At 44.2% G+C, this 286,006-nt stretch overlaps 8 protein-coding genes and 1 long non-coding RNA gene across 21 annotated transcripts in view; 5 read left to right on the plus strand and 4 right to left on the minus strand.

The window, feature by feature from the left end:
- The first annotated feature begins 1,010 nt into the window (after positions 1-1,010).
- PLEKHH1 (pleckstrin homology, MyTH4 and FERM domain containing H1) lies at positions 1,011-54,572 on the plus strand. Of its 3 annotated transcripts, XM_032623276.1 has the most exons (29): positions 1,011-1,176; positions 9,515-9,673; positions 21,752-21,814; positions 22,728-22,877; positions 26,802-26,885; positions 30,471-30,552; positions 30,895-31,616; positions 33,701-33,779; positions 34,435-34,526; positions 36,902-37,052; positions 37,211-37,353; positions 38,307-38,417; positions 39,332-39,418; positions 39,772-39,933; positions 40,896-40,976; positions 41,309-41,491; positions 41,886-41,994; positions 42,804-42,916; positions 43,545-43,721; positions 44,081-44,178; positions 44,675-44,852; positions 45,396-45,551; positions 46,579-46,679; positions 47,674-47,815; positions 48,960-49,102; positions 49,220-49,349; positions 50,891-50,977; positions 51,274-51,420; positions 52,357-54,572. In XM_032623276.1, exons 2-29 carry the CDS (start codon positions 9,548-9,550, stop codon positions 52,516-52,518), a joined length of 4,059 nt encoding a protein of 1,352 aa, XP_032479167.1. In that variant the 5' UTR covers positions 1,011-1,176; positions 9,515-9,547; the 3' UTR covers positions 52,519-54,572. The 3 variants fall into 3 exon arrangements, with proteins under 3 accessions (XP_032479167.1, XP_032479169.1, XP_032479168.1); XM_032623278.1 differs by lacking the exons at positions 49,220-49,349; positions 52,357-54,572 and having other exon boundaries at positions 51,274-51,404; XM_032623277.1 differs by lacking the exons at positions 49,220-49,349; positions 52,357-54,572 and having other exon boundaries at positions 50,891-51,414.
- PIGH (phosphatidylinositol glycan anchor biosynthesis class H) lies at positions 40,299-62,662 on the minus strand. Of its 3 annotated transcripts, none has more exons than XM_032623280.1 (6): positions 62,432-62,662; positions 57,963-58,172; positions 57,427-57,510; positions 55,148-55,236; positions 53,538-53,631; positions 40,299-40,761 (listed from the first exon to the last, which is right to left on the minus strand). In XM_032623280.1, exons 1-5 carry the CDS (start codon positions 62,609-62,611, stop codon positions 53,541-53,543), a joined length of 654 nt encoding a protein of 217 aa, XP_032479171.1. In that variant the 5' UTR covers positions 62,612-62,662; the 3' UTR covers positions 40,299-40,761; positions 53,538-53,540. The 3 variants fall into 3 exon arrangements, with proteins under 3 accessions (XP_032479171.1, XP_032479170.1, XP_032479172.1); XM_032623279.1 differs by lacking the exon at positions 40,299-40,761 and adding an exon at positions 49,665-49,925; XM_032623281.1 differs by lacking the exon at positions 40,299-40,761 and having other exon boundaries at positions 52,549-53,631; positions 57,427-57,474.
- A 100-nt stretch (positions 62,663-62,762) lies between these two features.
- LOC116746739 lies at positions 62,763-64,684 on the plus strand. Its single transcript, XR_004347858.1, has 2 exons — positions 62,763-62,912; positions 64,559-64,684. It is a non-coding gene; the product is annotated as an uncharacterized LOC116746739 (long non-coding RNA).
- A 13,964-nt stretch (positions 64,685-78,648) lies between these two features.
- On the plus strand, positions 78,649-106,049 carry ARG2 (arginase 2). The gene is made up of 8 exons (XM_032621847.1): positions 78,649-78,878; positions 79,798-79,870; positions 98,099-98,276; positions 100,703-100,862; positions 101,716-101,810; positions 101,987-102,091; positions 103,074-103,210; positions 105,567-106,049. Exons 1-8 carry the CDS (start codon positions 78,768-78,770, stop codon positions 105,770-105,772), a joined length of 1,065 nt encoding a protein of 354 aa, XP_032477738.1. The 5' UTR covers positions 78,649-78,767; the 3' UTR covers positions 105,773-106,049.
- Positions 102,159-129,242, minus strand: VTI1B (vesicle transport through interaction with t-SNAREs 1B). 2 transcript variants are annotated; one of them, XM_032621849.1, is made up of 6 exons: positions 128,783-129,242; positions 114,504-114,562; positions 111,917-112,108; positions 109,555-109,728; positions 107,911-107,972; positions 106,009-106,334 (listed from the first exon to the last, which is right to left on the minus strand). In XM_032621849.1, exons 1-6 carry the CDS (start codon positions 128,895-128,897, stop codon positions 106,238-106,240), a joined length of 699 nt encoding a protein of 232 aa, XP_032477740.1. In that variant the 5' UTR covers positions 128,898-129,242; the 3' UTR covers positions 106,009-106,237. The 2 variants fall into 2 exon arrangements, with proteins under 2 accessions (XP_032477741.1, XP_032477740.1); XM_032621850.1 differs by lacking the exons at positions 106,009-106,334; positions 107,911-107,972 and adding an exon at positions 102,159-102,169 and having other exon boundaries at positions 109,510-109,728; positions 128,783-129,135.
- Positions 129,243-131,687: 2,445 nt separating this feature from the next.
- Positions 131,688-156,074, minus strand: RDH11 (retinol dehydrogenase 11). 2 transcript variants are annotated; one of them, XM_032624490.1, is made up of 7 exons: positions 155,792-156,074; positions 153,065-153,183; positions 151,626-151,781; positions 150,349-150,453; positions 149,652-149,771; positions 146,044-146,233; positions 131,688-132,489 (listed from the first exon to the last, which is right to left on the minus strand). In XM_032624490.1, the coding sequence occupies exons 1-7, from the start codon at positions 155,857-155,859 to the stop codon at positions 132,387-132,389; spliced, it is 861 nt and encodes a 286-aa protein (XP_032480381.1). In that variant the 5' UTR covers positions 155,860-156,074; the 3' UTR covers positions 131,688-132,386. The 2 variants fall into 2 exon arrangements, with proteins under 2 accessions (XP_032480381.1, XP_032480380.1); XM_032624489.1 differs by having other exon boundaries at positions 149,562-149,771; positions 155,792-156,070.
- Positions 156,075-158,090: 2,016 nt separating this feature from the next.
- Positions 158,091-180,056, plus strand: RDH12 (retinol dehydrogenase 12). Its single transcript, XM_032623075.1, has 8 exons — positions 158,091-158,349; positions 169,740-170,035; positions 171,465-171,583; positions 172,061-172,216; positions 173,252-173,356; positions 174,192-174,401; positions 176,298-176,487; positions 179,233-180,056. Exons 2-8 carry the CDS (start codon positions 169,968-169,970, stop codon positions 179,333-179,335), a joined length of 951 nt encoding a protein of 316 aa, XP_032478966.1. The 5' UTR covers positions 158,091-158,349; positions 169,740-169,967; the 3' UTR covers positions 179,336-180,056.
- Positions 180,057-194,669: 14,613 nt separating this feature from the next.
- On the minus strand, positions 194,670-257,602 carry ZFYVE26 (zinc finger FYVE-type containing 26). 3 transcript variants are annotated; one of them, XM_032622241.1, is made up of 42 exons: positions 257,543-257,602; positions 256,774-257,056; positions 255,189-255,267; positions 251,483-251,572; positions 249,559-250,075; positions 249,054-249,184; positions 247,914-248,078; positions 247,678-247,766; positions 246,549-246,712; positions 243,669-243,872; positions 241,823-242,440; positions 241,276-241,362; positions 238,882-238,950; positions 238,106-238,257; positions 235,799-236,000; positions 234,608-234,871; positions 232,655-232,774; positions 232,396-232,560; positions 231,621-231,839; positions 230,908-231,010; positions 229,370-230,115; positions 228,290-228,486; positions 226,023-226,127; positions 224,464-224,586; positions 223,895-224,071; positions 222,346-222,592; positions 221,184-221,282; positions 218,935-219,098; positions 217,747-217,883; positions 215,505-215,536; positions 214,587-214,723; positions 213,426-213,646; positions 210,474-210,621; positions 210,040-210,249; positions 209,349-209,567; positions 204,456-204,653; positions 203,586-203,785; positions 202,682-202,823; positions 202,332-202,391; positions 201,080-201,262; positions 199,926-199,970; positions 194,672-197,051 (listed from the first exon to the last, which is right to left on the minus strand). In XM_032622241.1, exons 2-42 carry the CDS (start codon positions 256,965-256,967, stop codon positions 196,848-196,850), a joined length of 7,626 nt encoding a protein of 2,541 aa, XP_032478132.1. In that variant the 5' UTR covers positions 256,968-257,056; positions 257,543-257,602; the 3' UTR covers positions 194,672-196,847. The 3 variants fall into 3 exon arrangements, with proteins under 3 accessions (XP_032478134.1, XP_032478132.1, XP_032478133.1); XM_032622242.1 differs by lacking the exon at positions 257,543-257,602 and adding an exon at positions 257,142-257,395; XM_032622243.1 differs by lacking the exon at positions 257,543-257,602 and having other exon boundaries at positions 194,670-197,051; positions 256,774-256,967.
- Positions 257,603-258,771: 1,169 nt separating this feature from the next.
- RAD51B (RAD51 paralog B) overlaps positions 258,772-286,006 on the plus strand; it is a 626,370-nt gene continuing 599,135 nt past the window's right edge. For all 5 annotated transcript variants that reach the window (XM_032623573.1, XM_032623574.1, XM_032623572.1 and 2 more), the window contains exons 1-4: positions 258,772-258,844; positions 262,017-262,142; positions 268,306-268,419; positions 272,686-272,802. In XM_032623573.1, coding sequence (XP_032479464.1) covers positions 262,059-262,142; positions 268,306-268,419; positions 272,686-272,802 — 315 coding nt within the window. In that variant the 5' untranslated portion in view covers positions 258,772-258,844; positions 262,017-262,058. The remainder of the gene's footprint in view (positions 258,845-262,016; positions 262,143-268,305; positions 268,420-272,685; positions 272,803-286,006) is intronic.

The raw sequence follows: 286,006 nt of genomic DNA on the forward strand, positions 1-286,006 counted from the left end.
TCATGAGAATTACCTGGAGAGTTTATTAGCTGGGCAAATCCCCAGCCTCATCTCCAGAGACTCAGATTCAAACCTGGGGTGCAGCCAGGGACTGCCTGTACCCCTGCCAGGAGTGAGACTTCTAAAGCCCCTTTGGAGAAACGGACCCTGGTGATGTCTGCCTCTGTTCAGGCTTATAATGAGAGCCCGCAGGACTGGGGAAGAAAGCTCTGTTTTGAAATGCGGATTCTTCCCTGCAATATTCTCCATATTCATCTTCTTTACCCCATATCCACCTAACCAAAAATTGAGTGTTCCACTCTCCTTTGGGTGTAGGATTATACTGGTGAGCTGAGGGACTGCAAGGGTGCACAGCGAGCTGCCCGCAGGCGGTGGCCTGTTGGCCTTTCTGGCTCCTAGGCCGGCTCCTTTAAAATAAATGAGTGCATGCATATATACAGTCGGACAGACGCAAGCAAATTACCCTTTAGGCTGTGGCGAGTTTTGTTTTGTTTCAAATTACAAATCAGAACTTTGGTCTGCCAGTGGGACAGACTTCTGCTCCAAATATCCGGGCGTGACGGTTCCTGCAAGTCGCCCGACAAATGCTGGAACCTCCTTTTTCGGGGAGGGTCTAGTCTTGTGCCGCGTCCCGCGAGGGTCCCAGTTTGGCTGGGAGCTGAGCAGATGCCGGGGCTACTCGGCCGCCCCGGGCGGCAGCCGATTCGACCTCCACAGAGAGCTCGGGGCCGCAGTCCGGGAGACACGCCCCTCCTCCCCGCGGCCCACGGGACCCCCGCCGCCGTCCCCGCCGCCCCAGGGACGAGCCCAGCGGTGCGGAGAGGTGGGAGGCTGGAGCCTGCTGAGGTCATTTCCTGTGCCTCTCCGCGAGCCGCCCCGGGAGCCGAGCCCGGCGCTCTGCCTTTAAGGAGCGGGCGGGGAGCGGACGAGGAGGAGGCGCGGCGGAGCGTTGAATGGGGCGCTGCGAGGTCGCCTCGGCTTTGTGCGGCCAGCTGGCGGGCACCCCTCCCGGGCCAGCCCGGCCCGCTCCGCCCACCCCGACCCCTGCTGCCGAGGAGCGGAGACCCGGCGGCCGCTGCGGACTCGGACGAGATTGACGCAAGGTCAGCGGCGGACGCGCGCGGGGGAGGACCGGGTGCCTGGTGCGCTGCAGGGACGCCAGCGAGCGGGCTGGAGGTGAGCGGCCCCGCGGGTAGAGGTGGGGTTGGTGCAGGGGGGTGGGTGGAGGGTTGGTTCGCGGGCCCGGGAGGGTGTTTGGTTGGGCGGAGAGGATCGGCTCCTTCTGGCCGGAGGGCGATTCCGGAGCAGGTGCCTCCCTACCTGGAAACGAGCTCCCAGCAGCCAGGAGCGCTGGGAGCGGCGGGTTAGGTTCTGGGAGCCCGCACTGAGAGGCGAGGAGTAGCCTTCCTGGAGAGGATCCGGAATTTGGGACCGGCTCTATCCAGTTGCTCCGGGAAGGGCCCCCGGAGCGAACTTGCAGGCTTTCCACCGCGTTGCCTGAGCTCTCGCTAGCTCTCACTCCTCCCGCTTTCCTTGAAGTCTCATCTCGGGTTGTCTCTTCTGTGATTTCTGCGTGGTTCTCTTAGGGGTCCTAGGCTAGACTCCTAGAGGCAGGTCAGCCAAACAGAAAAGAAAACCAGTTGGGTGCCGAATGACACCAGGAGCTCTGCGTCCTAGGAGCTTTAGAGAGGAATCGATTACCGGGGCGCAGGGGGACCTTAATCGAGGTAGCAGACGCCATGAAGACCCTCATCTGGGAGTAGATCCGCTCTCTGTTGGATCTGGCCCTGCCAGGGGACGTCTTCTCCATAAGCTTTTACTATGAGTACACCTCATAAAACGCTTCCGGACAGAGCCTTAGTTCCAGCTGAAACTTCTGCTTGAAAGATCATTTTAATAGCAATTTCAATGGAAAAGACATTCGTTCCTTCATTAAACTTTTTGGACTGTCTTCTATGCCTCAGGCACTGTGTACGGTAACATCACTTAACACTTTATAGAACTTGGGGCTTCCCTGGTGGCGCAGTGGTTGAGAGTCCGCCTGCCGATGCAGGGGACACGGGTTCGTGCCTCAGTCCGGGAAGATCCCACATGCCGCGGAGCGGCTGGGCCCGTGAGCCATGGCCGCTGAGTCCGCGCGTCTGGAGCCTGTCCTCTGCAACGGGAGAGGCCGCAACAGTGAGAGGCCCGCGTACTGAAAAAAAAAAAAACACTTTATAGAACATAACTTCTAGTCTTTCTGCTTGTTATCCCCATTTGATAAAGGAGGAAACTAGGACTCAGAAAAATTATGGTTTGCCCAAGGTCATATAGCAGAAAAGTGGAAGAGGCAAGACTCAAACGGACGCCTCTTAAAGTCCAAATGTGGGGTTTGCTTCACTGTCCACCCCCCTCCCTCTCCCATAGGCCTCTGAGGGGGTCTGCTCAGAGCTGGGTTATGGTGGGGTACACCCGGTGGTCCCAAATTCATTGAAACTAACAAGTGAGCTGAGAAAATGTGACTCCCCTTCACCAGTTACAGGGAAGGGGTGTTGTTCTTCCCACTGTGCTCCTGGAGGAGTGCTCTTTACTGTTCCCTCCTTCTCTCTGGGAGGCTGTGTAACTGTGTGGATCTCTGTGCTCCCTATGGGTTGAAGAGTGCTTTCTACATGCTGACGCTGAGGTGTCAGGATTCCCTCACTCTCGGTCCAAGTGACGTCATGGCAGGCTGGCCGCTGAGCCACCATCCTGCATTCTCTGGCCAGCCCACCTGAACCGTCTCTCCCTTCTGTCAAAAACGAATTCAAAACTGATCAGCTTTGTGGGGAAACTGGCCCTTGTTGCTGGCTGGAGTATGAATTAGAATAACCTCAGGGGAGGGCAATTTGGACTATTTGGCCATTTAAAAATGTATATTACTTCATCCTACAATTCCATTTCTGGAACTTTATCCTTCAGATAAACTCTGATGTGTATGAAATGATGTCTATTCATTGAACATTCATTGCAGCATTGTTTATTTTAGCAAAAGGTTTAAAACAACCCAAATACCTGTCAATTAGGGACTCAAATGAGATCATGTAATAGCCATACAGTAGAATACAATAAAGCTGTTAAAAAGCATGAAGGGAGGCTTCCCTGGTGGCGCAGTGGTTAAGAATTCGCCTGCCAGTGCAGGGGACACGGGTTCGAGCCCTGGTCGGGGAAGATCCCACATGCAGCGGAGCAACTAAGCCTGTGCGCCACAACTACTGAGCCTGCGCTCCAGAGCCCGTGAGCCACAACTGCTGAGCCCGCGTGCCACAACTACTGAAGCCCGCGTACCTAGAGCCCGTGCTCCGCAACAAGAGAAGCCACAGCAATAAGCCCATGCACCGCAACGAAGTGTAGCCCCCGCTCGCTGCAACTAGAGAAAGTCCGTGCACAGCAATGAGGACCCAACGCAGCCAAAAGTAAAATAAATAATTAAAAAAAAAAAGCATGAAGGGAGAATGGGATAGATAGATAGATAGATAGATAGATAGATAGATAGATAGATGTAGGAAACTCGGAGTTATATCCACCATTTGTGTGTGTATATGTGTGTGCATCGTATATAAGAACACTCGTATATGCACTGAACAGCTTGTATTTGCACTGAAAGACACAAATCCCCATAACAGTAGTTGCCTCTGGGGAGAACTATGGCTGGAGTACAGGGATGAGAAGAAGGCTTACTTTGCACCATATACTCTTTTGCTTAATGTTCAAAAATAAAGAGATAAAATAATTTTTAAAATCCCCTGACCTCCTCTCTGATTTGGTGGTGAGCACATCTGTGGGCTGCATCTCCTACTATGCCCAGGGCACTGTGGGTTGGCCTTTTGTTTGTTGATAGTAACTGTCATTTATTGAATGCTTCCTGCGGGCCAGGCTTTTGTAATACCTCCTTTAATTCTCAAAAAAATCCGACACAGTGTGGTCTATGAAATTGCCATTTTCGAAGGTCAAAAAATGGTTAAATGTTGACAGTTTCATATGGTTCCACCTAATATTATGGCTCTCCTTTTCAAATATTATTGCCCTCAATTTCAAAGAGGCTCAGAGAAGTTAAGCAAATGGTCGAAGGTCACGAAGGTCACAGGATTAATTCGTGCTTGAGTCAGTATTCAAACCCAGGTCTCTTTGCTCCCAGAACTCAGAATCTTACGTACTACACCCTGCCGTTTCTCTTTACTGGTTTTGTCTTCGTGGTTCTCTTAGCCCCTTTTCGTATTCAGATCCAGAAGGCTTGAACATGCTCACCTTTTCCTGTCTCTCCCAACATTGTGAAATGCGATGCTTACCCAATACCCAAAAGAGGTTAAATGCATGTTGTTGGCTTGATCACATGACAGTGAGAGAGGAGGGAGTTGTGCCCCTGTATCCACTCACCCTCCCCCGCCCGGCTCCAACCCCAGTAAGGGGGGCGCAGAGCTCTTACTTGCCCACCGTTGGGCACGTGGTTAGCCTCATCTGCGGAGCCCTTTCCAAGTGGGAATGACAAAAGGTGCTCGCGCTCAGAGAGTGAGCCACAGTGAGGTGACAGAGGAGAGCCTAGTGGAAACTGTACCCAGAACAGAGTCCCTGTTACCTTCTGATGCCTCCTGCAGCGACCTCTGACCTCTTTCTTTTAGGCACTTGTGCTGATTGGCCCTCTTTGCAGGAAAGTCCCAGGATATTCAGACGGGAGACCTGAGCCTCACAAGCCACAGGATCTTTGTTCATCTTTATGTGCCCAACCTCACACATAGGAATCACTTAACAAAAGTCGGTTAAATTAAATTAAATTTTAGCATTTTGTGGATTTCTGGTCAAATCCCTAAACTTGCCAGAGCTATCCCAGTTCAAGTTTGCGTTTTCTCTGAGACAGGCTAGAGTCTGAAGTTACCTAACAACGTCCTGTGCCCTTTCTTCACCACAGTCCTACACGCAGCCCCTGCCTCTTGAGGCATATCTCTGCTGACTTCTGTGGTGTGTCAGTCCAGGGTGCTGGAGGGCTTAGGGAGTTCCAAAGTAGGTAGCAAGGCCATGGCAACCGTTTGACTCTTGCCTGCCGAGCAGTTTAGTACGCTGGGCACTAGTGAGGATCAAGAGAACTGGCTTTCACAAGAGTGGCTGTGAGCTGGTGATCATTAGCTGGCTGGAGGGCACAGGGGGATTTATTGTACTGTTCTCCCTACGTATGTATGTTTGAAGTTTTCCAGAATAAAACGTGAAACAAACCATTGAGCTGGGGTTTGTCCCCAGTTCACATCCCGTATATCATTTCCTCATCTAACACAACACATTAATGTTATATGTGCATTAGGCTAGCCTGGTAGCATAAGACTGTACCACCACTACGGAAGCATCTTCGTGGAAAGAGGACACTTTTAGATGTTGGGAGTTCAGGATTCTTGGCCCAGCTCTGATACTACTTGGCTGTGTGTCTCTAAGCAAGCCACAGATGTGATGAGTTTTCTCATCTGTTTAGTGTGAATTATATCACTTGTCCTCCATCTCAGGGATATCCAGAGGGTAAGAAGAGAAATAACACCTGATAAAGCAATGCTTTGAAGAGTCAAGAACCATTCTGCAAGTTCTTTCTGCTTATCCTTGCGCATCTTTATGGGAGGTACAAGTACAAGGTGACTTGGCAGTTGAGGTTCATCTTACTGGTACCTTCCCTTAACATCCTGTGTTATATAGCCGCAGCTCTGGCCACCTGCTTCTGTCGGAAGAGCCTCTGGGCCTTGGCTTGGCAGCAGGCACCTTGCTCCAGATCCATTTAGAAACCTTTTAGCTCTCTTCACATGCCGAGACAAGCCTAACAAGAGTGCCGGCTCCCTTGCCAGCATCCCCAAGGCAGGGAGGGGATTAAGCAGAGCACTTGATGGGTTCAAAACCTTGATGTCATGAGGATGCTGGATTGGGGAAAGTGCTCCCTGCAGACTAGGTAGATTCTCAGGTGTCACAGCGAGGCAGAGACCAATGACATATCTTATTTCCAAAGTCCCTGGAGATTTTGATAATTTGGGTTTCCGCTCTCCCAGTGGAATCTGAGCTGCAGTTTTAACAATCAATAAGAGGGAATTAACATTCACCAAACTTTTTTTTAACAACACAAAAGGATTGAGTTTCCCCTGCCCTTCGGTTTTACTTGGGTGCTTTTACTGCTAATTCTTAGCCCAGGGCTAGGTTGCAAGACTCCAAGGTCCTACCTTCGGATCTGCCACTTTTTTTTTTTTTTTAATTATGCAGGGAAAGTAAAATCCCCTTAAAGGACAAAGAAAACCAAACATGAAGCCTCCGGGCCTTCTGTGGAGGCCCCACAAGGTTCTGTTGTGTCTTTTCAGCTGTGATCTTAGCTCAGAGAAGGTCATGTTTTGTTTTCATCTTTTGTCTTCCTGCCCGTTCCAGTTGGTCCCAGTCTTTTGAGGTGGGGATTGCTGGGAGGTCACAATGTCGGATTGTTTGGGATGACAGTTCCGGGAGAGCAGGGCTGACTGAGGTCATGTGCCCAGTGTTCTGAGCAGCCCAGAACCGAAAGACTCCATCACCTGACCCGTCAGTGGTTTAATTGTTGGGCCTTTCTCTACGGGTCTACTGACCCTGTTTTTTAAACAAAAAGTCAGGACACATGATAAATGTCTGTGCTTATGGAGGTTAAAGCGTCAGAATATTTGAGACCAGGGTACCCTGGGAAATCTGGGGTGTAGGTTCGCCTTAGTGCCAAGGATCCTGAGAGACCCTATAAAATATTTCATTCTTAACAGTCCACCCGACTCATTGTGAAATCAACATTGTTTGCAGTTTCTGGATGGGAAAGGAGCACAGTAGCTAAAAACAGGCATTTTGCAATGAGAATACCAGCCCTACTACTTACCAGCTACAGAACTCTCTGTCCCTCTGTGTCCTCACCTGAGAGTATGGACTAGTGCCCACTCCTTGTCTCGTGGGTTCTCTTGAAAATTAAAGAGGCCACACATGCCTGGCATATAGTAAGGACTCAATAAACAATAGCTGTTTGTTGCGTATAAGGGGAGAATGATATTGTAAAAGTCAGATGTGGGATGAGAAGCAATATTGGTGGTTAACCTATCAAGGACAGGCTCACTGATGCTCCAGGGTAATTTCAGTGACATACAGGAGGTGGCTGGGTTTTCTGAAGCCATGTGGCTCCTGAAGAAGGGAAAGGAGATTTTTTTTAAATGACGATTTTTTTAACCTTTCTTTTTCTTTATTGAAGTATAGTTGATTTACAGTGTTGTGTTGATTTCTTCTGTACAGCAAAGTGACTCAGTTATACATACATATACATTCTTTTTTTTACATTCTTTTCCATTATGGCTTATCCCAGGATATTGGATATAGTTCCCTGTGCTATACAGTAGGACCTTGTTGTTTATCCATTCTAAATGTAATAGTTTGCCTCTACTAACCCCAAACTCCCAGTCCATCCCTCCCTCCCTCCCTCCCCCCTGGCAACCACAAGTCTGTTCTCTAATGACAAATTTTTATTATGGGAAATTCTAGGCATATACTCAAGTAGAGAGACCAGTACACACATAACCCAGCTTCAAAAATTATCAACATTTTCACAAATCTTACTGCATGTATCTCCTTCCACTCCAGCTCCTCGCCTCCTACGGTGAAGTGTTTTAAAGCAAACCGGAGGCATTATATCATTTCACCTGTAAGCCATATGTATCTCTAACAGATGACATTAAAAAATACTATCAAGACTCCCTGCTTCCACTGCAGGGGGCACGGGTTTGATCCCTGGTCGGGAAACTAAGATCCCACATGCTGCACGGAGCAGTCAAAAACATAAAAATTTAAAAAATTAAAAATAATAGGGCTTCCCTGGTGGCGCAGTTGTTGAGAATCTGTCTGCCAATGCCGGGGACATGGGTTCGAGCCCCGGTCTGGGAAGATCCACATGCTGCGGAGCAACTAGGCCCGTGAGCCACAACTACTGAGCCTGCGCATCTGGAGCCTGTGTTCCACAACAAGAGAGGCCGCGACAGTGAGAGGCCCACGCACCGCGATGAAGAGTGGACCCCGCTCGCCGCAACTAGAGAAAGCCCTCGCACAGAAACGAAGACCCAACACAGCCAAAAATAAATACCTAAATTAACTTAAAAAAAAAAAAAATACATACATAAATAAATAATAGGGACTTCCCTGGCAGTCCAGTGGTTAAGATTCCATGCTCCCAATGCAGGGGGCATGGGATTGATCCCTGGTTGGGCAACTAAGATTCTGTATGGCCCATGGCGTGGGCAAAAAAAATTTTTTTAATAAATAAATTTTTAAAAAATTATAAATAAATAAATAAAAATAAAAAATATATTATCAATCTAGAAAATTAACAATTATTCTTTAAAATCACCTGATAGTAGGGAGACCATATGTCATGGTTTGGGACAGACCAAATTTATGCTTGTTGCCAAACATAATTATTAATAGCACCCTGGAAGGGGGATTTAGAAAGTCCTGGTGGTGGATGTGTCTTCCGGCCCTTCTCTGCTTTGTGCCCCCTCTGCGCCTGTGTCTCCCTTCTCATACACACTCATACATCCTTCTTCATTTTCTCATCCCCGACCCAGGTTTTTTTTCTCTAAAATATGTTCAGGAGACATCTGGGTAAATTCCCCTGCCTGGAAATATTATAGGTGTCTCCTTGGCTTGTTCTGAATTTGTCTAAAGTGTTTTCTAAAGACTTGTGGTTTTCTCCAGAGGCTACAGCAAAATATCTACCAATTTTCTGATTTGCATTTTATAACTTAAAGGAAAGAGTGAGAATCCGTTCCAAAACAGGATGATTTGATGACAATATATGAAATCCCAACTAAATAGAAAGTTGTCAAGGAAATTTGAAGCATTACATTTTCGTCCCATTTTTTCTCATCTAAAATTTGTATAGTTGTAAAGAATCAGTACTCACCTGGGAACCAGGGTTCTGCCTCCAGTTAGCCACGTGATCATGGATGAATCTGTTACCCACTTTAAGCCTTCCCTAAACACCCTCCCCCCAGCATAGTCCACTCCATTTCTCTCCTTCCATTTATCTGCATATTGATTAGCAATTGCGACTACACTGTAATTTTGCAATTAGACTTTACTAAGAGTTCTTCAAAAAGACAAGGGGACCTCTCTCATTTCCCTTTGCATCTCCAGTGCCTAGAACAGTGTCTGGCACATAGATGTTTGTTGAATGAATACATTTTTGTTAAATGGATAGTTGAATGAAAAACAAATGAGCCTTACTTTTCACTTCTGTAACAATGAGACTAGGTTCTCCTTGTGGTTTCTTGGGTTTTGTGATTTCCTGAGGTTGCGCAGCTACCTTCTGATGGAACGGGACATGCTGAGCTCAGAGAGCTGGCCATGGGACAGAGGGAGAGCCAGGCTCACTTACCTTCCCCCGCCCTGTTTCCTCTGTCCTCCTTTGGTCTCCTCCTCCTTTCCGCAGAGAACTCTTCTTCACACACTTACTTATCTTTTCCCCTCTCTGTGTGCTGGCCCTCAGGGCTCCCTGGAATCTCCAGAAGTTGCTTGCATCATGGCAGAACTCAAGGTGGAGACCCGGACCAGTGTGGACTGGCAGAAGCGCTGCCTGGCCCTGGAAAGCCAGCTATTCCGGTTCCGCCTGCAGGCCAGCAAGATAAGGGAGCTGTTGGCCGACAAGGTGAGTCCTGGAGAGCAGGCAGCCTCTAATGTCCCTGCAGAGGTCACTGTCAGAGAGGGAGAGTTGGGGAAAGCCAACTTTCTTTTTCTTTTTTTTTCTGAGCGGTTTGATTGATTGGTTGATAGATTGAAATATATTTGACATATAACATTGTGTAATTCAAGGTGTACATGTTAATTCGATCCATTTATATATTTTAATATGATTGCCATTGTAGCAGTAATTAGCACGTCTATCGTATTCCATAATTATCATTTCTTTTTAGTGGTTGGAGTAATTAAGTTCCAGTCTCTTAGCAAGTTTGATGATTATGCTACAATATTGTTGTCTGTATTCACTATACTGTACATTAGATCTCCAGGGCTTATTTATTCTCTGTTGCAGGAAGGTGAACTTTTAATAAGGTGCTTTCCATTCTTGTAAAATGAAACCCAAGGTGGTTTGTTTTTTCAAAGACCAAATTCTAAGCAGTTGACCAATGTGTCATCTTGCATCCTTTCCTGCTCTGCTTCTCCATATGACACACCAGAGAAATGATACAGGTCTTCATGGTCGTGCATCATCTCTTGAGTCACGTGTGTCTACAGCGGAGGTTCTATTATTCCCCTAACACTTCTTCCTCAGTGTGGGGAAGGAAGATATTTTAGGAGAGAAGAATGGATATCCCCACCCTGCTGCTCACCCTCTATTAAGATTATGAGCTGTGGAAGGCAGGCTGGTTTCTGGTGACAATGATACAGACTTTGGAGCCAGACCTGCCTGGCTCTGCCACTTCCTAGCTACGTGACAGTGGGCAAGTCCCTTCACTTCTCAGGCAGGGACACACATGTCTACCTTTCGGAATCATTTTGAGAATTGTATCAGATGACATATATAAAAGTTTTGGCATAGAATCGGTTTTAAATGGGAACAGTTATTATCTTTACAGGTTTGGGTGGGCTGGGCTGGGAAACTGACCATTATTCATAATGTTTCCATGGGAAGATACATTCTAAACGGCTCTTTTCAGAGGCATTTTGGAGCATAACCCATCTAGAAAGTGGCAACCTACACTAAAATATATATATCTTAATTGAATCAACCATTCTGTCTATAGTTTTGTTTGCAGTAGCCATCTGCTAGTAAACCCTTCTTTCCTAGTACAAAAGTAAAATTCAGTCCGCCTCTAAGTAATGCCAAAGTCTTGATGAATAAAGCCTGCATAAATGACCTGTTTTCTTGACAACCCCACAACCTGGAGTCCAAGAAGACCAGTCATTGACATCACCTCTGCCCTTCCACTGCTGAGGGGAGTGGCCCTAGACTAGCTTGGACTAGAATTCATGAACCTTGGGTGTGCTGGCATTGCTGTCTCCTAGTTCAGGCTTTGCAGACTGGAGACCGGCAGGGTTCCTTTGGGTGTGGTTCAGGTACTGCTAGTAGAATTCAGCCACCTCGGGGAAAGGGAAATAAACCTTAGACACTGGTGTGGTCCTGGGTCCCCCTATGCCAGAAAGCTAGAGTGCTGGTTAACCATGTATGTTCCTGGGCCCCACCCCAGTCCTCCTGATGCAAGTCTCGTGCTGCTAATTATCTGTATGTTTCAGAAGCGCCCAGAAGTTGGTCTTGTACACTATCAAATTTGAGAACTTTGTCTTGTGTATGGAATTGGAGGTGTACGAGGGAAGGAAGGGATAAGAAGGGATTGATTCAGCCAGCTAGTCTAAAGCACATCTCAGAGCCAGGAGACTTCTGTTTCTAGTAATAACCTAAAAATGACCACCATGAGACACCTACTCATACTAGATTAAATATTTAAAATATCCCTCTAAGTGCAGAGCTGTGTACTAAAAAAAATGAGAGGAATCCTCAGGGGGCAAAATGAAGAGGAAAAACCAGAGTGGAACTCAACACTGGCAGCTGAGTTGGGACGGGTGAGTGTGACCTCCCTTTAGTAACGCAACTGTCAAGGTTGAGTTTTAACATCTGTGGAGACAGAGATGAGGTCTGGCCAGTTGGAGGCTGGAGCTGAAACTGAAACTTCCCAGGTAAAGTCAGGACTATCAAAGGAGTTTACACGAAATAAAAAGGTGCACAAGGAGAAGAAAATCACCCACTAGCACAGGGAGATGACAGAACAGCTTCTCATACTTAGCCAAGGCTCTGGGCAGAAAAAAGAAAAATAAAGAAAATGAACATTGTTCCCCGAGAGCCTGATGACGTTAGGGGTTTAACATGAGAATTTATACTATCTGTGTGGATTAGGAACATGAAGTTCTGGGCCAGTGATAACCCCAGAGACCTTGTAGAAGCAGACACAGAACCTCTTCTGGAGGAACAAGACCTCAGCCCTGATTACACAGGATCCCCACAGGGAAAAATAACGTCCTTGGTGAAGATGAATATATGATCCACGATGACTAAATACTTGGGAGAATAACCCACAGTGAGTGAGAGTCCACGTATGCAACAAACAACCGGACTCGATCACCACAAGAATTTCTAATAATAGAACCGTTGGCAACACACTAAATCAATGCGTTCAGAACTATTGAAAGGAATTCCCTGGCGATCCAGCGGTTAGGACTCTGTGCTTTCACTGCCGAGGGCCTGGGTTCAATCCCTGTCGGAGAACTAAGATCCTGCAAGCTGCGTGGTATGCCCCACCCCACCAAAAAAAAACTATTGAAGACATAATAAAGTAATTGAAAATATAAGACAAGAACAAGACACCATCCAAAAAGATGAGAAAAAGAACCAAATAGAACTGCCAGAAATGAAAAATGTTTGCAATGAAATTAAGTGTTCAGTGGATAGATTAATGTCAGATTAGGCACCACGTGAGACAGACTTCACGAACAGAAAGATAGACCTGAGGGCAGCATAGAGAGATGAAGACACAGGCTGAGATGTGGTTGCCAGAATGACAGGATCCTTATGGAGATTCCAGAAGTGGAGAAGAAAGTGAAAGAGAGGCATGATTCAAAGAGATAATGGCTTTAAAGTTCCCAAACTTGGTGAAAGACTTAAAGCCTCAGATTTAGGAAGCAGGATAAGACCAAGCAGTATATATGTTTAAAAAATCCATTCCTTTTCATGTAACATTCCAGACATAAGCAATCTAGCTCTGGGGGGAGGTCTGCTACATGTTTGAAGGTGGTTCACCCTCATGTCCACATTCCAGCTCCTTCCCTTTGATAGCACGGGCCAAAGGTTGCCTTCATTCCTTCTACTCACATCCCACTGGCCACTTATTCATGTGGTTATACCAGGCTGCAGGAAAGATTGCAAAGTGTCGTCTTTATTCTGGATAACGATATGCTCTGTTAAAAGTCAGAGTTCGTGTGAAAGAGCAGTGGAGAACAGAACGTGGGGAACAAATAGCAGTCTTTAAGTCTAGATTTTAAGTCTAGAATAATAGAGATAACAAATAGAAATAGAGCATATAACTTTCAAATCAGGAGAGCTGCTACTGGAAATGGAATAAAGTCTATTAAATCCAGGTGAGGAAGAGAGAAAGGAGTATAGGAAAAAAGTAGTAAATACGAAGCACAAAATGCAATGGTAGCAATAAATCCAAACACAACATTTTAAACCAACTATACTTCAATTAAAAAAAAAAGAAAGAATCCAAATATATTGGTCATAAATAGACCTATACAAGAATGTCCTTTGCAGCAATGATGCATGAAAAATTGGAAATACTCTAAATGTCTATCAACGGGGGATGGGTAACCATGTTGAGTGTATTTGTACGATGGAATAGTACATTGCAGTTAAAAATGAGTCAAGTAAAGCTACATGTATAAGGTCAATAAATCTCAAAAACCAACATTGAACAAAAAAGATCAGAAGGATATAGAGAGAGAACAATACAGTTTATATAAAGTTTTAAAACCTGCACAAAACAGTACTCTCTGTTGTTTAGGGGTGTATACAAATGAGACAAAAATGTAAACACAGCCAAGCATAGGGTAAGTTCACTTGGAAGGAGAGGGGTAACATTGGAGAGAGGTACACTGGAGGCTTCACATGTCTGTTGTGGTCCATTTCTTAGGAACAGCAGAAGCAGAGAAGACAAAAATTAAGATTTGACCAAGATGAATGGTGGATACATGTTTTAAAAAAAATATTCTCTGCATGTTTCTGTTGGCCTGAAATATTTCATGATAGAAAAATGTTTTTAAATGCCTTCCTCCTCTATTCCCCAGGGGCCTCAAACACATTATAAACAAACACCTCTTCTTCCACAGCCCCTTGGGTCTGGGTAGGTTGAACTTCTATAATATCGGCCCCTTCTTCTCTTCCAGACTGTATTTGCTCACCACCAAAGTAACCAGAATGCCCTCCCGTAACAATGTTGGGGGCTCAGAGCGTGACTTGGGTAAAGAAAGGAGAAGTGTATAGACACAGGGCAGAAGAGCCTGGCGGTGTGGGAGGGGAGAGAAAGAAATCTTGACTAGGAATCATGGGCTGGGAGACTTAAGTAGGGAAGAGGGCTGGGACATTAGCCTGACACTGGACCTCTTGGCAGGAAACCTTAAGGCCGTAAACACCATGTTTCTCAATGTGAGGGCTGTGCCTGTCACCTGCTGTCATCCCCAAACCAGTAGGCCAGGTTCAGCAATTCATTAGAGGTTTTCCCCAATACGTCAAGGTAACTTTCAGGTCACAGGAAGAGATGACCCAGGTTTCTCAGGAGAGCTCCTGCCGGGGCCGGGCCCTGGTCCCCGTCTCTGTTGCTGCTCCCAGAACTTCCTAGTTAGTCATCATCAGTACCCACCTGCACCCAGGTGAGCCAGGTCAGCTGGGTCCCTCTGGCCAGCCCCCGCCCTCGCCTGTCCCCTCCACCTCTGCCGTTCCGCACAGCCCGCCCGGCCGCCCGTGGAGATTGCATTACCTGGATGACAGATGGCCTCTCACTCGCTGCAGGCGGTCGTATAGGGCAGGCCAAGCCTGTGTGTTTCCCAGGGGCCCGGCCCTGCCTGGGATCAGGTACTGCACACTGGCCACTAAGGCTTGGAAGCAAGCCCTCTTCCTTCCCCACCACACAGTCTGCCCGTACCTGACTCCCTCTTGCGGAATTGCCATTCGAGACAGGATAATCCCTCACCTAAGGGTGAGAGAGGGCAGGAAGGATGAGGAGAAGAGGCAGCCCTAGACCTTGCTTCCGCTGGGACACCTGTCACGGTCTGACGTGCCCTTGCCCGGGCCGCCCATTCCGAAGCCAGGTGAGCTGTGGGTCACTTTCCATCCAGCACAGAAGTTGAGGGAATGGCTCATGTCTTAGAGCTCACATCTTGTCTGCTCTTGGGAACCGTTTCCCCAGCGCTCTTCTTGGTTGAAGAAGTCACAGAGGTAGTCAGATCAATCTAAAAACTGATGCTCTTCTACGAGCTGGATATTAAAAGTCCCTTGGACTTTGTTCATTCTTGCTAAACTTGTGCCTCAGTTTTCCCATCAGAAAAGTGGGAGTATACTGTCTATCCTCAAAAGAGCTTTGTATCATGATGAATACATGGCATCAATATTAGGACTAAAACAAGTTAAAATTTTTTGATTTATTTACTCCCTCTCTGCTTCCAAAAGGGATTTGAGTGGATCTATTAAAGAGAAGACATTACGTAATAAAACATCCGTCATTTTTGAGCTTGAATAGTTTTCACTGAGGCACCTCTTCCCGAAGCCTGTTCCAGTGGGACTGTGTGCACTTCCTCTTTTTCTAGAATCCCTTACTAGTTTCTCCAACCAATGTTTTGAAATACAGTAACTCGGTTTTATATTTATATACCAAAAATTTGTACTTCAGGACTTTTTTTTGAGTGTATAAATGGTTCAGTTCAGTCCTTAAACAAAGGAACAATGACTATTGCTTCTCCCCGCTCTGACCACGGATTATACAGAGGCGGTGATTCAGTTTAGACACCAGCTTCACAACGTGCTGATAGAACACAAGGCCCAGAAAAACATATCCTTAAATACCTCAGAATTTGTGAAAAGGCCAGGTACTATAAAAGGAGAATACTAGGGCTGTCATGACTAGTTGGAAATAAAATCTGCATAAAGTCATCACAGAATCAGCCTTAGAAGATCTCCTTGCTGATGGATCCCATTTGCTTTGGGAGTAGATGCCTTCTAGAACTTTTATTCACTGTGTATGAGTGCATACGTATGTGTGTGTAGAGAAATTTTTTTATTCTCCTAACCCCCATTTTTAATAAGACCCACTATAGTATTTCTCAGGAACCATAGTCTTGCTAGAGCTTTGTACTCCTATAAAGCCATTCGAGAAGGATCCTGTGCCGATAGGGGCTCTGCCCTGGGATGCTTGCTTTGTGTTCAGCGGCCAATCTAGTGTTTTTCAGAGTGTGGTCTGTAGACCACCTGCATCAGGATCACCTGGGATATTCTTTTCAAGCACATTCCTGGGTCCATGCCTCAGACCTGCTAAATAAAAACCTCTATAGTCAAGGCCCAGGAATCTGTAACAAGCTCCATGTGAATCCTTATGCCCCTGAGGGTGTGAAATCTACTGCCACGAACTCTTGCCCTGGCCATGTCCCTGGGCTCATTCACCTGTCCTTCTAGTGGACGCCTTGAGCCCTTTGAGCCTCAGAGGGGGTTCTGGGTGGGGGGGGGGGGTGGGGAGCAGTGGACCCACAGACAAGACTTGGAGTCCTTTCTTTCCTGCCTCTTCTGCACTCAGACAGCAGGGCGACCCCCCAGTTTTATCTTGGGAATGAGCATATGATTTCAATTGAACAAAAGATTTGATACTAAAAAAACAAAAAGTTGAGAATCATTGTCTTCTATTACAACAGAGTTAGAACCATTTAACGGCTAAAACTGTGGGTTGCAGTCTCAAAGGCCTGCAGGTAACTAAACTTACATGAGTGAGGATTCGGGGCAGTGTGCTACAGCTTGAGGAGGAAGCCAGGTATTGCCATGAGAAAAGGTAATCCTAGTGTGTCCAGATCTCCTGAGTTTTCAGGAGAAGCTGGAAATCGGGGATTGCATGTGGAATCTGGGTTTTCACGGGACGTGAGATTTGGATGTGAGGGGCACGGTGGCTAAGAGTATAATAGACTCCGGAGCCAGTCCTCCTGAGTTTGAATCCCGGCTCCGCCTCCTAGCTGTGTGACGTTAGGCAAGTTACCTAACCCCTCTGCGTCAGTTTCCTTATCTGTACAACAGGGATAATAATAGGACCTGCCTTCTAGGATTGCGTTGAAGATTAAATGAGTTGATACACCTAAAGTGCTTTAACCAGTGCTGGACACATAGCAAGTGGCCTTGTTTAGTTATATCTGTGTCGCCTCAATGCCCGCAGCACTGTAGGTCTTGCGTGATGCTCTGTAGGCTAATAGTTGGCAACCTCTGACTTAAAGCCATTCTTTCTGTAGATGGATCATAAGTAGGATGGCCGGGTAATTTATCATCTAAACCGGGACACTTTGGAGAGAGAAAAGAAGGCTCTATTACTAATTATTCTGGATGACAGGTGACCACTGGACTGTCCCAGGCAAGCTGACCCTGATCCTAAGTGCCATCTTTGTATATGAAAATCCAACAAGTGGCTTATAGCTGCGAACTGCTCAGTTAGTGCCAAGTTGTACACGTGAGCTTGACATGAGGCATCTCCTGTGATCTTCACAGCCGTCCTAGGAGGTGGATACTAGGAGGTGGTGAGGAAACTGAGGCAAAGAGAGGTTAAGAATTTATCTAAAGCCACACTGTGGTGGAGCCAGTCGGGCTCCAGAGCCTTAGACTTACCTGTTCCATTCTCTCCAGCCGGTGCAAAGCAGTGGTAAGGATGTTGAACCCTTTTCAGAGGGATAGCTGAGACCCAGCCTGGCGTGGCTCTGGGCTCAGACCACCACTCAGCACGCAGGTCTGTGCTGGGAGCGCAAGAGGGTGCCTGCTGCCTTTGGGGCCAGTATTTCACAGCGTCACCGAGTGTAACAAGGAGCTGTGGACATGGGGATTAAATACCAGGTTGGTGCCCAGTGCATTTCATCAGGTCGCTGCAGCCTGTTCTAGGGTGGCTTACGAGTCTCAGGTTAAGTCGCAGCTGGTGAAAGTAGATCCTGCCTAAAAGTCAGCTGCCCAAACCTGACACCGCCTTGGCTGATGTCTCAGCCAGACCCACAAACTAAAAGGATAGCTGAGGACACGGTCCTAGGGAACCCTCTGAAAGGAGAAACAGAACCCAAATAAGGGGGACCTGCGAGTAGCTCAGCTTTTCAGAGGTCCAGGTGTGGCCCTCTAAGTGAGCATAAGGAATGATCTACCATCACGAGAAGTGTTGATGCTGGGGTTAAAAGAAGAGTTTGAAAACCCCAACCATGATATTCCGGCATAGACACCCCGGGAGTGTTCCAGTGGCAATGGAGAAAATGTGTTTTCATAAAAACAGAGGGAAACGTGATGTTAAAGATATTCTCTTCAAACAAGGATGGCAGGATGTTGGTAATTGTTGGAGCACAGTGATGGATACATAGATGGTCATTGTACTCTTCTCTTTTAAAAAACTTCCAGATGTTCCAAATAGTTTTAATGTTCAGAAATTTGCTTTAGAGAAAAGAGAATACTCTAGCATAAAGGTGAATACAGAACGCTTTGAGTCTCCAGTGTCCTTGCCCAGAAGATAAGAATGGCTGGAGGGTCGGCAGCAAGGAGGACCAGGTGTCTGTTGGGCCAAGACTGGGAGGAGACCCTAGGCTCCGAGGGGCGCCTTTCCATCTGCTTCGCTGATAGTATACCTTAAAATATGTCTAATATTAAGACCTTGGGGGTGTAAAATACTGACCATGTTGTCAGTGACAGAGTGATTTCTGCCTCTGACCAGTGTTATTAATCACTCTTGACACAAATGGAAATGCCCAAGTGGGAGGTAGGACTCAAATACATTCTATTCATCCCTCTACCTTGGTTTCTCCATCTGTAAAGTCACGAATATGAATGATCGTTTCCTATGGAAATCATATGTGTTCTGAGCTACAGAGCAGATGTCAGATCTAAATGAAGGTTAATCTCTAGCAAGGACCTACTGTAGAGCACAGGGAACTCTGCACAATGTTCTGTGGCAGCCTGGATGGGAGGGGAGTTTGGGGAGAATGGATACCTCTGTAGGTACGGCTGAGTCGCTTTGCTGTGTACCTGAAACTATCACAGCATTGTTAATCGGCTGTACCCCAATATAAAATAAAAAGCTAAAAATAATAAATTAATGAAGGTTAGTCTAGGAAACTGGTCAAGAATCCAAAGCCTTCCCATTCAGTATTTCATTGTATTCTTAAAAATTAAATGCTCCCAGTAATTGTATTAGTTAGGGGTGTTTCTGATGAGGGCAGAGACACCAGCTCTGGCCAGCTTAAGCAAACAGGGAACTTATTAGGAGGAGCCTGGGACATCTCAGAGGACTGAAGAACCTATCTAATAATCAGGACTTGGTAAAGTTTGTGCACATTCTCTGGTGCAGCCCCCTGGCTCTCATCTCTGGACTCTTTTTTTTTTTTTTTTGGTGCGGTACACGGGCCTCTCACTGTTGTGGCCTCTCCCATTGTGGAGCACAGGCTCCGGACGCGCAGGCTCAGCGGCCATGGCTCACGGGCCCAGCCGCTCCATGGCATGTGGTATCTTCCCGGACTGGGGCACAGAACCCGTGTCCCCTGCATCGGCAGGCGGACTCTCAACCACTGCGCCACCAGGGAAGCCCTATCTCTGGCCTCTTAATCGCACATTTCAGATTCCTGGGGAGAGAGAACCTGATTTGCTCCTGGGGGGAGAGAGTCGAGTCTGGTGCCCAAGGGGGAAGGGTTATATAGTACTAACCTGGTCATGGGTTATGTGTCAACCACTCCCCCCAACCCCGCCACCAAGTAGAATTTTTTTTTGTGCTAGGAAGCCACCCCTATAACCATAATATTGGTTTATTCTATGCTGTTACCTCCCCCATAGCTACAAAGGGCCAAGGACTGTGTGATCTTGGAGAGGCCGTCTGGCTGTAATTGACGTCTGAGTCTGGCCAGAACCAACCCACTCTCTCAGGCTTGAGTCAAGAGGTTCCATCATGGGGCTTCCCTGGTGGCTCAGTAGTTGAGAGTCCGCCTGCCAATGCAGGAGACACTGGTTCGTGCCCCGGTCCAGGAAGATCCCACATGCTGCGGAGTGGCTGGGCCCGTGAGCCATGGCCGCTGAGCCTGCACGTCCGGAGCCTGTGCTCCGCAGTGGGAGAGGCCACAACAGTGAGAGGCCTGCTTACCGCAAAAAAGCCTGAGTACAGGAATGCCTGTCAAAGATGGTCCTGTCTATTGGGAGCCCAGGGGGCATTTTTGTCGCATGGGTTGTAAATCTTGAGTTTTATTTGGGATCCTCAGTCCTTTCAGAGGGACTGTGTACTGAAAACATCTGTCTCTCCCCACCCCCAAGGAGGAAAAAAACGGATGAGGGAAGGCAGCCCTGGGAACAGTTTCCCCAGGTTCTCAAACATGAACTGCTCCCGGGTAACCCTCCTTTCACTGTCCAGCACCAGGCTGGAGGGCTCCTTCTCTTTCATCTTTTTTTTTTTTTTTTAAAAATTAATTCATTTATTTATTTATATTTTTGGCTGTGTAGGGTCTTCGTTTCTGTGCGAGGGCTTTCTCTAGTTGCGGCGAGCGGGGGCCACTCTTCATCGCGGTGCACGGGCCTCTCACTGTCGTGGCCTCTCTTGTTGCGGAGCACAGGCTCCAGACACACAGGCTCAGTAGTTGTGGCTCACGGGCCCAGTCGCTCCGTGGCATGTGGGATCTTCCCAGACCAGGGCTCGAACCCGTGTCCCCTGCATTGGCAGGCAGATTCTCAACCACTGCGCCACCAGGGAAGCCCCTCTTTCATCTTTTAATCAAGGAGGGAAAGCAGCATTTCAGCTGAGCAGATGAGAGGTTGGGAAAGAGAAAAAATTAATTGCTCAGTTCACTGGTAAATATCAAGCCAGGGTCCAGGCCAAGGGGAGAGGTTGAGTAGCCAGAGAAAAGGCCAAATCTGCAGAGATAAGGTGGGCGAGGGCTGGACTGGATCTTGGCAAGCAAGGCCTGTACAGCCTCATGGAGGACAAGGCTGGGAGTTTATGCCTCTAGTGTATTTTTCCTGCATACCTGTTGCCATGGGGCAAGGCAGGGCGGGGAAGGAAGCAGTTGCCTGACTAGGCTGTGGCCCATGGCGTTTGGTAGGAGAGTGGAATGTATGACTCTGCCCTGCTCCCGCAGGACTTTTGTGTGATGGTGTAAGGTTTTGGCAGTGCACTCTGAGCCCTGACCAGGGGGAGGGTGGGAGCTGAAATCCAGCTCACACTTCACTCAACGGGCTGTGAGCTCACGAAGCTGCAGAGATGCCGTGTGGGCCGTGGGCTGGTGAGCTGCTCCTTCGGCTTCACCTTAGATCTGGTCCCTGATGAGGCTCTGTGTATGAGAACATTGGTTCCTTTCCTTGGGCCAGTTGGCATACGATTCCAGACTGGTAGCTAGATAGAATTTTTTTTTTTAATGTGCTTAAGATTAAACAAGTCAAATAAGGTGATACCTGTGAATGCCATTTGCAGTCAGAGGCATCCTTGAAAGAAGGGGAGGAAGTATTTGTCCCCAGCCAGGGAGCCATTCTGGAGGAGGAAGGAATATCCGACATGATGGGGGCTCACATGGGAGCACGTTCCATGCCAGGCACGTGGCAGGGCACTGCCTGCAGCCCAGTGCTGAGAGGAGAGAGAGGTCTGGGAGAGGAGCCTGAAAACAAGAGTGAGGGTGAGGATGCCTCAGGAAGAATGATGGTGGTACTGCCCCCCCCTCCCCGGGTGCCCCACACAGGGAGAAAGACCTAGGCTTTTCCTCACTCAGCAGAGAGGACAGCAGCTCTAGGCTCTTCACCTGCCCAAGAAATTCAGGATAAGGGAGCCGAGGGCTGCCATGGCAATCTTTACCCTGACACCCTTGAGCCCCTCGAGATGGGCCACTTGAGCCCGGCCTGCGTGTAGCATCTGCACGATTCACGTGCATTACCTTGATGCCATGTTCGCAGTAGGGACACCACACCTAGACCTCCCCTTCCTCTCTGGTTGAGCAGATGCAGGAGCTGGAGCAGAGGCTGCTGGAGGCAGAGCAGAGAGCAGAGGACGCGGAGACCCAGGTAACCGGGGAGGGGATGGCAGGAGTGTGCAGCGGAAATGACCATTGGCCTTTCCTGACCCTTTCCATGGGCACACATGGACACGTCACACCGATAAGCCTCTTACAGGGACGAGGAAAACCAGCAGTCATGTGTTAGACCTTCTGAACAAATGAAGGTGCCTGGGGCTTTCTGTGGGCATGAAGGAATCTTCGGGTAAGGGTCAGTGCAGTGAGCAGGTGAGTGGCTTAGTCCAAATAGGCTAGGTTATGCTGAGTAACCAATGTGACGTGTCTGCGGTTTATCACATTTAGTTCTCACTCATGGTACCTCTCCATTGAGGGTTAGCCAGGGATTCTGCTTCGCACGGTGATTCAGGGGTCCAAGGTAATGGAGCTGCCCATCTTCCAGCGGAACCAGCTAGAACATGCAGCCTCCTTGGTTGCCATGGCAGGGAAAGAGAGCTGGATCCTTGTGCGCCAGCTCTTAAATACTTCAGCCCAGAAATGACTGAGTCATTCCACTCAGGCCCATTGGCTGCAGTGAATTCCATGGCCATCTAGCTCCAAGAGGGCTGGAAAGTATCGGGAAGTTCACGGACATTCAGTGGGCAGCATATGTCTCTGCCACAGTGAAGCTGGAGCATCTCCTCTCCAGGGTTGTTTGACCTGCCGAGCTTGTCCCTACTGGGGCCCCCAGAGTTAGATGGCCCTACACCCTGCTATTCCTTCCTTGTCAATTCCTTCTTTTGCCCAGATGAGGCTTAATAAGTGGTCATTGAATTAATTGGCCCCAACTGCCCTGGGTACGGGCTCTGCCTGAGAGTCACAGATTGGGGTATCAGGAAGCATCCCATCCCATCCCATCCCATCCCATGCTGGAGGCCACTTCACACACCGTACCCCAACCCTATGAGACGATTGGTACTTTTCAGGTGGGTGTGATGGAAGAGAAGGTGAAATTGTCCAATCTGAAGAATGTAGACTCAGCAGGCAGCCTGCACCGGAAGTACCAAGAATTGCTGAATGCCATGCAGGGCAAAGACGAACTCATCGGCCGGCTGGAGGCACAGTTGGAGAAGCAGGTAAGTGCCAGTGCCCCCCTGCAGCGCCTGCACCAGCTGCCCACGGCTCCTTGAGCAGAGCCCCTCTGCTTGGGCCGCCGGTGGTGGGGACTCTCTCCCTCACGAGACTGTTCTTTCTCGTGGAGATGTATTGGAAGGTGCGTGAAGAGCCAGGCAGGGGATATGGTGGGAAAGGGACCTTGGAGGCTGACTCATCTGGGTTGAATCCCCCCTTTAGCACCAGTGAGCAAATTACTTAAGTCGCTGATTCTCATTTTACACATCTGTAAAATGGGGGTTGTTAGTACGTCATAGGGCTGTCGGCAGAATGAACTCAGGGAACCTGGGTACAGTATCAGACCTGAGGTCGGTGTTTGGTAAGGAGAGCTTTTCCTTTTCCACCCTGGTCTTGTGCCCTGCCAAACTGTGGGACACGTAGTAGCAGAGCAGCACAGAGCTGGCCCATCAGCCTTGGTCAACTGCTCAGCCAAAGTTTCTCAATGAACCTGAGTAGACAGAGACCAAAGTTGCCACCTCCTCTGAAAAGCACATAGGAGCCCAGGAGAGGCCACTGCCCAGTATTCCAGCCACAGTCAGCATCTTTGTTCTGGAGAGGACATCTGGAACACCCCCCTGCCAGTCCCCTAGGCCCAGCTTCCCCTTCACGATCCCATTAACTTCATCCTAATTCTGTCCCTTCCCTCTGCCATTGGGCTTACCTACCCAGCTTTTCCCTGGTGCCAGAGCTCCATTGTTTCCAACAGAAAACCTCACAGCATGGCCAACTTGCAATTTTCCACATGTGTACTCTCCATGGAGGTCCCAGCTAATCCTGCTGGTACCTTCCCACTATCATAGGCACATTCATAATCATTCATCAACAGTCACTGAACATTTCCTTTGTGGGACGTACCTCCCACAATGTGTGGGGCACCATGTGTTCCTGAAAAATCATGGGAAAATATCAATAGAATGTTGACACATGGAATCTCTCATCAATTTCCTATTGATTTTATTTTATTTTTAATTTATTTATTTTTATTTTTGGCTGCATTGAGTCTTCATTGCTGCACGTGGGCTTCCTCTAGTTGCAGTGAGCGGGGGCTACCCTTCATTGTGGTGCGCGGGCTTCTCATTGCGGTGGCTTCAGTTGTTGCAGAGCACGGACTCTAGACGTTCGGGCTCAGTAGTTGTGGCTCGCGGGCTCTAGAGCACAGGCTCAGCCATTGTGGTGCACGGGCTTAGTTGCTCCGTGGCATGTGGGATCTTCCTGGACCAGGGCTCGAACCCGTCTCGCCTGCATTGGCAGGCGGATTGTTAACCACTGCGCCACGAGGGAAGCCCTCCCATTGATTTTAGATCACTATCTTCTCTGTTGAGTGGTCCATAGTTAGAAGTGGCAGCACCTGGGAATTGGTGGGCAAAATGATTCCTGCTAAAGCTTACTTAGGTCAGGAAAAAAAATCATTTTACAATAATAATAGGTCCAGATCAGAAGAGAGAGAATGCTGTTTTGCAAGTCAGTAGACCTGGTTTTAGCCCCAGCCGTGGCACAAACTGACAGAGGCAAGTCATTTCACCCTCTGGGCCTCAGTTTCCACAGCCACATAAATATCAGGGTATCAAACTAGGTCAGGGGTCAGCAGACTGTTTTTGCCAAGGTCCAGGTAGTAAATATTTTTGGCTTTGCAGGCCACGTGGTCTCTGTTGCAGCTAGCCAACTCTGTTGCTGTAGCCTGGAAGTGGCCTTAGACAATACAGAAATGAATGGGCAGGGCTATTCAGGGAGGGACCAGGTGGAAGGCTGGATTTGGCCTGTGGCCAGTCCGCAAACCCCTAGATAACCTTACCGGTTCGCCAGCTCTCAAATACTGAGTCAGACATTTCCATATGCCCATCTCATTTCCACAGACTCCCTTGTTTGGAGCTTATGTCCATCATCTTACAACTTCAAGGCAGTTTTTCCCTAGAAGTGTAACCAAAGTCGTTACTGCTGGTCTCTAAACAACCGAAAGTACACCAGTTGTCTCCATGCTTTTTATTTATTTATTTTTAAACAAATTTATTTATTTATTTATGGCTGCCTTGGGTCTTTGTTGCTGCGGGCAGGCTTTCTCTAGTTGCAGCGAGCGGGGGCTACTCTTTGTTGCGGTGCACAGGCTTCTCATTGTGGTGGCCTCTCCTGTTGCGGAGCACGGGCTCTAGGCGCACAGGCTTCAGTAGTTGTGGCATGCAGGCTCAATAGTTGTGGCTTGCAGGCTCTAGAGCACAGGCTCAGTAGTTGCGGTGCACGGGCGTAGTTGCTCCACGGCATGTGGGATCTTCCTGGACCAGGGCTGGAACCCATGTCCCCTGCATTGGCAGGCGGATTCTTAACCACTGCGCCACCAGCAAAGTCCCTCCATGCTTTTTAGAGCAGGGAACTAGTACTCATTCTAGAACTTGTTGATTACCTGTGCCTCAGGCACTGTGCGGTGCACTTTCTGTCCCTTGCATCCTCAAGATGGTCCAGAGGGGAGATGTATCTTCACCCATTTTAGAGATGCCATCACCAGAGGCTGATGTGGCCTTCCCAGTGCCCCACAGCAAATAAGCCTCAGAGGCAGAGCCAAATCCCCAAAGCCTGTATTTTCTTCTCTCCTAGGCTGCTATTCTTTAGATACAAACCTCGCTTTTGAGTCATTTTACAGCGGTCACTCGGTATCCACAGGGGATTGGTTCCAGGACACCCCGCAGATACCAAGATCCGTGGATGCTCAGGTCCATTATATAAAAGGGCATAGGACAGTCAGCCCTCCATATCCGCAGAATTAGGTCCGTGGTTGGTGGAATCTGCAGATGCCGAACCCACCAATAGGGAGGGTCGACTGTGCTTCACCCTGTTATATCAATATAATGAACTTGAGCATCTGCAGATCTTGGTATCTGCTGGGCGTCCTGAAACCAATACCCCTGTAGATACCGAGGGATCACTGTATACTGTTGATTGTTTTGAGGGAATTGTACTCATGTGCTAATTTACCTTTATTTTTTAACTGTAAAGGTAATACATGCTTATAGTAAAAAATACAGAAAGACCAAAAGGGTATAAAATGACATTTTTCCTGCATCCCCATCCTTCATTTTCATCCCTCACCACTAACCACTGTTCATTGTGACCATTTCCTGTGTATCAGAGCAGTGTTCCATTTTCATTTTGTTTATTTAGCCAAGCCCTTATTTGTGGACTCTTAGGTTATTTCCAGTTTTGAGTTTTTTGTTTTTGTTGCTTTATCAAATAATAATGCAATTAACGATTCCTAAGCAGTGGGTTTGTTAGATCAGTGGTATGGACATTTAAAATGTTGACAAATATTATCAAGTTTTTCCCCAAAAAGGCTTTGCCAATTTGTATGAGGTGGGCTGTTTTCCAACACCCTTGACAATTTAGGGTTATATCAAACTTTTAAATTGTGTTAGTCTGGTAGAGGAAAATGATGTGTCACTTTTATTTGCATTTTAAAAATAATAATAAAGATTGCACAGCTTTTCGTGGGTTTCTTTCCCTTTATTTGCTGTTGATTTCCTATTTATATCTTTTGCATATATTTATTGGTTTGTTCATTTCAAATTATCCCTTTTGTATGTAAGTCATTTGTGTTGCAAAACATCTCCCAGTTGGTCTTTTCGTTTTGTTTAAGGGCATTTTTTTTTTTTGGTCATATAGTAATTTATAGAGATGATATAGATTTATTAGTCTTTCTGGGCTATTTGGGATTTGTATTATGCTTAGGAAGGCCTTTCCCACTTTAAGAATATTTTCTAAGAATTCATAAATGAATTATTTTTCCCTATCGGTCGACCTCCATCCAGTCCCTTAATATTTCTTCTCAGGGCCTCCCACCTCCAATTATTCACTAAAACGGTGACCACCGTGACGAACTAAAGGCCCTCTCTCTCTTGCAGAAGAAGATGAGAGCTGAGGAAGCAAAAATCGTTCAAGAAAAAGCTGCAAAGATCAAGGAATGGGTGACACTGAAGTTAGCAGAGGTGAGTGAGAGCTTATCTTGGGAAGCCTGCGAGGGACCTGCGTGGGGTTGCTCCTGTCCCTCCGTGTTTTTCTGCCTCTACCTGTTTATGGGGCCTTGCCTGCTTTTCATTTTGTTAACCGCTCGTCTCTCATTCAGCTTAAATGCTGAGACACTTCACTTCACTTTTCCCTTCCTGTTGTCAGAGTTGGGTTTCCCTAGAGCTCCTGGTTTGCTTTGTGTCTGGGGAGAAGGAATGAGTCTCACTTCTGAGGAGTCCCATCAGTTTCCTTCTGAGAAGCACACATGGTCCTTACCGTCCACCCTCTGTCCTCTCCATTCTTTTTAACTTTTTTTTTTTTTTTGGTGCTCAAATATACATAAAATATACCATTTGAGCTGTTTTTGAAGTGTACAATGCAGTGGCATTAAGTACATTCACAGTGTTGTGTACCCATCACCACTACGTCCAAAACTTTTCCCACCCCAAACAAACTCCATCCCCATTAAACACTAACTCCCCATTGTCTCTCCCCCCAGTCCCTGGTAACCTCTATTCTACTTTCCACCTCTGTCCATCCGTTTTCATAGCTCATCACTTGCTGCAGCTTTATTTAGGAAACTCAGGACTAGTAGCTACAGCGCTGCTAGCAAAAAACCAAAAAACAACCTCTTTCTAAACAGAAGGAAGGGGAATTGAAGTTTGGAGAAGGGTGAACACTCACTCCTGACACAAGTGGCTCACACCTGCAGGGGGTAGTGGCTCATTTTGCCTCCTGTCCTTTCTGTGGACACACATCTCAGGTCACCTGCTAGACTACAAGCCCTTGGGGACAGAGCTGATGCCTATAACCTGCATCTTCCACAGCCCTGATCTCTTGCTAAAAGCTCAATGAAAGTGTGTTGGCTTTCCAATGAGAATGGGTACTAGACAGCCTATTAACAGGACCTGGCATATCGGCTGGAGACAATGGAAGAACAGTTTTTTTTGTTTTTGTTTGTTTTGCGGTACACGGGCCTCTCACTGTTGTGGCCTCTCCCATTGCGGAGCACAAGCTCCGGACACGCAGGCTCAGCGGCCATGGCTCACAGACCCAGCCGCTCCGCGGCATGTGGGATCTTCCTGGACCGGGGCACAAACCCATGTCCTCTGCACTGGCAGGCGGACTCTCAACCACTGCACCACCAGGGAAGCCCTTTTTAATTTTATTTATTTATTTATTTTTATATTTTTTTAAGAACAGTTATTTTTTGCTCCTAGGTGAATAAGAGGTCAAAGTTACTTTTATCAAAGGTTGAAACAAGGAAAAAAAGTATGTTTTGTCAGGGAAGATAACAAGGAATTAAGGGCCTGTGGATTATGACATAGTGAAATGATATGGTGAGAATAAAACATCAAACAATGAAAAATCTGGGTCCTAGAGCCCAGGCTAAAATTCATTAGAATAATTGGAAAAGAAGAATGTAATTAACCAATATTTGTTAAACGCTTGCAATGCATCAAGTTCTAAGGCAGGCATTTTTTTTTTTTTTTTTTTTTTTTTGCGGTATGTGGGCCTTTCACTGTTGTGGCCTCTCCCGTTGCGGAGCACAGGCTCCGGACGCGCAGGCTCAGCGGCCATGGCTCACGGGCCCAGCCATTCCGCGGCATGTGGGATCTTCCCGGACCGGGGCACGAACCCGTGTCCCCTGCATCGGCAGGCGGACTCTCAACCACTGCGCCACCAGGGAAGCCCAAGGCAGGCATTTTAAACATAGATACTGATTTACTCTCAATGACAACTTTGTGGAATGATTACTGCCATCTTCAATTTATCAGTTAGTAAACTGAGACAAAAAAAAATACAAGCAAGTTGCTACTGTGATAAAAGTAATTTTTATAGGTTGTATATTGTTCCCGACTCCTTTCCAGTAGAAGGATAATATATCCCTGCCCCTTGCCATAAGATTTGCTATGCCTCCCTGAGGAAGGAATATGCTTCTGCAGATCATGGATATTATGCTTGTTTATATGACTCGATCTAGACATATATGTAAGCTATATTCAATTAGAAACTTCAAGAACAATCACATGGAGACTTCCCTGGTGGCACCATAGTTAAGAATCCACCTGCCAACATGGAGACTTCCCTGGTGGCACCATAGTTAAGAATCCACCTGCCAATGCAGGGGACACAGGTTTGAGCCCTAGTCCAGGAAGATCCGATCCCACATGCCACGGACCAACTAAGCCCGTGTGCCACAACGACTGAGCCTGTGCGCCTAGAGCCTGTGCTCCACAACGAGAGAAGCCACCACAATGAGAAGCCTACGCACCGTAAGGAAGAGTAGCTCTCGCTTACTGCAACTAGAGAAAGCCTGTGCACAGCAACGAAGACCAAATGCAGCCAAAGAAGGAAAAAGAAGTTTTAAAAAAAAGAAAAGAACAATCACATGAATTTATTATTGTCCTTTTCCTTTTTCCAGGAGATAGGGTTTTCTCCTTCATCCTGGATCCAGTATAAATAAAGCGTGTGAAACTGAGTAGAATACATATGATATAAAATATAAGCAAGGAAATAAAATTTTTGTGTTATAAACAACAACAAAAAGAAATGTGTTGGCTTTCATTTCAAAGAAAATGCAGCCACCCTGAGGCTGGATCTCATGGATAGGATGTTGAGCAGAAGAAGCCAGATACAGAAGTACATCTTGAATAATTCCATTTATATAAAGTCCTAATGGGCGTAACTACACTAATGTGTGTCGGGTGCATACTTAGATGGTACAACACAGAAAGCAAGGAAATGAATCTCATAGACTCAGAAGAGTTGTCGCCTTAGTGGGGAGGGCGGATCACGTGATTGGGAAAGGACAAGTGCGGGATGTCTGGAGTGTTGGCAAATTCCTCTTTCTTAACCTGGGTGGCGGTCACATGAGTAATCATTTCAGAATCATTTGTTAAGCTGTTCGTTGGTGTAGAATGCAGTTTTTTGTGTGTTATATTTCACCATTTTTTTAAAAGGTTAAAGATACATAGAAAAGCAGGACTTCCCTGGTGGCACAGTGGTTAAGAACCCACCTTCCAATGCAGGGGACACAGGTTCAAGCCCTGATCCGGGAAGATCACATGTGCCGCGGAGCAACTAAGCCCGTGCACCACAACTACTGAGGCTGCACTCTAGAGCCCGCGAGCCACAATTACTGAGCCCACATGCCACAACTACTGAAGCCTGCGTGTCTAGAGCCCATGCTCCACAACAAGAGAAGCCACTGCAATGAGAAGCCCGTGCACCACAACAAAGAGTAGCCCCTGCTCACCACAACTAGAGAAAGCCCGTGGGCAGCAACGAAGACCCAATGTAGCCAAAAATAAATAAATAAAATTTATTAAAATAAACCCCCAAAAACCTAGAAAAGAAAGCACAGGGGCCGCCAAATGGAATTCTTTCCCATCTACAACCAGGTAGCGCAGAGAGAAGGAGAAGGTCAGGGCTCCCAGGAGAGTCGGCCGTGGATTGGGGGGCACCACGGGTTCTTTTGAAGGGTTTTAATCTTATTTTGAATTATATGTCTGAATGTGTAGGCTGAGTATTTATTCTCAATCTTCATTTTTCTTTTTGTCTAGCTTGAGGTGGAGAATCAGCACCTGAAAAGCTGTAATCAGCACCTGGTGGAGCAGGTGGGAGCCCTTCAACATGCACTAGAAGGTGAGCGGGCCGGCGTGTGCGGGAGTCGGGGGAGTGGGGGGTGTGTGTGTGTGCGTGCGTGTGCGTGGGGCTGAATTGAGGGAGCTCTTTTTTTTTTTTTTTTTTGGCGGTACGCGGGCCTCTCACTATTGTGGCCTCTCCCGCTGCGGAGCACAGGCTCCGGACTGATGTGCAGGCTCAGTGGCCATGGCTCAGGGGCCCAGCCGCTCTGCGGCATGTGGGATCTTCCCGGACCGGGGCACGAACCCATGTCCCCTGCATTGGCAGGCGGACTCTCAACCGCTGCGCCACCAGGGAAGCCCGAGGGAGCTCTTAACATGCCTATTTTTGTCCCAACCACAGCTCTTCAGATGGCACCTTCGGGGAAGCTGCTGGTGGCCCCCCAGGGAACCACAGAGCAGGATTCTGTCCCTGCAGGACCAGGAGCCCAGCCAGTGGGGCAGGACGGTGGTGCTCAGGCCCAGGGTGCCCTGAAGGCAGCTATGCCTGTACCTTCTCCAGGTGCTCTGCAGAGCAAGGACTCTGTTCCTAAAGCAGGAAGCCCCTGGGAGGATTCTAATTCCAGTATGGTCCACCCTGGAGAAACATCAGAGGCCAAGACCCTTCCACTTCATCTGGGAGGACAGGGCTCTCCTGGCCAGCTGTGCCTGAAGCCTTGCACCCCCAGGCATGGTTTGGCTTCCTGGGGTGAAGGCCTGGTCACTGCTCAGGGAGGGACGCTCCCCAGGACGAAGACCTCTGCCAGGGAAGGTGGCCCCGGCTGCAGCCTGACTCTGCCGAAGGTGCGGGCTCCCAGCACCCACCGGGACAGCATCCAGCTGGCCAAGCGGCACCACAGCCAGCCCCAGGCGGGCCCTGCGCACTTCGACCACGTGGTGAGCATTGAGATTGGGACACTCTCAGCCCTCCACTCCTCCAGCCTTCCCAAGGTGGAGGCTGGACCTGAGCTCCGGGAGGAACCGGAGAAGATGGAGATGGACGAGCAACCCCCAGCGGGGAAGATGGAGGAAGTGGATTTGGGGAACAAACCACCTACACCCCCCCTGCACCGGTTTCCATCCTGGGTAAGAGGCCCCCTGGGGACAGGACAGAGGGGCCGGACTGATGGTGCGAACGCTGTGGGGCACAGCCATGTGCTGAGCGTGGGACGAGGCTGTCACCCTCACCCGCTCTGGGCGGTGGGTACCCCAGGGCCTGTCCAGACTACTCCGCCCATAAGGGGTGGAGCCAGGATTTCCGATTGGACGGCGGCCGGCTGTTTCCTGAGCAGGCGCTCACCGCGGGCCACAGCCAAGCTGGGTGCTCGGTGCCTATTTTCTCGTGGAGTCTTCCTGACTCTCCGTGGAGGTACAGTGTGGTGGCTAAGAGCACGGGTCCCAGGGGCAAACCAGGAGGTCCCAAGATCAAACTCTGTGAGCCGGGGCAAGCTACTAAACCTCTGTGCCTCAATTTCCCTCTCTGTAAAATGGGGATAATAGTACCTGCTTTAGAGGGTTGCCCTGAGGATTACGTGTGTTAATACGTATTTGGTGAGTAGTTGCAGCAGTGGTTCACAATACGTGGAGAGGCTGTTGGAAACGGCAAGGGCCAGGCCAGGGTGGAACACTTTCAGAATCATCCCTCCTCTTGTTCCTTGTTGTCTTGTAAATCCAGATGCTCTGAAATCCTAAAGCAGAGGCAGGCAGTGAGGGAGAATTCGGCAAGGGATGTGGCAAGAGGGCTCAGGTCCTTCCGGTCCCCGAGACAGGATCGCTCTTGTTACCTTAGGGAACCACAGTGGCCTGAGAACCCAAACTCTCTTCTTAGGTGAGACCAGCTGGGCAGTAGCCATGTGGGGAAGATCAAGACTGAGAATTGGGAGAAGGACATTTCTCAGTCTGAGGGAGTCAAATGGACTTACTTGCTGAGTTAGAGTTCCTTTGTTGATCCTCAAAACAACCGTGTGAGTTAGGCATTAGATAACCTTTTGTAAAACACTCCTATGTTTGTTGAACCTAAACCCCTCAAGCTTCACACTTTTCATTCTCTCTGTGAAGTGAGAGGCCTGTCTGTGGTTGAATTCCACTACCACTACTGACAGGAATAATCGTTTTTATGGCTAATTTTACCACATGGACCCAATTTATCTGCCCTACATAAGCACGGAATTCCCTGCCCCAGCCCAGTGCCTGCCCCTCCCCCAAAATTCCTCCTTGCTGCCTCCCATCTCTTCCCTTCCCTTGCCTCCAGTCACCTCCGGCTCTCATCCCAGCCCTCGCCAGCCCCTCCCTCTCTCCCCCAGGTGCCCCAGCACTGCTGCTCCCCTCTGGGGTGACCTGGATAGCATCTACCTTCCTTCCTTCCCCAGCCTAGCCCAGCTACCTCCTTGAGCTGGGCAGGGCTTCCCCGGTCCTTGTGACTCACCTCTCACCTGAAGAGGGCTTTGTTTTCCCTTTACCTTGAGTGAAAAAGAGATATGGAGGAGGATAGGTGGGGCCTCTGGGTTGTTTGGGAGTGATCCAAACCTAAGAAAAGCTGCCCAGGCCTGTGGGCCTGCTTCAGACCCAGGGGGCCCCGAGGGGCGAGGGAAGAGTTGAGGGTGGGAGTTCCCATTGATGTGTCTTCTACGGCGGGATTCAGGGGTCTGGGTGAGCCAGGACTTTAAGCCTGAAGCCTAACCATGATGTGACATTGTTACTGTAGGAAAAAAATGTGTCCCAGTTTCCAAACAACTGGCTTCCAAACAAAAGGGCACGCACATCCTTGCCATGGGGCTCGGACGTCCTCATTACCAACCCCCCAACTTCAAGGGCTGTAAGATGGGGAAGATTCAGAGAAAACAGTTCCCAGTTCCCTCTCCTCCTGAACTTCCTTGCCCCAAGGGAGGGGTGGCAGCAAGAGAGGGAATAAATATCGCCTGCAGGGCACTGACCATGCTCTCGGTGTTAGATGTTTATGTTAATAATTTCATTTGATTGTCACAACAGCCTGAAAGGTGAGTATTATTACCCCCATCTTAGGTCCAGAAATGATGTTAACTTGTCCCAGATGCCCCCGCCGGTCACTGGCTAAGCGTGGATGTGGACCCAGGTCTGCCCGCCTCCAAAGCCAGAGGCCGGTGTGGACACGGGGGTGGTGCACCCTGACCCCTTGTGACCTCCCGTTCCAGGAGAGCCGGATCTACGCTGTGGCCACGTCAGGCATGCGGCTATCCGAAGTGTCTGCTAGAAGTAATGCCACCTGCTGCGGTGAGTCCCAAGTGAGCTGCCCGTGATGGGCAGGGTGGGCGTGCGGGGAGGAGAAGACTCGGAGAAACACCCAGGGCCAGGTCACCTGCAGCCCATTCCCTCCCACAGCAGGTGAGGTTCAGGTGAAAGCACGTGGCCCCGGCTCCCTTGGAGAGAGGGGGAAGCTGCACAGGTTCAGCTCATCACCTGCCTGTGGGTGGGAATGGGCGGGAACAGAGCTGTAGCCAATTACAGAGCTGGAAGGGACTTTGGAGGCAGGGCGCTCCAGCCTGGCTGCCCACCTGCACCAGCTTCCCTTCTGCAGTGCAAGGGCTATGGCCGAGGAGCCCCCGGTGCCTTGATTTAGATAACCCCCTGAAGGAGCCGCATCCCCACCTGGGTACGGCTCCTGAGTCGCCGGCCGCCCAGTCCCCACAGTGACGCAAGTGCCCCATAGTCACACGGCTTGTAACTCACCTTGGCAAGAGTGGGGCTGCAGAAGACCTTGGCCCTCGTCCTGAGATCTGTCCCCCGGTCTGTCTCTGGAGTGCTGTTTCAGGGAATGCTGTCTGCACGAATCTCTCTCCTCCTTGCTCTGCTCATGTCTGCCTCCCCCGCCCCGCTTCCTGGGTTTTGCCACCTGAGTGAGTCTCCTCCCTCTTTCCCGCCCCTCCAGCCTCAAGCCCTCCAGCCCTTGCATCCCCTGGGCCTTTCTCTGGCCTGGTCTGCAAGAACATCACCGTGCCGGTCTACACAGCCTTGAAGGGGGTAAGAAGCTGCTGTCCGAGGACGGGGTGTCCCCACCCAGCACCCACTGCCCCACCACCGTGTCGGCAGGCAGTGGCTGGCGTGGGTCTCCAGGGGCAGGCGTCTGCGCGCACGTAACTCTGGGCAGGGTGCTCAGCCCCCCATATATCTATTTATTTTGTTCATCTTTATTAGGTTTTTAAAAAAACTCTTGAATTTTTTTCTTCCTATTTTATTGAGATATAATTCACATACAGCACTGCATAAGTTTAAGGTGTGCAGTATAATGATTTGACTTACATACATCATGAAACGATTACCACAGTAAGTTGAGTGAACATCCAGCATCTCATATAGATAGAAAATTCAAGAAATAGAAAAATACCTTTTCCTTGTGATGAGAACTCTTAGGATTTACTCGTAACAACTTTCATCTATTAACATGCAGCAGTGTTAGTTAGATTTATCATATTCTGCATCACATACCTAAGACTTATTGATCTTATAACTAGAAGCTTGTACCTTTTGACCACCTTTATCCAATCCCCCCTCCTCCCCTACCTCAGTAACCACAAATCTGATCTCTTTTTCTCTGAGTCTGTTTCTTTGTTTTTGAGTGTAACTGACCTACAGCACTACGTTAGTTCCTGGAACACAACACAGTGATTCAATATCTTTATTAGGTTTTCATTAGAAAAATTCTACATTTACAAAAATGTGAATCAGTATGATTACGGGCAAAGTAAAAAGTTGAAGGTTAAACCAATGCCTGCTCTGCGTCTCCTCCTCATCTTGTCACATGTCTATCCCGGAGGCCAGTGGGGCTCCTTCCAGAACTTTTTATGTATTATGTCATATATTCCCATATGTATTCCCATAACATCTCTACATATTTTTTAACAAAAATCAGATATAGCTGCAACATGATGTTTTCGTATACTTTTTGGTCTGCTTTTTTTTTTTTTTTTCCTACTGAAACCTTTTATTCTGAATTTGTTGGTGCTTAAGGAAAACAGCTTTGCCCATAATTCACTGTGTCCTGGACTTATGACACCAACTTGTATTTAGCCAATTAGAAACGAGACCAAACTGCATTCTTCTTAGGTCTGTTCAGTTGATAAATGGCACTTAACTGATTCCTTTCATATAATCTTTAACAAGAACTCATAAGTTGCATTAATTATGCCCCAAGAGATGAGGGACCGATGGTAACTCAGATGGGCACCTCTGAAAAGATTTGTCAGTTTCCTGTCCTGTTCTAGCCAGATTTTGGGGAAAACTTTAGGGAAAGACTGAAATTCCCCACCAATCTGAGATTGCCTTCAAGTTCTTACAACATTAACTGGAAAAAAAAAGATTCCCAACATGTCTTTTGAGATCGTAACAGTAATATTTTGTAAAACTTTTTGTAGAAGGATAAAAAGCCAAAAGTGAAATTTCCTCTTACATTGCTTTTCCCTAATTCCTAACCCCAGAGGCAGCTCTCACTAATGGTTTGGTGTTTATTCTGTAATGCCCTCTGATGCATTGACAAATGCATTTACAAATTTACTCTCTCTTACACACACGCACACGCAAAGAGGATGATGTCATACATGTCAGTCTACCCCTTGCTTGTCCACCCAGCCATGTGTCAGGTCTTCCTGCCCCACCTCCATGCACAGCACAGCTCTGCCTCCCTTTTAGGACTTCCCAGTACCCCTTGGTATAGATGCCCCATAACTACCTTAACTTGTCCTCCCCTGATTCACAATGTAGGTCATGTCTCTATTTTTCTGTAAAATCAGTGTTGCAATGAACATCACCATGCGAATACATCTCTGTGCACTTATATATGCATATTTCTGTAGGACAGAGTTCTAGAGGTGGAATTTAGGGGCAGATAATATGCATGTTTTAAATTTTGACAGGTAGTGCCAAATTACCTTCTAAAAATATTTTATATAAATCTTTTATATAAAATAGAGTACCCTTTTCCACACAGTTTCCCCAATATTGAAGTGATTGGTCTTTTTAAATTTTTGCCATGATCTCTCGATTTGTCATCCCCACCCACTTTTAAAGCTCCTGTCTCACACTGGGCCCTGTGGCACGGTTTTCTGGCCCCCTAGTGGCAGGGAGCAAGGTGTTCAGCCCTGGTGGGGCAGCTTCACTAGGGACCACAGAGGATGATGGTGTGTGAGGGAGAGAGAAGCATGGAGGTGAGGACATGGGTACGGTCGTCAAGTCGAGAAGGGACAGTTGTCTTTTGGGTGCCCCAGCTGGGTGATGGCTTCCCATGCTCTAGACAGGCTGTGATGGCCACGCCCCAGGCACTTGGAGTGGGAGTGAAAGTGCAGATGGGATGGGGCTTGTCTTGCAGCCTTAGCTGCAGTGGGGAGGGGCCTGTCTTGCAGAAAGCCATGCAGATCAGCACGGTGCCCTTTGTGGACGAGTCCTCTGGGTCTGATGATGACTGCAGCTCCCAGGCGAGCTTCCGAACTTCAGTGCCCTGCTCTGAGTCCAGGAAGACCAGTGGACTGGGCAGCCCCCGGGCCATCAAGAGAGGTATGGAGAAGGGTGGTGGGAGGGGTGCGGAACAATGAGGGGCCCTTCATCTCCTCCCATGGGCAGTCCCACGTGGGTGTGGAAGACCCTGCAGCTCCCAGGCTGTGTGAGCCAGGAGGCTGTGGACCTGGGCCTTGATTCCTCCTCCCTTTGGACAGGCGTCTCCATGTCCTCGCTGAGCTCTGAGGGCGACTATGCCATCCCCCCGGACGCCTGCTCCCTGGACAGCGACTACTCAGAGCCTGAGCACAAACTACAGCGCACCTCATCCTACTCCACCGACGGGCTGGGCCCAGCGGGGGTGAGCTGGGAGCTTGGCCTCCGCCCCGATGGGGCCAAGGCAGGGCCGGGTGGGAGCGGACCTCCAGCACAAGACCCAGGCAGCAGCTGCATGAGGGTCCCTGGGATTGGCAAAGGGAGGGCGGGAGTCCAGGGGCTGCCACTGATGATGTGAGGCCAAGGGGAGTGGGCTGGGGGTGTGCGGTTGGGGGCCAGGCACACACAGACCCCATCACTGTGGCCCACGGGGCCCAGGAGGAGTTTACACGTTACCTCGTTTTAGCTCCACACTGACCCCGGGATGCCGAGAGCTAACAATACATTTATTGAGTTTTTTGTGTGCTGGGCACCATGCTCATGGCTTTGTGTGCACTGTCTCACGTGTCCTCACAAATGAGGCTTATTACCCCATCTCGTGGATGAGAAGCCTGAGGCTCAGAGGCATGCTGTTATGTGCCAGAGCCAGGGGTAAATGCAGACGGCTCGCTCCCCAGCCCTCGCTGCATAGCAGTGTGCTGCCCCGTCTTCATCTCCGCCTCCACGAACCCTCCACCCCAGTTTGCCTGATGTTCCCCAAACCTCTCTTGCCCTTTCCTGCTGCCTGGAATGGGCTTCTTCCTCCTCTGGGCTCGTCTTCAAGGGAAAGGCTGATTTCCTTCCAAGGGCAGTTCAGGTCTGGCTCTTGCCAGAAGCCTTCCCTGGCCAGCCTCTCGCTTGTGCAGCCCCTGATCTACCACCTCCTCAGGGTCAGGTGTTCTCTCCCCCTGCCAGCAGGACCACCCATGCTTTGTAAGTCCTCTCTGCACCCTTAGCAGTGCCCTGAAAACACACATAGTAGATACTCAGTAATTTTTTTAAATTGATGACAAAGCAGTGACTCAGCTGGGCCATTTTGGCCTGTGTGATGTCCAGGAACCCCAGTGATTTCCCTCTTCTGTCCATCCCACATCCCCCTACACCCTTCCACTCTTGCAGGAGTCACTGGAGAAGTCAGGCTACCTGCTGAAAATGGGGAGCCGGGCGAAGACGTGGAAGAGGCGCTGGTTTGTTCTGAGACAGGGACAGATCATGTACTACAAGTCCCCGGTGAGACCCTCCTTCCCCAGGACAGTAGGCAAAAGGACCCCACCCCAGCCCCAGAACCGCATGAGAGGGGCTGGAAGCAGGGCAGAGGGTGAAGGTCTGGCAGGCAGGGAGAGGCAGCCTGGGCAGGCACCTGAGGCTTTGAGCCCCACACGGGACCATGAGGCTGGTCACCGGTTCTCACAGTCAAATCAGGCACTGAGCAGTCAAGGGCACTTCTAGATGAACTGGCTTGGTGATTCCTTCTTCCTTCAGAAGCCGAGCCCTGTAAATGAACCATTCCTAGGCTGCCCTCACATCATCAGGACTGTTCTAATAGGCGAGCTTGTCACCTCCTCTGTCTCCTTCCTACACTGTTTGGAATTAGGGAGCCTTAGGATGTTGGGACCTAGTTTGACAGGCTCTCCCTAGAGAACCAATGTTAACATTTTAAAGAAGGCAAAAAGGCCTGACTCTTGTGCAACTCCAGTTGATTGTTAGTGGCTACCTTGAGCGTCATGTGAAGGATTCAGGTCCCGTATCACTCAATGAGTAGGCATGCTCTGATTGATTAGTTACGTCTGCAGTGGCACTGGAGAAGGTAATGGTGATATATATAGGCCACCTGTTTGCAACACTATAAAATATGTAGTAGAAAGAATTTAAGGGCTTTGTAGCTCAGGAATAACCTGGTGGTTTCTCATCCAGTTTTTAAAGGCTCAATCTATACTTTTTGAGGCCTGGATCAGGAGGACCCATGTCTCTAATCATTGCTCCATTTAGTTAGAACCAGGATCCAGAACAAGTTATCCATCATACCACAGCCCAGGAAAGCTTAGGAATCACTTTCCCCATTGTGACCTAGAGTAAGGTCTGAGGGGAAATGATGTGCTCTGGGAAGGCTCCAACCTCTTTCCTCTCCATCCCTTTCTTTACAGAGTGACGTCATCCGGAAACCTCAGGGTCAAGTGGAACTGAACTCCCGTTGCCAAATTGTTCGAGGGGAGGGTGCACAGACATTCCAGGTGAGCATGCTTCTGGCGGCTAGTGCTTTAGATAGAAGAGGTGCTGGGTTTGGATACGGCTCGGATGGAAACAAAGATGGGGCAGAATGAACGTGTGTGAAAGCCGTTACCTGGACGTGTGCATTGATCCTCATTTGTGGGTTTGAGGAAGGAAGAGGAGGCAGAATGTGAGAGATGGAGTGAAGGTAGGAGAGACACGGAGGCAAAGATGACGAGGAGGAGAAGGGAGGGAGGGAGTACCAGGGCAGGAGGAAGGAAGAGCTGGTGTCTCGGAGATCTGCGCTACCGCAGAGCCAGGCCCCTGTTCTTCCATCGTCCTGTCTCCCCATCCCCAACCCCTCACTTCTCCACAGCTCATCTCTGAGAAGAAGACCTATTACCTGACAGCAGACTCGCCCAGCCTGCTGGAGGAGTGGATCCGTGTCCTACAGAACCTGCTGAAGATCCAGGCCATTGGGCCTCCGGCCCTGACTCAGGGCGGCGCCAAGCCTGCTGTGAAGGGCTGGCTGACTAAGGTACGGGTGGGGTTGGTGGGGGAGGAGCGTGGTGGGCTCCTCGTGAAAGTCAGGGGAGCCAGGAGTGAGTGCTGGGCTGGTGGGTCACCTCCTGACACACAGCTCCTTTCTCCGGGAGGCCCCTCACACTGACTACCTGTGGGCTGAACCACACAAGGTGACGGTGAATGAGTGTCTGGAAAAATAGGGGTCAGTGTTGTTACAACAGCAGCTATTCTCGAGACAGGGGGAAAAGGAATGTATCGGACCCATTTTGAGGCCATTAGGAGTTGCCCTCACCCCTGCCTGTACCCACCACAGCTCAGTGTGAATAGTGGGAAGCTGTGACCTCGGCGAGACAGGTGTGGCCAAAGACTTATAATATCTCAGGCTGCCCTAAAGACGTTTTAATTAGGGCTCTTCTGGTTGCAGGGAGCTGAGAAGCACTTGTTAATCCCAAGAAAGGGGAAGTTAACAAGGAAGCGCGTTAACTAGGCCAGGATGCCGTCAGGAGTGATTGTGTGAGCAAGTTCAGTGCTTGGGGCTCTGCCTGTGCCGCTGCTTCCCTGTTCAGTCTGTGTTCACAGCCATCTCCTCTGCCCACGTGCAGTGTTTTTTACACTTGCCCAAGGCCTTCAGCCCACCGTGGCCCTTCCCTTCCGACTCTAGCCTCTGCAGATTAGCAAGTTCTCGTGATCATATTCCTGGGACAGGATATCTGGTTGGCCTGGTCGATCTTTTAATGGCAGGTCATACGAGGACGGATGGGGTGTCGCGTGGTACCATGGACGCTCGCTGTGAAAGGGCTGGTTCCGTTAGTAGAGAATCTGGGTGGCATCTGAGTTTGACCTGGGATTGACCAAAGGATCTGAGTTAGACCAGGGGTTTTGAGATCTGTCTCCCTTTGGCTTCTCTTTGCCAGTCCCGGATCTTCTTCTGGGGTCATCTGGTTCTAATAATGCTGGTTCATTTCTGGCCTACAGGTCAAGCATGGCCATTCCAAACTGGTCTGGTGTGCTCTTGTTGGGAGAACCTTCTACTACTATCGAAGCCACGAGGACAAGGTACTTCCTGGCCTCCCGACAGCTTCCCCCAAACCACGTTCCTGTGGCTCTGTGTCCTTATGGAAGGCCCAGCTTTACCCTCCACCCCAGCCAACCCCACAACAAGTACAGAGCTGGCTGGCCAGATCCCTCTAGAGTGTGTGACCAGTGTGCATGGTCCGCAGACCCTGCCTGTGTGGTCTGTCTGTGCTTCTCCAAGCCCGCCTCAGCCAGGGAGCTGTAGTCTCCCCCTCGTCCTTGATTCCCAGCCCTACAAGGCCTGAGGGTTCAGAGAGAGGAGACTCCTCCGTTCCCCGCTGGCCCTCCCATTCACGGAAGGCTCGTGTCCACAGCGCCCCCTGGGCCGTCTGCCTGTGCGGGACGCACGCATAGAGGAAGTAGATCGATCCTGTGACTCAGACGAGGACTATGAGGCTGGAGGGACCCGGCGGTTGCTTTCCTCCCACTGCACCCTTGTGATCCACCCGCCGGAGCACAGCCCCACCTACCTCCTCATTGGCACCAAGCACGAAAAGGTAAGGGAGGGGGCTGGGCCTCCATGGCAAAGCTTGCACCTTTGATTCTCACCTTCCTTCTCTCTTCTGAGCTTCCCCAGATTTGAATCTATTTCCCTCCTGGACATTTTGGCAACTAGTATTTCCTGAATGTTCCTTGTATTGAATCCATTCCCAGTGACCAACATCTCTGCACTGGGGCCATGAGATGGAGGGAACCGCAAGCTTAGGAACTTGGGTTCACATTCAGCCCATCCCAAGTCTTTCCTCTTAGGGACCGGTGGCCTTGACTTGTGCCAACCAGACAGGCTGACCCTCACCCTGGGCTTGGCCCCTTCAGGGAGGCTCCCTTGGAGCTCTTGCCTCCATTCTTCCCCAGCCCAGCCCCATCAGGTGGCTTTCCATCCTTTTCCAGGATACGTGGCTTTACCACCTCACAGTGGCTGCAGGTGGCAGCAGTGCCAAGGTGGGCACTGCCTATGAGCAGCTCATTGGAAAGCTGATGGATGGTGAGGGAGACCCAGGTAAGGCGAGGGTGGCCATCACTGCTGGGTTGGAGGGTGGTGGCTGGGTAACTGTTGGTCAGGAACCCAAAGAAAGCACTACCGTACCCTGAAGCTGTTTGGAGACCTTCTAAGCCACAGAAGGGCATTCCCGTCCCAAGCTCCGGGAGCCCTGTTTCTGGTGAGGATACCGAGGAGACCACTCAGTATCTGGGGCAGTTGTCTGGGGAGCAGACTTTCCGGTCACTTGGTCAATGTTTTACTTTGTTCACTGCAACTTTGATGGCTGGGCAGAGGGTTGAGGAAAGAAGGTGGCTGGTTAATCTATAGTTAGAGTTTGTTAATGAATGAAGCCTAAGTTAGGATCAGGCTAACTAAGCCTGGGGCCTTTTGGGGTCTTTATTTTGCTACTGATTCTCAGGACCCTGAGGATCCAAGGGCACCCAGAACACACACTGCTTTACTGCTGCTCCAAGGCTTGTTGGTTCCAGGCTGATATACGTTCCTCTATCCAGACCTAGCGCTGCAGGGAGAGGCCCTCCCCTGCACACGCACGCTTGCACTCCGACGTCCACGCCTTGCATTGGACGTTCACCCCTATTGCAGCCCCACGAGCAAAGCAGTAGCCGCCTTCCTGTAAGCCATGCTCGTGAGTGTGCTGAATAAATGCAGTGCACAGCCCACACTCTGTGGATATAAATCCAGCACAGCCCACGTGTCCCGACTGTGAAAACACCGTCTTCCCCAGAGATCAGGGTCGGGGTGCGGGGGAGGCAAGTTGCCTCCTCAGTGGTAACGGCTGCTGCTCTCTGGTGCTGTGCTCCGGGCAGATTCCCCCCTCTGGAGGCACCCCATGCTGTGCTACAGCAAAGACGGGCTGTACACCTCCCTCACCACCCTGCCCTCCGAGGCCCTGCAGACGGAGGCCATCAAGCTCTTCAAGGTAAAGTGGGAGCTGAGCCCAGGCCCACGGACTGGTGGCGGCGCCCTTGCCCTGTGCCCAGGCTCTGCCCAGAGCAGTTCTTCCCACCACGGTGATGCCGGGGTGGAGAAGACCTGTGCAGGTTAGGGGGGGAGCTCCTGGAGGGATCTGAAGAGGAAGGAAAAGAAAGTCCCTCAGGGCTCCCATCATGTCCTTTACGGCAGGGAGGCTGGAAGCTCTGGGACTTCATTCATGGGCCCTTGGGGAGCACTAGCGAAACGAAGAGCTGCCCTCCTGTAGTGAACAGCGGGAGAGGGCAGGCTTACGTTTCTTCTGGACCTGAGAGATTCTGGCCTATTTTAGAATATTCTTTGTTCCCCTCTGAATATTCTATCTTTTTAAAATATGAATATGTCTTGCTTATGTAATGGAAACATGTAGAGGAAAGATCCTGTCCCAAAGTAGCCTTCTCGGTAAGCGTAGACGTTCTCGAGCAGTCACGATGCCCCCTCCTAGAAAGGGCTGTCTGCCGTGAACCGGAGCCTTCCTTGAGCCCTGGGCGGGGGGACGGCCCAGTCCGTCCCCCGTCACAGAGGACGATAATCAGGGGGCTGTCAGTCTACCTGTGCCCACTGTCATTTCCCTGCAGTCGTGCCAACTCTTCATCAACGTGCCCGTGGAAGCGGCCTCGGTGGACTACCACGTGTCCCTGGCCCAGACCGCGCTGCAGGTCTGCCTCGTTCACCCCGAGCTGCAGAGCGAGCTGTACTGCCAACTCATGAAGCAGACCAGCTGCCGCCCGCCGCAGAAGTGCTCCCTCATGCAGGTGGGCGTCCCTGGGGCGGAACGGCCAACGGGAGCCGTCGGCCAGGGCTGCCCAGGACGTGGGAAAGGTGGAAGGAGGTGACCGGGCAGGTATCCTCCGAGCCTGGCAGCCAGCAGGCGGCTTCCGTACTCAAGGCTGCCCGGGTCCCGCTGCCCTCTCTGTGCCCCTTCTGGACGTCTGCACACAGGTTGTGTGATTGCGGCTCTGCACAAAGCCCGACCAGGCTGGCCATCCTGGTGCCCGCAGAAGGCTGGGGGCTGCGGTTCGGAGAGGGTGGTGAAGGCTCTGTAGCTCAGGACTGCGAAGGTGGTGGCACGGCGGACCCAGCGCTCAGCCCGCATTTCTTGTTTCCCCTGCAGTGCTGGCAGCTCCTGGCTCTGTGTGCCCCACTTTTCCTGCCTCAGCACCACTTCCTCTGGTACGTCAAACAGCAGCTCCAGCGCCACGCAGATCCCCGGTGAGTGCACGTCGTTTCCTCTGCCACTCTGGCACTACCGACTGGCATGATCTGGAGGGACGCAGGGGAGACTAGGATGGATCAGATCGCCCCGCCCTCTGGGGTTTGCACAGTGGTCACGTAGACTTTGCCCATCACCATGTACGCAGATGGGCACGTGGAGATCTGGGCACCCTCTACACACCAATCCATGTGTGTGTGGGTATTTAGTGGGGGCCCTCATGTGGAGCTACCGCGCCCCCAGATCATCCCCAGATTTGCATTCTCTGTTGCCATGTTTTCTGGCTTCTGCAGAAAATATCTGTGCCAGCAACCAGCAGCAGATAGGCCCCGAATGACCAATTAACACCCCAGACCAGTCTTTGGGGCTCGTGTCACAGCCTTCCAGCTGCAGGTTTGGTCCTATAGGTTACATGTAGGTAGGGAACCAGGGTGTCAAGGTGGTAGGGATGAGTGGATTCCCGGTTTTCCTTTCTTCCTTCGCCTGTCTTTTTAGAAATGAGACGGGCCAGTACGCCACGTACTGCCAGCGGGCAGTGGAGCGGACGCTGCAGACTGGGGAGCGGGAGGCCAGGCCCTCGCGCATGGAGGTGGTGTCTATCCTGCTGCGGAACCCCTTCCACCACTCCTCGCCCTTCAGCATCCCCGTGCACTTCGCCAACGGGACTTACCAGGTGACGGGCGACCTACCAGGTGACAAGGCTGCCGCGCTCCCTGGGCTGAGTCTTCTCATATTGCCATCCCAGAGGAGAACACCTTTGGGCCAGTGGGTGCTAAGCCTCCTTAGGCCCAGCAGATCTTAACAGGCAGACCAGCCAAAGGATGGGCCTGGGGTGCAGGGGCGAGTGGGGCCATTCGTGCCACTGTGGAGGGAGTACAGAGCTTGAATCACAAAAGTACTTCACTCTTTGGGGCCTGGGAAGAGGACCTTTTGAACCCACTACGTGAACAGGGAAGCTGACACACTGACCAAGAAAGTGGCAGGGGAAGGGCCTCCCAAAGAGTGACAGCAAAGGAGGAACGGAGCTTATGTGGGACTTCAGTTTATGGTGGGCGGGCTCCTCCCTTAAGCACTCACCCTCTGCATGTGGAAACCAGGCTTTCTTTGGCCTCTGTCGTCGCCCTCGCTCCTTTCAGCCATGCCTTTCCACCTCCCGGCCTCTGACCCCCCCACTAGCCCCCGTGGGCCCCTCTCAGGAGGTCCCCTCTCCCGGCAGGTGGTGGGTTTTGACGGCTCCTCCACAGTTGACGAGTTCCTCCAGCGGCTGAACCAGGAGACGGGCATGAGGAAGTCCTCCCATTCTGGCTTTGCCCTCTTCACGGACGACCCTTCTGGCAGGGACCTGGAACACTGCCTGCAGGGGAGCGTCAAGGTGATGGTCCCCTGTAAGCCAACTGAGCCACCTTGGTCTTCAGGATTTTGTGTTCCCAGCCTATTTGGGGCTGAGCCCGAGGCCAGCATTTCTGTGCCATCTTAAAATGTGCCCATATAGGCAGAGAAAAGTCGTTTGTGCCCTTGTCTCTGGAGAGAAGATCTCCACATCCCTCCCTCCCTCCCTCCCTCCCTTGAGAGGCTGTTCAGCTTCCAGAAGAAAAGCCGCTTCCCAGCTCAGGGTAGGAAGGACAGGGAGGCACTTCTCAGCAGCAGCCCCACCCGGGCGGAGCCTGTCTACACACATGCGTAGACAGACAACTGTACACCTGGACCCAGCAGATGTTGTGTTGTACGCTGGCAGCTCACTCTTACCCAGTCTGCCAGGGCCCGTGCTGTGCTTACAGGTCCCACCAACTCTAAAGAGGTAGATCCTTGTGGTACTTCTGTGCGTAAAGGCCCTTGAGTGGGATTCGAACCCTATGTTGCATTAGGGTCTGGGGTTAGAGCCGCAGGGCATGCTGGGTGTTTGTGGGATGTGCTGGAGCACTTGATGAGGATGAGGGCTTTGGCTGCAGTTTCTGCTTTCTTTATGGCGCCAGGACAAAGGCTCCTATAGTCTTTTACCATTGCCTGGAAAAACTATGCCCGGGCATCTGTAAGGCTTTGTTACACAGTAGGCCTCCGGTTATATTTGTTGAAGAGAATGGCGGTCGGTGGGAGGGAAGTGGAGCCGGTGATGAGGGGCCATGGTTTTGAACTGGGGCCTGCCTAGCCTCTGGGAGGCCCCCTCAGATGTCCAGGCAATGGCGGCAGCATTCCATGGTTTGCTGCCCATGCCATGCTCAGAGCTACACCTCTGTCTGTGAGGCACCCTGGGTCCTGGGAGCATGAGGCCCCGCGGGTCAGCCTCCTGATGGAGGACAGTCCTTCAACTCTGTCCTGCTGTTCTGCCCGAGTCCAGCCCTGACTGGACCTTGTTCCCTTCATCAGGGGCTTTTCTGACTTTCCTCTTTTGCCTCATGCAGATCTGCGATGCCATCTCCAAGTGGGAACAAGCCCTGAAAGAGCTGCACTCCGGAAAGTCTGAGGGTGGCACACGTGTTGTGAAGCTGATGTACAAGAACAGGTCCTGGGCACCACTGAGGGGGACCAAGCCTGAGGGCTGCTGCTGGGGTGCAGCTCATCACTCCCCCAGCTGGAGGCCTGTCCTGCACAGGCAGGGCGCCCAGATATATAACACTGCCTGCTGGTCAGTAGCTGGAGGCCCAGGCTGGCTCTGCTGGCCTCTGTGAGACCCTGGACAGCTCAGGCTCTCCGTCCCTGTACTGTGTCTGCACACTCACACATGCATGCACACACACACACACACACACCCCTGCCCCCCGAACAGACCAACTTCCTCAGGTGGCTGCATGTGTTACATTAGGAGAGGAAGATTTTGTCTGAGCACTAGATATTTAAGACTAAAGAATAAATTGCTCCTGGGAGCTTCCCTGGTGGTGCAGTGGTTGAGAGTCAGCCTGCCGATGCAGGGGACGCGGGTTCGTGCCCCGGTCCGGGAGGATCCCACATGCCGCGGAGCGGCTGGGCCTGTGAGCCATGGCCGCTGAGCCTGCGCGTCTGGAGCCTGTGCTCCGCAACGGGAGAGGCCACAGCAGTGAGAGGCCCGCGTACCAAAAAAAAAGAATAAATTGCTCCTATATACCAGTTCCAGGAAATACAGGAGAAATCCTAACTTAATACCAATTTGACTAAGAAAATTCCATCCCAGTACGTCTCCAGGCAGATGATTTCCATTAGTCTCTTGGAATCTTAACTCATTTAGTTTCCTAATAAGCTATGATTCCAGGTACCAGATTCCCCTCACCAAATCTAGTAAGTCTTAATGGTGAATTCAGAACCGACCACATGCTACTGTTGCTATGGGACCTGATGGCCCTCTATCTGCTCTGTGTCATGCTTGGTTAAGTTTTTCTGGAGGCAGTGGAAAATAGGCTCACAGATGGTATAAAAAGAGTAGTTTCTTTCTTTCTTTGTAAATCAAGATAAACAGATGCAGAGACAGCTTCATCCGTTTGGGATCCCAGCTGAGCCCTGGCTTCTCACTCTCTCCCCTGTAGGCTGTACTTTCGGAGTCAAGTCAAAGGGGAGACAGAGCGAGAGCGCCTGCTGCTTGCCTCCCAAACTAGCGGAGAGATAGTGGCAGGGAGGTTTCCTGTCAACAAGGAGCTGGCTCTGGAGATGGCTGCACTGATGGCCCAGGTAAGGTTCTGTCTAGGAGTCAGGAGGGTCAGGAGACGTCTTGGACTCACAGGTGGAGTGCACCACACAGGCTGAAACAGGAGATTCTGCGGGTCCTGAGGTGCCAGAGAGGGCGGGCTTGCTGACTCCTTACCCAGCAGAGTGCCTCACTGCAGATCCAGGCTACGTGCAGAACTCTGGGCGTGGAAACCAGGGGCCTGGGTTTGAATCCTAGCCACCTTCCCGCTATGAGATCTTGGCCAAGTCACTTCACTTGTCTGTGCTGTAGTTCCCTTTTTCATATCCCGAAAACAAAAATACCTCCCTACCTGCCCCGACAGGGTTGTACTAAGTGTAATTTCCTAGATAATGTATGTCATATAATGTATGTGGTTAAGTGTGTACTTACAGCTGTCAAACATTGTAATGAGAACTAGGAAAAGGAACACACATTCAGACTTTGACTCTTCTATTACCTTTAGGAGGCTGTCTTGCCAAAGGAATCTGGGATACCTTCATGGTTCCCGTAAGAAAGAGTCTGGATCTACATGCTGGAGAGGATGGGGAAATAATAACAGTGGACCTTTAATATAGTAACACGTATTGAGTATGCTGTAGAGGGCCCTGTGCGAAACATTTTATATGTAGTACCCTATTTAGTTCTCACCCCCGCTTTATAGATGAGTAAACTGAAGCTCAGAGTTTAACTTGATCATGGTTTCAGAGCTGGTAAATGGCAGAGCTGGGATTTGAGCCAAGTATCTGACTCTAATGGCCACATTTGGAACAGTCAGCTCTACTGAAGGATCTGTAGCACCTTCAATCCTGTATCCCATATTTTTGGATTAGGAGCCAGAATTTCTATAGTGTTTTCCCTTGTCTGCCACTAATTAACTGTGTCTTTGGATAAGGCACTTAACCTCAGCTGCAAAAGGAAAGTTGATCTAGACAATCTCTAATATTCTAGGACCCTAAGGTTGTTTCTCTAGTGTCTGTGAAACTTGAGATAAAGGGTCTGTCTGTACACAAGAAGTGTTTTTTCACATCCATTCACACCTCACCAATAAAGGGATGAAATAATGGTTTATTTCACCTCTCTCAGCAGGCCCCCAACCCCATTCACGTCCAAATTCCTGATTTGTCCTTCCATGTGCTTCTACCACAGGTAGAGTATGGGGACTTGGAGAAGCCCATCCTGCCAGGACCTGGGGGCACACCCCCTGCCAAGGCTCTGCATCACCTCCAGCAGGTCCTAGACAGGTTCTACCCAAGGCGCTACAGACACGGGGCCCCCCTGGAACAGCTGAGGTAGGCTGCAAGGTCTTGCAGGGAGTCACCGTAGGGAGGCATGGGCTGCAGAGTTGGGGAAAACCTCAGAGCTGCAACAGAAACATGGCACCATCTCTCTCCATCCGTCTAAACCAGGCACCTGGCAGATCAGCTGACCACAAAGTGGGCAGCACTGCAAGGCTGCTCCTCTCCTGAGTGCATCCGCATCTACCTGACAGTGGCCCGGAAGTGGCCCCTCTTTGGTGCTAAGCTCTTTGCTGCTCAGGTAAGTGTGGGTGGTTTCCAGCCGAAGGAGTGGTTACCACACCCTCAGGAACTAAGTTTCTCCTGGATTCGGTCATGTTTGAGCCAGTTCAGTCTGCAGCGCCCACCCGCAACCACTAGGGGTCACTATCTTTCCACCCATTTCTTGCCTACTCCAGCTTTCCCCGGTCCAGAGCAGTTGTGACTCATTGCTTTCGGGCCAGGGTTATTTCTGGGCGATCCTTAACTTTCCTTTATTGACTTCTTTCCCAATCCTACCCTTGAAAAAAAAGATAGGGTCAACTAATCCACAACAGAGTTCAGACTTGATATGATGTTCCTCTTGAGAATGTTTTTATTTTTTAAAAAAGTTTGAAAGAACAACATGTAACCTAAACAAATACATCTCTGCTGACCTGGTGCAGCCACAGAGGGATCTGACTACTCAGGCACCAGTTAATTTCTCCTGCTGGAAGGCCAGGTGGCTAAAAGTAATTTCAGATGGAACTTTTCTTCACTGGGTATCTGGTGTGCACGAAACTTTGTACGTAATCACACAGAGTGTCCTATCCTCAAAGCTGGATCATGATCCTGTTCACTGAGGATACAGATTAGACAACAGACATTCATTCATTCAACAAAGAATTATTGAGCTCCTACTATATCTCAGGCATTGTGCTAGTTGTCTGAGGTGACAAGAGGTGAGCAAATCAGACACGTCCTCGCCTTCATGGAGCTTCCCATCTAGTGGGGGACGTACACACTAATCAAATATTCACACATACACTCTCTCTTTCTAAATATATATATATATATAAAATATATATAATTTTTTTAGAAGCTGTCACAAGTGCCATGAAGTTTTGAAAAGTACAGGGGTGTTATAAAGGCATATAACATGGGGGCCCACTTAGTCTGGAAGGTTGGGAGAAGCTCCTGAAAAAAGGGACATGTCCATCTCTCTCCCCAGCCTCCCCAGGGTAGGAGAGACAGGAAATCTAGATTGCCCTACTGCAGCCCTGGCAGTGAAAATTAGCCATTCTAGGACTTATCCACCAATAGTCATTTTTCTCCCTGGTAGGGCCTAAAGCCCTTGCATTATTGTTTTCCTAATTATTTTACAGTCCCCAGGAAATTGGTTGAAGCAGGATGCAGCCTGAACTTAGGAGGGCCTGTGGGTGGAATGCTGTCAGTTTCTGAGAGCCAGGAAAAAACAGCCTGTTCTCCATGCCTGTGACAGAACAGCCGGGGCTGGCCTCTGTTCTGGAACAGGAACAAAGTGTACTGTGTTCTGTACCGTGGCAGGATGGGCTATAGGTACTACAAGAAAGTGATACTCGGGGTTGTTAGTAGGTGGCCAGAGCCCCAAGCCAGGTGCCTCCTGCCACGTGCAGCCTGTTTACTCCAGCATGCTATACAAATACCATCTTCTATGTTTTCCAAAAGAAAAAAGTTGGAAATCACTGCCTAGCAGATCCCTGGATGTGCCTTCTTCCTCAGAAAGCTCTAGTGGTTCAGAATCCTTAGCGGTGGATGTCTGATGGGATTTTCCTGTTCCCCCAGCCTGCACAGCTGTCTTCCAAGGAGAACACTCTGGTGTGGATTGCGGTGAATGAGGATGGTGTCAGCATCCTGGACCACAACACCATGGTACGGGAGGATGAGGGCTGGCTTCCTGACCCCTCCTTCTCCTGACAGTATCTTTTCTCCTCTCTGGACTCAAAGGGCTGAGCTAAGTGACCATGGTTTTCCTTCCCCCACCCCCTGCCCAAGTACTGCTGTCCTCTAGTCTAGACACAGCTTGTAGACATTCAAAATGTAGATCTCCAAAGTGTGACCACTTCGGACTTCTCCCTTCCTGGTCTGGAAGAGACCGGGCATGCTGGCTCCTAGCTCAGGAGGCAGGTGGAAAGTTTTTCCAGAACTAACTGGATCTTTCCCCACAGCAAGTGCACGTCACTTATCCCTACTCTTCAGTGATGACCTTTGGTGGCTGCCGGGATGACTTCATGCTTGTGATTAGATCCATTTCAGACCAGAGCTCTGTAAAAGGCCACATTGAGAAGCTGATCTTCCGGATGGCTGCTCCCAAGGTGGGTCTGAAAGCTGCTAAAACATTTTACCCTGCTGTGGTCTGATGAGATGGGCTCGGAGCTTAGAAAGGAAACTGGGGTTATGACAGTACTCTAGAAGGGCCCTGCCCCAAATGAAACTTTTGGCCCTATCATCAGTACCCCAGAGGGTTCAGGTGGCGTCTCTGCTGAGCTGGCAGGTGGGGGGGCTGGCGGGAGAGGGAGCTCACTCTGGTCCAGCTACTCTGCGCTCCTCACGTTACCTTCCTCTGTTCTGTCAGCCATAGCACCGGACAGGCTTGAGTGGGGGCCTTCTTGCTGCTGTCGTCCTTGCAGCAGGCCCAAGTGTTCTTGCCTTGGGCTCTGCTGTCCCGGCCCTAGTCACAAGTGGGACACTCCGAACATGCTCCCCCTTCCCTGGGGTCTTGAAGAAGGTCCTAGGAACTGTTCACTTTAAGGGCCTTGTTCCTACTCAGTACAGGAAATGTTGATGCAAAAAATAACAATTGCAGAGACTCTGAAACCAAAGTTCTGATTTATAGTTCCTGGCTCCCTTCTGAGCAACTGGAAACCCTGTTGTTTTAACCCTAAAGCTGGAGTTCGCCAAACCACCTCCTCCTTTCAATACTGTCCCTGCCAAAGGAGAGGCTATACAGAGCCTTTCCTCCAGGGAGGCTGCCTTGCCTTGTCTTGGAGACAGCCAGGGCGGAATGTTGGTCCTCCTGTCCTCAGGAGATACTGGGCACCTCAGGACCTCCAGATGCCTATTTCACAAAGCCTCTGAGCCTCACAGGAACCATCCCCTTTGGACATTTCCTCCCGTGTGGGTATTTTAACTTAAGGGACAAACTGAAGCCCAGGAAGCTTATATAACCAGTGCAACAGCTAGTGAGTGCGAGAGTCAGGATTCAAGCCAAAGCCAGTGTTCAATTCCTTTGTTTCTCTTTCTCTCCTTAGATTGCAGAGGTGACCTTCATCATGGCTAGCTACATGAACCACTGCTCCACAACCGTGGACCCACCCCCCAACCCGCCTGCTGCCTGCCAGCCATGGGAACTGGATGGACGACAGCTCTTTGCTTCTGTTCCATGTGCTGCCAAGGGGCCAACGTTGCTGTGAATATTCCTCCTACCCCTTTCCCCACCACCACCTGGTGCCTCTGGGATTAGAGAGATGTATTCTTGGGTGCGATACTACTGTGATGGGTCTAACAGCCCCCTGCAGCCTGCCCCAGTTGTTCTGTGAAATGTGTATTTCAGTGTCCATGAAGCCTTTACTCTCTAGGTGCCTTATAATGTTTCAGGGCCAACCTTTAAAAATCCAGACCCAGTATAAAAACCACTGTTTTCATAAGAATACTGAGCTCTGGATGCTGCCCAATTCTAGAAACAGATAGGGATGGCCCACTGTTACTGGTTACTGAGGGCATCAGTGCTGTAAGTCGGAATTTCCTGCACTGCTACTCTCAGGGAGACTAATATGTTTATGTTGTGTACGGTCCTCATGCAGGGGTTTATACTTGAAGTTTTCCCGACATCCCTGAACAGGGGAGGACTAGAATTTCCAATTCCCCTGAACTCCAACAAAAGCTTAGAACTCACTAAGACTGGACTTCCTTTCCCATATGGGAAAGGTGTTGGCAGGGCTGGAGAAAAAGGAGGAGACTCACCTTTCCCCTTCCCCTGGTGCGAACGAGGAGGCATTGGCGGTGCCCTTCTGGGGCAGTGGCACCTGTCTCTGCAAGACAAGGCGCTATTCCCCTGAGACTGAAGCTGTTCTCCCTCATACTGGACTGTCAGCCCAACTGGGTACAGGCAAGGGCAGGGGCTAGGTCCAACCTGACCTCTCCCTGTCTCATTTTAACAACTGGACAGGGCTCAGTGAAGGCTGTGCTTACTACTGTAGGAGAAGGTGGTCGCCGCTTGTCCCCCTGCTCTTTGAAAAACTAAGCAAATGCATTCTGCTTTTTGCTGCTCTGTGAGGCCACCAAAGATGAGTCAGAAACAGAAGACACCCCTGCAGGCTCGTGGGCCTGGATTTGCTCCTTAAGACTTCTGGCGAACTTGCGCTAGGAATGTTTGTGGGCAGACGCACATATGCGTTATCTGTCCTAGCCTGAGAGCATCAGTTGAAAGTACCTTTCACCTTTTGTCTTCCTGACGATGCCAATATGCCCCCATCCCCGAGTGAGACCTTCTGTTGGATGCAGAGATGATCCTGTCTCCGCCCTCCCTTAACAGGAAAAAAAAAAAAAAAAAAAAAGACGAAAGAGTTCATTTATACTCTGATTTTCCAACATTGAGGAAACTTTTATTTCATAGCTCTACGGCAGTCTTATCATTTTTCGATAAAGTGCCAAACAGACTATATGGGTTTAGCAATAGCATCCAAGAACCAAGCCTTTAACCGCAGCGAAGTGTGTGTGTGTTGCACACTGTGAAAACTGCAAGGCTGGAACTAGTTTATCTGAACCTCAGCTGCTGTAAGCTTCCCCTCTCTCACCCATTAAACTGACAAGCATGATGAAAAAAGCAGCACATCAGAGTGTCTACCTTTTTTAAAGGAACTTGACTTTGCCAGGCTGGCAATCTTACAGCTGCCTCCCATTTCTGTTCCTGCCTTTCCCCCAGCATTTGGGATTTAGCTGAGACATTTCTACCTCGAACAAGTCACAGGTCCCATGTCCCACAGGCTCCTGAATAACCCCTCCAGGGCTGGTGTAAAAAGCAGAAGTTACAGCTCTGGTTTTGTAATATCTTGAGTGTGTCTAAGGCAAATAAGGAATTATCATCTAGCCAGGAGTTAAAAAAAAAAAAAAAATCCCAAAGGAAAAGCAAGAATGGAGCTGTGTTCATATTGAATTTGGGGGTCAAGCTATTTCCCCCACCCTGTCTTCTTCCCAACCCTTCAGGAATCCTCCCTTAGTTTATTAATTTTATATAGAAGAAACTGCCTCATAAACAAAGGCTTCTACAGTATGTATGTTTATCCTTCTTTAACATGTCTGGGAACCAAAGTCAAATTTCTGTCTGGCCTTTTATCTCACCTCTCTTGGCAAAAGAAGTTTTTGAAACCATAAACAATGCTGAGTAACAAGAGTATTAATGTGCTAGACACCCGTGACTGAAATGCCATGGTCGTGTTTGTCAATAAAAAGCAGCTGTCTGAACCAAGCAATTGTGTATGTTTTGGAAGGAGATCTGTTTATTAAGAGAATCATCATAAATTAACCCTGTACAGAACACAGGAGCTAAGTGGACAGAGAGTAGTCTTTTGTAGGACATTTCTTCCTACTGACCAGCCCCTGAAGGGCTTGCTTTTTCTCTTAGCTTTTATACAGGGGTACTGTGCAGTTGAAAATTATCTTTCTCAAGAGATCTGATGTCAGTTTCCCATCATCTTGCTCTACAAATTTCAACAAAAAGTAAACTTGAACGTGCTTAGGAATATCACAAAGTGCTCTTCGTCAACATTACTCCTGACATACTGTTTCGAGGTCTCCCCTCAGGTGGTAAACGAAATCTTACAAGGGGAACACTAAAATACACATAAATACTTTGCTCAACATCACACAGTAAGTTAGGCTTCCAGGCACCTGCTCTACGGCTCTGAGATCCACCGCATCCATACTGGTTCCTAGGACTGTGCCCACTTGATGGTTTAAAATACAGAAAATAAACCAGCCACTGTGGCTTAGGAGTCATCTCCTCTGGAAAACAATACTGGCCTTCTAAATGCTGGGACTCACAGGCTCGTTGATGTGGCTTTCTGGTGTGCCAGGATGTCCTGGCAGCTTCTGTACACTTCAATCAAGCAGTCCAGCCGGGGCTTGGCACTCTGAATTCCAAAGGGGAGAAATGCAGAGACAAGATGAACGTAAAGTGCTTAGTGGTATTGTGTCCATGTGCAACCTCAAGCTCTCACCCACGACCAGGGGGGTCTAAATGGTACAGGTGTAGGCTTCAGAGAGGCAGAAGTTCAGGCCTCACAGCATTTTGCTAGGAAGAATCCCTAACCAGGCCCACATCCCAGCCTGTGAACTGTGGAAGCAAGAGCTCGAAAGACAGTTTTTAATCTAAATTTCACGACCTCCACCTAAGACAAAGCAAGAAGAGTAACAAGGACAGACCCTCTTGGGAAGTATCACAAGCTGCGAAGCAGTTCCCAGAGACAGGAAGGGCAGTTTAATATGTAAATATTGAAAATTATTTTGTATAATGAAATATAATACAACCAAATGAAAAGAAAAGCCACAGAATGGGAAAAATATATGGGGGAAAGCATATTTCATAACAGTTTGCTACCCAAAATATATAAATCGTTACAATGCATAATCACTATCTAGTATCTACTTGACTAATAGAGGAGATGGATAGTTTAAAACAGAAAATACTGATAGGTAGTACTTACAAGGAAATATGAAAAGTCTCTTTGTCATTTAAAGAGACACAAATTTAATAACTCTAAATTCCTTTCCCTACATACTAAACTAAAAAATAGCTAAACCCACTGTTAGCCAAGACTACAGGAAAACAAGTACAAATTCGCAAAAGTATAGTAAAGTTGTCCAATCTCTGGAGCCAAATCTCAAACATGATTAAAATCTATGAAACTATTCATAAGCTTTAATAAAATAATTTTGAACTATAATGCAAAAGAATTTTAGCTTAGCTTCCTTAAATCCTTTGAAAAAGGAAGGGCAGTGAGGCAGAGTTAACTGCATACATAAATACTTTACATACCTATAAAATAATTGATTATAATCATGTTTGTATAAGTTTTGTGTTTTTTTTAATTTTTTAACATCTTTATTGGGGTATAATTGCTGTACAATGGTGTGTTCGTTTCTGCTTTATAACAAAGTGAATCAGTTATACATGTACATATGTCCCCATATCTCTTCCCTCTTGCATCTCCCTCCCTCCCACCCTCCCTATCCCACCCCTCTAGGTGGTCACAAAACATTGAGCTGATCTCCCTGTGCTATGCGGCTGCTTCCCTCTAGCTCTCTATTTTACATTTGGTAGTGTATATATGTCCATGCCACTCTCTCACTTTGTCCCAGCTTACCCTTCCCCCTCCCCGTATCCTCAAGTCCATTCTCTAGTAGGTCTGCGTCTTTGTATAAGTGTTTTTTTGTAAAAAAAAAACAAAAAATAGTCTGAACATGATTTCAAAAGCTAGTAAATGAGGTAGCTAAATAAACTGATATTTGACATGATATAATTATTTAAAATAATAAGTATAATGGCCTTTGTAAATGCATGAAAATACGTATATTAAAAAAGCAAGGGGGCTTCCCTGGTGGCGCAGTGGTTGAGAATCTGCCTACCAATGCAAGGGACACAGGTTTGAGCCCTGGCCCGGGAAGATCCCACATGCCGCGGAGCAACTAAGCCCGTGCGCCACAGCTATTGAGCCTGAGCTCTAGAGCCTGCAAGCCACAACTACTGAGCCCACGTGCCACAACTACTGAAGCCTGTGCGCCTAGAGCCCGTGCTCCGCAACAAGAGAAGCCACGACAATGAGAAGCCCACGCACCGCAATGAAGAGTAGCCCCTGCTCACCGCAACTAGAGAAAGCCCACGCACAGCAACGAAGACCCAACTCAGCCATAAATAAATAAATAGATAGATAAATAAATTTATATATATATAAAAACAAGACACAAAATAGTGTATAAAAGTCTGTATAGATCAATAGCATCTATGTAAAATCGCGTATTGGCAGACTGACGGAGTCAGAGCAGATGAATGATGACCTACAGGCAGAAGTTGCTATATATATGTTTTTATCTCTAAAATTTGTATAAATTCATAATATTTCTGAAAGTCTTATTTGCCTCAGAAAGGAATTTCTGAAATAACTAAAATCCTAATTCTCAGTAAAAATACCCCTCAGGTATCCTCAAATACTCTTGACAACAGAAGTTCACATTCCTACTGAACATAAGAAGCCGTGGATATGCAGACAGGAGGGGAAAGGTAGAGGATTTCTTTGCAAAAGAAACAAGTATTCTATGCTCACCTGGAAGAGAGGTACTACTTGGGATATCCCATGTGGTTCCACTGGATCCTTCAATAAAATGCAGAGGTAGTAAATCACCTTCTGCTGTAAGAAAATAAACCAAATAGCAGAGATCTAAGTAAAATTCAGTTTTCTTTCTCAAGGGAAGGCTTAAAACTTTTTCATACACTTGAAAAAGAATGCATTTGAAGTGAGAGAGAAGTATATTCTCATTCTTTAGATTAAAAAAGACAAAACAACAAGCAGAGATGACTTTGAAGCAGGGCTAGAAAATAAAGATGAAATGCTGACTCCCTATCCATAAAAACCTATAGTATCTCTTTAAAAATAAAGGACGTATGTTTTCAATACAAGTTTCACTTTTATGGCTTAAGGACATGTCAGCCAAAAAGAAAACACTACAGGTACTGGAACAGAGAGCCGTCAAGTTTAATTCTGTGACATCAGTTACGTTACCTATTAAGACTCAGTTTAGATCCAGGCATACCCCATGGGCTGCCTCATCCAGAGAGGCCTGTAAGGACTTAAATACTTACCATGTAAATAGCCTCATTAATGACAACATCGTTCACCTGGCCCATCTCAATGAAGGTGGTGCTTTCTTTGCCAGAGGCGTAGGATGAGGTCATCTGGATGCCAAGGGAATCAATGATTAACAGAGTCTCGTGATCAATCTTCACAAAATGGAGGTAACCAAGCAGGCCTAAGAGAGTGATGAAGATGGCAGCAGAGAGGATCATGCTGTTCTGAAGAGAGCCAGACACAGGCGGTAAGGTTACCAAGTGGTCCTCCACATGTAGCTCTGCTATTTAATAAGTCAACTCTAGGCAAGGTGGAAAAAAGCCTTTGTTCTGTTGTGAGGTGAACAGATGGGAAGAACGTGCACGGAGGAAGAGGAAACTACTTTTACTTGGGCTCTGTAGTGCTACGAAAGCATATGATAAAATACATCCAGACAACAAATGGATAGGTCTCGGGAGGTGAACCTCCATCAGCAAAATACCCATCACACCGCTTTCAGAGATTTTTCTTCCAAAATTGCAACTTAAGGACTCAGATCTTCTCTTCTCATGCTCCATCAGTAAGATATGTAGGAAAATCGCAGACTGGAGAGTAATAAAATGCTTAGCACAGTGTAGCAGATAATACTCAACAGCCGCTCCTCCTTCCTAATAGAAGTTGGAGGCAATCATGATTGGTTCCCACTCCTGCCAATGATTGGTTCAGAAATGGACCTATGACACAACTCTAGCCAATGAGATGTGAGGAGAAGTCGGCTGGAGGGGTTTCTGGAAAACTAAGTCCATCTCAAAAAAGAGATCTAAGGAAGAGAAGGCCCCTTCATCCTGAGGTTTTGATGCCTGAAAACCAACTACGTGGCCTCTGCCAAACCATGTGGAAAGCTAGGCTGAGGACAGGTAGAGTACATCAAGGGCGGAAGAGCAGTAAGATGAAAAAAGTAAAGTCAACAGAGCCTCTTAAGCCCTCTAGAGCCCTCCTTCGCCCTGACTTCTTGTTTTGTTAAATAATAAAGATCTTACTATTTAGGGCTCTTTTAGTTGTTTTGGGTTGTGACTGACTCATGTGTTAAGGCTGACTGACTAGATGAAATGACTGATGTGTTAAGGGCCCCCAAAATGGTATTTACTTCTTTGATTCTAAGACACATCTACAACCTTTTAACATTTCTGAAGTTGAAATGTGTTTTTCTATCAAGGTATGTTTCTTTCATGTGGCACTGTTTTCCCTTTTTTTTTCCAAAAAGCTATTTAGAAGGATGACACAGGAAAAAAATCATCGATGATCTAGAATCAAGAGACTCACTAATTTACGACTGTCATTCCTTGAGCATAGGAAGTGTTTTATTAATTTTTGTTACTGACAAGATACCCTCTTTGACCTAACTCTAGTCAAGCTCTTCTAAGTGCTGGACCTTGGTGTCCATTCTTGTTGGGCCTGCATTGTCCAACAAGTTGTAGCAAGAATCTTGCTGAGTTTAAAGAAGACCCTCACCCTTGGTATCTAATCACCGTGGCCTGCCTTCAGCCAGAATCCTGTCAAATCAATTTACCCAGAATCCCCCTTTACCCCTGATGTTTCTTTTTAGTAATTTTCCATCCACTGACCCCTGACCCTGCTCCTTAGCTATACATTTCCACTGATCCCTGCTATATTTAGAATTGAGCCCAATTCAATACTTAAGTCTCTTTTCTCCCATTGCAATAGTTTCTGAATAAAATCTGTGTTTACTGCTTTAACTACTGACCAGCTCTGGTTTTCCTTGAAGGTACCTTTCGACTTCTTTCTACATAACACATAGTTAACTGTTAGATCAGGAGTCTGAAAACTATTTGGGCCTGTGATATGTGTTTGTCTGGTCCACCTTAAGCTAAGAATGTTTTTTACGTTTTTTAAAGGGTTGATAAAAAGAGAGAAAAAGAAACAGAAGAATCTGAGACAGAGACCTGAAAGCCTAAAATATTTACTATTCGACCTTTTAAAAAAAAAGTTTGCTGGGCTTCCCTGGTGGCGCAGTGATTGAGAGTCCGCCTGCCGATGCAGGGGATGCGGGTTCGTGCCCTGGTCCGGGAAGATCCCACATGCCGCGGAGTGGCGGGGCCCGAGAACCATGGCCGCTGAGCCTGCGCGTCCGGAGCCTGTGCTCCGCGATGGGAGGGGCCACAACAGTGAGAGGCCCGCGTACCGCAAAAAAAAAAAAAAAAAAGTTTGCTGACCTCTGTGCTAGGAAATTACTTGTTGATTAACAAATGAAGGATGGAGAAATCTATGTGCTGGGTCTCTGATGACCCAGAAATATCTACTTTGAGCTAATTAAATGTCTACTATCTAGTACAGTGTCTTGTACATAGTGTGAACTGAATAAGCATTATGGAAGAATAGAGAGAGAAAATTCAGTTCTGGCCCTTACAGATTTATTAGAGGCAAGATTAACATATATAAAATACTTTTGGAGAATACTATGATTCTGACTAGAAGTGACTAAGACAGGATTAAAAGGATTAAAAGACAGGATTAAAAAGAGAGAGAAAGCCAGAAAGAGAGACATTAAAGCACACAGGAATATCCTATGAAGACTTCCAAGGAAGCAGGATTTAACTGGTGCAGAGGAGGTGGTGGTTATTGACAAATATACTCAGCTGAGAAAAGGAAGGGGGAAGGACATTCCAGGTTGGAATAAGTAAGGTAAAAACCTAGAATTCTAATAGAACTGTGAATTCAAAAACTGGGAGGAAAGAAGGGATGAAGAACAGTATATACTTAGGGGATTTGATCCATATCAGCTTTTCTATAAAGTAATCCCTGCCCAAAACTTCATTACCCCTGCATTTTTTATACTTCATTTTTCTTTCTGAAATTCTATCTAACAGTTCAATATTCGTTTTGGGTTGAAGTTTAGCCACATGTTTTAATGAATTCCTTCATCAGATTTCTTCTCATCCTAGCTGAGATTCAGTAATTAGTAGTTTTGAATAGGAGGAAAGATAAGAAATTTTGGTACACAGAGCCCTTAAGAAGTGTTGCAGTGGAGTTTAAAGGAAGATAAGGTTACCGAGCCCTGGACATTTGTTGAGGGTAAGTGGGATATACCAGGATGAGAGAGGTGAGTACAAAAGGGAGCTGGCGTAAACACAAACTTCTATTTAAAAATTTTGCCTAAGCAAGCCCCCCCGCAATGAGGAGACATCATAGTATAGTGGGAAAATAATGGTTTCAGAGTCAGACAGCCCTGGGTTTGAAGCCCCAGTATGCCATTTACTAGCTTTATCACTTCGGATAAGTTATTACTCTTTCTGAGTCTTGGTTTTCTTCTAAGGTTGAGATGAGGCATTCAGTAAAGCAGTTGGCACTCAATGGGCATTTAATAAATACCTGTTCCCTCCTCCTCACATGACTACCTGACCAGAGCTCAGGCTAGTATTGATATTCAACTATTTTATATACGAAATCTTTCTGGGGGGAGGAGGAAGGACTGTCTTGGCAACTTAACCATTTTGATTGACTTATGAACAAACTTTTAGATACAATTTGGTATAACTTAGGGCATATATTTTGCATATATCTATACTACTAAATTACCATGCTCTGAAATATGCTCCAATGGCAAAAAAAGCAAATGGATGCAGTATTGAAAATAATACCCAAATTATAGAAATAAATAGCCTTGCTGTATTTCAGCTCTGGTCAGACCACTCCTGAAATAATATAGTCCACACAGGACACTAAATATGAAACTAAATTCATCCTGAAAAGGGCAATTAGGATGACTCCTTTTATTTTAGGGCTGTCACAATGCTACTACATGTGACCCTCACAATGCTGTGAAGTTGGTGTGGCAGATATTAATTCCATTTTAGAGATGTGAAAACTGAGGCTCAGAAAATAGGAATGAGTCTGGAAATTGAGCACAGAAACCACTCCTCTCCGTAATTTCACAATTCTTTAGAAAATACTTGAAGTTGGGTAAGGGATTTGGGGGGGGGGGGGCGGTTAGATTGCCTTGAAAAAGAGAGATTAGGAAGAACTATCAAACAATTAACTTGCACACAATTCTTGTGATTTATGGAGGCAAAGACAGTTTCTAGAAGACTGTAAAAGGTATTGTTAGCAGTGATTCCTCTGAGGGGTTAAAGTTATGGATGAGGACCTTGGAACTGAATTACTACGAGCATGTACTACAGAGAGCACATGGAACTTAAAGTTTTAGGCTGTCCTGCAAGGGCTAGATGTATGCTGGGTGGAACCACGGAGCAGAGCAGCGACCCAGGAGGGGGATAAAGTACAGGAGCAGAAACTTCACTAAACGTAAGGAACAGAGCTGTCCAGCAGCGGAATGGCGTCCCCAGAACCAGCGAGTTTCCGCCCTCCAGGCCCTACGATCGCAGGAGGGTCCGGCGAGAGGTCTGGGCTCGACCCTAAGGCCCCAATGAGCCTTCCAAACCCGAGACCCCGACTCAGATCGCGGGAAGAGGCCGGCAGGCCTTACCTCGCAGAGTGTGAAGAGTCCGTAGGCCGCTAGCCACACGGTGCAGGTGACAGCGGTGAGCGAGCGCAAGGTGATCCGAGGGCAGCTGAGGCTGAACTCCAGGCAGGAAGGGGAGTAGAAGCGGCGCTGCAGGGCCAGGCGGCCGCCGCAAATATCTGAGAAGCTCTGCTCGTCCTCCATGGCCGGCTCGCCCACACCAGGCCGGGCCGCGCCGCTCTAGCGCGCCCTCCAGCGTCCTCTCGCCGGCTCTGGACTCACTTCCCGCATCGGCGTTGGCCACGCCCCGCCCCAGGCTGCGCGCAGCCGCAGTTTCGCGCCGACAGCAGCCAAGGCTCTCTGGGTTTTCCACGCTCGGACCTCCAGAGATTCGTGGGGGGCCAACGTCTGAGCGGACAGATTAAAACCGCTATTAACGTGCTTTCGCTCTACAAACTGAGTTTGATTTCCAAGCCAGAGTACGCCCCAAGGAGGCAGTCCGCAGGTATTCGTTCATTTCACTCATTCATTCATTCTTTCTTTCATTCCGGTGCCAGCTAGTTTTAAGTGCAGGGGCTGCTTGGGGACATTCAATGGGCAAGTAAGGAAAGTCTCTGGGGAAAGACATCAGAGCCCCAAGGATAAGGAGCCAAGACTGGTCTCGGGATGCTCTGGAGGAGGAAATTGCCGGGAAGGCGGACCAGGAAAGACAAAGCCCCCGAGGCTGGAACAAGTTTGGCTTATTGGAGGAATCAAAAGGTCAGAGAGGCCGACGCATGGGGAATGCAGTTGGAAGTTGGGGAGGTAGGTAGGGGCCAGATCCAGGAGGGTCTTGTAGGGCCCGTAGGGAGTTTGGATTTCACTGTCTAGTTTTCTCTCCCAGACCACTGTGCAGAGCATTGAGAAGGCAGACAAGTCCTGGCTGGGAGGGTTAGCAAGAGGGGAAGATGCAGAAGGTATGGATAATAAAATTACTAAACTCATGACTAATAGTGACCTGTGGGTTCCCCTTTTTCTTTTTACTTGGGATGTGGCCCAAGAGTGCCTGTGTGGCCTGTTAAAAGAGGTATGGTGCTTCAGCCCTGAGGCAGCATCGTGTATTAAAGAATTTGTGTATAAAGATAAATGGCATAAAGGCCTCACCAACTTTGTGTTCCGATGAAAGTCAGGTTCAGTTTCTCCATCTTCATCCAGGATTTTGTTTTCCTTTTTTTACTTTTCCTAAAGGATTTTCTTCAAGCATTGTTTTGTTTTTCCAATTTTATTTTTATACCCTGAATCTTACCAAGCAATACACCCCTTTTTGTTTTTGTAAATATCATGCAAAAGTGATGTTTGCTTATTGTGGAAAATTTGAAAAATACAGAAAAGAAGAAAATTTTTAAACCATCTGTATTTCCACTACTCCGAGATAAACAGGGTTGATGTTTTGGGGAAACCACCAGGCCTGGAGTTCTTAACTTGCACTTCACAGATAAAATCAGAGTTTCATCTTTAGTTTCATTAACTTATAATTGAAATTTAATATTTCTTTTGATTATGAATTAGGCAACAAACCAGTTAGTATTAGCAATACTTGTGATTTTTGTCACCGATAGAAACCACAGATATCTTTATCTCACAATAATTATCTCAAAATGTCATTTCCACTCATCACTACTTCAAAATTGCAGTAATTATTCGACCAACTACTAGATCTTCTAATTTAATGTGTCAATAGAGACACCTATTACCGTAAGACATTTTTTAAATATTTTGATAACAGTATTTTAATTCAGTTGGTTTTCTTTGAAATCCTATGTATTTTATTCATTTAAAAACATTATTGTGATAAGGGGTCCATTAGGTTTACCAGACTTACAGAGGATCTGTGGCACCAAAAAAAGTTAAGAACCTGTGCAGGCTCAGAAGTTTCACAACTCTAGAGTCATAGAAAGAAAAAAAGATACCTAAATATATTTAAAGTACTTAATTTTTTGAATATTAAATTATTATATTAAATACCACATTCTAGGGATAAATAGTGTGGTAATATAATTCTGAAGTCTTTATAATCACTTTGCTCTGTCAGATCACAGTGTCATGGTAACTCGATTACACAGTTTGGCATCCCAGTAGAAACTGAAATCTATGTATTTGCTATTTACTTAGATGCCGCCTGGGATATGAAGCAACAAGTTCTCATGCCCATGACCCTGTAAACACAGCAAGGAGTGATTCTTTCATCTCTCAATGCTGGACTTCAGAGTATTCACAAGCCTCAAAAATTCGGTGGAATATAACAGCAAGGAAGGGCAGGCTGATGAAGAGAACTTAGACTTAGCAATTGGCAAGTTTCTCCGAGGAGGTGTAATATCTTTTTGCAGGGTCATTAAAGGAGTCTCACAGCTAATTCCCTCGTGAATTCAGTTGTGGAGAAGCAGAGAGAGGAAGCATGAGAAACATGTACTCTGTATTTGTCAAGGCAGGCTAACTGCTACTAAAAAATTGTCAGTGGCCTAACACAAAAAATGTTTGTTTATTGTCTGTCTACAGTTCCACTTAGGTGCTTGTGGTCAGATGACCCATCATTTCTGCCAAGTGGTGATTCAGAGACCCAGGCTCCTTCCATTTAGTGGCTTCACAATCCCTTGGGGCCTCCTCAGGGTCCCATCCATTGGATCCTCTACATCTGGCTAACAGATGAGGGGCAAGCATGGAGGATCATGCATGGGAGGGTTTTAAGGCCAAGTCTTCAACCCGCATTCCATTGGCCAGAACTCATAAACATGGCTGTACCTAACTTCAAAGGAGGCCAGGAAACATGGTCTATCAGTATGCCCAGTGGGGAAAGAAAAATGATTTGGTGAACAACTGGGCATACACTTTCCAAAGAGTTGTGACTACAGAACTAGGAAATATATTTGAATGCATTGAGCATTGTGGTGGCAATATACAGGATTAATCTGACCTACTTTTGATAAAATGGGTACTTATTTCAACTGCTGAAGTTTTTCTTGGAAGCTGAGTGTCTGTGAACAGTAAGAAAAAAAAATCTAGCCAAAGAATTCAGTTAACTTTCGGTACGCGGGCCTCTCACTGCTGTGGCCTCTCCCATTGCGGGGCACAGGCTCCAGACGCACAGGCTCAGCGGCCATGGCTCACGGGCCCAGCCGCTACGCGGCATGTGGGATCTTCCCGGACCGGGGCACGAACCTGCGTCCCCTGCATTGGCAGGCAGACGCTCAACCACTGCGCCACCAGGGAAGCCCCAGTTAACTTTTTATTTTTATGGCCCATGCTGGATTCTTAAAACCCTTCTATAGAGCTTTCTTTTAGTACTTACACTTACAGATTGAGTAGTTTTTCTAAAAATACTGTCTTATACTGTAGTTTTTATTCTATTTACTTTTTTTATGATATAGCATTAGTGATTATTGCTACTGTGTTAACTGAGAGTAGGTCTTCCTTAGGACCACTTACTTGTAAAAGTAAAGGCCCATCTAAGTGAAAAGAAATTCCAAATAAATAGCCTTTTAAAAAGATAAATATTGCCAATTATACTTCAGTTTTTAAAAAGCCAACAAAAAGAACTAAAAAGCTTCTTGCAAGTTTGTGAAACTGATCAAGAAATAATTTACTTTGCATAAAAAAGGTAAATATTACACATTTCATCTTGTTTAGAGTTCCATTTTGGCTTATCTATGTAGTGTGGATATACCTCTTTATGTAGCTTTTTTAGTGGTTGCTCTAGGTATTACATTATATATATGAAACTGTTTTTTAAAAAACTCAGTCTTCTCCTGTGTTTCTCCTTTATTCTCACCCTGCTACCACACTTATAACACGTCTGACACCAAATGTTGGAGGGAGCGGGGGGGGGGGTGGTTCAGGTCGCACACCAAGGACAATTATTCTCTGTGACACCAGCTCAGTATCCTACAATTTAACTCAATTCTGATATGGTCTACCTGGAGACAGTGTCAGATCCCACAAGTTAAGGGCTCAGTTTCATGAGACTGCTCCCCTCTTGGCTACAAATCAGAGGTTCCCATGACCTCCTCTCCCTTGGATTCAATTATTTGCTAGAACAGCTCACAAAACTCAGGGAAACACGTTTACCAGTTTATTATCTAATAACAGATATGATAAATGATACAGATAAATAGCCAGATGAAGAGATATAGAGGGCAAGGTCTGGGAGGGTTCTGAGTGCAGGAGTTTCTGTCCCTGTAGAGTAGGCGTGCATCAACCTCACGGTATGTGGAGGATTCAACCAATCTGGACACTCTCCAAACCCCGTACTTTTGGAATTTTTATAGAGGCTTCATCATGTAGGCATGATCAATCATTATGTCCATTTCCAGCCAGTCTTCCCTCTCTGGAGAATGGGATGGGGGGATAGGAGGTGAAAATCCCAAGCTTCTAATCATGTCTTGGTCTTTCTGGTGATCAGCCGCCATCCAGGATCCCACCAAGAGTCGCCTCATTAGAATAGAAGACACTGCTGTCAACCAGGAAATCCCAAAGTGTTTAGGAACTTTGTGTCAGGAGCCAAGTCAGAGACCAAATATTAGAACAAAAGATGCTCTTCGTGCTCTTATCACTTAGGAAATTACAAGGATTTTAGGAGCTCTGTGCCAGGAACCAGGGGCAGAGACCAATATATAAACATATATATATATTTTTTTCTATTACCTCACAACCACTATCACAGTCTACTGATATCAACATTTTACCAGTTCAAGTGAAGTGTAGAAAGCATTCCTCCCTCTACTCTTCCATATTTATAATTGTCTTAATATTTCCTCTACATTCATTGAGACCCACATCAGACAGTAGCATAATTTTCACTTCAACCATCAAATGTAACTTAGAAAATTTAAGAGGAGAAAGAAAGTCTACGTGTTTACTAATATTTTTGCTCTTTCCATTGTTCTTCCTTCTTGATGTTCTAAGATTCCTTCTTTTAGCATTTTCTTTTTGCTCAGAGAACTTCCTTTACCCATTCTCTTAAGGTAGGTCAGCTGGTGACAAATTTTCTTAGTTTTCCTTCATCTGAAAATTTCTTGACTTCCCCTTCATTCCTGGAGAATGTTTTCACTGGATATACAATTCTGGGTTGACAGTTTTCTTTCAGCACTTGGAAAATTGTGCCACTTCCTTACAGCCTCCATGGTTTCTGATGGGAAATCTCTGTCACGTGAATTATTTTTCCCCTTTAAGTAAGGTATTGTTTCTCCACCACTGCTTTCAAGATTTTTTGTCTTTAGTTTTCAGAAGTTTGACTATGATATATCTTGGCATGAATTTCTTTGGGTTAATCGTATTTTGCGTTTACTCACCTTCTTGCATATGTAAGTTTATGTCTTGCCAAATTTGGGAAACTTTCAGCCATTATTTCTTCACCTTTTTTTTTTTCCAGCCTCACCTTCTTTCTCCTCTCTTTCTGATCAAATGAGACGATTATTAGATTTTTTTGTTATAGTCCCAAGGTCCCTAAAGCTCTGTTCATTTTTTTTCCAGTCTGTTTTCTCTCTGTTGGTCATATTGGGTGACTGCTATCTTCAAGTTCACTGATTCTTTCCTGTGTCCTTCCATTTTGTTGTTGAGTCCATACATTGAGTTTTTAATTTTAGTTATTATATTTTTCAGTTCTAAAATTTCCATGTGGTGATTTTTGATATCTTCTATTCTTTACTGAGACCCAATTTTTTCAACTGTTTTAAATGTGTTTGTAATTGCTTGTTGAAGCATTTTTATTATGGCTACTTAAAATCCTGGTCAGATAATTCTAACAACTATGTCATCTTGGTATTGGCATCTGTTGATTGTCTATTGTCTTTCAAGTGGAGATTTTTCTGATGAATGACTTTAGCTAGAAACCTGAGCACTTTTAATATTATGAGATTTTGTATCTTATTTAAATCTTCTGTTATAGCAGGTCTCCACTTGAGATGGGCTGGGATCTGGGACCTGGGACCCTTTACTGGAGTGCTCGAACCTGGACAAATGTCCCCTCAAGCAACAGAATACAAAGCAACTATAAGGGACTAAAAATAACTGCATGCATGGGCAGTTGGGGCAATTATGAACAATAAGGTACAGAAAAAACTGAAACCAACTGCTACTTCTAAGGTTCCAGGAGCAAAAGCTGGGTACTGTTTATGATCCCTTCACACGGCACCACCAAGAGTGTGGGTAGACCACCTAATCTACACCTCCTGCCCAACCCACGTACCTGCCCATTCTTACCCCTTTTAAGGACCCAAGCAGCTCCTCTTGTGGAGCAAGCATGGGCACCTGACTCTTGTTTTCACTCCCTCCTGCTGCAGCATGAGCCCCAGTAAAGCCTTGCCTGGAATTCTTGTCTGGTCTCTTCTCGATATCTATTGATTAAAGAGTCCGGCGGCCCAGGTTGTTAACACACTGATGCTGCTCCAGCAGATGTAGAAGGGCACCACCACATCACTAGGTAGGGGCAGAGTCCAGGTTCCCCACTTGGCCTCCATTGACACCTGGTGGGGAGGCGTTCCTTGTAACTTCTGGGTGGCTGTGGAAGTCCAGGCTTCCCACACGTTCCCCACTGACACCAGAGGGTGGCACTAGGGGAAGCTATTACCACTCAGCCTTCTCTGATGTCGCCCCAGCAGCAGAGTGGGGCTCCTCTTTACAGCCTGGCGAAGGTGAAAGTCTAGATTACCCACCTTGGCCTTTGTGGCAGGGATGATGATGGGGTTGCAGTTTTTTCTGTAGTGTTGCGCTGGAGTAAAGTAGTTATTGTCTAAAAGTTTTCTGTGTTGCTAGGCTGCTCTTTATTTTGTCTTTTGGCTAAAGAGAACAGGTTTCTGTAGCGCATTTCTTCAATTCCCTACAGAGGTTTCTGTAGGCCATCTTCTCCAGCATGCAGTCTGGGACATACGAGGGAAAAAGAAAACCCAGGGAACTCACCACTGTGTCCTTCTAGGGTCCCTAGTCAGCCTCCTTCTCTCCATCTTTCAGAGTCTTCTTTTGTTTGTTTCATATAAAATGTCCAAGGATTTTAGTTGTTCTTTTTTTTTTTTTCTTTTTTTTGCGGTACGCGAGCCTCTCACTGTTGTGGCCTCTCCCGTTGCGGAGCACAGGCTCCGGACGCACAGGCTCAGCGGCCATGGCTCACGGGCCCAGCCGCTCCGCAGCATGTGGGATCTTCCCGGACCGGGGCACGAACCCGTGTCCCCTGTATCGGCAGGCGGACTCTCAACCACTGCGCCACCAGGGAAGCCCTTTAGCTGTTCTTAATGGGAAGGATAGGGAAAGGTATGTCTGCCCTGTGGACAAAGAATGTCACTTGCCATTTCAGTAAACAAAGGATGTTGAGGCCATCAAGACATCAGTCACTGGGCTTCCCTGGTGGCGCAGTGGTTAAGAATCCACCTGCCAATGCCGGGGACACAGGTTTGAGCCCTGGTCTGGGAAGATCCCACATGCCATGGAGCAACTAAGCCCATGAGTCACAACTACTGAGCCTGCATGCCACAACTACTGAAGCCCTTGCGCCTAGAGCCCGTGCTCTGCAACAAGACAAGCCACCGCAATGAGAAGCCTACGCACCACAACGAAGAGTAGCCCCTGCTCGCCACAACTAGAGGAAGCCCACGCACAGCAACGAAGACTTAATGCAGCCAAAAATAAATAAGTAAATTAATTTTTTAAGAAAAGACATCATTCACTGCAGCTATGCCCCCAGTGGTGCACAGAGGGGAACTCAGGATGGAGGAAAAACTAGGGTACTGGCCCTAGGTAGTTAAGGTGCATATCAAAGGAATAATTTCATTAAGCCCAGACTCTTGCATCTTCCCATACATAGAAAAGTGCTAAATTCATTAACTTGAGATGCCTGGGTTTTCCTTAATTAGCAGTAATCTTTTTGTGTTCTGACTACTTGGGTTTTTTTGTTTTTGTTTGTTTGTTGCAAAAACTCCTACATATCCTGGTTCCTCCCTTACCTCTTTGGAGCAGTCCCTCTTCTGAGAGGCTGTCTCCCAGGCTGAAGTCTTTAGTAAGCCAGCAAATAAAACATAATTCTCAACTTTTGGGTTGTGCATTTTTTTTCAGTAGACAACCCCATCTTTCAGAAGCAGAGTTTTCCTTATCTGTCCATAGAAAACACTTTTTTATTGAGGGGTTATCATCCATGCAGTAAAATATAGTCTATGCCTTACTTTTTCATATTCTTAAATGGTGTCTTTTGATGAACAGAGGTTTTAATTGTAATGAAGTCTAAGTTAGCAATATTTTCCTTTATGGTTAGTGCTGTTGTATGTTTTGTTTAAGAAACTTTGCCTGCCTCAAGTTCATGAAAATATTCTATTCCTTTTTTTTTCCTAGAAGCTTTATTATTTTACCTTTCATATTTATGCCTATGATCCATTTTTAATACTTTGTTTAATATGAGATAAGAGTCAAGGCTCTTTTTTTTCCCCTACAACATTTGTCAAAAAGAACATCTTTTCTCCACTGATGGCAGTGGTGCCTTTATTGTAAACTAGGTGACGACCTCTGCATCGGTCTGTTTCCAGACTCTGTTATGTTCTGTTGCTCTCTTTTGTCTTTCCTTGTGCCAACATCAACCTGTCTTTATAGTAGGTTTTGATTTCTCATAGTGTTAAGTCTTCCAGCTTTGATATTTTACTTCAAGACTGTGTTGGCTGTTCTAGGTTCTTTATATTTTCACCAGAAATCCTGCTTGGGTTGCATTGAGTCTGTCAATCAATTTAGGGAGAATTGACTTTTTTTTTTAAACTGAGGTATAGTTGATTTACAATATGTAAGTTTCAGGTGTACAACTTAGTGATTCACGGTGTTTCAAGGTTATACTCCATTATAGTTATTATAAAGTATTGCCTATATTCCTGTGCTGTACAACATTTCCTTGTAGCTTATTTATTTTATTTTATTTTTTTTTTTTACTTATTTATTTTTAACATCTTATTTATGTTGTCTTCTAGCCCATGACCTGGTATATGTCTCCATTTATTTAGGTCTTCTCTAGTTTCTCTCAGCAATCTCCTTGTGCATCTTTCATTACACTTATTTCTAGGTATTTGGTGTTTTTTTGATACTCTTATAAATAATATATATATTTAAAATTTTATTACCTGTCCATTTTTAATAAGATATGTTTATTATTTTCCCAACAACGTCAAACTGAAATTTTATGAAAGAAAATACACCCATAATCGTGTCACCTAAACAAATCTTCATTTCCCAAGCATTTAAGTCCTTTTGTTTTAATGTTTTTAATTGTTGAGAAGATGATGCAATACAGAAAATTTGTGGGGACTTCCCTGGTGGTCCAGTGGTTAAGAATCTGCCTTCCAATGCAGGGGACACAGGTTCGATCCCTTGTCGGGGAACTAAGATCCCACATGCAGTGGGGCAACCAAGCCCGTGTGCCACAACTACTGAGCCTGTACGCTCTGGAGCCCACGCACCACAACTAGAGAGCCTGTGCACTGCAACTACTGAGCCTGTGTGCTCTGGAGCCCATACGTCAAAACTAGAGAAGCCTGCGTGCCACAACGAAGAGCCCACGTGCTGCAACTAAGACCCAATGCAGCCAAATAAATAAATAAATATTGTTTTAAAAAAGAAAAGAAAATGTGAATGAGAAAAAAATTACACAAGTCCTAAAGACCGTTCAGTTTTACATATTACTTTTCCATCATTTTCTTAGTTTCTGCACTTTCAAAAATTATTGTAGTGATAGTATATACACCATTTTGTAATGTTAAAATATAAACTGAGGCATTTTAAAAATGTTAAGAGTTTATTTGAGAAAAAAATCAATTCAAATTGGGCAGCACCAAACCAGAAGTGGGTAAGAACTCTCATTCCACTGACAGGAGCTAGGGGAAAGACTTTTATAGAGAAAAGGTGGAAGCAAAGCAAGGAAATCATCTGATTAGCTTTAGCATAAGTTTGTAGTATTTGGAATGCCTGATTGGCCATTTGTGATTGGTTGCCCTTAAGTTTAGATTTCTTAACTTTGAGGCATTTATAGATTTTGGTTTGCTTATGTAGGCAGCAAAGGTATTAGGATCACCTCAGTGTAATTAATTTAACAAAAATGAATGTTTTGGCAGACATTTTCCATATTTCTATAGATTTTATAAATACATTTGAAATAGCTACATAGTGTATATGTATAGCTGATTCACTTTGTTATACAGCAGAAACTAACAAACCATTGTAAAGCAATTATACTCCAATAAAGATGTTAAAAAGAGAAAGAAAAATAAAATAAAATAGCTACATAGTGTTCCAGCCTGTTAATCTACCATAATTTACTTCATATCACCCTCTTGTTTTCCTACCCAGTGAAAATGGCTAGTAACGATTTCATATAAGGAAGAATGACAGTGAAAAAAATAGACAACTAGAGAAGAAAGGAAAAATAGACACGTAGAAATAGAAGGAAACCTACAGAAACAGATACAGCACAGAAAGCAGAGGGTTTTTTTCTTGGAGTCATATCCCCATCTTGTGCCATTTTAGGATAGTAAAGCTTAATGTTTTCAATTTAAATCAACGAACCACCTGGCTTTTTTGTGGGAGGTTTCTCTGCCCTTGAAATATCAAGAGACTTTATATCCTTGTACACTAAAGTTTTTCTTAATGGAATAAACCAAACGTGGGAAAGTTTAGTTAAAATGATGGATCTAGTTTGACGGACATAGGCTTGAGAAACAGGTTCAGTTAGATCATTATATTCTCAGCTCAGTTTCAAGTGATGGGTAGCAATGACTTCTCTAAGTGATTTTGATGAAGCCACAACTGTGTAGCCTAGGAAGTAAGTTACCTTCATGTGAATATGATTCTGAAGATTTAAAATGAAAAGTGAAAGAAGGCTGGTTAAAGACTTACCATTCAAAGTGTGGTAGGTAGACCAGCAGCATGGGCATCACCTGGGAGCTTGTGAGAAATGCAGATTCTTGGGTCTCACAGCAGACCTACTGAGCTTAACAAGAGTCTCAGGTGATTTGCTTGCACATTAAAGTCTGACCTAACTCTTCATACTGCATTCTCTACCCTGACTGCATATTAGAGGCACCTGGGGAGGTTTTAAAACTGCTGCCTGGGTCCATCCCTGATGAATAATGGGTGGTAGGGGAGGGAGGACATGGACTTGAGCATTTCTTAAAAAGGTCCCTAGGTTCTTTTTAACAGCTGCCAGGGTTGAAAACTGTTGGAAGGAAACCTTTTCCTCTGTCATTTTAGGTTCAAGTGAGTGGGGGCTTGCGAATTAACTGACAATAGATTAACAGGAGAGAAGAAAGTTGCTCAGTGATGAGTAACTCGCTGAATAGCCAAAGTAAAGCTATATACACCAGCTTAACAAAAGGAGAGGGGGTTAGGGCTTCATACTTCAAAGTATGGAAAGTTCTTTTGGGCTTTTTGACACTAATAGGCAGCTGGTTCCCTTTTTGGTGTTAAAAGTCAGTCATTTCCCAATCAGGAAAATCCCTCAGTGGGGTGGGCTGGTGGGAGTCAATGGCAGCTGTATTTTCAGGAGGCTCTGATTAAGTTTCTTTTTTTTTTTTAATGTTCTTTTTATGGCTGATAATCAGATATTATTAGTTTAAAGTAATTTTCATACTACCTTGGTGGGCTATTCATCTTTTCAGAACTATTACTCTAGTACCACCATTCTATTACTCTATATCATATGTATCAATATTACTCTAGTACCACCATGTTCCTCCTCGCCCAGGCTTAAAATCTCTCCTCTGTTTCCCTCCCTAATCTGTAGCGAAGTACCATCTATTCCAGTTGCGCAGTACTTTTAACATCTGTCCCTCATCTCCCTGACTGCACTAGTTAAACGAAGTTCTCCCCCATACGTACTCTCTACCACACTACCTTATTTTTCACACGTATTTCATTTATCACGCATATCAGTACCTACAATTCTCTGTCTCAAGGAGAGCTTGGATTCTAACACTGAACCCCCAGATCCTAAAACACTATCTGACAAAGAGTGGGCGCCCAAATATTTATTGACTCTCTCCCTCCACTTCCATCAGTCAAGATCATGCCTCTTAGGTGAAATCACTTTTCTCACCATTCCCCAGACACCTTACAGATTCCTCCTGGAAAATCCTTAAGGCTCGGCTTGAACGCCAATTCCATGAAATCTTCCCTGTCCCATATAAGAGTGGTAATTCCATCCTCAGAACTTTCAGAGCATAAAGAGACGTGACTTCTTTTCAAAGACACTTAAGATAAACAAGGTCCTCCTGGATAGCATAGGGAACTGTATTCAATATCTTGTAATAACCTATAATGGAAAAGAATACATATATATAACTGAATCACTTTGCTGTACACCAGAAACTAACACAATATTGTAAATTAATTATACTTCAATTTTAAAAGACACATGTCATTTAATATCTATTTATTCAATACAAATTTATTGAACACCCTTCATGTAGCACTGTGTTAAATGATAGTAAGATACCATTCAGGCTCTCAAACAAGCTGCTCTCCAGGAGGAAGAGATAATCCTCTAAATAGGCAATTGTAAGTCAGAGGATTAAGTGAACCATGGGAGGGGTAACTAATACCCTTGATCTGACTTGGTTTTGGATTCTGCTTTTGACTCCTTACTCTGTGACCTTGAGCAAATGACTTAGCCTTACCAGGTCTTGGTAAATGGAGATAACACCAGTGCCTACCTCACTGCCTTGCGATGAGAATTTAATTAACACTTGCAAAGTGTTGAGCAGGTATCTAGTATATAGTAATCATTCAGTAATGTTAGCAAGTACTATTATGACTAACTCAGCTTTGGAAGGTCTGGAGAGGCTTCTCTGAAGAAGTGACTTCAAAATGAAAACCTGAAGAATGAGAAGAAATTAAGGAAGGGAAGGGAGGGAGGGAGAAGGACGTAAGGTTCCCAATAGAAAGAACAGTAAAGTGCAAAGGGCTCGAAGCTCTTTTTCCAGTTTGGAACCTGAACAAAGGACAAAGTGTTCTGTGTCTTCGGCAGCCCCAGCCTCTGCTGGCACTAAAAGAGATTTCACACCTAAATTTCATTTGGCCCTTGATGGCAGCCATTGGTCTGCTTTCACTTCTCCATCACTGATCAGGGCCCCAGATAAAAACCCCTCTGTGTTGTGGTGGTGGTGGTAGGGGTAGGGGTAGGGGGAGTGATGAGTATGTGAGGGGCTCAGGCACCTGCCTCCACATGCTGGTTGGGCAGGCAATGAAACCAGTCATTTACTCTTATGCCCCCTCCTCTAGTCCCTTCACTCCCGCCTCTCTACTGAACCCAGGAATCTCCATTGCATGGTAAACAGACTCTGAAGTTTTACCCTACATAGAACTCATCCTTTGCTTCCTTACTTTAACCGTATTCTAGGGTTGTTATGTTAATTCTCTCAGCTCCAGGATGGAAACGTGAGAAAGAAGGGACCACATTTTCCCAACTCCCTAATGCAGACTCAGGACCATTAACCCATTGTGTAAAAAAGTCTTCTGAAGTTTATGCTCTTCAACACTATCCCTGAGACCTGACCCCCCACCTACCAGTCTGACCCAAGTCACCGTGCTTCCTCTGCTCTGCACGTTTGGGCTATACGGGCATTCTTGTTTTTTCTCTGACCCACAAGCAGGTTTCAACTTCGGGGTTTTTGATCTTGCTCTTCCCGTAAGCCTGGAAGGCTCTTTCCCTAGAACTTGTTATGGCAGCTCCTTCTCGTCATTCAGGTCGTTGGCTCAAACGTCAGTTTGGAGAGGCCTTTCTCGACACCCCTCTCTAAAACATCATGTCCTGTCCCATTACCGTGCATAATTTTCTCCATAGAATTTACTGCCATCTGAAATTATGTATCTACTTGACTGTTTTCCCCACTAGGATGTAAGTACTGGGAGTGATGAGATATTATCTGTCTTCATCTTTATCAGCAGCACATAGAACAATGTTTTGCACGTTAAATATTGACAATAAATGAATGAATGAATATCTTAAATTAAGAGGCTCTAAATTTTAGTCAAAAGGTGTGGTCAATGAGCTCAGCCCTTTAGTATGTAAAAGCAGAAGTCCCAAAAGAAATCTTTGGGAATTTCCACTTACCATATCAGAGCCATAGACCAAGGACCATGAGTAAGGGTTTCATAAGAATCTGGAAGGTTTGTTTATTATTTACCAATCTCCTGCTATGTGTCAAGCACTGTGCTCAGGAAAGGACCAAACGATGAACAGAAAAAGTCATGGTTCCTGCCTTTGAGAATTTGCAATTTAGTCCTTTCTGAGTTCCCTTGGGTTTGCAGTAAACAGTGGTGTGCTGGAAGCTGCTTTTAGCCACCTGCAAAACCCTACTGTTAAATTTTCAGGAATTTTGCAAGCCAGTTGTTAAACACTGCCATCATTAAAAGTCAAATTATATAAACTTACAAGTAAATTATGTTAAAAACAAAGATAATATACACTCAAAACTTCATGCCTAATTATTTTACTGTGTCTTACTATTTTTTATGCTCTTGAGGTTATTTATGCTGATTGTATATGTATGGTGGAAACATTATATAGTGAGCACCGTTTCCCAGCTTCATGTTCAGTGACATCACTATGGTAGCTTGAAATGGTAGCTGTGGGGGAGTATTTACCCCAGGGAACTCGCCCAACACCATAATCATGTCTTATCTACTCACCACCCTCACCCCCAACACACACTCCCAGTAACCTATCAAGGGATAGAGTATGTGTTGGCAGCCACTGAATTAAAGAGGCAGAATCTCTAGGTCATCCTATAAAGGAAGAAGAAAAACAGAATCAGCTGGTTTGGACCTGAGGAAGGGTCCTAGAACTATGCTATAATAATAGTACTACAAGTTTTAAAGTAAATTTCTAAAACTTAATTCATTCTTTTATGTAATTTCAGAATATTATCTTTAATAACTTAAGAAAATAAATTTATTTTAGTTTTGGCTGCGTTGGGTCTTCATTGCTGCGGGCGGGCTTTCTCTAGTTGTGGTGAGCGGGAGCTATTCTTAGCGGTGCGCGGGCTTCTTATTGCGGTGGCTTCTCTTGTTGCGGAGCACGGGCTTCAGTCGTTGCGACACGCAGACTCAGTAGCTGTGGCTCGCGGGTTCTAGAGCACAGGCTCAGTAGTTGTGGCGCACGGTCTTAGCTGCTCCGCGACACGTGGGATCTTCCCGGACCAGGGCTCGAACCCGTGTCTCCTGTATTGGAAGGCAGATTCTTAACCACTGCGCCACCAGGGAAGCACCTAAAAATTTATTTTTGGTAGGACTAACGTCCAGATTCCTGCAAGCCATTCCTGCAAGACACTAGTCATGGATAAGAACTTGGAATCTAGAGCCACATAGCTCTACCAACTTACAAGCTACCTGACTTTGGAAAAGTAAATTATCTTCTCTGATCCTGTAATCTCGTCTTTAAAATAGTCCCTACTTTATGGAATTGTTAGAGGGCCAAAAGTTCTTAGAACTTTAGTTGGTTATTGTTATTAAAATATTATTATTATTAAAACTTTAAGCAGTTACTTTCAGCTCTTTAGCCTCGCTGAAATTTAGAAGTAGTCCAGATATGTTGCTATGTTTGGTTTTTAATAACCAGTGCTCCAGTTATTCAGGTAAAGAATTTAAAACTCCTAGAAGGTACTTTGTAAATCCTAACCTTCCCATCTAAAATAGGTGGGTTACTATTAACACGCCCGGCCGGGAGAGCTCTAATCTAAGTTTGATCTCCTAGCCTTCGACGCCCAAAGGTGGGATAAGTACGTTTCCTGGACCTTGAGCTCTGATACGAAACGGAGCCAAGGGACGCCAGCTTGGTCTCCGCAAGGCAGTCACGTGGGGTTGGGCCAAGCCCAGCCCAGCCAACCATTCCGTAAAATAGGCATCTGCCCGGCGTGCCTCCATGTGAAGACAGCCACCATCCGCGAGCCTACGTGTGCGTTCGCTTGTTCCTCTGAGTTCGCGAATTTTGCAGGAGCCGACCGCTTCCCGCCCAGGGACACACCTGTCCGTGACCGCACTCTTATTGGCCGGGCCCCGATCTTGGCCCTGTGGCGTCAGCGGCAGGGGCTTGTCCTTGGCCGGAGAGCCTGGGCCAGAGCCGAGTGACATCAGCGAGGGCGTTCGGGGCACTGAGCAGCAGTGGGCGGGGCTTGCCGGAAGGTGTGCCGGGGGCTGGTTGGGGGCGAGGCGGCGGGGCCTGGGCGGGGCTAGGCGGCGGTGACGTCATGGGGCGGCGCGGCGGGGCGCGGCTCGCGCGCCGGTAGGTAACCGCTGCAGGCTGCGGTGCTCACCCCAGGCGGCGAGCCGCACGTAGCAGCCTCTCGGTCGTCTACGTCCTGCGCTGCCTATCATGTCCCTGAGGTGCAGCCTCTCGCTTCTTCTCCGTTCGCAAGCGCTCTCAGTCCCGAAGAAGTCCGTCCACTCCGTGGCTGTCATTGGAGCCCCATTTTCACGGGGACAGGTGAGAACTGGGACCTGGCACCTTGGTGCAGGATTCCCGCCCCCTCACCCCCCAACCCCCTCACCCAAGCCTGGAGAAATCGGGACCGGTGGGAGTTACGGGGAGGCGAGAAGAGGATGGGGAGAAACGAAGAGGGGACAAGGAGGTGGATTCCCGCGATTGGGCACCGGGAGAGCACGTGGGATTTTCCTCGGTAGAAGGAGGGAGGGGATGAGGGCACCCGGTTTGCCACGTGGGCAGGGGGCAGCGGGCTGGTGAGTTTCTTCGGCCTTACCCCCGAGGAGCGAGAAAGTGGTGGGTTCCGCTTGGGGTGATGGAGGAGAGGAAAGGAGGGAGAGGATTTCATGGAGGGGCTGGAAGAGGAGAAACCGACCAAAATCCCCGGTGGAAAATTGAGGGAGGAGAGGTTAAAGAGAGGGACCGAGGATTTAAGGCTCCAGGGTCCATTCTCAGAAAGAGAATTAACTGGAAAGGAAATTGGTGCTTGCCTCTCTAGCGGCAGGAAGACGGAAGGGGCTGTTATGTTCTCTCTTCAAAGAAACAAACCTGCAGTCGTGGGAGGGGTCACTGGTGGAGAAGCCGGGGCTCGGCCCTGGCCTGCGACACTTACACCCAACAGCCAGATTCTGACTTGGCTCAGCCCCTTCCTCTGTCTTGCCTCCACTTGCCCTTCCCACAACGAGGGGCTTGGAAGGTTGATCTGAATCCAGTGATTGTTGTTTCTCCTCCTTCCCTGCAAGTGTTTGAAAGGACTAGACCTCAGGTGAAAAGAATAAAAGGAAGGGCTGATGCTGTCACAGGTTTTCAGAGGGATCTGCTGGGAACTAAGTATAGCATTGCAGACTTCTGTATTTTTGTGAGCTAAAGTGGTCTTATTTTCTAGTCATCTTCCCTCATATCTGTGTAATTTATCTTACAGAAAAGAAAAGGAGTGGAATATGGTCCCACTGCTGTAAGAGAAGCTGGCTTGATGAAAAGGCTCTCCGATTTGGGTAAGTGGCTGGATTTTAGAAGTCTGAGGGCTGGTAACACGCCAGTTCAGAGTCTTATTCCCTCATATCCAGGAAGTGCACAGCGTCAGCTGTGTATCTGGAAAGCATTTCCCATCCTCCCTTGGATTCCACATGCAGCTTAAGATCTATGGAGGAGTCTCCAGGCAAAGTCTTCTTGCAATAAAGAGCCTGTGTGGAAGACAAGGAGACGGAGTGAGGCAGGGCCTGGAACAAGCTGCTAGTGACTGCGAAGTGGTGCTGAGCATGCTGGCTCTCACGCCCACCGTGCAGTCAATCTTTCCCCAAAGTTCTAGCTTTCCTCAGTCAGAGGTGCTTATGATTCATCCGTCTAACCAGCTTCCTCTCTTCGAGTCATTCGTTTCCTCCTTAGGTTTAAGAACTTTCTATTACTGTAAGCAGAGCCTTAGGTCCGTTTTCTCCAAACTTCCCTGATTATGAAAATCACTTGGTTTACTTGTGAGAAAGAGAGATTCCTAGGCTTCTCAGTGGATGAGTCTGGTTTATTGGCTCTGACATAGGACCCAGACACGTGCATTTTCACAGGCACCCCAGGTAATCAAAAGTAACGTTGCAGTCTTGTAATCTGGACAGTACTCTAAATGTACAGAACCAGAGGTAAATCCAACCCAGAGATAAATGCCATTTATATAGTAAAGGAAAACCCTTTTAGTAACAGGGTACCAAATTCCAACACCCTCATGGTAGGCAGGTTCTTATATCTAACCCAAATGTTCCTAGCTGCTGTTCAAGGCCACTTCCTCTATTTTATTAGGGCCATTCACATATCTCTTCTGGAGCTATAAAGTGCAAAAGGCATGGCAGTAGGGAACTATAGGTCCTGGAGATACTAATACAGAATCTAGGTGAACTACAAATCCCCTGCCCGTGCTTGCTTTGAAACCGCCTCTGCTGATCATTGAGCCCATTCCAGGGGTGGGTTATCTCCCTGTAAAACAGGAATAATGAAGTCACCGTGTGTCTTCCGTACACCTCTGGTTACATATGGATGTGGTGTCTTGATTTGAATACTCAAACCTTTTCTGTTAAATAATAAAGAGACCCTACTGAAGAAGGAACTATAATTAATCACTTGAATAATTCTCCAAGTTTACCACCAAAGATGAGAGATAAGACTTACACTTAATGTGTCGAAGGTCACCTAATGGGAGGAAGTTGTCCCCCCTCCCCCCGCTTATAAATGAAGATACTGTCCCTTTAAATCAGCTGTACACATTGTTTTTAAAAGCATAATTTTACACTGAGGGAAAGCAATTTCTGCTAATCACTATTTTTTAATACCTGGTAATCCTGCAGCTCATCTGATAAACTTATGAGCCTGGCTTTGCTCAAATTGCCTGCTCATTGTTCTATTCTGTCTGAAGAGACTTCAGACTAGATTCAATTGTAGCCTCTTACACAGGGGACATTAATAGTAAATCCAGCCGAGGCTGCTGAATGAGGGGGAAGGGAACATTTATAAGCAGCTTCTCTTACTCATGCTTTGTACACCTCCTTTCCTGCCACAGCTCCTGGTATTTTTCCACTCCAACCTGGGGAAGCCATTCTCCCTAAAATTCCACTCCCTCAGATACTTCCTGTGTAAATCTCCAACCTAAAGTGATGATGAAGCTTCAGTTTATTTGGTCTCCCCTTTAATTTTTTTCAAATAGTTTTCGTTTTACAATTTATATCCTTACCCTGTAGCCGATTGGCAGTCCGGTATCACCAGCAGTCTGAAACAGAATCTCATCGCATGTTAATAAGATTGTGGCACTCAGCAGGTTTCCAGCATGTGGTTTCAGCTAATCTCCAGAAATACGTTGGAGAAAAACACCAAGAGAAGTTTCAGTTGCTCTATTCTGAAACAGCACCAAATAAGTGGCATGGGTCAAATTTCAAGGGAGAGAAGACCCATGGAAAGGTAGCTCACAAATCCCTTTGTTCCTTGCCTTCTGCTCTGATGTCACAGGCTGCTGGTGTTGCCATGGCATCAGTTATACTTCCTGTTCTCTTGAATGAATATATTTGCCTTTGTCTGGGTTTTTTTTTCTTTCCCCCCTGGGCTTAGTAAGGACACTCAATGGTTCCTCTCTCAGGTAACCACTTATTTTAGTATACAAAGAGAGCCTGAGAAACATGAAGAAGTAACTGCTCTGGCAAGGTGTAGGTGCAGTGCCTCTGCCCATGATTCTGGTTAGCTCTTACAGCCACGGTAATTTGCCTTTTTTTTTTTTTTGCGGTACGCGGGCCTCTCACTGCTGTGGCCTCTCCCGTCGCGGAGTACAGGCTCCGGACGCACAGGCTCAGCGGCCATGGCTCACGGGCCCAGCCGCTCTGCGGCATGTGGGGTCTTCCCAGACCGGGGCACGAACCTGTATCCGCTGCATCGACTGGCAGACTCTCAACCGCTGCGCCATCAGGGAAGCCCAATTTGCCCTTTTTTCTTCACAAGTAGGATGAGTGTTCTGTGGGTAAGATAAACAGTTTGTCGTGTCTGTCATTGTAATTATGGTAATTTGACCCAGCTGTGGTACTGAAGCGGTGACGGCCTAAATGAACTGTATTCCTGTGACCAGCCAAGGGTCCTGGAGTTCAGGAAGACATATGGGAGCTATTCTGGCTCCCCTCAACTAGGCTAGGGACATTTATTCTTCTGCTCCATTTGGTGCTCCATGAGAGAGCAGAGCAGGCAACTCTGGCTGAGATCCAAGAATCTGAGCTGCTTCAGCAAGAACCAACAGAAAGCCTGAGATAGTTTAAACACAGAGGGGTGAGAGCTGTTCATTTGGAACAGATTGATATGTGAGTGCAGGGGTCTGTATGTGCTCTCAGTGTTTGGTAGAGAACAGCAGCCGTCACAGATTTCGTTTTATGACAGTGATGCTTCAGCCTGGCTCCCATCCTACCATCACACGGAAACCACTCTGATCAAGCTCACTGATTGGTCAGCCTCTATTTTGCTGGACCTCTCTACTGCACAACTGACCACTTTGTTCCTGAAATATTCCATTAGTCAGGACACTACTCTCTCCTGAGCCTCCTCTCCATTGCCTGGTCCTTCCTGGACTCCTTTTGGGGATCCTCTTCTTCTTCCCAGCCCTCAAATGCTCGTGTCCCCAGTGTTCCACCAGCTTTGTTCTAAGTAGCCTCATCTCACTGTCCCAGGTGTCTCAGACTCTACAGGTTCGAAACAAAATTCATTATCTTCTCCCTCAAATCTGCTTGTCTTGCTGTCTTCCCATTGTCTGTTTCACACTATCACTCATTATCTAGTTACTCAAGTCAAACTCCAAGACCATCAGAATTCTTTTGTCGTCCCTTTTGTTCCTTACTTCTGATCACAAAGTCTTGTTGACTTCTTTTCCTCCTTCTAAATGATTAGGGTCCTTTCCCGTAATGGCCCTGCTCTAGTTCTGTCCTTCTCACACACAGATCTAATTTTCCAATAATGACTCTTGTCCCATTTTGCCTACCTCAGTTCATTTTTTACTGCCACCAGACTGATCTTTTTAAGACTATTTTTCTCCTTTGCTTAGTCTTTCCATGGCTTTTTACATGCATCCATGCTTCTCAGTCTTGTCATTCATATACCATCTTTGCTGACTTGCCATATTATTTATTTTGGTGTTTTTCTCTAAATTGGCTTTAAAGCTTTATACTTTTAAAATGTAGCCTGCCCCTACAGTAAACAATGAAATCTCAGGCTTGTGCTAGATGCATTTTTCTAATAAATTTTCATTTTACTAGTTTTACATTTTGGTATTTGACCCTCAACCACTGGTGGTATGTGTTCCATGCTTAACAACCAGTAAGACAGATCCTCTACAATTTGACCCTCTTTTACCTCTTTAGACTTCTCTCCATCCACATTCCACCTCATTTGTGTTGTAACTGGGGTTGTGGGCTCTTGACCTAGGCTCCACCAACAGAAACACCCACCCTAAACCTTGTCTTGACATTTTGGAAGAAGGGGTAATAAAGAATTCATTCTGTGATGGGCAGTTGTGGCGGCAGTTCCAGCAGTAGCTTCTGTCCAGTGTAAGTGGGGTCAGCCATGCAAGCTGCAGTACTCCTTTTCCTAGTAGTGGAGGTGACAGCAGCAGTGGTATCTTCACTGGAGCAATCTGCAGTGTGACTTTTGGGGCCATTATTCCTGGCAGTGCGACCTTTAAACCACATTTTGGTCCTCTTAAGATGATTCTGGGAGTTACCCAAATAGAAAAAACTGCTTTTCTTTAAATTAGCTAGAAAGGTTTCTGTTGCTTGCAGCTTAAAGATCCTGACCGATAAAACAGTTTACAAATTCCAGTGAGAAATTACCATGTGGATTAGAATATGCAAAGCCCTCTCTCCCCAGGCCCTTGATAATAAATTCTTATTCTTTTGTTGGCTTTTTTCCCCTAGTACTGACACAGTCTTCTTGTATGTTAACACAACTCATTAGGTTATGCTTTCTTTGGTCTTTAATCTAGGAGTATGTTTTAGTCCCTTTGGATTTTAGCAACTCCTTGTTCTCTTGGTGTTCTGATTTTTGAACTATCATGTTCCTTAATACAAATTCTGAAATAACAGCCTAAAACCTTTTTTTAAAAATTTTTTGGCCGCACCACATGGCACGTGGGATCTTTGTTCACTGACCAGGTGTCAAACCCCACGCCCCCTACATTGGAAGCGCGGAGTCTTAACCACTGGATCGCCAGGGCAGTCCCAAGCCTAAAGCTTTAATTTAAAACATCTTCAAGTTCTAGGCATGCCTGACTATAGTAAACAGACCTACCTTAATGTGTTACTGTGACTTAATTTCACTTTCAATGTTCTATATCTTAAGCATGGTGGAGGTTACAGGACTACATATATCTGCCAAAACTCATTGCACTTAAAGTGTCAATATAAAGTATGCATTAAAGCTGTTTAAACATTTTCAGGTTTATTTTTTCTTAGCAGCTTTCAGTCACTAAAAACTATAACAAGTTCGTTGTTTGTATATATTCAAAAAATTTGAGCACTACTAAGCTTTAGGTACTAGGAATACAATAGTGAACAAAACAGAAACACCTGTTATGGAATTCTCATTCTAATGAGGGGTGGTTGGAAGCAGATATAAGTAAAACATACAGTATTGTCAGATGTAATGAGCGCTATAGAATAAATGAAAGCAAGGGATGGGGGATAGGGTAAGCATTACAGATGTAGGTAGGAGGGCTCACTGAGGAAGGGGTCATGTGAGCAGACCCTTGGGAGGTAAGGAAAGGAACCATGTGCATATTTGGGAGAAAAGCATTTCAGGAAGAGGGTAAGTAAAGTGCAAAGACCCTGAGATAGAAAAGTGCCTGGAATTGTTCAGGGTACAAAAAGCTGTTCCTGAGGTCTTGCCAGTGGTTATCCTGTGGGGAGGGAAGGGCCTTTCTACACTCTTATCTCCAGTTTTTCAAGAAAAGCCAGAAATCTGGGTTTTTACGGGAGATTTAAGAAAAATGTGATATTCATAAAATGGAGTATTGAGCCATAAAAAGGAATAAATTGCTAGTTCATGCTACAAAATGGATAAACTTTGAAAGCATTATACTGAGTGAAAGAACGCAGAAGACTACATATTGTATGAATCCATTTATATGAAATGTCCAGAATAGGCAAATCCATATAGAAAGTGATCAGTGGTTCCCAGGGGCTGGGGGGAGAGGGAATGGGGAGTGACCGCTAATGGGCACTGGTTTCTTTCTGGAGTGTAATAAAGCTTTTCTGGAATTAGTAATTTGCTAATGCCTTGGCAAAAGCATACATCACTGATGAACCTCAATATAGGTAAATCTATTATAGATGTTTTTGGGATTTGGCAAATTTCAATGTAACCATATCTTTCCTGCTTAGAAGAAGGCAGCAAAGAATTTAACTTACATCTTATATTTCAAAGTTGTTTGATATCTAACATTTACTATGTTCTAGGCACTATGCTAGGTTCTTGCTATTATGTGATTTTTTTTTTTAAACAAAGTTTGGGATTATCCATGCATTTTATTATTATTTTTTAAATATTTCCTTATTTATTTTGTTGCACCGGGTCTTAGTTGCAGCAGGTGGGCTCCTAAGTTGCGGCTCAAGCGCTCCTTAGTTGGGGCTCACCAGCTCCTTAGTTGTGGCATGCAAACTCTTAGTTGTGGCATGCATGCGGGACCTAGTTCCCTGACCAGGGATCGAACCCTGGCCCCCTGCATTGGGAGCGTGGAGTCTTATCCACTGCACCACCAGGGAAGTCCCTATTATGTGATTCTTAATCTTAAGAGCAAATTATGATACCCATTAGGATGGCTAGCATGAATAAAACCCCAAAATAACAAGTGTTGGTGAGGATATGGAGATATTGGAACCCTTGTGCACTGTTGGTGGGAACATAAAATCATACAGGTACTGTGGAAAACAGTGTGGAGTTTTCTCAAAGTTAAAAATAGTTACTAGATCTACAAATTCTACTCTGGGCATATATCCAAAAGAATTGAAAAACAGGGTTTCGAAGAGATATCTGTACACCCATATTCACCGCAGCATTATTCACAATAGCCAAAAGGTGTGAGCAACCCAAGCGTTCACTGATGGATGAATGGATAAGCAAAATGTGGTACAAACATACAATAGAATATCAGCCTTAAAAAGGAAAATGACATAAGCTGTAACATTGTGACCCTTGAGAACATTATGTTAAGGGATATAAGCCAGTTGCAAAAAGACATACTGTATGATTCCACTTATGAGGTACCTAGATTAGTCAAATTCATAGGGACAAAGTAGAATGGTGGTCCAGGGACTGGGGGAAGAGGAATGGAGAGAGATGGTTTAACGGGTAAAGAATTTCAGTTTTGCAAGAAAGTGTTCTGGAGATGGATGGTGGTGATGGTTATGCAACAATGTGAATGTACTTAATACCACCTCATGGTTAAGATGGTTTTATTTTTATGTGTATTTTACCACAATTTAAAATTAAAAAGGAAACACTTAAAAATAAGTTAGAATAGAATATTCTAAGAACAAGGAAGGTCACTTGAGGTTGTAACTTCTTAGGGACATAATGCTGTAGGCTTGAAATTTTTTTTCAGCTTGTTATTTAGCACATTGTTCTATAAAAGCTGAGAATGGAAAAAAGTAAAGTATGGCCTGAAGTTCATACAGTCAGCAGTAGAAGTAGTTGAGAACCTCATTTCTTACCATATACAATCTAGCTCCTCAATTGGTGCAGTCAGCTGCCTTCTCAGCTCTTACCATGGTTGAAGAAACTGAGTGGCACCATCATAAAGGTACGGTCTCCAACTTCTTCCAAAAATCCTGTTTCTCATGATGGCTATTTCAAATCTGTACCCATAATCATCCTGTTTTTCCAACTCAGGTATGAACTCCTTAACTTCTAGCTCTTCTCCCCATCATCCCCCAATGAGTTGTATCGACAAAGATACTATTACACTGTCCTCAGAGGATGAGGTATCCAGTCCTTCCTGTATTAGGTAGGTACAATTGCACGTGATAAGAGCCCCAGATAAGCGGATTAAGAAAAATAGTTCACTCTCTAGGAAATAGTCTAGAGAGAAGTCCAGAACTGGTTTGGAGGCTCAGTTCATTGAAGTTCAGTTCCTAGATTCTTATTTTGCTGCACTACCAGCAAGGCCTCTATCTAGTGGTCCCAGATGGCTGCGGCCTCATTTCTGGCAGCAGGATGGGAAAATAAACCAACAAGCGGGCTAAGGGAGAACTTGTGCTTTCCCTTAAGGAAAGTTCCCAGGACACTGCTGCAGGATACCTCTGCTTATCCTTTTGGCTTCAGTGGGTCACGTGGCCACAGCTAGTTGGAAGGGAAGACGGTGAATTTAGTCTCTTCTAAGGGGTCGTGCCCCAGCTAAAATCCTCTGTGGAGGAAGGGAAGAGCAGATATCGGACAAGTGGCTGTCAGCCACACCATCTCCCTGTGCTCTAGATCCCATCCCTTCCAGGCTCCCGAGGGTTCTTGTTCCAGCACTGAGCCCTTGTCTCCCCTTGTTTCTCAGCGTCTCTCTACTAACCTGTCCCTTCAGTAAGTGCAAATCTTGCCCACCTCCCATCCTCCTCTGCTGTATGTAGCCTTCTAGCTCTTGTCCAGTTATTTTGTTTCTCTTCAGAAACAAAATAACTGGCTTCCCCACTGCCTTTTCACAGGTCAACTTGCTATAATCAGGGGTCCTGGGCCATCATTGCAATGAAACTGGTTTTGCTGAGGTCTCTGACCTCCTACTTTTTAATATGGTGGACCCTGCAACATTCACTTTCAACACTATTAACCATCTTATCTTATTGAAACTGCCACCACTCTCTTCTGATTTTAACTCTTCAGGTTCCTTTGCTAGACCCTCTGCTGCCTACCCCTTACATTTTAGTATTCCTCAGGGTTCTGTCCTTGACCCTCTACTTCATGCTGTCTCAGTTGGCCATTTGTCCATTTCCACGGCCTTCCTGTTACCTGTGTGCTGATGCCTCCAGAGCTTTATCTCCAGCACTTATTCCCCCTCCCTCCCAGCTCCAAACCTGTATACCAGCTGGCTTCCATGTATCTTCTTAACATTTTATTACAGGAGTGTTCAAACATAAGAAAAGTAGAGATGGTAACATAATGAATTTGATAGCTATCACCTAGCATCAATTATCTATACCTGGCAAGGTTTCTCACCCCACCTCCATACCTTTTGAAGCAAATCACAGACATCATTTTGTTTCATCTGCAGATATTTCATTATATGTCTTCAAAATACGAGAATGCTTTAAAACTTAACTACAATACCGTTATCACACCTAAAATAAATTAATATCAAATACCAGTATTGGGAAATATAATTTTAAAAAATCTCCCATCTGAGAACCTATCCACAAAGGTGGTAGAGAAGGAAAAACAGTTTATTATTGAATAAGCATTAAATCGGGTGATCTGATAAAAGACTGCAAAGACAAATCTTACTCTTTTCTATAGCCAAGCAGGTGCAACACAATCCATGTTTTCAAGATTAATAACTAGTCCTCCAGTTAGAGGACTTTGATAGTTGACTTTCTGTCACATGTAGCTCATCCTAACTTTATCATGGAAATTGGAGTGATTACCGGTTAGCTGACTGGCTTTATCTGGAGAGGAAACAAACTTCTCCTGTCTTAAAGCGGGGAGGTAGTTTTTTGGCAAATTGAAGCAAGGGACCAACCACTCATACACATAGAACTGGGAGGTTGGGGACCTAGATGTTTGTATTTCAAACAGTGGTTCCCAAGTCCTTGAGGAGACATTCCTGGGTTGTGAGGCCTATTTAGTCATTATAAAGATTACGTACATGTGAAAAGGACAGAGAAAGAAATTCTGAAACACAAGGGAGGAGAGAAGCTTTTACCCTTATTTTCAACAGAGATAATTAAGTCTATTTTCAACTTGTATCTGCCCTTACACCAGTTAATGTTCACATTGCCCGACTGATTTACACTTTTTGTGTTTATTTTTTTACAGTTTGAGTTTGGATCCAAATAAGGTCTGTATTGTTATCTCGTAAGTCCTTTATAAGTCCCTCCTGTTTTCTTCCTTCTTCCTTGCAGTTGATCTGTAGCGGAAACTAGGTCATTTGTCTGTAGAATCTCTCAGCTTGTATTTTGCAGATCACATCCCTGTGGCATCCTGTGACATATTCTTTGTCCTCTGTATTTCCTTTCTACTGGTTATTGGATCTAGATCCTTGGTCAGATTCAGGTCCAGTTTTTTTTTTCTGGCAGTTCTGCTTCGTAGGTGGTGGTGTACACTTCCATCAGAAGTGATGTCATCAGCCATTGAACACTGCCTAGATCTGAGCCATTAACTTGTTTCCACGTATCATCAACAGGATAGTCTCTAACGCCCCAATATCAGAGTATCCAAAACTGAACTTACCATCATCTCCACTCCCTTCTCCTGTGGTTTCTCATCTCTGATGGTAGCAGAGCCAGAAGGCTGGAGGGCAAACATTTTCTCTGTCCTCCACACCCCTCTAAGTATTGCTGGAATCTTGTCAGTTCTGTCTTGTCTTTACGGCCCCTCTGGGAGCTGCTCTTCTGCAGGCCAGGCCATTTTCCAGAGGCACCAGATCACTAGATTAACAGTGCAGATTCTTTTTTTTTTTTTTCAGATTTTTTTTTTTTTTGGCTGTGTTGGGTCTTCGTTGCTTCGCATGGGCTTTTCTCTACTTGCGGCGAGTGGGGTCTTCTCTTCGTTGTGGTGCGCAGGCTACTTATTGCCGTGGGTTCTTGTTTCGGAGCACGGGTTCTAGGTGCGCGGGCTTTAGTAGTTGCAGCACGCCGGCTCAGTAGTTGTGGCACGCAGGATGGTGCAGATTTGATTTGTCACCTCCTGACTTGAACCTTAGTAGCTCCCTGCTGCATTTAGGACCTGGGCCCTGCCCGTTCCTCCTTCCTCATCTCTCTGCAGTCCTCCCGGATGGACCCTGGGCATTGTTCTGTAGGGCTGAAGGTATTATGTGCTTCTGCTTGGCAAGCCTTTCCCCTTTCATTCCTGGCTAAAACCTTCAGGATTCAGGTACTGATGCTTCTGAGAAGTCCCCTTGGCTCATCCTGGGTCTGAGTCAGCACCTTCCCCTGTTCCCATCACACCCTGTGCACAGTTGCATCTTCGCAGTTTGCACCAGCCTGTGCTTTCCCTGCCTGTCTTCTGACCAGGCTGGGAGCTTCCTGAAGACTGCAACCAGGTGCACAGTCAGCACAGTTAGCTTTTGCTGAAGGACGAAATGGGGCAAAGCATCCAGGCTTTCTCCTGGAACTTCATTCACATCGTGATCCGTGGGATTTTCCCGGATCACTATTTCCTTACTCTCAAGATGGTTTGTTCCTCAGAAGCCCCCTGGTTTCCCAGATTTTAAAAATGTTTAAATTGAATAACTGTCATATATCAAATTTTAAACTCTTACAAGGTATTGGGCTACCAGTTGATGAATTTAGTCAAGCTAAATGTCGGCAATGACTAGTTTTTGCCTCCTTTTTTGAAACATACTTATTCCAGGACCTAAGTAGCTAATGATGACTGCTTCAAGCCTCTAGTTGCTTTAGAAAGGAGTGGCATTACTCCTTTAATATCCAAAATAGCACATTCAGAGGCTTAGAACCTAAGGGGATTACTGTAGTTGGTTTAAATAATTTAATCCTTGAATAAACTTCCTTGTCCCTATTAATGACCAAGCTCTCTCTCTTTTTAAAAATAAGTTTATTTATTTATTTATATTTTTGGCTGCATTGGGTCTTCGTTGCTGTGCGGGGGCTACTCTTCGTTGTGGTGTGGGGGCTTCTCTTGTTGCGGAGCACAGGCTCTAGGCTCGCGGGCTTCAGTAGTTGTGGCATGTGGGCTCAGTAGTTGTGGCTCACGGGCTCTAGAGCACAGGCTCAGTAGTTGTGGTGCACGGGCTTAGTCGCTCCGTGGCATGTGGGATCTTCCTGGACCAGGGCTCGAACCCGTGTCCCCTGCATTGGCAGGCAGGTTCTTAACCACTGCGCCACCAGGGAAGTCCCCCAAGCTCTCTTAATAATGAGGGTGTATTCCTATAATAGGTGTGGTAATGCTAGTATCTGAAGAGAAGAAAGCATCTTTTTGGCCCCCTCCTCTACCCCAAGAAGCCAGAACCACAGAATAGGAAAAGAAGTAGAAAATACCTTCCTGTGTGACCTGAGAACTGAGTCACAGCAGGGTGTGGCATTGTGGCTAGGGCTTTCAGAGAATTGGTGTTCCAAGTGAAATTTCAGAGAATTGGTGTTCCAAGTGAAATAGGCCATGCCTTTATATTCTTTTACAGGGAAGGTAGAAAATTTGAACTGTGTGTGACAGCTGGGCTCCTTAGGAGCTATTTCGATGAGAAATCAGTGGGCCTGTGTACGTTTGCTACTTCTCACCAAAAACTCTTGTTCTTATCCAAATGACATAGTCGTATTGCAAACAAGTTTTGGGAAGTCTTAGATTACACCATCTATTGCAAAGAAAAGGGTGGGGAGAAAAACCACAAAGATGCCTCATGTAGTTGAACTAATAATGTAACCCCTAGCATGTGTAGGCTTTTCCTTGTTATCTCATTTCAATCCTTGTAACGACTGTGTGAGGTGGGACAAACTTCGAGACTGAACTTGGTTGGTGATCTTGACTCTTCTGGGAAGTTAGGGGCCAAAGGACAGGATTCTTTCCTTCGTGTCTGTTGTGGCCACTTGACCCACTGTGGCCACCTCATCTCCGGTGTGCTCTGCTTTCAGCCTGGAGTAGCGTGGAATGTGGTCTGTCTGGTTTGTTGAGGTCCCTTGTGAAACTCACCAGGATGCTAGCCCGGGTATGGGGCAGGGAGCTACACATCTGGACTGGTTAACTGGCAGAGCTGTAGTCACTAGCCCTTTAAATCCTTTCTGGAACAACTTGGAGCATCAAGAATTTAAAGAAGAAAGATCACATATTCTAAAAAGCAGTACTTTAGCCCCAGGGATTGTTGCTGTCTCTTCCCGTGGTTAGATACTGGAGTAGCTTGAAGTTTTGTCAGCATGTTAACAACAGATTTTTTTCTCAGAGAATCTTAACCGTCTTGTTCTGCACGAGGGAAAGTGGTTCTGTCACAGTGACCCATGAAGCCAGAGGAACCCTCCTCTTACCTCTGCCCCTGCTTGCGCTGGAACCAGGCTGTCAGGGTGCCATCAGCTGACAGTGTGCCCAAGAAAGCCTGAGTTGGCTCACCATGGTCTTGGAGGTGCTTGGAGGGTTGACATGAGTTGGGTTCAGAGGGGCATACATTACTAAGCCTATCCTCAGCAAGTGGTACACTGTTCTTCTTCGACAAGTTAAGATGTGGCTGGAGAACCAATTAGCAGGAAACATAAATGGTGTTGCAAGTTATCTCAGTTACATGTCTTGAGCCAAACTTTTGGGTTTGTTTTGTATTGGGATTTTTTACTCAAGGATCATATTCACGCAAAGGCATCTATTAACATCACATCTGTATCAGCTGATCTTGAGGTAAACTCCGATAGATGTTAGATGGCCATGTCTGAAGTGACTGGCCTGGATGCCCGGGGTCACCTTCCATCCTTGAGCCCCTAGTGCCACTGTCCTTGGTCTTCCTCATCCATGGTCTTCACTGCCTCTGAGAACACCTCCTGTTGAACAGGAGAACAGAGTGGGGAGGAAGCGAGTGTCGAGAGGGTTGGTTGGAGCAGTCTTATGAGGGGCTTTGAAGAAGTGAACTAGAACAAATAGGTATACTTGTGTGATATGATTTCTTTCCCTAAAGCACCAAACTTCTTTTGGAGGCTGGGTCTAAGGAAGCAAAGAGCTGATTCTTAGATACCCCAGGACACATGGTTCTTGAGGTTGTACAGCCTCTGGGAGTTAAATGCACTAAACAAAATTCAGACCCTTGCATTTTATTGGTGGTAGCCAAATGAGTTTACCTTATATAACAGTCTCTTCAAAGGTTATTACCCAAATCACATTTTAGGGATAAGAGAAATTCTGCCTACTTCAAATGACCTGAATTAACTGGCATTCCTTTCCTAGTTTACAGTAACACTGCAACTGTTTTCAGTAGGCTGGTCTTCCAGGTACAACTTTGAGGTTCTAAGAGTTAGCAGATGCCATCCTTTAAAATACTGGGAACTCCCTTTCTGTGGGATGAAATCTGCTGTGTACAATATTTGAGTCTATAACTTTAAGAGCCACCAGTGTTCTCTCAGCACCAAATGAGAACTCAGAGTCTTTGTTTTTCTGCATGTTTCACTGACTTGTTATTCCTGACAAATCATAAACATTCATCCTATTCAAGGACAGTTCGAAAAACTGTACACTAATAGACTCTTAGATTTTCTCCAAGTCTAATATTCTGCCAGTGAGCTACCTGTGGCTTGGCAGACACGCCCGTGTGTCAGCCCACCTCAAAACCCACCTCTCTTGACTTGCTGGGAGGCTTGGGAGCAGCTGGAGCTATCTGTAAGTGGAAGTCAGAGCAGCAGAGAGAATGCGCTACCCTTATGCTATCAAAATGCCTGCTCACTCATTCTTTCGTGAGTCTCTAACCAAAGGAGGATTCAGGCTTGTTCTAAACAGTTGGAGCTATTTAACTTTGCTGAATTTCTTCCTCCGAAGTATGTGGATAATCATACCAGCAGAGGAAGTAAGGATTAGTAGCTATTGTAAAGCATCTAGCTAGCACTGTGTGGTGTGTGGAGAGAGACAGTTTTGTTCCTTTTCCTTCTTTCCTGTCACTGACTTCTTTCAAGGATTCACTGGTGATGAGGGCCCTGAAATAGAAGTGCTGTCCACAGACACTGCTAACGTCAGATAGGGCTGTTTGGATTTCTTCCGGTTGCATCATTCTGTGGATGCACTTGTGTACTTGTTCCACTCCAGTGGAACCTGAGAGGTTTATCAAGGCCAAAAGTAACAACCGGGCCTAAAAGATCAGAGTAGTAGTCAGTGTATTTTTATTACCAGCACTGGGGAGAGAAGCAGTGAGGTGGTGCCAGTGTATACAGAGCTTGACTTTTTCCCACTGCAAATGAAAAATGAGAGCCCTTTCCAGTCGGTTCCAAATGTGTTTGGTATGAGAGCTTCCTTGGAAGTTTCAGGTTTATTTCATCCTACAATGCCTTCTAAAAGAGGAAAGAGCAGCAATGAAATATTATGTCTCATCTGATTTAGACTTGCAGATGAGTTGACCTGAAGCACAAGAAGTTTGAGAAAGGGACAGCTCTCTCCAGTATGATAGATATTCCATGTTATAAGATTTGCTTTTTTCACTATTATTCCAAGATTCTTTAAAATCAGTGAGACCATTTACCTTTTGAACTAGAAGAACTTGCCATTGCACTCTGCTAAGGTAATTGCTTTATCCTTACCCAGTTCATCCTTAACAAAAAATTAACCTCCCATCAGCCTCTCTACTCCTCAAACACTGGCCTACGGGTCACAATTCATGTTCCCTATAACCTCCTTTCACTCCTTTAGCACTCACTCATTGTCCCTCGTCCTTACCAGGAATTTAATGTGGAAATCAAAGAGCAGAGTTGGGAGTCATATAAGGTGGGCCACTCAGGGCCTCTCAAGGTATTGATCCCTTCAGGGGGTCTGGCCCTCAGCTCTGTGGGTCCAGGAACAGAAGTCTTGAAGTGTGCAGAGTTTATCAGGCTTTCAGACCCAGAGACTCGTGCTAACCATGATGTATAAGCCCAAATGCCCGTGCGTAGTTTCAGTGATCAAGAGACCTTCTGGCATCCACTGTCAGGAAGCCCTCTTGCTGGTATGAGGGCAACTGAGAAACTAAGTGAATAAGCAGAAGGCTGTTTGGTGAGCAAGGAGTTGGAACCCACCATCCAGGCTGTGAATTAAGCTGGTGATTCACTCCACAGAGTTATATGTTTAATGACCAAAATACCTTTATGAAATTCAGTCTCTCTTCCATGGCGAGTGTTGCTGTAAGACTATCAAATTCTCTTAAGTTCCCTTTTTAAGCTTTCTGCAGCTTTATTCTGATAAGTAAATAATAGCCCAGTTTGTACTGTTTTCTGTCATACTTATCTAAGTCTACATCCTAGATTCCATGACTGGACTTGGTGTTCCCCAAGTTCTACCACTTAACCACCAGGATGATCACTTTAATTCACATGTATTTCTTATTGGTCATGGAAGGATTAAATGAGTTAGCCTTCAAAAATTAATATTAACATTATTATTCAATTAGATTATAAACCTTTTCTAATTATACACCTAATATAAAACGCCAGTCAAGCCACGGCATCTTGCACCTAGAGATGCTGAGATAAATATGGATATGGAAGTTAAGACATCAAGTATAGGCACTGCCATTCAAATCTGTCCAGCTCAAGACTGTGGTGCAACAATGGCAAGACCTGATATTGACTTGAAAGTTAAAGCTTCATTTCTCTTAAATCTAAAGTGTCCTTCCATATTTCGAGATTTAGTAAAATGCATTGTGATGTTACTCGTGGCTTTTTTCTTTTTAAAAGATTTTAAGAAGATTTTTATAGATGTTTTATTTATTTTTTCTCTTGGTTCTCAATGTCTTTGGCCTGTTTTCATGTTCTTCTACCTTCAGTACCTTTCCTTCTTATTTAGTCATCCAGATCTTGGTGGTGACCCCTCGGTTGGGTTTATGTTCCAGACCATTGCTTCTCAAATCTCTACATTCTCTCAGAAGTTTGGCTTTGGATTGAGTTTGGGTTCAAGAGGTAAAGCTCAAACTGTACAATTTATATGCAAGATCGGTCTGTGCTAGTCTTAATACAAATCTTTAATACAAGTCTCTGCAAACATTCAGATGTCTATACTGTGACCACTTGCCCCTCCCCTCAACATACCTGGTTTGAGAAACAGGCCCATAAGAATACAATCTATGCTAACGTTCTGTTTGCACAAATCCTTTGGTAGTGTTGGATTACTTAGTCCTCACCCTAAATCCAACCAATTTATTGATATAAGTGGTTAAGATTGAAAGACTGGTACTTACACTAAAGATTAACATGTAGTGACTAATGTCATAATTTGCTGGAATATGTGAAACCCGGGTGGGAAAATAGTACAGCTTACTGTCAGAATATACCACTAGTTCATTCTGTTTGTTTGTTTCAAAGAGAAGTCTGTGCCTTTACTGGCCGAACAGGCTACTCAAGGTGGATGAAGCAGGAGGAGTGGGTGGCTCTGTGCTTCATAGGCTTGTAGGTGATAGAGAACTCGCCCAGGTAGTGGCCAATAATCTTGGGCTTGGTTTCCACCTGGGTGAAGGTCTTGCACGCCCACCATCTGGGCAGGATGATCTTCAGCACCTACAGCTTCTCTGTGGGCCGTGCCCCCAGGCTGGCCCTGCCCAGGTGCTTCTGCCACAGCCGCAGGGCACTGTGCAGCTGTGTCACTGTGTCAACAGGTCCAGTGCCTGGTCTAGGTGCTCACCAAAGTGGACGAACTTGCAGAAGGTCCACTGCTGCTTCTGCTCCACTTCTGCCACCTTGTTGGCTCCTTGGAGAGGACTCTTTTTTTATTTAATTTTATTTATTTAGGCTGCACCAGGTCTTAGTTGCAGCACGCGGGATTATCGCTGTGGCACGTGGACTCCTTAGTTGCGGCATGCATGCAGAATCTAGTTCCCCCACCAGGGATCGAACCCGGGCCCTCTGCATTGGGAGTGCGGAGTCTTACCCACGGGACCACCGGGGAAGTACCTTGGAGAGGACTCTTTAGTTCTTAAAGTGTCAGAATCAAGAGAGAATCGTTGAGATACAAACCGCAGAGTCAAGAATACACACTTTGCGGCAGACGGCCTGAATTTGGATCCTGATTCTGGCACCTAGCAACTGTGTGACCTTGGGACCTTGCTTCAGTTCCCTCAGCTAGAGAAGGGCATACTGTAGCTGCCCAATAGGACTGTTGTGAGGCTTAAGAATTTCTGTTGAGCAGCTGGAACAGTGTTTGGGATCTTGTAAGTAATAACTGTTAAAGCATCCTAAAATTAAGAAATATTTAGGTCCTCAGACTGGCCTTTTATTTTTTTCGTTTTTGGTTTTGTTTTGCGGTACGCGGGCCTCTCACTGTTGTGGCCTCTCCCATTGTGGAGCACAGGCTCCGGACGCGCAGGCTCAGCGGCCATGGCTCACGGGCCCAGCCACTCCGCGGCATGTGGGATCCTCCTGGACCGGGGCACGAACCCGTGTTCCCTGCATCGGCAGGCGGACCCTCAACCACTGCGCCACCAGGGAAGCCCTGGCCTTTTATTTAAAAAAAAAAAAAGTTTGTAATGTGAAAATTCCTAAGTATGTTTCTTTGTCCTAAATTAACAATACTTAATTTTCTTAATATCCTGCCAGTTCCTCTCGGTATTTCATTTTCACTCTGTAACTCAGGGATATCTGAGGTCTTACAAATTGCTACCAGTTTTGTGATTGTTAGGTTAAGTTAGTGAACATTTCTGGGCTTTACTTTCTAAAACCCAGCTTTTTTATCTGCAAAATGGTGTTCCTAACAGGATCTACCCCACAGGATTGCTGGGAGGACTGGGAGAATCCTGCCACTGTCATGTGACGTTTTGAGTTACCATGACAATAAGTATGATGTGTACTTTGTCACAGTTATTATTTGTGGCCCAGGCCAGTAAGAGCTGTAATAACATATATTATAATTAATCTTGTCATCCCTGTTTCTAGGCTGCCACCTTAAAGACTTCGGAGACTTGAGTTTTACCCCAGTTCCCAAAGATGATCTCTATAATAACTTGATAGTGAATCCTCGCTCAGTGGGCCTTGCCAACCAGGAACTAGCAGAGGTGGTTAGTAGAGCAGTGTCAGGTGGCTACAGCTGTGTCACCGTGGGAGGAGACCACAGGTAAGCTGGGAGCCAGGGGTGGTGGAGGGGCTGGATTGCATCAGCCCATCAATTAGCTTCTTTGTCTCACTTTCCCCATTTAGAGTAAAATACCCTTTCGAATTTTTAGGGTATAACGTGCATAGTATTTTCATGTCTAAGATCATGAACCACTGGAGAAAATATCACGTAGTATAAGTGCAGAGTTAAACTAAGCAAAGTTTTTAGACAGTATGTTTCATGCTTATTTCTTGGAAAGCTTTCTTAAAACTGTCTCATGACTTTCATTTTGGTTATTTAGGAGAATTGGAGGGATCTATTGATAGGCTGAATTTGGGCTTTTTTTTTTTTTTTTAAAGCATTTCTGCTAATAGGTTTGTTAGAAATGCCCCACTTGGCATGTGAATACATTCTCTACCCTGCACCGTATTGTATTAGCCTCCCTAGGTGGCTAATACATTAGATCCTTCTTCTCAGTGAATCAGCATACACTTTATCGAGCACTGTTCCGATGAGTTCTCAAGCAGTGCTAAGGATTATGGGAAACTTGTGATCTATTAGGATTAAATGAAATAAATACACATGGAATGAAAAAAATATTGAATCCTACATCTCAGAAGGAAGAGATCAGTCTAGGCTAGAGTAGTCAGATTTCACAGGGAAGTGTGATTTGAGCTAAGTAATGAAGAATTTTTTGGTAGAAAAGAAAAATGGCATTGAAGCACTAGGAATATCAAGCACTTCATACATATTCTCAGTTAATCCTCAAAATAATGCAATGAGGCAGATACAATTTTATCTAATTCACTGCTGGGTACACTGAGGGACAGAGGTTAGATAACTTACCCAAGGTCTTAGGGCCAGGAAGTAGCAGAGCTGGGATTCAAGTCCATTGTGACCTCTATGGGCAATTAAATTTTCTTTTGAGATCTAATCTAGCAACTTCCCCTGAGGTACTCAGAGAGCTTCTCAGATCACTTAATGGAACTGCAAATGCAGGTAGGTTCCTCATCAAGAATAAAATTTTAAGTAGACTAAGAAAGTCAGTCACAGGTTCTCTACTGCAATTGATTAAATAACCCAAGGGTGGATCTCTTGTCTCTTAGCTCAGTGCTCAAAGTCCATTTATTGTCTCTCTTCTGGTCAGCATACTATCTGGGGACTGCTTATTACTGTAATTATCATAATCCTTGCTTTTCCTTTTGTTTCTGTCTAGATTGCAGCTCTATCACTGCTCCCTGTTTCCTGTTCAGTGCTAAAACCTAGGCTGTCTGGAAGATTCTAGAAAGGAAGGGATGTGTGTATAACCTGAACAGCTGTTGAATATTTTAAAGGAAGAGGCATTTTTAGGTCACTCAGCTCCCTTTAATAGTACAACATTCACTACTGCTTTAATCGTCACACCAACTCTGGCTGAAACAGGCTAAGATTATTATCCCTATCTTCTAGAAAGGGAAACTGCGGTCTAGATAGATAGTCTTGCCCTATTTCACACATTTCTTCCTAGAAAGACCCCCAATATTCTGACTTAATCCAGTGCTTTTAGCGCCAGACCATGCTAGCTCTCGAAAAGGTCCTATGTGGGACATGGAGCTTAAAATGCTACCTCAGGCTGTACTGATCAGGAAAGATGACTGTAGTTAGTTCCTAAGATGCTTAAGCTGCATTTCTCATCTATGTCAAATTCTTTGCTTCCTAGGAAGCCTGGGCAGCTTTCCAAGCACAATTTCAAAAGCTATATTCCTACAGGTCAGACGGGACAGTTGGCTAATGCAAGCGGAGATCAAGGACAAAGCAAAAACCAGAAACACTTAATGATATTTGCATGCCATGCTAATGTATATAAGATAACATGGAAATAAACTTCTACTTTATTCAGTGATCTAATGAGGTCTTTAATTGGGTTGCCCTGTTAACTTTGATGTCTTTAAAAACTTTGACTTGTTTTAGGAAATATCACATAATCTTTCTAAACAGCTGTAATACTAATTTTTATCCTTAACAAGTTAATATAACTGATTCTTTAAAAGTAATTAGATCTCCCTGGTCTCTCAAAAGGTATTAAGTAGTATTAGTGAGTTGTTACATACAGCCCATATCATTTAACAGGATTTCATCTGTTGAACAAATATTTTGGGTCCTTTTCTGGGCCAAGGCTAATGGATCCAATTAAAGGGATTTGGGGGCAGCAATGACACCTGTCACACTACAAGGATAACCAGTTGTCAGCTTTGAATCTTTAGAGCCTTCCATTTCTCCCTGTCTCTCTCTCTCAAGTCTCATCTTTGGGAACACAGTCCCAGGGACTCTGTCTCATCCAAATCCAGCCTCAATCTAGGGCCTTGCCTTTGCCCTGAGGACACAGTGTGAGCTGTGTTGGCTGAAGGTATTTGTTAGTGATGCTTGCCAAGCGGAAGGCCTTTAATATTACTGTTTGTTCTTTGCAGCCTGGCAATCGGTACCATTAGTGGGCACGCCCGGCACTGCCCAGACCTTTGTGTGATCTGGGTTGATGCCCATGCTGACATCAATACACCCCTCACCACTTCATCTGGAAATCTCCACGGACAGCCAGTTTCATTTCTCCTCAAAGAACTACAGGACAAGGTTAGTGGGCTGAAATGAAGAGAACGTTGAACAGCTTGCAAGGGTTATCCTGGGGCTTTGAGAGTCTAGTTCAGTAACATTTCTGTGAAGGATGAGTTTATGGTGGCTGTAGTAATGCTTACCACTCCTTCGTTTGTTCATCAAACATTATTTTGGACCAGACAGTCTAGATGCTGGGGGCATAAAGATGACTAGGACATGGTCCCTGTTCTTAGGGGGGGATCATAATCTCATAATAAAGGAATGTGGTGAGTGGGTAGTAACTCTAGTGATCTGATGCACTTACAGCCGGAAGACTTCTTGGTAAGAACCTCCTAGGACTCATTCTCAGACCCACTGGTCTAGAAGACAAGTAAAACCATGATTACGTCTAGGTAATCTTTTCCCAGGCTGTTCAGAAGACATGGGAGACCATGCTAGGCACAGACTAGAATCTGTGTATCCCTCCCCTCAGTGAGGGACCAAGTTAAACCAGGACAGTACAAAGGTTATTCACTAGGCAGAATTCACGTTTTGGTTGTTGGGGACTTGAAACGTAACCCAGTTGCCATCTCAAGAACCAATCTGTAAACAATTCAGTAGTGTGCAAAGAGATGGAAAGGCCTGATCAGCGGTATTCCTGCTATTTAGGTAAGTGAATGAGAAACCAAGGCCACCTTAGGAGTAGGTATTTTATTCTTCAGCTGCCCTTCTGAATCATTTCCACTTCTATCAGTTCCTTCCCAGATCAAGTGTGTCTGCTGCTTTACCCATATACTGTGGGTAAGAGGAGAAAGCACACTGGGAAGCACACGGGGACTATCTTGATGAGATCAAGAATCCTTGATGAATCCTGTTCATTCCTCCTTCATAGGTCCCACAACTCCCAGGATTTTCCTGGATCAAACCTTGCATCTCTTCTCCAAGTATTGTATACATTGGACTAAGAGATGTGGATCCTCCTGAACAGTAAGTTGATACATTAGAGTTGAGCTTTGGGCCTGTCCTGGCCACTAATGTTCCACTTGATGGGCTGTTTCTTGCCTTAACCTGTTGTAGGTCACTATGAAGACAACCCCCCGCCCCCCCACATTTGATTAAAAATGCTCTTTAAACTAAGGCTTCCTTCCTTTATATGTCACCAGTTTTATTTTAAAGAATTATGATATCCAGTACTTTTCCATGAGAGACATAGATCGACTTGGTATCCAGAAGGTCATGGAACAGACATTCGATCTGCTGATTGGCAAGTAAGTAACTACAATGGATAGCTACTTCTAGGTCCCAAAGGGAACAGGACAGATTCTCAGTGGGCAGTACACTTTAGCCTGTCTCTTGAGGATAATGACCTTTCTTTTAAAATAAAAGCAAAACATGTACATATAAAAAACTTCAGAATGGGAAAATATGAAATATAGGTCATATTTTTCTTCTGGGGTTGGGAGGGAAAACAGCTCTTATGAATTTCTCTTTCCATTTTTAATGCTTACCTTTTGAGAGGAGAAGCATTCACCTGTCCTCTTCTTCCCAGCCTCACTACTGCTTCATCTGAAAGTTTTATATTAAGCAAATCTTGGTAGTGTAGAAAGATGGGAGATGAATACTAATCAAATGCTAGTTAAGAACATTTTCCCAGTGCTGAGTCTTCATTTCTGGGTGATTAACTGTCACCTTGGTAGTATGCCATTTCTTAAGCTGTTAAGAAGTGCAAATAATTTACTGTATAGGTGTTTGCTGTATGTTAGCTTCAGCCACTGGACACCTGGGCTAAACAAGTCAGAAGTAGGAGACGGTAAGATTGCAAACATAAACTCAGAGTTAAGTTCAGAGCTGCTGTTATTCTCTCAGAGTACAACAGCAACTGCAACTGTAACCTAGATCAACCCAGCTTAAACTACAATCTGTCAGAACCCAAGTCCTATGGAAGTGAGGAATTCCCTCTATTGATAGTTCTTAATGTAAGAGCTCTGATGCCCAGGGTAAATCACAAATACAAATTGGCGTTAGTCTGTCTGAGCAAAGGGCAAAAGGCAAACAGAGCAAAGGGCAAAATTATGAAGTGGTGCGTAGGCATCTAACATACTCAATAGCTTCCAGAATAGGAAATCTGGAAATGTGCTGTATTAACAAAGTACTAGGATTAACAGCAACAAAATCAAGGAGTTGCAACTGTAGGAAGGACGAATGTCCAAGTACAGCCCAAATGACTATTCTTATTCTACTCCTTTCAAGAAGACAAAGGCCAATCCATCTGAGTTTTGATATTGATGCATTTGACCCTACGCTGGCTCCAGCCACAGGAACCCCTGTTGTAGGGGGACTGACCTATCGAGAAGGCATGTATATTACTGAGGAAGTACACAATACAGGTAAGCAGTGATCAACCTGCTAACTACATAATGTGCTGAAGCCTCTTGCCTGCCAGGGGATCTTTTCTACTATTATGTCACTGCCGACACTGTTTTTGCTTAAACGTCTATAGCTATAAGTCATGTGGTCAGGCTAATAAGGGACAGTCATTTAGAGGCATGTTTGGACCTGGCTTTATAACAAAATATGCCAAGGTAACACTGAATAAAAAATTGTCTGTCTACTTAAACGTGTAATAAATACAAGAATAAACTGCCAAACTGATGCAGTTCTTCGCATCTGAATTGTATAAAGGCAGATTAAGACTGAAAGCCAAGGCCAAATAGCTATAATTTTAAGCCTGACACTAAGAGGTTGGTTCATTGGGAGGTAAGAACGTCAAGTCAAAGCTTCTCCTGAAGATGTTTCAAAGCTGGACAATACCTTGGGTCCTTTCACGTAAGTCTTATACTAGGGCTTGTTTGATAGGACCTGTAATAGGGGGATACTGGAAGATGAATGGCTGACAAGAAGATGAATGGCTGACAGAAGATGAGTAAACTAAATGCAAGATCATCGAGAGTAGCTACAAGAGGTTACTATCCCACAACTCATACTCATTTGCAAACAGTTTCCATTTCTGTCAGAAAGCTTTTGGTTTTAAGGCTACTTTAAATGACCTCTCGTTGCAAAATTTAAGCAACTACCACATGGTACTTCAATACCACCTTGTGAAATTGGGGTCAAAATAGCATAGAGACCTCACACTGAAAGGTCCAGGACCATAGAAAACCCTTGACTAGCTGGGATAGATATGGAAATTGAGAAATGGTCTCCCTGGCTCTGGAGCCTACCAGAGCCTTAGGCACTAAAGAGAGGAGAAGAATGCTTGTCTATCAGATCTGACAGGGGCAAGATAGCCTTATTCTCAGACCCACAACTGTCGATGTTGTCAATTGTCCTTGGCCAGTGAACCTGGAAGTTCAATTCTCCATTCTGGTTCCCAGTAACACAACTTAGAGCACAGGCTGGTAACCTCTAGCACTTAGATGGGGCAGTGGTCATGCCGTGTCCCTCCCTCCCCTGCTGCAATGTTATTCTAAAAGGCTATCTGTCCTGACACTGTCAACTAGATAGATAAAGCAGTTTGCTTAAATTAATTTACAAGGTGGCAACAGTCTAGAAACATGGGTAATATATATTTTTAATAGCTTGTACCCTCTTGATTTACTTCTGGGCTATGAAAAGTCCACATCTAGTCAGTGGAAATCGGACACACAAGCCGTCAGACACAGATGAACGTGCAGGCAGGGACTGGTGGAAACGCTACAGTAACCTACCTGCTCATTGTAGTTTTGCACAGCGCACTGAACTCTGCATTGCTAATAAGGGACGGCACACTGAGCGGATGTAATAGCACCGAACATAACATGTATCGGTACTATAATGTAATATTGGTAAACCAATAGGTGTATTCACCCCTGCTTCCAGGCTTTATGGCCGCCCTAAATATTCGGATACTTATATTCTCCAGTGCTAGTTTCTTCAGATGACTCTTGCAGGAGGTAGATTAACTTCATCCAGAATAACCAACTATATATACCCAGAACTATATATATATGTATGTACGTACGTACGTACGTATGTACTGGGGTGGTGGTGGAGGGCAGGTCTGGATAGATTCTTTTCTGGTCTAATCTTCCCATCTCAAACCCTTTGGCACAAGTTCCCAAACTGTCACAGAAGGTAACTGGAGTTCAAATTAAAGTATGACCAAGTCTTCCCTTGACTAAGTGCAAGATGCTGGGTTAGTCTGATGGGAGACCTAAAAACTGTGTCCGAAGTGGAACCTGCCCTCAGAGCTCAGGGGTGAGAGTGAGATATGCAGTAATAACTATACTTTAGGGCACATGGTGCCTTAAGAGATACAGATGCAGCAGAAGAGTTCAAAAGTGGGAACCGTGCTCTGGCTAGTGAGATGTGAGAGATCTGCTCTTCATGCAACTACAAGCAGGCATCTAGGAGGGCCCAGAAACACTGGAAATTTTCCCGACTAGGTTGGAAACTCTTGCTACCACCCCCCTACCCCCCACCCCGACCCAGCTCCTACCCGAACCGGAAAGCCTGTCAGCTATGCCTGTTACGTTCACTGAACAGGGATAATTGATTTTATTACCTTAAAAGGTTTCTTTCAGTCCTACTCTGGTATATGAGTGTTTTTAACTTAAATTCATGCCCAAGAGAATGAGGAATAAGGGGCTTCCTGACGGTGGATAATTTTATAGAAAATAACTTGTTTTTTACCTTAGCTTGTTCTACCCAGGTGGGACGACTCTCACTGAAAGTAGTTTTTTTGGTCATACTTTGTTCTTTCAGGGTTGCTCTCGGCACTGGATCTTGTGGAAGTCAATCCTCGGTTGGCTGCGTCAGAGGAAGAGGCCAAGGCTACAGCCAGCCTGGCAGTGGATGTGATTGCTTCAAGTTTTGGGCAGACAAGGGAGGGAGGGCACATTGTCTATGACCAACTTCCTACTCCTAGTTCACCAGATGAATCGGAAAGTGAAGAACGTGTAAGAATTTAGGAAATACTGTGCGCGACACGTGTCTGTCTGTCGCAATGGGCATTCCAGAGTTGGGAGGCATTTGTGGTGACAGATACTAAATGATCGTCTGGGTCAGTACTGCCTTAATGAGAACATTTGTGCATTCTCACAATTGTAAAGTTTCCTTCCCCTTCATTCTGGTGACCGATAATACTACTGTAAATGTATTTGGTTTTTTTGAAGCTCACAGGGTATTAATATGTTAGAGCACTATGTAAACTTAAAGAAGTCATAAACAGCATTTACTACCTTGGTATATCATACTGGTCTTATTGCTGTTCCTTCACATTTAAGTGGTTTTCCATCTTCCTCCCTCCTCCCACAGTCTGGCTACACAGTGCCTTCTTGAACCGTTAGCTCACAGCAACAGTAAGATTTTTCCACGTCTCTAACACCATTCACAGAGTCACAGTCCTGGTCCACAAACCGTTCCCTGTAGGAGGTTCAGTGCTTGCGAAAGAATCTGTAATAAACCAGGCCTCCCAGGATGGCTAGCTCCAGTAAGATGACAATGGAAAGTAGCAGCTTGTTGGTTGTCACTCTACAAGGAGAAGCAAAGTGGGATGTAGTCAGAAGTCTGGATAACCTATTTCTTTCCATTCTTTCTTAATACTTAGGGGTTTGACCTGGGGCCAAGGCCAGACACTGTGAGGCAGACTGAATTTTTGATCACGTAGCCACTTAGTATTACCAGCTAAAGAAACTTATAAATAATTACTACCTACCTCACAGAAATATTGAAAATTGGGGCAATAGATACCAAAGCATATAAATGTTTTTTCTACAATGTCTTCAAATGGTGGTTAGTACTTCACTTTAAAAAGTTTTTCTATGAGCAGCTAGTTCGAAAAATATTAAATATACATATGAAGAAGTACACCATTTCTGAAATCAGGTTGAATCATATTTCAAAACAGCAGAAATATAAACTCACTAACCATCTAGAGCTGCACTGATTGATTACATAATACAGCTGTGAGCACACATTAGGAGAAGGGTTGGCGACAGACACTCCAGTGCTGAAGTCCAGCTCGGGTGGGGAGAGGGGTTCCTGCTTCAGGATAAGTAACTAACTAGAAGCTGAGTAGTGCCTTTCAATCTCTTGTGAACTTCTTGCCCTTTTTACTTTCTTCCTCTATGGGTACCTCTATAAATTTACTATAAAAGTAAATTTTTTGAAGCTCGTATACTCTTTTCTTAACACAAAAAATCTCATCACTCTAAACTGAATGTATTTCCCTATTCCACAAGGAATTTGCCACCGTTTAGGAAAATCTCACGCTCCTGCTTGTTTCATGACTCGGCTGTAGTTTGTTTCATGCATACCTACACCCACTTACCCCAAATTCAGCCTCAGTGGCAATACTTCCTTTCTGCCCCTGGTTTTGTTGCTGTCAGCACTTAACGTTTTTTGTATTTTTTTAAGTCAATTCCTACTAACAAGACAGAACTCCCAAATAAGGGGTTGACTCCCATGAAGGGCAAGCAGAGCCAAAAGCAAGTACGAAGCAGTAGCAGTGAAAAGTTTTCTAATTAAGTTTTTACAGATTTATTCCCAGGAATATGAAGCTCTATTCCCATGTGCTGTCTTCTCTAAGGAAAGTAAGCTGGGATTACAAGTCCTTCCAGGGACTTCCCTGGTGGTGCAGTGGTTAAGAATCTGCCTTCAATGCAGGGGATGCGGGTTCGATCTCTGGTCGGGGAACTAAGATCCCACATGCTGCGGGGCAACTAAGCCTGCGCGCTGAAACTACTGAGCCTGCGCACCACAACCAGAGAGAAGCCCACGCACTGCAACTACTGAGCGCGTGTACAGTAACAAAAAAAAAACCCCGCATGCCGCAACGGAGAGCCTGCGCGCTGCAACTAAGACCCAAAGCAGCCAAATAAATAAATAAAAGTCCTTCCCAATGGACAAAGTTTCCACTGCTCTAAATCAGAGCAGTATATATACTTTTAACAAAGGACTTTGTCCTGGGATATTTAACTATACGATATTTTTTATTTCTTCTGCTTTATTAGCACCTTTGCTAGTCACTGTTTAAAGCTTTGACATTCTTGGTTGAAAGATATTAGAATTAAGAGAAATTAATCTTGTGACTATTTTAAAAACTTACTTTCTGGACATTGAACGGAGAATCTTCCGACTTTTGCTCAAGTTTTCACCTGTGTTTACCAGCTGAGAAGAGAAAATAGCCATTATTTCCCCCTTCTTTCGAAAGTACACACTATAGAATTGAACATTCCTAAATTGACAGTGGGCATTAAGGGGTATATGTTGAAAAACTCCCAGAAATCAAATCAATTTAAATGATGGCCTCTGCATATAAGCAGAAGAAACTGGAAAGGATAATATAGTTTAGTACTCATCAAGTAGGCCTAGGAATTATTACATCCCAAGGTTGCTGTGGGGAGACTTCTGGGACTGGCCTAATCTTTCACCTTGACTACTCAAAACAAAGTCTTCAAGTGTACCTGCCAGTAACTGACGTAACTGAGCAACTTAAGATTTGAATTTCATCAGCCAAACTCCAGAAGAGCCTCTTGAGTTAATGTTTGTTTTTGCAGGCTGGTGGACTACCATTTTTGCGATCTGGTTCTTTCTCCTTTTTTCTTTATCCCTTTAAGAGACACACTGAATTGTGAAAGGAATTAAATATTTTTTTAAAGCCTTTTTTATTCCCTTTTGGTTGCCTGTTACTAATCTATATAGCTGGAGGATATTTCAACAGATCCCACCTGCCATCTGTTCCTGTTCCCCAGCGACCTTGTTAAGTTGATCTCTCAGCTCATTTCTCAGCTTTTAAGTTCAACTAATCCACCTGGTTAAGTTCAGAAGTGAAAAAAACACACAATCTGTAAAACAAATTACCTTCTCTACAGCTTAACTTGAATTCGGTACTTTATTGTGGATTTTCACTAAGGAGGGAAGGGGGCATCATTTTGACTTAATTTTAAGAATGGAGAATTACAGCTACTAAGCTGGAAAAATCAGTGTGGGGATTTCAGATGATTTTCTCATATATCTAAGTCTTGCCCACAGTATCTGTTTTTCAGTTTGGATCTGCCTCACGCTCTTTAAGAATACAGCATCCATTGGCAAGTTGTACTATTTTAAAATTCCTTTGCAGATGGTACAGAAAGGAAGGAAGGAATTGTTTTCCAGAGCCTCTTAGAGTGTAGTAGATTAGACACCACAGTATAGTCATCATTTGGCCTGAGTATTTGTTTTCTTCTCACAATGATCTGCCTTACCTTAGGTAACAGTAAAGAGTTACAGCCCAGAATTGGGCTGTAAATCTGTAAATTGTCAGTAGTACTATTTTATGACATGTGGAAAATAGCCTTGGCTCTAAATGACATGAAAGCATCATCTACTTAAAGAGATCTTAGCTTTCCTAAGAATAGCAGATGTTCTACTAGACATATGAGAAATGAAAATCTGATTCATAATACAGGACCTAGTAAAAGGATGGAGTGGCTACAATCTTATTTGACAATCTTCAATAAATGCAGAAATTGGATTTCTGCAGTCCACCCCCCTGCCCCCCCCCCATGACTTCTAAATCTTAGAAGTAAAATTACTTCCAAGGGATATCTTTCAGCCAAGCAAACTACAGACAGAGAAAAGAGTAAGAACCTAAAAGGTCATACCCTGAATTTGGAACTGTGGTAGCTTCTGGCACCAGCAAGGCATCAGGGTGTAACGGGCCCACCTACTTTCCCCACTCTTGCCCCTCTCCCCATCCACTCAGACTTACTCTACTCTTGGTACGTTCCAACTGTTCACGTTGCTCCCCCAGTTCTTCTATGATTTCTGAGCCAATCTGGTCAGTCTCTGCAGCAATCCGATGAGAACGCTCAATACTCTGGGTGGCCCGGTTCAGGCTGTCAGTGCCTTGCAGAAGCAATGCCCTTTGAGGCTGTAGCCGATTCTGATAGCAGTATGGAAGGGAAATGTTATACTTCTTCCATTGTAAATGAAGTTATAAGAAGGAATATCGTGTGCAATAATTTTCATTACTTTTAAGGCAACCAAAGATGCTAACAAATCAAACTAAAAGAGAACCTGGGATTCAATCTAGGATCATAATACCTCCCAATTCACTGCTTCTTACACTTAAGTGAGGCAAGAAAAGGATTAAACACATCAGAGCATTTTCCCTGTGCTCCTGATGAATTTGAACTGGTTCATGTGCTTTCTGGACTAGCAACTTCTGAGAGGCAATGGCCCTGATGTGGGGTACAGTAGCTTCCCCAAAATGCATACAGCCTGTAATTTTGAGAGAGCAAACCAACTGAACTCTACCGCCCTAGAAATAGTTTAATTCACTGAAAATGCCCACTGATTGGTATTGAGGATTGAGGGACCATGAATAAGCTATTTGTTTTCAGCACATATAGAACTCATTGAAAAGTGTGAGACACTACCACATTCTGGGAAAAAAGTGGCTACACTCTTGGTAAGCCTCCAAAAGAATTTCACCTTAGGCCAAGCACAGAAAACAAAAACTGAAGTTGTTGCACTGGTGATTTGCTCTCAGGGAAGGTAATATCTGGAGCCAAAAAAGCTGCCCTAATTTCCCGAGCACCCTATTTCTAAATCTCCACCAAAGTTTTATTCCACCTATAATCCTAAGCACAGAAGGCATAAGGACAGAAGTAGCCTTTGTCAGGCCAGAAATAACCACTGACAGAAATGGATGCAGCTCTAAGTTCTCAGCTATTCAAAGCACGCATGTGCACACACTCAAAAAAGAGCTGGCTCACAAGGCCTATTACTGAGCAGGTGACTATTAGCACTAGATCCCACCACCAAGAAGGCAAAAGATGCATCCCCAGATCAGGAGCAACAAGAAGGCTTTTCAGTTCATATATGGCATATGAACAAGTGGATGAGGAAACCACTGAATAAGGCTGAAATAAATCCCAGTTACATTGGCTTATAAAGCAGCAGGAAAAAGGGTTTTGAAAAATAAAAGATGGGGATTTTCAACTGATTAGGCTTAAGAAAGAGCAGGAAGAGACAGTAAGGTCACACAAATCAACCCCAGATTCGGAACAATAATTCTACTGCAGGTGGTTTGTATCTCTAAATAGTTTCTGAAACTAATAATTTTAAAGCAAAATTATTATTTGGAATTATCTTCCCCCTTTTTGTTTTCAGGGCTTTTTGGGTCACAAATGACCAAAGTCACTATACACCTTTCATCTCACTTTAACAAGCTCTACTTGCCAGCCTTTTCTCACCCTCCTTTCACAAGTGAATTTTGAAAATTTAACATTCTCAAATACTCTAGTTTTGACATCAGGAATGTTAGGCTAGTATCATTTGAATATCTCTTAAACTATATTCAGGATGTATCATGAAATAGGATTTGTTTAAAATTGTGCCATTAGCCTTTCTACATCCGTGCAGTCTGCACTTGTGGGCCCTGTTCACTTCTCTCCCACATTACTGGTCAGGCCATTTCTACTTTGTGCTGTGGAATATAATCCCAAATGTAACACATAAAATTTAATCTTTGTGAAGTTTTATTCCTTTAACTATGCTCTCTAGACAGTTTGAGAATACAGGTTTTCGTCTTAGTCAGTCTAATTTTATAAATGAGAATACTGGAGGCTAGAGAGTCAGTCTGGCTCACTTTCTATCACAACAAAGTAAGGTGTTAGCCCGCTTTTTAAGAAGCAGCCTGCTTTCTCTACTGTATCTGGGCTGTTGGGCCATCCTGATATAAATGTAAGGGAAAGCATGGGTTAATTTTGTAACAATACTCTGATAAATTAAAAGCCTAACTGAACTTTGGGGGCATATGTGAGAAAGAAACTGGATCAATGAGTCAGACTACAGAGTCCAGATGTAATATGAATAGGTAACACTTGTATATCACCACTACACACCAAGCACTGTTTTATACATAAAGGATACAAAGAAATCTAAACAAGCAAATTGTTTGGAATGATCTGCATTAAATTCAGTAGAGGTGGGCACCCAAGGGGAGAAGGCGAATTGGATGCAAGAAAGAGGATAAAGTGGGAAAAAGTCAAGTATGCACTGATAACATGAACTGTACTCTACAGTACGGTTAATCATTGCGCCACAGACCAGCAAGGGAAGCTTACCATGTGCTCCTTCTCTACAGCGTATGTACCATATTTCATGTCTCCTCCACCCCCAGGAGTGGCTGTCAAAGGTGTGCTTCTCACTTCCCGATGGAGTTTGGCAAGGTCCTTCCGGTAGGTTCGAAGCTTAGACATCATAGGGTTACGAAAAGATAGGGGGGCATAACGTAGCTCCTCTTCCATCTCTGCCAGCTAGGAAGGCAGGAAGTAGTGAGTAGATGGCCTGCTTCTGTTCTCTCTCATATGGGTAATATGTCTAGTTTGGACTAATCAAACCACAGACCACCGTAAATAAATACTCAACCATGTGGTCCAGGAGGGCAGGAACCACATGTGACACGTTCACTTCATTACTCTTAGTGCCTGGCACAGTGCCTAGCAGGCCTTCAAAAAGTATGTGATGAATGAGTGAGAAAACTAACAAGTACCTTATAGCTTATTAAACATTTTTTACATGCATTCTCTCATTTATTCCTCACAACAGATCAATAAGGTAGGAAATACTACTTCTACTTCATATATAAGACTTGATGAAACCTGCTCAAGATTACATAACAAGAGAAGTCAGGATTCAAAAATCTTCAAACTCTCTTTTCAGTATACCAAGTTCTTAGCCTGTTATGGTTCAAGTGCTTTCATGAAGCACTCTGAGATCTACTGTACTAAAAATGCTAGGGGTATGGCATCAAAGTTCTTCCCTTCCTCCTCCTTCTGAAAATCAACTGTTTGTCTCCATGTCAGAATAACCAGGGGTCCAAATCATTCCCATTTTTCTGGGATAAGTAAACTGTAACACCTAGACCCAATTTACATGAAGCCGTCTGTCTGGGATGGCCAGAGTAGGACTGGTTAATTTTTTTAAGTTCAGGGAAAGAAAGTATCTAAGCCCCAAACAAATAAATTGGTATTAATTAAACGGTTTTTGAAATGCTACCAAGATGTTAAGTGAAAAAGAAGACTGGCTCTGTAACAGGTATCATGGATATGCCCAGCTGTACACAGGTATTAGAAAAGTTTCTGGTACTCCCACTATGAAGGAGATAGTTTCCACAGTCTGGTAGGCTGATCCTTCTTAAAATAGATGCAGAATAGAGAAAAGGATGCAGATAAGCTTACCTTCTCAGAACTGCATTGAGATAAGGAAGTTGTTCTTCAACAAGCAATAAAGAAGTTCTCTGGCTTAAAAAGAATTTTTCAGTCTACTCTGGAGTAGCAAATACTAGGGGCAACTATTTCTTTGGAGTACTACCAGGGACCTGGATTTTAGCTCCAGCCTCCTAAAAGGTTTTGCTGAAGCCAGAGCACAATGATATGGAGGACAGAGGACCCTTACTTCTAAAAGGTGAGAGCAAAACTTGCTTTTTGTTTCTTTGTTTTTTGTTGTTGTTAAAGAAAAGGCACAGATTAAGAGAGAAGCAGTTCTTAAACTGCTCAGCAACCTGGACCAACATCTGACAAGCTCTGGGTCCTGACTGGGAACTCATCCTGTCCATGCATGCCTTGCCCAAGGTACCAAATCCTCCTGTCTTTTTTTTTTTTTTTTTTTTTATGCGTTACGCGGGCCTCTCACTGTTGTGGCCTCTCCCGTTGCGGAGGACAGGCTCCGGACGCGCAGGCTCAGCGGCCATGGCTCACGGGCCCAGCCGCTCCGCGGCATGTGGGATCCTCCCAGACCGGGGCACGAACCCGCGTCCCCTGCATCGGCAGGCGGACTCTCAACCACTGCGCCACCAGGGAAGCCCCCCTCCTGTCTTTTAAAACAGAAGGGAATAGGGACTTCCCTGGTGGTCCAGTGTGGTAAAGAATCCATCTTCCAATGCAGGAGACGCAGGTTCGATCCCTGGTCAGGGAACTAAGATCCCACATGCTGCTGGGCAACTAAGCCCACGAGCTACAACTACTGAGCTCGCATGCCTCAACTAGAAAGCCCACGTGCTGTAAACTACAGAGCCCACGCGCCACAACTACAGAGGCCATTACTAGAGAGAGAAAAAAACCCACACGCCACAACTAGAGAGAAGCCTGCCCACTGCAACGAAAGATCCTGCGTGCTGAAACTAAGACCCAGTGCAGCCCCAAAAATAAATAAATAAATTTAAATAAATAAATAAATAAATAAATAATAAAATAAAAACCACACTGGCATATATGCAAAATTCAACACTCTCCAAAAAAAAAAAACAAAAAAAAAACAAAAAAACCCCCCCAAAACCAGAAGGGAACATGGCTAGAACCACCTCTGAGCTCCATTTTGTGTGACAGTAAGTTTAACAAAGGAGAATAACTGACCTCAATGGCCAGCTTTTAAAATGAGATTTTAAAAGACCACCCAGGTAGAAGTATGAGAATGTCCTTATTACAGCAGCAATGTATTATCAAAGACTCATTTCAGGAGAGTCTCCAAGCTTTACCCATTTGTGTTTGCCCCTCAACACCCAGCCCCATCAACTGGCCTCATTCGGTAAGAAATAATCAAAAGCAAGATCAATGGACAGGAAGAGTTAATCTGTGATCAGGTCACAAGCATTACTTCTGGAAAAGACCAACAAACAGGAAGAAGATATAAGGACTTGTTCCTTGTTCTCACCGTTTCATTTGCTTCCTGTTGCTTTTCATCAAAATCTCTGATCAACTTCTTCTTCTCTTCTGGAAAAGACAGACAAGTTTTCAATGCTCAGTCCTGCTTCCAAACATTCCTAGAGGCTATACCCTCTGCTTAGAATAAACTCCACATTCCTTTCCTGCGGGTACTACTATAGTACTTAATCACCCCTAAAAGACATTTAGAAACATAGGGGAACTAGTTATCACAGTAACTGGGGGGAAGGGAGAGGGACGGTATTACCATTGGCATTAAGTGTCCAGGGAACAAGAATATCTATGCTACGGACAGTCCTGCATAACAATGATCTGGCCCCAAAGACCAACAGCATCCCTACTAGGAAAGACAACAGGTCTAAATCAATCATTGTCAGTCTTTTTTCACCCATCCTAACAGGAACCAGGCACACTTTCATCAATAAGAATGTTTAACAATACTAGTTCTCTGAAATCTTTGTCCCCATTTTCACTCCCACTGTAAATCACATCTCTATGTTAACCCTTATCCACTGCTGTTCTGCAAAACAAATTCAAAACCCACCTACTCTGCTCGCTGGAGAGACTGCATGGTATACAGCACAAGTTTCTTAGCCACACCCACTGGCAGTGGTATGGGAAATGACGTAAAATACCACTGACTCACACAGGGAAAGTCACTCCTTGTTCAGTACTTTGCATCATATCATTTTAGTGCTAGTATGTCTTTAACACCTAAAAATTACTCATCTCCCCTTTTAACAAAAACAGAACAGGCTTTAGCTTCAAAGCAATAACATCTAACTAAAACAGCACTGTTTTGCCTTCACTGTATTTTTTCTGATCATTTAGATAGGTTCTATAGATTTTCCATTTAAGGTAGTGATATAAAATTTCCTTTTAAAGTAACTTTATGTATTAAATAAATGCATTTTACATGAAATATATAAACAAAATAATTAATTATAGTAAAAATGGTGCTTGGACACAGCAAAAATGATGAAGGGAGTACTGGCATGCTGTCACCTGGTAAACATCTGTATGGGGGAAGTGCTGGTGAGTAAAGGGGCTTAGGTTCTGGTTCTAGCTTTGGGTCTGACTCAACATGTAAGCTTGGATAATTCTCTTCATCTCTTTGGGACCTAACCTCCTTCCTTGGTTATAAAATGAGGAGGTAGATCATACCTAACAGGCATAGCTTTTTTTTTTTTTTTTTTTTTTTTTTTTTTTGGCTGCATTGGGTCTTCGTTGCAGCATGCGGGCTTTTCTCTAGTTGCGGCGAGTGGGGGCTACTCTTCGGTGCGCGGGCTTCTCATCACGGTGCCTTCTCTTGTTGCGGAGCACGGGCTCTAGGCACGCGGGCTCAGTAGTTGTGGCACACAGGCTTAGTTGCTCCATGGCATGTGGGATCTTCCCAGACCAGGGCTCAAACCCGTGTCCTCTACATTGGCAGGAAGATTCTTTACCACTGCGCCACCAGGGAAGCCCTAATAAGCATATCTAACAAGCAAAAATTAGTCCTATTTATGAGGAGTTTTTGTTTTTTTTAATGTATACATCCAAATGAATCTTCTCCCTGGAAATCTATACATAATCTACTTATTACCACAAAGTTATCATTGCTACAATATTTTTTGAACTCATCTTTTGGAATTATGTTCACAATCTGGGGATATAGTTTTCTTTAATTGTGGTAAAATATATACATAACATAAAATTTACCATTTTGACTGTTTTTAAGTATACAGTTAAAGGGCATTAAGTACATCCACAATGTCGTGCAACCATCACCATTATCCACCTCTAGAACCTTTTCATCATCCCAGACTGAAACTCCATACCCATTAAACACTAACTCCCCATTTCCCCTCTCCCTGGACTCTGGTAACCACCATTCTACTTTCTGTGTCTATGAATCTGACTACTCTAGGCACTTCATATAAGAGGAATCTTACAATTTCACTTACCATAATGTCTTCAAGGTTCATCCATACTGTAGCACGTATAAGGACACGGTCTTTTTTTTTTTTTTTTCTTTTGGCGGTACGCGGGCCTCTCACTGTTGTGGCCTCTCCCATTGCGGAGCACAGGCTCCAGACACACAGGCTTAGCGGCCATGGCTCACGGGCCCAGCCGCTCCGCAGCATGTGGGATCTTCCCAGACCGGGGCACGAACCCGTGTCCCCTGCATCAGCAGGCAGATTCTCAACCACTGCGCCACCAGGGAAGCCCAGGACACGGTCTTTTAAAAAGCTCAATGTGATTTCTAAATACAAGCCAGCACTTCCATCAACTGAAGAAAGAGCAATCTTTTCCAATGCCAAAAAAACAGCTGAGTTGCGCTTACAAAGGGATGGCACATGGGTACTCGACATGCTGTCCTAAGATTTTCTTGGATAATTCTGTTTACCCTGATTTTCATCTCACATCTTGACTTTAAAGCCAAATACCATGTACGATGTAACACCACTGTAATGCTTTATATGGATTTACATTTTGTTAATCACAACAGCATCTAGCATGTCAGCTGTCCACTGCTTTTCAACTGATCATAAATCATTTTGCTTGTGTATATTCTATATTCTCAACGTGAGATCAAGATCCTTCTGAGTAGAGAAATTTACTTTTTCTTTTATACATCCCATAGCTTCTAGAACTCTAAACCTGGTAGGGTACTCCTTAGACACTGCTATTGCCTACAAGAGCAAACAACAATGCACCCTTTACTAAGCTGCCTTCGTTGTCATGTGACATTCCCTAAATAGGTACTCCAGGTAAACTATTTCTCACTACACACCACTCACAAAACCCAGGGTTTTTGTTTTGTTTTGTTTTGTTTTTGCGATATGCGGGCCTCTCACTGCTGTGGCCCCTCCCCTTGCGGCGCACAGGCTCCGGATGCACAGGCTCAGCGGCCATGGCTCACAGGCCCAGCCGCTCCGCAGCACATGGGATCTTCCCGGACCGGGGCACGAACCTGTGTCCCCTGCATCGGCAGGTGGACCCTCAACCACTGCGCCACCAGGGAAGCCCAAAACCCAGGGTTTTTTGTTTTAAAAAAAAAAAAAATAGGAGAAAGTTCAGCCCTGGCAAATGGCCTACATCTTGACTAACCATGATGTAACTGAAATAAGTGCCAAAGCAGCTGTTATTATCCTTGAGTAGTCTGCGTTTTCAGCTATCAGCAGTGAAATAATATCTGAATCAAGAATGGCCACTTCCATGGAGAGCTATCATATTATTTTGTAACAAGCATTCACTGAAGTGTTGAGTGTCGTCACTCCTCTGAATAGGCACATCTCCAAACTCCAGCACACTCACTTCTGATCCAAGATGACAGTATTCTCTAAGTGCATTCCCGTCCTAGATTTTTCTACATCTCTATTAGTCATAAATTCTCCTCCATTATTCTTTCTTTGTTAAAAGACATGAAATCTGCATTCCTAAGAATGACTCAAAGAAAGTAGCTACATAAATAAGACTGGGGGAGGGGAAGGAGGCAGCACACAGAATCTTGATCCTTTCACTAACTTCCCTGCATGATTCTGTTATTCTCAGTCTTTTTGGAATACTCTGCTCTCTATCTGATTTCATAAGGCATGCGTTCTACTAGGAGTGCTCTACAACTTATATACTTTTAAAGGTTCAAGAGATTAAACCCCTACCCAACTGAGAGGTATCAATAGCTGTTCCTTTATGCTTTAGACTCAGAATTGTGAAATCAATGAATATAAGAGCTGAGATGGACCTCAGAGATCATCTAGTCTAACCTTCTCATTTAGCAGTTGAGGAAATTAGAGCCTGCAGAAACTGTCTTCCCCAAGGCCACAGAAGGAGTAGATGTGTAGCAACACTAGTTCCAGAATGCAAGTCTCCTGACTCCCAACCCAGTGCTTCTGTACACTATAGTGTTGAGGGGCATTTTTGTGCTCCCAGGTATACAGGTATAATATGTTCAAACCTCTTAACCTCTTAATTTTTTATGGAGTTAGAATTAACACTACAATCAACTACAAAACAACAGGACTGATACTGGGTAGAACAGACACCAGAAACAAGAGTGAGCTACTCCAAATAACACTATCCCCTACCCCACATGCCTTCCCAAACCCCTCACCTGTGACTGACTCACTCTGAAGCTGAATGTTTGGTAAACTGGGTGGATGGCCGCACAATGCCCCGGACATGGAATAAAATGGAAACACCCAGCTCTGAAAGTGCTAGAGGAAACCTACCTTATGTTCGACCAAGGTGGCAGCCTCTCTTTCTTTCTGGCTATTTGAATTGCCAGCCCAAGAATGACTAACCTTGGTCCATCAGAACTGTGGAAATAACTTCAGTTTCACCAGGATCTTTAAAATCTGTGATTAATGTTTTTGGCGCCCCATTGTGGCATTTCTAGGACCTACATCCTCTTTGTAGACCACATGGTTACCTGATCCTTTCTAAGCCTGTTTCCTCAACTATAAATAAGAAATATAACGGTACTGACCTCGTACAGTTGTCTGAAAGAGTTAAAAGAGACAATACACATAACAAACACATAACAAATGCCAGGCATATTAAGGGTTCAATAAATAGTAACTACCACTGTTTTTTAAAAGTAAATCCCTAGGTAGGAAAAACTGAGCAAAAACAAAATTCACCAAAGAATATGAAGAGTGTTGGAAAAATTAAAATTCTGCAGTTAGTGAGTAATTGTGTTTACCAACCTGCTACATATGATCCTTCATAGTTATTATTTTTTCTGGTTTCTAAAATAATGGAGTCTCACGTATAGATACTGAGATTTAAGTGAATTAAAATGAAAAACTTTCAATAATTTTATAATGTTCAATAATAATGTGCCTTCAAAAAAAAATAATGTGCCTTCAGGTGCTACAAAACTAAAACTAAAAGTCCTGACTATAGGTACTTACTCTATTAATTGGATAAGAATTTATAGCAGTCTGAGGTATCTGGAGAGACATCTTCATATGCTGCGAAGCTAAGACTAGAAATTATGGTTGTAGGTGCTTAATGTAATATTAAATGGATTAATAATTATCATATATGCTAATGGATTGTCATTGTCATACAAAATTCCTAAAGTAGGACACATTGTGTCTGTTATCCTATCCTTTTTTTAAATAGGTATATATAGATATATAGATATATAGATAGAGTTTAAAAGTGGTGAAACTGTGGAAAACATGGCAGAATAGAAATAAAATCACACTGAGTTTTTATACCCAATCATATATTATTACTATTTTCTTCCCAACAATTCACAGTATTATACAATCATTCAACAAATATTTATAGAGCACCTAGTATGTACTAGGCACTGCTCTAGGTGCTTAGGATACATAATTTACCAAACAGACAAAATATAGAGCTTATGATAGAAGAGGGAACACTTCCAAAGTTTTTTAAGAGGCCAGCACTACACTGATACCAAAACCAGCGAAGAACACCACAAAAATATTATAGGCCAATATCCCTGGTGAACACAGATGCAAAAATCCTCAACAAAATAATAGCAAACTGAATGGCATTTTCTATAGAAATAGAACAAACAATCCAAAAATTTTTAGGTAACCACAAAAGACCCCAATTAGCCAAAGCAATCTTGAAAAAGAACAACAAAGCTGGAGGCATCATGCTTTCTGATTTCAAACTGCAGCTGACCCTTGAACAACAAGGATTTGAACTGGGTGGGTCCACTTATACACAGATTTTTTTCAATAGTAAATACTACAGTACCACATAACCTGTGGTTGGCTGAATCTGCAGATAATGAGGAAACTTGGATAGGAGGGCCAACAAGTTACACTCAGATTTTCAGCTGCGCAGAGGGCTGGCACCCAGGATCAACTGTATATTACAAAGCTATAATAATCAAAACAGTATGGTACTGGCATAAAAACAGATTCAAAGCTCAATGGAATGGAAAAGAGAGCCCAGAAGTAAGTCCACACATATATGGTCAATTCACTTACAACAAAGGAGCCCAGAATATACAATGGGGAAATGTATTAGGAAAAACCCAGTCTTTCTCCCTCCTATCTTTCTCTCCTGTATAGGAAAAAACTTAGTCCTTCCTCCTGTTGTTTGTTTCCCGTGTGTCTCCTTTACTACTCACAAAGAACACTTCACTTTTGGTCACCGAATGTATGGGTTTTTTCCCCACAGCAGCAATTCTCTGAGACACCAGCTGGGTGTCCTGCAATTTGACTCAATTCTGACGCTATCTACCCAGAGACAGTATCAGATCCCAGAGGTTCAGGGCTCAGTCCCACAAGACTGGCCCCACCACCACCTCAGATGCCAATTGCAAGTAGTAGGTCCTCAGGTTACCCACAACTTCTGTCCAATTTGGTTACAAACTGGAGGTTCCTATGACCCCCTCCTCAGATTCAATTAATATGGTAGAGAGGCTCACAAAACTCAGAGAAACACTTACTTAGGTTTACCAGTTTATTAAAGGATATGATAAAGGATACAGATGAAAAGTCAGATGAAGAGAGACATAGGGCAAGGTCTTGGAGGGTCTCTTTCCCCTCCTGTTCTGTCCCGCAGGACCTCCTGTCCCCGCAGAGTTGAGGTGCACCACCCTCCCAGTGTGGATATGTTCAACCACCTGGAAGCTCTCTGAGCCCCATACTACTGAAATTTTATGGAGGCTTCCCTCACAATAGACATGGTTAATTATTAATTCCATTTGAAGCCCCTTTCCCGTCTCCAGAGAAGTGTGGAGCAGGACTGAAAATCCAAGCTTCTAATCATGGGTTGGTCTTTCTGGTAACCAGCTCCCATCCAGAAGCCACCTAGGAGCCCACCCAGAGCAGCCTCACTGAATAAAAGGTGCTCCCAGAAATTACAAGGGTTTTAGAAGCTCTGTGTCAGGAGAGAGAGAAATATTTGTTTCCTGTTCCCTCACAGAAAAGGACAGTCTCTCCAATAAATGGTGTTGGGAAACATTTGACAGTCACATGCAAAAGAATGAAACTGGGCCACTATCTTTACACTATATACAAAAATTAACTCAAAAAGGATTAAAGACTTGAATGTTCACAATGATATTTTGGATTTGGCATGAAAAGTAAAAGCAACAAAAGCAAAAATAAACTAGCAGGGCTACATCAAACTAAAAGCTTCTGAGAGATCCTAGGCAAAACATGCTCTGGCATAAATTATACCAATGTTTTCTTAGGTCAGTCTCCCAAGGCAATAGAAATAAAAACAAAAATAAACAAATTGAACCTAATCAAGCTTACAAACTTTTGCACAACAAAGGGAACCATAAATAAATCGAAAAGACAACCCACGGAATGGGAGAAAATATTTGCAAACGATGCAACCAACAAAGGCTTAATTTCCAAAATATGCAAACAGTTCATACAATTCAACGACAAAAAAACAAACAACCCAGGGCAGGGCTTCCCTGGTGGCGCAGTGGTTGGGAGTCCGCCTGCCGATGCAGGGGACGTGGGTTCGTGCCCCAGTCCGGGAAGATCCCACATGCCGCGGAGTGGCTGGGCCCGTGAGCCATGGCCGCTGAGCCTGCGCGTCCGGAGCCTGTGCTCTGCAACGGGAGAGGCCACAACAGTGAGAGGCCCGCGTACCGCAAAAAAAAAAAAAAGAAAAAAAAAAAAAAACCCAAACAACCCAATAAAAAATGGGCAGAAGACCTAAATAAACATTTCTCCAAAGAAGACATACACAGATGGCCAGTAGGCACATGAAAAGATGCTCAACATCACTAATTATCAGAGAAATGCAAATCAAAGCTACAATAAGGTAACACCTCACACCAGTCAGAATGGCCATCATTAAACAGTCTACAAATAACAAATGCTAGAGACGGTTTGGAGAAAAGGGAACCCTCTTACACTGTTGGTGGGAATGTAAATTGGTGCAGCCACTATGGAAAACTGTATGGAAAAGAGTTGCCATATGATACAGCAATCCTACTCCTGGGCATATACCCAGACAAAACTATAATTCAAAAAGATACACACACCCCTATGTTCACAGCAGCACTATTCACAACAGCCAAGACATGGAAACAACCTAAATGTCCATGAACACATGAATGGATAAAGAAGATGTGGGATGTGGGGTGTGTGTGTGTATAAATATATATATATATATATATATATATATATATATATATATATAAAATATGGAATATTACTCAACCATTAAAAAGAATGAAATGCCATTTGCAGCAACATGGATGGACCCAGAGATTATCATACTAAATGAAGTAAGTCAGAAAGAGAAAGAGAAATACCATATGATATCACTTATATGTGGAATCTAAAATACGATACAAATCAACACATCTACAAAACAAAAACAGGGGGACTTCCCTGGGGGTGCAGTGGTTAAGAATCCTCCTGCTAATGCAGGGGACACTGGTTCGAGCCCTGGTCCAGGAAGATCCCACATGCCACAGAGCAACTAAGCTCGTGCGCCACAAAACTACTGAGCCTGCGCTCTAGAGCCTGCGAGCCACAGCTACTGAAGCCCATGTGCCTAGAGCCCATGCTCCACAACAAGAGAAGCCACTGCAATGAGAAGCCCATGTACCGCAACGAAGAGTAGCCCTAGCTCGCTGCAACTAGAGAAAGCCTGTACACAGCAATGAAGACCCAATGCAGCCAAAAATAAATTAACTAAAAAACAAACAAAACAAAACAGGGACTTCCCTGGCGGTCCAATGGTTAAGATTCTGTGCTTCCACTGCAGGGAGCAAGGGTTAAGATCCTATATGCCACGTGGTGCAGCCAAAAAAAAAACCAAAAACAAAACAAAAACCAAAACAAAACAAAAACAGACTCACAGATATAGAGAACAGACTTGTGGTTGCCAAGGGAGAGAGGGGGTAGGGGAGAGAAGGAATGGAAGTTTGGGATTAGCAGATGCAAACTAGTATATATAGGATGGATAAACAACAAGGTCCTACTGTATAGCACAGGGAACTATATTCAATATCCTGTGACAAACCATAATGGAAAAGAATAGGAAAAAGAATATATACATGTATAGCTGAGTCACTTTGCTGTACAGAAGAAATTAACACAACATTGTAAATCAACTACATTAAAAAAAAAAAAGGCAAAAAACACACACCAGAAAATAAATTGCTTGGAAAAAAAGAAAGGCTCTGGATAGCAAAAGGAAACTATCAACAAAATGAAAAAATTTATTTACTGGGAGAATATATTTGTAAATCATATATCCGATAAGGGGCTAGTATCCACAATATATAAAGAACTCATACAACTGAATAGCAAAAACCCAAACAATCCAATTATAAAATGAGCAGAGGATCTGAATAAACATTTTTCCAAAGAAGACATACAATGGACAAAGGGTACATGAAAAGATACTAGACTAATCATCAGGGAGATGCAAATCAAAGACACAATGAGATATCACCTCACACCTGTTAGAATGGCTATTATCAAAAAGACAAGAAATAACATGTGCTATAGAAATTCAAAGAAAGAGATATCAGTATGGCTGATAGCAGTTTTAAATGCCTTCATGAAAAGAATCAAATTAAGCAGTTTAAACATTTAAACTTCTTCTTGTTACTTAAGTAACAAGAAATAAACAAGAATGCCAATACATGCTGGCTGTGTGATCCTTTTAATATCATATGAGAAGGCATCTATAAGAGTGAACTGATCCATTTAACTAACTTCTTCAGGGGTCATTTTTAGAATTAGATTTGCTTACGTTTCCCATTAACAAAAGAATGATTCTCATGTAAATGTTAAAATTTTAAGCAGTGTTTTATGGACTGAGGCCAACATTTTCTTCTGGAGAAAGTAGTCTCTACAATTGGAATGTAATTAATAGAAAACCATGATTTGATTTTCAAATCATTAGTTTTGTACATAAGCATTCATTCAATGAGTACCTGTTGAACATACCTACAGAAGATTAAATTGGCAGGTCAGATTTCACCTGCAGATTTGCTCTGTTTGGTCCGTAAAGCATTTGAAAAATATCTGAGTTGGGGGCTTCCCTGGTGACACAGTGGTTGAGAGTCCACCTGCCGATGCAGGGGACAAGGGTTCGTGTCCCGGTCCGGGAAGATCCCACATGCTGTGGAGCGGCTGGGCCCGTGAGCCATGGCCGCTGAGCCTGCGCGTCCGGAGGCCAGCAATGGGAGAGGCCACAACAGTGAGAGGCCCACGTACCGCAAAAAAAAAAAAAAAAAAAAAAAACTTAAACAAAAACAAACAAAAAATATCTGAGTTGGTGGCTCACAAATAAAAATCAAGAGGCTTCATGTATTTAAAAAAAAAAAGAAAGAAAGAAACAACATGTGTTGATGAGCTTATGTCCTAGTTCAGTGGCCTTCAAACTTGACAGGCATCAGAAATCCCCCAGAGGGCTGTTAAAATACACTGTTAAAACAGTTAATGATTCAATAAATCTTGGGTGGGAACCAAGAATGTGCATTTCTAACAAGTTTCCAGATGATGCTGATGCTGTTGGTTCAGGGATCATACTTTGAAAACCACTGTTCTACTGAAAGGAAGACAAATAATATACTATAAATATCATAAATATGTAAAGTGTCTGGGCTTCCCTGGTGGCGCAGTGGTTAAGAATACGCCTGCCAATGCAGGGGGCACGGGTTCCAGTCCTGGTCCGGGAAGATCCCACATGCTGTGGAGGAACTAAGCCCGTGCACCACAACTACTGAGCCTGTGTGCCACAACTACTGAAGCCCGCGTGCCTAGAGCCCATGCTCTGCAAAAAGAGAAGCCACCGCAATGAGAAGCCCGCGCACCGCAAGAGAGTAGCCCCCACGCACCACAACTAGAGAAAAGCCTGCACGCAGCAACGAAGACCCAACGCAGCCATAAATAAATTAATTAATTAAAAAAACTATGTGAAGTGTCTAGTGTGTTAGAAGATACGTGCTCTAGAAAAAAAGGGAAAGTAGTGCAAGGTAAGGGTAGTTGTATACAGAGCTGGTATTCTTATGTTTTATTTAAATAAAATATCCAATTTCACATACAATAGGAATAATGGCTAATCGCTGTTACTACTGTTAGGCAGTATTTTAAGGGCTTTACATATATTAGCTCGCTTGATCCTCAAAAAATCCCTATGAAGTAAATATAATGACTGATTCCCATTTTGCAAGGGAAACTCATTATGTTAAAGTAAGTTGTTCGAGGTCACCAAGCTATTAAGAGGTGGACCTAGGATATGAACTCAGGCAGTCTGGCTCTAGAATCCTTGCTGTTAAATATTACAATACACTGCCTTTCAACTCATGTATCTTCTTCATAAATGTTATTTTTAATGGTAGGAGAAGAAATATCTGTCAGGCTAGAATGGACATACGTTCTCTATTCTATGTAATCACTCTTGATGTTCTCATCCACAACCCAAACAAGCCTGCTTCTACTCTTACATTTCTTACAATTATCATTCACTCAACTGACCAAGTGAGAAAATGCAGACATTCTTGAATCTGTCTCCCTCACTCCTCATGTCCAATCAGTATGGTTAATTTCTGTCCAGAATCACCTCTTGGATTTGGGACTCTCTAGATTCCCATGTTACCTAGATGACTGCCATAAAGGCTCCTAACATGGTCTTGTGCCTCTCTTTCATCCTCTACTCAGCCACCAGCATTCTCCTTCTAAAATTAAATCTAACCATATTAGTCAGCTATTTGAAGTCCTTTACTGATTCTCCATATCAAGTCTCGATGTCTTAATGTGACACTTAGGTCCCTTAACTGTCTGGCTGTGTCTTACTTTCCTCATCTATTACTATTCTCCCACACATACCTTTTTTTTTTTTTTAATGAAAGTGGCAGCCACTCTTTATTAAGAATCTTTTTTTTTTTACATCTTTATTGGAGTATAATTGCTTTACAATGTTGTGTTAGTTTCTGCTGTATAACAAAGTGAATCAGCTATATGTATACATGTATCCCCATATCCCCTCCCTCTTGCATCTCCCTCGCACCCTCCCTATCCCAACCCTCTAGGTCCCACACATATCTTAAGCTCCAGTAATAGTTGTGAATATTTGATTTTTTTCTTCCTTTGTTGCCTCTTCCCATTTCCCCTCTCAGGCAGACTCCTGTTCAACCCTTGACACTCAGTTAGAAGTTCCCCTTTCTGTGAAGCTTCCCTCTTGCTCCCCTACGCCCATGTTAGGTTTTTCTGTCATGGTCTCAAAACTATCTTAGGACTCATCACACACTTTGTGGTAAATTTGCTCCCATTTAAGGAAAGAACTCTTGGAACTTCTCGGGGCTCAGGACACTAACTGATACATAATTCTCAATAAATGTTTATTGAAAAAACTGAATTCAATTACAGAGCATAAGCTAAATGCAAGGGATGTGTTATGTACATTATTCAGTGCTTCATAATTCATGGTGGAAAATAAAGCTTCATAGGTGGAAAGCCTACGAAGTAGTCTCAGGACTAGAAAAAAGAGGAATCAGAGATGAGGCCTGGTGTGTTTGCTTAATTAAATTCAACTTATTCGACAAATACTTATTGAGAAGTATGAATAAAGTAGTGAATAAGAAGACTAAAAGTTGTTGAAATTCTTATAACCCGCGGATATGTGTATATTCTATTTACTTACTCATTGAACAAAGCATTACCAGCAACTCGTGTTCGAGTATTTTGCACTTGGGTAGAAATTCACACCTTTTTGAGTGTCCTCTTTGCAGGAATTAGAAGTTTAGGTAGATGACAAAAGTGAATATAACTAACTCAGTTTTCTAATTTTCAAAACAGAATGTCCTTTGGCATTATTTAGCCTTACAGAAATAGACATTGCAAAATTTAACTCAACACAAGGCTGAAAAAACGGTCTATTTTTCAACCATGTAAATCAGATCCCATCACTCTCCTGTTCTATATCCTTTAACTGCAAGCCACTACATTTAGAAAAAGATGCACATCTTTCACCCTGGTGTACAAGGGCCCATATGCAATCTGGCCCTGCCTACCTCTTTAAAGCCTCATCTACTACCACTAACTATCTCCCCTGCTCATTCCACCCCAAACACACTGGCCTTCTTGTTCTTCCTAGAACATACCAAGCTCATTTCTGCTTAAGGACATTTGCAGTACTATTCTGTCCTGACACTCATTTCTCCCAGATTTTTGCGTGGCTTACTCCCTTACTTCAAGTCTCTGCTCAAATGCCACCTCCTCAAAGAGGCCTTTCACAGCCACCCAATTTAAAATTAGAGCCCCCCCCATTCCTTGGCCCTGCTTTATTTTCCTGTATTGCCCTTAACACCACCTCTTAATATTTATATATTATCATCGACCCATCAGAACAGAGATTTGTAAGTCTCTTCACTGTCATGTGCAATATTACCAGCATCTAGGGACAGTGCCTGGCACACAGCAGCCTCTCCCAGTAAACGTTGAACAAAGGTATGAATTTCATTCTCACCAGAGTCATTCAATTCATATGACCTTGGGTAACACACAGAGCAAACACTCAAGCTTTGACACTTAAGTAAAAGCAATAAAAGTCTCATCTGCTTTGCCATCAAGATCTATTTTTCTTAAGGCAAAGAACTATAGGAGACCTTCCTACACAGATTCAACTGGAAAACTCTTAGCTCCTCCAAGCAAAGCTTGCAGCACTCTGAATTTTGAAATCAAGGGGCAAGAGACAGTCTAAGCAGAGAGTTCATAAGGGGACCACTCCTAAAGACCACAATCCTGATTTTAAAGACCAATCCCCCTCACGACTGGTTATTTACCAACCCCAAAAGTTATGATTCCCTTGGGTTCTTAACCCTTTTTGTGCTACAGATCCTCTGCCAATCTGGTGAAAACTACGGACTTCTTTTGAGAATAACACTGTTAAATGTATAAAACAAAATACACAGCAGAAACTAACACAACAACGTAAAGCAATTATACTCCAATAAAGATATTTAAAAAAAAAAACAGAGAGCTACAAAAGAAAACCCAATTCTACTCAAATACCGGATCGCAGGCTTAGGTCCCCTACTCTCTTCTTGCCATAGTGAAAATGAAACGAGAAAAATCTGAAGGCTACAGGAGGATCAAGAGGGAGATGACACTCCGAGGTGCATCCCTGAGCACGCTAAGGGGCGGCAGAGAGATCCTGGGCGCCAGGACCCAGCCAGCCCTAGGGGGCGTGTCTGAGAATGAGAAGCGGAGAGAAGGGAGGGAGGGTCTGGGAAGGGGGTGGGAGCTCTTCTTCCCAGAGCTGGCGGAGCTGGGTGCCCCTGGGCTCAGCCTGACCCCGCCTCACCTGTCCCAGCCGTCCCCAGGAGCCGCTCCGGCACCCCTCGTAGGTCTTCATGGAGACCGCGGAAGATCTCATGCAGTTTCTCGAAATGCTCTGAGGAGGCGGCTGAGTTGGCCATGGCGCAGGCCGCTCTCTAGCAGCGGCAGCCGAGATTCCGGGCACGGGGCCCGTTCCTACTCCGCTGTCAGCCGCCCAGCCGCGCAGACATCCCGGCGACCGCCGCCACCGCCGCTCAGAACAAGGCGCTTCCGGGGCCGCGGCGGGGTCCTCCCGAGCCGGAACGCCCACCCCCTGCATGCCGTCACTGACGGCGCGCCGGGCGGCAAAGCCTGACGGAAAGTCGGGCGGGCTGCGCTGCCCGGGCTACTCCTGAGGGAGCGGTGGCGCTGGAGCGCGAGCGGCAGTCTCTGAACCCCGGAATTAGCCAGTCCGGGGTTGGGAAGAGCGCCACGGCGGAAGGGACCGTGGGAACCCGCGGGCACGGCGGCGCGGCCGCCTCTCTCCCAGGCCCCGCCTTCTGGCGAGGGGCGGACGCTGCAGTGCATGCCGGAGGCTGTAGTTCGGCACGGAAGACGCTCAGACTCGGAAGTCAAGCATTGCTGGGGGCGGTAGTTCTGCCGTCGTCGCGGGCGTCAGCATGACGCTGACGCGCAATGATTTGGTATCAGTAGGCGCCTGGTCGTCATCTGCTCAGTTGTCGCCCTGTTTGGCCACCCTTACTTTCTCAGTTCACGTTCCGACTGTCAGCCTTCAGTTCTTGGAAGATAGCTGGGCCAGGTTCCTGCCTGCGCTTGAGCTTAAAGCACTTTTACTGGGGAGTCAAGTCACCAGAGTCACATTCTTTCAGAAGTGGTCCCCGGGCAGTGTGACCCCCAAAATATACGCTCAGCCTCTAGTGGCTGGGCACGCCGTACAGTCGTTCACTCAGCAGGTGTTTCAATTTAAGCGTAGCCTTTGTGCCTGGATCTGGGCATGTGTTGAATAAAAGATTCACTCTGACCTTGGGTAATTTATGTATTATTTATATAAGTAATATGTGTGTATGCATATGTATATATGTAATTTATATGTGTATTATTTATATGTAGTGAGCAAGGCGGACCTGGCTTCATCAGGTCTCTTTCTCAGTAAGTGTATGTAATGTGTTAACAATTACGAAGTCTTCCTGCACTCCGTGGGTTTTCATGGTTTAGTGGACGAAAATTCCTATTTTCACTGATGGTGTGCCTATGGAGCCCGTTCTGAAATGTTTGCTTGGCAGCCCAATACTTAAGACTGCCCACACGTATTAAAAGACATATGACTGTTCAGAGGGAAATGATTTGGTGATTTATATCTCCTGGACCCTTATTAGACTGAGTTCAAAGACCATTTATTCAACAAACTTTTGTTGAGCTGCTAATATTCATTGAGCATAGAGAGAGAAAAATCAGGTTGTTAGTGGCAATGTACTGTAGATCCCATAGCATTGTTACAGAAGGGACAAGTACAAAAAGGAGAGGTAACAAATAGCCTGGGATGGAAAACATGATCTTTGAACAGCATCATAAAAGATTAGTAGAAAATGGGCAAATGAATAATCAAATTATCACACAACCCAAGTTAATGGAGTTTGAACTGAGACTGTTCTGTGCCTGACTATGGGACAAATTATCCTCATGAACAAGAAATGATTGCATAACCGTAGTAATGAAAAGTGTTTTCTTCTTTTGACTCTAATTAAGCTTTCATTTAATTGTTTTCTTCTGTTGACTCAAATGTTTAATTGTTACAGTTTTTATTCTGGTAAATAAAAACATGATAAATAATCAAATTTTTAAATTTGTCATTGACAGTTAATATAAATTAAGTAAAATATTAACTCAGTTCTGCACTATTATCAAAAGTTTTCCAATTTTTCCATAAAATGACCATGTCTAAATATATATCCTAATGGTCAAAACAAGTTCAACAAAAGATTATTTACAAATATGAGAAGACTGTGGTCCTATAACTCTTTTCTCCACAAAAGTGAATATGTAAATTGTTAGTCCAAGAAAATCACAAACTCTATTAGAAGAATGTACTCCAAACAAGTGATGGAACAGTACCAATTTCTCAGCCTTCCTTTGGCAGCATTACTTTTGATAAACATTCTCCAAATAAACTGTAGATTTCTAGCAAATACAGTAGACATTTTAATCTTGTCAAGATAATGTAAGGAAATGCCCTGAAAGATTTTTAAACTGACTATAATTACCGATATCAGTCCTTAAGATAATTTTGCTGAATAAATAATTGGGGGTTTTTTGTTTGTTTGTTTTTTGTTTGTCTGGGTTTTTTTCTACCACATAGGTTGATTGGTGCTTAACATAGTGCCTTTCCCGTCTTACTTGAACTCAGGTGGTCACCCTCAATTCTTCTCTTGCTGGATATTACTAACATATTTAGCTGTTGTATGAGTGTGTGTGTGGTTTTTTTTAAAACCCTTTTCTAGTCCCTTCATTGCCTTTGCATGCATTATCTTCCAGGATTCTTCTCTTTTTTGGACTTCTTCCCTGCCACCCATGTGCTTCTTGGTGGGTAGTTATCAGCATATACAGAGTTCATTTTCCATTGTATCAAAGACTGAATGACACAGGTCTGCTCCATCTCTGATTATTTACCTGCACGGGGGTCTAGTTTAATACTGTTCCTTTGTGGCTATTTTGAATACTCCCAGCTGCATAAATACACAAGAACACACACAAAGATATACTCAGGGACAATCACTAAATAGCCTTTTCCTTCTGGTTTTCTAAGAGAAACCAAGGCACAAAAAGGAGGCCTCCATGGATCTAGGGTCAGTAACTGAAGTCAGGTGGCCTATCTTCTCAAGCTGCTTCTTTCACCACCCTCTTGCTGATTTGAGAAACAGCAGGAAAACGAATGACAGTTTAAATTTGATTTTTATTTTTGCCTTTCCCCAAATTTCTGCCATCCTGTAAACTCCACTAACTTCTTAGAAAAGGAAGCTCTTCTGTGGTCTAGGCATGTGAAAGTGTTTTAGCAGCAGTGGCTTTAGGTTGTCAGAGATAAAGCCATGCCACAATCCAGATTCAGTGAAGTTTCCTGAAAGAATCCAGACGTTGGTGCCATGATGGTTTTCTTAAGAGGTGAGGGACAAGCCCTGCTCTTGAGCCAAGCCACTGTGACTCCTGGAGTTTAGCTAAGGCTAAAGGATGGCCCCCTTGAAGGTTGTTTGGTTGGGAGGAACTACATTGTGGACAAAGAGGATAGAAACTAATCCAAAGTGCCAGAAATTAACCCCTGCCATAGCTTAGGTTCTCCTAGGTAGTAGGCTTCAGAAGGAAAATACGAGCTTGGAAGTCATATGAAGGTCTACTTATCCTATATTACCTCTAGTAACTCTGGCAGTAACAGGAGCAAAATAAATCTGGACAAATGCAAGGCGTTTAGATGAATCTGGCAGTGTACACTGGGCTGTTATCAGACATCAAGCAGGCAAGGCTGGAAGGTTTGCTTTCTTTGTGCTCAAGGTTTCGGCCATCCTGAAGGAGAATCATTTTGGCAGGGAGTACTTAGTAGTCTACTGCAGGCTTCTCTTGGGTCCAACTGCCATCACCTGTCAATCCACAGGGATGCCCAGCAGGTCACAGCTGACATCCCACAGCCGCCTTGCTACTGTCTCATTACGAGCCTGTGTAGAGACCCATGCCACATGGCAGTCACTGGAAAGGAAAGAGAAAGGCTTAAAGCACAGGGTTAAGAATGGAGTCTGCTCTCTGCCTGGGATAAGGAACACAACAGAAAAACAACCCAGGGATGACACGTGCTCTGGGCACTTCACAGGACCAGTGTTTGCCCTAATTCTGCATCCTCCAATGTTTACCTCAGAGAAAATGTAATTACCATTTTAGAGCTCACTAGACCACACCGGCTCAGAATGCTTTGTTTGATATATAATGTGTACCATTTAGTCTTTATATTCCCCTTTGTGTGTGTGTGTATATATATATATATATATATATATATATATATATAATATATATTTAACTGTAATATCAGTGCCTGCCCTGACTCCTGTGTATGTCCATCTTGTTCAAACATGTCTCTAAGGTTCACTCTATAGGACCTTGTACAGTGTCATGTAGCTGAGATACTGCTATTTACATTGGTCATAGGTGCTTGGAGTGGTTAAAAAAAATACCTTCTTCCTTCTGATCTACCTGCAGTTATAACTGTTTTTAAACTCAAAGAACAAGCAAAGTCAGCTTCATAACCAACAAAAGAAGTAAAAGATGATAGCAGAAAAGAAATGGTAATAACAAGGTCCCAGGTGTTTCATATACCTTCTATTCATTGTTGTAACTACAATTGTTTTATGTCCCCATTAAATGCCGGAGGGGTATCCCAACTTTTCACCACCCAGAAAAGTTTCTCAAGGATAATTCTTTTACTCATTTTTGTATTCTCTGCATCGAGTACACAGCAGGGATTCAATGGAGGGTTATTTTCTTTTTTAATGATTGAGTAAAAGGCTCACGATCTTTGATGTCACATGAGAAACAATTTTTAAAACTATACCGTTTCAAGAAAACTGCTTCCTGGACCATCTAAGCAAACTCTGAAGGTAAAAAGGAGAGTTGATAAGTTTGAAATAACCATGTGAAGCAAACCCCTAACACTATGTCCATTAAAACCGTGTTACTCAAACTCTGGGCTGTGGACAAACAGCAGGATCTCTGAGAACTTGCTAGAAATGCCAATTCTCAGGCCCAACCCCAGACCTGCTGAATCAGAATCTCTAGGATTGAGGCCTAGGAATCTGTTTTCAACCAGCTCTCCAGATGGTTCTTAAATACATGAAAGGTTGAAAAAAAAATACTTAAAGATACCTTTGCATTTAAAAAACAAGCCTTATAAGTATAGTACTTCTGTTTAAGGGAACTCACCAATACCACCAGCAAAACCTGCCATTTCTGAGTGAAAAGACTATCACTGATGACCAAGAGGGTCTGGATGACTCTCTGGAAATGACTTGGCCTCTGTAGGCCTCTACAGCCTCCAGTGTACTAAGCCTTAAATTCCTTCTAAGTTTACAGTGAACAGCAAATGATACAAAGGACATGAAAATCCCCTGTAAGCTAAGACATGCTGTAAAAATTATTCAAATACAAAATTCAAATATTACATACAATAAGAACTACTGAAGTATGGTTATGACATCAGCTTGGTCATGATGCTGATATTTCCAGTGGGACTTTGGTAAGTATTAATCAGTATAGGTAAAAGATTGACCAATTTCAAAACTTACTATAAAGCTACTGTAATCAAGAAAGTGTTATACTGGTGTAGGGATACACATGTAAATGAATGGAATAGAATTAAAAGTGCAGAAGTAAACCCTCACATTTACAGTCAATTGATTTTTGGTAACACTACTGTTATAGACTGATTCATGTCCCCCCAAATCCATAGGTTAAAGCTCTAACCCCCATGTGACTATAATGAAGATAGGGTCTTTAAGGAGGTAATTAAGGTTAAATGAGGTCATAAGGGTGAGGCCTTAATCCAATAGAACTAGCGTCTTTTTTAAGAAGAGAAGGAGACACCAAGAAAATATGCACACAGAGGAAAGGCCATGTGAGGACATAGCAAGAAGTAACCATCTGCAATGCAGAAGAGAGGCCTCACCAGAGACTAGCCCTGCCAGCCTCTTAATCTTGAACTTCCAGCCTCCAGAACTGTGGTAAAATAAATTAATGTCATTTAAGCCATCTAGTTTGTGGTATTCTGTTATGGCAGCCCGAGATGGACTAATACAGCTATCATGACAATTCAGCAAAGAGAAAATAATCTTTTCAACAAATGGTTCTGGGACAATTGGATATCCAAATGCAAAAGAATGAAGTTGCATACTATATACAAAATTAACATACTCATGTTAATTTTGTACTATATACAAAAATTAACAAAAATGGATCATACAGAATTCCCTGGCAGTCCAGTGGTTAGGATTCTGCTCTCACTGCCAGGGGCCCAGGTTTGATCCCTGGTCGGGGAACTAATATCCCACATGCTGTGTGGCATGGCCAAAAAAAAAAAAAAAAAAAAAAGAGAGAGGGCAAACAGCAGAAGCAAGAAGAACTACAATTCTACAGCCTGTGGAAGAAAAACCACATTCACAGAAAGACAGGCAGAGGACTTTGTACCAGATGAAGGAACAAGATAAAACCCCAGAAAAACAACTAAATGAAGTGGAGATAGGCAACTTTCCACAAAAAGAATTCAGAATAATGATAGTGAAGATGATCCAGGACCTCAGAAAAAGAATGGAGGCAGGGCTTCCCTGGTGGCACAGTGGTTAAGAATCCACCTGTCGGGGCTTCCCTGGTGGCGCAGTGGTTGAGAGTCCACCTGTCGATGCAGGGGGCACGGGTTCGTGCCCCGGTCCGGGAGGATCCCACGTGCTGCGGAGCGGCTGGGCCCGTGGGCCACGGCCGCTGGGCCTGCGCGTCTGGAGCCTGTGCTCCGCAACGGGAGGGGCCACAGCAGTGAGAGGCCCGCCTACCACAAAAAAAAAAAAAAAAAAAGAATCCACCTGTCAATGCAGGGGACACAGGTTCGAGCCCTGGTCTGGGAAGATCCCACATGCCGCAGAGCAACTAAGCCCAGGCACCACAACTACTGAGCCTGCACTCTAGAGCCCACAAGCCACAACTACTGTAGCCTGCACACCTAGAGCCCATGCTCCACAACAAAAGAAGCCACCACAATGAGAAGCCTGTACACCTCAATGAAGAGTAGCCCCACTCACTGCAACTAGAGAAAGCCCGCATGCAGCAACGAAGACACAACAGAGACAAAAATTAAAAAATAAAATAAATTAAAAAAAAAAAGAATGGAGGCAAAGTTCAAGAAGATGCAAGAAATGTTTAACAAAGACCTAGAAGAAATAAAGAACAAACACCTGGAAGAATTAAAGAACAAACAAACAGAGATGAACAATACAATACCTGAAATGAAAAATACACTAGAAGGAGTCAATAGCAGAATAACTGAAGCAGAAGAACAGATAAGTGACCTGGAAGACAGAATGGTGGAATTCACTGCCATGGAACAGAATAAAGAAAAAAGAATGAAAAGAAATGAAGACAGTCTAAGAGGCTTCTGGGACAACATTAAACAAAACAACATTCACATTATAGGGGTCCCAGAAGGAGAAAAGAGAGAAAAGAACCGAGAAAATATTTGAAGAGATTATAGTCGAAAATTTCCCTAACATGGGAAAGGAAATAGCCACCCAAGTCCAGGAAGTGCAGAGAACCCCAGGAAGGATAAACCCAAGGAGAAACATGCCGAGGCATATAGTAATCAAATTGACAAAAATTAAAGACAAAGAAAAATTATTGAAAGCAACAAGGGAACAACAACAAATAACATACAAAGGAACTCCCATAAGATTAACAGCTGATTTCTCAGCAGAAACTCTATAAGCCAGAAGGGAGTGGCACGATATATTTAAAGTGATGAAAGGGAAGAAACTGCAACCAAGATTACTTTACCCGGCAAGGATCTCATTCAGATTCCATGGAAAACTCAAAAGCTTTAAAGACAAGCAAAAGCTAAGAGAATTCAGCACAAGCAAACCAGCTCTACAACAAATGCTAAAGGGACTACTCTAAGTGGGAAACACAAGAGAAGAAAAGAATCTACAAAAACAAACCCAAAACAATTAAGAAAATGGTAATAGGAACATACATATTGATAATTACCTTAAACGTGAATGGATTAAATGCTTCAACCAAAAGACACAGGCTTGCTGAATGGATACAAAAACAAGACCCATATATATGCTGTCTAGAAGAGACCCACTTCAGACCTAGGGCCACATACAGACTGAAAGTGAGGGGATGGAAAAATATATTCCATGCAAATGGAAATCAAAGGAAAGATGGAGTAGCAATACTCATATCAGATAAAATAGACTTTAAAATAAAGAATGTTACAAGAGACAAGGAAGGACACTAGATAATGATCAAGGGATCAATCCAAGAAGAAGATATAACAACTATAAATATATATGCACCCAAGCTTTTGCACAGCAAAGGAAACCATAAACAAGACCAAAAGACAACACTCAGAATGGGAGAAAATATTTGCAAATGAAGCAACTGACAAAGGATTAATTTCCAAAATTTACAAGCAGCTCATGCAGCTCAATAACAAAAAAACAAACAACCCAATCCAAAAATGGGCAGAAGACCTAAATAGACATTTCTCCAAAAACGATATACAGACTACCAAAAAACACATGAAAGAATGCTCAACATCATTAATTATTAGAGAAATGCAAATCAAAACTACAATGAGATATCATCTCACACCAGTCAGAATGGCCACCATCCAAAAATCTAGAAACAATAAATGCTAGAGAGGGTGTGGAGAAAAGGGAACACTCTTGCACTGCTGGTGGGAATGTGAATTGGTTCAGCCACTATGGAGAACAGTATGGAGATTCCTTAAAAAACTACAAACAGAACTACCATATGACCCAGCAATCCCACTACTGGGCATATACCCTGAGAAAACCAAAATTCAAAAAGAGTCAGGTACCAAAATGTTCATTGCAGCTCTATTTACAATAGCCCGGAGATGGAAACAACCTAAGTGCCCATCATTGGATGAATAGATAAAGAAGATGTGGCACATATATACAATGGAATATTACTCAGCCATAAAAAGAAACGAAATTGAGCTATTTGTAATGAGGTGGATAGACCTAGAATCTGTCATACAGAGTGAAGTAAGTCAGAAAGAGAAAGACAAATACCATATGCTAACACATATATATGGAATTTAAGGGGGAAAAATGTCATGAAGAACCTAGGGGTAAGACAGGAATAAAGACACAGACCTACTGGAGAATGGACTTGAGGATATGGGGAGGGGGAAGGGTGAGCTATGACAGGGCGAGATAGAGGCATGGACATATATACACTAACAAACATAAGGTAGATAGCTAGTGGGAAGCAGCTGAATGGCACAGGAATATTGGCTTGGTGCTTTGTGACCACCTGGAGGGGTGGGATAGGGAGGGTGGGAGGGAGGGAGACACAAGAGGGAAGAGATATGGGAACATATGTATATGTATAACTGATTCACTTTGTTATAAAGCAGAAACTAACACACCATTGTAAAGCAATTATACCCCAATAAAGATGTTAAAAATACATATATATATGCACCCAACATAGGATCACCTCAATACATAATGCAACTACTAACAGCTATAAAAGAGGAAATTGACAGTAACACAATAATAGTGGGGGACTTTAACACTTCACTTACACCAATGGACAGATCATCCAGACAGAAAATTAATAAAGAAACACAAGCTTTAAATGACACAATAGACCAGATAGATTTCATTGATATTTACAGGACATTCCATCCAAAAACAGCAGATTACACTTTCTTCTCAAGTGCGCACAGAACATTCTCCAGGACAGATCACATCTTGGGCCACAAATCAAGCCTCAGTAACTTTAAGAAAATTGAAATCATATCAAGCATCTTTTCTGACCACAATGCTATGAGATTAGAAATCAATTACAGGGGGAAAAAAGTAAAAAACACAAACACATGGAGGCTAAACAATACATTACTAAATAACCAAGAGACCACTGAAGAAATCAGAGGAAACCAAAAAATACCTAGAGACAAATGACAATGAAAACATGACAATCCAAAACCTATGGGATGCAGCAAAAGCAGTTCTAAGAGGGAAGTTTATAGTAATACAATCCTACCTCAAGAAACAAGAAAAATCTCAAACAATCTACCTTTACACTAAAGGAACTAGAGAAAGAAGAACAAACAAAACTCAAAGTTAGTAGAAGGAAAGAAATCATAAAGAGCAGAGCAGAAATAAACGAAATAGAAACAAAGAAAACAATAGCAAAGATCAATAAAACTAAAAGCTGGTTCTTTGAGAAGATAAACAAAATTGATAAACCATTAGCCAGACTCATCAAGAAAAAGAGAGAGAGGACTCAAATCAATAGAAATTAGAAATGAAAACGGAGAAGTTACAACAGACACTGCAGAAATACAAAGCATCCTAAGAGACTACCACAAGCACCTCTATGCCAATAAAATAGACAACCTGGAAGAAATGGACAAATTTTTAGAAAGGTATAACCTTCCAAGACTGAACCAGGAAGAAATAGAAAATATAAACAGACCAATCGCAAGTAATGAATTTGAAACTGTGATTAAAAATCTTCCAACAAACAAAAGTCCAGGACCAGATGGCTTCACAGGTGAATTCTATCAAACATTTAGAGAAGAGCTAACACCCATCCTTCTCAAACTCTTCCAAAAAAGTTGCAGAGGAAGGAACACTCCCAAACTCATTCTATGAGGCCACCATCACCTTGATACCAAAACCAGACAAAGATACTACAAAAACAGAAAATTACAGACCAATATCACTGATGAATATAGATGCAAAAATCTTCAACCAATTATAGCAAACAGAATCCAACAACACATTAAAAGGATCATACACCATGATCAAGAGGGATTTATCTCAGGGATGCAAGGATTCTTCAATATACGCAAATCAATCAATGTGATACACCATATTAACAAATTGAAGAATAAAAACCATATGATCATCTCAGTAGATGCAGAAAAATCTTTTGACAAAATTCAACACCCATTTATGATAAAAACTCTCCAGAAAGTGGCCATAGAGGGAATCTACTTCAACAGAATAAAGGCCATATATGACAAACCCACAGCAAACATCATTCTCCATGGTGAAAACCTGAAAGCATTTCCTCTAAGATCAGGAACAAGACAAGGATGTCCACTCTCGCCACTCTTATTCAACATAGTATTGGAAGTCCTAGCCACAGCAATCAGAGAAGAAAAAGAAATAAAAGGAATACAAATTGGAAAAGAAGAAGTAAAACTGTCACTTTTTGCAGATGACATGAACTATACTTAGACAGTCCTAAAGATGCCACCAGAAAACTACTAGAGCTAATCAATGAATTTGGTAACGTTGCAGGATAAAAAATTAATGCACAGAAATCTCTTGCAGTCCTATACACTAACAACAAAAGATCAGAAAGAGAAATTAAGGAAACAATCCCATTTACCATTGCAACAAATAGAATAAAGTACCTAGGAATAAACCTACCTAAGGAGGTAAAAGACCTGTACTCAGAAAACTATAAGACACTGATGAAAGAAATCAAAGATGACACAAACAGATGGAAACATATACCATGTTCTTGGATTGGAAGAATCAATATGGTGAAAATGACTATACTACCCAAAGCAATCTACAGATTCAATGCAATCCCTATCAAATTACCAGTGGCATTTTTTACAAAACAAGAACCAAAAAATCTTAAAATTCGTATGGAGATACAAAAGACCCCTAATAGCAAAAGCAGTCTTGAGGGAAAAAAACGGAGCTGGAGGAATCAGACTCCCTGACTTCAGACTATACTATAAAGCTACAGCAATCAAGACGGTATGGTACTGGCACAAAAACAGAAATATAGATCAATGGTATAGTATAGAAAGCCCAGAGATAAACCCACACACCTATGGTCAACTAATCTACGACAAAGGAGGCAAGGGTATACAGTGGAGAAAAGACAGTCTCTTCAATAAGTGGTGCTGGGAAAACTGGACAGCTACATGTAAAAGAATGAAATTAGAACACTGCCTAACATCATACACAAAAATAAACTCAGAATGGATTAGAGACCTAAATGTAAGACTGGACACTCTAAAACTCTTAGAGGGAAACATATGAAGAACACTTTTTGACATAAATCACAGCAAGACCTTTTTTGATCCACCTCCTAGAGTAATGGAAATAAAAACAAAAATAAACAAATGGAACCTAATGAAACTTGAAAGCTTTTGCAAAGCAAAGGAAACTACAAACAAGACGAAAAGACAACCCTCAGAATGGGAGAAAATATTTGCAAACAAATCAGCGGACAGGGCTTCCCTGGTGGCGCAGTGGTTGAGAGTCTGCCTGCCAATGCAGGGGACGCGGGTTCGTGCCCCGGTCCGGGAAGATCCCACATGCCATGGAGCGGCTGAGCCTGCGTGTCCGGGAGAGGCCCCAACGGTGAGAGGCCCGCGTACCGCAAAAACAAAAAAATCAACAGACAAAGGATTAATCTCCAAAATATATAAACAGCTCATGCAGCTTAATATTAAAGAAACAAACCACCCAATCAGGCCAGAAGACCTAAATAGACATTTCTCCAAAGAAGACATACAGATGCCCAGAAGCACACAAAAAGCCGCTCAACAGAGACTTCCCTGGTGGCGCAGAGGTTAAGAATCCGCCTGCCAATGCAGGGGACGCGCATTCGAGCCCTGGTCCGGGAAGATCCCACAGGCTGTGGAGCAACGAAGCCCGTGCACCACAACTACTGAGCCTGCTTGCCTAGAGCCTGTGTTCTGCAACAAAAGAAGCCACTGCAATGAAAAGCCCACAAACCGCAACGAAGAGTAGCCCCCGCTCGCCACAAATAAAGAAAGCCCACGCGGAGCAGCAAAGTGCCAACACAGCCAAAAATAAACAATAAATAATTTTTTTTAAAAAGCTGCTCAACATCACTAATTATTAGAGAAATACAAATCAAAACTACAATGAGGTATCACCCACCTCACACCAGTTAGAATGGACATGATCAGAAAATCTACCAACAATAAACGCTGGAGGGGGCGTGGAGAAAAGGGAACCCTCTTGCCCTGTTGGTGGGAATGTAAATTGATACAGCCACTACGGAGAACAGTATGGAGGTTCCTTAAAAAACTGAAAATAGAATTACCATATGACCAGCAATCCCACTAGTGGGCATATACCCAGAGAAAACCATAATTCAAAAAGACACATGCACCCCAATGTTCATTGCAGCACTATTTACAATAGCCAGGTCATGGAAGCAACCTAAGTGCCCATCGACAGACAAATAGATAAAGAAGATGTGGTACCTATATACAATGGAATATTACTCAGCCATAAAAAGGAACAAAATTGAGTCATTTGTTGAGATGTGGATGGATCTAGAGATTGCCATACAGAGTGAAGTAAGTCAGAAAGAGAAAAACAAATATCATATATTATCACATGTATGTGGAACCTAGAAAAATGGTACAGATGAACTGGTTTGCAGGGCAGAAAAAGAGACACAGATGTAGAGAACAAACATATGGACACCAAGGGGGGAAAGTGGCAGGGGTGGGGGTGGGGGTGTGATGAATTGGGAGATTGGGATTGACATGTATACTCTGATGTGTATAAAATGGATAACTAATAAGAACCTGCTGTATAACAGGGAGATCAGCTCGGTGCTTTGTGACCACCTAGAGGGGTGGGATAGGGAGAGTGGGAGGGAGGAAGATGCAAGAGGGAAGAGATATGGGGATATATGTGTATGTATAGCTGATTCACTTTGTTATAAAGCAGAAACTAACACACCATTGTAAAGCAATTATACTCCAATAAAGATGTTAAAAAAAAAGAACGTGTTGGGGCTTCCCTGGTGGCGCAGTGGTTGAGAGTCCGCCTGCCGATGCAGGGGACATGGGTTCGTACCCCGGTCTGGGAAGATCCCACATGCCGCGGAGCGGCTCGGCCCGTGAGCCATGGCCACTGAGCCTGCGCATCCAGAGCCTGTGCTCCGCAACGGGAGAGGCCACAACAGTGAGAGGCCCGCGAACCGCCAAAAAAAAAAAAAAAAAAAAAAAAAAAAAAGAACGTGTTGTATAAAAAATAAATAAAATAAAATTCAAAAAGAAAAACAAAGGGATCATAGACCTGAACTTAATGTTAAAACTATAAAACTGTTGGAAGAAAACAGTAATAAATCTTTGTGACCCGGGGCTAGGCAATAGTTTCTTAGATAAGACACCAAAAGCACAAGTGATAAAAGAAAAAATAGATAAATGAGACTTCATCAAAATTAAAAACTTCTGTTCTTCAAAGGACACCATGAAGAAACTGAAAAGACAAACCAATAGAATGGGAGAAAATATTTGCAAATCATATACCTGATAAAGGACTCATATCTAGATTATATAAAGAACTGTTACAACTAAACAACAAAAAGACAATCCAATTTAAAAATGGGCAAAGGATTTGAATAGACATTTCTCCAACAAAGATATAGAAACGGGCAATAAGCACATGAAAAGATGTTCAACATCATTAGCAGGAAAATGCAAATGAGAACCACAATGAGATACTACTCCATACATACTCAGATAGCTAATATCAAAGGACAGACAGACGATAACAAGTGTTAACAAGGATGTGGAGAAATTGGAACCCTCATAAACTGCTTGTGGCAATGTAAAATGGTGCAGCCACTTTGGAAAACAGTCTGGCAGTTTCTCAACAGCTAAAGTAGAGTTAAAATATGACCCATATTCCAGTGAGATTCCATTTCTGGGTTTATACCCAAGAGAAATATCCATACAAAATGTGTACATGAATGTTCATAGCAGCATTGTCTTAATAACCCAGAAATGGGAAAAAATCCAAATGTCCATCAACTGATGAATGGATAAATGAGGATGGTGTATCCATAAAATAAGATATTTGGCAATAAAAAGGAATGAAGTATTGATACACCCTCTAGCATGGATGAACCTTTAACATGTAATGCTAAGTGAAAGCCAGTCACAAAAGGCCATATATTACATAATTCCAACTGTATAGGCAAATCTATAAAGACAAAGAGTTGATTAGTAGTTTCAGGCAGAAAAGAACAACCAGTGCAAAGGTCCTAAAGCTTCAATCAAGACAGACTTCTATGTTCATGTCTTGCTAGTGGTCTACATGGCTGCTGTTGGATCTTCAAAATGCTTAAAATTAAGAATCCATTGTACTGGAAAGGCTCTTCAAAGTCAATTCAATAATTATGGATTTGAAGCTGACTCTAAGCCATTCAGTCAAAACCAAGATAAAGGGTTATTTCATTTTTTAAAATCTCCAGAGAAGAAGAATCCAGTCACTCTTGGAAAATCATTCCAGTGTACAAAACTAAATAATCTATCTTCTTGCACTTCAGACCTGCATTTCCAACTATCCGCTACACAGTTCTACTCACATATCTTATGGATAGCACACTCAACATGTACAGAGCTGGGTTTATTACGTAGTGGGCAATTGTTACTCTTTGGTTGAACACCCATCCCACATTCTTTTGGCAATAGAAACCTGATTTCTTTCTATGGAATTACCTCTTCTTCTTGGATATAGTTTGAAGAGCCCATTAATCAAATGCCTGCCTGTCCTCCTGTAGCCAAGTGAGTCGGGGTAAGAGGATGGAGGCGATGATCGGGGCAGGAAGGAGACCCAATGCTTCCTCCCTGGAGAGTGGATGGTGAGCAACGCAACAGACTGAAGACAGCTGGCGTTCACTCACTCCAGCAGCAGGGTCCTGGCCAGATGACTGGCCATTCTGCCTGTTCGAAGCCTGACTCTTCAGTCTTCCCTTCGAACCTAGGAGTATCCCCATATTTTAATAAATTCTCTTCTTGCTTATGCTAGCCAGAGTCCATTTCCACTCGTTTGGAATCAAAGAACCCTAAGTTATACACATTATTTATCTACAACTTCTGTCTCAGTTAATGTCACAATTAATCTAATAAGTCAGGCTTGAACCCAGGTCACCAAATCCTCCTCTACCCCCTCACTGGTTGGTCAAGTGGTAAAAATTCTGCCTCTTCAGGGTCTCTCACTTAAACCATTCTCCTCATTCCGGCTGTCACCCTACATCAGAAACTCATTCTCTCTCATTTGGGGTACTTCATTCATTCATCAAACGGAGTTACTAAGGATATTTTTCTAAACCGCAGACCAGATTATGGCTCTCTCTACTGAAACAACTTCTGTGGCTCCTCTCTAAGCCTGGCATTATAGACCTTTCATGATCTGACTGTCTACCTTTCATTTCAATCTGAATTTATTTACAGCCCTTTCTCTAAAATTTCAGATTATTTCCACAAAATCTTGAAGGTGGAGGTGAAACCGTGTTAACATTTTGATCCTGTGTGATATCTGGAACTTGCTTCAAAATAATATGGAATGAGAAAAATGTGGGAAGGGGTAGTGGATGGAGATGAGGCAGGACTGGCCATGGGTTAATGGTTGTTGAGGTTGATTATGGGTATATGGGGATTCAACATGCTATCTTGTCTACTCCTGTGTACATTCAAAATTCCCTACAATACAAAGTTTTAAAAGTCCTCACTTATTCAAGAAGGGAGTCCATTGATACTATTTTAGTCCTGAAGGCAATGGAGAAATACAGATTCAAATTATTTTTAATGTGAAAAAATAGAACTAGGAGTCCAAAAAGGAACAAAGAAAACTAGATTGACATAAAAAAATGTAGGAAGAGAAGAAACAACCAGAAAGCATAATCATCCATATAAAAGATGGCATGAATAAAATCAAACCTAGCAGTTACCACAAAAAAATGTGAATGGGTCAAATTCCCCTATTAAAAGATAAAACATCAGCATCATTAACTACCCTCATCCCTAGAGTCAAGAGACAAAAGCCATATTGGACAATGTACTTTTTTAAAAAGGTAAGGTATACATATAGACAATGGAATATTACTCAGCCATAAAAGAGAATGAAATAATGCCATCTGCAGTAACATGGATGGACCTAGAGATTACCATACTAGGTGCTAGGTGAAGTAAGTCAGACAGAGAAAAACAAATATCATATGTCATCACTCATGTGTGGAATCTAACCTTTAAAAATAACACAAATGAACTTATTTACAAAACAGAAAGAAACAGACTTACAGATATCAAAAACAAACTTATGGATACCAAAGGGGAAACATGGTGGAGAGGCATAAATCAGGAGCCTGGGATTAATATACACACACTACTATATCTAAGATAGGTAACCAACAAGGACCTACTGTATAGCACAGGGAACTCTACTCAATATTCTATGATAACCTATATAAGAAAAGAATATGAAAAAGAATGAATATATGTATATGTATAACTGAATCACTTTGCTGTACACCTGAAACTAACATGACATTGTAAATCAACTATAGTCCAATATAAAATGAAAATTTAAATAAATAAATAAACACCTGCTGCCCCCCCCTCAAAATAAAAAGGGTATGGTATACCAGACAAATCCAAATTATTTCCTGTGGGCAATGAAATGCCATCTTCAAAAACAGATACATTCATACCTGAAATGGTTTCCACTTAGAACTTCAAGACCTTCCGTTAAGGCACAGTACAGGCTGGTCTGGGCTCCCTGCTGAGGGGTCTTGATGAAGAAGGAGAAAAGCCACCAAATCCATCTCATGAGGGATGAGTGCCGAACCAATTCAGAGTCGACTGTGCCAGGGTGTACAGAGTACGTTGTAACGCCACAGCCTGATGCGGGGATGCCATATAGAGAGGGGAAGACAGGATTTGAGGTTGCCAAGTGGCCAAAGAGAGCAGAAGACATGAATAAACATTTGCCCCATGTGGACTCCCTTCCCATGATGCTATCGCAAGCACTCCTCACAGTAATTTATACCTTCATTTCACAGATTACAATTAAGGCTCAGAGAGGTTATTAACTGCTAGGAAGCAGCAGAGCCAGGGCCTCTCAGAAGCACTTGACATTGTTAACCACTTCTCATCCTAAAGCTGCCTTTTCACTGGCTTCCATGATCCCACACCTCTTCTGGTTTTTTTAACCTTTCTGGATGCATCCTCTTTTTTCCTGGACCGGTTCATTATCTTCTACCCAAACTTCAAATGTTAAGAGTTCTCATGGCTCACTAAATTCCCTCTCTGTAACTTTACAGCACTCATGTTTATCTATGGTCCAAGTGGCTCCTTTTAACTCTTGGCTGACAATAAAAGGCAGTATAATGTGCTGGTTAAGGGTATGGACTTTGTAGTCAGAATGCCCAGTTTCAAATCCAAGCTTTACCACTCACTAGCTGTGTGACCTTCCTGATGTTGTGACTTAGTTTCCTCATCTGTAAATAGGGATAATTATAACACCTACACCTCACAGAGCTGTTCTCAGGATTAAATGAGTTCATGTGTAAAAGAGCTTAGAATACTGTCTGGTGCATGATAAGTGTTAAATGACACTTACGCATGTGCTCTTTCAGGTCCCCAATTCTTTTCTAGAAACCCTGGGGTCAGAAATGTTTCCAATGTTTAAAATTTTATTTTATATATATAAAGCGTCTATTACCTACTCTCCCTAGCACGGGTGAGGTTTTGCTGCCAAATGAGTTTTGGTATCAAGCTTAGGGAAAAACTGAGTTTTCAGGCCTTTGTGGATTTCACAATTACAGAGAAAGAACTGTTGACCTGTATTATTTTCCACTTGACATCTACTCTAGATGACCCATAGTAATGCAGACTCAGAGGTCCAAAACTGACTTCATATATTTAAGGCCAAACCTGGTTCTTGTAGCGTTCCCTACACTTTCAACCAGGCAGGCACACAGGACCAGTCCTTAAGGATCCACCACCTCACCATACATCTCCAATCAACAAGCCCTGTGATTTTCACATCCTAAATATCTCTCAGGAGTGTCTATTACCCTCCATCTCCACCACCTTAGTCCAAGCTACCCTCACTTCTTACCTCAACCACAGAAATCACCTGCTGCATCCACTCTTGCCCTCGTTTTAAAAAAGGATTCCATTTTAACGGTTTTCCATTGCTCTTAGAATAAACACTAAAATCCTTACTGTGGCCTCTCTGGATTTCACCTTCACCAACCTTACCAGTCTCAGCTCAGACCTCTTGCTTTCTACATTCTAACTATGACTGCCTTTTCTCAGTTTCTCAAGCAGAGACCAGACCTTCATGCATTCTCTTCCTTTTGCCTGGAATGTTCCTCAGCCCCCTCAGCTGCCTCACCCCACCCACACTGTAACCCATTTAATCTCTTTTTTTTTTTTTTTTTTTTTTTGCGGTATGCGGGCCTCTCACTGTTGTGGCCTCTCCCATTGCGGAGCACAGGCTCCGGACGCGCAGGCTCAGCGGCCGTGGCTCATGGGCCCAGCCGCTCCACGGCATGTGGGATCTTCCCGGACCGGGACACAAACCCGTGTCCCCTGCATCAGCAGGTGGACTCTCAACCACTGCGCCACCAGGGAAGCCCTAACCCATTTAATTTCTAATCATCCTGCAAGGGCTCAGCTTGCAACTCACTCTCTCAGAAAAGTCCTTCCTGATCCTTCAGACTGAATAAGGTTCTCCCCACCACCCCCCTGCCAATCCATTATAGGTCCTCGTAATTCCCCTTTATAGCATTTATCACAATTATAATTAAATAACAACAATAAAAAAAACTGTCTAGACGTTGTTTAGGAAATGAATAAACTAAAGCACATCTATACTATGAAACACAATGCGGCCAACAAAAGTAATGGAGTAAATCTCGGTGTAGTACATGGAAAGATCTCTAAGATACTGTGTTGGAATTTCACTTCCTTATGTATGATATATACATATGTAAATGCACAAGAAAATAATTGGAATGGTGCACATCAAGTTGTTGACAGTGGTATCTTGAGGGGAGAAAAGCAGAAAGGGAAGAGAGGAGAATAACTCTATATACTTCCATCTTATTTGAACTTTTTACAATGAGAATTATTCATGCATTACTAGACTGATTTTTACATGTGATTTTACATGTGACAGTTGTAAAAATACTTGCTAATTATTTCTCTCTCCCGTTGGACGTGAACCACTCCACCACTCCACTAATCCGGTGTGTAAAATAGCATGGACACTGGCCTACGTGGCTGTTGAATGGCTGAATGAATGACTCTTCCGTCATGCCCAGGTTTCTTTCATTGCATCATAGCTATTTCCCACCTAATCCTCATACCTATCAGGTTTTCTCACTCGTGTAGCCTCTGCTTTTATCTGATCCTCACAGCTGGGTCCATCTCTCCACTTCCAGGCCACCCTAGCTCCCTGACCAACCTTTGGGCAGTTTTCACCATCCAGTTACCCTGATCCATCCCAAGCTGATAAAGGATGTTATGCCCTGGGCATAGACATAACCCTCCATCTCACAGTGGTTTGAGGACCCTGTTCCAACGATGGGGCTAATGTGTCTGATACCTTCAGCCTGAATTCTGCCTGCCTTAATCCTAAGCAACTCTAATTGTCCACCCTGGATTTCCCGTTCTATTTATTGGAAATCCATAGTAGACCATTCCAAGGACCTCTGTTTATTTGTGACTGGAGACTGCCCTCCTCAAGCATACATTTCCCTCTTATATGACCCTTTATTGTTAGGGAGACCCCCCTCCATAGTCCCAGCACCTGTTTTATCCCAATGGTTGTAGCCAGTGCCAGTTCTGGTCCCTCCCTTCTATCTAGTTTCATTACGAGTCAAAAAACTTGCTTTGCTCATGAGGCCTGAATTAATCACGACAATAACCCGTGAAGCAGTCCCATTTTACATATGAGGAAATAAGTCTTGAAAAGTTAAACTACTTGCTGCAGGTCATGCAGCTAATAACTGCCAAAGCCCAGCCTTCAGAATTTTCCCGTTACCTCCCAGTCACCTCCAACATTCACTTGTGGGCTGTTTACTAAAACTATACCCAGGTAGAGCCATGGAAGCAGGTCCTGTCCAGAGGATGGGCTCCAGAAAACAGTTCCTATTCCTGTGGCTTTTAGCTACTTCCCATTGACTCATGTCTCCACACTCATTTCTGCTAAGCCTACCTTTTAGCCTCCGGGCCAGTTCCTGGGTAAAGAGAATGTTGGCTAACTTGCTGTGACAGTAGGCCAGACCTGCATGGTAGAACTTCTCACCCTGCAGGTTATGGAAGTGGATCCTTCCCAGGTGATGTGCTAAGGAAGACACATTCACTACCCTTGATGGGGTTGATTCCTTCAACTTCTCTAGCAACAGGTGGGTCAGGAGGAAGTGACCTTTGAGAAAAAGTAGAATTAACAGAGTTCAGGGCCAATGTGAGGGTGAAGGGAGTAGTGGTGAGCCGGGCTCAGCTATGGAAGGCAGAGCACTCAAGAATAAGGCTTTTTGCCTCATTAATTCATTATCAACTACAGAATAAGTTCAGTGACGGTTTAGGGAAATAGGAACAGCCAAAGACATGAGACATCTCTCTATGAGGTAGGTCTGGATTATGTGAATACGAATACAAAGTCATGTCTTATTCCAACTTTGAATAACATCACTGTTTAAGAGCAGGTGGCCTCTACTTGATGCTGGCCACAAGGGTCTCTACAAAGAAAACACAGCCCCCAATCCAATTAGGTTGTTCAAAAATATTCTAAGGTAAATTGAATCTGAAGCACAGATTAAAAAGTGGGAGGAACCTCAAGCGAGCCTGAGCTTTCAGGCAGGACAACACTATTTATTATACACTTATAGTCTGTTATGGCCCAAAGGTCCAATCACACCACAAAGAAGGCTCCATATGACCCTAAGTTTTCCAAGGAGAACTTTAGTTTCCCTCTAGCTTTGTGATGAGACACAATTTCTTACCTAAGTGGTTGACTCCCATGTGCATCTCAAAGCCGTCGGCTGTCTTGGAGTAGGGACACATCATCACTCCTGCGTTGTTGATCAAAATGTGGAGATGCTTTTCCTCTGCAGGGAAGAGGGGATGGAGTGTGGAAGTGGCCAGCCACAGCTGTTACATCTTTGAAATCTGCCCCATACCCATGCTTTGAAAATGAGGATGCATGGCTTCAATCTTTCCTCTATTTTACCCTCATACTCATTTTGTATTGTTTTTTCATTTTAAGACTTTAGTTGAATCATACATACTCTTAATACAGGGCAAAATTCCACCTGACACTACCAAATGGCCTTTCCAATCTTTCCAATTCAGGAGCTACTTACTCAGTGCTTTTGGGAAGTGTTCTGTCTATCTCTCCCAACAGAAAGACTTCCCAAGCTGAATGGGAAATTCCAAAACAAGAGAAAAAGGATACTCTCTATGCCTCCCTGCCGCTCGGATTCAGGCCCACAAAGAAACACTGGTTTCACCGCTTTGTTTCATCTGCCAACTCTCTCTTATGATTTATTTCCTCAAATGAGTTGTGATTTCTGACTAAAAGTATATATCAGTGGAAGTTGCTTCCCTTGGGAGGCCTAGATCCCTGGGTTATGAGGGAATAAGCCTACAGGGTGCTCTTGGACTCAATTTTGATGTGATACTATGGGGTTTTACGTTAAGTTCTCAGCTCAAGTTTCTTGCACCGGTTGGTGGTGTGAATGAATTCCCCCCCACCGCATAAATGATGTCAGCTTGAAGTTCTAATTTCTTGCAGATGACCGTTTATCCATCCATGTTCTAAAGAGATGTTAAGCTTCTTTGTCATGTCCCTGAGCTGGTGGCCTGGGTTTTTTTTAAGCTCCCTGTACCAAGGACCAGATGGCTTTTTGTGAATCCCAACCTTATGTGGAGCCTCAGATACAGACAGCAACCCAGCCCTCAACATCCTGAGGTCTCATCTCCTATCCCTGTACGGATATTTGGACTCCAGACCTTAAAGCCCATTTTGAGTTCTGGTACCTGTATGAGATTTCTGGCTTTAGTTCTTATGCACTGCTATGAACCTTTGAATTCACTTTTTGTTTCTGCCTCTTAGGTATTTCCCTTTGTTACTAATGAGTTCAGCTATGAATCATAAGTTTTTGGCTATATTTTGTCTAGCATTTCTATGTGTCAGAGAGGGAGAGGAATCTTTTCCTTTTAGCTAAGTCTGCCACGTTGATTGCAAGACCCACAGCATAGTCTCCAGTTCCACACTTACCTGCTAAGAAGCCCTTAGCAAAGGCTCGAATAGATTTAGTATCAGCCAAGTCCAGTTTCCGCACCAACACCTGTTGGTTCCCTGTCATGATCTGGATCTCTCTGGCCACCAACTCCCCCTTTTGCACATCCCGGCAAGCTAAATATACACGGGCTCCTGTCAACCAACATATAAAAGAGACAAACTGTCGGCTCTGTTTTTGAGTGAGCATCAAAGACCTAATACTAATGTTAAATGTTATTTTTTTTAATGTTAAATGTTTTTTTAAAAAAGGAATTACCCCTACTTCACACAGAGGTATCTGATGAACAAATCAGGAAAGAAAAATAAATCAATAATATTCATTGTGTCCATTATATATAGAACATTGTACTAGTGTCAGACCAGCAAATCAGCGGGGCACTTGGAATGCTCTTGAATTCCAAGACTGGGAGGAAATAATGAGAATGGTCATCATTGCAAGGGATAAAAGAGCAGTAGCAAGAAGAAGACCTAAATAGACATTTCTCCAAAGAAGATCTACAGATGGCCAATAGGCACATGAAAAGATGTTTAACATCACTAATTATTAGAGAAATGCAAATCAAAACTACAGTGAGATATCATCTAACACCAGTCAGAATGGCCATCATTAAAAGTCTACAAATAACAAATGCTAGAGAGGGTGTGGAGAAAAAGGAACGCTCCTACACTGTTGGTGGGAATATAAGTTGGTGCAACCACTATAGAAAACAGTATGGAGGCTCCTCAGAAAACTACAAATAGAATTACCACATAATCCAGCAATCCACTCCTGGGCATATATCTGGACAAAACTATAATTCAAAAAGATACATGCACCCCTATGTTCATAGCAGCACTATTCACAATAGCCAAGATATGAAAACAGCCTAAATGTCCATTGACAGATGAATGGATAAAGAAGATGTGGTACGTATATACAATGGAATACTACTCAGCCATAAAAAAGAATGAAATAATGCCATTTGCAGCAACATGGATGCAACTAGAGATTATCACACTAAGTGAAGTAAGTCAGAAGGAGAAAGACAAATACCATATGATATCACTTATACATGGAATCTAAAATATGACACAGATGAACCTATCTACAAAACAGAAACAGACTCACAGACATAGAGAACAAACTTGTGGTTGCCAAGATGGGGGATGGATGGACTGGGAGTTAGGGATTGGCAGATGCAAGCTATTACATATAGAATGGATGGACAACAAGGTCCTACTGTATAGCACAGGGAGCTATATTCAATATCCTATGATAAACCACAATGGAAAAGAATATATTAATAAAAGAATGTATATATATGTATAACTGAATCACTTTGCTGTACAGCAGAAATTAACATTGTGAATCAACTACACTTGAATTAAAAAAAAAACAACAGTGGCAGGAGGGAATTAGAAGCAGATGAATTTGCCTCTTTGAGCTAGCTCTTTGGCTGTCTCCTTCCCGATGCCTGTGTTGGCTCCAGTGACCACAGCGACTTTCCCAGGAAGCTGGATGGTTGATGTACACACCCCGCTGGACAGCATTTTCCTGCAGACAGAGGAGAGCTCATCAGTTCTTCATTCTCTTTGCCTCAGCCAGAGATTCCTGCAACATTCTCGCGTCTACAGGTCCCAAGGCTGAGGACTGTTTTGGTTCCTTCTACTGCTGGCTTTTTATAGATTAAAGGAAGGTTGGAGGAAAGAAAACAAAATTTTCTGCTCTTAAGATTTTCTTGCTTGGGCTTCCCTGGTGGCACGGTGGTTAAGAATCTGCCTGCCAATGCAGGGGACACGGGTTCGAGCCCTGGTCCAGGAAGATCCCACATGCCACAGAGCAACTAAGCCCGTGCACCACAGACTGCTGAGCCTGCGCTCTAGAGCCTGTGAGCCACACTACTGAGCCTGCGTGCCACAACTACTGAAGCCCACGCAGGCTAGAGCCCGTGCTCCGCAACAAGAGATGTCACCGCAATGAGGAGCCTGCGCGCAGCAACGAAGACCCAACGCAGCCAAAAATAAAAATAAATAAATAAGTAATAAATTTATTAAAGATTTTCTTGTCCAATGTTTCTGCTCTTGCTTGAGGACAGAAGTGATTCTATTATAAAGGGCAAACCTTAGCACTGTTCCCTGCAGTTACAAGAACTGATGAATATCTGTTTAGCCAGGATCCTGGTGGAGCCTTTCTTAGGCTTAGGAAATCACAAGACTCAGCCTAGAAAAACAAAGAACTGGTCCACTGATGTTAATCTGTCCATAACTGTCACTTTACGGCCTTAATAAAACAGCTTACCCAACACAAAGTTAAAATTATGAAAGCTTGTCAACCTGGACAAAACGACAGAAACACACACACACTTAAAAATAAAACAAGAGGGACTTCCCTGGTGGCACAGTGGTTAAGAATCCGTCTGCCAATGCAGGGGACAACGGGTTCGAGCCTGTCCGGGAAGATCCCTCAGCCACAGAGCAACTAAGCCCATGTGCCACAACTACTGAGCCCGCGTGCCACAACTACTGAAGCCTGTGTGGCCTAGAGCCCATGCTCCCACAACAAGAGAAGCCCCGCAGTGAGAAGCCCGTGCTCAGCAACTCTTTAGTAGCCCCTGCTCGCCGCAACTAGAGAAGCTTGCACACAGCAAACGAAGACTCAATGCAGCCAAAAATAAATAAATACATTTAGAAAAAAATAAATAAATAAGACAAAGGAATATGTTAATAGTACAAAGGGGAGCTGAGATTCAAGTCCTGGTTTCACTAATTTGAGTCCTTCTTCCTTCATCCTGCTTCTCCAGAAGAATGAATGCAGAAACAGATATTAGTAGGCCTCAGATTGTTCTTTCTCTGCAAATCTTGGGGGCTCAATTTAAAACAATTTGTTGACTGGGAGATGCATTTTTAAGAGTATTTCAACCTGTTTCATTGAACTTAGAACTGCAAAGTACACACTTCTAGCCACTCAAGTTCCTGCTTAGAACAAACATGCCACGAAGGAAGCAAACTAACTCAAGGTGACCACCAACGGATATCTTCCTCCTCAGAACAAGCCTCCCTGCTCTGTTTCCCACATACCTTCAGCTTTAGCTCCAGGAGCCACAACATATCAGGGCCTCTATCCAGCTCTTCCTTCTGCTTAACCAGCAGGAAGAAAAGAGACAATCAACTATGAAAGTCCAGCTCTGGTCAAGCCCCCATGACCTAGTTAGGTGGTTTGGAACATCACCCTTGGAGTGTAACCTTCCTTAGAAAAATCTTGCTGAGATATGAGCACTATTTTCAGTTCAGGTTCAACTCTTCAGTGAGATTCTGTGGGGATAAGAGGATGTCGTGACGGAAAGAGATAAAAAGGAGCGTTTCGCCCCAGTACCAAAACCCATGTGTGCCTAGAGGTGGAAGGACTGCGTGTGCAGAGGGGAGGAAAAATACAACTGGAGGAGGGGGCTCGAGGGAGGTGGGGAGAAAGGGAAGAAGGGGTGAATGTGGTAGAAACGGCAGAGGGTGATCTAGCGCGCCTTGCAGTTCCACTCAGACAGTGACCGCGTCCCCCTTCCCCCGCCCATCCAATCCCCACCGAGGGAAGGAGTGTGTGTCTTCAGTCATTGGGTCCACCGTCACTACTGGTGATTTACTCAGCACCAATCAGCAGTGTGCAACTCGCTGCTGATTCTCCGGGGCACTCAGCCAGCCATTGGCTGATGTGTCACCTGGTCAAGAGACCACGACCCTCAACCTCTCCTCCCCACCCCCAAACCCCAGAGCAGGGCTCGGACCACCTCCCACCCCCAACTCCTGCTGCGAAGGCAGGTAGTAGGCAGGAGAATGTGATGAAACCCTTTCAATTCTCTCCTTTACTACATCCGTCCAGAGAAAAAGCAAATCTAACAGCAACAAGAGAGCAAGCAATGGAACTGCAGATGTCACGATTCGCACTGAGGAAACAAAGCAGGGTGCTCCGGACTGCAGCCCCTTCCAACGGCCTGGGGTCTCCTGGTATCGCCCTCCTCACCCAGGACCTGCACCTCCTCCGATCAACCGAACTCCCCTACTTGGAGCCCCGCGGGGAGTCTTCCTTTCCTTCTTTTGAAGAACAGAGCTTCGATGGGGATGAATATTTCCCCCGAAGTCTTCTCAAGAGAAGGCAATACATTTGCACAGACCTGATTTGGGGTGCAGCGATGTACAGGAGAAAGGGGAGGAGGAGGAGCACGAGCAGGACCCCAATCATCTCGCGGGGAGGCAGGTGCGGCTGCCGGAGATGAGCGAGATGCCCCAGCGGTGCTCACCGGCTGTGGCCTCTCTTCCAAGACACGCCCTAGTAAAGTGCGACAGCCCGGGGAGTAAAGCTGTCTGGGAAATGTAGTCCAAAGCTTGGCATGTGAGCACGCTGTTCCCAGACGCTGAGAGAAGCTGAATCTTGCACCAGATACGCAACGGGTCCCCAACCAGCTAGTATCTAGGGCCTTTGGGATCATCGAACCAGCTCTCCCATGGCCCTTCTGGCCACCATGAAATCTCCCCAGTCCTCTCTGTGCCGGTGCCTAAGTCCAGACCCTGGTTCAGTTTTCCCCAATTATGGTTAGGTGGTTACCGCCTGTTTCTCCTGGAGGTCAAATATTGGCGTCTGGGAAATGTTCTAAGGCTGACTGCACAAAAGAGGAGCGGTTGGAGTCTGACAGTTGGGGGGGAGGGGGGAATCTTTCCTCCTTAGGGATTCCTTCACGCAAAGAAGCAGAAGCATCGGTCCCTGAAGACACTCCCAGGAGATCATTTTATTGTGTCTTTTTGGAATTATAATGAAATATAAAGTATAATCATATTTTCCTGGTGTTTGAGTGTGAACTGATGATAGAATATAGTTTTCTTGATGACTTGGGTTAGTTATATTAACTTCCGGGGTAGCAATGGATTTCTTAGATTAGCAGAGTTGGTTTTGCCTACTCATGAAAGTATTTAATCCTGTCTTGAAATTAAAGCCATGGAAATTCTCTGGGAACAAGCAGCTTCCCTGGTCAGTCACTCCTTTCGGTCTGCCATCTGAGGACTATGTCTCGTTTCCTTGGGGGTGAAGGTGGGGAATGTTTTAAGTCATTATCTGTCTGTGGTCCCTGACTGCGCACAGTAATGTATTCTGGTTCTTCTGGATAATTCATTTCCATTTGATTGAAAGACACATACACAAGCTCAATTTGAACCAATATATTTTATAGCATTGGAGAGGAGAGGGTTTCCTTCACACAATACAAATTTCTACTGATTTAACATTATATTATCTAAGTCATCAGATTTTGTCACAACGCTCATTACTGGGTTACCTAATATTTGAATAGACTTTTACACCTGATATTAAAAGCTTTTCCATGTTTTGTTCCTTATTCATTCACTCATTTACTTGACAGATGTTTATGGTATTCCTACAATGTCCTAGGCACTGTGCTGAGGTCCAGCAAGGAGCCTAGTACAAGGGAGAAATGACCTCTGCACCAAGTGATCACTGTGAATAAATTGTGATGAGGGTTATGAGGGAAAATAGAGAAAGCTTTGGAAGGTCATAGCAGGAGACCTCTCCTGGTCTGGAAATCAGGAAGGCTTCTTTGAGGAAATAACATTTGAGCTGAGGCCTGAGGAAGGTCAGGAGTTAGTGGGCAAGCAACATATATAGGCAAGAGTGCTCTGAGCAGAGGACTTGAGTGAGCGCACTTGATGGTGCAGAGTTCAAACAGGGGCCACTAGAACAATGGAAAACACTGGTCTAGTTGAGACACAGGGGCAGGGGCAGTGCCAGAAATGGCAATAACAGCCTGTGCTTATATAGTGCTTATTATGTGCCAGGCCCTGCCCCCAAGTGCTTTATATCTATTAACTACCTTGACTCTCATAACAACTCTGTGAGGTAGGTACTATGATTTTCCCTATTTCACAGACAAGGAAACTGAAACAACAACAAGGTTAAATACGTTAGCCCAGGACATAGTGGCAGAGGGTGGGATTCAAACTTAAGCAGGTTGTATCCATGGTCTGTGCCCCTAACGACTGAGCCGTGTTGCCAAAAGATGAGGCCGGAGAACTTCTTCTTACACATATGCACATTTGGGCATCTACACAAAATTTGCATGCAATTTCATCCATAGAACCCAGATTAAAAACAATTGATTAAACCTGTCAATTTTAATAATGTAATAGGGAGTTATTTACAAGCAAAAGGGAGTTTATTCAGAAATAGCCATACAAACCCGCAATTCAAGATGTGCAAACTATGGTGGCCCATGGGCAAATCCAGAGAACAAGGAAGGGGAGCTTGCTTTTATAGCAAAAGGGGGGGTGGGAGGGGCTGTGATAATCAAAGAGTCCATTGGAGAAAGCTGGGAATCCAAAGTATGGAGGCTTCTCATTGGTTGGGCTGCTAAAGTCTGATTGGCCGGACTGTAGGCAGTGGAGAGTTTTCTTCTTCCTGCTGATAGTGATGTAGGCAACACTTTCCTGTGGGAGATGTAGGCGAACGTCTCTTCCTGTTTGGAGTATTGGTGATGCATGGCTGGGCATGAGAGCTCCCCATATAGGCCTGTCCCACTCCAATTGTAGCTGAGGTTTCTTTAGTCAATTCCACAAAATTGATGACTGAAGATGGGTAAGCAGAAGAGTCACTTGAGAAGAAGTTAGAGAAAGTGCAGAGGAGGACCTTGAGGAGCACTCAAATTTATGGGATAAGTAGAGAAAGGTAAGACTGAAAATGGACTGTGAAAAGGGGACAGAGAGGTTGGAGGTGTATTAGCCTGTGTCTGAGCAGCTTAGAGAAGCCACACAGTAAATTTGAACACGGAAAGTTTAGATATGAAGAATTATTAACCATAACAGGGTATTGGAAATAATGAGGAACTGGCTTGGTACAGGAGTGATTAAACTTTTCTTATAAAGAGAAGTAAATAGTTTTAGGCTTTGGGGGCCATCTCTGTTGCAGCTACCAACTCTGCTACTGTAACATGAAAACAGCCATAGACAGTATGTAAATGAATGAGCATGGCTGTGTTCCAATAAAACTTTACTTACACAAACAGGCAGTGGACTGAATTTGGCCTGTGGGTCACAGTTTGCCAACCAAAAGACCCCTTCTACTCCCAGCCTGAAGCCCAGGGCTTGCTGGAGAGTATAGCACGCTGAATGGCAGAGAAGTCACTGTCTGCTGCACCACTGAAATTTGCTGGAAATCCACTGTGCTAGGGAAAGCTGTCCACAGGGAAGTGTCTCACTGGAGGCGCTCTGCTACAAAACCACCTGAGGGGAGGGTTGCTGGGGGACGCTGCCGGCCACTGAATGCTGATGGAGCCAGGCACTTGATGGTGCAGAAGCTGCGTGGACCGCAGAAGCCTGCAGAGCTAGCAAAACAGAACCAGAAAGCAAGCCCCTTTCCTTCCGCAGTGTCTCTCCAGTGCCATCTATTGACAAAGCCTAATATCGTGCCAGATGCCAAAGAAGAGAATATAGAAAATAGAAGGGTCATTTTCCACTCTCGTAAAGCAGGCAAAAAGGATGAATTGGAGCTGAAAGGCAATAAATTGATAACTGGCACCAGAGGGAACCCAGGGGATGTGCTGTAATAGAATGCATTATAAAGGCATTTAAAGAAGTGGGTACAACATCAAAAGTATGATCCATAGAAGAACAAATTAAGTTAGACTTCATCCAAATTAATAACTTCTGTTCTTTGAAAAATAAAGACTGGGAGAAAATATTTGCAAATCACATATTTGATAAAGGACTTGTAGTCAGAATATATATTTTAAAAACTCCCCAAACTCAAGATTAAGAAAACAACCCAATTTTTTAATGGTCAAGTGATTTGAACAGATACTTCAACAAAGAAGATATATAGGGACTTCCCTAGTGGTCCAGTGGTTAAAAATCCGCCTTACAATGCAGGAGATGCGGGTTCCATCCCTGGTCGGGGAACTAGGATCCCACATGCTGAGGGGCAACTAAGCCCGTGGGCCACAACTAGAGAACCTGTGTAACACAACTACTGAACCCAAGCACTGCAACTACTGAGCCCACGTGCCATAACTAGAGAGAGAAGCCCATGCACCACAACGAAGAGCTCGTGCGCCATAACAAAGATCCCGTGTGCCGCAACTAAGACCAGACACAGCCAAAAATGAAAGAAAGGAAGAAAGAAAGAAAGAAAGAAAGAAAGAAAGAAAGAAAGAAAGAAAGAAAGAAAGAAAGAAAGAAAGAAAGAAAGAAGGAAGGAAGGAAGGAAAGAAAGAAAGAAAGAAGGAAACAAAGGAAGGAAGAAAAGATATATAGATGGCAAATGAGTACATTTTTAAAGTGCTCAATATCACTAGTCCTTAGGGAAATACAAATTAAAACCACAATAAAAGCCTTCCCTGGTGGTGCAGTGGTTGAGAGTCCGCCTGCCGACGCAGGGGGACACGGGTTCGTGCCCTGGTGTGCGTCCGGAGCCTGTGCTCCGCAACGGGAGAGGCCACAACAGTGAGAGGCCCGCGTACCGAAAAAAAAAAAAAAAAAAAAACCACAAAGCAAAAAAACCCACAATAAAATGCCACTACATACCTACTATAATGGCTAAAATAAAAAAGACTGACCATATCAAGTATTGATGAGAATGTGGAGCAACTGGAACTCTCATACACGCCTTCTGAGAATGCAAAATGATACAACCACCTTGGAAAACAGTTGGGCAATTTCTCAAATAGTTAAATGGGAGTTAAGCGCATACATCTATCATATGACTCTTAGGTAATTTCCCAAGAGAAATGGAAGTTTATTCATTCAAAGACTTGTGTGTGAATGATCACAGACTCTGTGTTATAATAAAAAAATAGGAAACAACCCGAGTGTCCATCAACAGGTGAATGGGTAAACAAATTGTAATACATCCACACAATGAATACTACTCAGCAATATGAAGGAATAGACTTTCAATGCACTCAACAGCCTGAAGGAATCTCAAAGTAACTATGTTGAGTAAAAGAAGTCAGACCAAAATGATTCCATTTATATAAAGTCTTAGAAAACGCTAACTGTAGGTTATAGACTGTGGTGATAGAAAGCAGACCAGTGGCTTCCCGGGGATGGGGGAAAGTGGAGAAGAATGGGAGGGTTTTACCAAGGGGAATGAGGAAGCTTTTGGGATGATGGACATGTTCATTGTCTTGACGGTGGTGATAGACTGTGTGATGAGTGTATGGTAATGTGAAAACTCATCAAATTGTATACTTTTAACGTGTGCATATAAATTATACCTCAGTAAAACTGTGAAAAATAGAAGTAGGTATTGATCAAGTGTGCCATGCTACTGAGAAGTCAGGCAACAAAGAACTGAGACGTGTCCACTAGATTCAGCACTGTATCGGTCATTGGTGACTTTGGGGAGAACAGCTTCAGAGAAGTGGTGGGGTGGGAGCCTGATTGGAGGAGGCTGTGGGGTGAGCAGAAAGTTAGAAGATGTAGCCAACGTTTTCAGGCTGGGGAGGAGAAAAGAGTTTAGTATCAGGAAGAGGAGGTGGGAAGGTAGGAGCATTTTTATTTATTTAATTTTATTTTTGTGGCCACACCGCGCGGCTCGTGGGATTAGTTCCCTGACCGGGGATTGAACCTGGGCCCTCGGTAGTGAGAGTGTGGCGTCCTAACCACTGGACCACCAGGGAGTTCCCTGGTAGGAGCATTTTTAAAGAGCACAGAGGAAAAACTTAAAGATAAAGGGGAGATAGGAAATAAATGATAGAGTAAGGTCTCTGAGAAAGCAGGAGATGATGGGCTAGAGACAAATTCACTTCAGGAGGAAAGGAAAATATGATGAACATGAATTCAAGTAGACTTCTAAACTTGGTAGCAGAATATTCCTTCTGGTGGTCCCTATTTGTGTGTGTGTGTGTGTGTGTATGTGTGAAGAGGTCAGGATACATGTTGAAATTGAGGCAAGGAGTTTAAGAGGGATAGTGAAGGTTTGAAATAATCTTTGTGGAGATTAGGTTGGTGGCAATTAGGGAAATTAAAAAGATGGACAGTTTCATTGGAAGCCCTGGTGACGTTGGTGGCTATGTACTTACAATGGCATCAACGTGCAAGGTGATGTGATTTGTCTCTAGCAGCTCTCATCAGCCAGCTGCACAAAGAGGACCAATGCATGGGTTCATCCCGAGTTGGAGTTTTCAGGCTCTCAGGGCAGAAAGACAAGGGGGTCAGGGAGCTGAGGATATTGGCAAGGGAATTACTGAAGTGATGAGTATGAAATCTCAGTTGGATAAAAAAAGGAAGTGATGACAGCAGGGCCTTATAGTGGTCTGGAGGTCCTCCTGGGGTTCAATAACTGTTGTGTTGGGATTCGTGCCACAAGAGAGCTAGATGAATAGGAGGTGCTGTGGTGGGGTTGTCTGAATGCAGGATTTTAGAGGTGGATGGTTCCAGGTGTTGACAGGCTGAGGGGTGGAATGAGGTAGAGAAGGTTTCTGATGAGGAGGAGATCAAGGGCCTGAAGGTCCAGGGAGTTGCTGGCACATCTATGAAGATAATTAAGTCGCCTGGACGATGGCAGTGTTAGGATGAGAAGGCTGAGAACCAGACACCAAAATCATCTGTGAAAAAAGAGACATGGGAGGGAAGCAAATCCAGGACAGCGTCAGAGAGGAGGAGCCTCATGACTTGAGGCTCAAAGGAGCAGACGTTTCATGTCAGGATGGAGGAAGGGTCTGGAAGTGGGGGTGCCCCTGGGAAGCTGAGGCATGTGGGATAAGGGAGAATAAACAGCCTCCACTTCAGAAACTGCAGGCAAAGGGGTATCCACAGGACACAGCCAGTTCTCAGTTGAGGTCGGGAATTGGGGGTACATTAGAGATACAAAGGCTGAAGATGTGAGGGTGTTTATTATTCATGAAAATGGAATTCCGGTGAGAAGTGTGGAGGGGAGAGGATTGTGGGCTTGGGACAGGGAGAAGACCAATGGGTTCATGTTTGGGAATGTTCACTTAGCAACCCTGTGTGCAGTGTGGTATGTTTGTTCTTTCAACAACGAAGAAAACTCTCAGTGTGGATGCACTGTGATAAGGGCTGTTGTGCAAATAGCACGGGGCATTTGCAAGTAGTGAAGTGGAGTACTCCTAGGCGAAGGCAAACAAAACTCCAGCTGATGAAGGAAAGGGATAGTCGAGGGGCCAGGAGGAGGGGCAGTTGAGCCAAGTGAGCCAGTAGATGGGGAGGAGGGGTGATCAAAGCATACCAGCTATGGATTTGAAAGCACATGGCGTGATGGAGCTCACTCACAGTGTTCTAAGAACGTGAATGAGTCTATATCAAAGGGTGGGGATGGGTGAGGGATGGTAGATCAGGTCAGAGACAGGCAACGTTCAGATCATGAAGGGCCTGTGTGCCAAGCTAGAGTTCGAACTTTATCCTGAAATCAAGCCTGTGAAAGGTTTTAGGCAGAATGAGATAATTGGATTTATGCCCAGCTGCTGTCCTCCCAAACAAATTGTAATGCTCAATAAACCAATTTCTCCTGCCCACACTTCTCTGAGCTCCAGACCTATATTTCCGACCGCCTGCCAGACTTCTGCCTTTGGCTTTCCTGGCCTCTCCCTGTGTGTGCCTTGAATCGAGTGAATGACGCCACCCTTCTTTATGCCTACATCCAATCTCGCGGGTGCTGTTAGAGAAAACCATGCTCCTGGGGAGGTCGGTGCCAGGACAAATCAATGGTTAACAGCAAAGTTGTCTAACATGCATATTCATTAATTTGCTCCATTATCATGCTCAATCAATGTTTGGAGATGACCCAGTCAACATACTGGGTTCACGATAGAACTGATCTATGGCATATCATTTTCTTTGTCTCTTCCAAGCTTTCATTTAAAAGATAAATCCATACAGAGTAAGATTTCATTAGTAAGGCTATCTATTACTTTCTATTGCTTAAGGAAATTATTTTGCAAATACAGGCTTAGCAAGAATTCTCCAGGACAGTTCTCTTAGGTCTGTTTTTTCAGTTATCTATAGTTTTGCAACACACTATATATGTAACAATCCACCCACACATAAAGATTAAATAGAATTTATTTTATAATGTTCATGATCTGTGGGTCAGAAACTCAGGCAGGGTTCAGCTAGGTGTTTCTTCCCCTGCATGTGGCGTTGACTGGAATTACTCCATGGGGTAATCCAGATGATGTCTGGGTTGGTCCAAGAAGGCTTCCCCTCACATGTCTCGAATCTCAGGAGGATAGCTAGAAGCTGAACTCAGATGGACCACTCTCCCTCTCCATATAGACTCAGGGCCTCTCCGTGGTCTTTCCAGCAGGCTTGTTCAACTTCTTCCTAAATGACAGGACTCGAGGAATGATATTTAAGAGATAGAAAAAGAAAAAAAAAAAAGAGATAGAAAATTTCTTAACGTCTGGGCTTGGAAACTGGCACAACGTCACTTCCGTGTAGTCTATTGGTCAGAGAAGTCACACTACAGTCACACAGAGCTCACCAAGATTCAGAGAGAGGAGGGGCACATAGACCTACCTCTCCAATTGTCAAGAGACCAAGAGAATGTATGCCATCTTTATTTTTTTTTTTCTTTTCCATTATGGTTTATTACAGGATATTGAATATAGTTCCCTATGCTATACATAGGACCTTGTTGTTTATCCATTCTATATATAATAGTTTGCATCCGCTAGTTCCACAATTCCCAATCCAACCCTCCCCACACACTGCCCCCCCTTCCCAGCAACCACAGTGTATGCCATCTTTAAACTGTGCTCTTGCATGGAATCTAGAAGGATATTTTACACGTGAAATTATTCATTTGGTATTTCTGTAAAATTACTGAAATCGTTATCATTCAAAATATGTGTGAGGGCATTGTTTAAAACTTTTTAATATCAATTAATTAATTTTTATTGAGCTGTAATTAACATACGACAATATTCATCCTTTTAAAGTATACAATTCAGTGGTTTTCATTATATTGACAAGGCTGTACAATCATTACCACTGTCTAATTTCATAACATTTTCATCATCCCCAAAAGAAACTTTATACCCTTTGCCAATCACTCCCTATTCCTTCCTCTCCTCAGCTACTGCCAGCAAGTAATCTACTCTCTCTCTCTAAAGGGTCTGCCTTTAGAGATTTCATAAAAGTGGAATCATACAGTATGTGGCTGTGTCTGGCTTCTTCACATAGCATAATGCTTTGAAGATTCTTCCACATTGTAGTACATATTAGTGCTTTATTCCTTTTTATGGCTGAGCAATAATTCATTGTATGGACATACCATATTTTCTTAAGCCGTTCATCAGTTGATGCACAGTTTAGGTTATTTCCACTTTGGGGCCATTATGAATAATGCTACTATAAACACTTGTGAACAAGTCTCTGTGTAGATATATATTTTTATTTATTTTGTAGATGTACCTAGGAATGAAATTGCTAGATCATATATTAACACTGTGTTTAATTGTTTGAGGAACTACCAGACTGTTTGCCAAAGAAGCTATTTTACATTCGTATCAGCGGTGTATGTTGCCAGTTTCTCTACATCCTTGCCAATACTTGTTATCACCTGTGTATTGATTTTAGTATCCAAGTGGGTATGAAGTAGTATCTCTTTGTGGTTTTGATTTGCATTCCTCTGATGACTAATGATGCTGAACATCTTTCCATGTACTTATTGGCCATTTTATTTTTAGGCACGTATCCTTGGAGAAATGTCCACTCTGATCCTTTGCCCATTTTCAGTTGGGTTATTTATCTTTTTATTGTTGAGGAAAGTCAGGATTTTGACCCAGGAAATCTGGCCCCGCAACCTGTGGGTCTAACTCTCATGCTCTCCTCCCTCTTGCTATGCATCATGGTTACAAAGTGGTACAAATTTTGTTTTATTAATATTTACTCTAGGTAAGAAGTAGGATGAAAAGACATTTAAAAACTGGAAAATATAGCTTCTCTTGGAGGTGATAACTCTCTTAGTTTGGGAAAAAAACATTTATAACACCTTTAGGAAGGCAACAGGTACCCAATGGAGACAGTTTAATAAAGAAATAGCTAAACTGCCTCGCATGAGAAGATAAAGGAATTTGGGGGTTTGGGTGAATCGTCAAAAAGGAACAAAGGTAAGACTCCCTAAAGAAGACAGTTAACAAATCGTCACATTGCATACTTTAAATATCTTACAATTTTCACACTACTATATATAAAATAGATAACAAACAAGGACCTACTGTATACACAGGGAACTATACTCAGTATTTTGTAATAACCTGTAAGGGAAAAGAATCTGAAAAAGAATATATATATACATATATATATACACAACACACATATGTGTGTGGGTTTGTGTAACAATATCTGTGCTGTATACTTGAAATTAACACAACACTTTAAATCAACTATATTTCAATAAAATAAAAATTTAAAAATCTTACAATTTTATTTGTCAGTTGTGCCTCAAGAAGACAAGAAGGGGGGGAGGGAGGGCGAAGGGGGGAGGGGGGAGGAAAAGAAGAAGAGGGGGAGGGGAGGAAGAAAAGAAGAGTAGTATTAGTAAGAAACATGTCAGGAACTAGAGTTTATAGATAAAAGTAACCAGCGAAAATTTTTCAGTGTCAGGGTAACCAAAGGACTTTAAGAAAGGGCTGTTTAAAGTTTAGTATTAAGTCAATTATGTTACTGAATTATAAACCCCCTCCATTTTCCCAAATCTTGGAAAAATCACACAATGTGTGAATTCACAGAAAACTTCGGGAGATTGATTGTTGGTCTTCCCAATAGATATAGGAAAGGGGATCTAAGCCAACTTTATGTAAAATCAAAAGATGGGATGATTTCACTAACATTTGATTACACCTTATCATTAAAATGTAACACAGTGATCAAGGATTGTTAAAATAAATGTGGCAGAGTGAATTGATGAGACCTTAAACTTATGTTCTTCTTTTCACTGCTCTGAAAAGAAATCTCCATGTTGATTATTAGGGGCGGGTGTAGGGGAGCCAGATGTCATATCATAGTATGAACGTGGTCTGATGGTGCCCAGCACTGTAAGTATGTGGATAGGACACCAGTAATAAGATTTGAAATGTATGGAGCTAGAAGCTAATCAGTGGAAAATTCTTCCAATCATCAGAAGTGTAAAAGGTAAGTGGAATGTGGACTGTTTTGTTCTCATCAATGCCCAGTCAAAATGGAAATTATTCAATAATGCAGCATATACAATTACAAATGTACCATTTTTTCTTGTTTTTTTGGTGTGAATACATGAAAAATAATTGATCAGAATTTCCATTTCTAGGGCGGCAATACTACAAACCACGAGTGTATGTGACTGTGTATGAAAGCGCATAATTTATGCAACTATCAATAATTCAAAACAAATTTGAATAAAACCTCAATCTAAGCATGAGAAAACATCAGACAACACAAATTTAGAGGCATTCTACAAAATAACTGGCCAGTACTCTTCAAACCTGCCATTGTACCTAACAACTAAATGCAGTGTGGGGTCCTGAGTTAGATCCTGTTCAAGAAATGGAACATTAGTGGGAAAACTGGTGAAAATAGAATAAGTCCTTCAGTTTACTTAATATTATTATATAAATGTTAATTTCCTAGTTTTAATCATTGTACTAAAATTATTTAAGATGTTAACATTAGGGGAAGCTGTATGAAGGGTACCTGGGATCTTTCAGTACTTATTTTGCAACTTATCTGTAACCCTTAAAAATAAAAAATTTTTTAAACAAATTTGATCATCCATGATAGAGGTAAGGCTGAATTATCTTTTAATTCTGTCTATGGAAAATGGTATTTAGAAAATAATTGTCACAGCAAGAGGCCATCAGAACTATGCAGCCAAAAAATAGAGGAAAAAATATCATTAAGCATGTCAGGCAGTTAGTTAATAAAAATATAATTTTCTGGATTTTGTGATCTTTGTGGCAATTAGATTTTTTAAATTTTATTTTTTATTTTATTCAGGTACAGTTGATGTACAATGTTATATGTTACAGGTGTACAATATAGTGATTCACAATTTTTAAAAGTTATACACCATTTATAGTTATAAAATATTGGCTATATTCACTGTGTTGTACAATATATCTTCTTTTTAAATATCTATTTTATTTATTTATTTGGTTGCGCTGGGTGAGATACAGTGAAATGCACAAATCTTAAGTGTGTATTCACTGAGTTTAAGGATGTCTGCCCAGCAGACATCCACTAGGGGGAAGGCATTGGGGAACACCAGCAGAAAGTTCCCCTCAGGGGCTTCTGGGACTCTGCAGTATTTGCAGCTGACATTGCTGCAGTGAACTGGACCCAGAGCAGGAGAAGCGCGAAGAGTTGGGAGAGGCAACCTGGGAGTCAAGAGGGATTCCCCTTGGGAATAATCTGACTACTCCTTGTTCTGTTCATCAGGTTCTTGGGATTTGCAAGGGGCAGGAATGGAACACAGAAATGCTCAATAAGTGTGTGTTAAATGGATGGATCAATCAATGAATGAAGGAGTGGGCACCTGCCTGCCACAGGAGTCTTCTTTCATCACTCGTGTCTTCTTGGAGCCTCCTCTAGCTTTGCAGGAAGGAGCAGATCTGGGGCATGACTCTTGGAGTCATGTCCAGGAGAGGAATACTGAGTGAGCAAAGGCTGTGAACCCTACGTATCCTCCTCCCATCCCCTCACACACCTCCAGAGGGCACTGAGAGTTTCTGCTTGGTTTGTTTCTCGTCTTTCCTGTCATCTTTAATAGCATTCAACTGAAACATCACCTGCATTCATTACCTCTCCCTTTTCTACACTAAACCCTTGAATAAAGCAAGTAGGACAGAAATCAATACAGCTAATCATAACAGCCAACTCTCTCTCTATATATACATCTTTTGGCCTTGCTGCACAGCGTGTGGGATCTTAGTTCCCTGACCAGGGATCTTAGTTCCCTGACCAGGGAAACTGTGCCCCCTGCAGTGGAGGTGCAGAGTTTTAACCACTGGACCACCAGGGAAGCTCAACTCTTTTTCTTTTTTTTTTAAAATTTATTTATGTTTTGGCTTCTTTGGGTCTTTGTTGCTGCGTGCGGGCTTTAGTTGCGGCGAGTGGGGGCTACTCTTTGTTGTGGTGTGCGGGCTTCTCATTGCAGGGGCTTCTCTTGTTGCGGAGCATGGGCTCTAGGCGCCCGGGCCTCAGTAGTTGTGGCGTGTGGGCATCAGTAGCTGTGGCTTGCAGGCTCTAGAGCGCAGGCTCAGTAGTTGTGGCACACAGGCTTAGCTGCTCCACGGCATGTGGGATCTTCCCAGACCAGGGCTTGAACAGGTGTCCCCTGCATTGGCAGGCGGATTCTTAACCACTGTGCCACCAGAGAAGTCCCTGAACAGCCAACTTTTATACAGTGTCTACTATGTGCTAGTCTCCGTCTCAAATTTCCTACCTATTTAATTAATTTAATACTTAAAAAGGTAGGTGTATATTTTATCATGCCATTATGCAAGTGAGAAAAGTGAGTTAACAGAGAGGTTTAGTAACTTGCCCAGGGCCACCCATCTGGTAAGCAGTTCAGCTGAGATTTGAACCAGGAAGTCCACGCTAAGAGCCCATGCACTGAAACACTATACCTTTTCTTTGGCATGTACAATACATGTGTGTGCTAACTTCATTGAAACAGAACATAAAACACAGTCAAGTGCACAAATCAGGTGTGTGACTCAGTGAATTTTCACAAAGTGAGCACACCTGTGTAATAGCAACCCCCCCCAAAGAACAGAACACTACCAGCCCCCCCCAGGAGATCCTAACATACCCCACCCCAGTCTCTACCCCTTCCCCACCAAGGGAAACACTCTCCTGAATTCTCTCACCTCTCTCCTGGGGGTTTCTTCCTTGTCTGTCTATTTTAATCACACTGTATTTCAAGTATCATGGGGTCTGCTGCTAAAGTTAAAAATATTCTATTTTGCAGGAACGGAAGTGAGGATGGTGGAGGGAACACATTCCCTAGATAAGAGAAATGACTGAGGGTGGGAAAGTTAGGGGCAGTTCTCCATCTCCCCTCATTCTCTTTGCCAGTAAGTGTGAGGCTCTGCTCTTTTCTCCATCCTTCTCTCCCAGGACTACATCTCCCAGCAGGCTGTGCTCTGACAGCTCTCGGATTTAAATAGGATTCTGGGCTACGCTTAGAGTCAGGCTGTTGCTGAACACCCAGGAGCGAGAGGAGCTGGAGGAAAGAGAAGCAGCAAGAAGCAGCCAAGAGTTGGAGCGAGACCAGGTGGAGCCCGAGCCAGAGTTGGAGTCAAAGTTGCTCTTGGTAAAGCAGCAGCAACTAAAGAAGTTGAAAAGATGCTGGTTTTCTTGGGACTGCTCACCTCGTTCCTTTCTTTCCTGTATGTGACAGCTCCATCCATCAGGTTTGTCTTAATTCAGTAACTCATTCAATAGTTTACAAAGCCCTGAATTGGGAGCCACGGAGCTTGTAAGAAGATGAGTTCTTAGCTGCTGAAGGAAGAGAAAGGGATGGAGGCCAAGGGAGAGAAAGTCAGGCAGGAAAAGCAGGAAGGAAGGAGGTAGTTATGAATACTGTGGTGGAAAACGAGAAGGAAGCACCTGGGGCTGGGAGAGGAGGGGTGGGTTTGAATTCTGATGCTAGTGGAAGGCTGAGTTGATGACTCTGTTAAGTAGCTTGACAGACATCTTATGGGGGAGTCCTTGCTCTTTCACTCCATTCCATTGGGTTCCTCTGAAGGTCTCCCTTTCTTCACCGTACCTAGTCAAGGTGGCCCTGCTGCGTTACGGTGGGTGGTCATTGCCGAGGGACTCAGTTGTTAAGTACCAGGCATCTGGGGAAGGGAGCAAACTCTCTTCCCTTTGAGACTACCCTCAACTAACGTTTGGGGTTGGCTCTTTTGCTGTGGGATTTCTGAAGATATCAAAGAAATGTGTGTTATGAGTAGAGATTGTTGATGATAAAGAAGGTTAAATGGACATATCAGAGACAGAGTGTTGCTCTAGGTCCCGTCATAGAAAGCTGGGTTTGGGTTCCAGTTTTGCCACCATTAGCAAGTGACTTGAACTTCTCTGAGCCTCAGCTTTCTCCACTGTAATGTGGGGATAATAACAGAGTGCTTGAGAGAATTAAATTCCCTTGGAAAATGCCTAGCCTAGTGCTTGGCAGTTGGATGATGCTCAGGTGATGTTAGCTTTACTTCCTCCTGTCCTATTTTTGGGAACTTATCAAGTCAACTCTATGTAAAAGGATGCTCTCTGCACAGAGGTCTGAACAAGGGAGGTTTTCTCTCTGTGCATGGATGGCGAGTATGAAATCTCTAGTGGGATGGCAGAATATTCTGGCTCTCTAAAACTGGAGAGGCAGCCCAAGAGCCGTATTTCTATATGGGACCCTGGAGGTGCTGTTCATCGGTTACTCACCATTGATGCTTATTGAAGGTGAGGGCTCAGGACCACTGATTCCACTAATGCCCATCCCCCTCGTGTTTTAAGGGCAGGAAAGAGAAGGAAGATGACCTCTGGGAACCTCTAGAGATAGGAGCGAGCTATCTTTGTTGTTTAACAAGGAACCATTGGCCCTGGCTCAAGAGAACTTATTCTATTTGCCCATATGATCATTTGTAGCTTCCGGGCACGTGACCTCCCAAGCTGAGCTGATAAGCAGGAGACTGCCTTACCCACTGGGGAGACGCTGTCCCCTGAAGATTAGCTTCTTTAAGTCTCCTGACAGCAACGAAAAGAAATCCCTCTTTGAGGCTGGGTGGATTTTATGTATCTCAGTCTGGGATTGGAAAGGATGGTGCATAAATGTTTTGTTTCTCTTGCCTGTAGGAAGTTCTTTGCTGGTGGGGTCTGTGGAACAAACGTGCAGCTTCCTGGGAAGGTGGTGGTGATCACCGGTGCCAACACAGGCATCGGCAAGGAGACAGCCAGAGAGCTTGCTCGCAGAGGCAAGTCCTTCCTTTCCGTTTCCACAGGGCAGCACCTCCTGTCTTTCTCACTAGGAACTCTACTCACGTTCCCTTATCTTTCCTCCTGGGCTTAGAAATTCTGGTCAGGAACTCAAGGAACCTGGGATTCAAGTCCAGCTGTGACACCAACTTACTCTGTGGCTTAAACTTTCCTTCCTTCCTGCTCCTTCCCTGTTTATATAAAGTAAGGAAAACAATGATGTCCGTGTATAATATTGGTGAGGTCAGTTATTCTAAAAGGAGATCCTAAGCCATGTTAAATATCAGGGTGTAAAAACCGGGGTTCCCAGCCTGGGGTTAAGGTGATAGCAAGAGAATCTGGAAGCGGCAATTCAGCCACTCACTGCTTTAGGGATGGTGCGGGAAATGCTCTGTCCACCAGTCCCAAATTCACTTACTCGACTCTTCTTCAGCCCAGGGTCTGAACACATTGCTGTCTGTTTGTTTTGGCCCCAGGAGCCCGAGTATACATTGCCTGCCGAGATGTACTAAAGGGGGAGTCTGCTGCCAGTGAAATCCGAGCTGATACAAAGAACTCCCAGGTGCTGGTACGGAAACTGGACCTATCTGATACCAAATCCATCCGAGCCTTTGCTGAGGGCTTCCGGGCAGGTGAGGCCCTGGGGGTTAGAAAGGCAGGAAGCTGGGTGTGGGAGTGGCTGCTCCACCCTGGACCAGCTCTGACCTTTACATCAGACCCATCATGGATTCCACTGCACAGGTTCTGCCACACGAACCAGCAGGGCAGGGAATTGGCACGGGGATGGCGGGTGGACAGGCTGGGCAGGATCTTTATCATCTCCTTGCCTCAGCAGTGGGAATGGTGGAGGTGACAGCTCCCTGCCTGGGCTTGTACCTTGCCATCGAGGTGTGGCCCTGATGCCACTCTCTTCTTTCATCCTGAGAATCAAACTTCTGTGGCCATAGGCACAAAAGCAAGTTGTGCTGCTGCCAATATTCTTCTGTATCTTGGAAAATGACCATCTTCTATCAAGGACTATGAAATCCATGAGGGACAGGAACCATGTCTGTCTTATTTTACCACTGTATGCCCAGTGCCCAGCCCAGCTCAGAGTCAGTACTAAGTACACATTTGCTGAATGAATGGATGAATGAATGAATGGTGTCCAGGAAGATAACAGCAACTAAAATTAGAAACCCAGGACTTCCCTGGTGGTGCAGTGGTTAAGAATCTGCCTGCCAATGCGGGGGGCACGGGTTCGAGCCCTGGTCCAGGAAGATCCCACATGCCGTGGAGCAACTAAGCCCGTGTGCCACAACTACTGAGCCTGTGCTCTAGAGCACGCGAGCCACAGCTACTGAGCCCGCGTGCCACAACTACTGAAGCCTATGTACCTAGAGGCTGTGCTCCGCAACAAGAGAAGCCACCACAATGAGAAGCCCGCACACCGCAATGAAGAGTAGCCCCTGCTCGCCGCAACTAGAGAAAGCCCATGTGCAGCAACAAAGACCCAACGTAGCCAAAAATAAATAAATAAATTTATATATATATAAAAAATTAGAAACCCAATGACAGTGGCTACTGAATATCACTGAGATAGGTCCAAACGCAAGGAACAAACACTCAGGACTGGCAGCTAGCTGACTCCTTGCTAACCACATGGTCTCCTTGGTTGTGCTCTTTAGAGGAAAAGCAGCTTCATATTCTGATCAACAATGCAGGAGTGATGATGTGCCCATATTCCAAGACAGCTGATGGCTTTGAAACCCACCTGGGAGTCAACCACCTGGGTGAGTATCTTAGAGTGAGTGAAAAGCGAGGCATATGCCATCATGTTCTCTGTAGGCGGATGACCCTGTACCAGTGCTGAGGATCTCCACTGGTCCTCATAGAGACCAAGATTCTGCTAGACTGGAGGTATTGGTTTTTCTTTCACTATCTCTCTCCTAACCAGTACAAAAAAGAGAGTTTATCCTACTCATACCGTTAAGAAACCCCAAACATAGGAGATACCAGGAAGAAGAAGGTCCTTCTTGAATGGGACTGTGGTAATGCAAGACTTGCCAAGCAGGGTCAGGAGTGGGGGTGAAATCCGTGTTTGGCTGGAGCGGGGGTCGTATCTATAACTGAGGACCTAGCAAGCAAGGGTTGGTCCATCGTGGAGGCAGACCTTGAGGACTTGAGGTATGAGAGAGGCTAGTGTTCATAGCTCGAGGCAATGGCTCTAGTGAGGGGATCACAGAACAGGTTCTGTGATCCTCGGCAAAAGTTATTTTCCCTGACTATTCCATCCTTCCTTCTGTACATGCCCACAGTTGTGTGATCATAACCAGACGGGGGATGTCAGAAGCTAGCAGTTGCTCCTGACCGGGGCAAGGACAGAGGAACAAATAACAACAGATTACGTATATATTGCCTTACCTGGAGTCCAGCTCTGGCCCTTGCCTTGAGGACTCCACTAACTCAGACTGACTGACCATTAGCACTAAGTTACTCATGGTATCAAAATGTTCACACCCAAAAGATAGTGAGCTAGTGATGAAGCCCTGTCATACATCAGCTCCCACACCCCGAGCCCAGGCTGCCGTTCCACTCTTCAATCCCCTCTGCTGGCTCTCCTCACAGGCCACTTCCTTCTCACCCACTTGCTCCTGGGGCAGCTGAAGGAGTCCGCTCCTGCACGGGTGGTGAACCTGTCATCAGTGGTCCACCATGCTGGCAAGATTCGCTTCCATGACCTCCAGGGTGAGAAGTCCTACAACCGGGGTTTTGCTTATTGCCACAGCAAGCTGGCCAATGTGCTCTTTACTCGTGAGCTGGCCAAGAGGCTCCAAGGTAAGTCTAGAGAAAGGGCCAGGGTTAAGAAGCAGGGGCTTCAGTCCAGATTAGAGGTTCACAGAAACTTCTGAAGTCAGGATGTCAAACGTGCACATTTCAGTGGCAGCTCTGTGCACTAAGGAGAATGAGGTTATAAAACTGAGTAAGGGCTTCCCTGGTGGCACAGTGGTTGAGAGTCCGCCTGCGATGCAGGGGACACAGGTTCGTGCCCCGGTCCGGGAAGATCCCACATGCCGCGGAGTGGCTGGGCCTGTGAGCCATGGCTGCTGAGCCTGCGCGTCCGGAGCCTGTGCTCCGCAACGGGAGAGGCCACAACAGTGAGAGGCCCGCATACCGCAAAAAAAAAAAAAAAAAAAAAAAAAAAACTGAGTAAAAACAGAGTCCTTGCCCTTGGGAAGCTTAAAATTGAACAGAGGTCAGGAACCTATAAACCTTATGTGCTTTGTCACATCTTATTTCATATTTATCATCTCATCTGATTTTTCACAACAACCTCTTGCAACAGGCAGAGTAGGTATTGTTTTCACTATTTTATGGGTCCAAACTGAGGTCCAAAGAAGCGGCCGGCCCAAGATTATATGGCAAGTGAAGGAGTGAGGACTGGAAAGTGGGGACTCTGCTTTAAACCAGGGTGCTTCCTTTGCTGTGCCAACTGCTGAGGTTTACAGGGTGAGCTGAGCTACAGAGCTGCCACTCACTGCCTGGAGTCAGGGTTTCACATACTTGGGTCTGAGTTCTTGCTCTACCACAAAGTAGCCACGTGTGTCTACAAACATGTCCCTTTAACCTCCCTTGACTTCTCCCCTCAACTGTAAAATGAGGTGAGGCCATTCTTGATCCTATGATTCTGTGCTCCCCTGGAGTTTTTGCTGAGCTTCTGACACTGACATCTGTGAATCTGGAGGACCATTTGCTACAGTGAATAAGCCAGGGTTTGGGGAAAATGGTATTTACTATCAGAATGCAGAAAGTAGAAGAATAAGGTAATCATTTAAATGAATACTAATAGTGACAACAATAATTGAGAGTTTGTGTGTGCCATATACATCTGTGTCTCAACTCATTTAATACACTATTCCTATGAGGTAGGTGCTATTATTTTTCCCCTCCCTACAAAAGAAGAGGTAGGCGCAGATATCTTGAGAAACTTGCCCGAGCAAGATATATTAATTCCGAGGCGAGCCAGGATTCAAATCCAGGCAATCTAGCTCAGAAGTCTATGCTCTTTACTCTACATCGAGGTTCAGACCTTAGCCCTGCAACCAGCCAGGTGTGACCTTGGGCAATTTACTTAACCTGTCTGTGATGAGAACTCAGTTTCCTCAGCTGTAAATGGGCTTCTTAATATTACCTACCTCATGAACCTCTTTGAGAGTCAAATGAGATAACACATAAAACATGTAGCACAGCCCTTGTACCTAATAAGTACTAAAAATAGTGGAGGCGGCAGGGGTGTCTTGGGGGCATGTTAACTCTTATCATTTCCATCAACACCCCTCAATCTACACCTCATAAAATGTGCTTGCCCGGCAAATGCAATTCACAACAAGGTCCTAGCTTCCTACCTTCTAACACGATTGCTGCCCCTAAGACCCTCCAATAGAAATTCCAAAGATACCATTTAAGCCAAAGATTAAGATGACACTAAAATAGAAGGATGTTCAACCAAGCATTCCTTTTGGAGCATAGAAGGCTGAGAAGGCTATAGATCTTTCTGGATAAGATCAATTAATTACTCATGAGATTCTACCTGGCTAGAGGTGGTGTCTTCTGAACACTGGGGTTCTGTTTCCCAAGTCCCTTCTTCTCACTCGTGCATGTTGCTGCAGGAGATGAGCTGTTTCCCCAGCCTCGGAGTGTGTCTCTGGTCTAACTGTGCCCTTTTTGCCCTAGGCACAGGGGTCACCACCTACGCAGTGCACCCAGGCATCGTCCGCTCCGAACTGGTCCGACACTCCTTCCTGCTGTGCCTGCTCTGGCAGCTCTTCTCCCCCTTCCTCAAGACGGCGAGGGAGGGGGCCCAGACCAGCCTGCACTGCGCCCTGGCTGAGGGCTTGGAGCCCCTGAGCGGCAAGTACTTCAGGTGCGCAGAGGCCGTATGCGTTCTCCCCATCACCTGTGTGCATGGTGAGGCAGGCATAGGACTCCGTGGGCTCCCCCAGTGGCCAAGTTTGTGCCTGATGGGGGAATCCAGGTTCACGTTGGGCCAGTAGACCAAATGCTATTACTTTTCTAAGGAAACTTACATTTGAAACATGGCAAAAGTTGGTTTTATGGCTCTGTTTCAAACCTGTGTGCCACATTTCCAGGTAAGCCTTTGTAGAGCCTTTTTCTCTTCCTTGAAGCTTTTGGCTGACTTCCTTCATGAATTTTTAAATGACACATAGCACGAAACTCCAGGGCAAAGTCACCTGTCCCTAGTGTGAACTCTAGGGTACACTTCTCCCAAAGCTGCAAAGACTGGCACTATCTGTTGGAACATAAAAATAGGACATTTGATGTTGAGGTTTATCACAAACTCAATGGGCAATCAGAGTCTGGGAATATAGGGAAGCCCAGGGACTACAATCTCTTCTATTCCATGACTTGATCCAGCCCAGTATGCTTTTTTCTGTCCCACTTTGTTCAAGATGTGTTTCACTGGTACACCATTTATTAAGTGAAGCATTGGAAATAGCCTCAGTGTCCAACAATTGGGGAATGGATAAAATGATCATAGCTAATGTTGCTTTGAAGACTCTTACAACATGTTTGGGCACTCTTCTAACTTTTACGTGTATTAATTCATATAAATCATCACAACTCTGAAAGGTACATTGTATTATTGTCCCCATTTTACAGATGCAGAAACTGAGGCACAGAAAAATTAGCTGGCTCAGGGTCATATAGTTTATAAGCGGTAGGCCTGGGATTTAAACCCAGGCAGCCCTGGCTCTAGAGCGTGCTGTTCAGTGTGGTTTACCGAGCACTTGAGACATGGCTAGTCCAATCTGGGGACATACTGTTATGTGTGAAATGTTACAGCAACGATTTTGAAGACATAGTGTGAAAAAACAGAAATGTAAATATTCTCATTAATTTTTTATATTGATTACATGCTGAAAATAATTTGGCTATGTTGGGGTTAAATAAAATATACTACTAAAATTAATTTCACCTATTTCTTTTTCACTTTTTAAAAAAAATACTTTAAAATTTCTATTAGGAAATTTAAAGTTACACATGTGGTTCACATTTGTAGTTCGCATCATATTTCTACTAGACAGTGCCACCCTGGAGTCTGGGTGTTTAACACTCCTCCTTAATCATGTGATAAAATATAATACAGTCACTGTATAAAAGTATTTTTGAATAATATTCAATTAATGGGAAAATGTTAGTGATATAATATTATCAGAAAGAAATGAAATATGGAACTATATAATTATTCACTGTAAATGCATAGAAAACAGTCTGAAAGGATACACAGCAAACATACTACACAGTAGTATTTACTTCCAGGGAGTTTGAGGAAGAGTCGGGGGGCGGGGGGCAGTGTGAAGGAGGAGTTTAACCTTTACTCTAGGTATTCCTTTATTATTTAAAAATAAATTTTAAAGATTATATATTAATTCATTACTTGTAAAATTAAAATTGTACATTGTTAACAAGAGAAAGCTATCCTCCCCAAACTAGGTACAGTATGATCCCAGTTTTTTTTAAATTAATTTTTAAAATTTATTTTTGGCTGTGTTGGGTCTTCATTGCTGTGCGTGGGCTTTCTCTAGTTGCAGCGAGAGGGGGCTACTCTTCGTTGTGGCACACAGGCTTAATTGCAGTGTCTTCTCTTGTTGCAGAGCACAGGCTCTAGGTGTGTGAGCTTCAGTAGTTGTGGCTCACAGGCTCTAGAGCACAAGCTCAGTAGTTGTGGTGCATGGGCTTAGTTGCTCCGCGGCATGTGGGATCTTCCCGGACCAGGGCTGGAACCCGTGTCCCCTGCATTGGCAGGAGGATTCTTAAGCACTGTGCCATCAGGGAAGTCCAAAACTTCTATTTAAAGAAAAACACCATGAACAGTGTGCTCTGCCCCAACCCTGCTCACCCCAAAACAAAACAGGGGTGCTTAGTCGGGTTCATGGGACACAAGGGGTCTGTGGATAGAATTTAAGGGGTCTTCAAACCTGGATGGAAAGATAATTTCATCTTTAGTTTCACTAACCTCCATCTGAAATTTGCCATTTCCTCTTGATTATGAATGTAGGAAGTGAACTGCAGTAGTAGTGATACTGGTGACTTTGTCCCCAAGGAAAAACTATAAATAATTTCATGTCACATTGCAATTGTTGCAGATACCTCAGGATGTCACTTCCCGCCAATACTTTGAAATCTGGTAGTGATTAGACCCAGTGCCTAGCTCTTCTAATAGAACACATTTACTATACCACACATTGTTTTTAAAATATTTTATACTTTATATAAGATAGATAACCCTCAAGGACTTACTGTATAGCATGGGGAACTCCACTCAGTATTCTGTGATAACCTATATGAGCAAAGAATCTAAAAAAGAATGAATATATGTATATGTATAACTGAATCACTTTGAGGTACACCTGAAACGAACACAACATTGAAAATCAACTACACTCCAATAAAATTAAAATTTTTTTAAATTCAGTACAAAAAACAAAAGGAAATATTTTAAAACTGCATTTCAATACAGTTAGTTTCTTTTTATCTAATGTATTTTATTACACATTTAGAAATATATTCTGAAGAAGAGGACATAAACTTTTTCAGACTGTCCATTTTCACTCCTGGATGTTCACCCCCTTTCTATGCCCTCCAGTGACTGCAAGAAGACTTGGGTGTCTCCAAGGGCCCGGAATAACAAAACAGCTGAGCGCTTGTGGAACGTCAGCTGTGAGCTGCTGGGAATCCAGTGGGAGTAGAGCTGGTGGAATAGGCACAGCTGTATGAGGCTCAGTCCACGCCGTAAGGAAAGGGGACCGAGAAGAAGGCCCACCATGCAGGATTGTCCTGGCTGGCTGCTGTTGCGAATCCTGCCCTGCTCTGATACTCCTGACCCTCCTAGAAATCTTCGCACACCCAACCCTCTCGTGAGGCTGGCTCATGGCACGAGACAGTCACACCTACAGAGTATTCTTCTCCAAGACTTGCAGAGTCGGCCACCCTCTCGGACCAGGAGGACTGGGCAGATGCCAGGCTGGGCACAGGGATGGCAGAAGAACCTCGGAAATTGGGTCAATTTCCTTACCAAGACCAGCTAGCATGCTCAGCTGAGGTGACAGGAGCATCAACGTCACTTCTTTCCAGGGACTATAGACTCAAAAACTCTTGACTGATCTCTTTCCTCTTTGAAACATTAATCTGGAGTCTGGACCAACTCAGGAAAATCTTGGCTCAACCTTGGCCGATTTTAGTTCCTTCCTCTGAGCATCCTGGAGCAATGATGTAAAGCTGGACCTTCCTGTTTTCTTTTTGCAGTACTTTTTAAAAAATTAAAAACAGATTACTTCAGCTTTACTGAGATATAACTAACATATTGTGTAAGTTTGGACCGTCCCATTTTCAATGTAGATGGTTTCTTTTTCTAAAGAGTTCCCTTTTACCTCAATTTTTAGAGAAAATAAAGACTGCACATTCACCTTATTGCCTTATTTATTCTCTCAGGGTAGCAAGGGAGAAATGAAACCAAGTTGTTGTTTTTGTTTTGTTTTGTCTTATTATTTATTTATTTATTTGGCTGCACCGGGTCTTTGTTGCTGCGTGTGGGATCTTTGTTGTGGCGTGCAGGATCTTTAGTTGCAGCATGTGGGATCTAGTTCCCTCACTGGAGATCAAACCCAGGCCCCCTGCATTGGGGGCACAGAGTCTCAACCGCTGGACCACCAGGGAAGTCCTGAAACCAAGTTTAATGAGTACTATCTCACCCTACCCACCCACCCATAACCTTCTTATAATATCTCCTCTGGGTGCAGAATAAGATGGTTCAGTTGAGTATTTTCTCCAGTTTCTTCCAGCTCTCACATTTGATTATTTAAGAAGTGATAGGAGTGACTTAAATTATACAGATGCTGAGCTTCACTATAGATTAAGCCCAGAGGTAGTAGAGGACTTCATTTAATTTGATACACAGATGCAGAAAACCCAAGCTCTGATAAACCCTCTGCCTAAAATCATAGCTCTTTTCTCTTTTGGCCTCCCTGCTCTCCTCTGCTGCGGCCTTGGGTGACCTGTTTCTTGCCTTAAGTGCTGAAGTTCTCCAAGAAGAGCAGAGAGACATGCCAAATCTTTTAGCCAATTAACCCAAGAAGTTATGTTATTGCTTCCAGTTTGAAAGCATCCAAAGGGCGTGTGGTGACAAAAATTCCCTTTCCTTCCATAGCAAGTAGACTTAAAAAACAAACAAAAATCCATTTTACTATGGAAATTTTCAAATAGATGAAAGTAAAGCAAATAGTATCATGAAAAAACCCCACGTACCTTCCTGTCACCCAGCTTCAACGTCGTTAACATTTTGTCAATCTTGTTTCATCTATTTCCCCCATAACATTTTTTGAGGGGTGGGTAGATTTTATTTTATTTTTAAAATTTATTTTATTTTTGGCTGCGTTGGGTCTTCGTTGCTGCGCACGGGCTTTCTCTAGTTGCGGCGAGCAGGGGCTACTCTTTGCTGTGGTGCGCGGACTTCTCATTGTGCGGCTTCTCTTGTTGCCGAGCACGGGCTCTAGGCGCGCGGGCTTCAGTAGTTGTGGCACATGGGCTTAGTTGCTCCATGGCATGTGGGATCTTCCTGGACCAGGGCTGGAACCTGTGTCCCCTGCATTGGCTAGGCAGATTCTTAACCACTGTGCCACCAGGGAAGCCCAAATACAGTAATTTTAAACAAACGTTGCCAAAGGGGAAAGGGAAGGGGGAAGGACAAATTAGGAGTATGAAATTAACATATACAAACCACTATATATAAAATAGATAACAACAAGGATTTACTGAATAGCACAGGGAACTATATTCAATATCTTGTAATAACCTATACTGGAAAAGAATCTGAAGCTGTACACCTGAACCTAACACAACATTTTACTTATTTATTTTTAAATAAATCTATTTATTTTATTTATTTATTTTTGGCTGCTTTGGTTCTTCGTTGCTGTGCGCGGGCTTCTCATTGCGGTGGCTTCTCTTGTTGCGGAGCATGGGCTCTAGGCGCGCAGGCTTCAGTAGTTGTGACACACGGGCTCAGCAGTTGTGGCTCATGGGCTCTAGAGCGCAGGCTCAGTAGTTGTGGCGCATGGGCTTAGTTGCTCTGTGGCATGTGGGATCTTCCTGGGCCAGGGCTTGAACTTGTGTCCCTTGTGTTGGCAGGTGGATTCTTAACCACTGCGCCACCAGGGAGGCCCTAACACAACATTTTAAATCAACTGTAGTTTAATAAATAAAATTAAAAAACAAATATAGTCATTTTTTATCAAATTGGAATCTTCTCTCTCTAGAACATCTTTTTCAGAGAACAGAATGCTAACAACATTCAAAAGATTGTTCTTTAAAATACATGGAATCCTTAGAGTGTGTGTGTTTGGAATCCTTTGGGCTATTACATTTTATACTTTTTTGTTTGCCAGACTACTTGCTAGTATGATTGGCTTAATGAAGTTCATCCGATTCTTGACTTGTATCAAATATCTGAAGTCTGAAATTTGAAAAACCTCTTTGTATTTTTTCTAAGAGACTCAGAGAGCTTGGGGCCAATTTCTGGGGGCAGGGGGCTGATAGCCTCAGTCTGGAGTACAGGGGCTGGAGAATGGCAACTGAGCAGGGCCTAGGACTCAGGACCAAGATAGAAGCTTGAATATAGAATCCTCAGAGTCTGTGAATGCTAGAAGGGGCCCATCTAACTTGGGGAGGCAGATGAAAGCAATCTGAGTGGGAATCTGACACCCAAGAGGGAAGGACAGCCTAATGGCCTTAGGAACTTTGTAAGATGACGGCTGACCTTAAGGTCATGGTGTTTGGTGGAGAAATACTTCCTCTTGAGTTTTAGGGCGGGGGTTGGGGAAGATGGCGTTCCCTGCATTATCACCCAAACTTGGTCTCTGGAAAACACAGAAATTGCCCCAATTCTGCTTCCCTAGTCATAACTTCCATACTGTAGATCCCCTCACCTCCTGAAGAATGACTCTACTTGAAACATGCCTCCTTTCCTGCCATCCTAGGCGAGTGGCATAGCTTAACCCGTTCCAGGAGGTTCAGGCTGGAGGTGGTTACTCCCGACCACAATGCTATACTGCTTCTCATTGAAAGAAGTCTGAAATATTATTTGGCCAGGGAAAATATTTTAAATTGAAAGTTTTCTCTCCTATCAAATTTTTGGATGCGTTTATACCTAACAGCAGTGATGCCAACTGTGGGAGAGCTGAGAAGCAAAGAATGCAAAAAAACAGAAAACAAAAAGAAAACAAACAAAAAAAACCCAAAGAGGTGTGGGTATTGATTTCACATTTTGTTGGTATTTTCAGGCTATCAAGCAATCATTGTTTCCCTTTCTCCCTTGTTCAGGTTCCAGACTCCGTCACTGCTCGTGGCCTCCGGGTGCTCCCATGAGACAGCCTCCCTCAGCACTACTCCCCTTTTGGAATCCTCTCATGCGCAGGCTTCATCTTACTTCTGTGTAGCTCCCTGCCCAGCACCAAAAATGTTGTCTCATATGTTCAGCCTGGGCAAGGAATAAGTACCAGCCTTGGCCTCTTGCTATGTTTCCTGAAGAGACTTGCCCCAAGGTCACCACCACACAAGGGAAAGGCCTTGGCTCAGCACAGACAAGGCGGGGAATCCAGTGGCTGAGTCACCCTTCCACTTTCCCATCTCTGCTCCTTAGATTCTCCCATGACCACAGAGCCATTTTCCTTCCAGTCTGTGTGTGCTATGGATATGGCTTCCAGGCTTCCTGGCTTCCTGGAAGAGTGCTCCTTACAATACAGGAGACAAAATCATGGATGAAGGCCCAGGAATGACAGTCACCGTGGATTTCTCTGTTCCTGGGTGTCTCTCCAGCTGCCCCAGGTCACTGCCTTCACTATTCCTGGTTTCTGCTATGCTTTGAGACTCTCAGCCAGCCTAGCCCAGGTGAGGAAAATCTTTCCCTTTGGCTCCACTGAGATTGGCTTACATTTCTTAAAAATAAAACTTGTCTGGGGAACTAAAGGGAAAGGAAATCAAAGAGACATATGAAAATTGAGAAGCAAACAGTTCCAGACCACAGATTACCTAAGCGATGACTAGCTGCCGCAGATTACCTTAGCTGGCACTTGGTCCTTGTCCAGTTCAAGTCCGTGCTATGTGTCACCATGCCTTCAAGCCCTGGAGGATCTACCTTGTGTGTTTGGCCTCTTTTACAAGACAGACACCCACTTTGAGCAATCTTAGGCCAAAAAAAACCATGGAATATTTTGCTCATAAATTCAAAGATGGGTTGAAACTGAGAAGTGGGAAAGGGCAGGGATAGATCTCAGAAATAACTAGAACTCAAGAATCAAGATTCCTATATATGTGCCTTTCTCTGGATGTGGGCTTCATTTCAGAGTAAGTGGCAAAACACTCGGCTGTTGAAAACTCTCAAGATTTACACCTTGCGGTTTTTACCATTGAAGAGGCACTGCAGCTATTTTCTATTTTTAGTATTTAAAGAATCTCAGGTTTGGCTTGGGTCTGATGCTCACTAGGAAGCATTCAGCTATGGTGGGGGGGAAGAGTCATGTTAGAATGTGATAGCTGTAGAGGTCACATTTCAAATCAGGGAGAAAAGAGTAGACTGTTCAATAAATGATGTTGAACAAATAGCTATCCAGGGACTTCCCTGGTGGTGCAGTGATTAAGAATCCACCTGCCAATGCAGGGGACACGGGTTCGAGCCCCAGTCCGGGAAGATCCCACTTGCCACGGAGCAACTAAGCCCGTGCACCATAACTACTGAGCCTGCGCTCTAGAACCCGCAAGCCACAACTACTGAGCCCACGGACCACAACTGCTGAAGCCTGCATGCCTAGAGTCCATGCTCCGCAACAAGAGAAGCCACCGCGATGAGAAGCCTTAGCATCACAATGAAGAGTAGTTCCCGCTCACCACAACTAGAGAAAGCCCACGTGCAGCAATGAAGACCCAATGCAGCCAAAAAAAAAAAAAAAAAAACTAAAAGTATTAGAAGAAAATATAGGAGTATATCTTTAAGATCTTAGAAGAGGGAAGGTCTTTTTGAGATATGAAAAGCAAAAAGCATACAGGAAAAGAGGGATACAACTAAAAAACACACCAAAAATTAAGTTAAAAGTCGTGATGTTGATGGGTATTCTTGTAATTCAGGTCAGGTATCCTGGGAAATAGACTCTGAGATGGACATTTGCACACAGGGAGTTTGTGGGGAGTTCTCTAGGGATCAATACCTACGGGGGAGTGATGGAAGCAGGACTGGGCAAAGGGCAAAGTGGAACTGTGGTACAGTCTCACGAAGGCTTAGACGATCCTGATCCCACAGGGAGCTCTGGAACTGAGCTGTCCTGAATTGAGGAAAGGAGGTTGACTTTTATTCCCCACACTGACCAGTCAGTGGATGTGGGCAGCTTCCAGGAAGGGGGCATGGCCTGGGTGAAGGCAAGTTCTAGAGAGAGACTCAGCTGTGAGCTGTCAGCTACCTACGTTCCCAGCTTCTGGGGGAATGGGTGCATCGTTTCTGAAATGAATAAGTTGGTTGGCACCCCACAGCATCTGTTACGCTGATATATAGATCAGAAAAAAGAGTAGTAATCATATTATATAAAGAACTTTTACCTCTCAATAAGAACAAGACATAGTACCCAACAAAGCACTTTGCAGAAGATATAAACAGGAAATTTGCAGAAGAAATAAAAATGGTCAATACACCTTAGTAATGATCAGGGAACTACAAATCAAAACAAGATGTAATTTTTTAACGATCAGATTGTGAAAAATTAGAGAGCTTAACAAATTTTGGCAAAAGTCTAGAAAATAGATATTTTTATATACTGCTGGTATGAGTGGAAGAAGTGGTGATGCCAATTCTACCCAGAGATCTACTTCTCAATATCTGCAATAACATTACTACATGTGTGTAAGGAGGCATTGCTTGTACTAGAAAAACAATGGAAACAACCTAAAAGTCCATCAATTGGAGAAAACTAAATAATCTTTGGTATAATCACACAATGAAGTAGTACATTTGTATTGGGGTAATTAATCCAAAAAGATGATTATGCACACACACACACATATTTATATAAATTGATGAGTTGCAGAATGATGAATATGTGCAGGTGATAAGATTTATATTTAAAAATTACACACATCTAACATGATACCATATATTTTCTATGGATACATATATAAGTATGTAACAGTACAGAAAAAGGTCAAAAACTATATACAATGAACGCACAAGAGAGGTTGCCCTTGAGAAGAATTATGGGAAATAATATTTCAATTAAAAAAAAGAATATTTTCATATTTTACTTGGAAATTAAAAATTAGTAGTTTCAGCAGATGCTGTTGGCTACCACTGTCACCATGGCCCTGATTAACCTATTGCAGTGTTCTCAACGCTAGCTGTATTTTAAAATATATAAAATGCCTTGGGGCTTCCCTGGTGGCGCAGTGGTTGAGAATCCACCTGCCAATGCAGGGGACATGGGTTCCAGCCCTGGTCCGGGAAGATCCCACATGCCGTGGAGCAACTAAGCCCGTGCGCCACAACTACTGAACCTGAGTGCCACAACTACTGAAGCCCGCACGCCTAGAGCCCGAGCTCTGCAACAAGAGAATCCACCGCAATGAGAAGCCCGCGCACCACGCTGAAGAGTAGACCCCACTTGCAGTAACTACAGAAAGCCCGCGCGCAGCAATGAAGACCCAACAACGAAGACCCAATGCAGCGAAAAATAAATAAATAAATTTATTTAAAAATATATATATATAAAATGCCAATGCCTAGGTCTTACCTCAGATTCATGTTTAATTATTCTGTTCTTGGGCAAAGTTTTGGAAAGTCCTGGATGATTTTAATGTGCAGCTGGGGCTGTGAACTGCTGATCCAAGACAATCATAGGTGAGCGTATTTCCCTTGCAAGTGATTGGTTATGGAAAAAGCATGTGCCTCAATCATGGGGTATGGAAGCTTCTGGGAGAGGGCTTCCTCATTGACTAAAAAGTGAGACACAGGAAGAAATTTTCTGTCTTCTTCTGTTGGACATTGTCATGGCTGAATATGACGTCTGAATCTACCACAATTATCTTGAGTCATGAGTGAAGCTGAGCTGGCCCAAAGACCAAACTCACATGCTGAAGATGGTAGAGGGAAAGATAGAAATAACCTGGGTCGCTGACGATAAAGCAGTGAGTCACCGAATTAGCCAAGACTGGATTGCCCTCCCTTAAGACTTGTTACATAACACGATAAATGGTCCTTATTGTTGAAGTCTATGTCCTAACTGACACAATAGTATTATGTTAAGCCATATAAAATTGCTGATATCTTACCATTTTTTAAACCTACTTTTTTCCATCATCACTACGGATCCAAGGCAGATGTCTTCCTGACCTACTTTCATCACCTTCAATTTCCTTATCTGTTTCATTATATTTTCCTCCACCCCAAAGATCTGTCATCTTTCATTAATTTCAGTATCCACAGTGATAACTGATCTAACATCCTAGTACAGAGTCTTAATAGCTCTGCTATTCATTCACAGGTATTCATCCAAATTTTAATCTATATGTACAATCTATTTTTTCTACATATGGATATATGATATCTCTTAGCCAAAACAATCAGCTGAGAAGATCAGAAAACATGTTGTACAACTTGTTCTGATAGAAGGTAGATCAACTGCTGTAACAAACAATGCTAAATTTTAGTGGCTTAATGCAAAAAAGTTTATTTCTTGCTCTTGTCATAGTCCAATGGAGGGAGCGGAGTGGGAAGGTAGCTCTGCTTCACGTGGCTTTCAGCTCAATAAAATCACTGATTATGTGGTTTTAATCACCCAATATTTTGTGTTGTAATGGCAGTAGTTATTTAACTAAAGGATTAAAAAAAATACAAAATGTACTTGTATTCAAAGTATATGCAATTTAAATATATTTTCATAAAAATGTAAATTAAAGAAATAAAAAAAATTTTAACGTATTTATCGTTCTTCTAAGATATTTAAATTATCTATCAAAATTAAAAGGCAAAATAGAAAACATTATAGAGATGAATATCAACATTTTAAATCAAAATTATTTAAATAAACTAATTTTTTTAGTTTAAAAAATTTAATTATCTCTATGAATTTTTATAAAAATAAAACTATTCATGATTCTAGTGTTCAATGTCCCTTTAACCACCAATGTAAACAATGGATATCATACTTCATGCGTGTTTCCTCTACACCTACATGTCTATCAATTTAAAAGTAATATAAATTAATTATTTTGTAGCCTCCGTTATACGTGTTGCAAATGCAGGCATACTGAAATATGGAGAGACAAGAAAATAGACACTCAGCACTACTACGTGAAAATGATGCTCATTGTAATGCAAGTCTCCATTACGATCATGCTGAGAAAGAATTTGACAAGTTAATTAATTGTCTTTTCCCCAACTGCTTCCTCTCTTCAAATTCTGCCTGCACTCAGAAGCAGCAGCACAATCTACGCACCTTGAGAGCATTTGGATGCAGTCAAGGTGTGTTCCCCTGGGGCTTAAACAATGTCAGTCATGGGAGCCGATGTCCAGGGTATCAGGTTGTATTATGTCAGAACTGAGCACCAGAGCCTAAGTAAAAGAGATCTCCACATATTCTTAAATATATTTACTATTCTCTAGCACTAGTATTTGAAAGTGTCCTGCACGTCCACTCAGACTCAGTTCCCTGATCTCCTCAACACTGACCTTTTCCTCCACCCCTCTTCATCTCCCATTCCCATGACAAGGACCACACCTGGGCACTTTGTCATCACATGAGCTTGCGGCTTCTCAGATATCTTAACTTCCAACATCCCACTCCAACCACAACCTTCTGCTCCCCCAGCTTTCTCTCTTGTCAATTCCCTGTGCCATTATCATCCCATCTAGCAAAGGCTAGAAGAATCCAACTCTCTGATTTCTACACGCCAAGAGTGCTGCTGGAGAAAATCACTCAACCTGGCAGACTGGAGCCACTATCAATCACTGGTCCTCAGTGTCAACTGGGCTTTCAGTGCTGCCTGATCACCTGTTCTTCCACAGTCAAGGATGGATCCAAGGAAGCTTATACAATTCGTGGGATCATCTTTATTTTTTTATTTATTTATTTTTTCATGGGATCATCTTTAAAAGAATAATACACAATTACAGTTACAAAGTTAGGTACAAAATTGGACATTGATTTAGAATGAAGAAATCCACCACCCCCAACCAAAGGTAATTAGAGCCGTGGGAATTTAAGATCTTCTGAGATCTCTTTAGGTAATTTGATAGCAATGCTTGCATAAAAATGCCTTCAGAAAGCAACCTGGCTTCCCGCCCCCCGCCACCTAGAATACAACTTCCAGCAACTCCCTTAACGCACAGGGGCCCAAGTAAGCTTCAAAAACTTCATAGTGAAAATGCCTCTTAGGTTACAATATGGAGAGGTTCACGTCCTCTCCATATTCTCAAGCCACTCCACCCAACAGCTCCCTTGAACTATTAACAGCTGGTTTCTCCTCTGATTTCATGGAGAACTGGGAAGCCATCAGTCTTAACTCCTCAACTTTCTGCTACAAAACCAGCAAACTTGTCTATATCCCACTCGTATTTTCTTCCTTGCCTCTTTCCACAGTGGAAGAGGTGTCACTCCATCCATGAAGATTGTTTAATCTTCATGTTGAGAATTTCTCTTAACATTTGTCTCCTTCTTTCATCAAAGATGAAGTTCATGTTTCTATTTGTTGCCCTCCTTGGCTCTTTGTGGGTGGTTTACAAGTAGAGCCATATGGAACCTAGAGATCCACACTTGCTCCCTTGGCTTCTGTGACCTGCATTCTTCTGGTTCTCCTCCTCCTTCTGGGATTTCTTTGCAGGTTCTTCTTCCTCTACTTGCCCCTTAAATTGTAGATACCCTCACGCCACCATTAGATCATTCATTTATTAAAACAAGACACACACTTTGTGCCAGGATTGTTGCAAGCATGGGCGGTAGGAAGTGAGCCAGAGAGATTCTGTTTCGTCCCTCACTACAAGGACACGTGGCAGAAATGCCCATGCTAGTCTGGGATGGAGGGAAGAGATCTAAGAAGACGTCCTAAAACAAGTAGCATACGCTTAACAAGACTTTTTCACTAGGTGAAGAGAAGGTAAAAAGTGGTCCAGGCAGCAGGCTCAGAGGGGGCAAAGCATATATCACATCTGAGAAGCTGAAAGAAGGGAGTTGGGGGTTGGAAGGTGAGAAATGAGAGGTAGGTAGGGATCCAGTAAGGAGGGGCCTTATGAGCCCTGGTGAGAATTTGGACTTTATTATTATTATATATTTTTGGCTGCACCACACGGCATGCAGGATCTTCCCTGACCAGGGATGGAACCCACGCCCCCTGTGTTGGGAGCTTGAAGTCTTAACGACTGGACTGCCAAGGAAGTCCGAATTTGGACTTTATTTTGAGGGCTACAGGAAGCCTCAACTACTACCCAAACTTGGTAACATCTCTGCTTCTACTTTTCCCCCTGACTAACCTGTGCTCCATTCTGCAGCCAAAGTGACCTTAAAATTTGTCACGTCACGTCACTCTCTTGCTTAGAACATTTTGGTGTCCTTCTATTATCCAACGGGTTAAATCCCAAACTCCTTAACAAGCTTACGAGACCCCACATAACCTGGTCACAGCACGCTGACCAGGCTCCAGCCTGATGCGATTTCTTTGATTTCTCTCAGTTAGATACTCTGTTGTCTCTGGACCCCTTTCTCCCGCTACTTGTATCCTGAGCATCATGTCTGCTGGGAAGCCTTCATTGGCCTCCCTCCAGTCTGTATTCAGTACTCCTCCCATGAGCTCTCATTTACACCCTGGACATCCTCTCAATATTTAATATATGAGACAATAGCAAGTGACCGGGCATCTTCTATGACTCTGTAAACTCCAGCATACAGCTCACAATATAACCGTAATATTTGTTGAATAAATAAGTGAACAAAAAATAAAATAGGGGATGTAGTCAATGTCTTCTATGATCACTTCTAGCTCTAAAAAGTACATAGTTCTTTGCAGGTGCTGTCTGACGCAGGTGACTTAGGAACAGTTCGATAATTTACTTTTAAAAAGATAGTGGGAGTCAAATTTCTATTCATTGAGTTCCTATTTCCATTAAATTGGAGTAACTACTATATTGGATTTTTTCCCTCAGCTCAAAGGTTCTTAAAATATCAACACAGAAATGAAAAGAATCTTCTCAGCTTTTCTTTAAATATGTTCAATCTTGCCCATTTTCCCTACAAGCAAAAATGTTTTTCTCTCTAAGGAAATGACTTCTATGCTGGTAGTTTCCTTAAATGAACTGTTTCCATTTGTTCAATCCAATTAAAACATTCAGCTAAAGTTTACTGACAGCCCATCATGTGCCAGGCTCAGTCCTGGGGATATAAATAAGGCATTTGAACTTATAGTCATTTGACCAGCTTACAGTCTGGAAAAAGACTCTTGAACAGATAACTTAAAAAATGTTTCACTTTCTCAACTATTTCTGGTTCAGGACATGCTATATTCTTTACAGTTTAATTCAAAAATCTTTATTTACTAGTAAATAATGTGCAAGTAATTGTGGGTGAACTCAAAGGTGAGCAAGAGATGATCCTTGCCTTTGAGGAGCTTATGGTCTATGAGGGAACAAAAGGACAAGTAAAAAAATGACTGTCAGGAAGGCAGAATAGGGGAGTTTTAAGAGACACAGAAAGGTTAAAGGAGTAAGAGTCCACATCCACGGGGCGGGAGCAGAGAAGGAAGAGGGGAACCAGAAAACAAAAATGTTCTCAGCAGAAGTGCCATTTGAAAAGGGCCCTGAAGTACTGAGAGAATTGATGTAGGTGCCTTATGGAATCATATATTATTTATTATTTGTCCTTTTGTATCTGGCTTATTTCACTTAGCATAATGAAAAGACAATTTTTATGTAATCAAATGTATTGCTCATGAGTTTTAAAAATACACTGTAACAGGGCTTCCCTGGTGGCACAGTGGTTAAGAATCCACCTGCCAACGAAGGGGACACAGGTTCCAGCCCTGGTCTGGGAAGATCCCACATGCCGCGGAGCAACTACGCCCATGCACCACAACTACCGAGCCTGAGCTCTAGAGCCTTCAGGCCACAACTACTGAAGCCCGTGTGCCTAGAGCCCGTGCTCCACAAGAAAAGTCACTGCAGTGAGAAGCCCACGCACCACAACGAAGAGTAGCCCCTGCTCACTGCAACTAGAGAAAGCCCGTGCGCAGCAACGAAGACCCAATGCAGCCAAAAAAAAGTAATTAATTATTAAAAATAAATGAATAAATAAAATACACTGTAACAAAAATAAAAGGACCATCAAAACCTAGAAAAACATGTTTGCAACATATATGACAAAGGGCAAATGCATTACGGTGGTTACCAGGGGCTGGGGACAGTGGGGGGACGGATAGAGGGTTAGTGCTTAATGGGTACAGAATTTCAGGTTGGGAAGATGAAAAAGTTCTGGAGAGGGACAGTGGTGATGGCTGCACAAAAATGGGAATGTATTTAATGCCATGGACTGTACACTTCAAAATAGTTAAAATGGTAATTTTGTTGTTGTTGTTGTTATGGGCATTTTAACCACAATAATGACAATTAAATGTTTCAAGGATCCTTGGGTTTGTATCTGCTTAGAAAGACTTCCCACGCCTGAAGATGATAGAGTTGTTTATTCTTCTAGAAGTATTGTTTGTTAATATGGAGTTGGTAGGAGAACCAACTTTTACATAGGTGTTTGAGGTGAAAAGAGGCTTCTGCAACAGTCAGCGGAGAAAGTGACAAGGACCTGAAGTAAGGGGATGCAGTGGAAGGGCCAGTGTCTTCCGACTGGGAAAATAGGATGAAAGGATTTGGCTTTCAACTGGATATATGCATGGTAGGTACTTGAATGTTTGTTGATCGAGAAGGGAACAGAAAGTCAATACAGAGAACCCCTGAGGTTTCTAACCCAGGCAGCATGTACAATAGTAATAACATTTATTGATTGATACTAATATTCACTGACACAGGAAGATTAGGTTTGTGGGTGGAATAGGACGTGTTCCATTTTGGACATGCTACTATTTTTAGAGGCAGGCAGGTCAGCCATCTGGGTGATTTCCAGAAAGCAATCAAAAGTGGATCTGCTGTGGAAAAACATTAAGGGGGAGAAATTTGACTTGGAACTCAGCCAATCAAGATGATTGCTGAAGCTATGGGATTGTACGGGAGAGTATAAGAGTGTCAAGAGAGAATGGATAAGACCTTGAAGAATTTTAGCCCTTCAGTGGGACGAAGAGGAAGTATAGCCAGAGCGGCAAATAATTTGTAGAAAAGGTACTTGAAAGGGGCTTGATGAAAGGGTTTTAACAACAGGAGACTGGAGGGTTGGGGTAGTGGAGGTGGTTAAAGAGTTCCCAGCAGAAATAAGAATGTGAAGAAACAGCGAGCAGGAAAGCGCTCCACCAAAGAAGCCCTTCAGTAAACCAGATGTTGAATAAATTTGTTGTAGAATCGGAGGTTTCAAGGATGGGTTAGTCAACATCATTACTGTGGAAGAGAAGATGATGACCAAGAACAGGCCATTTCCCTCAGGGTAACTGTGACTATTGACATTTGGTTGCTTGAGCATGAAAAGTCTGACAGCATTTGATCTACTTCACTTAAGCTCCAGCCAAAGATATCCGGTAAATTTGGAATGTCTCAGGTTTCTAAACATAGTCAGCGTCCTCTATCCTAGGGTTAGGTTGGGTGTTCCAATTTCCTTTGTTGTGACGCATCTTTGTGCCAGATCCCAAACAGGTGCTTTTCAGTCTACCTTCATCATTACTTTTTGTTTGTTGTGTTTGTTTTTGAAGTGTTTTTTTTTTTGTTTTGTTTTTTGCTGTACGCAGGCCTCTCACCGCTGCGGCCTCTCCCGTTGTGGAGCACAGGCTCCGGACGCGCAGGCTCAGCGGCCATGGCTCACGGGCCTAGTCGCTCCGCGGCATGTGGGATCTTCCCGGACCGGGGCACCAACCCGTGTCCCCTGCATCGGCAGGCGGACTCTCAACCACTGCGCCACCAGGGAAGCCCTGTTTTTGAAGCTTTGTTAATTTTTTTAAATGAGAAATTGGATGAGATCATGTTTCTAGGGAAAGGTGATAATGGCAGCAATGTTACTGTCCATGGTTCAAGTATCATACTGCACACGTGTGCCGTCAGAGGGTTAAGCCCAACTTGAGTTCTACTTTCCCCAAAGACCCTACACCTGGTTTCAAAGAGTCACAGTTTGGTTGCTATTAAAAAGATACGTAGAATTAACAGCTTGAAAAAAACTTCAGAGTTCCATTTTTCATTCTCAGCCTGGCAAAGATATACAAAGTTTGATAACTGTGGGAAAGCAGGCACTTGTCCTACAGCGCTGGTGGGAGAGTGAATTGCCATGACCTCTTTGGAAGGCAACTGACAATATTTACCGAATGCACATATCCTCTGACCCAGGGTATTCGAGACAACATGATTCCCCGCAGCATAATCTGTTGTGGCAAAGATGGCAACAACCTAAAATGCCCATCAACAGAGGCTGGTTAAATAATTATGGTGTATCTTCACCACGAAATACTTTAGGCGTTACTGCTTCTTTATGCATAAAATAGCTCTGGAACTATACGTTAGAAACTGGTCACCCTGGTGGCCTCTGGGAGGGGACTGGGCTAAAGGGACAGGGATGGGAGGGACTTTTCATTTGCCTTCTATACCTGATGAATGTATAACCTACCTCCACCCACCACTCTGAATGAAGCAAGACAGTTTCCTGGTGGCAGAGAGTACACTAATAGTTTTTAACATATTAGGAATCTTGAGATAAATCCTAACCACAGTCCTGAGTTATGATGGGAATCATTTAGAGAAGTTCAGGAGTTGAAGGCCATCTCATGTTTCCCACCCACCTTTTTTCCCCATACAGAACACAAGGCATGAAGGAAGGGAAGGATAAGAGCAAGACAACACAAAGGAGCCATGAAGCCAAGAACTTGTAGGACAGACACTTTATTAAGACTTGCTTATAATAAAACATTCAACCCTTTGACGTGTCCATTAGTTTGTTATCTTGTTTTTTGCTGGAGACCACAGCCTGATGCCCAAAAGCCCTTAGCCTCATCTTACGTCAGTCTAGTCAATGGCTGCCTATTTTATAGTTCAACTAATTGAGAGTCAGGAAAATCTGGTCTTAACATCCCAAATTAAGGGCTGTAAGATTTGCAACCCATTTATATAAAGTGCTTATGTTCAGTGCAAAAAGGGCAGACTCAGAAAGGCAAGCAGATGCCAGGAAATGATGTTTTCTGGGAGACAGATGCATTTTATGACTCAAAGCCACTTGTCACACTTTCCCATAAAGGGGTCTAGTATTTTCTTTTCAGTCTCTCCCCTCTCTAAGAGGACCAAAACTTTGAATCTGACAGATGCTCTTACAGTTGTTTATTTTACTATTAAAAAAACCTGGTTCAGAGGGAAATCCACAGGGTTTCTAAGTGCCAGAGATAGTGACTTTGGCTTCTAGCTCCCGTTTCTCTCAGCAGCAAACGTGAGATCAACAGGCTGAGCTCTGGCTGGTGGGAGGCTCGCAGCTGCGGAGCTTTCCTCACACCCCTCATTTGCAAATCCAAGTCATGGACTATGGCAGACCTTTTCCAAAACGCCGTCACATCTCTGGTGGGAAGACAGGCCAATGCTTATTAAAGGAGCACTTCACCTAGTTGCCCAACTGGACATGACCTATTTCACCATCCCCTTGTTTAATTCTTCTTTATAAAAAGTACATTTATTTATTTATGGCTGAGTTGGGTCTTTGTTGCTGTGCACAGGTTTTCTCTAGTTGTGGCGAGTGGGGGCTACTCTTCGTCGCGGTGCACGGGCTTCTCATTGCAGTGGCTTCTCTTGTTGCAGAGCACGGGCTCTAGGCGTGCAGGTTCAGTAGTTGTGGCACATGGGCTTAGCTGCTCCGTGGCATGTGGGATCTTCCCGGACCAGGGCCCGAACCTGTGTTCCCTACATTGGCAGGTGGATTCTTAACCACTGAGCTACCAGGGAAGCCCCCCTTGTTTAATTCTTGTCCGCTGGTCCAACTTCAAAGTGAACCCGTGACTCCCTTTGTTAAGACAAAGAAGTGCACTGCCTTCTCAATGACCTTGGGTCTCTGCGTATCCATCCTTCTGTTCCGAAGAGACTGAAGAGAAGCAGGAGGGAAGAGGAAGTGATTTCCTAACCAATTTAAGGGGCACATATAGGACTGTAACTCAAACAGGCAAAGTCCAGCCATTCAGTTCCAGGCTCTGGGCTACTGTTCCTCTCCCCAGACTCTTAAAGAGGAAGCTACTTTCTCTCACTTTGCAGCAGGGATATTGACAAAAGCCAGTTCTTTGCTTGTAAACAACCCTCCTGCAATCCTGTTTGGATTGGAGAGGTTCCCTTTTCTCTCCCTGTGGATAAACGTGATGGCACCCCTCCTGCCCATGTGTAGGGCTCCAGACCCCATCATGCGTACAGGTAGCCACAGCTTTCAGATGCCAGCACCTGAAGGTGGTTCAGACCACCTTCCAAAGATTCATGGTAACTCTTGCGCTTGTGAGAGGAGAGACACTCAGAATGGTTTTATACCACAGGAAGCAACAGCCCTAAAGCCATCTCTGAATTTGGGGACGGGAAGGAGGGAAGAAGAGGAAATCCTTTTGATGCTGCTCTATAATTCTCTGTTAAAACCCTTCCAGTCACGAGGAGCTACTGGAACGTCTCCACACAGAGGGAACTGTGTACAAAGAGGATGAACCCGGGTTAAGAACCAAAAACGCGGGGAAGGTTTTCAGACAGGCAGAAGTCTAAAGTAAAGTGCCTCTTTGCAGTGGGGGGAGAGTTTCACTTGTTCAGAAATGCTTGGGCGTAAACATGAGCGCAAAGAGCGTGCACACACACACACACTCACTCTGAGGTAGAAAGAACTGGCCATCTCCAGACAAACACAGACTCCACAGTTTACAGAAACATGGCACTTGTGTGAAAGGTCCTGTCTTTGCCCAGGATGGCAAGTCAGGTCCAATTCCAGCTCTTTCCCACCTGGGGTGGAGCCAGGGAAGTCCCGTCCCACAGGAGGAAAGAGCTGGAAGCATGCCCATCACTCCCCTCCCACAGTTGTCAGGCCCCGTAGTCCAGGGTCACTTCCTGGAGCCCGAGCCGTGGGCACCCCGGCTGTGGCTTGTCAGAAGCCACTGGGAGCAGATGTCTTGCACTACTGCGTCCCCACTGCTCTTGGCGGCCTGCTGCACCTGCTGGACGAGGACCACGGCCCGTGAGTGTTCTTGCTTCACGGCGATCAAGTAGGCAGAACGCAACTTGCAACACGTCAGGTAGGCCTGAACCTGCCAGTTGGGTGTAAGAAACAGCGGGAAGGAAACTGTCACTGACAAGTCACCAACAGGCACACAGAGAGCTCAAGCAGATGAGATACCATTTCTCACCTACCAATCAATAATTGGGTTCTTGGGCTTCCCTGGTGGTGCAGTGGTTGAGAATCTGCCTGCCAATGCAGGGGGACACGGGTTCGAGCCCTGGTATGGGAAGATCCCACATGCCATGGAGCAACTGGGCCTGTGAGCCACAACTACTGAGCCTGCGCATCTGGAGCCTGTGCTCCGCAACAAGAGAGGCCACGACAGTGAGGGGCCCGCGCACCGCGATGAAGAGTGGCCCCCGCTCGCCGCAACTAGAGAAAGCCCTTGCACAGAAACGAAGAACCAACAAAGCCAAAAATAAATAAAATAAATAAATTAATTAATTAAAAAAAAAGATACTCTGTCAAAACAGATTAGAGGTTACTAGGAAAAAAAAGTAATTGGGTTCTTGCCTTTTATTACATTACAGCCACTCTTTAAATATTACACTGTTATTTTATAGTGTAAAAAGTTATTACAAATAAGCTAAGAATTTCAAAAAGAAGAAGGTAGGCAGGCAGAGTCAGGCCTCTAAGCACTCCCTCCAAGGCCTTCCTCACTCCCCTGGGCTCTCCAGCCTCCACCTGGCCTCACTGCCGACAGACTGTGGTTTTGTAGTCTTTTGGCTGATTTGATTGATGACTGCCTCCTTGGCCAGGATGGCAGGAATAGTGTCTCCTTTTGCTAACCATTCCTGGTGCCTAGCACAGGGTCTGGCATGCAGGTGTTCAATGAAAATGCATGAAGTGAATGAGTGAATGAATGAGCCATCATACCTGCCCCCTACAATGGGCACACAGAGCCCCTTTCTCTATTTTCTGTTTCTGACCTGCTGAATTAAAAATCTTTTAACAGGGCTTCCCTGGTGGCGCAGTGTTTGAGAGTCCGCCTGCCGATGCAGGGGACACGGGTTCGTGCCCCGATCTGGGAGGATCCCACATGCCGCGGAGCGGCTGGGCCCGTGAGCCGTGGCCGCTGAGCCTGTGCGTCCGGAGCCTGTGCTCCGCAACAGGAGAGGCCACAACAGTGAGAGGCCCGCGTACCGCAAAAAAAAAACAAAAAAAACTTTTAACAGGAAATTTTGGGAAGAAAACGCACACAATTAGAAAAACCCTAAATAAGGCGTGACCCCAGGTTGATCTGACTTGCAGTTTGGCACAGAGGCAGCTCAGTTTCCTTCATTCAGGACACCCTCCAGCTCAGGAGTGCCCAGCTGGGTGGAGACGAGAGCCCCTGCCTTCCCTGGCCACGACCTCACCAGCACCTCCCTGGTTAGCCAGGGTTCCAGGCCAGCGAACAGCAAGGCCCAGGTGAGTTGCCTCAGAGCTCCCACTAGCAGCTGCTTTTCTGCCGTGACAGTCCTTCTGGTGGTTGGAGCGGACTCTTCTCTCTTGATGTTTCAATGCTCCATCTTCTTTTTTTTACCTTGGTCACTAAAGTCCTCCTTTCCTAAGCTCAATTACAGATAATCGCCTACAGCTAGAAGACATGTTCTGACATGTCTGAGCTCTGTGAAGTGATCAAGTCCTGCAGTATGGTTATCTACCTGCTGCCCTAGGACATTCGCTTCACCCGGGCCCTCAGCTCTGCTTGGTACCAGTGTACATTAAACAGAATATCACAAGTTGGCAGGCAAAATTCCTACCTAGAGGAGGAGGGCATTTTTCCAGAAAGTCTGGAATAGAAACTGAACGAAGCTGTTTTTGGCAAGATCCTGTGACCTGAGATCACGTAAGTGTGTTAGAACAGCTGCTGCCAGAAAAAACCTGAAAAAGTAATAACGACGGTATAGCTTTCAGCGTCCATCTTTCCCAGGCACAAAGTCTCTGTCCTACAGAACAGGAGGATCACTGAAGGCTTGGAAAAGAACCATAGCCGGAGAATCAAGAAACCTGGGTGTCTGGCCTGGCTGTCGGGTTCCCATTTTGATTCTAGAAAAGTAATTTTCCACATTTCAGGATGTCAGAATTCCACCCTTTCCACAGGATGTCATCAGGATGTTGCAGAATTAAGTGAAGAAATGTTAAGAACAGCTTCTCCCTAACCTCAAATGAAAAATGCCCTGCAAATTCAGTCCAGGGATTAGCAATATCGCCGTGGGGAGCAGCAATGTGGTTGTGTGAGAAGCTGTTTGCCTAACATTAGTTTTCTTCACAAGGGACTCAGCTGCCAGATCATTCCACTGCTAGTGGCCAGGGCAGGCTAGCTTGGCTTTCTCCTGCCTCTCTTGGCCTGTGGGCCTTCCTCCCACGGTGAAGCCACAAACAGGAGCCGCTGGCACCCTTCCCAAAGGTTCACCGACTTCCCTCCCACTCAACAGGAAGAGCTTGCAGGCCCCAGGGGCAAGGCCTGTTCTGCAGGCTGAGGCACCAACAGACATCGTTGGTCAAAGGGCTGGGTGAGTTTTTTCCTTACTGTAGAGGGTACACCTGTTCCTCCAGGATAAAGAGATGCCTGATCACTCTGAGAACCTCATGCAGTGAGTCCATCTGAAGATGAAAGTGAGGATTTCCTAGGGCTCTGAGAGAAAACCTCCATAGGAAATGGAGAGTTGAGAGAAGCCTAGGACATGTGTGTCTTGGGGTATAAAAAAATGGGAGGGCAAAGGCTCATGTGGTCAGGTTTCTCATGTTCCCCACCTATGCCCTCCCTTCTACGCCCCTATCTGGGTCTCAGTCCCTCCTCTGATAACAAAGAGGCTGAGATACAGGCTGAATGGTAGCGAGCAAAGGGTAAAGGTGAAAAGGCAAGTCCAAAGTGCTGTGCCCGAGCGCTACTGGGTGTGGAGACAGTTCCGCTCACCTTGCTGTCGTCACTGTGCATCGCCTGGATGAGGCCCTCCAGCTCCTGTTCAGAACAGAGACACAGTAGTCACGAGATGAAGGGGTCCACAGCGTGGCAGCCGGGGCCCAACCCAGCCTCAGCCCAGCCATTCTGACTCAGGGTGGGGATGCCTGCCTGACCCTTCTCTACAAACTCATCACCTGGGAATTCCCAGGCGGTCCAAAGGTTAAGACCCCATGCTTTCACTGCTGAGGGCCCGGGTTCAATAGCTGGTCAGGGAACTAAGATCCCACAAGCCACGTGGCACGGCCAAAAAACCCACAAAAACCAAACTCAACTCCTGCTATAAGAGCAACAGAGGAAAGCTAATGATAACACTAAGCTTGGGAACCTGAGAAGCAACAGCAAACGAGGCCTGTCCTTGGCCTTCAAGAGAGGATGTGGGGCTTCCCTGGTGGCGCAGTGGCTAAGAATCTGCCTACCAATGCAGGGAACACAGGTTCAAGCCCTGGTCTGGGAAGATCCCACATGCCGCGGAGCAACTAAGCCTGTGCGCCACAACTATTGAGCCTGTGCTCTAGAGCCTGCGAGCCATAACTACTGAAGCCCGCACACCTAGAGCCCATGCTCCGCAACAAGAGAAGCCACCGCAATGAGAAGCCTGCGCCCTGCAAAGAGTAGCCCCTGCTCGCCACAACCAGAGGAAAGCCCACGTGCAGCAACGAAGACCCAACGCAGCTAAAAATAAAATAAAGTAAATTTATTTAAAAAAAAAAAAAAAGAAAGGATGTGGCTTTGTTCACCCCACTAGGAAGCCATCGGGGGACAGTTTTGCAGGCGATGTGCTTCAAAGGCCACCTGCAGGCCCACGATGACCTCCTCTACAATCACAGGGAGAAACTCAACTCTGTCCGTCCGCAGACACTTCCTGGTGCCAACAGCATCAGACGATGGGATGCTGAGGGACGGCCTCTGGATACAGTGATTATCACCATGAATTTTCTTTCCAGCGAAGGGTTGACTAGTGAGGCCATCATTACAGAGGGGTCAGAAAGACAGAGGGATCTTGTAGAGTTTCAGGTACAGTAGGTATAGGGAAGAGAAAAATAAAGAGGGGGATGTGAAGACACTGAAATAGGCAGAGGAGCTGAGAGGTCTGGGGGTGAGCGCACCTGGGGTGGAATTCTCTTGAATGCTTCCAAGCAGTGGAGGAGGATCGTGTCCCCGTCACTTTTGGCCGCCATGCCTGACTCGCTGACACATTTGAGCAGCTGTCGGATCTCACTGTACTTCTCCCTCTCTACCAGCTGCCGGGCGGCTTTGCAGTAGGTTGCGGCAGCGTCCAGCTGGAAGTCCTAGAACAGAACATGGGCTGATGGGTGTAGGGAGGCAGGGACACCAATGGCGGGAAGGAAGGTGACATTTACAGAGCTCCCACTGGGCTTGGGGTAGACAAGACTGTAGTCCCAATAGAGAACATACATAAACAATCAGCAAAAAGTTCTTCTCTTGGAGCTCGGCAGACATTTAGGAAGCATCCGTAAAAATCGTAACTTTGATATCTACACTGGTACATCTCACTTGCTGCCGTGTCACTTTCTGAAAATATTCTAATCAAATGCCCAAGACCAGTTCATTCTCTAACGAATCACCTTTCTCTTGGAAAATGGATGTCAGGGGCTGATACTGGCTGCCCTGGACACTTGGTGCTCTGTTAAGAGATGTCTTGGTGTTAGGAAACAGACCAATTCACCAAAAGACTGATGAGCTAGAAACTACCAGATAAACATGTTGTTGCCTTGGGGTCTTTGCCCAACAGGGAAAATGGGTGGGAAGAAAGAAATCTGTCAGGTGGTTTTTTGTCTTTGATCCTTTAGATGCACGCTGCGTGAAGACCGTGTCTGCCTGGAGGGTGATGGGCCTCAGCGTGCCTGTGTGTCACTGTGTGGTGGGGAGTGGTCTGGCTTTTCATGGTTTTGGCGCCTTGCTCCATCCTCTGCTCCAGTGCCACAGCTGTACCCATGTCCTCGTATCACAAGCAACAGAAAATGTATGCCTCGAGCCGGCTCCTGGGCAGTGGACCCTCCCCCTGAATAGGACCCCCACACCGCAGCCCCTCTGCCACCTCCTCCAGCCACGCTCCCCCGCAATGAGGACAGCTGTGTGGAACTCTCCTAGACCTCGTTTCGGGTAGTTATTTGATAGCTTTTGATAAACTCGTCATTGGTTGCTTGGCTTTTGGCAAAGTGGCCTACGGTCTTGAATTTGACCCAGTTCTGTAACAGCCCTCTTGTTGATTTCATCCTTGATGTACGTGTAAATCTGCTTTCCTTGGTATAAAAATTTTCTGAAGAATGATCTCTCACAGAACTGTGGTCATGTGCTGATCGCCCTCGGTATAATCCTGAGTAATCTGAGTCATACCTGCAGAACACGGAATGCAATTCCAAAACCATCTTCTACATTTTTCCCTCCTAGCATGACCTGAAAATGAGAGGGAAACGTGCTTAAAGAAGCAAGAATTACTGGAGCAGCCCCTCAGTCAAGAACGAGGCCCTCATTCATTCATTTATTCAACAAATATTTGTGGAGACTCTACTGAGTGCAGGCACTAGCGATACAAGAGTAATCAAAACGGACTCGGTCTCCAGCCTTCCGGGGCTCTCATTCCGTCGGGGAGGCAGCCATCAAAAGGATGACTGAAATAATGATAACTAGATGATTACAAGTGTGATAGGCACTCTGAAAGAGTGCCTCTGACACATCGTGCATACCTTGCAGGCAACATCCATTTTCATGTGGTTGTTTCCAAACAGGGTTGGCAGAGGCAAGGGGGTGATCTGAGAGGTCCCAGCACTTTCGCAGCGATGTAAGAACCGGGTCACCTCCACCTGCAGCTGAAGTGTGTTCACGTGCCTGCGGTGACAGGAGATGCGCAGTCAGGCCTCAGGAGGGGCCTCAGGAGCAACCAGGGCCAGGGGACTGAGAAGTCATAATAGGATGGCCATGGAAAAGGCAGAAGAAAGGAGGCGGAGGGAAAAGAGATCCAAAATACCCTCTGAGCAGTCACGACAAGCCGAAAGCGGCTGTGAGTGTTTACGGAGCACGGTGTGCTACTAACAACAGCAGCGGTCGAGAGAGACACGAACCCTGCCCTCCAGAGTTCAGAGGCTAGAGGAGAGGTAGATAACAGACACATTGAGTATCTAGCGATTGGGACTGTGAAGTAATAAACAGTAGCGGTGGAGCATTTACTTCAGATGTTGTGTTCTCAGCAAAAAGGCTGAGAGGAGGGAAGGACCTGGGGTGCTGAGGAACCCCCCGCGCCACAAGAAAGGAGAGAGTAGCATGAGGTAAGACGGAGATGCAGGCGGGGGCCAGATCACTCAGGACCTCTTTTGCGTCTTGTAAGGGGTAGGGGCTTAGTCTGACTGTCACATGTGATCCCAGTTCCTGCGCCTCCCCTACTTTCCTCTTCTCCTACGAGCTCCTCTGGCGGCTTTCCAGGCTTGCACCGGACACTGTCATCCAGGAATGATTCCTGTTAGGTGTGTGCGTGTGTGTGTATGTGTTTGTTTCCCAAGAGTTCAGGGATGGGCAAGAGCGGCTGCATCACCGACAGACCCTCGGTTCCAGCCTTTCTGCCCCACCCCAACTGCTCCCTGAACCCCAAGTTACCTTGACACATCAGCTGCCGTCATCTTCTTTCGGAAGAAGGTGGTTTTCTTCCTTCCGGTACGGCGGGAGGTTTCTTGGAGGTAGATCTTCAGGTGGTCCTTGGCCTTAAGCAGCCAAGAGAGCTTCTCTCCCAGCTCCGCATATGTCTTTGCTTTGTGACTGAAGAACCGAATACAGGTCATGGCGGCCCGGATGTGGTCCTGGAAGAGGAAAATGAATGTTCAGGTCAAAGGAGATTTGGAGGCTGGGGGTGTGAGGAGAACTCTGATCTGATGTCCCCCCGTGAAGCCTGGCTGCCAGCACCCTTTCCCTCAGAGGCCCAAGAGATCCCAAAGTGAACTGACTGGCTGGGACCTTGGGTAGGACGTTATTCCAGCACAGAAGAGATCTTTAAAAAGGAGACGTCTGATTCTCCATTTGACTTGCCTTCACTTTCACTCTGGCATTGAATACGCCAATTTCTCTGTGATTTAGTGTTGGCCACCCTCAGACAGATTGGAAGAAACATGCTCCCTCTCCTTTCATGCATCTTCTCTAAAAACACTTACTTCTCCTTCATTCCTTATGAATTCTGCATTCATGCTCCATGTTTATCTTGAAACTACCATATCCCTCCTTTTTATCTTTATATTCCCTGCATTCTGAAGAACGCTATTACTGACAAGATTAAAGTCTGCCTCTTTAGGATGAGAATGGAAATCCTGATACTATGTAAGAATGCTAGAGAGTAATGTGGATTTGCGGTAGGCTTAGTCAAGGAGCAAAAGGCCAGGAACCAAAACGACAGTCTCGTTCCCTCATCCTGCACAGTCTCCCCACGCGACAGGCCAACAGGGACAGAGGTAGAAGGCAGGATGGGGCTGCTGTTACCTTCATAAACTGCTGTAGCTCGTATAGAATGTGGTAGTAGTTCTTCTTCTGTAAATGTTGGCAGGCGGCAATCAAGTACTTTCCCCAGCTTTCCAAGGTTGGATCAATGGATTCTAGTAAGTTTTCTAAAACGTGTAGCTTCCCACTTTTATAGCTTGGCTGGAAGATGCCTTCTATGAAGATTTCCGGGGGACTCTCCTGGAGCAGGGCAAAGCAAAAAGTCAGAAGTCTTGAGCCTGGTTCTGGCACTGTCTGGGACCCATTCTGAGTTTCCTTCCACTCACAGCCCTTCAGCATCCTCCCACAGCAGAGCGTCTTATCTTTTTGCACATCACAGATGGAACCCTTTGAGAATCCCGCCCTGGTGACTGCTCCCCTTCTCTCCTTCTCCGTACAGAAAAGTTCCTTGAGTTATCTGCACTCCAGAGTTCCAGAATTATCTGCACTCCCTGTCTCCAGTTCCTCTCCGGTGACTGTCTCCTGAACTCACTCACATCTAGCTTTTGCACCTACAACTCCATTGCAACTGCCCCTCAGGTCACCAATGACCTCTATGTTGTTAAATCTAAAATTCTTAGTCCTTGTTTTCCACCTGCTCTGTCAACAGCTTGTGATATAGCTGATGGCTTCCTCCTTGAAAAATTTTCTTTATTTGGCCCCCAGGATACCACCCCCACCAGGTTTTCTTTCTACTTCCCTGGCTATGCCTTCTCAGTCTCCTTTGCTGATTCCTCCTAATCTCTCCAGAGCTTAGGAGGGAGCTGTTCTCTTTTTTTTTGGCTGCGTTGGGTTTTCTGGCTGCACGTGGGCTTTCTCTCTAGTTGTGGCCAGCAGGGTCTACTCTTCGATGGGTGCACGGGCTTCTCATTGCGGTGGCTTCTCTTGTTGTGGAGCATGGGCTCTAGGCGCGCAGGCTTCAGTAGTTGCAGCACCTGGGCTCAGTACTGGTGCCTCGCGTGGGCTTAGTTGCTCCGTGGCATGTGGGATCTTCCCGGACCAGGGATTGAACCCATGTCCCCTGCATGGGCAGGTGGATTCTTAACCACTGCGCCACCAGAGAAGTCCCTGTCCTCTTTTCTTTTTTTTTTTTTTTTTTTTTGTCCTCTTTTCTTTACTCACTCTTTTGATTTCATAAGTCTTAGGGCTTTACATTTATCGATCTACTGATTATGTCTAAATCTCTATTCCCAGCCTGTTTATTCTTTCTGAACTCCAGAATTGTATACCTAACTTATAGCCAACTGCTGACGCAAAAAGTCCTCTTTGGTATCTAGAGAACAATACATATTGATATAAAACTGCACTCCTGATTGTGTCTTCCCAATCTGCTCTTTCTGTAGTCTTCCCCTTCTCAGATGGCAATTTTGTTATTCTATTTGTTCAGGCCAAAAACCTTAGCCATCTTTCTCTTACACCACAACATAAAAGTCATTAGCAAATTCTATTGGCTCCACCTCAAAATACATACAGAATCTCTATGTAGCTGACCACTTCTCACCACCTCCATGTACCGTCCTGGTCCAAGTCATCATCACCACTTGCCCGGATGATTGCAATGGCCTCCTCCCTGGTCTACCATCTTCCACTCCTGCCTCTTTTTTGACTAATGCCAACCAATCAACCTGAGTGATTCGGTTAAAACATAAGTGAGGGGCTTCCCTGGTGGCGCAGTGGTTGGGTGTCCATCTGCCGATTCAGGGGACACGGGTCTGTGCCCCGGTCCAGGAAGATCTCACATGCCGCTGAGCGGCTGGGCCCGTGAGCCATGGCTGCTGAGCCTGTGCATCCGGAGCCTGTGCTCCGCAGCGGGAGAGGCCACAACAGTGAGAGGCCCACGTACCGCAAAAAACAAACAAACAAACAAACAAAAAACATAAGTCAGATCATGTTACGTCTCTGCTCAAAATCTTCCAATGGTTTTCCTTCTCACTCAGCACAAAGCCCAAGTCCTCATAACGTCTACAAGGCTCTATATGATCTAGGCCCTGTTAGCTTTCTGACCTTATCTGCTACCACCCTTTCCCCGGCTTACTCTGCTCAAGCTGCCCTGGCCTTTGCCCTTGCTACTCCCTCCACCTGGACCGTGCTTCCTCCACAATCTGCACAGTTCATTCCCAACCTACTTTAGGCCTTTACTCAGATGTCATCTCTCCTGGGCACCCTGTCTAAAATTACACAATCCATCCCTTCCCTCTCCCCCACTTTACTCTTCTTATTACTCATCACCTATACTATATATCTTATTTATCTTGTTTATTGTCTCTCTCCCTACTATAATGTAAGTTTTATAGAGCAACTATTTTTGTCTGCCTTTTTTTTCTTCATTGCTGTGAAGAATAGTCCTTGGCTATTTAATAACTATTTCTTGGATGAATGAATAAATGATAAATATCATAGACCAACTCATCAGGAAAGCGCAAACACATACTAATCTGCTCACTTCTGAAGTTCATCTGTGGTTCAGAGACCGTGAGTCATCAACCCCCATTCCACAGTCATAGAAAAAAAACCATTTGGCCATTCAACCCCTTAAAAACTTCCATTTTGGGACCTCCCTGGTAGCACAGTGGTTAAGAATCTGCCTGCCAATGCAGGGGACACAGGTTCAATCCCTGGTCCAGGAAGATCCCACATGCCGCCGAGTAACTAAGCCTGTACGCCACAACTACTGAGCCTGCGCTCTAGAGCCCGCGAGCCACAACTACTGAAGACCTCATGCCTAGAGCCTCTGCTCCGCAACAAGAGAAGCCATCGCAATGAGAAGCCCGCTCACTGCAACGAAGAGTAGCCCCCGCTCGCTGCAACTAGAGAAAGCCTGCGTGCAGCAACGAAAGGAAGACCCAACACAGCCAAAAAAAAAGAACTTCCATTTCATCCATTCATATATCCACTCATTCATTCATAACTGGCACTAGGCCAGGTGCTTGAAGACACCAGGTAAGGTAAATATGGGCCTTCTCGCTCCAGATGCGAAGACACAATTGTAAACAAATAGTTGCAATCCAGCGGGATAAATGCAATAACAGAGTTATGTTCTAGGTACAGTGACTGTTTATAGGAAGAGGTGAATGTCAATACAGAGGGTCTGGAAGGATAAACAGGAGTTTTCCAAGAAAACTAGGAGGGGCAGGGCATTCTAGGTACGGGGAAACAGCAATGTAGACTCATGGAAGTAAGAAAGGGCATGGTACAATCAGGAAAATTTAAGTAATTTGGCAAGTCCAGAATATAGAGCAGAGATAGGATTTGCAGTGAAAATAAACCGGAGAAATAAGGGGGCCTGAAACTGTTGGGTCCTGCATTCACGCTAAGGAATTTGGACTTCACCTTGTGGCCATGGGGATCCACCGAAGGCCTTTTAGAGAGAGGAATAACATGAATTAAGAATAACATAAATAACATGTACTATGTTTTAGAAAGCTCACTCTGGGGCAGTGTGATGGGTAAGGGGTGAAAAGGCAGGGAATGAGGCTGGAAACACCACGTCTTCCATGCTCTAGGCATTCAGTCATAGTTTTCACAATGTTTTTTTCTGTTGCTCCCCACCTGCTTGAGAAGGTAAGATACTTCAGTTCAAGGGTAGCTGTGATTACAGGAGATAAAAAGAAGCCTTCTTTCCTAGCTCTGACGAATGTAAAGCAGGGGCAATGCTGTCGTCAGCTTTTACCAAAATAAGTAAGTAAGCAGCTTAACCCTCTGGAGTGGTCATCAGTTAGAAGCAACAGAACTGGGTGAGGTGAAGTAGCTTTACCTCAAAACTCTTTTGGAAACTGAGGAAAAGGAAACAGGTTTTAGCAATTAAATGCCAAATAATATAACCTTTACAATATTGACACCTGGTTAAGACACGGTAGCTACGGCAGTAGTGAAAACATTTCCCTTTCGCTGTCCTGTAGGGGTATGGTTACCACGACTCTGTACTGTTGACGGACTTGGAGGAATCCTAGAAGATATGCCTACTTGTAAACTTTCAATGGCTGCCATTTTGGACGAAGGCAGCAGACTGGAATTAAAGCATAACTCAAGCTCCTTTAATTTTATATGAAATTTGGTACTAATCACTCAATTCCTCAGAAAAATTGCATGGGACTTTCAGATAAAAAAGAGAAGGCCAAAGAGTCATGGTGAAACAGTCCTGACTTGGCTTAACAATGGCTCCAAAGAAATAATGCACTTCAGGGGTGCCTTTGCCCCCTGTGGGAGGAGGGCAGAGGATGTCAGAGGAAACAAAGGAGGGCACACTCTCCTTCTATGAGATACTTGTGGCTCAAATTTAGGATGTGGCTCATGGGTGCTTCCTGGCCTTTGTGGTAACAACTCTGAGTGGACGAGCAGTGGGGTCAGCAGCAGGACACAGCCCAGAGCAGGTGGGAAGTGTGTGGAAACAGAGAGGTTAGGCAATTTGCTCAAGGTCACACCACTTACACCAAGCATCTCATTCCAGAGACCATGCTCTCAGCTATTACTTGGTTCTGCTAAATGTTCTGGGAGAAGGGATGAAATCTGTCACTGCCCGTCAGAAGGGCAATCTGGGATCCAGGTTAAGACTTGCACACACTCATCAAATCATGATTTGTGCAGATGGAATTTGCCATTTGTGTTTTGCTTTGTTTTGTGTTTTGGCTGCACCATGAGGCTTATAGGTTCCTAGTTCCCCGACCAGGAATTGAACCCGGGCCCTCGGCAGTGAAAGTGTGGTGTCCTAACCACTGGACCACCAGGGAACTCCCTAGAATTTGCCATTTGGACCTGACTTTGCCAGAGATGACCTCATAGCTCAACCCTGGGGTAAGGTTAAGGGGGGTTATTGCCTCCATGAAAGCTGGATGGGCCAAGCCAAGCGGGCAAAGCAGGCACTGCCGTGTGAGAGCCAGCCACGTCTGCAAGTCCCACCTTGTGGAGGAGGTGCAGCAGGGCTTCCCGCAGGCAGCTGTGCCTCACGTAGAAGCTAATGATGGCCAGGCTGGTGCTGTAGTTATGCAGGTAGAAGAGGCATTCTTGGTAGTAGGTGTTGTTCATGATCTTCCCTTCAGGAATCACCTCCAGAGAGAGGCTCTGGGTCCGAAGGGTAGCTTCCAGCTCTTTCAAGGTGGCCAAGTAATCATCATCTTGCTGCCAAGAGAGGACAGAGTGTGAGGGAACAATGGAACTCAGGGAGTCCTCAGCAGCCGCTGGAAACACTGTTTTCAAAGAATATTTAACAACGTGGAAAAGTGCTCACTATTATATAGTTTTAAGGGTAGAAAACAGGCAGGATATAAACTTCTATATATTAAAAACTGTATAACATCAATTAAATCAAAAACATAACAAAGAAAATTCACTAAAATCTAAATATTGCTTAAGTGTGGGTATGGGATTATATGTGATTTTCACTGTTTTAAAATTAGTTTTTTTTTTTTGAAATTTGACCCTTTATGACTTATCTAACCATATATAATGGAAAGAACGAAATCCAAACCTGACAGCTCTGAGCCAGGGCTGCCACTGTCAGCTGAATGGAAGCTGATACTTTCCCCAGGCATTACTGCCCCTGGGCCTCCCCCTGGCCCTGGAGCCCACCCTCTGCCTGTTGTGCTCTTACCACGGATAGAAGTGGCCTCGCTGTGGACTCCAGGTACTCAACCACATCCTGTACCAGTCTTGAGCCATGACTCAGCTGATTGAGGTCAAGAGGGGGCTTCAGACAGCGACTAAACTTCTCCCGTGCAGCGGTGAGGTTCCCAGCTTTGAGGCAGGCCATGCCCCAAGCGTGCCATGCCCCGGTGGTATCAAGGCCAGTCTTTGTGGAGACCTGGAGGAAAAACTGCTCGTTTTAGGGGGAGGCACCCACAGCCATGCCTGAGGGTCCCAAAGACCAACTCTATCCCCTTGGTGTCAATCATTTCCCTCCCCACCACCCCACCTGCCATTACTCCCACACTGGCAAAATTGTCATGCCTTAGACACTCCCCATGGCCAAGGACAACTAGAGGAGGTAAGTCGTTGGGGTAGATGTCAGCTTTGTCTGTGCCTCACCTCAACGCCCAGTTGGTAGTACTCAGCTTCCAAAAGCTGGTTCCTTAGCCTGGTTACTGCGGCCGGTTGCAAGATCTGATCCAGAGATGGCACGTGGCGATAGGCAGCAGCAACTAAAATATTCAGCACATCTACCTTGCTGATGTAGCTACAGGGAGGAAAAGGGCAAGGCAGTGAGGCTCCACAGGGTCATCCCAAGAACAGGTGCTGCTTAAAGGTTTTCTATTTCATTTCCAATGTGAAATGTGATCATGAGAGTCGTGAGGTACGTGGGAGAAAAGACTCTGGAGTCAGACTCTCGGAAACTCTATCACTTAGTGGCTCTATGACTTTGGGCAAGTTAGTTAACCTTTCTCAGCCTCAGTTTACTCATCTGTAAAATGGATAGAATAATGGGGAGTTTTAAGGATAAAATGAAATAACCGGAGGAAAAGAGCTTACGATGGTGTCTAGAGCTTTGTAGGCACTCATCAAACGTTAGCTACCAATACATGGAGTACGGACGCTCCGGGACACTCAGGTCTCCTATTTTGAGGCAAGGCCTTTATACCGATGCTGGGAGCTCGCAAGCTACCCGTTTCTTTTTGGTTCTCTGGAACCCTGCTTGCTTGGGAGAGTGTATATGGACTGTATCGGCAGCCTGCACTCCCGGTCAGTACAGAGGTCACATCACTACCAGCCTCTGGAGGTGCTGCTGGGCAGGGCCCTCAGATTCGAGTGCCCTGGACTTGACATCCTTTCTCTGGGTTAAGGATGGACTCTTGTTACTAGGACTGCTGCCTTTGATCTTATTCCTGACACCTGGTGATTGCAAAAACCTTATAACAACAGAGCCCAGAGAGCTGTCTGGGATCATTCTGTTTAGTCCTGCCTGAGACAGGCCTACACTCAAGGTTCTTGAATCTTGTATCATAATTCTATCAAAACCCCTTGCAGATCCTGACTTGTCCACTGATTTCCCTGGAAAGGGATTCAGTACATCAGTGATTCTCAACCTAGTGGGGATGGGTAGGGGAGAGCATAGTGTGTAAAAGCAAATTCGGTATCATAATGTATTGGACGTGTGTAATAGGTGGTGTGAGTTTTGTTTTTAAACATTTATTTATTTGTCTACAGAAGAAGGTATGAGTTAAAAACAGCGGAAAAATACTCTGCAAACCAGGAGTTCTAAACACACAAGAGACAAATCTACTGTCATCAGCAACTGGGCACAAGTGCAGTGATTCCCTAGAATGAGTGTACCGATTCCAGGGCTGGGAAGAAAGGATGTGTAATTTGAAACCATGGCTATTAAGTGTCAGAGAAGCCTATGGCACCTGGGGATGGGTGAGAATCCCACTGAAGCAAGGACTTCCTTAATTTCTGCTCCCTTAACCCAAAGTGGATATTTCCTCCATCTATATTAGATTTTGAAGGAAGTATAGGACTTGCTGTTAGATTTGTTCTCCAGCCCCCATCTAAGTATCCTTTTCTGTTAATAAGATTTTATCTCATTTACGTTTCTGATAGTTGAGAAATATTTAGATATATCTTTATTCTTGCCTTAAATTCTACCTTTTGCTATATAAAATGGTTTCTGTTCCTTCCTTCCCTTCTCCATTTCTGATAAATTGGTAGAGTTGTGGTTCTTTAAAAGATTGTATTGGGCTTCCCTGGTGGCGCAGTGGTTGAGAGTCCGCCTGCTGATGCAGGGGACACGGGTTCGTGCCCCGGTCCAGGAAGATCCCACATGCCGCGGAGCGGCTGGGCCCCTGAGCCATGGCCGCTGGGCCTGTGCGTCTGGAGCCTGTGCTCCGCAACGGGAGAGGCCACAGCAGTGAGAGGCCCGCATACCGCAAAAAAAAAAAAAAAAAAAAAAGATTGTATTTAACATATTATACAGCTCATTTTTCATTTGTCAACTTGAAAAATGATGTAGAATCTTTTGCCTCTTGATATGAGTGAAATTAACTCCTTTATATTTCCTTCCACTTGCTGTCCCACCTCCTTCTGCCTTTCTCAACCTTCTGGTTTTTGTTAGTAAGAATAATAAAACTAACATTTTTGGAGTACACAGGCTCAGTTCTTAGTCCTTTATATGGATACAGTACTCTCACTTTACAGCCATATGAAATAAATATTATTATCATCCCCATTTTCCAGAGGAGGAAACCGAGGCCCAGAGTGGTTAACAGACTCATCTGAGGTTACAGAGCTAGGAAGCGGTGAAGTTGAGAGTCACTGCACTCTCTGTTATCTGAGTTTGCAGGCCAGTACCCTGGGCAAGTGCCTGAAGCACTGACACGTCAAAGAAAATTATGCTCTTCGCTCTCAAATCTGGCTAGGACTGAGAGCTGGGAATGCACAACGTGAGTCACACATCTGGGTGGATAAGCCGGGAATTGGGAGTTTTCATTGTCAGGTTAATGAATGGAGGCAGAGCAGGTTGTGTAGGGAGCTGGGGCCTAATCCTCACTTTTCCATAGAAACTTCTACTTTATGACTCACGTTCCTCCCTGGGACATAGGGACAGACCAGTCCGCAGTGCGCTTTATAGATCTGTTACCCAGAACTCCGAGGCCACAGTCTGAATTTGGTCAGGGCTAGGGTAGAGGACACATCTCCTTTAAAAGGCAGAAAGTTCCACAGAGACTAAAGGTGCTCTCCAAAATTGATGTTCATTACAAATTAACCCAAGTCTTTCTTTCCAACTGGAAAAGAAAGACTCTGTAGCTAGGGAACCTGCCTTGAGGATCCACTCAGGGAAAGAGAAGCACACAGGCTGTCAACGTTAGGGTGAGGAAGACTGCTTGTGATCTGATAACAGCATTTCATCAACATCAAATGGAGATGCAAAACAGTTCAGCATGTCTTGTCAGAGGATTGGGAGGTGAAAATCCAGAGTAGGGTCAGAAAAAGAAGCTGGACAGACATGACCACCGTGTAAAAGAAGAGAGACTCATTTCCACTTACCTGTCACAAAGAGCCAGGTCCTGGCTCCGGCCCGCCTTGACAAACATCATCTTGGCGCTGAAGAGCAGCTGCTTCATGATGTCTGTGAGCAGCCCCGCATCTACCTCTGGGTTCATGAGCCCCTGGGACAGCCTGCAGCAGTGCTCAATCAGCTGGTGGCCGCAGGCAACACTGTCCTGGTGCAGATTCAGGATGGCGATACACAAGGAGGCGCTGGGGGCCTGGCCCAGGTGGACGAGGAGAGAAGCACACTGTGAGTTCCCAGACCAAAGCAGTCTTCAAATGTAGCTGGGAGGGAGGAATTATTCTTCCCGTTTCACAAAGCTTGAAAAACCCTGGGGGAAGGAGCCAAAAATCCCACGGCAAAGCAGAAGTAGAGCTAAACATACTTCAGAAGTTCTAAGTAGCACTGGCAAAGCTCTGGATTTTAGGTTTTTGTCTCCTTACTGGGAGGAAGGCAGCTGTGTCCACGTGTTACCTACTTCCTGGGAATGCCTGTAGGTGCCCTTCTTTTTTAGTCTACTGTCCCATCAGTGCAGGTGCTCCTAATGCTGGCTTGGACGATAGTCACCTTGCTTGTCTGGCTACCTGGAGAAGTCTTTGTTTCAAGCCACTGGAAACAGTGCTGCTAAATTAATATTCCTAAAGCACACTCCGAAACCTTCCATGGCCCTGATGCCTACCAAGTACATATATCTTACTGCAGAGTACAAGGCCCTACACATAAATAGCCTGTTTCAACCCTACCTTTCCTACCTCTCTATTAACACCCTATGTTCTCTCCACATTAAACCACTTCTAATTCCCCAATCATTTTTGATACTCTGCCTTCGCTTGGATGTTAGAGTTTGGAAATCTTTGCCCTTCTCCTATCCTCACTCCACTCAGGACACCCAAACTTCTGCTTGTCAAACTCCTACCGCACTTCCAAGGCTCCTCTTAAACGCTACCTCTTCCATGAAGCCTTTCCTGATTTCCTCTTGTGTATTTCTCAAGCTGTTCCTCATTTTCTGCTTTAACTGGTTTACTTGTCTTAGCTCCCATGATATTACACTGTGAGCAAGTGAAGGCTTGCTTGTGTCTGCCCAACTCTGCATTTCCTGCCATGCTACTACACATCATAAGGAAACTCAAATGACCATCACATTTTATTGCTATTACCTGCTCATAGTAAAATTCACTCCGCACCAGCTCATTTTCCTCCTCATTCAGATCCAAAATCCATTCCACCTCAGCTGCTTTGGGGACTCTCACCACAGCTGAGTATGGAGGGCTTTCACTCTTGGGGCTGTCTGGTGCTGAGAAGACAAATGCCGTTCATGTGTCATTCACTGGCCGGTAGTCCAGTCTAGCCCAGCCCAGGGAGCCACGAGCTGCAGGCAGATCCTTGCCTGATATCTTAGGGCCCTTTCTCTCCTTTTGGTCCCTTTTATTTCCTTTAGGAGACCACCTTGGGTACCTCAAACTTTCTTCCCCAGGCACAGACCTGGAATGAGTGTTACAATGTTTGTCACACAAACTTGTTGCTTCACACGAGAAACTGTGAATGCTGCATGCTTCCCAAATGGAGGGATGAGCCATTGGCTACTCCAAAATCTAACCTGCCCAAACTATTAATAGTGATTACCGAGGGGAAGGAGGGAACATTAGAAGGCAGGATGGTGGTGAAGGGAAACCTAGTGGGGGAAGAAAGAGAAATAAGTTACTAAAAGTTAAGGACCAAATTCTTTGGCTGCTGGCCTTCTCGATGCTGGAAGCTAATGGGCCAGTGTGATAGGTTACTATGATGACAAACCTTAAGGGAAATAGCCTGACAGAAATGCCAAGAATTTTCTTTGGTCAACCTGTTGGACTGAGTTGCCATTGAGGGTGTCAGTTGCAGCAGATATGCTGAAGGAAGAGCCAACTTGAGCACAGAGACAAAAAGTCATAGGGAGGGAATTCCCTGGTGGTTAGGACTCCACGCTTTCACTGCCGAGGGCATGGGTTCAATCCCTGGTCAGGGAACTAAGATCCCACAAGCTGGGTGGTGTGGCAAAAAAAAAAAAAAAAGTCACAGGGAATGTGATTCAGCCTTACCTCCTGGTTGTCCTGGATTCTCCTCTGGCACACTGGAAACAGAGAAAGAAAAAGTGAAATGCTTGAATCCCTCCTCCTGCTCTTTGTTTTGAGCTTAGTGTATAGCACTGACATTTACTGTTACTCAAATGAGATTATCAGGGAATCATCCAAAACTCTTTTCTCTCCCTCACCTGTCACAGCCAACCACTTACCATTTCTTGCCCGTTCCATTTAAAATACCTGTTTAAATGTCCGCATCTCTCTCCTCATCCCTGCCTCCGAGAGGGCCCTCATCATTTAATGCTAGAGCCTTTGCAATAGCTTCCCAATTGGTCTCCTTGATTCTACCAAGCTACTCTCTACTTTGTAAGTACAGCAAGCTTTCAAAAATGCAAATCTGGGGCTTCCCTGGTGGCGCAGTGGTTGAGAGTCTGCCTGCCGATGCAGGGGGCACGGGCTCGTGCCCCGGTCCGGGAAGATCCCAGCCTCGGAGTGGCTGGGCCCGTGAGCCATGGCCACTGAGCCTGCGCGTCCGGAGCCTGTGCTCCGCAACGGGAGAGGCCCCAACAGTGAGAGGCTCACGTACCGCAAAAAAAAAAAAAAAAAAAAAAAGCAAGTCTGGCCATATTATGCTTCTGCTTAAAATTCTTTTATCAAATTCTTTGATAGCTCCTCAGGGTACAATATTCCACATTTGCATTTCAGCAGACAAAGCTCCTTATGGCTTCGCTGCCTCTTGAGACCATCTCCTACCACCCATGACCTCTGCTCAACCCATAAGAGTCCTCCCCACACTGCTACGGGCTCTGATCAAGTTCAGTTGGTGCCACCAACCACTAAATCCCAATGTCACAAGCCAGAGCCCAGGTCTAGCACCTGCACGAGGAGCCTTCTGGTCAACCCCAGCCCATGCTGTCAAAGAGCAAGCTCCAAGCCTCTCTGCCATTCCCTAGGTCCTCCCAGCTCAGCTGCCAGCCTCTGAGTCCAGAACCTTAGCCCATCACCTACCTATTTACACTTCCTCAAAGGACCCACATTTTCTCCTGCCCCTACCTTTGCAGTTGTTACTCCCACTTTTGGGCATGCTCTGTTTCGGATTCTTTTCCTACCAACTTCTCATCCTCTAAGTCTCAGACCAAGTGCCACACCTCTAGAAAACCCTCCTGATCACTGGGCTAGGCTGGGTGTGTCTCCACACTGCACTTACCCAAGGGCTCTGTGGTCTGTGTTTTGGCTGTCTCCCCACTAAAATGGGGGCTCCTCGAGGGCAAAGTGATTATTGCTCAGTGATTGCTGAATGAAAGAATCCTCACTGATACCAACTGCTCATTTCTAATCTCAGCAGTATGATAAATGGGTAATTTCCCTGTCCCCCACCCAGAGGGAGGCAGTGGTAGGCCAGGGTCACAGAAACTGTGGTATGAACACGGCACGTCTTCCTTCCTATCAGGTCAGTAATCACCATGGTAAATAATGCTAAGAAAATGTTCCTAGTAAAAGAAACACAAAAATGCCGTTGAGCTATTGGGCAGAATGTAAAATCCTTTTAAGTCTGTTAGTAAAACATGAAGAACTCAAAGTGATTTTGCTCTTGGAGAGCTGCTTTGGCTCCTATTCCCACATGCTCTAGCAGTCTTAGTTTCACCCTCCTCTGCTGCTAGAAGTAGTAGAAAAAACTGAGCAATACTGGGCTGGCAAACACAGTCTTGACCTGTCTTGCCAGAGGCACGAGCAGTTTCTGAGGCTTGTTCCCAGCTGAACTGTGCACAGGAGAGTGTGTGGGCTCTTCTAGCTGTGGATAACAAGCCAGAATGATGAGCTCAGTGAGAGCTGATGCAAGTGAGCCCCCAACATTCAGTGTCTTTTGGAGTCCAGCTGAGACCAACTGAAGTGAGAGTGGCTGGAAAAGAGGTGAGGCTGTTGGCAAACTAAGATCCACGGCCTCAGTTAGGGGACAGGCCCATGGCCTCAGTTAGAGGACAGGCCGAAGAACTAAGTGTCCTGATCCCAGAGAGAACATCATGTAAGAGCTCTGATCTCTGCTTCTACTCATTCCTACTTCCTCTCTTAGAAGTCTCTCTGACCAGGGTCAAACATTACACTGTAGAGTGAATGGCATTTCAGTGTGAATGTGAAATGAAAACTTTCTGTAATTGCTCAGATTGGAGACGCTTTCCATAACGAGACCCCTAGGAGCGTCAGGACCCGGGGGAGGGTGCAGTGGTTAATAGCAGCAGCGGCCCCGCTGCAGGACACTCACTCTTTGTTGAAGTAACTATAGCACTGGTCACACACGCGAGTAGGGTTCTCTCTGCAGCCTTCCACCACCGTTTTCTTAGTGGAGCAGGAACTGCACACTAGCCGACCACAGCGGCGACAGTGATGACGCCTGTTAAACTGAGGAGTGTCATCAGGAAGAGAAGGAGGAGGGAGGAAGAGAAGGTGAGATTGCAGGACCTGTGAGCACCCGTCAATCCATTTATCCTTGGAATTAGCCACCTGTGACTTACTAAGAATACCATGTGCTTGGGCCTCTACTGAGAAAAGAACACACTAATCCTTGCCTTCAAGAAGCTGACATTTAAAGATCTCTCTTATCTGATGGGCAAAGATGTCCAAGTCATGGACAGTTTTTCAATAGCTCCTGACAAGTCTTATCTGTCTGTGGAGGAAACATGTGAAGACACCGCAGAAAGCAGTGGGGAAGAAGTGACTTTCTCAGCAAATGAGGATCACATGTCTACATGGTATTGATGATGATGAAAAAGTCTTCTTTTTTCAAGATGCTTTTACAAATACTGCCTTATTTCATCATAAGAGGTTGACAGATATATTACACCGCTTTTATACACGAGGAGGAAACAGACACAGAGAAATTGCATCGTCGTCCTATTCATCAGCTGAGCTGTTGTGCCAGTCAGGTACTGTGTTCAGGATGGTAAGATTTGTTACTGTATATAGCTCCATGAACCAAATAACCTAGCATCCCTAGTTTACAAGTGAGCATCTGAGACCGAGAAAGTTAATAGTCACATTGCCAGTAAGAAGCAGTGCTGGTATTAGAACTGAGGTCATCTGGCGCCAGCACATAAAACCATTACCAGGTCACCCGTCTTTCTGCGAAAGACACAGGAGCTAGAAACGAGATGCCCCAACATTTGGTGACTCCTCCCATGCAATACCACTCTGGCTCTTTTTATTTATTTCATGAGAATGGCAGAGATTTTAGAATTTAAGGCTCCTTGAGGGTGTCTACCATCTGTCTAAATTCAGAAAATATATTCTGGTCAGGTCAAAGGTAAACCCAGAGCCATAGATCTGGTAGTCAGTTCTTCTGAACATACCCATATCCTCTTGGGGACAGGAGGTGACTATAAACTCAGGCTCAGGAAGTAGAGCTTTCCTTTAATTTTTCCTGCAGGTAAAGCCGGAGACGGACGCTGCTTACCATGGTGAAGCGCTCCCTGCAGCAGACCATGCAGGTGCTCTCACTCTCATCCGGTACCCACTGGTGCCTGGCAGGGGGCGTTGCTGGGGGCACAAACTCCAGTGGCGGCTGACTCTGTGGGAAGCTCCTCTCCCTCGGACTGGGGGAATGCACAATGGAGACACCTGGGAGTCAAAGCCAGAAGTCAGAGTAAAAGGTGATCAGTAGTCCAGCTAATAAACAAAGAAGGGATGAGAGAGTTAGAACTGTACCACTTTACAAACCCCTACTGATAGCATAGATCCAGTTATTGATCATCGATGAATGACTGCAAAAAGAGCATTGTGTGTCTCCTGATGGAAGGCACACGGCCACCTATCAAATATACTAACCAAAAAATATTAAGCCTGAATCAAATCAAGCTTCTAGATCTATCTACCAGTGTACTGGAAAACACAGGGGACGGAGACCCAGATTGCCATGGGGTGACAATCAGCAAAATGCAGTGTGTGGGAAGCTCTAAAGGACAGATGACCTAGTTTCCTCCACAAATAAAAAGAGGTAGGGGGACCTACTGATTAAAACAGATTTAAGAGAGAGTTTAGTCGAATGCCATGTGTGGACATTATTTACATCTTGATTCTAGAAAGACCAATTCTAAAAAGAATCTTCATGAGACAACTGGGGAAATCTGACGAGTGACTGGATAGTTGATAATAATAAGGAATCGTTAATTTGGTTTTAGGTATGAGAATGATGTTATGGTTTTGTTTTATAAATGTCCTTACCTTTTAGAGATATACCCTGTTTTATTTATAAACAAAATGGTATGATATCTAGGATTTGCTTCAAAATAATCCAGTAGAGGGACAGGGGTAAAGATGAAACAAGAATGGTCACACTGACACGATAAATATTGCAGCTGGGTAATAGGTATGTGACACTTCATTACACTGGTCTCTCTACTTTCGTGTACTGGAAACTTTCTGTAATGAAAAGTTTGAAAAATTAAGTAAACCAAAGCTGCTCAGGCTGCCTTATGCAGATTTGTGAAGCTGCTCACATGCCTGTACGTCTGAGCCCTTCTGGCAGGTCTGCTGATTACTGCGAAGCATGGCTAATTCTCAAAGCATGGCCACGAAATGCCACGGTCTTTGTTTTATGATATCTAAGGAGATTTCTTGTCAACTAGCAGAACGATGTTGGCAGGTCACAGAAAAAGAGAACTGGAAAACACAGTGACTCTTAGCAGCACCCAGAAGAAGACGGGCTGTCGACCTCTCCCCAGAAGTCTGCTCTCCTGTTGGCAAAACAAACACTTGCTGAGCTGCTTCTGAGTGTAGGCCATTGGGCAAGTCAGGAGACTGTGGGAGAAGAGGGGTGGTGAAAAGGGGTGACCAAGACATGGCCGAGGCCTTCAAGGACCTTGCACCCTGTGTGGGTGACAGATATAAATAGCTACCTGCAGGACAGGGTCAGAGTGAACATAAGGACTAAATAAGTCGATTCTCCTTATTAGTAGATTCCGTATTTGTGAAGTTGCCTACTCGCTAAAATTTGTTTGTAACCTCAAAATCAATATTTGCATTGCTTTTGCAGACATGCACAGAGTGGTGAATAATTTGAGTTGCCTGGTATACAGCTTCTCATCTGGGGTTGAACAAGGTAATGTTTTGCTTTCTTATCTCAGCTCTCATACAGAGATGACCAGAGGATGCAGATGGTAGGGGACAGTGCAGCAGGGTAGTGTAAGAAGCTCCACTCTGGGGCTAGTTGGACAGGGTTTGAATCCCAAAGGCTCATTAGGCACTCATTAATGGGGTGGCTTCAGGCAGGTCACTTTAACACTCTGAACCGCTTTTTCTCTTTTGTAAAATAAAGAAAATAGAATTTACCGGGATGAATCATTTCCAATTTGAGATTATAATGTATGTGAAATGTGTGTGTGTGTGTGTGTGTGTGTGTGTGTGTGTGTGCGCGCACATGTCCACACATGTAATCACACACACGCGTGGGCGAATTTTCCCTAGGAGCAATGGTTTAGTATTTGCTAATTCAGTGTTTGTGGAGCCTTCATAGATATACTACTGCAAATAATAAGAATCGATTGTATGTTGAATTTTCTGGGATACAAAAAGCTGGAAAGAATCAAGAAAAACAATTAATAAGAATGTTGTGACTGGAAATGAAAAAAGAAGCAAAAGAATCAGAAAATCAGAGTAAGGCAAGATTGAACTGAAAAACGGGTAACTCTCAGAACCTGTCCTTACCAGGAGCAGCAACAGAAGAGAACTCCACTGACGGTGACTTAGACAAGGTCTCGAGGTCTGAAGCCGGACTGACAATTTCCTGGAGGTAAATCACAGGATCTGTAGGGAGGGAAAATGTTGACAGATTGTTCTATCACAAACATCCTTACTTGCTGTGCTAGGCATTTACTTCAAAGCCCTGTTGGTTTTGCTGTCATCCCATGACTCTACTAGGTATGCAAAGAATGGCAGAGGTACTTCTAAGACGACAGCAAGCATGCTTCTTAAATGCCTCAATAAACAAACTGTGTTAGGCACGTGAGATAAATGAAGTAGACACTAGGATTTTACAAAATAAATCTAAAGATGCCCAGGGCGAAGTAGAAGACATTTAAATGGTGGTCCTGGAGGGTAGGGAGTAAGAAAAAAAAAGCTGGCTGGGCATCAGCCCCCATTTATTTCATTTTCTTCATTCTAGAAGAGGCTGAGTCAGTTCCCACACTAGTGACATCTGATGTGATCCTGGGAATAGCGCATACCCTCAGTACAAAATGATGGCACTTAAGAGCCCAGTGCACCAAGGCTAGACAGAGACCACCCCCAGCATGTTTTTTTGTTTTTATTTATTTTTGGCTGCTTTGGGTCTTTGTTGCTGCATGCGGGCTTTCTCTAGTTGCGGCGAGTGGGGGCTACTCTTCGTTGCAGTGCGCAGGCTTCTCATTGCGGTGGCTTCTCTTGTTGTGGAGCACGGGCTCTAGGCACGTGGGCTTCAGTAGTTGTGGCTTGCGGGCTCTAGAACGCAGACTCAGTAGTTGTGGCGCACGGCTTAGATACTCCGCGGCATGTGGGATCTTCCCGGACCAGGGATTAAACCCGTATCCCCTGCATTGGCACGCGAATTCTTAACCACTGCGTCACCAGGGAAGTACCCCCCCGCATGTTTTTTTCCTCGAAGCTTTATATTATTATGCACGTGGTGGTTATCTACCATCCTTTCATTCTGGTTAGCCTGCCACTTCCTCCAAGACTGAGATCTCTCCTATATAAAAGAGCTATCTCTCCTGAAGTGTATCCTTTCACTCTCAATCAACTCAAAATTATAAAAGAGGAAAAATGAAAATAAGGATGTAGCACGGTATTTCCTTCTCCATGTAGAACCCCCATCGAGGATGCTGGCGGTTACCTGAGCGCTTCTCCCGCAGAGGGTACAGAAAGTCCAGGGCTTTTCCTGCGTATCTGGAAAGCAGTGAGTCCACCTCGTCCATGGTGAAGCCAATCTCCTGGCCAGCCAGCAGCTGATGCAGAGTCTGCACAGCCATGGTGGCCCAATCCACTTTCATGTTCATGAGCAGCTGCTCCAGCATGAGCAGGGGGTTAGAGGACAAGTGGGAGTAGCTGGCCCGGTACTGCTCGGGCAGGGTTAGCAGGACCTGGGTGTGGGGCAGAGCCACAGAGTGAAGAAAACAGAACACGAATTTCAGAAGAAAGCCAAGATTCTTACTGGGAAGGGGGAAGGGTATCTGGGACCAAAGGGCACTTGGCCAGCTACTGAAACTGGCTAGGAGTCTCTTAGGAAGCAAGGCTGGTAAACTTTTCCTGTAAAGGTTTAAGATAGTAAATATTTTAGGCTCCATAGGCCATAAGGTCTTTGTGGCAACTACTGATTTATAAAACCTGATAAAACCTGACTTATAAAAGCAGGCAGAGGACTGGATTTGGCCCACAGGTGGTGGTCTCCTGACCCCTGGCCTAGACCAACCAGGCATGGTTGACCCCTGCCTGATCCTTAAAGCCACCGTTCTGTCCATTCGAGGCTTTACTAGAATAAGCAATATAAGGTGGACTAAACCTGGCACCTCCAGTGTTCTACAGGTGAATGATGACTCTAAATTCCTCCTAGAGGCTGTTATTCCTGGGCTTGAAATACATTCACTGGCTCTTCTCATTGCCAATTTTCAAAGATTCCATTTAGGTACAGTATATCCAAATAAAAAGAAAAAAAAGAAAAAAAAAGGTGTATCCTCTTTAGAATCATTTTACATAGTTAAACTCTTAGCAAGTAGGCTAGTGGTCATATTCATGGCTCCCCCAGCACTCATTCTATTCATGGGGCAAGTTCTACACTTAGGGGCCAGTATATATGACTTCCAATCAGAATCATTATTAGAGAGTTAGAAGGCCTTATCTCTCCCCAAACTCTCCTTCACTGGATTACTTTTTCTAGCTTATAATTTCTTCTATTAGTGTCTCCAAGGTTACACATCAAAGGTAAAGACTTAACTCATTGCCTAGACAATTAACCCTTTTCCTTTAGCACAAAGTAGTTTTAAGGATTTAAAGCAGTTTTAAATCCTCGCATCAGAATCCTTCTGGAAGATAGGCAGGCCCTGTCCCAAGGGGTTCGGTTTTAATTACTTTAAGGTGGAGATTAACTACTGCTATTTTTAGAAAGTCCAGGTGATTCTAATTCATGGTCCGAATTGAGAAGGCTTGGTATAGCAGATGCCAAGGAAAGCATAAAGAGAATTTAAGAGGACAGTAAAATTCACTTTGGAGGCAGAGCAGTAAGAGAACGGTAAGTCCTAAGGGATGTGGTGGGCTGTTAGGGTCAAGATTTTACATACCACAGGTCAAGGATGGCAGGTGCCTGGAAGGGCAAGTTCTGAAGTGGGAGATGGGCCAGCAGTCCCTCCCTCAGGCATGCTTTCCCAACACCCCCTTCTCCTCCTGACCTTGGATCCCATGTACAGTGCTTGGATTTCACGGTGTCGGTCAGCGGTCAGTTCTCCATAGAAGTGGGTGGTGAGGTAGTTGGCCAAGAAGTGAGAAGTGGCCAAGCTAGAGTGCTGGTCGAGGGACTGCTCTGTGACCTCAAGGCACATGGTGAGGTCAGGAATTCTTCGCAGGAGCTATTGCAGGAGGAAGGTAGAGGAGAAAGGTGAGACCTGTAGAAGAACTCTTAGAACAGCCTTGTTTTGTTTGAGAACAGAACCTTCAGGTTTAGTCACTGTGGATTAACCCCTTCTCTGCACTCATTTTTTCACCACCCCCAAAGCTTCACAAATGATGGCTTTGACAGGACCAGAGATCAGCAGAGTCTTGGACCCAGCTGCCCATCTGGCCCCAATGCAGGGCTAGGCACCTATAGGGAAGGTGACTATAACCAGCTCCTGAAGGACACGGAGGGGCAGATCTGACACTGCGAATGCTTTGCATGGGATCCAGCAGGAACAGAGCCACCTGATTTGACTAACCTTCTCATCCCCTACCAAAAGAAAACTGGGAAGAGTTGGAGGCTTACCTGCAGAGCCTTTTCATGATCACCTCTTTCTAGAAGGTGGAGAAGATGCTTTTGATGTAGGTTGATTAAATGTTCTCTTGGAATAGGGTATAGGCAGCCCCACTCCTCACACAGCTCATACTCCTGGAAGGAAACACACATGCCTTCAATCCCTTTAAATTCCGGGCCTTGTCACTCATCCAGCTCTTGCCTGATTTTTCTCAGCAGTCTTGAGTCTGCTAAAGCCCCAGGAAAGTTTGGGAAGTGCTGATGGGAACTTCACTGTGGGATCATAAAGGACTAGAGTGGCAAGGTAAGTTATGAAAATGATCCAAGTAGGCTGACTGTTCAGGATGTCCTTTTTCTTTTAGCTCTACTATAATAAAGAAACAGATGACACACAGCTACTGACACTCGGTGTCAGCCCTGGGAAGATACTAAGGAAGTGGACCAAAAAGACTGTCCAGAGGAGACAGTGCCTGCTCAGCTCTCACTGTTGCCATATGAATGTGCAGGCCCAGTGGTGCCAGACTTTTAAAAATGCCCAAAAAACTTTTTTAATTAAAAAAATTCCCTATTTTACAATGTTGGCAACGAAATCAATATGAAAACTAAAAATTCTGCGGAGCAATACTACATGGGCCAAACAAACATGTTGGGGTTGGATTCCATTGATATCACCCCTTGTTACTCCCCCTTCCAACACCAAATTTGTGAACTCTGGATTAAAGCTTCCCAGAGCTTTGTCCATGTGTTCTAATATGAGGGCATCTGGAAGGCCCTCCCCACAACTCTGCCTGGGGCCACCTTCTTCAGGATGCTTCCTTGTTTCTTGGGCTGTCTTAGGCACCTGGCTGTGCCCCACCTTAGTCTGGGCTTACTTCGGTCACTTGGTATATCGCAATCACCCAGGGATGTGTCTCACATCGCCCCGCCCTGCTCCCTCCTTTCCCAAAATGTGAGCTGCACAAGGGCAAGGACTAAGCTTAATTATCTTTGTTTCAACGGTATATCAGCTCCTTAAAGGGTAAAAAAAAGTCTCCTTAGCACTCAAATGTCCAATAAACACATGAAAAGATAATCAAGGTCGTTAGTAATCATGGAAATGTAAATTAACACCATAATGACATACCATCTTATTGGCAAAAAAGTGAAAAGCTGGACAATGCCAAAGTTGCTAAGAAGATGGAACGACAGGAACTGTGAGTGGGAGAACAACAGGGACAGGACGACGGATCTGAAGAGCAATGCTGTAACATCTTAGAAAAGGTGAGGGTGCTCACGCCTCATGATCCAGCAGTTCCAATGCTAGGTATACCTTCTGTGCCTAGTGTAAACAGTGTAGGAAATCTTGTGTATGAAAACAAGGGTGATAGTACAAAAGTGTCAATTGTATTATCCTCTATTCTTCTAGGTATGTTGGTAAATTTCACACACACAAAATAGAAAAAAAAAAAAGTGTTATGTAGTTATAGAAAAAAATGTGAACCTTGATAAGTGGAAAGAGGTCTACATAACCAGCTAAGGAACAGCAACTCTGGAAAGAGGAGGAAGGGGAATAGTATCCAGGAAAATGGTACCTTGGCTTCTAGAATCACATTCATGACAGTTGATGGGTCCTCGACACAACAGTTCCTCAGGGTCTGCCAGTCACACCACATGGGGGTAGCCTGCAAACCTAGAATCTAAGGAAAGACAGAAAAAGCTATCAAACCACACTGCAATTACTCTGCTCAGGAATAAGTCATTGGAGTTTCCAGGGATGGGCCATCCCCAGGTCTCTGTCCCAAAGTCAGGCTGTCGGAACTTGCCAGGACAGAGGAGGGATTACAACGAATGGGACAAAGAGTGTTTGGAGAGGTGAGAGAACCTATCCAGCAAGTATAATCAGGGAGCAAAGGCTGAGTGGGGAGGCCAGGATTGGGGCCTTTCACTTGGAGGACAGTCCTCAGAGGCTTCTGTGCTTTGCAGCTTGTTCAGTCTCCTGGAGTCACTTGTCCCCTGCCCCTCCAGCTCAAAACTCTAGACAGGTTATTCTTCTGTCCTGAATGCTCTGTGGGATCACCTTTCACGCAGCATTTTAGCTCTGCATGAAAAGTGCTATGGAAGAGTGGAAAGAAAATCTTTTTCACCTGCCACTTTCACTTTCCCTGGTTGGGCTCTGGGCTCTGTTCAGTTCCAAACACACATGGAAAAATTAGCATATATGTATACTTGTTATGTAGCTGTACCATCGAAATCTGTCTTCCTGAGCCTCTTGATCTTGAATATGACACATATATCCAAAAATTTTTCACTGTGAAACTGTCACTCTCATGCATCCCTTTCAAAATGGCTCTTGAAATTTAGCTGAAGTTTAAAACAATCTTTAAAAAAGACATAAGAGATTAAATTCTATAAAAACTCTTGAACAACAAGACACAATATACATAAAACATACAGAGAGCTCACATATACAGGGATACCTTGGGGATACTGTGGGTTCAGTTCCAGACCACCACAATAAAGTGAATATTATAATAAAGTGAGTCACACGAATTTTTTGGTTTCCCAGTGCAAATAAAGTTATGTTTACATTATACTGTAGTCTATAAATTGTGCAATACATTGCCTACAAAAAATGTACATGCCTTAATTAAATATTTTATTGCTAAAAAATTAGTTTTAGCAATTAATTTGAGCATTCATCTAGTTATAATGTTTTTGCAATAGCAACATCAGAGTTCACTGATCACAGGGACTTCCCCGGTGGTCCAGCGGTAAAGAATCCGCCTTCCAATGCAGGGGACGTGGGTTTGATCCCTGGTCAGGGAACTAAGATCCCACGTGCTGCGGGGCAACTAAGCCTGCATGCCGCAACTACTGAGCTCGTGCGCCTCAACTAGAGCCCACGAGCCGCAAACTACAGAGCCCACGCCCTCTGGAGCCTGCATGCCACAACTAGAGAAGAAAAAAAGCCGCACGCCACCACTAGAGAGAAGCCCATGCACCACAACGAAGAGCCTGCACGCTGCAACAAAAGATCCCGCGTGCTGCAACTAAGACCTAACGCAGCCAAAAATAAATAAATAATAACTAAATTCTTTAAAAAGAGTTCACTGATCACAGATCACCATAACAATAATAATGAAAACGTTTGAAATACTGTGAGAATTACCAAAATGTGACACGTAGACACGAAGTGAGTTAAGTGCTGTTGGAAAAATGGTGCCAAGAGACTTACTTAATGCAGCGTTGCCACAAACCTTCAATTTGTAAAAAACATAGTATCTGCAAAGTGCAATAAAGCAAAATGCAGTAAAAAAAAAAAAAAGGTGTGCCTGTACATAGGAAAAAGGCATTGTGGACTGTAAAGCACCATTCTAGTGTTAATTTTATTATTAATTTTTAATCCTTGTCTGACATGTACATATTTAAAATTATAGGAGTAAATAAAATAGGAAACAGATAGAGGCTCCCTCGCTCTTCACCTAAGAACGGAAGCCAGATACGGAGCAGAAGCAAGATACAGAGCAAAAGCCAGCCCCAGATTTTCTGTTTCTTAAAATCCACCATCGGGCTTCCCTGGTGGCACAGTGGTTGAGAGTCCGCCTGCCGATGCAGGGGACACGGGTTCCCGGTCCAGGAAGATCCCACATGCCGCGGAGTGGCTGGGCCCGTGAGCCATGGCTGCTAAGCCTGTGCGTCCGGAGCCTGTGCTCCGCAACGGGAGAGGCCACAACAGTGAGAGGCCCGCGTACCGCAAAAAAAAAAAAAAAAAAAAAAATCCACCATCACATGAGAATAGGCTGGAGTTGGTAATAAGGTGAGAAGGCTATTTCCTTTCTCTTGATGCCGAATCCTATACCTTCTGATACACCAGCAGCTCTGCTAGCTTTCTCTGTAGCTCACACTCCAGCCCATCTTGGAGATCTGTGTCTGAAATGCAGTAGGCCAGGATCTCCAGGCATGACTCCAGGGGCCACCGGTCCACAAACTGCAGTGTTAGCCGACTTCTCAGAGATGCATCCTTCACAGCAAACAGGTACTGCCAACCTTCTTTGACTACAAGACAAAAAGATGCTCAGCAAGGCTGGCGCCGGAGCTCAAGAGTCCAGGTTACTTCTTAAGAGAAGGGCTTTGTTCAGTTTCACAAAACGGGAGCTTGGAGGATCCTGAAGATCCTTCTGACCTGAATTAGTTTTTACACTTGGAACACTATAGGAGAAATACTATACCCTGTTTCTCTTTATGCAAATGTAATCATAGTCACGGGACTTTCTGAAGAGAGGGAGAAAAGGCGAAAGGAGAGGAAAAAGGAAAGATTTTCTCCACTCCCCACAGCCCGCCCAGCTCTTGCTCCCCCTAGTGGACAGCTGTAGGTCATTGCTCTCAACTCTGGGTACACATCAAAGTCTCCTGGGGAGCTGTCAAACAGGCCCAGAGTCTGTTTTTATAAATAAAATTTTATTAGAATACAGCCACGCTCACTCGTTTATGTATTGTCTATGGCTGTTTTCATGCTATGATGGCAGAGCCAAGTAGTTGCAACCGAGCCTGTATAGCCTACAAAGCCCTTTACAGAAAAACTTTCCTGACTCCTACTTTAAAGCAAACACTTGCCTGAACCCTATCATGGGCTTCTGTAAACGGGGCTCTGATATTTGTAGTTTACAGAATTTCACAACGATTCTGCCATGCAGGGTTGAGAATATTGGTTATGAGTGCCTGTCCTAAAGTTCGATGGAGTTGGGTTCTAAGCTCTGCTCTACCACTGACTATCCTGGGCAGTTTCCTACCCTCTGAGCCTCGTTCGCCTCTCAGTATCATGAGATTATGGTGGCACCTTTCTCTAGAGTTACTGTGAGCATCAGATGCGGTGATCCACTCAGTGAATGCCCAATACTATTACCACTGGTGAAGGAGGGAGGCACGGCTTTCTGCTCACCACCTGCCGCAGCACAGCTCAGGACCGCATCCTGTATGCTGCTCAAGTCGTCCACATCTCGCCCGTATACTTCAGTGAGCTGAAGGGCCCGGTGCCAATCTCTGGCCACCAGGGCTTCCTCGAAGGCCTTGGTGAGCACATCCAGGGCTATGGGAGAATGCAGGCCCAGGAGGACGGTAGAGAGACTGGCCCGGCCGCAGAGACCCGCTGCCAGACTCTGCCCCTGCTTGGAGGACCCTCGTAGGGGCTCCCAGGCAGCTAGGAGGGAGGCCTCAAGCATAGGGAACTGTTCCAGGAGGCGCTCACACTCCTGGGCTACCTGCTCTGCAGTCAGAGGCACCTCCCTGCGGCCCCGAAACTCCTTCCAAGACAAGCCGGGCTTGGTGATCTTTGACCCCTGGGAAGCCCCCAGACAGGCCACGGTAGCCAGCAGCTTTGAGCGGGACTTAAGGAAGGCCAAGGCAGAGGAGGTGAGGGCTGGGCCTGATGAATCCCTCGGGGAGGAGGGGGGCTTTCTCTCCAGCGTGGGATTCTCAGTTGGCTTTGAGGAGCTCAGTGTAGAAAGTGGGAGGTCCTCCAGGCAGTGGGAGGTATGCAGCTGGGTCAGAATGCCCAGCTGGGTCAGAAGGGATGATGTCTGCTGGCTCTGACGGGAAGAGCAAAGGGCAAGGGGCTCACAGCAGCAGTTGACAATGACCTGTGGCACACTCAGGCTGAGACCCTCTCGGGCCAGAAGGGCTGCCAGCCTGGAGGGAGAGAAGCAGAGGGCACGTAAGGCCTCAGTGCCTGGGCACCATCACCCAATCTCAGAATTTCTTTATGTGTAAACAAGCAAATGTAAATGCAGACTCTCTAATTGTTCCCCCTACCCCTTCTCTTTTTAACTCAAAAGGCAGCCTATTGGACCCAATTCTCTGCCCCTTGCTTTTTTACTTAATAACAAATCTGGGAGATCTGTCCATAGCCCTCTACAGAGAGGCCCCTCATTCTTTTTTTACAGCTACATAGCGTTCCATTATGTGGAAGAAACTGAATTTAACTAGTCTCCTATTAGCGGACAATGGCTATGCCATACAAAGCTATAATAAAATGACTTGGTACATACAGCATTTTTCATACTTGTAACAAAGGATAAATTCCCCAAGGTGGACTGTTAGGTCAAAAATGTGGTTTGTCATTTTATATGGACAAACTGCCTTCCCACAGGGGCTGTACTAATTTATATCCTGCTGGCAATCTGTGAGAACGCTGGTTTTCCTACAGCCTCGCCAACTAATGTGTTATCAAAGTTCTGGATTTTTGCCTACTCATAAGTGAAGAGTCCCCTTAATCTTATACTTGCAATATAAACATTAGAGGTGGAGAGAGAGAAAGAAACGAGGTACACTGAATTTTAATGTAGCTTGTATAAGAGTAAATGCAAATTAAGGGAAAAGTCTGGAAGAAATCTCAACTTCCTGTATTGAACTCAAACACAGCCCCACTGAGCCCTTGGTTTCCTTGATGAACAGTTAGGAAGGCCCAGGCCTGGCTCCTACCTCTCTGGGGGAACTTGTCGCTCAAGCAGGAGGTGTGACACCAGTTGGGAAGAGCTCTGTTGCAGGAGAACAAAGGGGTTTCCTACCTTGACCTCCACGTGATCTGCAAAAGTAAAGAAAGTGATCTTTACACCACTGATTGCAACATTCAGAGCGCTGTTTTCCAGAATCAATAAAAAAGTAGTGTCAAAACTGCATGGAAAGCCCTTCTGTTGATATTTTTCTAGGTAAAAGGTATTCCTGACATGATGCCGACCACAGGTTTATGTACGCCTTACCACTGTTCTAAAGACTTCCAACTACAGACAGACTTCAGTGAGCAGGCCCAGCCACAGACAGCCCAGACTGCTCCTTCGATATGACTGAAGTGTAGGTAATACTCGCTCTGCGGACTTGAGTAATCTGGCACTCGACTCAGAGACTTAATTCCCCTGGTGGGTCCTCATATCCACAATAGATCGAAGATCTGGGAGAGGTAGTTTTGAGTCATTAATGCCATCAAAATGTATTGAGTACTCTCATGTGCTGTACCATTGTACGAGGCATCAAGGAGACAAAGGTGAATAAAACACAGAGGTGAATAAGAGAGGAGCTCATACGTAGTGTCCTCGGCTACTGCTGTACCCAGAACCTCTTCAGTGTGCGCCTTCCTCTTCCTTGCCCCTAAACACTTGTGGGCCAGTTCTGACTCTCTTTTCTTTCTTGCTACTTACCAGGCTCAGAGCTCAAACTCCGCAGGAGAACAGCAGCCAGGATGCTGCAGTACCTGAAGAAGGTGCCCATGTAGTCAGTCTGCCTGCCGCCTGCTGGCGTCTGTTTGCCCAGGTTCTTCTGGAGAAGCTGAGTCTGGATATACACAGGGTGGGCCTCTGCCTCCAGAGCTTTCTCGGCCACCTGCTCCACCAGGGAGGTGAGTGGAGTACTCCTGGGCTCTGAGAAGAGTTATGAAAGGAGAAAGCATGTAGTGTTGAGTCTGTGCATCTGGCTTTGGGTCAGTTTCCAAACAATAGGGGAACTAGGCCTCTGTACACTGCATGGGACATCCTATAGCCTGGCTGCTACGCTGACAAGGCAGTTATAAAATCCTAAGTTGGTTGCTTATACAAGTGATTCTCAGCCAGGAAGAGCTTTGAGTCTGGAGAAATCAGGGTGGAGAGTTCCATTTTCACCCATGTCTCGGGTGGAACAGCTCTGTGAAGCTCACAGCACTCTTTTGCGGAAGGGTTAATCAATGTTTACGGAGTCCCTTCTGGGTTTATCTCTCATAAGGAATGAGGAAAATGTGCCAGCTAATGAAGTGCTAAGCAGCCCTTCACTTAGGAGGTGGGGAAACAGGTGGAATTAGTTACGAGACAGGCCCTGGTTAACTAGAGGGCTGGTAGGGCCCACTTCTGAGTCCTCAGCCTCTGCTCCAAAGTACTCTTTCCCGTTCCACTGTGTCCTCTCCCCATTTCAACCTCATCTGCTCCCATGCAGTCGGGCCTGTACCTGGCAGCTGTAGTGCTTCTCTCAGTGACTGAAGGATCTGCTCCAGCTGCTGGGAGAGGGTAGCGTGGCTAGCGACACAGTCCTCGGTAAGGCTGGGCCAACACATCTGAAGCAGCTCAGCAATGCTGCACCGTGGGGGACCTCCCCCCTTTTCCTCTACACTCTCTACGGAGAGCAAATGAGAAAGAAAAAGTGAGGTCTGATGCTGACCTCATGTTCCGAGGCTGGGAGGTTAAAAAGGGGTAGTAAAGCAGCTCACCTGGTTTGATTTGTCCGGCTGACAGAAATGGGTAATTGAGAATCTTACTGATCTGCTGAAGAACGCTTGGAAAACCTCGAATGCCATCAGCACTGAGGAATACGTGGTCTAGCCGGCGACCTGGAAACAGGATGAATCGAGAAGGAATGCAGAAAAAAATAAGGTACTTTCAGAGATTGACACTCAGTCCTGTATTTACTTGTGAAGTTTTATCTTCTCCAATATTGAGGAAGAAACATACGCTGTGCCATTTTTCATGACAACCAGCATACTGGGCTTATTCCATGCCCACTGTTCCAGGGTTCCCTCTGGCAAGATGCCTCAGCTGTCCACAGCAGCAGACCCAGAAGCTCTGGCATTCCTAGGGAATCGCTGTCCCAAGCCGATCAGGCACTTCTTGTGCATTTGCCTTGGTACTTCCTTCAGCTGAGAACTTGAGCTGGGATCTTATCTGTATCTTGACACCCTGACTAGACTATAAATAACTTTATGGACAGAGATTATTCCTCATACCTCTCCTGTACTCCCATATACTTGGGATAATCTGGAAATGCAGTAGGTACTAAGTTAATTCCTGATTGACTGGCATGAAACCAGTCAGCTTGAATATTATTAATAGCTTGGATAATATTTCCATTCATTTTAGAATATATGTACTAGACGAGGGAGAGGGAAATTGTTCGATAAAAACAGCATTGTGTATGCCACGGCATACTTTCCTAGAAGGACTATGTCAATGTTAAAGGACTTTTAAATCAACAGCTCAGAAGTGATTTGGAAGGATGTGCAGAATAGTTATCACAGCAGGCCTGAGACTGCTATCCTTAGAAAGGGCTGCTTGCAAGGTTGGTCCCTGGTTGGTGTCTGTGAACTTGACTGGTAAACGGTTTCCTACACTGATATAAAACTTTCTCTAAATGATGAGAGCGACTGATTGTGCCTAAACTGTTTGTACAACGTGGTTTATGCTGAACACCTGCCTTCCTCCTGAGAGCCTGGAATTTTGGTACATGCTGGGCAGAGGGTCCCTCTGTCACCAGCTCCCAATAAAAACCTTAGGCACTGGCTCACTAATGAGCTTCCAGTAGACAACACTTCACACTTGTTTGTTGTCACAACTCATTGCTGGAGGAGTTAAGCACATCCCGTGTGACTCCAGTGGCAGAGGACTCTTGGAAGCTTGTGTCTGATTTCCTCCAGACTTTACCCCATGAACCTTTCCCCTTTGCGAATTTTGCTTTGTGTCCTTTTGATGAAATAATTCGTAGCCATGAGTATGACTATATGCTGAGTCCTGTGAGTTCACCCATCGAATCACTGAACCTAAGGGAGGCTATTCATATCGTATCTATTCACCATTCATCCCTCCATATTACTCAGAGAGAACATGTTTCTTTCTCTCTCCCTGGTCAGTCCTTCCAACGCTGGGTGTGTGTATCAAGGATGGGTGGGGAGTGGAACTTTGCCTAATTCTTTCTTCACATTCCTCTACCTTCATTCCTCCAAGAATTCCATGTACACATTCTGGGATATTATTAACCTCAAGGTACAATACTCCCTCCAACTGTGATCTACTAACTTTTCTCTTATACCTGGTTTACAAGCTTGAGACTCAGGTTTTAGGTTAAGTGGGATTCACTCTGGAGGAGGTATGCAGTTTAAGGGCACAAATTCCATTGGTACCATTTTTGAATGTATATTTCTTCCTTGAATTTATCTATAAACCAGAAGAGAATTTCCCCAAATGACTGGAATTTGCTATATCTGTTAAGAAGGCGAGACTCTCAGTAAACTATATTTAAGTTGCCAGACCGGACATGAGGAAATGAACTAATAATCCTTCTCCCCGTCCCTCCTTCCCTGATAACTTCCTTCTTGCACGATTATTAAGCATCTCAGAACCCCATCGCCTCATCTGAGAATTAAGGGATCAAGCAAAAGCAGCACACTCACCCCGACTCTCAAGGCTGCTGTTCAGGCGCCGTTCAGCTGTCTCCAAGAGCTGCTTGCCGGTTTTCCAGAGCTGGCACTGAGAGCAAGCCAGGTCAAATGCAGCCATGGCGGGGGGGCTGAGGTCTTCCAGAACCTCTCTCAGGGGGGCAGTGGGCTCCACTGGGCTATTGCTTATCCAGAAGTCCTCCTGGAGGGTGGGGATGGGGTCTCCCGAGGTGCTGAGCAGCTTGTCGGTCACATCAGAGATGGAGTAGAATACCATCCCTGGACACCCAGCAGTGGGATACAAGGCAAGAGGTTAAAATGACTCTCACTAGCACTTTTATTTTGAAAAGTAGTTATTTAAAAAAATGTCTGAGGTCCTTCTGCACAGTATACCATCTATGCATATCAAGACCATCATTACAGCCCACTCTTACGGCATCAAAACAATGGCATGGAAAGAAAGACCAAGAGAAACTCAAAAAGGTGGAGTTTAGATCCAAATGGGATCTAAAAGTAGGATGAAATGAGGCAGATCTGTGTGTGCTCATCAGAAAAGATCTCTAAGGTACATCACTAAAAAAGCAAGGGAGAAAATAGTACTTGTTGGAAGAGCTCATTTATATTAAAAACAAAAAGGATGTAAAGAAAATCTCTGGGAGCTTATAGAAGGAGCAACAAGTGATGGTAACTTGATATATAGAGCCTAGACCAGCAAGAGATGTAAAAATATGGGACAAGATTCCACTTTCAAGAAATAATGAAAGGATGAGCCCTTTCTGCAGTGCAGCCAAGGGTGGGAATTGACATCTGTGAATCCCAGGCCACAGGTGTTAGATACAACTTCTTCACTTGCTAGAAAAGTAGAATAATATGCTTTATCCCTGAATGATTACATGGGAAGAAAATAAGCAATTCCCCAAATCCCAAGATTAATGGCCATCAAAACACATGGTGGAAACTGCATTCACACTCTTCAGTGTAAGTCACGTGGGACAAGCTCGAGGGGCAGGTAAGTGACCACCGTGGTCGGCGAGGTTAGGCACAGCTAGAAAATGACTCTGGAGGTGTCAGGACTGCTGTTCTTCAAGGCAAGCGTCCTTCTCTAGGTTTCTGCTCACCTTCATGATAAGCCTCTGATTTGGGTGGTTTTTCCCCCATACCCTCCTCCCGCAGCTCCCTCACCACCTGGCAACAGGGAAGCCGGACCTGCGGCTGCAGCGCTGCCAATGGCCTGCAGAGTTGAGCGGCCGCTGCCTGTTCTTCGGATGGTGCCAGTACCCCCGTCCGAGTTCTGGTTTTCGATCTTGTGCTCTACTCGGGCCAGCTCCTGGATGACCTCCAGGTAGCGCTCCATGAACAGCAGCTCCCCGGAGCTGGGCGAGGACTTCAGGTTGAATGTGAACACCACCTGCCACAGGAGAGGAAGGAGTGTGGCTTGCGGCAGGCCCACTGAGGTGGAGAGTGTCTACAGATCTGAGATCTTGCTAGTCATCAGACTCTGGCCCTAAGACATCTGCTTTGTGGGGCTGGAAGAACACTGGACATTCAAAGAGTAGGTCAAATGTAGAAATAACTCGTAAAAGTCAGCAAGAGAGGCCACTGAAGCCCCAGCAGAAAATAGGCAAAAGATGTGGACAATTTCAAAGAGAAAATACACAGGAAAAAAATGTTTTCCCTTCCCAGTAATTCAGGGAATTTAACATTAATACTACCTTGCATCTACCATAATGACAAAGTGTAAAAATAAACCCTCAGGGGGTGGTGGCGGAATGAACTGTCACAACCTTTTTGAAAAGCAATTTGGCAGTCTACAGAGCTTTAAAAATGTTTATATTCTTTGACTCAGTCGTTTTTATGAAAAACTTTCTTAAGGAAATAATTCAAAAGTCAATGTATAAAGGTGATAATCTTGACACTATTCACTACAACTATTACCAGGTTGAAAATAAATGTGAGTTAACAGGGAATGGTCAAATGCAGCTACTAGATCAGACTACCATAAGGTCACTCAAATCAGTTATAGGCAAATGCTTATATTATAATGTAAAAAAGGCACTAAGTTTTAGATTCAAAATGATCTTGGCTCTATATAAAAGTCACATACATCTTGGAAAAACATTGGCAAAAATATGCTTTTATCTTTAGTATTGGTTGTTCTGGACAAAAGGTTAAAAGTAATTTTAGGGCTTCCCTGGTGGCGCAGTGGTTGAGAGTCCGCCTGCCGATGCAGGGGACACGGGTTCATGCCCCGGTCCGGGAAGATCCCACATGTCGCGGAGCGGCTGGGCCCGTGAGCCATGGCCGCTGAGCCTGCGCGTCCGGAGCCTGTGCTCCGCAACGGGAGAGGCCGCGACAGTGAGAGGCCCATGTACCGCAAAAAAAATTTTTTTAAAAAGTAATTTTATTTTCTGGTTAATACTTTTTGGTCTTTTCTTATAAATATGCACAACTTGCTCTGTAACCAGGTTTAAAAATAAAACCATTTATCAAAAAAGAAAAACGAAAAAAAGAAAAGATCAAAGCCCCAGGAAAGGAAGAGGAAGTGAGGACATTTAGCGGTAAAGCATCAGGGGGCTCGCAACTGACTTCCTCTTGGTTTGGGTGTCAGAAAGGCTGGTGAGGGTCCTGTCCTTCCCAGAGGGATAGAATTATCATTATCATTAAAGTACAGGATTTAAAATGTGTCAGAGGAAGTTAAGTAAAAATTATCCAATCACCTAGATGTTTCCATGATTTATTCCTCAACAAGTAAACTCACATGAAAGAAAAATTCTGACCTATGTGTTAAGGGACCAGTGCAAGCGTCATAAATATATCAAGAGAGTTTTAAAAACTAGAAGAGTGGGCTTTTATGCTTTTAAATTTAAGCAATAGCAAAGGATTCTTGTATTTCTCACAGTTTGCACATAATCCGCTTAACATTCCAAGAGGTAGCACAAGCAGGTATTATATTTAACTCCAAGTTTCAGATGAGGACGTCAAAGCTCAGAGGGAGTAGAGTCTTTCTGGTTTCGACTCCCTGCACTTTTCTCTACACAACATTCTAATTTGCTAGCCCCCTACACTTCCTGTATGTTAAACTGGAAATCTATTTATTATTAAAAATTGTTTGCATAGTGATTTCTAACTATGTAAAACCACATATGTGTTCAGAAAAGGACTACAAGAAACAAAAATATTTCAACGTCTTGACTGTGGCCGAATGTTTTCTTTTATCTTGTTAAAAAACTGTTTTATGTTCTGAATACAAACAGATGATTCAACAGCTTAAATCTCCTCCTTCTGGATCTTGAAATCCACAATGCTCAAGATCAGGCTCCATACATGGAAACTCCCTCCTGCTTCTGCTAGACGTGGCCCCTCAGGTGCGCCCGACTAGCTCTGCTTGCACAAGCATCTGGCTTTACCTGATGCCCCGCGGGTCCCAGACAGCAAAGGGCTACCTTAGCGTTCTTTACTGTGACAAAGTAGAGCCTAGGCTCCTAACACCTGCTGCACAAGTACCCGCCTCACCTGATGGGCTTCTGCGAAGTTCCCCCGGAGGATGCAGGATGCCAGCAGTGACTCAGGTGGGGAGAACATCATGCGGATGAGTGAACTTTGAGGCTGAGGCTGCAACCGGCCATCCAGCTCATTCTTCCCAGATGCAGTGCTCAGACTTCCCTCTGTCGGGACACAAGAATGTGGGGGGCCAAGGAAGGGATAGAAATTGAGGAAAAACTATTCTGTCACCTGCTGCCAAACTCCTATCTTCTCAAAGTCCTTCTCTAAAAGGTCTGTAAATGGATCTTGAATTTTCCTCAAATGAAGTGCATACCTATGCTATCTTTCTCTTTCTTTTTTTTTAAATTGAAGTATAGTTGACTTACAATATTGTGTTAGTTTCAGGTGTACAGTAAAGTGATTCAGTTATATATATATATTTATTTATTTATTTATATACATTCTTCTTTTTAAATTCTTTTCCATTATTGATTATTATAAGAAATTGAATATAGTTCCCTGTGCTATACAGTAAATCCTCGTTGTTTGTCTATTTTATATATGGTAGTGTGTATCTGTTAATATGTTATCATCTTTGAATATAAGACTTATGTACCAACAACCTCCCTCGGGTATTCACCTGTTTCTCTCTAATGATGGGTAACTCAGCTGATAGTGAAACAGCCCTTTCCCCACTGAACACAAGCATGAACTGCTCAGTCCAGGTTTTCACACCGTGGTGTATGGCAACTCTTTATGAGGGCAAAGCTGCTGGAAGTTGGCAACTGGTTGGGACCCCCCCATACCTGAAGTACTTGTGCTCAGCTCACTATTTGTACTTTCCAGGGATGGGTTGGAACCTCTGTCCTGGCCATCTAGAGGTATTAGGAGGAAAGAGAGAAAATCAACCATCAGTGCCTTACAGTGTAGAAAGTGAGAAGTTGGCTTGAAAGCTGAGATCTGGGTAGAGTGAGAAAATAATGGGTAGCTACTATACCAGTGGCTCCTTTTACAGTAAAATGCAAATTCCTACAGACCAAAGGTACAGGGGTGGGCTTAATATGGTCCCAGTGCTCATTTGGATAGTAGCTTATATCAGTGGTTTCCAGTCTCTGGGTCTCAGAGCCCCAGGAGCTTTCAAGTTACTTCTAGGGGTCAGCGACCCCCATTGCTCACTAAGCACTGACAATAGTCTGAAAAAAAAATTAAAGCACAACTATTATGACATGGAACCAGTACGGTGCCAAAGAGGGTCACAAAATTTTCTGACATAGAAGTTGTCCTCGTAGTTGAAAAAGTAGGGAACCAAAGTATAAGGCCAGGCTGATCAAAGACCATGATATTGGGACTTCCCTGGTAGTGCAGTGGTTAAGAATCCGCCTGCCAATGCAGGGGACATGGGTTCGAGCTCTGGTCCGGGAAGATCCCACGTGCCGCGGAGCAACAAAGCCCATGCGCCACAACTACTGAGCCTGCACTCTAGAGCCCGCGAGCCACAACTACTGAGCCACAACTAGAGAAGCCCGCGCACCGCAACGAAGAGTAGCTCCTGCTCACTGCAACTAGAGAAAGCCCACGTGCAGCAACAAAGACCCAACACAGCCAAATAAATAAATAAATTAATATATATATAAAAAAAGACCATGATATTTAAAGTCCTGGAGAAAAAGCATCTTCTTCTCAACACCTGCTTTCCTACAGCTGTAGGAAAAGGGAAGATGGATTGTGCATTCTGGGCGGGATGGGTCAGGTGGATGCAAACTGACTCAAACCAATTAACTGAGCAACTTAAGGGGCTCAGCCTTTACGTTTTCCATGTTTCTCTCATGGTAGTCTCCACCCCAGCCAGCATGTTCATGTCTCCTGTTGCCACTTAGCTAAAGCCTACTCATTCTTCTGAGAAGCCTACTCATTCTTCTAAGATCAACTCTTTCAGAAAACCTGTTTCTCTGCCTTTGTAGACTATGCTGACCTCCCTGTCCATGAGATCTCTTCTGTTTTCAGGCTGTGCCTCCGGGCAGTTTAAGTTTTTCATGTATACTGTCTATGCAGATAAATTATAAATTCCTTGAAGGCAAAGTCCTGGTTTATGCCTCATTCACCTCCCTCAAGATACCTAGTATTTTTTTTAGCACACAGGAAACTCTTTATGAACTCCCTATTATTTAAAAACTACCAAAACCCATAATGGAAATTTGATTATCTAAAAATTTAATACTTCTCTATAATGCTTCTGTGTTAAACTCCTTTAGAAAAACTCAAAGTCAAAAGACAAAATGGAGCAAAACTTGTAGCACAAAATGACAGAATATTTTCCTTAAGGTATAAAGAGCTTCTTACAATTCAACAAGAAAGACAAACCCAACAGAAAACGTGTACCTTAGACTGAAAAATATAAATGGCCAATAAATATATGAAAAGACATTCAATCTCAAACTAAAAATTAGTATTAAAACAATGATACACCATTACTATATTAATCATATTGGCAAAGACTAAGAAGAAACCTGATACTACTCAGTTTTGTTGAATGTATATGCAAATAGGCACTTACATACAGGTGATGGGAATGTAAATTGGTCCACCTTTTTTGGGGGCAATTTGTTATATCTGTATTTATACCCACATATACTTTGACCTTCTATATTATACTGCTAGGGACTTATCCTATAGATATACTCACACAAGTAGGCACAGACATACGTACAAGGTCGTTTACTGTAGCATTATTTATAATTGTAAAAAACTGGAAACAATTTAAATGCCCACAAAAGGGTACATATGACAATGGATTACTAAGCAGCCTTTAAAATAAGTGAAGAGAAGTGAGTTCTCAATATAGAGTGTGATATGTTTGCATGTGTAAGAGGATATAAATGAAAAAAGAAAGTTGCAGTTCTCTCTATGTAGTATGATGCATCTGTATATCTAAAATGATATACATGCTTGTATTTCATGGAGAATTTTTGGAAGAAAACTATTAGCAAGGGTTACTTTGGGGGACTGGGATTAGGATAATCTTAGATCACTTTTGTTTGCATCTTATCTTAAAAAACTGCTTTAAGATACTTTAAGATCTTATCTTTATCATTAGTGTTAAGGTACTTTAAGAACTGCTTTATCTTGAAGAATATTAGACAAGTGGCACTATACCATTTGCCGCTTGTGGGAAGGAGGCTGGAGAGAGTTCTTCAGATTACCTGCCCGGCTCCTTCTTGTCCGACGACCCCGGCGGAGACTGGGGTGCCATGTGGCGATGGGCCGGTATCTTCGGGAGGGTTGCTCCTCTGAAACAGCAAACCCAGCGGGTCATACGGGAGGGTGATCAATTTTTTTTTCAACTGAAGTATTGTTGCTGTACAATATTATATGTTACAGGTGTACAAGATCGCGATTCACAATTCTTAAAGGCTATACTCCATTTATAGTTAAAATATTGGCTGTACTCCGTGTTGTACAATATATCCTTGTAGCTTATTTTATATCTAATAGTTTGTACCTCTTACTCCCCTACTCCTATGTTGCCCCTCCCCCTTCTGAAAGTGATCAGTTTTGATTTGACCCACCTCCTGGGGTAACAGGTAGGGGAAGATCTGGACTGGCCTGTGCGACACTGAGCGGTACCCCGGAGTTCTGACACAAGTGGCCATGGCGATATGCCCTGAACTAGTGTGACTCCATGCACTCCTAGCTGTCCCACGTTCCCGAGACTTTTCTTCCTCCTCCCTTTCTGTTACCTCCTCTCACCTGAGCCCTGGTTGCTGGTCACCACCTTGTACCTCCACTGGGCCTCAGAGAGAACCTTGGAGAACTGGTGCAGGCGGCTCTGCAGTCCGTCTCTGCTGCTGCTGCCCAAGCCACTCTGGCCTTCAAGCAGCTTTGGCTTCTCGGGGGAGCTGCGGCCGCTTAGCTCATCCAGCTGCTCCTGGAGCAGCCTGAGGAAGGCCCCTATTACATATTCATCAGCCAGGAACCCACTGATACCGCTAGTAAAGTGCTTTAGGTCCAAAAAGCTGTGCCTGTGAGGCTCTGGGGAACTGTCTTTTGGCTCTGCCTTCAGAGAGCTTGGAACTGTGTAGGCCAGGCTCCTGGAGGCCCCCAGGGAACCCTGTTCTGACCTCCCCTCAGGCTGTGCTATGTGCTGAGGGCTCTCTGACGGGGACCTCAAACCCGACGGGCCCTTCCCCTCAGCGTCATCATCCTCAGCGTAGTCCTCGGGCAGGTGAGGCTCTGGGTGAAGATCAGCAGAGGTGATAAGGAGCAATGAGAAGATGTTTTCTAGAAGTTCCAGGCACAGAGAGTCAGGAATACTGGACAGATACTGTTGACACCTGGCCAGGTATGTTGAAAAGAGATCTGAAGCACCTGAAGAAGCATGTATAAAAGAAGAGGTCAGAGAAAGAGAAGAGAGAAAATGCAAACATTAGAAACAGTACTTGCCAGACTGAAACATTCTCCCAAGTTTAACTCATTTCTTTCTTTGTAGTGACTCAGGGAACCGTGGTTACAGTCAGAAGACTAAGAGGCTATTGAGCCATGTCTTTTCATGATTTGTACAAAGATTTTGCTCCCTTAACTAAAAGTACAGTTCAGTGAACACTCATTATTTTGTTTCTGCTTTTTTTTTTTTTTTTTTTTGCTGTATGCGGGCCTCTCACTGTTGTGGCCTCTCCCGTTGTGGAGCACAGGCTCCGGACGCACAGGCTCAGCGGCCATGGCTCACGGGCCCAGCCGCTCCGCGGCATGTGGGATCTTCCCGGACAGGGGCACGAACCGGTGTCCCCTGCATCGGCAGGCGGACTCTCAACCACTGCGCCACCAGGGAAGCCCTTGTTTCTGCTTTTTAAGATTACATTACTCCTTATCTCTGAGAAGCACTCCATATTTCAGTTCCTAGAATGAAGGCAGCCCGGAGACTCCTTATTCCTCAATTCCTGTTTGCACTCATTGTTTTACTACAGGTGATCACAGCCTACCCAGCTCTCTTAAAATGACCATGCTCAGAGATGAAGGTCTATTCCAAAGCTGCAAGGGAGGGATACTTGCCAGAGTCACAGAAAGCAAGGTAAGGAGTTATAAGTTTTTAAGAAAAATGAGAGCTAATAGGACAGAAGGTTCTTTCAAACTGTAGGCTGTGACCTATGACACTGACTTAGATGGCTGCATTTGAAAAAACGAAATAAAGCAGAAAAATAATCAGGAGTGTGCTCTGTTTGGAAGGGTAAGTAATGTTTCTTAAAGCTTATTTCAGTTTACGCATCACATACACACATATACACATACACATGAAAGCACAAATTATATACCTAGGTGCAAACTGGAGTGATGTGAAATGCTATCTACTGTGGACTGGAGTAAAAAAAAGAAGCTTTGGAAAACACTGTACTAGGTGCTCAGGCTCTGTTAGAACTTATGCAGATCACTTGCTCTCTCCACGTCCCTTTGATTCACAGAGGCTGATAAATTATTCGTGGGCATAATAAAACCAAGGCCACCTCCCAGCCCTGGTGGCAAAGGGTTCCCACGCAAAGAACCTGCTGGGACAGGTTGTTCCCAGCTCCCGCCAGGGAAGGGGTGGGGGGCGGCGCTGCACCTGGGGAGGAGAGAGAATCGTTCACTGGTTCTGCAGCCACGGCCAGGTCCTCAGAGGGACCGTCTTTGCATTCCTGGCACTGGGAGTGCCGGTGTGAGTTCACACAGAGGGCATAGATGGCATACTTCATGGCACAGAAGCTCCGGTAGAGCGTCAGGTTCTGACACCGGCTCAGGTGCGCAGGGACTGTGGCGTCAGTTGAATCTGAATTATAGAGAGAAACAGGCAGAACTTCAGAGATGCTTCTTTTTTTTTTTTTTTAATTTATTTTATTTTTGGCAGCATTGGGTCTTTGTTGCTGTGCGCAGGCTTTCTCTAGTTGCTGTGAGTGGGGGCCACTCCTCGTCGCAATGCACGGGCTTCTCATTGCGGTGGATTCTCTTGTTGTGGAGCATGGGCTCTAGGCGCGCAGGCTCGGTAGTTGTGGCTCGCGGGCTTTAGAGCGCGGGCTCAGTAGTTGTGGCGCATGGGCTTAGTTGCTCTGCGGCATGTGGGATCTTCCCGGACCAGGGCTCGAACCCATGTCCCCTGCATTGGCAGGCAGATTCTTAACCACTGCGCCACCAGGGAAGTCCCAGAGATGCTTCTTTCAGGCAGGGGCTGCATGTATGGCTGAAGCAAAGAGATGCCACACTGCTAGTCCCCTAGGTGTTCTCACCCTCTCTCCTTTCTGGCAGTGTGATGTGCGTCCCTTCCAGGCCTTTTTTTCTATTCAACAACTTTCAGTCTCTAGGTTTCCTTTTCCCCACCAACCTCCCCTCTACATGTCTGTTCAACCTAGGCCTCATGGCTATTTAACAAATCTTTCCCTTACATTTCTTAAAATACTTGCTTTTCCTTTTTTAAAAAAATAAAACTTGAAGTACATGTTTGGTCTACCTTTCGAATGCCACATTACCCAAGAGGCAGGCTTAAAATGTGTTTAGATTGAGAAATAAGAGAGCAAAGGTAACACGGTGTTTAAAAAAAAAAAAACTTGATATTTTTAGGAAAGCCCTGAAGCAGACATCATGAGAAAAAACATAAACTCTGTTGAGATTCCGTACACTTGTTTAATAATTTTTCATTAAAAATTTGTTTTGAACTTAGGAGGGAGGAAGGTTACCATCTTTACAGAATCTCTAAACATCTTAATCTACCCCTAATTCTTATCATAGCAAAAGTATAACCTGTTCAAAGAAAAAACATTAAATGTAATACAGCAAAAAGAAGAAAAAAATACCACCCATAAGCCTACCGGCTAAACACAACCACTGCTACATTCTGGTTTAACCCCTTTAATAGTTTTGTGTACATGTGTATGTGTTTGAGTGTAACATTTTATATACTATTTAATTTTCCTACTTCTTAAAAATCCTTTAGAGCATAAGCATTTGATTATGTTTCTTTACAAACTAAATCTCTGCTGGATGCATATAGCTCTACCGAATGAATCCCTTGTCTAGGCATATTCCTCAAGGGCAGGACATTGGAATAGTTAGGGATGTTTTGCTACTACAATGCCACAACAAGCCCCTTTAGGTATAGGTTTCCTAGTGATTACTTCTTAGAAGCTTGGCCTTGCCAAGGTCAGGGTAATAAGCAGAACAAAGTCAATATTGTTCTATGGCCTTGACCTCTTCATGGCATTATTGCCCAGAGCCAGGACTTGCAAGCTCGCTGAGAGGGAGTGGCTCCTTACATTTTTGCCCCAGATGCCTCTCTTGCCTCACCCTAGTCCAAGCCCTATTATCACTCCTCTTTTGCCTTTTCCAAGTTCAAGTTCTAAGTGTGTTCTGGTGGGTCACCAGGGATAGATTTCAAACACTTCTTTGGAAGCCTTTTGTACTTGTATGTAGAAAACACAGAGTTCCAGTTCCTTTAGGAAATCTGCTAAACAAGTTGTCTACCTTTCCAAAAAAATATAGAATGTAGTAACACTAGCTTTACAATTAGTGGTAGGTCCTTTAAAGAAGTAAATCAAAGCAATATCTAGGCTGACAGAAATCTACTGCCATATGAGAATGTTTGTTTCTCTCAAAAGTAAGGTCCCCGGCCTGTGTAGTAGGTTGTGACCACACCATCATATGATTTTTGAGAGCAAGAAAGAGTGCTTGTTTAATGGGGACTTGAATTTTAAGCAAAGATCTAAGGTTAAAACAAGGCTTTGTGGGCTTCTCTGGTGGCGCAGTGGTTGAGAGTCCGCCTGCCAATGCAGGGGACATGGGTTCGTGCCCCGGTCCGGGAGGATCCCGCATGCCGCGGAGCGGCTAGGCCAGTGAGCCATATGGCCGCTGAGCCTGTGTGTCCGGAGCCTGTGCTCCGCAACGGGAGAGGCCACAACAGTGAGAGGCCCGCGTACCGCAAAAAAAACACAAGGCTTTGTTACTGTTTCAGGCAAGTCTTTCTTCTAAAAGAAAAACTCTAAAAAAGAATCTTCTAGAAGAAAGACTCTTTACCTGTTCAATAGACTATGAAGAAGATATGGGAGGGAAGGAAGGCACAAAGTGTGCTGTAAGAAACCTTATGAAGCATGGAGAGACTCACCAAGAATTTGCATAAATACTGCCAGTGACAATGCTGTGAATTCAGAGGGCAGTTCCTAATTCTGTTTCAGGGAAATGAGGGTATGCTCATGGTTCCTGAGCTGGATCCATGAGGACAAATGTTCCTATGGAATTGTTCTCATAGGATACCCTAGGCCTCATCAAGAAAGGGGAAGATGTCCCTACATCTTGTCATCTGATTGTGGCAAACAGCACTAATTTAGAGGGTACCTGCTGGACCACCCATCTTGATAGATCCCAGCAATCACATCTAGATAAATCTTGTGCTGTAAGAAACATCTGCAAGATTGTCCTAAGAGGGAACCTTGCCCAGGTCACTCCATCGCCAACTCACCATGCTCTTGCTGGGGGTCCTTGGCTGGCACCTTCTGTAGGAGCTTGAGGACATCTTCCTCCCTGAGGGCTGGAAGGTTTGTAAGGTGATGGAGAGAGTAGAGCACTGAGTGGCTTTCTCCACCATGTAAGTGACACAAGAGATCTCTCTTTGGTATGGGGTTGCTGAAAGGGAAAGTTGGGAGGATGGAAGGGGAGGCAGTTTATATAATTGCTTTGAGAAAGACCAGTCTCCATTCCCTCTTATTCTTTCTCTCTGGCCTGTAACACCACAGGTTTCACTTCCCCAAACACTAAATTTCAGTTGGTCTATGATAGAGGATAGCATTTATGTACCCCCAGGGAAGGACATTCATCAAGCTGGCTTTACTTGTCTAGTAAGGACCCAGGAAGGGCCTCTGTGCTCAGCAGGGTCTAGAAAGGGCCCACAGATTAAGCTTCCTAATTTCTGTAATTTTCCTAGCTGAGAGCTGACACGAGCTTCTCTGCTTTTCTTTGAGTCAGGGCCCCTTGCTGCTTCCCGCAGTGGCCTACTCGACTTCAGAAGTGCCGGTGAGGTGGGTGAAGAACAAAATAAGAACCCAGATCCAGGGAAGACCCAAGGCTAAGTTATCAGGAAAACACAGGGCCGCGCACACATTTCAAGAGGCAGTTGTTGAATAAAAATGTGATCCAAGATAACACGTGGCTAAGAATGTGGACCACACTCACTAGCTGTGTGACCTTGGGCATGTTACTTAACACCTCTGTGCTTCAGGTGCCCCACCTTTAAAACGAGGATAATATTGGTGTTTACCTCACAGGATTATTGTCAAGCTTAAGTGAAATCATCACGTAAAGGGCTTAGAGCAATGCCTGGTGTACAGTAAGTGCTCAGGAGATGTGAGGTTTTGTTCTTGTGATCACTGTCATCCTTAAATTATCCTCTACTTATGACCCTATGGCTGTGGTGAAGATAATCACTACTTATGCTTCTTTCCTGGTTTAACAGTTGGAACAATTATTTGTTGCTGGCCAACACTGTCAACTTAAACCATTTACAGGGAAGATGTCTTGAAGTGGCCACACGTGCAGAGCATGGGTCAAGTGTGCCCAGTGGTGGGAAGAGGGCTGGCTGTGCAGGGCCATACCTGCTCTGCTGCACACACCACTCCAGGACCTCCAGGTGAGCCCACAGCCCATCACAGGCATCCCTGAGGAGCTCATCACAGCCTTGGTCCTGTGTCGATACGGGAGAAGAAAGAGATGCTGACTCAGGTACCTGGGGTCAGAGATGTGACCGATTTCGGGACCCTGCATTCTGCCTCAGCCCGAAGTGCCACCACACTCATTTCCGGAGCTGCCTGGGCTTCAGAGTGAGAGTTACCTGGGTCCTGTGGAGTGTCTGGAGCAGCCTCTGGGCTGACGCCAGGCTCTGGCAGTGTGTCCAGCCCAGCAGCACAAGCAGTCGACTGAGAGGGCTGAATTCTCTATCTAGCAGGCAGCCAAGACTCGGGAAGTCTTCCTCCTTCAACAGGGTAAGTGCTGTCACCTGGAAGCCAAAGGAGGCTGCTAGAGGCAGCTCTGGGGACTTGCTGCTAATCAGGGTAAGAAGCTTTTCAGTATAGAAGGGAGGTTTCTGACAATGACAGAAGTGGCCAGTTGAATACAAAGTGTTTAGGAAAACACTAGACTGTAAGCTCCTAGAAGGCAGGGATTGACTTCTGTTGTATCCCCAGATCCTAGCATAGTACATAGTACATAGAATGAGGTTAATAAATAGCTGTTGAAGAACTTTCCTGGTGGTCCAGTGGTAAAGAATCCCCCTTCCAATGCGGGAGACGTGAGTTCCATCCCTGGTCGGGGAACTAAGATCCCACATGCCGTGGGGCAACTAAGCCCACGCGCCACAACTATGAGCTCGTGTGCCTCAACTAGAGAGCCTGCGTGCCACAAACTACACAGCCCACACGCTCTGGAGCCCACGTGCCCTGGAGCCCGCACACCACAACTAGAGAGAGAAAACCTGCACGCCACGGCTAGAGAGAAACCTGTGCACTGCGACGAAGAACCTGTGTCGCAACGAAAGCTCCTACGTGCTGCAACTAAGACCTGACACAGCCAAAAAAAAAAAAAACAATAAATAAATATTAAAAAAAATAGCTGTTGAATTAAACTAAAGTTCAGTTGCAATCTGGAAAGAGAAGGTTAGAGTAATTAGAGTCCCCTGTCAGCTAGGCAACATATCGCTGCCACCGTCTTTTCTTCCTCGCACCCTCCAGAAAGCTTACATGTATCCAACATTTCAGTGCCTGCCCAAGGACTGACACAAAATGCTGGCAGTTCTAATTATGAATGATACTGGTTCTCAGAGCCTTCTGGAACTGTGGGATGGACACAAACTAGACGACTCGCTGCTAATTAAACCGCTTTGCGTTGGATAAATGAGTGCGAGAGAAAGGAGGAGTGAAGAAGCCTGGAGAGAGTCCCTGGGTACTTGAGTGGTGAAGCGCTGAGTTTGACTTACCAGGATCTGCTCGAGGAAGTGCTTGCTGTTGCTCAGGCAGTAGAAATAGGCCAATTTCCAAGCCTGGGCTGGGTCAGGATTGGAGAACAAGGCTAGCATTGCCCGCTCAGGATCTAGATGAGCCGGTGAGACTGAAAATCAAAGCAGATGGGGTTACTGGGGAACTGGACTCTTCTTTCCTAAGGTAAAGCCCATTTGAAAAACCAACTGATATGAGAGTTCACTCTTTTAAAAAGTTAAACCAGGTTTTCTATACTTCTCTCTTAAAGACTCTTTACTTCTCTCAGTAGTTTCTGAAAAGTTCTTTTCTGCTATGACTATTACTTTATTTTTTTTCTCCATCACTCTTTCTTAAGCTATGAAAGCTGCGCTTTCACAGAACATCTTGCCCCTTTTTGCTTAGCTTCTCCCATTAGGTTTCCTGAACAACATGGAAGGGAGCAGGCTAGAGGGAGTCAGAGGGGCTGGGCGGAGTGGAATGAGAGAAGCAGTGCAGGGAACACACCTTTTCCCGAGGGTGCCGGTGGCTTTTCTGGGGCCTTCTCTGCATAGGTGTGGCCATACAGGGACACCAGGCCCCGCCCGGCCTCGTGCAGCAGGCAGCCGAGCAGCCGCTCCTCCCGCAGGGGACTCCCCCCTGCCCCGCTGGCCTCCAGCAGTTCCTCACACAGGAGACGCAGCTCAGCCCCGAGCGGCTCTGCAGGGCAGCGCAGGGTCCGCAGGGCTCCGTAGATGGCATCGACCGCCCCTGGGTGCCTGATGGCAGGACCCCGCAAAGCTCGCAGTGCCTTTCGAATGAGGTCCACCAGCGCCTTCTGCAGGAGCCAGCCTTGGAGGCCCGTGTCATCTTCCTCCCCAAGCAGGAGCTCCAGCAGGGCCTGCGCGGGCTGAGGGGCCTCCCGCAGGAGATCCCAGAGCAGAGAGACAGCTTCTGAGCTGAGCCAAGGGGGCCAGCTCTCTTGCCTCTGATTTCCATCAAGCACAGAGTCTGCCGCATCTTGTGCTAAGACCGTGTACAGCTCCTAAATAGGGGATGGAGAGAGGGATGGGCGCTATGTCCAGAACGTTATCACTTACACGCCTTCATGTTTTCCTCTTTTCAGTGTATATATATATGCATGTGTGTATATACAATAGTAGCAATAGCAAATACTTCTGTAGTAGTTACTATGCGCCAGGTCCTTTACACAGAAAAATTAAATTAATACTTACAACCACCTTAGGAAGAAGACACTACTATTATCCTCGTTTTGAAGGTGTCCTCAAATCAGGGGGTTGAGGCAAAGAGAGATTTGCCCAAGGCCTCCATGCTCAAGCTAGTCACCCCCACCCCCATGGCCTCCGAAACGTGCACTGTCAACCTAAATCAGGGACTGCGAACTCATAGACCAGGTAACAGACGGGAATAAGACACTATGCCCAGCTCAAGGCATTTAAATTCAACTTTTAAAAGAACACTACAGACCAGTTTTTAACCCCTCATCTAAACCCCAACCAAGATTTTGGATACAGAATGTAGTAACACTAGTTTTACAATTAGTGGTAGGTCCTTTAAAAAAGTAAATCATCCTTCATCCTTCCCTAAAACCTTCCCCAGTACCTCCAACTCACACAACTCTCCCTTTTTATTGGGCTTTCAATGTTCTTAAAATTAGTACCATATGGCTTAGTACCTAATTGTGCCATGTGTGTATTTCCTTCCTCCCCAGCTAGATTGCAAGCCTTTAAAAGGCAAGATCTCTGTAGCCTATAATTTGTTTGGTAGGTTATTTCCCACACTTCAGCACCATTTCTGTGGGTGGTACTCAGGGATACCTGTTCATTAACCGCCTCCAAGATGGTCACAGGACCATGAGTCCTTGACCTAATACAAGTGAAAGTCCCTACCTTAAATCCTATTGTGAATATATCTTTAGTTAGCTGGTGGCTGGGTCATGAAGAAAATAAGTATTGAGCCTCAGAGCATCCCTCAAGCACTTAAGTATAGATCTAGTTAAGATTTTGAATCTGCTCCCAGAAGGCGGTTGTAAGGATTAACTATAACACATTCAGTGCACCTGTTACAGAAAAGGTATTCAGCAAATACATACTAGTTCCTTTCTCCCTTTATATTCCCTGCCACATTCTGGTGAAAAATTTAAACATCTAGTTTAAAACCAAGTTACGTATTCCTTTCACATGAGATGAAAAAAAAAAAATTAATCCTCAGCTATAATTAGTACTTCTGGCCAAGCTACCTCTAAGAATTCTACAATCAGATAAGTTTCCCCTATCTCTAAATTCCCCTCAAGGGGCCTCCACCTAGCCTGGTCTTGCCTGAGAACAGAGAACTGCCAACATCTTGGGGACCTGCTTCTGCTGGATGCCTGAAAGCTGAATTTGTTGAGTGACTGCAAACCTGGGCAGAGAGATCCAGGGCCCTCTCTCACCTTGAGGATGTCCTCCGGGATGTCACCTGGGAGGTCTTCTGACAATAAAAGAAACTCAAGTTTTCTCCGGAAGCCAGCTGGAAGTAACTTCTAGAAGAATCATAAGAAGGAAGCATAGATATTAAGCATGTGCTTTAGCTGACAATTATAAATAAATACTTCTTTCTGGTTCATCTTATTTCTGCTGTTTTCTCTAAGATAAAGTACTTCTGACCATTAAATTCCTGGGTATGTCTTCAGACACTTTTCTTTATAAACGGAAACAACTAAACTGAACACATACTCCTCTTAAATACTAACACTTAAATCCCACACTGTTTAGCCTCAAATGCCAAGGCTTGCTCATTTCATGTGATTTTTTTGCCTCTAACCTGAAGTCCTTCTCCAAGACTCTCCCTTGCAGTGTCCAAAACACCCAGTTATGGGTAAGCTGGGATGGAATGGCCCACATGATCCTCTTTTGGCCTAAACCCATTTTTGGTATTCATTTTTGGTTGGAAAATAAAAGTAAAGGGGGAGAGATCTAATGTTTATGAAACACTTATTATGTGCCAGGTACCATGTGCCGTATTTTCATGTGCTTTTAAAATCTCATTATATCGCTAAATCAAACAAAACTATGGCATCAGGATGTTTTTAAAAATAATCTTCAGTAATGATGAAATGGTTAGGAAGTATTTTCTAATCATTTCAAGCATGAAAAGGAAAAAGTGACCCCATTGTTTGTTAATGAGACAGGACATCAGAGACTAATGTATAAAGGAAGAGAAATCCTCTCACTCTTCCTGCACCTGCTTGTTTCACAATAACTTCCCCTCACCTGGTCCTTAAAACTAAAATGATAGTCCCCCTTTCTCCAGACACAAATACAAATGAGATGAAAGTCTGGGACTAATTCTGACAGGCACTCTTTTAAATTAGAGACACCTGTAAATCATGCCATCTGAATGCTTATATAATGCTAATGATTGGAAGGTGTAGAGAAAATTCATTCTGGCAAGCTGAAAGTTAGTGATTCTATCAAGGACTAAGAGGAAGGAATAGATAAGCCCAGACAGCAGGCCCTTAATAAAAGAACTGGTTAAGATTTTAGGACTTTCATTAAAATCCTGAAGACTGACTAGCTTGTATCTTCTTTTTACTGGTGAAATTACTTTACGTATATGCAGGGTCATAGACAACTAACATTCCTAAACCAGGCAAGAATTTGCCCAATGTTTCTAAGCACAGATTTTCTTACTATAAAAGCAAGGGATGTTCAATGCAGAAAAAGCAGAGAATACAAACACGCAAATGAAAACACACATACACAGCACACACCCCCCCCCAAATATTTCCACTGAAGGAGAACTATAGTTACAACTGTGTTCTAAGGGTATTCAGACCATTTTCTACATATGCACATATGCATGCATAACAAACATACTGTTTCCTAAATTTCTTTTTCTTCACATGGCAGAATATAAACACCCTCCCATGTCACTGAAAATTCATTTACCACGTGATTTTAATAGTGCCATGGTATTTTACAAGTAGATTAATCAGTCTTGGATTGTGGACATGGGAGTTGTTTCTATTTTTCCCTTATTAGAAGCAGCATGCTGTGAACATATGCTGTTCACGTGATAAAAGATAAAAGGGCAGAAGGCAAAAATGGATGAAGGAAAGGGAAAATGGAATCAGTTTCAATGAATAATTCAAAAGGAGCTTTTGGCAGCAGGTGGGAGACTGTAGCAGGAGCAGCCAGCAAGCCCCTAAAAGATGAAGTCCAGTTCTGGCTTTGTAGAACTACCTCAGGAACACATTTGAAGTCTTGGCCTTTGTATTAAGTTTTAAAACTCTCCGAGGTCCTTGTATAAAGTTTAAAACATTCTCACGACTGTTTAAATGACTGAGGTACTGGAGCTTTAAGGACCAAATGACCTTCAATTCTGGGGAAAACAACTCTTAGGCTGTGAAAAGGAGCCAGGGAAGTGAAATCCACCTCCTGGTCTGGTTGACCAACTGTCCAGAAATTTAACAACCACCAATCAGCCATAAAGTAAACAAATACCCTCTGCTGAGGCAAAAGTTCATCTGGCTTGACAAATTCCATGTTTGTACTGAAAAGCTCCTTAGTCAGTAACAATAACATTTGTTATTTTTTTTCTTTTCTCTTTGAAGATACTATTGAATATTTTAGCTGAAGATGTCTCTTTTAGATCTGAAACTACAGCCAACTCTTAAACAACCTGGGGTTGATTATTTTTCAGTTTTGCTTCTTTTCCTTCCCTCTCCTGTTGATCTTTTTGTCATTTCTCTTTGCTAGACCATTACCAAAAGCCTGGATAATAAATACATTTAGATTAGTAACTTCTGGTGCTTTTTGACAGCTATGTGAAGAAGGGTAAGTGTCAGGCCAAAGCAGAACTAAAGACAAAAGTCATTCTGATGACTGAGAGGAATTAAGAAGAAAATTAGGCTAAATTATAGACATTTACAAAATAGAATTTATGGTTTCTTGCGGTTTACCTGGCGGCGCAGTGGTTAAGAATCTGCCTGCCAACGCAGGGGGCATGGATTCGAGCCCTGGTCTGGGAAGATCCCACATGCAATGAAGCAACTAAGCCCGTGTGTCACAACTATTGAGCCTGCGCTCTAGAGCCTGCGAGCCACAACTATTGAGCCCACGTGCCACAACTACTGAAGCCTGCTTGCCTAGAGCCCATGTTCTGCAACAAGAGAAGCCACCGCAGTGAGAAGCCTATGCACCACAACGAAGAGTAGCCCCCGCTCGCCGCAACTAGAGAAAGCCTGTACACAGCAACAAAGACCCAATGCAGCCAAAAATAAATAAATAAAAATAAAAAAAAAGAATTTATGGTTTCTTAATTTTTAGTCTATGTAGGCTAAAAATATTGTTGAGGTGGAAAAAGCAGAGGACTGATGACTCGAAGGCAGAAGACATTGGTTCCAGCTCCAATTTTGCCAACTAACTTTATGGTGTGATCCTGGGCCAGTCATGTGTTTTCTGAGTCAGAGGTTCCTCACTTAAATCTTAAAGTCTCAGGTTTAATACAAAATTGCCTGAGAATTTTTTTAATGGATATCAATTTCTGATAATTAACACATATTTCTAAAAGTGCTTTGAATGGTAATTTTTCTTAAAAAATAAAAATCAAAAAACCCTTCCTTACAAGTTTTCCTTCACTATTAATTTGCTCACTTTGTTTTCGTATTTGGTAACTTTTATTTCAATTCATGTGAGTTGTTAAAGTATTAATTAATGATGTTTAAATCTATAAGATTTCACTGTACTGGACTAGTTAAAATAAGAGTTTTGGATGAACAACTAAGTTTCAGCTCAGCCCATTCTCCCTTACTTGAGTATTATGAGGATTAGACTTTATTCACTATCTTGTCACTTTCACTGAGTTCTGCAAAGTTCTGTTTGGGCACAAGACTCACAATAGTATTTAACACAATAGTATCACCTCAGATGGTAGGTTAGTGAATTAATGCCAATGTAAGTTAGTGAATTAATAAATGAATTTAGGTAAAGAGACAGCAATAAATACTTAAGCCATTCTCACTGTCAATACTGAGAAAGGAATATGACAAACCTCAAAATACAGGAAGTAACAGACAAAAGGGAAATTTCATAACTCCTTCCAAGTTCTTTTCAGTCTTGGCCCTGGGCGAAAATTTTAAATGTAAACCTACTTACCTTTTCCAGGGCCAACCATTTTTCCAGTACAAGAAGCCAGACCCAGGCTAATCTTTGAGGGTTGATATCCTGTCCACATCTGAGAAATGTAAAAAGAAAAAATTTCTAAACAGTTTCTACTGACCTTTTCTCTTTTGTGATCCAAGATTTAGATGTCACTACTCAGTCTGTTTTAAACCTGAACCGGCAAGACATTGTCCTGAGAAATTTTTGAATGTATATGACAGATCAATAAAACAAGAACCAGAACAGAACTAGCAGCTTTCATTAAAAAAAAAAGTCGCAATTCTACCTCCACCTCCCTATCTAGTTTTTAAAACAAACTAATATTACACAGAAAACCATAAGAGCAAAGCTATCTGAAATAGAAAACTTGAAATCTTGAAAACAGAATCAAATAGTCAAAGAAAAAAGGAACTTCATAAAAATTTATTTTTAACTCTATGCCAGAAACAGGATTATAGGAATTCATAAGCCTTTCTTTGAAGTTAGTAATTTAAATTAGACAGCAATTGGCTAGAATCCAAATTTAAGGGAAAAAACAAAGGAAGAAAAGAATCATGTAAATCTCCATTCTATATGTGCTAATACAGTACTTTCTCATAAGTAAATGCCAGAGTAAGGAAAAGTGAGGGAGGGACTGAACGTTTAACTCCTATACCACTAATTGTTAATAGCACTGCCAGGAAGAACTTCATTCAAAATTCAGATAGAGAACATTGGTTGCCAGGGGACAAGAGGGGATCAGTGTACAAAGAGGTATTCCCAGGGAGCAAGGGAATTCTTTTGTGGTGATGAAATAGTTCTGTACCTTGATTATACTGGTAGTTATATGAGTCTAAGAATGGATAAAGATACACAGAACTACACACATAAAGGTGAATGCAGATTGGGACTTCCCTGGCAGGCCAGTGCTTGGGACTCTGCACTTCCAATGCAGCGGGGTGCGTGGGTTCAGCCCCTAATAGGATCCCGCATGCCCTGAGGTGCAGCCAAAAAAAAAAAAAAAGAATTCAGATTTAAAAAATGGTGAAAACTGAATAAGGGCTGTAGTCTAGTTAACAGTGCCGGTGTCAATTTCTTGGTTTTGATATGTACTATAGTTATATAAGATGTCACAATTGGAGGAAGTTGGGGAAAGGGTACTCTTTGTATTGTTTTTGCACTTCTTGTGAGTCTATGCTTAATTATTTCAAAATAAAAAGCTTTAAGTGAATACACTTCTGGTCCTTTGTTAAAACTACAACAATATCTTCAATTTCACAAGCAAGAAGGGAGCAGGTTTGCTCTTTTGGGGGTAAAGAAAATGCTTTTCAACATAGTTGCACTATCTACTTTAATGATAATAAACAAGAAATGGTGGTTCCAGGCTTAAATACCGCTCCAGATGATAATTCATAGCCAAACTGATAAAGTAATAAATAGGCATGTATTATAGAGGTAAATTTTCAGAACATGTGAAATACACTCTACCTTTGTTAACTCTTCAGAGGTGACTGAGTGAGGCACATGGACCAGAGCTCAAGTATAGTACCTTGTGTCTCCCGCTCTGTGACTGCCTGGCAGGAGGACAGAGTTCCCTTACCTCAGCTGACTGGGACACATGACCAGCGCCTGAAGTATATCTTCCACCTTCTTTGGGATATCCCCTTGGGCCTCGTGTAGCTGAGGTACACAAGCCTGTGCCAACTCCCATTCTCCTCTCCGAAGGCATTCACAGAAAAATCCAAAAAGCTGCTTCTGAGAAGCAGTTTCCTCTTCTCCAAATGGATGATGCATTTTCCCAGCACAGAGTGCAAGGGAGATAGAAAGAGATGAGATGAATTACGCAAAACACATTGTCAATTTTCTCACTCGTGGAGTACCTCCTATAAACAACACACACCCGAGTCAGAAGAAAAGGAAGGAACTATGTTTAGACAAACTAGCCGTACTAGGAAAGGCGGGGCTTACTTTTCTAATTAACGTTGTAAATTTGATTTGACAGGTTACTGTCTCTTTTGGGAAGTTCCACATTTCCCCAAGGGGTGGATCCCATCTCTCTAGGCGCATCCAATATTTAACGAATATTAATCGTCATATTAGCCCGCGGCGCAGACCCGAAACTCCACTTCCGTATTTCCTCCTGAGCTTTTTGCCTAATCCGGCTCCAAATCCCCAGGTGGTCGCCTCCTTACGGATGAGAAATTCAGCAGGAACCTCCCTAGTTTGAGCCCTCTTTTAAGGCAGAGGATTGAAGATCAGGAGAGGAATCTGTGTCAGAACTGGAGGGCAGTTGGGATTGGGGCTCAGGGACGCTCCCTACCGGGGTCGTGGAGAGCGCTCCCGCCTTCCCTGGGGCGCCTTACACTCACCTGCTCCCGGCGCCCAAATCAGCAGAGTTTCCAGCGCAGCCATGTTTGAGCTGAGTCAGGTGACAAATCCAGTTCAGAAGGTTGAGGGGGGGGAGAGGATGACGACTGACAGCAGCTACTCTAATTGGTCAATCGAGGAAATATGCAAATCAAGCGCCATATTTGTTTGGGTCACGTGATTCCACCTCCGCATTAGAGGAAGCTAGGAAAGAGGTATCAGCTCTCTGGTTTAGGACCACCGCTCACGGTTTTGACAGATCCTCCGCCCATTAATTGAACTGTGTGCTAGGGCCTACTTTAGAAGCTGAATAAGATACGGTCCTTGTCCTCAAGGAGATCACAGTCTAGTGACAGGGTGCAGGTCAATAATTAGGATGCAGTGGGCTAAATTATAAGATAGAGGTATGCACGGGGAGATGGGAGCAAAGAATGAGCAAAAGCCTTTCTCAAATAGAATAATCTGAAACCGAGTCTTAAAGTAACAGTTTACTAGTTTGCTAATCACAGCTGCTTTTATACTGAACCTTCTGTTCGGTTTCCTTGGTGTTCTTCAACTATAGACTCTCACGTTTCCCCATTACATATTTTCGGTTTGAGCAATTTCATTCAGCATTTTCCAAACTATTTCACCACCAAAGTGTGGTGAAAAAAAGCAAACCAAAAGAAACCAAAAGCTCTCTTGCAAAACCTCTTCGATGATTGGTGGATTCTCATCTATTCCCAGAAAACTAACATGTCTCTTTGGTCCATTAATCTGTTTTTTTTTTTTTTTTTTTTTTTCGGTACGCGGGCCTCTCACTGTTGTGGCCTCTCCCGTTGTGGAGCACAGGCTCCGGACGCGCAGGCTCAGCGGCCGTGGCTCACGGGCCCAGCCGCTCCGCGGCATGTGGGATCTTCCCGGACCGGGGCACGAACCCGGGTCCCCTGCATCGGCAGGCGGACTCTCAACCACTGTGCCACCAGGGAAGCCCATTAATCAGTTTTTAAATGAAGTGACAAAAGGAAGAAGAGAGAAAATTAGAAGCAAGTTTTTTCCTGGCTCATATTCTCCTTGCTGATGTTCCTCCACCGGATTTTGATAATCACTATATTGAGAAGTTGGGACTCGCAGACTTATTACAGAATGTGAACTACAATTCCCAGCAAGCAACGGGAGCCGACCTGGGCCTGTGCCTACGTTTTATTGGATATTTCCCCAGAGTGACGACCCAACCAGCGCTTTGTTTGTTGCCTTGCGTCCCTTTCCGCGGGGAACTGTGTGAGGGGTAGGGGAAACTTTGAAAGTTGGATGCTGCAGACCCGGTACTGGAAAGTTTCATGTGGGGGGCGGTTTGGGGAATTGGGGTGCGCTCATTTTTTCCTGCTCCCTTTCTGGGCCAGTGTTGTTGATATCGGGCGAGCGGAGAGTAACTCTTGGGTGCAGGGCACACCCCCTTAGGTCCATAAGGATCTTAATTTGAGCCCCGCCACAGATCTGAGGCGTCTGGCTTTCCTTTGTGGGGGACGCTTGGAAGCTGCACCTTGTTGGGAAGAGTTCTTGTTAGGGGCTTCTGGGGTGATGTTTTCGCTTCTTGATGTCCACCCGTCTTCCCACTTGTGGGCAGTTTGAGGTCTAGGCAGGGGAGCCCGTCATTAAGGGAAGTTTAGTGTCTGACCCGCTTCAGATGGTGTTGAAGAAGAGGTATTTAATAGCGTGGAATATGGAGTCAGATCCCTGGGTTCGAATGCCTACTCCACCATGTGCTAGTTGTTAGACTTCGCTCAAGTTTTTCAACTCAATGCCTCAATATTAGTCTGTAAAATGGGGTAAAGCATCTGAAGCTCTTGGAACAGTGGCACCTAATAAGGGCTCAATAAATATTAGCTATTATTTGTTAATTCACAGTTTTCATTGACCATCTAACATGTGGATTTTTTTTTCTTGATGCGAGGATTCAGTTTCCAGGATTGAACATCGTCCCTCACACCCTCAGTTACATGCTCGTGCACACACACGCAGAGCAAGAATTTACAGTTTCTGGTGGAAAAAACAAACATGCAAGCCATAACTATATGTTAGGGAGATTATCGAACAAATGTGTACACAGTGTAATGAGAACATTGGAGAGGAAGAGTCTAAGTAGCGGGAAGTCTTTGTGGAGGAAAGTCAGGGAGGCAGGGAGGCATTTGTGTAGCCTACCAACGTTACCGCCGGCAGGCAGGTCACGTGAGGCAACTAATGCTGTTTTCCTGAATGAATTGATCATAATCCCTAGCTTTGAGCACTACGGAGCCAGGCACCATCCACATCCTTTAACCTTCACTGCATTCCTATGAAGTGGATATTTGAATGATGCTTGTATTTCAGATGAAGAAACTAAGATACTGGGAGGCAAGTGATTTTGCCAGAAAGGCCAGAATGTGGGCCTTGCAGTCTGATGTATGAATGTGAGGGAAGTGAGGGACCAGTTTATGAAGAGGCTATAGGCCATCATAAGAAGTGTGGAATTTATACTGTGGTCTCATGGTCCCATGGGTGGTTTTAAAGGATGAGAGTGACAGGATTGGAGCAAATTTTTAGGAGGCTACCTCTGACAGGACTGTGACTTGCAGGTCGGTTTGGTGCTTATTCCTCTCTGCTTCCACGGCACATATGTATTCCAATGACAATACTTGCTGCATGACTGTAATTATTTGTGTATATATCTTTTCGTCTTTTACTGTGAGTTCGCAAAGGGGAGGAAATATACTTACATGATTCTTGTGCCGCAGAAGCGCAGCAGAGTGTGTGCTTAAGAAGCATCTGTGGAAGGAACAAATGAATGTTTTTGTTTGTTTGTTTTGCGAGGCAGGGAGTGACCAGAGGCTGTATGCAATGGTCTAGGCAAGTGATAGGAGTGGTCCTACTAAGGCAGAGATAGCAGAGTTCGTCATTGTTAAAGTATTCCAGGTAGTTTGGGGTTTACAATTCTCCTTTTTTTTTTTTTTTTTTTTGCGGTACCCGGGCCTCTCACTGTTGTGGCCTCTCCCGTTGCGGAGCACAGGCTCCGGAAGCGCAGGCTCAGCGGCCATGGCTCACGGGCCCAGCCGCTCCGCGGCATGTGTGATCTTCCCGGACCGGGGCACGAACCCGCGTCCCCTGCATCGGCAGGCGGACTCTCAACCACTGCGCCACCAGGGAAGCCCCAGTTCTCCTTTTTGATTGAATTTATCAGTCTAAATTGTGTCATTGCCCAGAGCTACCTGATCTGTGAAGACCCTAGGCAATGATACAGCAGATGTCACTTGGTAAACTTTCTTTTTGAGAGACAGAAACCAATACTGACAAATTCCCTTTGAGTGAAATGAGAGGGATGTATTTTATGTTTGTGGGAAGGATGTATGTGTGTGAGAGAGAGAAAGAAGGAGAGAGAGCGGGAGAGACGAAGAGAGTGTTAATCTGATCCGAGAATATAGATGTTAAGTAGAAATTTGGGCCATGGTATTGGAAATAAATATCTACATTCTCAGTATCTATTTTTGTTCCAAAATGTGACTCTTTTTCTGATAATTATATTGTTTTATCCCCTGGAACAATGAAGAGTTCCTGTTTCTACTCTAGTCAAAGGATATTTTGCCATCTGAGTGAGATACACAGCTTCTCCTTTGCATGAGTTATTAAGGGAATCAGAGTGATTCTGTTCTAACTCTCTGAAGACAAATATATCATGAGCCTCATTTAGCCCTCACAGGGTTCAACCAGAAGAGTGAAATTTAATTGCATGTGGGGATGTGAGCAGCTAGTATAACGAAAAAACAATTTCAGTTTGTAAATAACACCTGAAATAATAAAATCTCATTTGATTCAGAAGGTTTGTTCTGATTCATAGAAAAAGGAGACTTTAAATATGATTACAGACTTGTAGTACAGTATATTGGTTAAGAGGCTAGGCCTAAGAGTCAGACTTCCTGGTTCGAATTCTGGGTCTACCATTTACTTTTTCTGGTAACAGTGGAATGGCTAACCTTTCCAGGGTTTAGTTTCTCATATGTAAAAATGAGATCAGTGATCAATCTTCCTTATAGGGCTGTTGAGAAGCTTGCTTTGGAACAGTGCCTGGTATACAGTAGGTGGTCAATAAGTTTATTATTGTTACATTGCAATGAAAGTAAAGACTTTCTGAGAATGCTGTTTGGAAATATGTTTATTAATTACACATCCAAGTAAAGTTTATAAATGCACCGAAAATCTAAAGATGCTATATAAATGTGACACAGTGTTATTATATTTGTAATTGCACATTCTTATGTGGTCTTGTTTCAGTGTGTGCATGTTTGACAAACGGTTGTCTCCCCTGTTTAAAATATTTGGAAAGATTTTATTGCCTTCCTTTATTTTATCAGTAATATTTTAAATACCATACGTTTCATTTTGTATGTGGAGACGCTTGAAGGATTTTTTATTTTGTAGAGTGTTTTGGATAGCCCATCTACTGTTGCTTATGCTATTTTCCAGGTTTTTTTCAAGGTTCTTCTTTATCTTGCTGCATCTGAAGACATGGGTAGCAAGAAACTAAGACGAGTGGGTTTATCACAAGAGCTGTGTGACCGTCTGAACAGACATCAGATTGTTACCTGTCAGGTAAAATTTATTTAATTTTTTTCAGTGAGAAACTTGAAGTACAAATTAATCTTTTTTTTTCTTTTTCTTTAGATTTTTTCTTTTGATGTGGACCATTTCCAACGTCTTTATTGAATTTGTTACAACATTGCTTCTGCTTTATGTCTTGGCCTCTTGGCCATGAGGCATGTGGGATCCTAGCTCCCTGACCAGGGATCGAACCTACACCCCCTGCATTGGAAGGCGAAGTCCTAACTACTGGACCGCCAGGGACGTCCCACAGATTAATCTTGTGTACCTAAATAACTCTTAATTACACCTGAAATATGAACATTTAGGTTTATAAGAAAAGATAAATATGGTGCTTGCCAATTTTAAATAACAAACCACTTAGCTTGTATTTCCAAATGTGATTTCATTTATCCAAATGCAAGATATTTGCATTTTGGGTGGGGTTGGGTGGGGAGAATGCTCATAGCAGAAGGTGAAGTACACCTGTGCCATTTATTTGGGATTCTAGAGAAGTTTTGTCCTCATAAAAGAAATTTTGCAGTTACATGAGAAATATGACTTAAATGAGACAGTATTCAAAATGGGTAATTTCTCTTGAAAGCAAGAAAAATTACTAGTTAGGATTATTTTCCTATTGATGGAGTGAGAGAAATATATAAGCAGATGTTGTATATTTAAGCGAAAGAGTAAAGCAAATCCCTCTTAGGAGGCTAAATAAGATTTAAGGTTTTCTGTTAGGATTTAATCCTTAATAAGACAGACTTTCAGAGTGTGCTGCAATTTTTAAAAAATTGCTTTGTGTGTTAATGATGTCTGTACTTCCTCTGTTATGCATTTTATAATCCTCATGTTCATACTTTGAAATACTCTTAAAAGTACGAAATTTAACATTTCATTCCGTAGTTTTATTTATTTGGCTGCATTAGGTCTTTCTCTAGTTGCGGCGAGCGGGGGCTACTCTTCGTTGTGGTGCGCAGGCTTCTCATTGCGGTGGCTTCTCTTGTTGTGGAGCACGGGCTCTAGCGCCCAGGCTTCAGTAGTTGCAGCATGCAGGCTCAGTAGTTGCGGCATGCGGGCCCTAGAGCACGCGGGCTTCAGTAGCTGTGGCGTGTGGGCTGTAGGTCGCGCGGGCTTCAGTAGCTGTGGCATGCAGGCTTAGTTGCTCTGTGGCATGTGGGATCTTCGCCCGGACCAGGGATCGAATCCGTGTCCCCTGCATTGGCAGGCAGATTCTTAACCACTGAGACTCTAGGGAAGTCCTTCCATAGTCACTTTTATTTTCTTTCAATTATTAAATACTCCCTCTGAATGATTTCATAGCTTAGGAAGAAACTCATTTTTTTTTAAAGTAGTACAACCTTGTATTTATTTATTTTAACATTTTTATTGGAGTATAATTGCTTTACAATGTTGTGCTAGTTTCTGCCTTACAACAGAGTGAATTAGCTATACATACACATACATCCCCATATCTAACTCCTCCTGCGTCTCCCCCCAACCTTCCCCATCCCACCACTCCAGGCAGTCACAAAGCACCGAACTGATCTCCCAGTGCCATGCGGCCGCCTCCCAATAAATGTCTATTTTACATTTGGTAGTATATTTAAGTCCATGTCACTCTCTCACTACGTCCCAGCTTACCCTTCCCCCTCCCCATGTCCTCAAGTCCAATCTCTACATCTGCGTCTTTATTCCTGTCCTGCCCCTAGGTTCTTCAGAACCTTTTTTTTTAGATTCCATACATATGTGTTAGCTTATGATATTTGTTTTTCTCTCTGACTTACTTCACTCTGTATGACAGACTCTAGGTCCATCCACTTTACACAAATAACTCAATTTCGTTTCTTTTTATGGCTGAGTAATATTCCATTGTATATATGTGCCACGTCTTCTTTTTTTTTTTTTTCATTTTATTTTATTTATTTATTAACATCTTTATTGGGGTATAATTGCTTTACAATAGTGTGTTAGTTTCTGCTTTATAACAAAGTGAATCAGCTATACATATACATATGCTCCCATGTGTCTTCCCTCTTGCGTCTCCCTCCCTCCCACTCTCCCCATCCCACCCCTCCAGGCTGTCCCAAAGCCCCGAGCTAATATCCCTGTGCCTTGCGGCTGCTTCCCCCTAGCTATCTACCTTACTACGTTTGTTAGTGTGTATATGTCCATGACTCTCTCTCGCCCTGTCAAAACTCACCCTTCCCCCTCCCCATATCCTCAAGTCCGTTCTCCAGTAGGTCTGCGCCTCTATTCCTGTCTTATCCCTAGGTTCTTCATGACCACGTCTTCTTTATCCATTCATCTGTTGATGGACACTTAGGTTGGTTCCATGTCCTGGCTATTGTAAATAGAGCTGCAGTGAACATTGTGGTGCATGATTCTTTTTGAATTATGGTTTTCTCAGGGTATAGGCCCAGTAGTGGGATTGCTGGGTCATATGGTAGTTCTAATTTTAGTTTTTTAAGGAACCTCCATACTGTTCTCCATAGTGGTTGTATCAATTTACGTTCCCAGCAACAGTGCAAGAGGGTTCCCTTTTTTCCACACCCTCTCCAGCATTTGTTGTTTGTAGATTTTCTTATGATGCACATTTTAACTGGTGTGAGGTGATAAATCATTGCAGTTTTGATTTGCATTTCTCTAATGATTAGTGATGTTGAGGATTCTTTCATGTGTTTGTTGGCATTCTGTATATCCTCTTTGGAGAAATGTCTATTTAGGTCTTCTGCCCATTTTTGGATTGGGTTGTTTTTTTTTTTGATATTGAGCTGCTTGTCAATTTTGGAGATTAATCCTTTGTCAGTTGCTTCATTTGCAAATATTTTCTCCCATTCTGGGTTGTCTTTTCGTCTTGTTTATGGTTTCCTTTGCTGTGCAAAAGCTTTTCGGTTTCATTAGGTCCCATTTGTTTATATTTGTTTTATTTCCATTTCTCTAGGAGGTGGGTCAAAAAGGATCTTGCTGTGATTTGTGTCATAGAGTGTTCTGCCTATGTTTTGCTATAAGAGTTTTTTAGTGTCTGGCCTTACATTTAGGTCTTTAATCCATTTTGAGTTTATTTTTGTGTATGGTGTTAGGGAGTGTTCTAATTTCATTCTTTTACATGTAGCTGTCCAGTTTTCCCAGCACCACTTATTGAAAAGGCTGTCTTTTCTCCATTGTATATTCTTGCCTCCTTTACCAAAAATAAGGTGACCATATGTGCATGTGTTTATCTCTGGGCTTTCTATCCTGTTCCATTGATCTATATTTCTGTTTTTGGTGCCAGTACCATTCTGTCGTGATTACTGTAGCTTTGTAGTATAGTCTGAAGTCCAGCAGCCTGATTTCTCCAGCTCTGGTTTTCTTTTTCAAGATTGCTTTGGCTATTCGGGGTCTTTTGTGTTTCCATACAAGTTGTGAAATTTTTTGTTCTAGCTCTGTGAAAAATGCCATTGGTAGTTTGATAGGGATTGCATTGAGTGTGTAGATTGCTTTGGGTAATATAGTCATTTTCACAATGTTGATTCTTCCAATCCAAGAACATGGTATATCTCTCCATCTGTTGGTATCATCTTTCATTTCTTTCATCAGTTTCTTATAGTTTTCTGCATACAGGTCTTTTGTCTCGTTAGGTAAGTTTATTCCTAGGTATTTTATTCCTAGGTATTTTATTCTTTTTGTTGCAATGGTAAATGGGAGTGTTTCCTTAATTTCTCTTTCAGATTTTTCATCATTAGTGTATAGGAATGCAAGAGATTTCTGTGCATTAATTTTGTATCCTGCTACTTTACCAAATTCATTGATTAACTCTTGTAGGATTCTCTATGTATAGTGTCATGTTGTCTGCAAACAGTGACAGCTTTACTTCTTCTTTTCCGATTTGGATTTACTTCTTCTTTTCCGATTTGAATTCCTTTTTTTTTTCTTTTTTCTTTTTTTTTTTTGTGGTATGCAGGCCTCTCACTGTTGTGGCCTCTCCTGTTGCGGAGCATAGGCTCCAGACGCGCAGGCTCAGCGGTCATGGCTCATGGGCCTAGCCGCTCTGCAGCATGTGGGATCTTCCTGGACCGGGGCACGAACCCATGTCCCCTGCATCGGCAGGCGGACTCTCAACCACTGTGCCACCAGGGAAGCCCTGGATTCCTTTGATTTCTTTTTCTTCTCTGATTGCTGTGGCTAAAACTTCCAAAACTATGTTGAATAATAGTGATGAGAGTGGACAACCTTGTCTTGTTCCTGATCTTAGTGGAAATGGTTTCAGTTTTTCACCATTGAGGACGATGTTGGCTGTGTGTTTGTCATATATGGCCTTTATTATGTTGAGGTGAGTTCCCTCTATGCCTACTTTCTGGAGAGTTTTTATCATAAATGGGTGTTGAATTTTGTGGAAAGCTTCTTCTGCGTCTATTGAGATGATCATATGGTTTTTCTCCTTCAATTTGTTAATATGGTGTATCCCATTGATTGATTTGCGTATACTGAAGAATCCTTACATTCCTGGGATAAACCCCACTTGATCATGGTATATGATCCTTTTATTTTTTATTTTTTTAAATTTATTTATGGCTGTGTTGGGTCTTTGTTTCTGTGCGAGGGCTTTCTCTAGTTATGGCAAGCGGGGGCCACTCTTCATCGTGATGTGCAGGCCTCTCACTATCGCTGCCTCTCTTGTTCTCTGCGGAGCACAGGCTCCAGATGTGCAGGCTCAGTAATTGTGGCTCACGGGCCCAGTTGCTCCGTGGCATGTGGGATTCCCCCAGACCAGGGCTGGAACCCGTGTCCCCTGCATTGGCAGGCAGATTCTCAACCACTGCGCCACCAGGGAAGCCCTATGATCCTTTTAATGTGCTGTTGGATTCTGTTTGCTAGTATTTTGTTGAGGATTTTTGCATCTATGTTCATCAGTGATATTGGCCTATAGTTTTCTTTCTTTGTGACATCTTTGTCTGGTTTTGATATCAGGGTGATGGTGGCCTCGTAGAATGAGTTTGGGAGTGTTCTTACCTCTGCTATATTTTGGAAGAGTTTGAGAAGGATAGCTGTTAGCTCTTCTCTAAATGTTTGATAGAATTCGCCTGTGAAGGTGTCTGGTCCTGAGGTTTTATTTGTTGGAAGATTCTTAATCACAGTCTCAGTTTCAGTGCTTGTGATTGGTCTGTTTATATTTTCTATTTCTTCCTGGTTTAGTCTCAGAAGTTTGTGCTTTTCTAAGAATTTGTCCATTTCTTCCAGGTTGTCCATTTTTTTGGCATATAGTTGCTTGTAGTAATCTCTCATGATCCTTTGTATTTCTACAGTGTCAGTTGTTACTTTTCCTTTTTCATTTCTAATTTCTATTGATTTGAGTCTTCTCCCTCTTTTTTCTTGATGAGTCTGGCTAATCAATTTTGTTTATCTTCTCAAAAAACCAGCTTTTAGTTTTATTGATCTTTGCTATTGTTTCCTTCATTTGTTTTTCATTTATTTCTGATCTGATCTTTATGACTTCTTTCCTTCTGCTAACTTTGGGGTTTTTTTGTTCTTCTTTCTCTAATTGCTTTAGGTGTAAGGTTAGGTTGTTTATTTGAGATTTTTCTTGTTTCTTGAGGTAGGATTGTATTGCTATAAACTTCCCTCTTAGAACTTCTTTTGCTGCAACCCATAGATTTTGGGTCATCGTGTTTTCATTGTCATTTGAAGAAACTCATTTCAGCCTGACTCTTTCTGGTCATCTGTTTGTGCCCAGACTCTTTCAGGCACAAGGGCAGCGCCAACATACACCTGAGTTGGATTCTGCTGCTATGTGTTGTTACTTGGTGTGTCCTCTGGTATATGCCAAGGTGGATAATTAGAGGATAAGATTATATCATCATATCTTTTAGTTAAGGGCTATTTAGGGGGAAAATACTATAAGAAACATATAAATCTTTGATCTACAATAAACTTTTTTTTAAATACTTATGGATTTATTTGGCTGTGCCGGTTCTTAGTTGTGGCATGTGGGATCTAGTTCCCTGACCAGGGATTGAACCCAGGCCCCCTGCATTGGGAGCGTGGAGTCTTAACCACTGGACCACCAGCGAAGTCCCTGATCTACGATAAATTCTGCTTTTATTTACACATGGATAGTGTCAATTGAAAGTTTCCTTTTAATTCTAGTATCTTTGTTGCACATATATATTTTAAATATTTTCTTTATGTTTTTTAGGACTTTCTATGTCTTACCCCACTGGAGCTTATGAAGATGACTGGCCTTAGTTATCAAGGTGTCCATGAACTTTTGTGTGTGGTCAGCAGGGCCTGTGCCCCACGGATGCAAACGGTGTGTATATATTTTAGAATTATGATTTGATTTTTATTTTGAAACGATTCTGTGTCTCGTTTAAAATCTTTCGGGTGATGAGATGAGCACCTCAAAAATACCAACCCTCACAGCACAGAGTTAGTCCTCTAATGAGAATATATGTAAGAAATTTATGTAGTTTATAAGCTCCTAATTATAGGAAGGCAGTTCCTAATTACGGGAATGAGAGGGTAATATGATTTTCTTTTCTCTGTAGCTGGTACTGATATTTCAAAAGGTCATCTTTCTCTTTGGTTGGTTTGGGGAGGATTTGTGAACCTCATGGTTAAAGTATAATATACTGTTAATTTTAGAATGCTCCTGTCTTTGTAATGCTAACTTTTATCATCATTACTTACTGTGCATCATAAAGTACACTTGTTGGACTTATACTCTCTTACTGATTGAATGAATAATACTTGAAAACTTATCCTCACTCCTGAGAAGAGTTAAAGTGTTTTGTAATAAGCCCTCATCAAGTTGTACTATTATTTCATACTTTCTGTCTCATGACTTTAGCTTTTCAAAATGTAGGTTTAGTGCATGGTAGAAAATATCTTGTTTTCCCAGAATAAGAGTTGCCTAAAAGTCTGTCCAGTGTTTTGCAAATGTATTTGTTTATGTGGGTTATAAATTACTTACCTTACTATCTTATATTGAAATTTGGTAACCACCAAGCAATAAAGTAGGGTCTAACTCTGTGAAGGAGGAAGGAAGGAATATTTGTGTCATTTGAAACTTTGAAAACAATGAACAAATTGAGTATTTTCTTTTGTTCAGATTTAGCTCATTATCTAAGGAAAATACTTTAAAGGCAAAATAGTCAGAAGGAGAATTAGAATGGGAGTTAGAGATGGGCAGTAGTCTTAGCTTTGTCGTTGATGTAGTATCTTTGAACAGCTCACTTTGTTTTATGGGAGAAGTTAGAGAGTTAAAATAGTATCTTATGATTCTGTGACGAGGTTCAAGTTAACTTGTCGCTATTTTGAAGGTTGTAAATCACCAAGAGAACATTTTGGTTTGACATCTGTCATTCTATTTGGTCAATATCTATGGCATATACCTAGTTAGATAATTAAGTAGGAGATTGTGGGTAGGAAATTCACCTTTAGTCTCCACTTCCATCACCACTTTCAGCTGCAATGTCACTACAATTCCAAATGCCAGTTCAAAGAGCCATCTTTCTTCTTCATTGTACATTACTCTTGTAAAATTCTTTAGATTTGAATCCTGTCTTAAGTATTGGCTTAGCCTTACTTCATTCCCTCACAAAGCTTTTTTTGTTAATTTATTTATTCAATAATTTATTCCGTCAACCAATATTTATCGAGTGCCAGCCATGGATCTGTCAGGTACTGGGCATATGATAGTGAAGATGACTGATAAAGTTCCTGCCCTCATGTAGCTTACAGTCTAGTGGGAACAGTCAGACAGTAAACAAATAATTATACAAATGATTAGTTAATTGTAGTAATGACGAGTCCTATCAAAGAAAAGTACAAAGAGCTTAGAAACTGAATAACAGGGACATTACTTAGTTTAGGGGTCCTTAAGAAGGGCTCCCTCGGGCTTCCCTGGTGACGCAGTGGTTGAGAGTCCACCTGCCGATGCAGGGGACATGGGTTCATGCCCCGGTCCAGGAAGATCCCACATGCCGCAGAGCGGCTAGGCCCGTGAGCCATGGCCACTGAGCCTGCGCGTCCGGAGCCCGTGCTCCGCAACGGGAGAGGCCACAACAGTGAGAGGCCCATGTACCACAAAAAAAAAAAGAAGGGCTCCCTCAAGGAAGCGATACTTCAGCTCAAACCTGAAGGATGAATAGGAGAGAGATGGACAACGGAGTTGGGAAGGGAGGGAGCAGGGAAAAGTTTGCAGGCACTGTGACTGGGAAATGCAAAGTGCCTGAGAAGAGCAGGAGAATGGTGCTTGTATGGTAAGAAAGGCCAGTGTGAATGAACGTAGTGGCAAGGAAGAGAGTGTCAAGAGATGAAGTTGGAGAAGCAAGCAGGGGTCAGGTCACTGGGGCCTGCAGACCATGTTAAGGATTTTGGACTTTATTCTGAAAGCAATGACACGTCATCAAAGGGAGTAATCTAATATGTGTTTTTAAAAACTCAGTCTTTAAACAGAGACAAGTGATTGAAAAGGAACAAGAAAATATTTGTGAAAGCTAGTTAGGTATCTATGACTGTATTACAGGCAGATTGTGACATGGACTATTAGTGTGGTACTGATGCCGATGGTATAATGTCAGTTATCGTGAGAGATACTTAGGAGGTAGAATGAATAGGATTCGGAGATGATTTGGCTATGGGTGGTGGTGAGGTACAGGAAAGTGTCAGAGATGATTCCTTGATTTTGCTTTGAAAGATTGGGTGGTACCATTTCCTGAGATGAGGAATATTGGAAGAGGATCAGGTTTGAGGGAGGCAGATCGTGAATTTGTGAGTACCTGTCAAATTTTTGGTGCTTGTGAAACATTTAAATATGTGGACTTTGAGCTTGAAGTAGAGGTCTGCACTGGAAACGTGCATTGGGGAGTCATCGGTGTGAACATGGTAGTCAAAGCCGTGAAAATGGGTGAGAGATTGCCTAGAAGGTATGTATAGTGGGACTGTAAGTGTGCCCAAGACCAAGTCCCGAATCAGCCAACATTTCAAGATCAGATTAGACAACGATGAGTCTAAGAAGCAGCCTCCAAGGTAGAAGAAAACTGGTGGTGTGTCATATCGTAGTGTCCCTCTTTGTCTCGCTTATGTACACACTATTATTTCTGAAGTCTTGTTCTGTTAGTTCATTTTAGTAGTTTTTTGAGTCACGAGATCTGTTATTCTAGTAAACACACTTATAGTTGCAAAGGAAGTACTTTAATGTTAATAGATTAGGTTGCCTTTACATGTCTGTAAAGTGTCCCTATGCCCACCTATGTTGCCTGATAGATTGTAGGCAATATTTAGGTATTTCTAAATCAGATGAAAGGCACACACCTTTTACTGTAGCTTTATTCTATTTTATTTTATGTGCCTGAATGTAGCCTTTAGACAACTCTGTGGCAATCCATGGTTTAACTGATCTAAAAACTCAATAGGTGAGATTAGACAAGAGTGGGCACATTTATGGCTCATACGTATTAATAGACTGGTCTTCCTGCGTCCTCATAGGAGCAGAAGAGCCTTGGATTTGAGACCTAGACTTATTCAGTTGTAAACTTTAGGTGGGTAGAGACTAGTTCTGTTTGGGTTACCACTCTATTCCCAGAGCTTATCATAGTATATGGCATGCAGTCGGCAATTAATTCACATTTTTTGAATGAATGAAGGAATGAAAGATTTCAGTTCTGTGACTTGACTTCAGTTTTGGGCAACTTAATATAACAGTAGTAATTTTTAATGTTAGAGATTGCAGAGAGGCAAGTGTTCTTACACATTGTAATCATGTTAACCACATCTGCAAAGACCCTTTTTCCAAATAAGGTAATATTCACAGGTTCCAAGGATTTGATGTGGCTGTCTTTTGGAAGGCCATTTCTTAGTCTACCCCATCCACCTTCAAGCTGTTCTTCGCAAAGCAACCTCGGTTTGAAATGGTAGCTTGGCCGTGTCACTCCCTGTTGCTCTCAGCCTACACGCCACACTTCAGCAATGCTCTTCCTGATTAGGCCCCTGCTTATTTCTCCAGCCTCATTGCTTGCCACACACCACGACCTCGCACCTTCTTTCTGGCGTTCTAAATGAACTCTTTTTGTTTTTTGTAGTTTTTGTGAGTTTCCATTTCCTTTCTTGCTTGCTTCTTGACCTTTCTTCATACATTCTTGTCTCTTTGCCAGGAACATGCACATTCCCTTTGCCTGTCTAACAGTCATTTCAGGTTTTAGCTCAGACATCCAGATCTCCCTTGAAGCCTTCCTATATCACAAAATCCAGATCGGGTATACTCTCTCCAGGTCTCCACTTGCCCTATCACAGTATCTCTTATTTAAGTGTATGGTAATTGCTTAGTTTCTAGTCCTAATATCATAGTCCCTAGTTGGCTATAAGTACTGTGGGGCAGGGGCTCTGTCTTTTATATCACAGCCCCCAGATCTAGCACAGTCCCCGGCACAGAGTAAGTAGTTGTTGAATAAATAAATAGTAGAAGAAAAAAAAGGGGATTGGGGTTCCAACTGCTAGAATTTGAGTTTGGAGTTGACTTATGTTTTTGAATAAATATTGAGGTTGAAAATAACTTAATCTCTTCTTTGTTCAGGCTTATGAGATAAAGACACAGAGGTCTGCTGCTCCATCATCAGCATTTTTATCTACAACCCTCTCTGCTTTAGATGAAGCCCTGCATGGTGGTGTAGCTTGTGGATCCCTCACAGAGGTAAAAAAGAAACTTTCCAAACCTTCTTCCATTGACTTAGAACCTTCAGAGCCAGGGGAAAAAGGTTAATTAAAACATAAATTATTTTGGGAATATTCATCTAAATTATAAGTACCTCGAGGGCATGGTTCTCCACTCAGTCCCTAGTACAACACTAGTACAGTACATCAAAAGGAAGATGGTCCAAAAAAATCCCTGCTGACTGACTGAAATCTGCTTGGGTTGCTGTTTCTTTGAATTAGAAAGTGATGAATATTATGAAATAATATGAAACAATTTGGGGGAATTAGAAAAGGATCACTACTTAGCGTATTAGGAAGGAAAATTTGAAATTTTATTAACATGTGGGCAAATTATAGTATTAAACTGAAGTGAGCTATTTTCACTTCCTGTTAAAGATAAAATTTGGTTCTAGGAAGTAATAGGTTGTTGTATTAGTTATATATTGTTGCATAACAAATTACCCCCAAACTAAGTGGCTTAAACAACAATAAACATTGATATCCGTTTCTTTGGGAGTGGCTTAGCTCAGTGATATTGGCGAAGGATGCGAGGGGGCAGGTTGGTGCTGGTTGTTGGCGGAGGTCACGATTCCTCCCCAGAGGGCTCTCCACAGGTTGCTTGAGTCTCCTCGTGACACGATGTCTGACTCCCTCAGGCAAGATGGAAATGGCTATTCCTTTGATGATTTAGCTTTGGAAGTTATACACCATCACTTCTGCCACTTTCTCTTCTTTAGAAGCGGGTAATTAAGTCCAGCCCACATTCAAGGAAAGGGAAATTAGACTCAACCTTTTGAAAGAAGTGTCAAGAATTTGAGGATATTTTAAAACCACAACAGTTCTTTTCCTTGAAAACTGCATTCATGTGCTTACTGGTTCTCATGTGGTGACTCCATAGACTATGTTTACCAGTACACTTCTGAGGGACTTCTTGCCTGAGAGTTCTAGGGGAATAGATGCTTGAAACAAACTTTTAACAAGAGTAGACGCTTATATTCTGATAGGCATAAATTTAACTGTAGTTATTTTCCCTTGAAAATAGGGGACCTGTTTTAGGTAGTATACATTATTTTATTTCCGGTCTTCCAAGAAAGATTTTTTTTTATAAAGTTTTTTATTTTTTAATTTTTATTTATTTTATGTTTGGCTGTATTGGGTCTTCATTGCTGCGCGTGGGCTTTTCTCTGGTTGTGGCAAGTGGGAGCTACTTTTCTTTGCGGTGCACGGGCTTCTCATTGTAGTGGCTTCTCTTGTTGCGGAGCACGGGCTCTAGGCACGCGGACTTCAGTAGTTGTGGCACACGGGCTCAGTAGTTGTGGGTCGCGGACTGAGCAGTTGTGGCTCGTGGGCTCTGGAGTGCAGGTGCAGTAGTTGTGGCACATGGGCTTAGTTGCTTTGCGGCATATGGGATCTTCCCGGACCAGGGCTCGAACCTGTGTCCCCTGAATTGGCAGGCGGATTCTTAACTACTGCACCACCAGGGAAGCCCACCAAGAAAGATTTTAAAATATGTGTGTGCTATGCCTAGTAGATGCCTATTGGATAGTAGGTAAATGAATGAAAGAGTGAATTAACCTTTAATAGAAATTAGAATGTGCTGTTGCAGGGCACTGCCACCAGATGGTGCCAGAATCCTATCTTACATAATCTTTTTGTGATCTAATTGGACCTTTGTTGAAATAGGTTTATTTAAAAAAAAAAAAGAAAGAGGTTTTATAGTAATTGTGATCCACAGTTATAAACTTACTTATTTAAATAGCAAAACTTCAGGAAGATTAACCAACAAATACTTTTTTATTTTTTAAGTTTTGGAATAGTTTAAATACTTTTTCATGTAGCTTTTATCAATTCTTTCTAAATCCAAGAGATAGTTACAAGCCATTAGATGTTTTTTCATCATCTGATTGGCTGACATGGAATATGAATACCCTGATTGCTTATTAGAGGCAAGTTCTCTACTTTCTGTTTTAGCTCCAGGTAGCCTCTGCAGTCTTTTTGGGATTTTTCAGCTGAGTACAGGGAGTATTTGTTGACCTTGTATTAAAAACAAAAATTTAATATCTATCTTATGTATACAAGATTAAATACATCCTGCATGTGTAAGTTATGAGCATTTATGAGCCTGTGACCCAATATAAAACGCAGAACAGTACCAAAATCATTGAAACCAACTGTGGGCTCCTCCCTGATCCCATCTTTGGCTTTCTGTTAGGAGGTAACTTCCATCCTGAATTTCCACCATTGCTATCTTTTTTTTTTTTTTTTTGCGGTACGCGGGCCTCTCACTGTTGTGGCCTCTCCCGTTGCAGAGCACAGGCTCCGGACGCGCAGGCTCAGCGGCCATGGCTCACGGGCCCAGCTGCTCCGCGGCATGTGGGATCTTCCCAGACCGGGGCACAAACCTGTGTCCCCTGCATCAGCAGGCGGACTCTCAACCACTGTGCCACCGAGGACGCCCTCTTTTTTTTTTTTTAATTGAAGTATAGTTGATTTACAATATTATATTGGTGTCAGGTGTACAGCATAGTGATTCTACCATTGCTGTACTTTTTTTCCCCTTATGGTTACCAATACCTATAGTTTTCCTTTATCACCCATATACATAGGAAATGTAGCATTTTATTTAGTTTTGATTATTTTTGAGCTCTATTACATAACATATTGGTGATTAAATCATATCATATCTCTTCTATGAATTGATTTTTCCACTTAATATTATTTTCTAAGATTTATCCATGTTGCAAGTAGCAAGAGTATAATTCACTTTCACTGCTGTGTCATACTCCATTTTGAAAATATGGCCACAGTTTATTTATCCCTTCTCCTGTGAGTGAACATTTGGGTTGTTTCCAAATATTAGCAGTTTGCTAACAAGTCCTGTGAAAACTGTTGTACATGTCTCCTGGATCACATGTACAGGTGTTTCTCTAGGGCACAGGTTGGCAAACTACTGCCCAGTGGTCAAATCTGGACAGCTGCCTGTTTTTTATAAATAAAGTTTTATTGTAACACAACTATGTTCATTGGTTTACATTTTGTCTGTGGCAGTTGTTGAGATACAAGGCAGAGTTGCGTTAGTTGTGACAGAAATCTCGTGGTTTGCAAAGCCTAAAATATTTACTAGCTGGCTCCTGTCTAGGGGATCTACCTTGGAGTGATTTGCTGGTTATAGAGTATGCACATAGGTAGCATTGCAGAATCAGGACAAATTGTTTTCCAGAGTGGTTGTGCCTGCTTACATTCCTATGAGCAATGTGCACGAATACCTCTTGCTCCATGTCTTCTTGCCTTGGTATTATCTGACTTCTCAGTTTCAGCCCATCTTTGTGATCTTAGTTTTCATTTCCCTGATTACTAATGAGCTGGAATATCTTTTTATAAATCATTCGGCTATTTAAAAAAATAATTTTATTTTATTTTTCTATACAGCAGGTTCTTATTAGTCATCCATTTTATACACATCAGTGTACACATGTCAATCCCAGTCTCTTAATTCATCACACCACAATCCCCACCTCCCGCCACTTTCTCCCCTTGGTGTCCATACGTTTGTTCTCTACATCTGTGTCTCTATTTCTGCCCTGCAAACCAGTTCATCTGTACCATTTTTCTAGGTTCCATATATATGCGTTAATATACGATATTTGTTTTTCTCTTTCTGACTTACTTCACTCTGTATGACAGTCTCTAGATCCATCCGCATCTCTACAAATGACCCAGTTTCGTTCCTTTTTATGGCTGAGTAATATTCCATTGTATATATGTACCACATCTTCTTTACCCATTCGTCTGTTGATGGGCATTTAGGGTGCTTCCATGAACTGGCTATTGTAAATAGTGCTGCAATGAACATTGGGGTGCATGTGTCTTTTTGAATTATGGTTTTCTCTGGGTATATGCCCAGTAGTGGGATTGCTGGGTCATATGGTAATTCTATATTTAGTTTTTTAGGGAACCTCCATACTGTTCTCCATAGTGGCTGTATCAATATACATTCCCACGAACAGTGTAAGAGGGTTCCTTTTTTCCACACCCTCTCCAGGATTTGTTGTTTGTAGATTTTCTGATGATGCACATTTTAACTGGTGTGAGGTGATAAATCATTGCAGTTTTGATTTGCATTTCTCTAATAATTAGTGATGTTGAGCAGCTTTTTATGTGCTTCTTGGCCATCTGTATGTCTTCTTTGGAGAAATGTCTAAGTCTTCTGCCCATTTTTGCATTGGGTTGTTTGTTTTTTTAATATTGAGCTGCATGAGCTGTTTATATATTTTAGAGATTAATCCTTTGTCCATTGATTAGTTTGCAAATATTTTCTCCCATTCTGAGGGTTGTCTTCTTTGTAGTTTCCTTTGCTTTGCAAAAGCTTTGAAGTTTCATTAGGTCCCATTTGTTTATTTTTGTTTTTATTTCCATTACTCTAGGCCATGGATCAAAAAAGATCTTGCTGTGATTTATGTCAAAGAGTGTTCTTCTTATGTTTTCCTCTAAGAGTTTTATAGTGTCCATTCTTACATTTAGGTCTTTAATCCATTTTGAGTTTTATTTTGTGTATGGTGTTAAGGAGTGTTCTAATTTCATTCTTTTACATGTAGCTGTCCAGTTTTCCCAGCACCACTTATTGAAGAGACTGTCTTTTCTCCATTATATATCCTTGCCTTCTTTGTCATAGATTAGTTGACCATAGGTGCGTAGGTTTATCTCTGGGCTATCTATCCTGTTTCATTGATCTGTATTTTTGTTTTTGCACCAGTACCATGTTGTCTTGATTTCTGTAGCTTTATAGTATGTCTGAAGTCAGGAAGTCTGATTCCTCCGGCTCTGTTTTTTACCATCAAGACTGCTTTGGCTATTTGGGGTCTTTTATGTCTCCATACAAATTTTTAGATTTTTTTGTTCTAGTTCTGTAAAAAATGCCACTGGTAATTTGATAGGGATTGCATTGAATCTGTAGATTTCTTTGGGTAGTACATCATTTTCACAAGTTTGATTCTTCTAATCCAACAACATGGAATATCTCTCCATCTGTTTATGTCATCTTTGATTTCTTTCATCAGTGTCTTATAGTTTTCTGAGTACAGGTCTTTTAACTCCTTAGGTAGGTTTATTCCTAGGTATTTTATTCTTTTTGTTGCAGTGGTAAATGGGAGTGTTTCCTTAATTTCTCTTTCTTTCGTTCGTTTCGTCTTTCGTTGTTAGTGTATAGGAATGCAAGAGATTTCTGTGCATTAATTTTGTATCCTGCAACTTTACCAGATGCATTGATGAGCTCTAGTAGTTTTCTGGTGGCATCTTTAGGATTCTCTAGGTATAGTATCATGTCATCTGCAAGCAGTGACAGTTTTACTTCTTCTTTTCTAATTTGTATTCCTTTTATTTCTTTTTCTTCTCTGATTGCCGTGGCTAGGACTTCCAAAACTATGTTGAGTAATAGTGGCGAGAGTGGACATGCTTGTCTTGTTCCTGATCTCAGAGGAAATGCTTTCAGTTTTTCACCACTGAGAATGATGTTTGCTGTGGGTTTGTCATATGTGGTCTTTATTATGTTGCGGTAGGTTCCCTCTGTGTCCATTTCCTGGAGAGTTTTTATCATAAATGGGTGTTGAATTTTGTGGAAAGCTTTTTCTGCATCTATTGAGATGACCATATGGTTTTTATTCTTCAGTTTCCTGTTACGGTGTATCACATTGATTCATTTGCATATATTGAAGAATACTTGCATCCCTGGGATAAATCCCACTTCATCATGGTGTATGATCCTATTAATGTGTTGTTGGATTCTGTTTGCTAGTATTTTGTTGAGGATTATTGCATCTATATTCATCAGTGATATTGGTCTGTAATTTTCTGTTTTTGTAATATCTTTGTCTGTTTTTGGTATCAGGGTGATGGTGGTCTCATAAAATGAGTTGGGGAGTGTTCCTTCCTCTGCAATTTTTTGGAAGAGTTTGAGAAGGATGTATGTTAGCTCTTCTCTAAATGTTTGATAGAATTCACCTGTGAAGCCATCTGGTTCTGGACTTTGTTTGTTGGAAGATCTTTTAATCAGTTTCAATTTCATTACTTATGATTGGTCTGTTCATATTTTCTATTTCTTCCTGGTTCAGTCTTGGAAGGTTATACCTTTCTAAGAATTTGTCCATTTCTTCCAGGTTGTCCATTTTATGGGCATAGAGTTACTTGTAGTAGTTTCTTAGGATGCTTTGTATTTCTGCGGTGTCTTTTGTAACTTCTCCTTTTTCATTTATAATTTTATTGATTTGAGTCCTCTCCCTCTTTTTCTTTTTGTTTTTGTTTTTTTTTTTTTTTTTTGTGGTACCTGGGCCTCTCACTGTTGTGGCCTCTCCCGTTGCAGAGCACAGGCTCCGGATGCGCAGGCTCAGTGGCCATGGCTCACGGGCTCAGCCGCTCCACGGCATGTGGGATCTTCCCAGACCGGGGCACAAACCCGCGTCCCCTGCATCAGCAGGCAGACTCTCAACCACTGCACCACCAGGGAAGCCCTCCCTCTTTTTCTTGATGAGTCTGGCTAATGGTTTATCAATTTTGTTTATCTTCTCAAAGAACCAGCTTTTAGTTTTATTGATGTTTGCTATTGTTTTCTTTGTTTCTATTTCAGTTATTTCTGCTCTGATCTTTATGATTTCTTTCCTTCCACTAAGTTCGGGTTTTGTTTGTTCTTCTTTATCTAGTTCCTTTACATGTAAGGTTAGATTGTTTATTTGAGATTTTCTTGCTTCTTGAGGTAAGCTTGTATTGCTATAAACTTACGTCTTAGAACTGCTTTTGCTGCATCCCATAGGTTTTGGATCGTAGTGTTTTTGTTTTCATTTTTCTCTAGGTATTTTTTGGTTTTGTCTTTGATTTCTTCAGTGATCTCTTGGTTACTTAGTAACGTATTTTTTATTTTTATAAAAAAATGTTAAAAAACATTTTTTATCCATGTGTTTGTGTTTTTTATGTTTTTTTTTCCCTGTAATTGCTTTCTAATCTCATAGTTTTGTGGTCAGAAAAGATGCTTGATATGATTTCCATTTTCTTAAATTTACTGAGGCTTGATTTGTGACCCAAGATGTGATCACTCCTAGAGAATGTTCCGTGTGCACTTGCGATGAAAGTGTAATCTGCTGTTTTTGGATGGAATGTCCTATAAATATCAATTAAATCAAAGGTCTGAACCAAGATAGCAGAGTAGAAGGACCTGCTCTCACTCCCTCTTGTGAGAACACCAGAATCACAGATAGCTGCTGGACAATCATCGACAGGAAGACACTGGAACTCACCAAAAAAGATACCCCATGTCCAAAGACAAAGGAGAAGCCACAATGAGATGGTAGGAGGGGTGCAGTCAGAACAAAATGAAATCCCATAATTGCTGGGTGGGCGACTCACAGACTGGAGAATAATTATACCACGGAAGTCCACCCACTGGAGTGAAGGTTCTGAGCAACACGTCAGGCTTCCCAACCTGGGGGTCTGGCAACAGGAGGAGGAATTTATAGAGAATCACACTTTGAAGGCTAGTGGGATTTGATTGCAAGACTTCGATAGCACTGGGGGAAACAGAAACTCCACTATTGGAGGGCCCACACAAAGTAGTTTGCCCATCGGGACTCAGGGGAAGAAGCAGTGAACCCAGGGGAGACTGAACCACACCCACCTGCTAGTGTGGAGGGTTTCCTGCAGAGGCAGGAGGTGGCTGTGGCTCACCGCAGGGACAAGGGCACTGGCAGCAGAAGTTCTGGGAAGCACTCCTTGGCATGAACCCTCCCAGGGTCTGCCATTAACCCCACCAAATAGCCCAGGTAGGCTCCAGTTTTGGTTTGCCTCAGGCCAAACAACCAACAGGTGGGAAACCCAGCCCCACCCATCAGCAGTAAAGCAGATTAAAGTTTTACTGAGCTCTGCCCAGCAGAGCAGCACCCAGCTCTACCCACCACCAGTCCCTCCCATCAGGAAACCTGCACAAGCTTCTTAAATAGCCTCATCCACCAGAGGGCAGACAACAGAAGCAAGAAGAACTACAATCCTGCAGCCTGTGGAACAAAAACCACATTCACAGAAAGATAGACAAGATGAAAAGGCAGAGGGCTATGTACCAGATGAAGGAACAAGACAAAAACCCCAGAAAAAACAACTAAATAGAGTGGAGACAGACAACCTTCCAGAAAAAGAATTAAGAATAATGATAGTGAAGATGATCCAGGACCTCGGAAAGACAATGGAGGCAAAGATCGAGAAGATGAAAGAAATGTTTAACAAAGACCTAAAAGAATTAAAGAACAAACAAACAGAGATGAACAATACAATGACTGAAATGAAAAGTACACTAGAAGGAATCAATAGCAGAATAACTGAGGCAGAAGAAGGGATAAGTGACTTGGAAGACAGAATGGTGGAATTCACTGCCACAGAACAGAATAAAGAAAAAAGAATGGAAAGAAATGAAGACAGCCTAAGAGACCTCTGGGGCAACATTAAACTCAACAACATTCGCATTATAGGGGTCCCAGAGGGAGAAGAGAGAGAGAAAGGACCTGAGAAAATCTTTGAAGAGATTATAGTCGAAAACTTCCCTAACATGGGGAGCAAAATAGCCACCCAAGTCCAGGAAGTGCAACGAGTCCCATACAGGATAAACCCAAGGAGAAACACGCTGAGACACATAGTAATCAAATTGGCAAATAATAAAGACAAAGAAAAATTATTGAAAGCAGCAAGGGAAAAATGACAAATAATATACAAGGTAACTCCCATAAGGTTAACAGCTGATTTCTCAGCAGAAACTTGACAAGCCAGAAGGGGGTGCAATGATATACTTAAAGTGATGAAAGGGAATAACATACAACCACGATTACTCTACCTGGCAAGGATCTCATTCAGAATTGATGGAGAAATCAAGAGCTTTACAGACAAGCAAAAGCTAAGAGAATTCAGCACCACCAAACCAGCTCTACAACAAATGCTAAAGGAACTTCTCTAAGTGGGAAACACAAGAGAAAAAAGGACCTACGATAACAAACCCAAAATAATTAAGAAAATGGTAATATGAACTTACATATCAATAATTACCTTAAACGTGAATGGATTAAATGCTCCAACCAAAGGACACAGGCTTGTTGAATGGGTACTAAAAGAAGACCCATCTATATGCTGTCTAGAAGAGACCCATTTCAGACCTAGGGACACATACAGACTGAAAGTGAGGGGATGGAAAAAGATATTCCATGCAAATGGAAATCAAAAGAAAGCAGGAATAGCAATACTCATATCAGATAAAATAGACTTTAAAATAAAGAATGTTATAAGAGACAAGGAAGGACACAACATAATGTTCAAGGGATCAATCCAAGACGAAGATATAACAATTATAAATATGTATGCACCCAACAAAGGAGCACCTCAATGCATAAGGCAACTGCTAACAGCTGTAAAAGATGAAATCGACAGTAACACAATAACAGTGGGGGACATTAACACCTCACACCAATGGACAGGTCATCTAAAATGAAAATAAATAAGGAAACAGAAGCTTTAAATGACACAATAGACCAGATACATTTAATTGATATTTATAGGAAATATAGATTTAATTGATATTTATAGGACATTCCATCCAAAAACAGCAGTTACACTTTCTTCTCAAGTGCGCATGGAACATTCTTCAGGATAGGTCACATCTTGGGTCACAAATCAAGCCTCAGTAAATTTAAGAAAATTGAAATCATATCAAGCATCTTTTCTGACCACAATGCTATGAGATTAGAAATGAATTACGGGGAAATAACGTAAAAAACAAAAATACATAGAGGCTAAACACTACGTTACTAAATAACCAAGAGATCACTGAAGAAATCAAAGAGGAAATCAAAAAACACCTAGAGACAAATGGCAATGAAAACATGACAATCCCAAACATATGAGGTACCGCAAAAGCAGTTCTAAGAGGGAAGTTTATAGCTATACAGGCCTACCTCAAGAAAGAAGAAAAATCTCAAATAAATATTCTAACCTTACACCTAAAGGAACTAGATAAAGAAGAACAAACAAAACCCAAAGTTAGCAGAAGGAAAGAAATCATAAAGATCAGAGCAGAAATAACTGAAATAGAAACAAAGAAAACAATAGCAAAGATCAGTAAAACTAAAAGCTAGTTCTTTTAGTTCAAGAAAACTAAAAGCTGCTTATCTTTTAGAAGATAAGAAAAATTGATAAACCATTAGCCAGACTCATCAAGAAAAAGAGGGAGAGGACTCAAATCAATAGAATTAGAAATGAAAAAGGAGAAGTTACAATAGACACTGCAGAAATACAAAGCATCCTAAGAGACTACTACAGGCAACTCTATGCCAATAAAATGGACAACCTGGAAGAAATGGACAAATTCTTAGAAAGGTATAACCTCCAAGACCGAACCAGGAAGAAATAGAAAATATGAACAGACCAATCACAAGTAATGAAATTGAAACTGTGATTAAAAATCTTCCAACAAACAAAAGTCCAGGACCAGATGGCTTCATAGGTGAATTCTATCAACCATTTAGAGAACAGCTAACACCCATCCTTCTCAAACGCTTCCAAAAAATTGCAGAGGAAGGAATACTCCCAAACTCATTGTATGAGGCCACAATTACCCTGATACCAAAACCAGACAAAGATACTACAAAAACAGAAAATTACAGACCAATACACTGATGAATATAGATGCAAAAATCCTCAACAAAATACTTGCAAACAGAATCCAACAACACATTAAAAGGATCATACACCATGATGAAGTGGGATTTATCCCAGGGATGCAAGGATTCTTCAGTATACACAAATCAATCAATGTGATACACCATATCAGCAAATTGAAGAATAAAAACCATATGATCATCTCAATAGATGCAGCAAAAACTTTCCACAAAATTCAACATCCATTTATTATAAAAACTCTTCAGAAAGTAGGCATAGAGGGAACTTACCTCAACATAATAAAGGCCATATACGAGAAACCCACAGCAAACATCATTCTTAATGGTGAATAATTGAAAGCATTTCCTCTAAGATCAGGAACAAGACAAGGATGTCCACTCTCACCACTATTATTCAACATAGTTTTGGAAGTCCTAGCCTCGGCAATCAGAGAAGAAAAAGAAATACAAACTGGAAAAGAAGAAGTAAAACTGTCACTGTTTGCAGATGACATGATACTATACATAGAGAATCCTAAAGATGCCACCAGAAAACTACTGTAGCTCATCAATGAATTTGGTAAAGTTTCAAGATACAAAATTAATGCACAGAAATCTCTTGCATTCCTAGACACTAATGATGAAAAATCTGAAAGAGAAATTAAGGAAACACTCCCATTTACCATTGCAACAGAAAGAATAAAATACCTAGGAATAAACCTACCTAGGGAGACAAAAGACCTGTATGCAGAAAACTATAAGACACTGATCAAAGAAATGAAAGATGATACCAACAGATGGAGAGAGATACCATGTTCTTGGTTGGAAAAAACAATATTGTGAAAATGACTAGACTACTGAAAGCAATCTACAGATTCAATGCAATCACTATCAAATTACCAATGGCATTTTTTATGGAAGTAGAACAAAAAATCTTAAAATCTGTATGGAGACACAAAAGACTCCGAATAGCCAAAGTAGTCTTGAGGTAAGAAAACGGAGCTGGAGGGATCGGACTCCCTGACTTCAGACTATACTACATAGCTACAGTAATCAAGACAATATTGTACTGTCACAAAAACAGAAACATAGATCAATGGAACAAGATAGAAAGCCCGGAGTTAAACCCACACACCTATGGTCAACTTATGTATGACAAAGGAGGCAAGGATATACAATGGAGAAAAGACAGTCTCTTCAATAAGTGGTACTGGGAAAAGTGGACAACTACATGTAAAAGAATGAAATTAGAACACTCCCTAACACCATACACAAAAAGAAACTCAAAATGGACTAGAGACCTAAATGTAAGACCGGACACTATAAAACTCTTAGAGGAAAACATAGGAAGAACACTCTTTGGCATAAATCACAGCAAGATCTTTTTTGATCCACCTCCTAGAGTAATGGAAATAAAAACAAAAATAAACAAATGGGGCTAATGAAACTAAAAAGCTTTTGCACAGCAAAGGAAACCATGAACAAGACGAAAAGACAACCCTCAGAATGGGAGAAAATATTTGCAAATGAATCAACAGACAAAGAATTAATCTCCAAAATAATATAAACAGCTCATGCAGCTCGATAGTAATAAACAAACAACCCAATCCAAAAATGGGCAGAAGACGTAAATAGACATTTCTCCAAAGAAGACATACAGGTGGGCAAGAAGCACATGAAAAGCTGCTCAACATCACTAATGATTAGAGAAATGCAAAACAAAACTACAATGAGGTATCACCTCACACCGTTTAGAATGGGCATCATCAGAAAATCTACAAACAACAAATGCTGGAGAGGGCGTGGAGAAAAGGGAACCCTCTTGCACTGTTGGTGGGAATGTAAACTGATACAGCCACTATGGAGAACAGTATGGAGGTTCCTTAAAAAAGTAAAAATAGAATTACCATATGATCCAGCAATCCCACTACTGGTCATATACCCAGAGAAAACCACAATTCAAAAGCATACATGCTCCCCAATGTTCATTGCAGCACTGTTTACAATAGCCAGGTCATGGAAGCAACCTAAATGCCCATTGACAGCCGAATGGGTAAAGAAGATGTGGTACATATATACAATGGAATATTACTCAGCCATAAAAGGAAAAAAATTGGGTCATTTGTAGAGACATGGATGGATCTAGAGACTGTCATACAGAGTGAAGTAAGTCAGAAAGCGAAAAACAAATATCGTATGTTAACGCATATATATGGAACCTAGAAAAATGGTACAGATGAACTGGCTTGCAGGGCAGAAATTGAGACACAGATGTAGGGAACAAACGTATGGACACCAAGAGGGGGAAAGCGGTGTGGGGTGGTGGTGGTGGTGTGATGAATTGGGCGATTGGGATTGACGTGTATACACTGATGTGTATAAAATTGATGACTAGGGCTTCCCTGGTGGCGCAGTGGTTGAGAGTCCGCCTGCCGATGCAGGGGACGCGGGTTCGTGCCCCGGTCTGGGAGGATCCCACATGCCGTGGAGCGGCTGGGCCACTGAGCCATGGCTGCTGAGCCTGCG

Source organism: Phocoena sinus, chromosome 2 (assembly GCF_008692025.1).
Source record: "Phocoena sinus isolate mPhoSin1 chromosome 2, mPhoSin1.pri, whole genome shotgun sequence".
Lineage (NCBI taxonomy): Eukaryota > Metazoa > Chordata > Mammalia > Artiodactyla > Phocoenidae > Phocoena > Phocoena sinus.

What these genes read in the sequence shown, in the direction of transcription:
- PLEKHH1 (XM_032623276.1), top strand. Translation starts at nt 9,548, where the DNA reads ATGGCAGAACTCAAGGTGGAGACCCGGACCAGTGTGGACTGGCAGAAG. An exon ending in CCCCCGGGCCATCAAGAGAG is followed by an intron (nt 37,053 to 37,210) that starts GTATGGAGAAGG and finishes CCCTTTGGACAG; the next exon opens with GCGTCTCCATGTCCTCGCTG. An exon ending in TCCGGATGGCTGCTCCCAAG is followed by an intron (nt 51,421 to 52,356) that starts GTGGGTCTGAAA and finishes TTCTCTCCTTAG; the next exon opens with ATTGCAGAGGTGACCTTCAT.
- PIGH (XM_032623280.1), bottom strand. Translation starts at nt 62,611, where the DNA reads ATGGAGGACGAGCAGAGCTTCTCAGATATTTGCGGCGGCCGCCTGGCC. An exon ending in TTAATGAGGCTATTTACATG is followed by an intron (nt 57,511 to 57,962) that starts GTAAGTATTTAA and finishes ATTTTCTTACAG; the next exon opens with CAGAAGGTGATTTACTACCT. An exon ending in AAAGCCACATCAACGAGCCT is followed by an intron (nt 53,632 to 55,147) that starts GTGAGTCCCAGC and finishes TTTCCTGTTAAG; the next exon opens with GGAGGGCGGAGACAGGATCA.
- ARG2 (XM_032621847.1), top strand. Translation starts at nt 78,768, where the DNA reads ATGTCCCTGAGGTGCAGCCTCTCGCTTCTTCTCCGTTCGCAAGCGCTC. An exon ending in GAAAAGGCTCTCCGATTTGG is followed by an intron (nt 79,871 to 98,098) that starts GTAAGTGGCTGG and finishes CCCTGTTTCTAG; the next exon opens with GCTGCCACCTTAAAGACTTC. An exon ending in TGAGGAAGTACACAATACAG is followed by an intron (nt 103,211 to 105,566) that starts GTAAGCAGTGAT and finishes TTGTTCTTTCAG; the next exon opens with GGTTGCTCTCGGCACTGGAT.
- VTI1B (XM_032621849.1), bottom strand. Translation starts at nt 128,897, where the DNA reads ATGGCCAACTCAGCCGCCTCCTCAGAGCATTTCGAGAAACTGCATGAG. An exon ending in AACAGGAAGCAAATGAAACG is followed by an intron (nt 112,109 to 114,503) that starts GTGAGAACAAGG and finishes CTGCCTTCCTAG; the next exon opens with CTGGCAGAGATGGAAGAGGA. An exon ending in CTGTAGAGAAGGAGCACATG is followed by an intron (nt 109,729 to 111,916) that starts GTAAGCTTCCCT and finishes TACTGCTATCAG; the next exon opens with AATCGGCTACAGCCTCAAAG.
- RDH11 (XM_032624489.1), bottom strand. Translation starts at nt 155,859, where the DNA reads ATGATTGGGGTCCTGCTCGTGCTCCTCCTCCTCCCCTTTCTCCTGTAC. An exon ending in TGCTAAGGGCTTCTTAGCAG is followed by an intron (nt 150,454 to 151,625) that starts GTAAGTGTGGAA and finishes TCTTCCCTGCAG; the next exon opens with AGGAAAAGCATCTCCACATT. An exon ending in ACTGGCCCGGAGGCTAAAAG is followed by an intron (nt 146,234 to 149,561) that starts GTAGGCTTAGCA and finishes TCCCCGCATCAG; the next exon opens with GCTGTGGCGTTACAACGTAC.
- RDH12 (XM_032623075.1), top strand. Translation starts at nt 169,968, where the DNA reads ATGCTGGTTTTCTTGGGACTGCTCACCTCGTTCCTTTCTTTCCTGTAT. An exon ending in GTGACAGCTCCATCCATCAG is followed by an intron (nt 170,036 to 171,464) that starts GTTTGTCTTAAT and finishes TCTTGCCTGTAG; the next exon opens with GAAGTTCTTTGCTGGTGGGG. An exon ending in TGCTGAGGGCTTCCGGGCAG is followed by an intron (nt 172,217 to 173,251) that starts GTGAGGCCCTGG and finishes TGTGCTCTTTAG; the next exon opens with AGGAAAAGCAGCTTCATATT.
- ZFYVE26 (XM_032622243.1), bottom strand. Translation starts at nt 256,967, where the DNA reads ATGCATCATCCATTTGGAGAAGAGGAAACTGCTTCTCAGAAGCAGCTT. An exon ending in GTGAATTTTACTATGAGCAG is followed by an intron (nt 213,647 to 214,586) that starts GTAATAGCAATA and finishes CACCTGGGCCAG; the next exon opens with GCCCCCAGCGCCTCCTTGTG. An exon ending in TCAAGAGAATTCCACCCCAG is followed by an intron (nt 199,971 to 201,079) that starts GTGCGCTCACCC and finishes TGTTCTGAACAG; the next exon opens with GAGCTGGAGGGCCTCATCCA.